The sequence below is a fragment of the Pan troglodytes genome, chromosome 1 (genome assembly GCF_028858775.2).
Source record: "Pan troglodytes isolate AG18354 chromosome 1, NHGRI_mPanTro3-v2.0_pri, whole genome shotgun sequence".
Taxonomy (NCBI): Eukaryota; Metazoa; Chordata; class Mammalia; order Primates; family Hominidae; genus Pan; species Pan troglodytes.
The window spans coordinates 207,802,857-208,091,214 of record NC_072398.2 but is presented as its reverse complement, the minus strand read 5'-3'; the positions used below and the strand labels follow the sequence as shown (position 1 = coordinate 208,091,214).

Below are 288,358 nucleotides of genomic sequence, written 5' to 3'. Positions count from 1 at the left end.
CTCACACCTGTAATCTCAGCACTTTGGGAGACCGAGGGGGGCAGATCATTTGAGCCCAGGAGTTCAAGACCAGCCTGGGCAACATGGCAAAACCTCATCTCTACCAAAAAAAAAAAAAAAAAAAAAAAAACAAGACAAAAAATTAGCCAGGTGTGGTGGTGTGCACCTGTAGTCCCAGCTACTCGGGAGGCTCAGGTAGGAGGAGGAGGCAGGAAGGGCAGGGGGGTGGGAAGTCTCCCTGATGGCCTGAGAGTCAAGCTGGGAGTGCTAACCCTCCACCTTGCAAGGCCTTCATGAGGGCTAAATAGGCCCACACTATGTAGGGAGGGCTAAATAGGGCTAATGGGTGGCCACAGTGCCCAGCAGACAGCCTGGCACATAGTAAGGGCTCTGTAAGCGCTACTCCCTGTGACCCCCTAGAAGCAGCCCTGCACTGACAGTGGGGGATGGGACGCGGGGCAGGGATGGAGGCTGAGTTTGGCCTTTTTTCCATGGAGCCGTTCTGCCCCCTGGGGGATGGGGCAGGCAATGGCCGGAGCTGAGCCCCAGAGAGAAGTATTTTATAATATCCTGGGGTAGGTGGGGAGCGGTGGGTATTTGACTCCCTGCCCCCGCCCCTACCCTGACTGGGAGCCAGGCCAATGTGTGGGGAGCTAGAGATACAGTGATGGGGCAGGAAGCAGAGAAGATCGAATCAAAGATTATTCCCCTATCAGCTGCCCTGGGTACCCCTTTCAAAGGCCCCACTTCTGACTTATTAATTAATAATACTGGCTGGGCCTGGTGGCTTACACCTGTAATCCCAGCACTTCGGGAGGCCAAGGCAGGAGCATCACTTGAGGCCAGGAGTTCAAGACCGGCCTGGGCAATGTGGTGAAACCCTGTCTCTACAGAAATTTTTAAAAATGAGAAATAATAGTAATAATAATGTATGCCAGCTCCAGGCTACTGGCCTCAGAATTTCTCTACATGAAGAACTCGGGAGCAGCCAGTCACTGGGGTGAAGAGCTAGGAGACTGGTCTTGCAGTTGGAGTTACCTAGCCAGGGTGCTGTTTGTCTTCAGATGGCGAGTTTGTTGGAGGCAGTCTGGGGAGGGTCAGCCAATGGACCCCGCCAACCATGACACCTCCATCATATTTCATCACTGAATGTTATGACCACCTAGATGGTTACTACCAGGGTGGACTATTTCAGGTTTAATAACCAACTTCCAACTGTAGTTACTGGATGCTGGTTGACATTCCTGTTTAAGTTAAGAAGGTAAGATAAAAAGTGAGGCTGGGTGTAGTGGCTCACGCCTGTAATCCCAGCACTTTGGGAGGCCAAGGCAGGCAGATCACGAGATCAAGAGATCGAGACCATCCTGGCCAACATGGTGAAACCCTGTCTCTACTGAAAATACAAAAATTAGCCGGGCATGATGGCGCGCGCCTGTAGTCCCAGCTACTCGAGAGGCTGAGGCAGGAGAATTGCTTGAACACAGGAAGCAGAGGTTGCAGTGAGCTGAGATCGTGTCACTGCACTATAGCCTGGCAACAGAGCAAGACTCTGTCTCAAAAAAAAAAAAAAGATAAAAAGTGAAATAGGCCAGGTGCAATGGCTCATGCCTGTAGTCTCAATATTTCGGGAGGCCAAAGCAGGAGGATAGCTTGAGCCCAGGAGTTTGAGACCAGCCTGGGAAACATAGTGGGACCCTATCTCTACCAAAAAAAAACAAAAAAAAAAACCATTTTTTTTTTAATTAACTGGGCATGGTGATATGTGCCTGTAATCCCAGCTACTCAGGAGACTGAGGTGGGAGGATCATGTGAGCCCAGGTCAAGGCTGCAAGGAGCCATGATCGTGCCACTGCACTCCAGCCTGGGCGACAGGCTAAGACCCTGTCTCAAAAAAAAAGTGAAACAATAAAGATTATGTTGGAACTTCATTCATTCCTCAGTGACATAAGTGATTTCTATTACAGAATTTAATTTTTATTTACTTATTTATTTATTTTGAGACAGAGTCTCACCTGTAGCCCAGGCTGGAGTACAGTGGTGCAATCTCGCTCACTGCTACCTCCGCCTCCCGGGGCCCCGTTCAAGCAATTCTCCTGCCTCAGCCTCCCTAGTAGCTGGGATTACAGGCACGTGTCACCTTCCCAGCTAATTTTTGTATTTTTAGTAGAGACGGGGTTTCACCATGTTGGCCAGGCTGGTCTTGAACTCCTGACCTCGTGATCCACCCGCCTCAGCCTCCCAAAGTGCTGGGATTACAGGCATAAGCCACCGCGCCCGGCCTAGAATTTAATTTTTAAAGATGACATTAACAACTGGCTCCCAAAATTCCTGGAAATGTACCAGTTGGCTCTCAATATCCAGTGTGAACTATCTCTCATGCAACACCGGGCTGTTCTCCCATTTTACAATGGTGGAAACTGAGGCTCACAGAGATGGGGTATCTCAAGCGCTGAAGGTCAAGCTGAATGTGGCCTGGTTGGGGCAACACCCAGGTACATTTTGCTCTTACGCTGAGTTCTTTCAACTGTTTCCTAGATTTTCAAACTCCCTTCTCAGAAAATTCCAGCATCTTCTCTCCCCATGTCTTCTCTGCATCCCTAGAGCTCTTCAGTGCGATACACAGAATTTCTTCTTCCTCCTCCTCCCTCTTAGAAACCAAATTTCTGGCAAAAGCAGCCTGAGGCTGAATCCTTCTTCGCAGCTTTACAGGGTCACTAACTCTGGAGTGAGCCTCAGGGGCCATGAAGGAGCCCCTGGGCCCAAGGGAGAATGACAGGTGCCCAGCCCAGCCAGCACACACTCAGGTGACCCAATAAACCCATCTTCAGTTCACACTCCTAAATCCCACAAGGATTGGTACAGAGAGTTATAGAGACCTAGAGACCTGTGTTGGGATCCCACTGATAAACTCGTGACCTTGGCAAGTCAGCTCACTTCTCTGAGCAAAATGGGGTTTCTAATCCCCACCCTCGGGATTGCTATGACAATTATCTAACAGCTGCCCTCCTTCTTTCCCCAGTGTCCTTAAATGGTGTGATTCACTGGGTGCCAGGGGCCCCTCACTTATCCCCAATGTCTGGAATTGCACCATTAAAGGGTCATATCTTGGGTTTTTGGCACTGCCTTCTTCCAGCTGTTCTTTTTCAATCCTACCACTCCTGGAGAAATAGCTGATAAATCCTGCGCACCCTTAGGAGTGAGTTGATCCAGGCTTCCTCCCTGCCCGAGGCCCTGGGATCTTCCCCTTCACCATCTCTCTTCCTCCCCCAGGTGGGAAGGAGCTGAAGCCTGACCTCCCAGCTGGAGGCCACAGCCAGAGTCCTTGGCTTGGGTCTTCCCTCCACGGAGTCTTAATCTCCCCAGGTGGGGAAAGGAATCCTAACCCCTTGCTTTTCCTCTTCCCCTGCAGGGCCCCCAGGTTTTCTGAAGGGCTCCTTTTCTTTTCTGTCTTTTTTTTTCTTCTTTTTTTTTTTTGTTTTTTTTTTTGAGACGGAGTCTCACTCTGTCACCCAGGTTGAAGCAGTGGCGCGATCTTGACTTACTACAACTGCCACCTCCCAGGTTCAAGCAATTCTCCTGCCTCAGCCTCTCAAGTAGCTGGGATACGCCCAGTGGGAGGATCGCTTAAGCTCAGGAGTCTGAGACCAGCTGGGCAACATAGTGAGACTGTCTCTACAAAAAAAAAAGAAAAGAAAAGAAAAAATAGCAGGGTGTGGTGGCACATGTCTGTGGTCCCAGCTACTTGGGAGGCTGAGGCGGGAGGACTGCTTGAGCCCAGGAGGTCATGAGGCTGCAGTGAGCTGTGCACCAGTGCACTCCAACCTCAGCAACAGAGTAAGGCCTTGTCTCAAAAAAAAGCAGAAACAAAAAATCAGATTTACATGTTGTTTGAAACAAAAATTACATAGCTTAACAATATTCAAAAACCTACCACATCTATGTCTTGGCAGGAAAAAGAAAAAAATATTCAAAAACCACTAGAATCCATTTCACTAGTGATGAGATGTTTGCTAAGGACACTTCCAGCTCTAAGTCTTAGAATTTCTGCATTCAGACTGGGAGTGGTGGCTCATGCCTGTAATCTCAGCACTTTGGGAGGCCGAGGCAGGTGGATCACCTGAGGTCAGGAGTTCAAGTCAAGCCTGGCCAACATGGTGAAACCCTGTCTCTACTAAAAATACAAAAAATTAGCTGTGCGTGGTGGCATGTACCTGTAATCCCAGCTACTCGAGAGGCTGCGGCAGGAGGTTGAACTTAAACCTGGGAGGCAGAGGTTGCAGTGAGCCGAGATCATGCTATTGCATTCCAGCCTGGGCAACAAGAGTAAAACTCCATCTCAAAAAAAAAAAAAAAAAAAAAAATCTGCATTCATAAAAGAAAGACTGTCGGGTCACAGGAAAGGGAGGGAGAATATTGCAGATGCTCTTGGAAGGATGGGGCAGGGCAGGTGAACCTCTTGTCCATGGCTACTTGAGTAGTAGATTCTGGAAGAATCAAAGAGCTTCCAGCTGTGTGACCTCGAACAAATTGCTGAACCTTCCTGGATCTCAGTTTCCTCTCCCTTGACACATGGGTGTATATATTCCCTACTGCTGCTATCACAAATCACCACAAATACGGTGGCTCGAACTACACAAATGTATTATCTTATAGTTGTATGGGTTAGAAGTCCAGTGCAAGACCCGACAGGCTAACCTCAAGGTGTCAGCGGAGCTTGAGGTTCTAGGGGCTATTCCCTTGCCTTTTCCAGCATCTAGAGGCTTCCTGCATTCCTTGGCTCATGGCCCCTTCTTCCTTCAAAACCAGCAATGTTGCATTTCTCTCTAACTGTTCTGTATCTCGTATTTCCTTCTGCCTGCATCTTCCACTTTTAAGGACCTTTATGATTACATTGAGCCCATCCAGATAATCCAGGATAATCTCCCTATTTTAAAAGTCAGTTAAGGGATGGGCACAGTGGCACTCCTGTACTCCCAGCACTTTGAGAGGCTGAGGTAGGAGGATCACTTGAGGCCAGGAGCTCAAGACCAGCCTGGACAACAAAGTGAGATCCCCCATCTCTGCAAAAATAAAAAATTAGCTGAGTGTAGTGGTGCACGCCTGTGGTCCCAGCTACTCAGGAGGCTGAGGCAGGAGGATCACTTGAGCCAAAGAGGTCAAGGTTGCAGTGAGCCATGGATCTTACCACTGCACCCTAACCCGAACAACAAAGCAAGACCCTGTCTGAAAGATAAATACATAAATAAAAATAAAAGTCAGCTGGTTAGCAACTGAATTCTACCTATAACTTTATTTCCCTTTGCATGAACCCTAACATATTCAGAATCTGGAGATAAGGACATGGACATCTTTGAGGCACCATTATTCTGCCCACCACACGGGGTTACATTCCCATGATATCAGAGCACTCTCCAACCTGCTCAATAACAGAGCCTCCTTTTGAGGCAGGGAAATAGGGTAACCAGGGGTTAAGGCATAAGCAAAAGAAGAGCAGGTGCAGCCAGTTCTAGGCAAGATTAGCCAACAGACAGGCCACATCCTCACTCAGGTGGTAACAAGACAGAAGTTTCCATGTCAGCCTCTGATTGACTGAGGGCCAAGCCTCCACTTCAATCTCTGATTGGTCTCTGGCCAATCCTTCATAGGCTGTAACCAATTGGAGGCCTCTAAATGGCACCTAGGGGTGTTACCAAATTCTTTTAGCTTAATAAAAACCCTAATGGTGGGGGAGTGCCTCTTGAGCCACTTGCTCCCGCCTGCACTTACTCTGTGGAATGTACTTTTGCTTCAAGAAATCTGTGCTTCCGTTACTCTGTTCTTTTGTTGCTTTGTGTATCCTGTTCAATTCTTCGTTCAACATGCCAAGAACCTGGACAACTCACAGTCAAGACCTTCCATCTGGTAACACTTTGATCCCCCTGGGGAGGCCCCTGCAAACACCAGTATCTCTAGGGAAGGGCCCGGGATAGTGTCATTCCGCACATGCCCCCATCTTTCTGTCCCCGCTCCCCTCTCCAACCACAACCTGTAATTATTCCTACAAAGTCCAGGTCTCCTTCAGCTGCCTCAGGTAGCCACAGTAGCTATTTAACTCTGACTTGTGCTAGACATTGTGCTATGGGTTTTAAATACATGATCTCATTTAATCCTCACGGCCAACGAAGGGAGCAGTATTAGTGCTATTCTCATTTTATAGGTGAGGAAACTGAAGCTCAGAGAGGTTAAGTAGTCTACCAGAGAACCACTAAGTGGTGGAGCCAGGACTGACAATACACTGTCCTGCCCAACACAGGCCCGAGGAACCTTTGTCCCTCTGTAAACAGATTCTTAATTCCCCACAACCCAGATCACCAACCAGACTGGCATTTTTGACAAGGCTTTACTGAAGGTCCAAGAATAATGGAGCAATGTTCAGCAGGGAGAATACAACCCCAGGACCACCAGAGAGTGGGTCTCAGGCCCCCAGGCCCAGCCCCAGCCTTGGACCCCTCCCTCCCACACACACACTCCACGCATGAGGCAGTGGACGGCCCACCCCACCAACAAGGGGTACCTGGAGCTGCCCCACTTTCTGAGCCACACCTAACCTTTGCAAGGTCCAAGAAGAAGAAGACATCTGCCCTCCACATGCAGCTGAGATGACCAGTCTCAGTGCACAAGTGCAGGTATGAAACAAAAGACACATTTGTATGTCCTTTGATGCAATTAAATCCAGCGAGCCCCCATCCTACTGGGCTGGTAGAAAACTTGACCTTTGTAATTACTGGACTCCTCCTCAGACTTGTGCAAATGTCCAGGGGCCTTTTGCAGAGCCACCATTGGCCCATATGGATGCCTGCTCTGGGAGGACCTGGATTTGCACCAGGACACATGCCAAGTGGCATATGGGCTGGAATTCAGCCCCTACATTCCCACTGGGCACCCTGGGTGCTGCTCTGGAAGCTGCCTGCCTCCACCTCACTCCAGTCTGAGGATATCTCCTTCTCTCCCTCAGTGCCTTCCAAAGGTGCTCCCCTCCCTGCCTACCTTGCAGAGCTCTTTTTGCAAGTTTAGGCTTTGACCAAAAGAGTAGAGCAACTGCCTGTAAGTAGCTTCTCTTCCACCCAGCAAGATTCCCAGAGTGAGAAGAAAAAATACTAAAGCCCTGGCAGTTTCCTTTAAAAAAGAGAAAGATGGCCTGGCGCAGTGGCTCACACCTGTGATCCCAGCACTCTGGGAGGCCAAGGCAGGAGGATTGCTTAAGCCCAGGAGTTCGAGACCAGCTTAGGCAACAAAGTGACACTTTGTCTCAACAAAAAAAAATTTTCTAAATTAGCCAAGCATGGCATGAGCCTGTGATGCCAGCTACATGGGAGACTAGGGTAGGATTGCTTGAGCCCAGCAGCTTGAGGCTGCAGTGAGCCATAATCGTGCCTGTCTCAAAAAAATAAAAACAAAACAAAGCGATATTCTGTCTCAAAAACATAAAAACAAAATAAAATAATTTTCAAAAAGAAAAAAATATAGTGAGAACAAACACAAATTAACTTTTTTCTTTTTGAGACAGGGTCTCCTTCTGTTGCCCAGGCTGGAGTGTCGTGGTGAGATCAATGCTCACTGCCGCCTTAATCTTCCAGGCTCAAGTAATCCCCCTACCTTAGCCTCCCTAATAGCTGGGACCACAGGTGTGCATCACCACACCCAGCTAATTTTTTAAAAAAATTTTCTAGACACAAGGTCTCACTATATGGCCTAGGCTAGTCTCAAACTCCTGGACCTTGGCCTCTCAAAGTGCTGGGATTACAGACATGTGCCATTATGCCTGGCCTAATTCTTGATATATTATCCTGCTCCACACTCATAAACGCAAAGGCTCAGTGCAGTTTACATCAGTGCTGTTCATGACTCAATTTTGGTTGGGTACCTCATAACTGTTCCAGTTTTCTCTTGTCGTGTAATAAAGAACTTCAATACTTAGTGACTGAAAACAAACAGTAATTGCATTATTAATTATCAACTAGTTGAATGTTGTTATTGTAATTCATTCATTGTATTATTATTCATATTAATTATTTTATTTTTTCTTATTATACTTTAAGTTTTAGGGTACATGTGCACAACGTGCAGGTTTGTTACATATGTATACATGTGTGCCATGTTGGTGTGCTGCACCCATTAACTCATCATTTAGCATTAGGTATATCTCCTAATGCTATCCCTCCCCCTTCCCCCACCCCACAACAGTCCCCAGTGTGTGATGTTCCCCTTCCTGTGTCCATGTGTTCTCATTGTTCAATTCCCACCTATGAGTGAGACGAGGCGGTGTTTGGTTTTTTGTCCTTGTGATAGTTTGCTGAGAATGATAGTTTCCAGCTTCATCCATGTCCCTACAAAGGACATGAACTCATCATTTTTTATGGCTGCATAGTATTCCATGGTGTATATATGCCACATTTTCTTAATCCAGTCTATCATTGTTGGACATCTGGGTTGGTTCCAAGTCTTTGCTATTGTGAATGGTGCTGCAATAAACATACGTGTGCATGTGTCTTTATAGCAGCATGATTTATAATCCTTTGGGTATATACCCAGTAATGGGATTGCTGGGTCAAATGGCATTTCTAGTTCTAGATCCCTGAGGAATCACCACACCGACTTCCACAATGGTTGAACTAGTTTACAGTCCCACCAACAGTGTAAAAGTGTTCCTATTTCTCCACATCCTCTCCAGCACCTGTTGTTTCCTGACTTTTTAATGATCGCCATTCTAACTGGTGTGAGATGGTATCTCACTGTGGTTTTGATTTGCATTCTCTGATGGCCAGTGATGATGAGCATTTTTTCATGTGTTTTTTGGCTGCATAAATGGCTTCTTTTGAGAAGTGTCTGTTCATATCCTTCGCCCACTTTTTGATGGGGTTGTTTGTTTTTTTCTTGTAAATTTGTTTGAGTTCATTGTAGATTCTGGATATTAGTCCTTTGTCAGATGAGTAGGTTGCAAAAATTTTCTCCCATTCTGTAGGTCGCCTGTTCACTCTGATGGTGGTTTCTTTTGCTGTGCAGAAGCTCTTTAGTTTAATTAGATCCCATTTGTCAATTTTGGCTTTTGTTGCCATTGCTTTTGGTGTTTTAGACATGAAGTCCTTGCCCATGCCTATGTCCTGAATGGTATTGCCTAGGTTTTCTTCTAGGGATTTTATGGTTTTAGGTCTAACATGTAACTCTTTAATCCATCTTGAATTAATTTTTGTATAAGGTGTAAGGAAGGGATCCCGTTTCAGCTTTCTACATATGGCTAGCCAGTTTTCCCAGCGCCATTTATTAAATAGAGAATCCTTTCCCCATTGCTTGTTTTTGTCAGGTTTGTCAAAGATCAGATAGTTGTAGATATGCGGCATTAATTCTGAGGGCTCTGTTCTGTTCCATTGGTGTATATCTCTGTTTTGGTACCAGTACCATGCTGTTTTGGTTACTGTAGCCTTGTAGTATAGTTTGAAGTCAGGTAGCGTGATGCCTCCAGCTTTGTTCTTTTGGCTTAGGATTGACTTGGCAATGCGGGCTCTTTTTTGGTTCCATATGAACTTTAAAGTAGTTTTTTCCAAGTCTGTGAAGAAAGTCATTGGTAGCTTGATGGGGATGGCATTGAATCTATAAATTACCTTGGGTAGTATCACCATTTTCACGATATCGTTTCCCTCTTAACAATTCATAGAACAACAGATGGAAAATCATGAAGGATACAGAATTCAATACCTACAACCAACAGGATCTAATCGGCATCCGACAATCCACCCAACAATAGCAGAACACACATTGTTTTCAAGCACCAGTGAAATATATACCAAGATAGACCACACCCTGAGCCACAAAACAAACCTCAACAAACTAAAAAAACAACTGAAATCATACAAAATGTGTTCTCTGACCACAGTGGAATCAAACTAGAAATCAACAGTATAGAGATAACATGAAAATCTCTGAACCCTTTGAAACAAAGCTATATACTTATAAATAATTCATGTGGTCAAAGAATAGATCTCAAAAGAAATTTAACAATATATTTACTTTAATGAGAATAAGAATACTCCATATTAACACATGTGGGGCATAGCTAAAGCAGTGGTAAGAGGGAAATTGATAGCAATAAATGCTTACATCAGAAAAGAGGAAGCAGTCCTCCCACCTTAGACTTCCTAATAGCTGGGACCACAGGTGTGCATCACCACACCCAGCTAATTTTTTTTTTAATTTTCTAGACACAGGGTCTCACTATGTGGCCTAGGCTGGTCTCAAACTCCTGGGCCTTGGCCTGTCAAAGTGCTGGGATTACAGACATATGCCATTGTGTCTGGCCTAATTCTTGATATATCATCCTGCTCCACACTCATAAATGCAAAGGCTCAGTGCAGTTTACATCAGTGCTGTTCATGACTCAATTTTGGTTGGGTACCTCATAACTGTTCCAGTTTTCTCTTGCCGTGTAATAAATAACTTCAATATTTACTGGCCTAAAACAAACAGTAATTGCATTATCAAATCAATAATCTAAGTTCCCATGTCAGGAATCCAGAAAAAAAAATCTAGGAAAAAAGGAACACAATAAACCCAAAGCAAGCAGAAGATTGAAATAATAAAATAACAGCATAACATTAAAAACAGAAAAGCAAGAAAGAAAACCAATGAAACAAAAAACTGGTTTGCTTCACTGTTTCAAAATTGACAAACTTCTAGAAAGACTAACAGGAAAAAAGACAGAAGACATAAATTATCAATATGAAGAATGAAACGGGATGTCACTTTAGGCCCTGCAGATATCAAAAAAATAATAAGAGAACACTATGTATAACTCTACAGGCATAAATTTAACAACTTTGATGAAATAGACCAATTCTGGGAAAAGCAAAAACTACCACAACTTGCTCATATTGAATAGCCCCATAACCATTTAGGAAATTGAATTAACAATGTTTTTTAATTACCAAAAAAGAAAATCTCCAGAGCCAGGTAGTTTCACTGGAGAATACTACCAAGTGTTTAGAGAAGAATTAATACCATCTACACAATCTCTTCCAGAAAATAGAAGAGGCAGAAACACTTCCGAATTCATTTTATGAAGCTAATATTATCCTGATACCAAAACCAAACAAAGATAATATACAAAAAAAGAAAGAAAACTACAGACCAATATTCCTCATGAGTATAGATGCAAAAATTCTTAACAAAATATTAGCAAATAGAAGTCAGCAACATATCAAAACAATTATATACCATTGAACAGACCCGATTTTCTCAGAACTGATGTTTACAAGTGTTTTTAATAAGATAGAAATTGACCCTTCCAGTCTTGAAGCTTGAGAAACTTACATTTTTCTTATCTGAGTTCCTTTCGCAGGAAATTGGCTATCAGGGAGCTGAAACTTTCCACATCACTGCGTCTGGACGGTGAGGTGCCAGACTCCTTATCTGACTCCCTGATGCCTGTTGACCAACTCCTATATAAACCCCTAACTTTAGTTGGTTGGGGAGAGAGATTTGAGACTTGTCTCTCATCTCCTGGCTGACATCACCCACAATAAAGCCTTTCTTCCTTGGCAATACTCGTTGTCTCAGTGATTGGCTTTCGGTGGGTGAGAGGAACTGGACCTAGGTCAAACCCCTGGCATTCAGCAACAAAATTCTGGTGTCCTGACTTGGATTGCATTGCTTGTGACTTGGCAGCCACAGGCTGGGAGAGTTTTGAAAACCCTTCTAGCAGATGCCCAGCCATATTTGGCCAGAGGTTTCAGTCTCTCTCTCTTTGGCCCCAACTGCAGTCCTGATTGCCTAGGAAGAATATTCTTTGAAATTTGACATCTGCATCTGGACAGGTGAGTGTCCTTTGTGGGTACTAGACAGTAGGAGCTGCTCCTGTCAAATTGGGAAATTCTGAAGAATTTCCATTTGCTGCAGGTTAAACAAGCCCAACCCACTAATGTGAGAGTGGAAAGCACTCTATTTCAGTTCAGACACTTTGGGGGCTTGTTAATCACTACTGCAGTTAGATTGATTTTTGTTCTGTTTTGGTTTGAGACTGAGTTTCAGTCTGTCACCCAGGCTGGAGTGCAGTGGCGTGATCTTGGCTCATTGCAACCTCCACCTCCTGGGTTCAAGTGATTCTCCTGCCTCAGCCTCTCAAGTAGCTTGGACCATAGGCATGCACCACCATACCCAGCTAATTTTTGTATTTTTAATAGAGACAGGGTTTTGCCATGTTGGCCATACTGGTCTCGAACTCCTGACCTCAAATAATCCACCTGCCTTGGCCTCCCAAAGTGCTGGGATTACAGGCATGAGCCACCACACCCGGCCTAGATTGTATTTTGATAAGTGTTTGTGTGTGTGCGTGTGTGTGTACGTGTGTGTCGATATAGTCATGGGAAATCAAAATTTGACCTCCCCCCCAAAAAAATAATAAAACAAAATTCAACCCCAGAATGCAGCCTGCTTGAGTAAATTCTTCAAAATTGATAAATTATATCTTACAACTAGTTTCATTTTGCTATCAAATGGGAAAGTAGGATGAAATCCCTGATGTCTAAGCTTTTATACTCCTTCATCAGAACAAACCGATCAAGTTAAATGTAAAATTTTGATGCAATGGATGGAGGCTTTTAAGAAGGGTGGCGAGTCTGCACTTTTCCCTATGATCCGCATGTCACCAGCAAAGAAGAATCCTCCTTAGAGCCTACTACAACTTCTATAACCCCAGCCCAGCCATCTCAGCACTCTCCACCAGCTGCCTTGGGGTCAGCTTCAGCCTCTTTGATGGCCCCAACCCCTGAGACTTCCAAACCCTGCAAAACCCTTTCCTGACTCCTGCTAGCCCTCTCACTTATGGACCCAGGACCCGTACCCGAGTTCTGCCAGGTCTTCCCCCATATTTTCCTTTGCTCTCTCCTTTCACCAAGGAGACATCTGGGAACTCCAGAGAAATGGTCTCGTCCTCTTGGACCCATCAGGGGACACAATTTGGCTGGGCTCTGCTACCCTTCTCTACAGGGCAGTTCCGTCTGAGACAGGTCCCTGTTGGGGGTTTAGCTGAAGAAGGACAGCCCGCTGGAATGATGCAAACTTACATAATTGTAAGCAGACCAAACCTGCTTATAGGGATGACCTGAAATGTGTAACTAACCTCTTTGAGTCTATTTTCATGACTCATGGCCCTACATGGGCTGATGTTCAGAGCCTCCTTAAAGTCTTGCTGACATCTGAAGAGTGTCATACAGTGCTAGAAAAGGCTCAGGAAAAGGCTGATCGGTTGGTTACACACAGAAGACCCTAATAATGGGGTGAGGACTGGTTACAGTCTGGCAGTGCCCCTCCATGACCCCAGCTGGAAGCTGATCAACAGGGGTTCTGGACTGTTTTCTGGTGGGGCTCAGGAAGGGAGTCCCTCAAACCAAAAGTTTAAAGAAGGTGCAGGAAATTAGACAAGAAGTGGATGAGAACCCATTAGCATTTTGGAAAGAATTTTGGAGGCTTATCAGAAATATACAGATGTAGGCCGGGCACAGAGGCTCACACCTGTAATCCCAGCACTTAGGGAGGCCAAGGCAGGTGGATTGCTTGAGGTCAGGAGTTCAAGACAAACCTGGCCAGCATGGTGAAACCCCGTCTCTACTAAAAATACAAAAAATTAGCTGGGCATAGTGGTGCACACCTGTAGTCCTAGCTACTCAGGAGGCTGTGGCAGGAGAATCTCTTGAACCCAGAAGGCAGAGGTTGCAGTGAGCCGAGATCGCACCACTGCACTCCAGCCTGGGTTACAGAGCGAGACTCTGTCTCAAAAAAAAAAGAAAAGAAAAGAAAGAAAGAAAAGAAAACAAATATACAGATGTAGATCTGACAGTCCTAAGAATTCCATGTTAATTAATGTGAACTATTTTGTAATACACAGATGGTATCTTGATAGCCAGTGAAATGGAGGGTAACTCCATCCTCCATGCCATCAAAGTCTTAAATTTCCTGGCAGATAAAGGGTACAAGGTTTCTAAGAAAGAGGCATAGATCTCTCATCCCACCATTCAGTACCTGGGATTCAAGGGACTCACAATCTTCTCCCAGATCACAGAGGCAATAAATCAGGTGGCAGTCTCCAGTATCCTTAAACAACTACGTGGTCCTTTAGGGATGCCTGGATTTTGTCAAATTTAGATCCCTAACTTCAGGTTAATAGCCAAACCTCTCTAGGAGACTTTAAAAGAAGAAGAAAGGGAACCCCTTTCTTGGAGTAGAGAATGCCAAAATGCCTTTCTAACCATTAAAGAGAAATGGATGACAGCCCCTGCCCTGAGTCTCCCTGACCTACACCAACCTTTTGATTTATTTGTTCAAGAAAAACAGGGAATTGGACTTGGAGAATTAACTCAAGACCTTGGGACCTTAAAATGTCCCATGGCCTACTTTACAAAACAGCTTGACAAGGTAACTAAGGGCTGGCCTACCTGCCTAAGGGCAGTGGCTGCCACCTGTGATATATTGCAGGAAGCTGAGAAGTTCACCTTTCAGCAGCCCATGAAGGTACATACTATGCATTATGTGTTTCCCCTGCCCAAGCAGAAGGGGGCTATTGTGGACTGCCAGGGCTGGAAAAGCACCAAACCATGCTTCTAGATAAACCAAATATAACTCTTAAAGTTATTTCTACTCTTAATCCTGCCACCCGGCTACCAAGGAACCTCCAGCCTCCTGTTGATGATTGCATTCAAATAATTGATCAAGTTTACTCCAGCAGACTGGGCCCCACAGATTTGCCATTAACAGAACCCAACCAAGAATTCTTCACTGAGGGAAGCAATTTCATGGAACAAGGAGTCGGGAGGGCCAGCTGGGTTGAGGCTTAACTCAGCAGAACTGAGAAACCTGCCGAAGTTGTAAAGGCTCTAATGAAGGAAATAATTCCTCCATATGGATTCCCACAAACTCTCCAAAGTGACAATGAAGCCACTTTTTTTTTTAACAGGGTTTCACTCTGTCATCCAGGCTGCAGTGCAGTGCTGCAATCACAGCTCACTACAACCTCAACCTCCCCGGCTCAGGGGACCCTTCCACCTCAACCTCCCTAGTCGCTGGAACTACAGTCATGCACCACCACACCTGGATAATTTTTGTATTTTTTGTAGAGACAGGGTCTTGCCATGTTGCCCAGACTGGTCTCAAACTCCTGAGCTCAAACAATCCACCCGCCTTGGCCACCCAAAGTGCTGGGATTACAGGTGTGAGCCACCACACCCAGCCTGAAGCCACTTTTCTTGTTGTTGTTGTTTTGAGACAGAGTCTCACTCTGTCACCCAGGCTGGAGTGCAATGGCGCAGTCTTGGCTCACTGCAACCTCCACCTCCTGGGTTCAAGCAATTCTCCCACCTCAGCCTCCCAAGTAGCTGGGACTACAGGTGCGTGACACCACACCCGGCTAATTTTTGTATTTTTAGTAGAGACAGGGTTTCACTAGGTTGGCCAGGCTTGTCTCAAACTCCTGACCTCGTGATCACCTGCCTCGGCCTCCCAAAGTGCTGGGATTACAGGCGTGAGCCACTGCGCCCAGCCATGAAGCCACTTTTATAGCCCAAATAACCCAGGAAGTATGGCAGCTTCTGAGTGTCAATTAGAAACTGCATTTGTCTTGGAGACCCCAATCTTCTGGAAAGACTGAAAGAATACATAAGACATCGAGGAGTTGCTTTCTAAAGTTCGCCACGAGACAAATCTTACCTGGGAAAAGGTCTTGCCCCTTGCCCTGCCATGACCAGTGGGATTTTTTTCTAGGGATTCAAGCCTGGTTCAATATTTTTAAATCAACCAATGTAATCTACCAGATTAATAGGCTAAAGAAGAAAAATTACATGATTATGTCAATTTATACAGAAAAAAATTTACAAAATTCAAAATCCAGTTATGATTTTTAAAAAATACTCTCAGAAAACTAGGAATAAGAGAATAATTTCCTCAATTTGATTTTTTAAAACCTGCAAAAAGCCTACAGCTAAAGGCCGGGCACAGTGGCTCACGCCTGTAATCCCAGCACTTTGGGAGGCCGAGGCGAGCAGATCACGAGGTCAGGAGTTTGAGACCAGCCTGACCAACATGGTGAAACCCCGTCTCTACTAAAAATACAAAAATTAGCCGGGCGTGGTGGCACACACCTGTAATCCCAGCTACTCAGGAGCCCGCGGCTGGAGAATCGCTTGAACCCGGGAGGCAGAGGTTGCAGTGAGCTGAGATCGTGCCACTGCACTATAGCCTGGGTGACAGAGCAAGACTCCATCTCAAAAAACAAACACAAAAAACAAACCTACAGCTAACATTACACTTAGTGGAAAAAGACCGAATGTTTTCCTCTAACATCAGGAACAAGGCAAAGATGTCCACTCTCAGGGTCGGGTGTGGTGGCTCACGCCTATAATCCCAGCACTCTGGGAGGCCGAGGCGGGCGGATCATGAGGTCAGGAGATCGAGACCATCCTGGCTAACAGGGTGAAACTCCGTCTCTACTAAAAATACAAAAAATTAGCCGGGCATGGCGGCAGGCGCCTGTAGTCCCAGCTACTCGGGAGGCTGAGGCAGGAGAATGGCATGAACCCAGGAGGCAGAGCTTGCAGTAAGCCGAGATCACACCACTGCACTCCAGCCTGGGTGACAGAGCAAGACACCATCTCAAAAAAAAAAAAAGATGTCCACTCTCACCATTCTTATTCAACATAATATTGGGAATTCCAGCCAATGAAATAAGGGAAGAAAAGTAAGTAAAAAGTATACAGACTAGCAAGAAAGAAATAAAACTATTCATATTTACAGATAACATGATTATCTACATAGAAAATACCAAGGAATCTACCAAAAAACAAAAACAAAACCAAAAGACTCCTAGAATGAATAAGTGGGTACAGTAAGGTCACAGAATACAGGATTAACATACAAAAAACAATTATATTTCTGTATACTAGCAATAAACAAGTGACCAGTAAAATTAAAAATATAAGACCATTTATAAACACTCCAAAATAATGAAAAGCTTAGGTTTAAATCTAACAAAACACATACTGAAATAATATGCTGAAAGTTATAAACTACTTACAAAAGAAACCAAAGAAGATGTCAAAAGAGAGACATATTGTGTTCATGAATTAGAAGACTCAAAAGATGCAAGTCTTCTCAAATTGATATTCAGATTTAATAAAATTTCTATCAAAATCCCAGCATGCTATTTTGTAGCAGATGTAGACAAGATTTCTATAACATTTGTATGGAAAGCAAAGGACCTATAATAGCTAAAACAATTTTGAAAAAGAAGAATAAAGTGGGAGAAATCAGTCTACCCAGTTTATAACTTCAAGATTTATATACAGCTATAGTGATCAAGACTATGCTGTATTGGAAGGAACGCATTCAAACCACAGCACCTGGTTGAGGGATAGACACATAGTTCAGTGAAATAGGATAGAGAACCCAGGAATAGTCCCACACAAATATGCCCAACTGATTTTCTTTTTTATTTTTGAGACAGGGTCTTGCTCTGTTGCCCAGACTGGAGTTGCAGTGGTGTAATCATGGCTCACTGCAGTCTCCTCTTCCTGGGCTCAAGTGTTCCTCCCATCTCTCAGTCTCCCAAGTAGCTGGGATTACAGGCACGTGCCACTGTGCCCAGCTAATTTTTATGGTTTTTTTGTTTTTGTTTTTTGTTTTGGTTTTGGTTTTGGTTTTTGTAGAGACGGGGTTTTGCCATGTTGCTCAGGCTGGTCTTGAACTCCTGGGCTCAAGAGACCTGCTTGCCTTGACCTCCCAAAGTGCTGGGATTACAGGCGTGAGCCACCATGCCTGGCCCAACTGATTTTTGTCAAAGGTGCAAAAGCAATTCAACAGAGGTGCTGTGGTTTGAATGTGTTCCTTCCAAAATCCAGGTATTAACATTTTATGGCCAAAGTGGTTGTATTAATAGGTGGGGCCTTTAAGAGGTGATTAGTTCATGAGGGCTCCTCTGGTGAATGGGATTAAGGCCTGTATAAAAGAATCTTCTCTTCATGCAGCATTCAGCTTGCTTGCCCTTCTGCCTTCCACCATGTGAGGACACAGTGTTCCTCCCCTCCGGAGGATGCAGCAACATAGCACCATCTTGGAAGCAGAGGGCAGCCCTCACCAGACAACTAAACCTGCCAACACCTTGATCTTGGACTTCTCAGCCTCCAGAACTAAATAAAATTTAGTTTATGAGAAATAAAGTTCCATTCTTTATAAATTACCTAGTCTCCAGTATTTTTGTTATAGCATCACAAATTGACTAAAACAGGAGGAAAGATAGCCATTTCAATAAATGATGCTGGAATAACAGGACACCCATGGGCAAAAACGTGAACCCCAACCTAAACCTCACACCTTATACAAAATTAATTCAAAATAGATTACAAACTTAAATCTAAAACACATAATGATAGACTTTTACAAAACACCATAGGAGAAAATCTTTGGGATCTAGGGCTAGGCAAAGAGTTTGCAGACTTAAGACCAAAAGCATGATCCATAAGAGAAAAAGTTGACAAAGTGATATATTAATTTCCTGTGGGAACTATAATAATTACTACAAAATTAGTGGTTTAAAACAACAGAAATATATTCTCTCACAGTTCCAGAAGCCAGAAGTCTGAAATCAATATTACTGGGCCCAAATCAAAATGTCAGTAGGTCTATACTGCCCTTGTCGGTTATAAGAAAGGATGCATTCCTTGCTTCTTCCAGTTTCTGGTGGCTACCAGAGTTCCATAGCTTGTGGTTATATCATTCCCATCTCTGCCTCCACAGTCACATTGCCTTTCCCTCTTCCATCGGGACTGAATCATCCTCTACCTCTCTCTTATAAGGATACTTGTGATTGCACTTAGGGCCCATCCCAATAATCCAAGATAACCTTTTCAGTTCAAGATCTTTAACCTGCTGGGCATGGTGGTTCATGCCTGTAATTGCAGTACTTTGGGAGGCTGAGGCAGGAGGATCACTTGAGCCCAAGAGTTCGAGACCAGCCTGGGCAACATAGCAAGACCCAGTCTCTACAAAAACATTTTAAAATTTTAGCCAGGCATGGTGGTGCCCACCTGTAGTACCAACTACTCAGGAGGCTGGCGTGAGAGGAATGCATAAGCCTGAGGTTGAGGCTGCAGTGAGCTGCAGCTGCACCATTGCACTCCAGCCCGAGTGACAGAGTAAAACCCTATCAAAAAAAAAAAAAAAAAAAACTTTAACGTAATCACATCTGCGATCACATCTGCAAAGTTCCTTTATCTGCCATAAAATGTAACCTTTACATGTTCCAGGGATTAGGATGTATACATCTTTTGAGGGGCCACTATTCAGCCTACCACAATTGGACTTGATCAAAATTTTAAATTTTTGCTCTGCAGAAGACTCAAGAGGATGAAAAGACAAGCTACAGAATAGAAAATATTTGCAAACTTAGGTACCTGACAAAGGACTGGTTTCTGGAATGTATAAAGAACCCTCAAAGCTCAACAAGTTTTTTAAAAACCCAATTAGAAAATGGGCAAAAGGCATAAAGAGATATTTCACTGAAGAGGATATACAGATGGCAAAAAAGCATATAAAAATGTTCAACATCATTAGCTATGAGGAAAGTGCAAATTAAAACCATAATGATACATCAGTACACACCTATTAGAATTACTAAAATAAAAAAAAATAGTGACAATACCAAATGTTAGCCAGAAAATACAGGGAAACTCAATCATGCATACACTGCTGGCTAGAATGTAAAAGGGCATAGCCACTGGGGAACAGTTTGGCAGTTTCTGTAAAAACTAAACACGCAACTACCATTGGAACCATCAGTTGCGCTTCTGGGCATTTATCCCAGAGAAATAAAAACTTATGTTCATACAAACACCTATAAACAAATGTTCATAGCAGCTTTATTCATAATAGCCCCAAATCGTAAACAACCCAGATGTCCTTCAACAAGTGGATGGTTAAACAAATTGTGCTATATCCATACACAGAACCACTATTCTGTAACAAAAAGAAACAAACTATTGATATTTGGATGACTCTGCAGAGAATTACACCAAGTGGTAAAAACAATCCTTAAAGCTTACATATTATATGACTCCATTTACATAACGTTCTTGAATGACAAAATTACAGAAATGGAGAACAGATTGGTGGTTGCCAGAGGTTAAGGGGAGGGCGTGGTTGGGGAGCAAATGGGTGTGGTTAGGAAAGGAGAAAGAGGGATTCCTGTGCTGGTGAAAATGTTCTGGACCTTGGCTGTATTTTATTTTTATTATTATTATTATTATTATTATTTTGAGACAGGGTCTCACTCTGCCATCCAGAGTAGAGTAGAGTGCAGTGGTGCAATCACAGCTCACTGCAGCCTCGACCTCCAGAGTTCAAGCAATCCTCCCACCTCAGCCTCCCCAGTAGCTGGGATTATAGGCACACACCACAAAACCTGGCTAATTTTTATATTAGAGATGTATTAAAGATGAGGGCTCACTCTACAGAAGATACAAAAGTTAGCCAGGTTTGGTGGTGTGTGACTATAATCCCAGCTACTGGGGAGGCTGAGGTGGGAGGATTGCTTGAACTCCAGAGATCGAGGCTGCAGTGAGCTGTGATTGCACCACTGCGCTTGAACTCCTGGGCTCAGATGACCCACCTGCCTTGGCCTCTCAAAGTGCTGGGATCACAGGCATGAGCCACCTTGCCCAGCCTTGACTGTATTAATATCAATATTTTGCTGGTGCTATTGTATTAGAGTTTTGCAAGATGTTTCCACTGGAGGAAACTATCTACAATTATGTCAAATTTACAATTATCTCAAAGTCAAAAGTTTAATTGTTTAAAAAGATATACAAAATGCATGCCCAAATTTTATACTAGATTTCACAGGCATGAAATTCATCAAAACTTTAAAAGTCTGTTCTTCAAAAGACACTGTTAAGAAAATGAAAAATTAAGCCAGACACTGGGGGAAAATACTTGCAATGCATATATCTAACAAAGGACTAGTATCCATAGTATATAAAGAGCTTTCACAATTCAATAAATGCAACTAAAACCACAGTGAGATATGACTTCACAACCACGAACATGGCTAAAATGCAAAAGTCTGACAATAACAAGTGTTAGCAAAAATGTAGGGCAAGCGAACTGTCACATATGACTGTTAAGAATATAAAATGGTGGCTGGGTGCAGTGGCGCATGCCTGTAATCCCAGCACTTTGGGAGGCCGAGGCAGGTGGATCACAAGGTCAGGAGATCGAAACCATCCTGGCTAACATGTTGAAACCCCGTCTCTACTAAAAAAAAATCCAAAAAAAATTAGCCAGGCATGGTGGTGGGCACCTGTAGTCCCAGCTACTTGGGAGGCTGAGGCAGGACAATGGCATGAACCTGGGAGGCGGAGCTTGCAGTGAGCCGAGATCGCACCACTGCAATCCAGCCTGGGTAACAGAGTGAGACTCCGTCTTAAAAAAAAAAAAAAGAATATAAAATGATACACATATTTTGGAAAACTGCATAGCAGTCACACCTAGATAGCTACCCGAGACAAATGAAAGCATGTATTGACACACAGACTTGTATAGGAATGCTTTTTCATAATGGCCCTAATCTGGAGACAACCCAAATGTTCACCAACAGAGAAATGGATAAACAAATTGTGGCATATATGAGCAATAGAATAAAAACAATAAACTATTGGCTGGGCGCGGTGGCTCACACCTGTAATCCCAGCAGTGTGGGAGGCCAAGGCAGGCAGATCACAAGTCCAAGAGATCGAGACCAGCCTGGCTAACATGGTGAAACCCCGTCTCTACTAAAAATACAAAAACTAGCTGGGCGTGGTGGCGCGTGCCTGTAGTCCCAGCTACTCGGGGGGCTGAGGCAGGGGAATTGCTTGAACCAGGGAGGCGGAGGTTGCAGTGAGCTGAGATCGCGCCACTGCACTCCAGCCTGGGCGACAGAGTGAGACTCCCTCAAAAAAAAACAAAAACAAAAACAAAAGCAATCAACTATTGATACACACACAGACATGAATGAACCTCAAAACCAGCGTGGTGAGCAAAAGAAGACAGACACAAAAGACTCCACCATATGGTTCCATTTGTATGAAATTCTAGAACAGGCAAAGCTAATCTATAGTGACAGGAAGCAGATCGGTAGTTGCCTGAGGCTAGGTGAGAAAGAGAACTGACTCCAAAGGAGTAGGGGGAAATCTTGGGGGTGATGAAATTTTCTATATCTTGATTGTGGTGGTGGGTATAAATATTTGTCAAAATCACCCAATGGTACTCCAAACATGTGTATTTCATTTTATGTAAGTTATAATTCAATAAGGTTGATTTTTATTTTTATTTTTTTGACAGGGTATTGCTCTGTCACTCATGCTGGAGTGCAGTGGCACGAACACGAGTCACTGCAGCTTCCAACTCCTAGACTCAAGTGATCCTCCTGCCTCAGCCTCCTGAGTAGCTGGGACTACAGGACACCATGCCCAGCTAATTTTTATTTTATTTCTGTAGAGATGGGGTCTCACCATGTTGCCCAGGCTTAGGTTGATTTTTTTTTTTTTTTGAGATGGAGTCCCACTCTGTTGCCCAGGCTGGAGGCAATGGCGCAATCTTGGCTCACTGCAACCTCCGCCTTCCAGGTTCAAGCGTTTCTCCTGTCTCAGCCTCCCCATTAGCTGGGATTACAGGCACCCTCCACCATGCCTGGCTAATTTTTGTATTTTTTAGTAGAGCCGGGGTTTCACCATGTTGGCCTGGCTGGTCTCGAACTCCTGACCGCAAGTGATCCGCCCGCCAAGGCCTCCCAACGTGCTGGGATTACAGGCGTGAGCCACCGCGCCCAGCTGCTTAGGTTTATTTTTAAAAGACAAAATACAAGTCCATATTTTGTTTTAGATTCAGCAGGCACAAAAGTACTGTTTCGATGCTTAAATTTTTGGTTGCCTGTTAAAGTTTCTAAATGCTTACTCTTAATGCCTGTACTTAATCCTTCCTCCCCTATAGATGTGGAGAAATTTGAATTTCTGGCTGTGGTCCACGACCACACTTTGAGTAGCATCACCCTACCCCACTTTGCCAACTACCCGGGTTCTCCAACAGGCATTCCCGCAGCCTCCCCTTCCAAACCTTACTCTAGAAAGCTGGGAGGCAGGGACAGGGGGGTCCAGGCAAAGCCCGGGGTCACTGGGTCTTGAACACCGGCTTGCCCTGCAGCCGCAGCACTCTGTACGTGTTGAGGCCGGGCACGTCGAAGCCGGGTGACAGCCCGTGGTGATCCAAGGGGTAGAAGTTGACCAGCTGCCCGTGCTGGGCCTCGAGCGAGAGCCACGCGTCGCCGAGTGGCAGTGCGCAGGGGAACTCGCGGGCCACGTGCAGCTGGAAGACGCGGCCGTGCAGATGGCGCAGCGCCAGGGTGCGGAACGCTGGAGGCACCAGCGCCTCCACGCGCGGCCCGAACTGGCGCAGGCGCAGCTCTCCCGCGGGCCCGGCGCACACCTCGTAGAAGGTCAGGTTGGCGAAGGTGAAGTGGCCGGCGAAGGGGCGCGCGCTGGGCGGCGGAGCCGGGCCGGGCTCGGCCTCCCGGAGGGCGCGCTCCAGGGCGGGCAGGAGCTCATCGTAGGCCCGCGCCACCAGGTCGGGCCCGGGCGGCCGTGGCCCTGCCAGAAGCAGCACTAGGCCCAGACGCAGCGGGGGCACCAGCGAGAAGGTGGCGGCGTAGCCGTCCAGGTCGCCGTCCTTGCGCACCACGCGGTAGCCCCGCTGCGCGTGGAACTCCCACGGCGTGCCCGTCTCGTTGGCGAAGTAGGCGCCCGGGCAGGCCAGCAGCGGCGCCAGCAGCGTCTTGGCCGCGTCGGGCCGCAGGAGCCGCCGGGGTCCGCCGCCCAGGAGCGCCACGGCCAGCTTGGCCAGGTCGGCGGCGGTAGAGTACATCTGGCCCGACGGCCGGTACCAGCCCAGGTCATAGAGGGGCGCCGGCCGCCCGCTGCCGTAGAAGCCCGCTGCCAGGCACGCGCGCACGTCGGGCGTGAGGTCAAAGCCCGTGTCTGCCATCCCCAGCGGCTCCAGCACGTTCTCCGAGACCCAGCGCTGGTAGTCGCCCTGGGCGGTGTGAGCTGCCAGGACGTGGGCCAGGAGCGAGAAGGCCAGCGTGCTGTAATGGCATCTGGAAGGAGAGCAGTGGCAAGTGGGACGGGGCCCTTCCTCACCCGCCCGCGCTGTCTGAAATGCCACCAGTTTCATGGGACTGGGCGGGGCTGGGAAGGAACCTGCTCCCCTGCATCACAGGTGGTCAGACCTGGAAGAGACTTTGGAGCACTGACTCTAACTCTCTTCTACATCTGGGAAGACCAAGGCCCAGAGAGGGGCAGGGAATTGCCCAGGGTCATACAGCAGGATGGAGGAGAGCTGAGCTCAGCGGTGCACCTGGGAAAGCTGTCACACAAATCCTATTGGTCCTTCACACTTTAGTATGATTTATCTTATCTAATGGAAAATTAAAGGCTTACACTGCTCTGGGGAAACAAAAATGATAGTGACCATGTATGAGGCAAGGTCTCACCCCTCCCTTCTTCCAGGCTGTAGCAGACACCAGTAACCAGCAAGAGGCCTCTTTTCTTTCCCAGAGCAAATACAGTTTCAGAATCTCTAAAATAGTGCCTCAGAAAGGTGCAAGGATGGGTGAAAATTCACAGATTCTACTAGGCATTCCTGAACTCTGGGCCAACTTCCTTATTTTTGCAGATAAGGAAGATTAGTTAGATGAGTTTCACAGAGATAAAGTGCACCACCCAAGGTCACATTGCAATAAGTTATTTGCAGAGCTGAGAGGAGGACTCCAGCCTGAAGATGTCCAAGCATCTCCTCTCTCTGCATCACCTGGATCATTTCTTCCTTAAGGGAAGTGGAGCCTGAGGTTCAGCATTTGGAGAAGCAGAGGGACAAATTTGGAAAAGGGTCACTGACCAGCGGCTCAGAAGAGGGCCCCTGAAGCCGGGGAGTGCCAGCTGTCCTCTGTCCAGCCCCACAGCCCCACTGCTCCCAGAGTGGGGCTTCTCTGTTCAGTGGCCACCCAGCTATCCACTCCCCACCTGGTCAGCAACCAGTTTATTTCCAACCTGGCAAAATCTGTATTCACCTTGCTTATTTGCTCACAGTGTCTCCCTCACAAGAGTACAAACTCCACGAGGAGCAAACCGGGTGTTTATCACCTTCTGGGCAAAGTAGGTGCTCAATAAATGTTAAGTGGGTGAATGGAAAAAACATTCCATTCAAACAGAACAGGATTCTGGGCCCAGCTCTCCCCTGTCTTGCTGGCCTCCCCTCTCTAGGCCTTGCCCTTTGCAGCTGGGGAGCAGGTCTCTCCCGGCTCTGCCAACCTAGGATGAGGTGATGTGGGCTCTTTGCCAGGCAGGTGTGTCTCCCCAGGAGGCTCCGAACATGAGGCTGGGCATCAGGGTATGCTCCTCACCTGGTTCCCGGGTCCACCACCAGCACATCATCCTTGAGCAGGTTCAGGGCCTCCTGGGTGCTGCCCTTCCACAGCAGTGAAGTGGAGCGCAGCCTTCTGGGCAGCCCTAGGGAGGAGCAGTGGTCAGACTTACTGGGCCGGGATGAGGGTGGGATGGTGGGCCCCTGGGTGCACTCCCTCCCCACCTTCCGTGAGTTGAGAGATAGCAACAACAAATCGGTTTTTTAAAAAAGAAAATCAGCCTAGCGTGGACTCCAGTCCTGCCTTCTCTTCCTGCCTGTGTGTCACTGGGCAGGTCACTGGGCCTCTCTGAGCCCCAGTCCTTCATCTGTAATATAAGGGAAATAATCCTTGTACCCAAGGGCTGATTAGATTACATTAGATAAAATGTTTAGTATGGTGCCTGGCACATACTAACTGCTCAAAAAATAATTGCTATCATCAACTATAGAAAGTTTGGGGCCGGGCGCGGTGGCTCACGCCTGTAATCCCAACACTTTGGGAGGCCAAGGTGGGCGGATTGCCTGAGGTCAGGAGTTCAAGACCACACTGGCCAACATGGTGAAACCCCATCTCTTCTAAAAATACAAAAAAATTAGCTGGACATCTTGGCATGCACTTGTAATCCCAGCTACTCAGGAGGTTGAGGCAGGGGAATTGCTTGAACCAGAGAGGTGGAGGTTGCAGTGAGCCGAGATCGCACCACTGCACTCCAGCCTGGGTGACAGAGTGAAACTCCATCTCAAAAAAAAAAAAAAAAAGAGTTTGGTCCAGGTGTGGTGGCTCACACCTGTAATCCCAACACTTTGGGAGGCTGAGGCGGGAGGATCACTTGAGGCCTGGAGTTTGAGACCAGCCTTGGCACCATAGCAAGACCCTATCTCTACAAAAAATAAATAATTAGCTGGACTCAGTGGCACGTGCCTATAGTCCTAGCTTCTTGGGAGGCTGAGGCAGGAGGATTGCTTGAGCCCAGGAGGCCAGGTTGCAGTGGGCCATATTCATGCCACTGCACTCCAGCATGGGAAACAGAGTGAGACCCTGCCAAAAGAAGGAGAAGGAGAAGGAGAAAGAGGAGGAGGAGGAAGGAGCCCCAGTTCTGTGTGTGGGAGTGACACCAACCACATCCATTGACTGAGACTCAGGCCTGAATACACTTTGTAAAATGATGACACGGTGGGCACTTGAGGGATTCCTACCTTTTGGAGTTGATGGGTTTATGACTGCAGATATGACCAAAGGCGTTTGGGGCGGGGCAGACAGTACCTGTCTTCTCCCCCTTACCTGTGTCAATCACAGCAAAACCCAGCACCCCTCCCTCTAAAGGCCAACAGAGGGTCCTTCAGAAGCTTTCAGAGCAATCCCTCCGCATCCGCCTTGCTCTGTTCCTGATCCCGCCCTGCCCAATTCCCGTGCCCCAGCTTCATCTTCCAGTGCCAGCCTGCTCCTGCCCCCAACCTTGTCGACTTCATCTTGACTTGTTATCATAGCTTTATGATTATAAAATAATTTATTTTAATAAGTAATTAATTTACATGATTTAAGATTCAAAGGAAATCAAAGAGTATACAGTGGAAAATTTTCGTCTTACCCTTCTCCCTAGCTACCCATTTCCCCTCCCTAGAGGCAACCTAATGTTTCAATCTCTTTAGCTCCCTTCCAAAGATATTTGATGCATATATAAGCTAATATATACTACATACTTGTATTATATAATATGTACATTACACATATTCATATACACATATCCATTATATATGTATATATTATTTTAATTATTTATATGGTAGCATACAAAATATGCTGTTACATGCTTTTTTCCTACTTAGTATTCTATCTTATTCCATCTCAGTACACGCAGAACATGATTATCCTTTTTTTAGGTCTATACATTGTTTGATTGTACAGCTGTGTTCATTTAGCCACTCCCCTATTGATGGACATTTAGGTTGTTTCAGTCTTTTGCTATTACAAACAGTGCTGTAGTGATCAACTGTGTATTATACATCCCCCATGCCAGACATAGGTGAGTACATCTGTAAGAGAATTTCCTAGAAATGAAATTGCTGAGTCAAGGGGGACATACATTTTAAATTGTGATATTACCAATTGCCCTCCATACGGCTGCACCAATTTAAATTCCCAGCATTGATGGGTAAGAAGGTCTGTTTTACCACAACCTCAGCAACTCAGGGCGTCATCATGTTCATCTTTGCCAATCTGATGGAGGAAAACATGTCTCAGTGTAGGTTTAATTTACATTTATGTTGTTATGAATGAAGTTGAGCACCTTTTAATATTTCTTAATATTCTTTTTTTTTTTTTTTTTTGAGACAGAGTTTCTCTCTAGTCACCCAGGCTGGAGTGCAATGACGCGATCTCAGCTCACTGCAACCTCTGCCTTCCAGGTTCAAGCGATTCTCCTGCCTCAGCCTCTGGAGTAGCTGGGATTACAGGTGCAAGCCACCACACCCAGATAATTTTTTGTATTTTTAGTAGAGACAGCGTTTCACCATGTTGGCCAGGCTGGTCTGGAATTCCTGAGCTCAGGTGGTCCGCCTGCCTCAACCTTCCAAAGTGCTGGGATTAAAGGCGTGAGCCACCACGCCCAGCCCTTAATATTCTTAAGAGTATTTTCTGTGAGCTCTCAATTCTGTTCCTCTCCTTTACCCATTTTTCTGCTGGGCTGTTGGTCTTTGTAATAATTTGTAGGTGACTTTTATATATTAAGGGAAATTAGGTCTTCTGTGTAGAATTGTTTACAAATATAAACTTTTTTTCTTTTTAGAGACTGGATCTTACTATGTCATTAATCATAGCTCGGTGCAGCCTTCAACTCCTGGGCTCAAGTGATCCTCCCACCTCAGCCTCCTGAGTAGCTAAGACTACAAGTGTGTACCACCATGCCTGGGCTGTTTTTAAAAATTTTTAGAGATAGGGTCTTACTATGTTGCCCAGACTGGCTTAGAATTACTGGGCTCGAGTGATCCTCCCACCTCGGCCTCCCAAAGCACTGGGGTGACAGGCATGAGCCACTGAGCCTGGCCACATATTGACTCGTTGACTTGCTCTTGCCTTATCAACTTCATTTTGACCTGCACTGATGGGTAAGACCTGCCAACTCATCTTGATGTTTCTACTTGGTCTAAATTTCCAGGCTTCAGTTCAGCTTTTACCTCGAGAGATGTTTCTTTCCCTGGCCCACCACCCACATCCCATGAGAGGGACGTAGGGCCAGTTCAGGAAGCAGAGCCAAGAGTGAGCCCAGCCTGGCTGGATGAGAACCTGTTCCTCAGCTTCCCCACCTGAAATGGTTTGGGTCAGCCTGAGTCAGTTCTGAGACTCACCTGAGAGTTGGCTGGCCATCCTTCGAAGGGTGACAGGTGAAGGCCTTGGGGCGGGGCCCACCTGCTCCAGCCCGTCCATCAGGCCCTGCTGTTCGGCTGATGCCAGGCCCAGCGGGTTGTTAATGGTGAAGGTGCTGGCATACCGCTCCAGAGGGTCATCTAGGGAGGCCACGATGCCCTCCTCCCACAGACGGTACAGCATGAGGACAGGAAAGATCTTGGAGATGCTGGAGATCCTAGATAATGTTGGGAATACAAGCAGTCAAAGGGCATCCTGTTGGCCCCACAACCCACCTCCTGCCCCCATCCTGCAACTTTTTAGTGTTCTAGAAAAGCACTGCATCCCTGCTTAAGTCAACATCTCCAACAGAAATTAACCAGCCTCTGTGGAGCTGCCTTTGGGATGCTTGAGAACGTAACCAGAAGCTGAGGGGCTGAGGTGGGATGGATATCCTGGGCCAGGCTCTTTTCCAGCCATTTCCCATTCAGGGACAGACCTGGGTTTGGATGGTGTCTCTGCCTCTCACTGGCCATGTGGCCTTAGGCAAGTTTCTAGACCCATCTAAGATTCAGTTTCATTGCCTGCTTCACCGGTTGTATTAATAAAAGGATGGAACGAGGTTGTGCATGCAAAGTGCCTGTCTACATTCCTAGGAGGTGGTAAGTGCTCAGTACATGCTAGCACATATAACTGTTGGCCCCATGCCTGGCACAAAGCAGGTGCAATTTAAATGTAATTCCCTCAGGACTCCTGTAAAACCCACAGTGTCCCCAGGAACAAATGTGTTCACTCTGCATCATGAACTTTGAGGATCTGCAGGCAGCATGCAGAAGGGGAGACTCCAGATATGCAACAGAATGTCCCCATCTGTTTTCATCTGGGCCACTGCTGCCACTTGACAGGGACCTGGGGCAAGGACCTAGGAACTGGTTATGGTTCCTTTGTGGCACACGGTCAGGGTTGGGGGGATGGGCACAAGGTAACCTTTTCTAGTTTGGTAGGTTTAGGGCTAAGGTTCTTTCCAGAAGGGATTCCTTCCTGACCTTTTACCCCTGTGATGTAACATTGGGCACTCACTGGACTTCAGTCCTCTCTGGACTTCGGTCTCCTCTTCTATAAAACTGTCAAGACTTCATAATAGGCCCTGGCAGATTAGACCCCAGCCATGATTCTCTTCAGTATCCTTACCTCCTAGGTCTCCCTTGCCCTCCCATCCCTTACCCCTCCACAGGACCCTAGAGATCACCCAGCTGACCTGTACATGGTGTACTCATTGGGGGCCCCAGAAGCCGGGTCTGAGCCATTCTTCTTCCCAAAGTTCCCTGTCCAGAGCACAGTGTCATTGTAGATGACAACTGCAGACATGGCAGCCACGCCTGGGGTAGACATTGCCTGGCGCAGGATCTGGTCCACCTTGAGGGAGAAGAACGGGTGCAGTGACAGGCCCCCCTGCCCTCACCCTCAGTAATCATCTGCAAAGCCATCCTCTTCCATAGTCACACCCTGCATGCAGCACCCCAGTGAGCCTCCAAACTATGCCCCATTGGCTGGGGCCCCCACTGTTGGGCTTCTTCATAAGATGTTTTCTCAAAGAAACAGTTTCTTAGCAAAATAAAAAAGGAGAGGGGGTTAAAACGACTGCTTTAAGGCCGGGCATGGTGGCTCATGCCTGTAATCTTAGCACTTTGGGAAGCCAAGGCGGGTGGATCACCTGAGGTCAGGAGTTCGAGACCAGCCTGGCCAACATGGTGAAACCCTGTCTCTACTAAAAATACAAAAAATTAGCTGGGCATGGTGGCGGGCACCTGTAATCCCAGCTACTTGGGAGGCTGAGGCAGGAGAATCACTTGAACCCAGGAGGCGGAGGTTGCAGTGAGCCAAGATCTCGCCACTGTACTCCAGCCCAGGCAACAAGAGCGAAACTCCGTCTCAAAAAAACAAAAAAACAACAAAAAAAAAACCAGCTACTGCTTTAGTCAAACCCATGTCTGACGCCCTAAAAAACCTCCAATAGGCCTAGCCTGAACCCCTAGTGTTGGGGAATTCACTATTAATGCAGTGCCTGTAGGCCCTCTTTGCACATTTGTTTGGTTATTTATTTATTTATTTTATTTGTTTTTAGATGAAGTCTCACCCTGTCACCCAGGCTAGAGTGCAGTGGCTCAAGCACAGCTCACTGCAGCCTCAACCTTCCAGGCTCCAGTGATCCTCCCGCCTCAACCTGTGGAGTAGCTAGGAGTACAGGCACATGCTACCACACCCAGTTAATTTTTTAATTTTTTGTAGAGACGGCGTCTCACCGTGTAGACCAGGGTGGTCTCCAACTCCTGACCTCAAGCAGTCTTCCCACCTCAGCCTCCCAACATGCTGTGATTACAGGTGTGAGCCGCCTCACCTAGCCTGAACATTTATTGAAAATACCTCATCATTTTCAATGATGAAGTGCAATGATGATGATAACAGCTGACATTTATTGGACATTTAGAATGTGCCAGGCATGGCATAAAGTGATTTTCATACATTGTCTCCTTTCATCCTCGTGAGTCAGTGCTAATTTCTGCCCATTTTACAGATGAGAAATGAGAGCCTATGAGATATGAGGTGACTTGCCCAAGTGGCTACTGGCTGATGGAATCAAGATTGGAACCCTGTGCTAAGTCCAGCCCCACTTCTTTTTTTGTTGTTTTGGTTTTTTGTTTTTTGAGACCAGAGTCTCGCTCTGTCACCCAGGCTGGAGTTTAGTGACATCACTTCTGCTCACCGTAAACTCCACCTCCTGGGTTCAAGCGATTCTCCTGCCTCAGCCCCCCGAGTAGCTGGGATTACAGTCATATGCCACCATGTGTGGCTAATTTTTATATTTTTAGTAGAGACAGGGTTTCACCATGTTGGCCAGGCTGGTCTCGAACTCCTGACCTCAGGTGATCCGGCCGCCTCAGCCTCCCAAAGTGCTGGGATTATAAGCACGAGCCACCACACCTGGTCCCTACGTCTTAATTAACTGCTGGACCACCTTGCCAAGTGATTTTACATATCCTTGGCTGAGCTCGGTCCACCTCCACTTCCCATCCCTGCACTAACTTTGCCTTTCTTTTCCTCGCTCTGTCGCCCTGGCTGGAGTGCAGTGGCACGATCTCGGCTCACTGCAACCTCCACCTCCTGGGTTCAAGCGATTCTTCTGCCTCAGCCTCCTGAGGAGCTGGGATTACAGGCATATGCCACCAAGCCTGGCTGATTTTTTATATTGTTAGTAGAGACAGGCTTTCACCATGTTGGTCAGGCTGCTCTTGAACTCCTTACCTCGTGATCCACCCATCTCGGCCTCCCAAAGTGCTGGGGTTACAGGTGTGAGCCACCGCGCCCGGCTCTAACTTTGCCTTTCTGAGCCTCTGTCTCCTTCTCTATAGATAGGGACTCATGAGGAATGCATGTAAGTGGTTACATGGCAATGGTGCATTCCAGGTGCTCAACAGAAGGCAGCATGGTTATTATTGTTGCTTTTATGAAAATTTGCTATAACTCCTGAAAGCCACATAGCACCCTTCTGCTCTCTCCCCTTCACAAAAAACTTTCAGGTATTTGCAAGCAGTGATTTTTGTCTCTGCATTGGCCCACACGTTCCCTTCTCAGGAGTCAACAGCCCTTTCCCTGTAACTGTTCCTCGGATGATAGTTTTGAGTCTCCCCAACAATGCTGCGGCTCATATTCTTCTGATCATGTTTCACTCGTCTCCATGTCTCCCATGGTGGGTGACCCAAGTGGCTGGGCTCTGACTGGCACAGACTAGAGCTGACTGACACCTGCCTCTAGGGTTTGGCCATCCTGCAATGGTAAATGTTGTGTTGGGGAGCATGGAGTGTTTAATCATATCACGGTGGCCTCTGCAATGTGGGCTCTGTCATCCTCTCCTGTCTCAGCTTCCCTACTTCCCACCTATGGCCTCTCAGTTCTCTTTATGTGTCATATACTTTCTGCAGCCTCCAGGCCCTTCCACATGCTGTTCCATCTGTCTGGAGCACACCTCTCCGTCCCCAGGGTCCCTCACCACACACATGTCATCTGGGTATCTGCTACTTATTCACATCTCAGCCTAGACACCACTTCCTCCAGAAGGAGGAACTGACCCTAAGGCCTGTTCCTTTGTGCCCCAAAGTCCCCTAAACTTTTCTTACCCTCACTCTTGCCCAGGATTATAAATGTTTGGTATCTTCACTGTTCCTCTCGCTTCCAGATTAGTAATTTCTTGACAGCAGGTCAGTGTCTTCTTCCTGCCATATCCATAGTGCCTAGCACAGAGTTGATGCTCAAGAAATACATGTTGGACAGATGAATGAATGAATGCCACTGCCAGCACAGAGGGACTGCCCTCCCCTTCATCACCCAGGCCCAGCCCACATGCCCAGTTTCCTCCTGGGTCATCACTGACCTTTTCCAGGGCCTCCTTCAACACGGGGAGTGGGTGAGCCAGGGGCACGGGCTCAGGGTGCCGGGGACACATCCTCACAGGGGCAGAGGTCTCCTCTGGTCCCAGGGAACCTGGAGGGAACATCACATGGTGAGGAGGGGACAGAGATCAGGATAGGAATCTAGGGGGAAAGTGGCAGTAAAGGCCAGAACAGTGCCTCAAGGACAGCCCTCCCCAGCCGAGCCGAGCCAGGGGATATCCGGGTGCAGAGCCCAGCCCTAGCCCCTGACGGGCCTAGGGAGCAGAGTGTGCCCTTGGGGAGGAGGCACAGCCCTGCAGGCCACAGCTCCTGGTTAGTGGTCACTGTACTCCCCTCTCTCTTGCTTAACCAGCTTCCCATCTCCTGTGGTCAGTGGACTTAGACCATTCTGGCTGCGTGGGGCAGGCTCAGCCACATCTGTCTGTCTGACCTGCTCTCATCCTGATTATGTGTTTGGGTGGACTTCGAGCCCCACTTAGGACCCAGGCCTAAACCACAGCAACAACTCATTCTCTCACCAGAGCTGAGCATCAGGGCTTTGGGGGCCTGAGTCTGTTCTGCCTTTGTCCGGGTGTGTGGCTTCCTCGGCACCTCAGGGGAGAAGGTGAAGTGCTGGCAGGACAGGATTCAGGCTGTGATATCATCACAGCAGCACCCAAGCCTCTTCCTCTAAGGCTGGAGTGGGGTGTGAAGGGGGATGAGCATCCTCCAGGACTATTAATACATCCTCCTCGTCTTCCATTGCGCCCTGAGACTCCACCCAAAACTGAGACAAGTTCCCTGCGGTAGGTTTCATATGACCATAAATTCTTGAGACAGAGTCTCACCCTGTTGCCCAGGCTGGAGTACAATGGTGCGATCTCAGCTCACTGCAACCTCTGCCTCCCGGGTTCAAGCGATTCTCCTGCCTCAACCTCCCGAGTAGCTGGGACTACAGGCGTCCACCACCACGCCCAGCTCATTTTTGTATTTTTAGTAAAGCCAAGGTTTCACTATGTTGGTCAGGCTGGTCTTGAACTCCTGACCTCCGGTGATCCGCCTGCCTCGGCCTCCCAAAGTGCTGAGATTACAGGCATGAGCCACCGTGCTCAGCCATAAGACCATAAATTCTGTCAGCTCCTTCCACCTCCGAAGCTGGCTGGCTTTGTGACTTGCTTTGGCCAAAAGAATGAGGCGGAACAAATTGCGACCTTCCTAGGCTAAACCTTAAGGGGCTTACTCCCTGCGAACACTGCCACCTTGTGGACAGGTCTGGGATAGCGGTCTGGGATAGGAGTCCACGCTGAGGGAGACACCGCCCCCCCTCAACCCGACCCCCAAGCCGACTTGCCCAGTGCACCAGAGAGAGCCCAAGCTAGACCAGCAGCAGAGCTGCCAGCCAGCCCACAGAATCATGGGAAATAATCACTTGCTTTGTCTGAAGCCAGTAGGCTTTGGGGTGGTTTGTTACTTAGCAATAGATAACTGACGCAGACCCAAACAGGAAAATTACAAACCTTAGGGAGGATTTCTCAACAACCCCATGACATGGATTTCACAGAATAGGGTGGTCCCAGCTAGAGCCTAGGCTTTGCTCAGCCTGGGACCCAGGTAGGGGCTAGTGTCCACAGTGGTGCTCCTCCTGCTTTAATTGGCAAACAAAGGGCCTGGTAGGTATCACTAGCAGTGGTGGCTCCTTTATTGGGCCTTGACCCGTTCAGGAAGGAGAGGCTCCAAGGCTTGGCAGCTGCTGCCCCTGAACACCTGTGAGTTGTTCCTGTTGAGGTCTTAGATACAGCTGCAGGAAGGTCTTGAAAGGGGGCTGGAGCCTGGAGATTCCATCATGGTGGCCAAAGGCAGAGGAAGGGAAACACCGTTTGCTCTTCCTTTGGTGTCCTTGAATTTTACCCCCAAACTGGGTGTCTTGAAGAAACCCCAGTGGCATCAGGATCCTCATTTTATACACGAGGACATCGAGGCACAGAGAGGCAACAAGACTGTCCCAAAGATGCACAGCTAGTGAGAGCTGGACTCAGAATGGAGTCCAGAGCTTCTGAGTCTAAATCTTATGGTCCTCCCCTACACACTAGAATCAGGGGTGGCAGCTCAAAGCCCAGGAGGACCCAGGGGGCTATGGGGAGGAACTCAAGGCTGTCTCTGCACTCACCGGTCTTCAGCTTGGGGAGGTGATACTGCCACAGGAAGCAGCCAGTCATGACCACTGAGAGCAGGCAGAAGAAGCTGCAGATGGCGGGGAGGAGCCACTTCTTCTTCACTTTCAGCAAGTTGGGCCACCAGCCATCCTGGGAGAGCAAGGACATAAGGTACAGTCCCCTTGGGGGTCAGTCAGAGGGAAGAGAGGGACCCTAACCCTGGCCCCTCCTAGGCCTCAAGTTAGCCAGACATCACAAGATCCCATAGCTTTGGATAAATTTCACAGTTGTGAAACCAATGCCCTTCCCAGTGTGACTCTTTCAATAGTTCTGCCCTGCAAGAGCACCCACCCCTTTGCTTGCTGTACCTTGTTCCCCTATGGACTTAGTGAAATATCGTAAGACCAGCTGAAATGCCACCTCCTCCAGGAAGCTTTCCTCAACTCTCCTGTATTAGTCTGTTCTCACGCTGCTAATAAAGGCATACCCAAAACTGAGTAATTTATAAAGGAAAGAGGTTTAGTTGACTCACAGTTCAACATGGTTGGGGAGGCCTCAGAAAACTTGCAAGTATGACACATATTTCATTCTTCTACTTATATAAAATGTCTAGATAGACAACCCATAGAGACAGAAAGTACATTACGGGTTGCCAGGGGATGGGGGTAGCAAGGAATGAAGAGTCACTGCTAATGGCTATGAGTTTTTGTGGGGGTGATGAAAATGTTCTAAAATTGATTATGGTGCTAATGGCACAATCTTGTAAATATGCTATAACCACTGAATTGTACACTTAACAATGGTGAATTTTATGTCATATGAATTATATCTCAATACAATTCCTTGAAAATAATAGTACCTACTTGTATTCAGTTGCAAGGATTAAATGAGTTAATAAATTAGAACAGTAGCTGGCACACGGTAACACTACATATGTGTTAGCTATTATTGATTGCCTCCTATGTGCTAGGCACTGAGCCAGATATTGAGGGTATACTGATGAACAGAAAGGGACTCTTTCCTGCCTTTTGGAGGTTTACAGTTTTACGAGGAGATGGGTGTTAACCAAATACATTGCATTAACTCCTCCTTGCCTACCTCCCTTTCTCAAAGGCACATCTTCCACTTCTGTCCTACAAACGTGGTATTTCTCCCCCTTCCCTCCTCTATCCTCAGTACACACGCAATCCCTCGGTGGTGAATTACCAAATGAGAAATGAAAGGAGACATCACTACAGATCTTACAGAGAAGTATTATGAACAACTTTATACCAATCCATTTGACAGTTTAAATGTGGACAAATTCCCTGAAAGACGCAATCCCCAGGTGACCTCATGCACAAGGACACCAGCCACATGCTAATGGTTTCCGATTCTCTTCTGCCCAGCTCTCTCCCCTCTACTTCAGACTCCCATTTCAACTGCCTTCTGAGCATTTCCACCTGGAAGTCCTCAAGCACCTGGAACTCAACATCCAAAGCAGAAAACTCACTTGTTTCAACCCCTCCTCCTTCTCTCTTATTTTCAACATCACCTTATGGCACCTGCCTCCACTTAGTCATGCTTCAGGGTCTGCCTGGGCCCCTCTATCTCCTTCAATCCCTACCTCCAGCCAGTCATCAAGCCCTCCTGGCCTGTTACAATTAGAAAATATTTCAAGCTTACTGAAAAAAATACACTGGGCCCAGTGGCTCACTCCTATTATCCTAGCACTTTGGGGGGCCAAGATGGGAGGATCACTTGAGCCCAGGAGTTTGAGGCCAGCCTGGGCAACATAGTAAGACCCTTTCTCTACAAAAAAATTAAACATTGGCTGGGTGAAGTGGCTCACACCTGTAATCCTAGCACTTTGAGAGGCCAAGGCAGGTGGATCACTTGAGCCCAGGAGTTCAAAACCAGCTTGGGCAACATGGCAAATCTTCGCCTCTACGAAAAATACAAAAATTAGCCAGGTGTAGTGGTGTGTGCCTGTAATCCCAGCTACTCAAGAGGCTGAGGTGGGAAAATCACTTGAGCCTGGGAGGTGGAGGTTGCTGTGAGCCAAGATCACACCATTGCACTCCAGCCTAGATGGCAGAGTGAGACCCTGTCTCAAAATAAATAAATATAAAAATAAAAATTAGCCAGGTGTGGTGGTATATACCTGTGGTCCCAGCTACTCGGGAGTCTGAGGTGGGAGGATTGCTTGAACCTGGGAGGTCGTCGAGGCTGCAGTGAGCCATGATTGCACCACTACATGCCAGCCTGGATGACAGAGCAAGACCCTGTTTCTCTCTCTCTCTCTCTCTCTCTCTCTATATATATATATATACACACACACACACACGCACACACATACATATATATACACACACATATATACATATATATAATGGTGCCATACATATATATATAGAGAGAGAGAGAGAGACAGACAGACTTATAATGTAATGAATCCTTGGGCACTCAACACTAGACTTTGTTGAATCTTAACATTTTATCATATTTTCTCATATATTTACATTTTTCAAATATGCTATGTCCTTGCTTATTTACTTTGTCTGTTCAGTTTCCCCATCCCATAAGCATTGTTGTTTGTTTTGTTTACTGAGTTATTCCCAGTACCCAAAGCAGTTCCTGGAACATAGCAGACCCTAATAAATATTTGTTAAATGACTGACTGGATGAAAATAAAACATCCTAGGTGGAGTTGAAGTCCTCTGTGTACCTTTCATGGATCTCAGTCCCTTCCTGCTCTCCCCAAATGTAACACCCATGCTTGATCGTGGTGTTTATCATAATTTTGCACATGTTTATTCTTTTACTGTCTGTTTGTTTCCATAAACAGCATGTAGTATTGTTTTTTTTGAACGTAAATAAATGATTTCATACTGTATAATCCTCCTGCAACTTGCTTTTTATTCAGTTAGCTAACTACAGTTCTGGGTTATTCATTTTGACTTCTGTAGAGTGTGTTGTTGTATAAACATACTGGGTAGTGTAGTAGTTAGAGCCCGGGGCCAGACTACCTTAAAAACGTGACTATTTTACAGTCCAGTTGGGAATCCTGTGCTAGAAGTGAAATTTCTGGGTGGCAAGGTACAGCCGTCTTCAACTTAGCCACATACTATTCTGTTCCTCTCTAAAGTTGTCATTCCAATTTATGCTCGTCACACCTTTGATTCTCATTGCTATTAATATTTCTAATCTGCATCTTCTTGGTGACTAATAATGTTGAATACCTTTTCATGTATTTATTGTATGTATTTGGGTTTGATTTTCTGCAGTTGGACTGTTCTCCTTTGCCTGGTCTTTTTCTATTCTCTTTTCTTTACTTATTAGAGTTCTTCATATACTCTTGTTTGTGGCTTGATTTTCACTCTGTGTTGATAACTTTTGTGGAGAGACAGAATAGTGTAGTGGTGAATCCATGGCCAGATTGCCTGATTTGCAATCTTAGCTCAGCCACTTACCACTGTGTGACCTTAAGAAAATCACTTAACCTCCCTGTGCTTCTGTTTCCTCACCTGTAAAATGGGGATGATAATAGTGCCTAACTCATAAATTTGTAAGGATTAGATGAGTTGATGTATAAAAATAACATTGTCTGACACATTGTAAGCCCTGTTAGCTATTACGGTATTTGGGGATTGTTTTGAGACAGTCTCACTCTGTCACCCAGGCTGGAGCGCAGTGATGTGATCAGTTTTTGCATTGTTTGTAGAGACAGGGTCTCACTATGTTGCTCAGGCTGGTCTCAAACTCCTGGGCTCAAGCAATCCTCCCACCTTGACTTCTGAAAGTGCTGGGATTACAGGCATGAATCACTGTGCCTGGCCAACTATTACAGTATTTTTGAATAGGAGGGCTTTTGGTTTTGATTTTGGTTGTTGCCAAATTTATCAGTATTGTCTTTTTGTTTTGCATTGTGTATATGGTGCGTGTGTGTGCTTAAGAAATCTCTCTTTTCACAGAGGTCAGAAATAGAGGTTTTTGTACTTTTACACACAAAAGAATTTTTGGTTATAGAATAAAGCAGGGATCCAATTTTATTTTTCCATTTGGATAATCAATAGTCCAGCACTATTTATTAAATACACCAACCTGTCCCCCACTGACTCATATGCCAACTCTGAAATATATCAACAGTCTGTACATACTGACATCTGCCTTCTGGGCTCTGTTCCAGGAGAGTCTCGCTGAGTTTATGTTCCATCCCTCCCTGTCCAACCCTGCACTCTCTTCCACAACAAAGATCTCTCACATGTTGAGCACAGTGTGCCAGACGCTGTTCTACAGGAAACAATCTGGCAAGAGAGACTTTCTATGATCCGACTCCAGCGATCTCCGCCAGCCCATTCCCTGCCCCTCCCCTGCCCCCTGTGTCTTTATGCCCCCACCTCCCGCATCATTGCCCCTCTCTGTACTTTTGCACCTGCCATTCCCTGGGGCTGTGGTTTCCTTTTATCCTTTTCCATCAGACAAACTGTGTTCTTCCCTTAACACCCATAGGCATCTGTGAAGCCTTCTCATTCTCCCCCAGGCAGAGCCGCTCATGGTAACTGGCTACTACTGCCTTCTTTGTCTGGGTCCCTACAAGGTAAGGATTCTCTCCAGCACCAGCAGAGAATTCCCTCCTGGCTCTTATGCCTTGGACACCTAGTACCCCACCTGGCACTAGCAGGTTCTCAGGAAATTCTTTTGAACTTTACATGGTTCTGCAAGTTGAAAGACTTGGGTTCAAATCTTAGCTCCACTCCTGAGTCAGTTGTAACTCTGGACAAGTCTCTTCCCCTCTCTGAGCCTCTACTTCTCTAGCTGTTGAAGAGGGTTGGCTACTTGTAAAGAGTTTACTTTTACATCTGGAAATCTTGTGTGATTTCAAAAGTGTCTTTCAGCTGTAGAATCTAGGGTTCTCACTGAAATCATCTTTGGTCATAATATTCAAAGACTGGAAACAACCCAAATGCTCCTCAATTGGTGAGTAAATAGACAAACTATAGTACATCTATACAAGGGAATACTACTCAGCAATGTAAAGGAACGAGCTACTGATACATGCAATAATGTGGATGAACCTCAAAGGCATGATGCTAAGTGAAATAAGCCAGACTAAATGGCTACAGACTATAGAATACAACTCATAGAACATTCTGGAAAAAGCAAAATGATAGGAACAGAAAACAACTCAATGGTTGTCTGGAGGTAGGGATGGGGTAGACTACAAAAGAGCAGAAGGGACTTTGGGGAGGTCATGGAACTGTGCTATATGTTTATCGTGATGGTGGTTATGGGATTTTATACATTTGTTGAAAGTCATAGAACTCTGGGAGGCCAAGGCAGGAGGATCACTTGAGGCCAGGAGTTCAAGACCAGGCTGGGCAACATAGCAAGACTCTGCCTGTACAAAAAAATAGAAAAAAATTGCCAGGCCTGCTGGCATGCACCTGTAGTCCCAGCTACTTGGAAGGCTGAGGTGTGAGGATTGCTTGAGCCCAGGAATTAGAGGCCGTAGTGAGCTATGATCATGCCACTGCACTCCAGCCTGGGCAACAGAGCAAGACCCTGTCTCAAAAAAAAAAAAAAAAACAACTCATAGAACTGCACAGATTTTATTTCATGTAAATGATACCTCAGTTTTTATAAAATAAAGCAATTAAAGATCCCAGAAGCATTGGGATTCTCTACCTGTTGGAGGATTAACCCCAGAAACACAGGAGTGAATGGAAGGCTCTCAGATATTGCCACTGGATCATATGGAAGATACTCCCCTCCTGACATGAACACAGAGCTGCAGGGGCAGTGAGGACCCCTTGGTGGGAAGGCAGCCTGCTATCCCCTAACTGGCACCTAAGGTGTAACCAGCAGATCCTTAGCTTATTTTTAAGTGAAGAATAAAATTCAGAGGCATTAATTGACTTGCTGAGTCCATGGGCAGTGAATGGCAGAGCTGAGATTCAAGCTCTGTAATATGCACCACCCCCCTCCTCCTCAAAATGCAGCTGGGATCTCTGCACCCCCAATTTGTAGCCCTCTTCTGGGGCCTAGCCTCATCTCAAGTCTGTCTCCAATCTCAGGATTTATTCCAGCAGACCCGAAGGTGGGTCAGTATTTAATCTCTAAGCTGCTTGCCAGCTGCTCACAGTTTGACTTGCAGTAGCCACTAGAAATCTCTTTCCTTTCCCTTCCCAGCTGGAAATTGCTGGCAGTAGGGGAGGGCCCAGGAAGAACCAGGCTCTCCCAAACCCCACCTATAACACGGCTCCACCACCCCCTAACCCCTGCTCCTTCTCAGGTGTTCTGTGCCCCAATCACCCTCACCTCCTTCCTCATGCTCACGGCCCACTCTGGGACAACTACTCTTTGTCCAGTTATTCATTCAGAAAACAATCCCCGAGGGCTTGCTGTGCGCTGGGCCACATCTGCCCCCAAGGAGCCAGAAGGACAGTGGCATAATCAGACACAAGGGCCTGGGGCCAGGGAAGTAGGACTTGACTCTGGCTCTGCCGTTACTAGTTCTGGACAAATGACCTCACCCTTTTGAGTCTCAGATTTCTCATCTGCATAATGCAGATAACAATTGTTCCTACATCTTATAGGGTTTAGTTGAGAATAAATAAGATAGTGCATGCAAAGCCCATAGAGAGCTGTTCACCAGTTGGTAGCTAGAGGTGTAATAAAGGGCTTCAGGGCTCACAGATACAGATGAGCTCAGCCTAGGGGGAGGGAGGAGGAGGAGAGAGTCATTGAACAGGTAGTTAGGAATGAGCTTGGGTCACTCCAGGCAGAGGCCTCTGGGGATGTAAAAAGGAAGAGGAGTTAGTTTCTGGTTTGTTTTGATAATTCAGTGAGTTTATGTAAAACATTTGAAACTGTTCCTGGCCTGCAGGTGCAAGCTCTAGAGATGATGATGATGATGATGATGATGATGATGATGATGATGATGGTAACGTGGGGGGGATTTAGCCCAATATTTGAAGCCAGAAGGACGGTGGCATGGTCAGACATGTGTCAGAAGCTGACACATGGTGACAGCTTCTTGAGGCTGTGCCTCACCTGGGTCTTCATTCTCTCCAAGGCATGGAAGATTCTGGCTCTTTGAGGATTCAGGTCTACACCACAGGAGATCCCGTAAGCAGGAAACTGAGTCAGAGGAGTGAAGGCAAAAAGAGGTCCTGAGGGGCTGGAAAAAGAGGAGGGGGACAGAGAAAAGCTAGAAAACAAGGAGGGTAGACGAGGATGCGGGGGATCAAAGCAGCCCTCCTCTTCCCATGGCTCCCCCTCCCAGGTGAGAGAAACAGCAAGCTCAGAAACCCCTGCCAGGTGACCCAGCATCCCAGTTTGTCCAGGACTGTCTTGATTTTAGCACCGAAAGTCCTGCATTCCCAGAAACCCCTCAGTCCCAGGCAAACGGGACCATTGGTTACCCTGTGTGCCCCGCATTGAATTCCAGCTCCTCTTCCCCACCCCCAGCCTGCGGAGAACAATCTGGTCAGGCCCTCAGGCTCTTGGCCACAACTTACCCTCTTCAGAAGGTTCCAGCAAGAACAGGGCAGTTAGGGCCCCAGTTTGGCTGACAGTGCCTCTGGGAGTCCCCTGTGTTCCAGAGGACAGGAATGGCTTCCTGGGCTCTGAGGCACAGGCTTTACCAAGCTCTCCAGGGGCCGGCAGATGTGGCGCCTAATTTCCCCAGTGCTAATCCCTCAGAGTGCCTGCTGCCATGGGGATTAGCTTCTGGGGTCCCCAAGCAGCGGGGAAGCGGGGGAGATCTGTCAGGGAGCATTGGGTAACATCATGTGACCCGAGTGCTCCAGGCTGGTGAAGAAAGGAACACTCTCTCCAAAAGGAGTGTCTGCCAAACCCAGTGTGGAAAAGGGATGTCAGGAGGCCACCAGGGTCATTTCCAGCTGGGAAGGGAAAGGAGAGAGATTTCCAGGCTTGGTCTGACCCCACACAAGCTCCTCAGGCACCTCTGAGGAAACTGGAGCACGAAGGAACCTAGTCTAAGGACCACTGGGGTCAGCCTAGTTGTGAAATATTCAGGTAACCTGGGTCCAAATCTTAGTCTGTCACTGCCAGTGTGAGCCTGTGTGACCAGGGATCATAACCTCTTTGCCTCACATCTATAAAATGGGGACAATAATACTAGCTTGGTTAGCGTGCAGGTTAAATGGAATGCGCCCTTGAAGCAGGCAGCCCAGAACCCGGCACCTAGTAAGTGCTCCATAAATTTTGGCTTCTTGTCATGGACTTGGCTTTTTTTTTTTTAAAGACAAGAACAGCTGAGCATGGTGGCTTATGCCTGTAATCCCAGCACTTTGGGAGGCCAAGGCAGGAGGATGGCTTGAACCTAGGTGTTCGACATCAGCCTGGGCTGAGACCTCGTCTCTACAAAAAATTTAAAAATGGCCAAGTGTGGTGGTGTTGCCCTGTAGTCCCAGCTACTCTGGAGGTTGAAGCTGAAGCATTGTTTGAGCCTGGGAGGTGAAGGCTGCAGTGAGCCGAGATAAGATTATGCCAGTGCGCTCCATCCTGGATGACAGAGTGAGACTCTGTCTAAAAAAAAAAAAAAAAAAAAAGACAAAGTTGTGCTCTGTCACCTAGGCTGGAGTGCAGTGGTGCAATCAAAACTCACTGCAGCCTCCAACTCCTGGGCTCAAGTGACCCTCCTGCCTCAGCCTCCTGAGTATCTGAGACTACAAGCATGCACTACTATGCCCAGCTAATTATTATTTTTTAATTGCTTTTGGTACAGATGGGGGTCTCCCTTTTTTGCCCAGGCTAGTCTTAAACTCTTGGCCTCAAGTGATCCTCCCATATCTGCCTCCCAAAGTGCTGGGATTATAAGTGTAAACCAAAAATAAAATTCTAAGGCCCCCAACCATCTGAATGCACTTCCTCCTCAGCCAGCACATTCTTAAAATTTAACCTGAAAGACCGAAAGACTGGTTTAGGCCTTGACGGGGAGTAGGGGTCAAACGTGCCTCATCATACTTCTCCAGCATAACATCACATAACAAATAAGGAAAGAAATCAAAATAGTTTAACCCCAAATATATTTCCTTGTTATATCTTGAAATTGCCCTGCAAAGTTTGACTCTTGTGGGAAAAATCTACATTCTGTAGAGAATCCTCCTTTTCCTCTTCCATTTGCAGACCCAGGAGATAATCAACAGTCAGGAACCCTTTTAAGTCCCATAAGAAAACATTTTATAACCTATTCTCTCTGAAGCCTGCTAGCTATAAACTTCTTCTGCACAATAAAACTTTGGTCTCCCCAGTCTTTTATCTTAACCCAAACATTTCCTTTCTATTGATCTCAGGTCCTCAAACTCAACCAATTGTCAACTAGAACATTTTAAAATTTACCTATAGCCTGGAAGCCCCCACATCGAGTTGTCCCACCTTTCTAAACCAAACCAGTGTACATCTTAAATGTATTTGACTGATGTCTCATGCCTCCCTAAAATGTATAAAATCAGCCAGGTGCGGTGGCTCACGTCTGTAATCCTAGCACTTTGGGAGGCCGAGGCGGGCAGATTGCCTGAGCTCAGGAGTTCAAGATCAGCCAGAGCAACATAACAAAACCCTGTCTCTACTGAAAATACAAAACATTACCCGGGCGTGGTAGTGTGCACCTGTAATCCCAGCTACTTGGGAGGCTAAGGCAGGAGAATCACTTGAACCTGGGAAGCGGAGGTTGCAGCGAGCTGAGATCATGCCAGTGCTGTCCAGCCTGGGCAACAGAGCAAGACTGTCTCAAAAACAAAACAAAACAAAAAAAAAGCTGCACCCCAACCACCTTGGGCACATAATCTCAGGACCTCCTGAGGGCTGTGTCATGGGCCATGGTCACTCATATTTAGCTAATATTTCTCTTCAAGTATTTTATAGAGTTTGACTCTTTTTGTCGACATAGGTGTGAGCCACCACTCCCAGCCATGACCTGGCTTTTATGTCAAACTTCTACCTGGCCCCTATGGCAGATATCAGATCTCTCTCTGTGAACATTCTAGAAGATTTGCTATTGATTTTAGTTGATACAAAAGATAAAACATATATTCCTTCTCAACATTAGATGAGGTTGCACATTGGGGTTACTTGGAGAGCTCTTAAAAACCACTGGTGTCTGGGTCCCACTGCAGAGATCCCCAGAGGCGCAGCTTGGATGCCGCAGCCTTTGAAGACTCCTTGGTGATTCCACTGTGTGGCCAAGGTTGAGAATCAGTGCCCCAGATCAGTGTGTGTCCCACTTACTTGTGGGTAGGAGCATCCTAGCGATTGTGTTACATGGTAGGTTCTGAGCCAGTGAGTCGGGGTGGTATCTGAGAGCCTACATTTCTAACAAGCTCCTAGGTGATGCTGAGGCTGGTGTAAGGACCACACTTTGAGGAGCGAGGCTCCTCTGCAACTCACGGATCACACCAGCCTCCACCTCATTATTTCAACAGAGCCTTGAATTACTATCTCCTTCTACTAATGCTCAGGATCGGGGATGGATGGAGGCAAGCCTTCTAGATCTTCTTCTGTAGCCCCCATAGCCAAAAATCTGAGTGATTTTGTCCAAACTCCACATTGTATGGCTGGCAAAAGAGGCTCACAGAGGGGAAATGACTCACCAAGGTCACATAGCAAGTTTACTGACAACAATTGATCTGGGACCCAGGTCTTTTTCATTGCACTTGGCTGTTTGGTTAATCTTCTCTGTGGCTCAGAGCTGGCAGCCCGCTTCTTGGACACAGACTGCGTGTTGACAATGTACCACATACGGTCTTTAGAGCCCCCTGTGCTATGTCCTCTGGTCTCCACAATCCCAGGAGGCAGCTTCTATTCTGTCTCCATTTTACATCCGAGGAAACTGATGCTCCGGAAAGGGAGGTCCCCAAGAAATGGCAGAACTGGGTTTGGACCCAGGAGTCCTGTCGTTCCCCAGACACTGACAAGACTCCTCGGTTGCTGTGAGGATTAAATGGAATGTGCTCGTGAAGCAAGCAGCCCAGAGAGAGCCTGGCACCTATTAAGGGCTCCATAAAGTTCGGCTTCCTACAATGACTCGGGTTTTTTTGTTTGTTTGTTTGTTTGTTTTTGAGACAAGGTCTCACTAACACTACCTAACACTAATCAGTCTATGGGCAAGGACTGTGTCTTATTCAGGTCTATGTCCCCAGACCTAGCACTCCTGGGTTCTGCAGTCCTTGCCCCCAGGACACCACCCCCTCCCTGAGAACCACTCCCTTGCTCCTAGCCCAGTTCTGAAGGCAGCCATTTTTCATTGCAGAGACCAGCCCTGCCCCTCCCGAATTTAACTAGACGGGAACCCACAGCGTGTCATACAGCACAGTGGCCCCAGGATGGCAGTAGATGCCCATGTGTAAGATCTCTGGCCCAGCCTGAGCCTCCTTTAAAGGGTAATTTACTTGCGTGTGTCTCTTCCTCTAGGCCCTTGTCCAGGGGCTTTCCATCCATGAACCAAGATATTCCCCACAATATCCCCATAGGGAGGAATTATTCACCATCATTTACACACGAAAGATCATGTTCATCCTTTGCCCTTCATGGCCGCTTCCTACTCTTTGGGGAAAAACCAAAAACCTTACATGCGTAGTTTAAACCTATCCAGTAGATGTCCCTATGGGTCAGGCTGCAAGAGTTCAAATTCCAGCTTCCCCACTTATTACCGGTGTGACTTTGGTTGGATTTCTTGGCTTCTCTTGGACCTCAATGTGCTCATCCATAAAATGGGGTAATGAAGTAGAACCCACCTCCTTGCAGGGAGGAGTGAGGATTGCATGAAATAATACACCTAAAATGTACAATCCAGTAGCTGGCACGCAGCAAGTGCTCAGCAAATGTTAGTCACTCTTATTACCATGAGTCTCATTGGCCTCTCCTCCTGGGAGAAACTAATTGTCCTCACCCTCTGCATCAGGACCTTTAAGAAAGAAGAATGTGGGCCGGGCATGATGGCTCATGCCTATAATCCCAGCACTTTGGGAGGCCAAGGCAGGCGGATCACTGGAGGTCAGGAGTTTGAGACCAGCCTGGCCAATATGGCAAAACCCCATCTCTACTAAAAATACAAAAATTAGCCAGGCGTGGTGGTGGGCACCTGTAGTCCCAGCTACTTGGGAGGCTAAGGCTGGAAAATCATGAACCCAGAAGGCAGAGGTTGCAGTGAACCGAGATCACGTCATTGCCCTCCAGGCTGGGTGACAGCAAGACTCTGTTGAAAGAAAGAAAGAGAGAAAGAGAGAGAGAAAAAAAAAGGAAGGAAGGAAGGAAAGAAGGAAGGAAGCAAGGAAGGCAGGAAGGAAGAAGAATGTGGGCCAGGCACAGTGGCTCAAGCCTGTAATCCCAGCACTTTGGGAGCCAGAGGTGGGCAGATCTCTTGAGGTCAGGAGTTCGAGACCAGCCTGGCCAACATGGCAAAACCCCATCTCTACTAAAAATACAAAAATTAGCCGGGCATGGTGGCGGGTGCCTGTAGTCCCAGCTACTTGGGAGGCTGAGGCACAAGAATCCCTTGAACTCGAGAGGCAGAAGTTGCAGCAAGCCGAGATCACACCACTTCACTCCATCCTGGGTGACAGAGCAAGAGAAATAAAGAGAGAAAGAGGGAAGGAGAGAAAGAAAAGAAAGAAAGAAGGAAAGAAGGAAGGAAGGAAAGAAAAAGAGAAAGAAAGATAGAAAGATAGAAAGAAAGAAAAAGAAAGAGAAAGGAAGGAAGAAAGAGGTTGAAAAGATATCAAATCAAAGGGCAAATTAAACTTTAAAAAGGGCCAGATGTGGTAGCTCACGCCTGTAATCCCAGCACTTTGGGAGGCCGAGATGGGTGGGATCACGAGGTCAGGAGATGGAGACCATCCTGGCTAACACAGTGAAACCTCATCTCTACTAAAAATATAAAAAATTAGCCAGGTGCAGTGGCACGCGCCTGTAGTCCCAGCTACTCAGGAGGCTGAGGCAGGAGAATCTCTTGAACCCAGGAGGCGGAGGTTGCAGTGAGCCAAGATTGCGCCACTGCACTCCAGCCTGGGCAACAGAGACATACTCCATCTCAAAAAAAAAAAAAAAAAAAAAAAAACTTTACAAAGGAAAATGTTCCTCCTAAAGGTTATATGAAGATACTTAGCATTTTCAGCAGTCAGGCTTTGATTGATTCATTGACTCATCCATTCACTCACTTACCCACTGAGTCATGCAACAGACATTTACTGAACATCTGCCATTCCCTGGGTCTTACACTTGGGTGTGGGGCAAAGCAGATATAGTAACAGATATTCATTGTCAGTGCATTTTTATTGAGCACCTACTCAGCACTAGGCACTGTTCTCGGTGCTTCAGATATATCAGTGAACAACACAAAGGTCCCTGACCTGGTAGAGCCCATCTTCTAGCAGGGGCAACAGGATAAATAAGTTAAATGCTGCATTACAAAGTGATACATGGCCAGGCACAGTGGCTCACACCTGTAATCTCAATACTTTGAGAGGCTGAAGCAGGTGGATCACTTGAGGCCAGGAGCTCCAGACCAGCCTAGGCAACACAGGGGAGACTCTGTCTCTATACAACATTTTTTTAAAAAAACAAAATTGGCCGGGTGCAGTGGCTTATGCCTGTAATCCCAGCACTTTGGGAGGCCAAGGCAGGCAGATCACGAGGTCAGGAGATCAAGACCATCCTGGCTAACACGGTGAAACCCCATCTCTACTTAAAAAAAAATACAAAAAAATTAGCTGGGCATGGTGGCGGGCGCCTGTAGTCCCAGCTACTCGGGAGGCTGAGGCAGGAGAATGGCGTGAACCCGGGAGGCAGAGCTTGCAGTGAGCCGAGATCACGCCACTGCACTCCAGCCTGGGTGACAGAGCAAGACTCTGTCTCAAAAAACAAAAACAAAAAAAACAAAACAAACAAAAAAAAGAAACAACAAAATTAGCCAGGCGTGGTGGTACATGCCTGTAGTCCCAGCTACTCAAGGAAGCTAATGAGTGAGGATCACTTGAGCCTAGGAGGTCAAGGCTTCAGTGAACCATGAGCACGCCACTGCACTCCAGCCAGGGTGGCAGAAGAAAACCTGTTTCCAAAAATAAAAATAAATAAAAAATAAAATAATATATGTCATGGTAAAATAAATAGAGCTGGGTAAGAGGGGTAGATTAGAGTATTAAATTGGGAGGTCAGAATGGGCCTCATCGAGAAAGAAGCATTTAGCAAATCACCTAAGGGAAATAAGAGAGTTAGCTATATGGACAACAGAGGAATAGTGTTCACAGTAGAGGGAACAGCCAGTGCTCAGGCCTTAGGGTGGAATGTGCCTGGTGTGTTAAAAGAATAGCAAGGAAGCCAGTGGCTGGAGCAGACTAAGCAAAGGGCAAAGTAGTAGGTGAGGTAGGGAAGTAAGAGGTCAGGATGGTCACATAGAACCTTCTAGGCCACAGGAAGGACTTTGGCTCCCCTCTGAGTGAAGTGGGAGCCTTTGCAGAGTTTGAAAGCAGAGGAGTAGCACAATCTGACTCACATTTTTTTTAAGGCAGGGTCTTACTTGTTGCCCAGGCTGGAGTGTAGTGGTATGATCATAGCTCACTGCAGCCTCAAACACCTGGGTTCAAGGGATCCTCCCACCTCGGCCTCCCAAAACGCTGGGATTACAGGCACCCGGCCATGACTCATATTTTTATTTATTTTGTTTCCTTTTTTTTTTTTTTTTTTTTTGAGACAGGGTCTTGCTTTGTCACCGAGGCAATGGCGCAATCACAGCTCACTGCAACTTCAACCTCCTGGGCTCAAGTGATCCTCCCACCTCAGTCTTCTGGGCAACTGAGACTACTGGTGTGCACCACTTTGCCTGGCTAATTGTTTGATTATTTGTAGAGATGGAGTCTTGCTATGTTGACCAGTCTGGTCTCAAACTCCTGGGCTCAAGCCATTGTCCCACCTTGGCCTTCCAAAGTGCTGGGATTACAGGCATGAGCCACCACGCCCAGCTGACACTTTTTGTTTGTTTATTTATTTATTTATTTATTTATTTTGAGATGGAGTCTTGCTCTGTTGCCCAGGCTGGAGTGCAGTGGCGCAATCTCGGCTCACTGCAACCTCCGCCTCCAGGTTCAAGCGGTTCTCCTGCCTCAGCCTTCCAAGTGGACGGGATTACAGGCACACACCACCACAGCTTGCTAATTTTTGTATTTTTAGTAGAGGTGGGGTTTCACCAAGTTGGCCAGGCTGGTCTCAAGCTCCTGACCTCGGGTGATCCACCTGCTTCAGCCTCCCAAAGTGCTGGGATTATAGGCATGAGTCACCATGCCCAGCTGACTTATTTTTAAAGGAGCACTCTGGTTCAAGGCCACCCTGGGCAGCATAGTGAGACCTCGTTCTCTGCAAAAACTACAAAAATTATCCAGGTGTGGTGGCACGTGCCTGTCTCAAAAAGATTTTTAAATTATTAAAATAAAATAAAGGTGCACTCTGGCTTCAGTGCTGATAACTGGCTAGAGGGCAGAAGTGGGAGTGGGGAGGCCAGTTGAGATTGCCACTCTTGTTCAGGCGAGGTATGGTGGTGGCTTGGACCTCAGCAGGGACAGTGGGAAAGTGTCAGATTCTGGATATACAGTTGTCCCTCTGTCTCCATGGGGATTGGTTTCAGGACCCCTCCACAGATGCTTAAGCCCTAATGTAAAATGACATAATGTTTGCATATCACTGACACACATCCTCCTGCATACTTTAAATCATCTCCAGATTACTTATAACACTTAACACAATGTAAATGCTATATACTTAGTTGTTATACTGTATTGTTTAGGGAATAACGACGAGAAAAAAGAAGTCTGGGCCAGGCACGCGGTGGCTCATGCCTGTAATCCCAGGACTTTGGGAGGCTGAGGCAGGTGGAGGTCAGGAGTTTGAGTCCAGCCAGGCCAACATGGCGAAACCCCATCTCTACCAAAAATACAAAAATTAGCCAGGTGTGGTGGCGGGTGCTTGTAAGCCCAGCTACTCAGGAGACTGAGGCAGGAGAATCGCTTGAACCTGGGAGGCAGAGGTTGCAGTGAGCTAAGATCAGGCCATGGCACTCCAGCCTGGGTGACACAGCAAGACTCCATCTCAAAAAGAAAATCACTGGCATTTAGATGATATGTACAGCCATCACCAAGGTAGTGAGATGGAGAAAAGAAGGGATCTGAGGACAGAGCTCTAAAGTGCGAGAGATGTGGGCATTAAGTGAAGGCAAATACCACAAAGTCATTAAGTGTGGGCTCAGAAAAGCCTTTACTGGAGAAACGCACAAACAGAGGGTGGAAGCCAAATGAGGCATTGAGTTGTTCAACCGCTCATCATTGTTTGGAGAGAGGTGGAGGGAACCAGGGCACAGCAGGAGACACCGTGGAGTGTGCTCCAGAAGGGGAACCCCACCTTGCTAGCTACTCTACTTTTTGTATAGGCAATTGTGAGATTAGTCTTGTAAGTAAAGAAAAACAGGTCCAAGCTTAGACTCTAGGGGAATTGCTTACAGTGCTGAGGACACCTGGAGCCCCTGTGGGATGTAGAGGCCAGGTAGAGTCATTTCTGCTTTTGGGAAAGGCACCCTCTCTGGAATCCATCTGCTATCTGTTTGCTAGGAGCCTGGAGTGAGCCCCCAGGGGCTTCCTATACAGTGCAACTTGGTTTTCCAAGGTTCATCCCCTTATCTACGGGCTCATCAAACATGGGGCTCATCAAACATAAGCATGCCCAACAGGAGTAGAAATCAATTGGGCTTATAATGGGATTTCCAGTGATTGTTGGCAATGCTGGAGGAGACACTGCAGAAGGAGGGAGGCCTGGAGTCATAGTACAAACCCACCATGGAGGCCTGAGGCACCTGGACATGGAGACCATGTGAAGTCTGAGGAAAGAGCCCAAGACTCAGACAGAGGAGTAGCCTGGAGCCATGAGGCATGTTCCCGTGGTAGCTTTGGGCTTCTGGAGTTAGCCAAAGGTATTCATCCAGAAACAGCAGAGGATATTGTCCAGTGAAGCTAGCTACTCTCCTGGCTGGCCAAAAAGAGTGCAAAGCTGTGTGGCTATCCCGCATGACCTGAGTTCATGATAACCTCGCCAGTGAGAACCTTGGCTTTCCCTGTGGCAATTCCCTTCAGGATATCTGAGCCCCTGTGGATTGTAGATTCTACCTATAATAGGAGGAAAATCTGCATAAAATGGTGAAATCTATATAGTGAATACCCAGGAATGTCTTGTCAAAAGCACTAGAGGCTGGGACTGGGAACACCGCTGTGCCCACAGGTCTTGGGTTATCATGAGGGCTCATATGCAGGTGGTATTCTTTCCAAACAGAAAGCAAGGAAGGACCTATATCCAGAGTACAAATCAAGTCCTGGGGGATACACAGGACTGCTCAATATTCTGCCAGTTCACCTCCACACCATCCATGCAGGGGATGGGAACATGGTTGTGCCATTTGTAGCTGTGGCCTGATTTCTCCCAACTAAATTCCCCCTGTGAACCAAAAATATCTGAGACAGGTCTCAATCAATTTAGAAAGTTTATTTTGCCAAGGTTAAGGACGCACCCATGACACAGCGTCAGGAGGTCCTGACAACATGTGCCCAACGTGGTCGGGGCACAGCTTAGTTTTATACATTTTAGGGAGACATGAGATATTAATCGATTATGTAAGATGTACGTTGGTTCAGTCCAGAAAGGCAGGACAACTCGAAGCGGGGAGGGGGCTTCCAGGTCATAGGTAGGTAAGAGACAAACAATTGCATTCTTTTGAGTTTCTGATTAGCCTTTCACTGAATATACAATTAACTCATGAGAGGAGCATAGAGGTATAGTCACTTATGCCTTAGTCTGGCTTAGTGAAACAATAGGGCAAGGAAGCAATCAGATATGCATTTGTCTCATGTGAGCAGAGGGATGACTTTGAGTTCTGTTTGTCCTTTATTCACAAGGAATTTCCTTGTGGGCAAATTGTGAGAGAGGTAGGCAGTTTTTTTTTTTTTTTTTTTTTTTTTTTTTTTTTTGTTTGAGACAGAGTCTCCCTCTCTTGCCCAGGCTGGAGTGCCCTGGCATGATCTTGGCTCACTTCACCTACCAGGTTCAAACAATTCTCCCTGCCTCAGCCTCCCAAGTAGCTGGGATTACAGGTGCCCGCCGCCACGTCCGGCTAATTTTTGTATTTTTAGTAGAGATGGGGTTTCACCATGTTGGCCAGGCTGGTCTCGAACTCCTGACCTCAGGTGATCCACCTGCCTCAGCCTTGCAAAGGGCTGGGATTATAGGTGTGAGCCACTGTGCCTGGCCATATGTAGCTTTTTAATCTTTGTAGGAATAGAATGAGAGGTGGGTTTGCCTAACAGTTCCCAGCTTGACTTTTTCCTTTGGCTTAGTAGTTTTGGGATCCCAAGATTTATTTTCCTTTCACACCCTAAAGCACAGCAGTTTTTGGCAATGGCCAGCTAGGAGCAATTCCCTTGCCATGGTCAGAGAGTGAGACATCAACAAGGTCTCCCATAGCTGGGTATGGAGGACAGGGGTAGTGGTGGTGATACGTTCAATACTGTAGGTTTGTGGAATGGAGCCTGGCTTAGGCAGCTGCTAGAGGCTGTTGAAGCTTTTTCTGTCTGAACCTGGAAGAGCAGGTGAGAGGTTATTTACTCTTCGACCCTGATCTGTTTCCTGATATCGCTTGCGTATGTTCTTGCTACATCAGCTGAGGCTTGTCATGTCCCCAGAATCAGCCAAACGATCTGTACTTTTTCTTAGAGCATTGACCTCACGGGAACCCAGCAGTCACTATTCTGCCCTCAAAGGCAATCCCTTGAGACTGAGGATGGTGGTTGCAGAGCAGAAGGAACCTGTTGCACAGGCATAGTGACCACAGCAATGTTCTCCATTTGCAGAGGAGATGGATGGTAGGAACACTGCCTTCCTCTAGGTAAAGGCAGTGTCAGAGTTGCCTGCCCAGGGTGTGTGTCCATCAAGTGCCCTTCAAAAAAGGAAAAAAAGGCCAGTCGTGGTGGCTCACGCTTGTAATCCCAGCACTTTGGGAGGCTGAGGTGGGCGGATCACCTGAGGTCAGGAGGCCGAGACCAGCCTGGCCAAAATGATGAAACCCTGTCTCTACTTAAAAAAAATACAAAAATTAGCCAGGCGTGGTAGCAGGCGCCTGTAATCCCAGCAGGCACCTGTAATCGGGAGGCTGAGGCAGGAGAATTGCTTGAACCCGGGAGGCGGAGGTTGCAGTGAGCCGAGATCGCGCCATTGCACTCCAGCTTGGGGGACAAGAGCGAGACTTCATCTGAAAACAAACAAAAAAAAAGGAAAAAAAAGACCCAAAGTCATGTCCACCCAGTTAGCCTCAACTAGAGCAATGTGAACTTACCAGCCAATGGTCAAAGTTCTTGCTCAAAAAAGAAGGGGCAGTTAGGGACAGAGATTCTGGGGTCCTGGCACATTGAGTAGACTCTTCCCCATCCCATGTGCCTGCAAAGAATGATGAAGTAGTGGCTGATATAGTTGCTCCCGTAACCAGCCATACTAAAGCTTGATTTTACCCGCCACCTGCAAGTGGAAAGGAGAATTCCATGTTGAAATGGAATTCAGGGCCCAAAGCTGTAAACAGCATTCTATTGTCAGATTGTGTCATACCAGGAAACTCTAACACATGACAAAGATAATCATCACAGTCTTAAGAGTTTGGATGCTATCGGCCAGGCGTGGTGGCTCATGCCTGTAATCCCAGCACTTTGGGAGGCCGAGGCGGCTGGATCACGAGGTCAGGAGTTTGAGACCAGCCTGGCCAACATGGTGAAACCTCGTCTCTACTAAAAATACAAAAATTAGCTGGGCGTGGTGGCGCATGCCCGTAATCCCAGCTACTCAGGAGGCTGAGGCAGGAGAATCGCTTGAAACCAGAAGGCGGAGGTTGCAGTGAGCTAAGATCACGCCACTGCACTCCAGCCTGGGCGTAAGAGTGAAACTCCATCTCAAAAAAAAAAAAAAAAAAAAAAAAAGAGTTTGGATGCTATCTGCTTGTTGGAAAAGAACAACAGCCACTTATATATCTATAGCATGCCCATGGTAATCAGAATACATTGTAACCAACTATCAATTGTGAATTGGTCAGACAACAAGTTATTATGCCTAGTTCACTTTGAGCCATAGGCCAATGTTGCTGGCAAGTAATACACTCTCCATGAGCACAGGCATCTTCTTCATAGGTCAAATGAATCCTTATTGGGTCACCTCAGACCTCCATGGAGATTTGGCTATTACAGTAGATCCAAGCACGGATCTAGTGCACCAAAGGGGATGTGACGCCCCATCATCTTGATCAGCTTTTTCATTCCAGATGCTCTCTTCAAGATGCAGTGCCTTATTGTGGCTTGTGTATATGTCACATGCAGATTGAGTTTGTGGTTGAATTGCTGCATTTGTTTCCGTGGCAGGGATTACCATATAAATAACTGGGGTCTGTCATGTCCCCGGGGATCAGTCAATGATCTGTAAAGGAAACCTGAAAGAAGAGAGTCATGTAGAGGGAGGCTCCCTGGGACCCAACCAGCCCAAAACTTGCCTAAGGTGAGCCCACAGGAGGAAGCTGGGGGAGTAACCACTTCAACCTCCTCCTTCCCTCCAATCTTTTTCCAGAGATCCCCTGTTGGCCAAACCCAACTGGAAGCCACAGTGCAAGGGAACACGATGATGTAATTCATACAGATTGGCCCACTGGCAGAAGAAGCAGGGGAGGGATGGAGAGTGGACCTGGAACAGCAAGAAGAAGAAAACTGACACACGAGAGAGGGGTGTGACTCAAAATAGGAAGGTGAAGGGAGTCCTCACTAAGAAGAAGTTATTCGAGCAAAGATCTGAAGGAGTGCAGTAACCCATCTGCTATGGCCTGAATGTGTCACCCAAAATTAGTGTGATGGAAACTTAATCCCCGGTGCAATAGTTATACAACACAGAAATATATAGCCTTCTGGGAGGTGGTTAGGTCATGAGGGCTCTGCCCTCAAGAATGGATTAATACCATCATGAAAGGGCTTGACAGAGGGAGTTTGTTCCCTTTTGCCCTTCCACCTTCTGCAGTGTGAAGACACAGCATTCCTTCCTTCCAGAGGACACAGAGTTCAAGGCGCCATCTTGAAAGCAGACACCGGGCCCTTACTAGACATTGAATCTATGGTGCCTTGTTCTTGGACTTCCCAGCCTTCAGCACTGTGAGAAATACATTTCTGTTCTTATGAATTACCCAGTCTGTCAAGGATTGCTTAAGTCCAGGAGTTTGAGGCCAGCCTGGGCAACATAGCAAGACCCCATATCAAGAAAAAATATTACCCAATCTGTGGTATTTTGCTATAGCAGCACAAAATGGACTACATCAGAAACTGGTAGCAGAGGAGTGGGGTGTTGCTATAATAAACACCTAAAAACATAGAAGTGGCTTTGGAACTGGGTCATGGGTAGAGGCTGAAAACAGTTTTTTTATTGTTGGTTTTTGTTTGTTTGTTTGTTTTTTGTTTGAGATGGAGTCTCACTTTGTCACTGAGGCTGGAGTGCAATGGCACAATCTCAGCTCACTGCAACCTCAGCCTCCCGGGTTCAAGGGATTTTCTCACCTCAGCCTCCCAAGTAGCTGGGATTACAGGCGCACGCCTGGCTTTTTTTTTTTTTTTTTTTTTTTTTGTAGAGACAGGATTTTGCCATGTTGCCCAAGCTGGTCTTGGAACTCCTGGACTCAAGTGATACCCCCGCCTCAGCCTCACAAAGTGCTGGGATTACAGGCGTGAGCCACCACACTCGGCCTTTATTTACCATTGCCTCCAGATCTTTTCTTTTTTTCTTTTTTTTTTTAGATGGAGTCTTGCTCTGTTGCCCAGGCTGGAGTGCAGTGGCACGATCTTGGCTCACTGCAACCTTCACCTCCCAGGTTCAAGCTATTCTCCTGCCTCAGCCTCCCAAGTAGCTGGGATTACAGGCGCCCAACACCACTCCTGGCTAATTTTTCTATTTTTGATAGAGACCGAGTTTTGCCATGTTGGCCAGGCTGGTCTCAAACTCCTGACCTCAAGTGATCCTCCCGCCTCAGCCTCCCAAAGTGCTGGGATTACAGGCGTGAGCCACCGCGCCCAGCCTGAAACAGTTTTGAAGTGAATGCTGGGAAAAGCTGTATTGTCATGGATGAAATATTGAGGGGATTCTGATGAGGAATCAGAAGAGAAGAGCCCCAGGGAAAGCCTCAGTCTTCTTAGAGATTGCCTAACTGGTGCTGATCAGAATGCTGGTAGACAGATGGACAGCAAAGGCCATTCTGATAAGATACCAGATGAAAATGAGGAGCAAGGTATTTGAAACTGAAGGAAAGTCCATTTGGCTGAATTGTATTCATGTCCTAGAACTTTATGGAAGGCAGAACTTAAGAGTGTGAAAGGAAAATAAATCTCAGAACTCCAAAATCACTAAGTCAAAGGGAAAAGTCAAGCTGAGGACTGCGATGGCAAACCTGCCTCCCATTCTTTTCCTAAATAAGATAGCTACAAAGATTAAAAAGCTACATACCTCCCTCACAATTTGCCCACAAGGAAATTCCTTGTGAATAAAGAACAGACAGAACTCAAAGTCATCCCTCTGCTCACATGAGACAAACGCATATCTGATTGCTTCCTTTGCCCTATTGTTTCACTAAGCCAGACTAAGGCATAAGTGACTATTCCTTTACCCTCCTCTCATGAGTAAATTGTGTATTCAGTGAAAGTCTAATCAGAAACTCAAAAGAATACAATCATTTGTCTCTTACCTACCTATAACCTGGAAGCCCCCTACCCACTTTGAGTTGCCCTGCCTTTCCAGACTGAACCAACATACATGTTACATATATTGATTGATGTCTCATGTCTCCCTAAAATGTATAAACCCAAGCTGTGCCCTGACCACCTTGGGCACATGTCATCAGGACATCCTGAGGCTCTGTTACAGGCATGTCCTTAACCTTGGCAAAGTAAACTTTCTAAATTGATTGAGACTTGTCTCAGATACTTTTTGGTTTACAAATTGGCAATCACGAAGGGATTCTGAATGGAGATGGCCCTGACTTTTGACAAATCTCCTATGGGTGCTTTGCACCAGCTTAAGCTGTCTTTATGGCTCAACCCAATAGGACAATTTGCTGAGGCCTGGGAGCTCCCCTCCTTCCAGGGAATTCCTGATCTCCCAAAATTTGGTTGAGATCTAAAGTTTATTTTGCTGTACAACTCCTTTTCTGAAGTTCTACTTGCTTGCAACAAGGAAGGCAAGTTTTCTTGCTTCCATGGCAATAGAAGGCAGGTAACTCTGGACGTTAAGCTCACTTCCAATAGGGAAGCTGAGTTGGAGTTTCTTCCCGCTTCTAGGATGGTAGAGAGCAGTCTTCAGCCTGAGATTCATTTCTAGGAAACTAGCTGAATTGGTTTTTTGGTTTTTTTTTTTTTTTTTTTTTTTTTTGGTCTTGGAAATTCTCCTTAATGACTAAGGGTTAAAATTGACAGCTAGGCATGGTGGCTCACGCCTGCAATCCCAGCACTGTGGGAGGCCAAGACAGGTAGACAGCTTGAGCCCGGGAGTTCAAGACCAGCCTGGACAACATGGCAAAATCCTGTCTCTACAAAAAGAAAATACAAAAAATTAGTCAGGCATGGTGGCACACACCTGTATGTAGTTCCAGCTACTTGGGAGGCTGAGGTGGGAGGATCACCTGAGCCTGGGAAGTCAAGGCTGCAATGAGCCATGATCACACCACTGTACTCCAGCCTGGGTGATGGGAGTGACACCCTGTCTCAAAAAAAAAATAAAATTGACCACCAGCTGGTCTTAATTTCTCCTTACCACTAGAACACTCAGTGATCATGTTGGATTTTTTGTTGTTGTTCCAGTCTTTATCCCATCAGATTTTACCAACTCTCCTTAACTTTATCAAATCCAAATGAGAATTACAAATTATGGGGAACAAGGCCTCTGAGTTGGGTAAAATTTCCCCACAGCCACAGAAAGAAAAAAAACACCATATGTTTGGTTTCTGTGTTTGCTTCTCGTCTTACTTTTCTTCTACCCTATTCCCCCTTCCCTTCACCATCGTTGGTACCAAGAAAAAATCTAGGGAAGGCTTCTAAAGACTCAAACCCCTCAAAGAACTCAAAACAAAAGCACCACTAACCCCTTTTTGGAGTGTTCTGTTTTCTTCGTGGAGTTTCAAGAGTCACGGGCAGATTCTTCTTAAGTCTAAAGCTCTACTTTCCTGCATTGCATTACCTGACCTCTTTGGCTTTTGGGGGAGTACAAGAGATTACCTTGTACTGTAAGAGGATTTGATCTTGGCGTGTGTAATGGTGGACCAGAGCTACCAAGTTAGGGGTGACTGAGGACAGTTTACAGGAAGTGGTCTTAGCTGGTTTTTCTTTTTCTTTTTTTTTTTTCCTGCTAGGAAGTTGTTGTTTAGGATTCGGATTCTAATTCTAGTTCACAGGTGCATTCTAAAGAGTCTTCTCCATTGTCTTTCCTCTGGAAATTAATCTCAATTGGCTCGTGTGAGCATGTGCATGAAGAACTGAACTGTGGTGTTTATAGAAAAATGAGAGACAGTTTCTTCAGCTCCAAAGAGAAAGGGCATTTTGCTCCTCCCAGCCAAAAGGCACCCCTGGGTCACTGGTGGCTGAGTGGGAGTGTCTGGGAGATTGACTCCCAGCAATGTGCCATGGCCCTGTAGGAAACGCCTAACAAAATTAGTTTTAAAAGGCTAATCCAGGCTGGCCTCAGTGGCTCATGCCTGTAATCCCAGCACTTTGGAAGGCCGAGACAGGCAGATCACTTGAAGTCAGGAGTTCGAGACCAGCCTGGCCAATATGGTGAAACCCCATCTCTACTAAAAATACAAAAATTAGCTGGACATGTTGGCACATGCCTGTAGTCCCAGGTACTCGGGAGGCTGAGGTAAGAGAATCGTTTGAACCCAGGAGGTGGAGGTTGCAGTGAGCCAAGATCACGCCACTGTACTCCAGCCTGGGTGACAGAGCAAGACTCCATCTCAAAAAAACAGAAAAACAAACAAAAAGGCTCATCCAGGAAGCTATGAGGAGCTGGTCACTCCACGCTTTGAGCCCTCCTGGAGGTGCTAGACCTCTGGAGAGAGAAACAGACACATAAAAGGGCAGAAATGTCTCAGTGGTGACACACTGTGGAATCCTGCCCACAACCAGCACACTTTGACCCACTCCACTAAACCCTAGGTCACTGCTCAGTTCCTCCTTTTAAGAAAAAAATTTGCAGCCAGGCACAGTGGTTCACGCCTGTAATCCCAGCACTTCGGAAGGCTGAGGCGGGTGGATTACCTGAGCTCAGGAGTTTGAGACCAGCCTGGGCAACACGGTGAAACCCCGTCTCTACTAAAATACAAAAAAATTAGCCATGTGTAGTGGCTATAGTCCCAGCTACTCAGGAGGCTGAGGCAGGAGAATTGCTTGAACCTGGGAGGCGGAGGTTGCAGTGAGCCGAGATTGCGTCACTGCACTCCAGCCTGGTCGACTGAGCAAGACTCCATCTCAAAAAAAGAAAAGAAAAGAAAAAATGTGGGAGACAAATCATTTAAGAATGAGGATAGACAAGGACGGGCACCCCATTTCGTTTTGTGGTGCCTCTACTTGCAAGTGGTTGTGTAAATGGAAGGGCATGCCCCATTTTCTCAAACTCCAGCTGGTTACACATTAGGTCTATTCCCGTGCACATTTCAAACTGAGAGGCAAATTACATCAAGGAAAATTTGGAGCCTGAAGGTCAGCCTACAACTATAAAGTTCCCAAGTTTGCTATCTCTCTTCTTTCTTTTCTGCTTGCCTTAAGTGTGCTGTAACTTTTCTACTGAGATAAAATCCACTGTTTGCATCCAACCACTTCTTTTTGGTTTTGTTATTGTTTGCAAACTGGTGAGTTTGTGTTAATATCTCACGGCTAGAGTTCTGAAGTAAAAGCTATAGGATCTTTGTATGTGTGTGTATGTGTGTCTTTACATATATGTATCCATATTTTCTTATATGGTTTTGGCCACAAGGGACCAAACTGCCTTAAAGTTAAAGAGTACTCAAAAAGTAAATAATAAGCCCAATTCCTTGAACTTGAAAAGTATTTGGGCTTATTATTTACTTATTTTACTTAAGTCATAAGACTTAAGTAAAATCTTTAATAAGCTAGCTTTAAAATTATTGGTAAAGCAGGCTGGGCACGGTGGCTCATGCCTGTAATCCCAGCACTTTGGGAGGCCAACTCTGGCAGATCATTTGAGGTCAGGAGTTCAAGACCAGCCTGGCCAACATGGTGAAACTCCGTCTCTACTAAAAATACAAAAATTAGCCGGGCATGGTGGCACATGCCTGTAATCCCAGCTACTTGGGGAGGCTGAGGCAGGAGAATAGCTTAAACCCAGGAAGCGGAGCTTGCAGTGAGCTGAGATCATGCCACTGCACTCCAGCCTGGGTGACAGAGCAAGACTCCATCTCAAATAAAATAAAATAAAATAAAATAAAATAAAATAAAATAAAATAAATCAAACTATTGTTGGTAAAGTAATATTAGAAATGTCTTAAGAATGTCAGGGCCGGGCGTGGTGGCTCACGCCTATAATCCCAGCACTTCGGGAGGCCGAGCCGGGCAGATCACGAGGTCAGGAGATCGAGACCATCCTGGCTAACACGGTGAAACCCCGTCTCTACTAAAAATACAAAAAATTAGCCAGGCACGGTGGTGGGCACCTGTAGTCCCAGCTGCTTGGGAGGCTGAGGCAGGAGAATGGCGTGAACCCAGGAGGCAGAGCTTGCAGTGAGCCGAGATAGCGCCACTGCAGTCCAGCCTGGGTGAACGAGCAAGACTCCGTCTCAAAAAAAAAAAAAAAAAAGAATGTCAGCATACATTTTTGTTTTCATTAATTGATGAAGAGATTTCATATTTATCCCTGTCAAATACTATGTGGTGTCAAAATTTGGCCTAAGGGTTATTAAATTAAACCCAGCCCAAAAGAGAATGATCGTTGCTTGAGTAATTTTTGATAAATAAGACATTAATATTGATTTAATGAAAACAGCTAAAACTTGAATTGTTTAGTGAAATGACCGTATATTTAATTTTATGGTTCTTACTTAGATAAACACGTGAAATTCACAAGATATAAAATGGTTGACAGGGAAATAACTTTAAATGATGACCATTGCAGTTTTCATAAATAATCTAGGTAAACTATTAAAATAAAATAATTAGGTAAGGCCAGGCATGGTGGCTCACACCTGTAATCCCAGCAATTTGGAAGGCGAGGCAGGCAGATCACCTGAGGTCAGGAGTTCAAGACCAGCCTGGCCAACATAGTGAAACTCCATCTCTTCTAAAAATACAAAAATTAGCTGGACATGGTGGTGAGCACCTGTAATCCTAGCTACTCAGGAGGCTGAGGCAGAAGAATCACTTGAATCTGGGAGGTCGAGGTTGCAGTGAGTTGAGATTGCACCACTGCATTCTAGGCTGGATGACAAGAGCGAAACTCTGTCTCAAAATATAAAATGAAATAAAATAATGTGGTAAATGTAATGGGATAAATATTTCTAGACAAACATAATTTACAATCTAAAGTTATTTTAAATTAAATAATAGATATTTCATTAAATGGGTATTTTCCAATTAAAATATGTATATATAGTACGATAACATTCTTTCTAAAAATGTGTGTACTTGTTAAAAGGTGAATAATTTTTGTCTAATTCAAAGCTTATTTAAAGATTATGCATAAAACAAGGTAAAAGGAACTAGAAAATAAGAGAGATGTAAAGAAAATTATAGAAATAAAGAGGTATTTTTTGGTAAGAAGGCTTAAAGAAAAATAATTTTATATGAGAAAAAATCTTGTATAATAAATTTCTGTCCTAGAATAAAATGACTGGTTGTTTAAGAAAGAGGGATGTTCAGGTCAAACCAGAAAGTCTAAGCATATCATGAATGGTCTGTGTAAGTCATAATAAGATTTATGGAAAAAACTTTTATATGATCAAGTTGTCTATAATTGAAGGGAAATTATTTATAATGGTCTTTCTACAGATTGGGCTTTGATTTTTTTTTTTGAGATCGTGTCTCACTCTGTTGCCCAGGCTGGAGTGCAATGGTGCAATCTCGGCTCACTGCAACCTCCAGCTCCCAGGTTCAAGCGACTCTCCTGCCTCAGCCTCCCGAGCAGCTAGGATTACAAGTACCCACCACCACGTCTGGCTAATTTTTGTATGTTTAGTAGAGACAAGTTTTTGCCATGTTGGCCAGGCTGGTCTCAAACTCCTGACCTCAAGTGATCTGCCTGCCTTGCCCTCCCAAAGCGCAGGTTTTGATATTTTTAAAAAACCACTTATACAGTAAATAATTAGAACAATAAAATTTTCTTAAGGTATTGCTTTACTGTTAAGAAAATTACAAGACATTATACTTTTATTATGCAAAGTTCAACTTTTATTTCTGTTTTCAGCTTTCTCCTCCTCTTTTAAATGGCCTAAAATAATAGCTCTATCCTTCAACTCACTTTCAGCTCCTGTTTTTTTTTCCTTGGGTTCTAATGATTGTGGCCTGATGCTAAAAATGTTTTATCTTAGAGGTCTAAAGGAAATGTTTCCTTCCAACATAATATTCTGTGCTCTCAGCTTTAAGTTGTTCTATGGATCCAAAAATTTTCACTTATGATGCAGGAAACACTCTTCCTATGTCTAACTAATTCAAGTACCCTTTACATTAGTTTTGAATTGCAGTTACCTAAATGGACTCCTTATAGGGAACAGCAGTCACACCACTGAAGGTCTGTTCCCTATGGGGAGTCCATTTAGATAACTACAAGTTTTGACTCCTTAATGGTGCTTGCAAAAACTTACAGTTATCTAAATGGACTCCCCAGAGGGAACAGCAGTCACACTGCAGTTGCTTTTGGGTAACTGACCTAACAAACAGATTTTACGCTTTATTGAAATAATTCCTGTGTAATTATTATGAAGTTTTTGTTTGCTTAGAATAAATTGAGATTTTAAAAAATTAATTAAGGTTATTACATCCATGTAACTTTCCGTATGTACTTTTTTTTTTTTTTTTTTGAGATGGAGTCTCCTTTTGTCACCAGGCTGGAATGCAGCGGTATGATCTCGGCTCACTGCAACCTCCGCCTCCCGGGTTCAAGCGATTCCCCTGCCTCAGCCTCCTGAGTAGCTGGGACTACAGGCATGCACCACCACCCCCAGCTAATTTTTTGTATTTTAGTAGAGACAGGGTTTCACCATGTTGGTCAGGATGGTCTTGAACTCCTGACCTCATGATCCACCTGCCTCAGCCTCCCAAAGTGCTGAGATTACAGGTGTGAGCCACCACTCCTGACCTGTACTTCCAAAGTCCCTGTGTCATTAAGTTACAGGGCTTTGACTCCTGCATCTAAAAAGAACACCAAGTCCTGCTAAATCTTAACTACTGGCAGCAATTAAAGCCTCATCTTCAGACCCTGTAGAAGATGCCAATCAAAATAAACCACTTTCATGAGACACAGGGCCAGCAATAAAAACTATTCAACTCCTCAAGGCCCAGGGACTATTGTGGAAGAGGTGGGCATGTGAGATTGTAAGGGTCGATTTTGAGAGATAAAATAAGTTCAGTTTCTCTATAAATTAACCATCCTTATCAAAGGCACACTGATGCAAGACCAGCATATGGGCCCCTGTGTCCAATTAACAAGGTTTTCTTGGAGCATTAACTTACTCCTTCATAAAAGATTGTAAAGGTTATAAAAAGGCTCATGGAAATTATATCTTATGATCAAGATGATTAAAATTGTATAGATTGTTTATAAAATTTTGAGAAACAAATTTAATTGGCCTCATTCTGTCATTATTAGGGTTTATTGTTTGGGAAATTAAGTCTCTCTCAAAGAATGAAGGTTCTTGCCTTTTTTTGAAAGCTTTATTACTTTCTCAAAATGAATGACTTATTTTACAAAGACTTGTGATCCTATTTTGTGATGTGAAGTGTTTTAAACTTTTTTATATTTGACAAACTTTCCAAAATCAAATTCTAACTATGGTCTTCATTAATTTTTTTATATTAGTGTTCTGAAGTCCAAAAGAGACATATTGAGCTTATTCAATATAATAATATTGTACAGAAAGTATTGTCAAATATGAAACAGTGTTTAACTTTCTTTGGATTACATTTATATAAATATGCTGTTAGTATGTGTTCTAGAATTGTCTGAAATTCCTGTGATTCTGTTATGTCTTAGCATATCTTGCCAGTAATAATTAAGATTATTGTGTAAAATTGTTGTATGCCACAGAAGTAGCCAAATTTCCTTGTCAATTGTGTCTTTTTGACTGTTCTAAGACTTGTGTTTTACTTTTATCCTTTTCAAAAGGTGGTTTTATAATCAGCAGAGGACTCTCACTGATGCTTCTGAATGCAGATTTCTGATAACTTTGGAGATTGTGACTCTAGAATAGAGGAAACACTTCCAAGACTCCCATGGAGAGCTAAATTGTTCATGAATATCAAGCAGAACAGGAGTTAATTGCATAGACTGAACTAATAGATAACTGAAGTAACCCTTTTATGACTTATTGCTTAAAATGTTTGATCCTTTGTTTTTCAGAGCCAAGAAAACTTCTCTTTTGAGCTATTTACAGCTGTTAATAATTCAGTAAAGTCTATTTCTATAAACAACATTTGGAGCATATTTCTCTCTACCTGATTTCTCCAAAATGTGGAAACTAGATATGAGTATTCTTAACTTATGACAATATAGTTATTTGCATAAGTGCAATAAGAATCTGTTTTCTTTTGTAACAGGACCCAATTGGAGACACTGGTTATTTTACCAAGGTTTTGACTGGAATGGCATGTTTTCAGATATAGGCTCCTTTAAACAATCAAATTTGGCCAGGCATGGTGGCTCATGCCTGTAATCCCAGTACTTTGGGAGGCCGAGGTGGGCAGATCACAAGGTCAGGAGTTTGAGACCAGCCTGATCAACATGGTGAAACCCTGTCTCTACTACAAATACAAAAATTAGCCAGGTGTGGTGGCATGCACCTGTAATCCCAGCTACTCAGGAGGCTGAGGCAGGAGAATTGCTTGAACTCAGGAGGCAGAGGTAGCAGTGAGCCAAGATCACGCCACTGCACTCCAGCCTGGGTGACAGAACAAGACTCCATCTCAAAAAAAAAAAAAAAAGAAAAGAAAAGAAAAGAAAAAGAAATCAAAGTTGACTTACAGAGTCAATAAAAGCCCCTTGGGAAAGCTGGCCTCATACCTTGTCTACACAGTCCCTGTACAGGTTCCTGACCTGTGGTAACTAAAGAATGTCACTTTCTGACAGGCCCAGGAGTCCCAAGTTTTCTTGGGACCTTGAGGTGAGGAAATCACCCAATTAATACAGGTATTTACAGGCACAGGCTTGGCTTAAGGCATTAAAGTTGAACCTGAGATTCCTTATGGGATAAAGTTCCAGCAAAGCCAATTAAAAAAAGGTGGGGAGCCTATATGGCAAATAATTATTCTTGCTGATTTATGCAAATACTCTGGCCAAGTATAATAAGACTAAAACTTATTTTGAAGATGAATTTGACCTATGAATTGTCTTTAGTGAGAATGGAACTGGAGATAGAAAAATTATGTTTCAAAATAAACTATAGTACACCTGTTGTTAGAGTCTAGTCTTGCCTAATGTTTTTCAATTTTTATTATTTTCTACAGTTCGGACTGAATTCTTAAATTTTCCAGGCTAAAAGTCTCCAAAGTAATGTTTTCCTTTTTTTCCTTCTTTCCTTTCCTTTTCCCTCCTATTTTTCCTTATTTGAAATCACTAAAAATTAAGCTGTGCTTTCTTAAAGCCCTGTAAACTAAAGCCAGACAACTTAAACTTCAGAAGAGAATAACGGCAACCTATTTGCATACATAAACCACTTTTATACCTGCCTGCTGATGTATGGACTTAAGAGTAGTATGGCCTATATTGATTTTCCAGAATTGTTGTTTCTTTTTGTTTGTTTGTTGTTGTTTTTCTCCCTTCTTCCTCCTATTTTCTCTTTGTAGGATGTGCGACTCCACAATCTGCTAAAAATGAGCTTTCCTAGTTGTCATGTGCATCCATGTGAAGAGACCACCAAACAGGCTTTGTATGAGCAATAATGCTGTTTATTTCACCTGGCTGAGGCAGGCTGAGGCCGAAAAAGGAGTCAGCAAAGGGAGATGGGGTGGGGCAGTTTTATAGGATTGGGGTAGGTAGTGGAAAATTACAGTTAAAGGTGGTTATCTCTTGCGGGCAGGGGTGGGGGTCACAAGGCGCAAGGTGGGGAGATCATGAGACTCATTGTCCAGTGGGGGAATGTCACAAGGTTGATTGATTAGTTGGGCTGGGGTAGGAAGAAATCACAATGGTGGAATGTGATCTTTTGTGGTTCTTCAGTTGCTCCAGGCCATCTGGATGTATACGTGCAGGTCACAGGGGTTATGATGGCTTAGCGTGGGCTCAGAGGCCTGACATTCCTGTCTTTTTATATTAATAAGAAAAACAAAATGAAATAGTGGTGAAGTGTTGGGGCGGCGAAAATTTTTGAGGGTGGTATGGAGAGATAATGGGCGATGTTTCTCAGGGCTGCTTCGAGCGGGATTGGGGCAATGTGGGAAACTTGAGTGGGAGAGATTAAACTGAAGAAATATTTTGGGGTAAGGGGTAATATTGTGGAGTTATTAGAAAGAGCATTTGTATAGAATGATTGGTGGTGGCCTGGATGCGGTTTTGTATGAATTGAGAGATTAATCAGAAGACACAAGGCCCGAATAAGAGAAAGAGGAAGATAGGTATCAGACTAACAATCGGAAGAAGCCAGGATACCCAGTTAGAGAGTGGCCAGGTGGATCCAGTGTAATCAGTTGTCTGAGTAGCGAGTTTTTGAGCTCTATCCTTGAGTGTTTTTTTTTTCTTTTGTCATATACCAGGCCAGATTGATTTAGGTAAAAACAACACTCTTCATTTAAAAATATACAGAGTCCCCTTTTTTTAGCAGTGAGTACGTCAAGGCCTCAGCGGTTTTGGAGGAAAGAGAAATGCAAAGCCAGCAATTGTTTGTTAAAGAAGGATTAGAAATGGCTAGGAGAGAGTGAGTAAGTTTGATAGTGTGGTGGAGATAGCTGGGGAGAGGTAGAGGGTGGCATAAGAACGGGAACAAGAATAAGAGGGAGTATAAAAGTAAATAATAGGACTTTATCAGGGTGAAAGTGTCAGAGGGTGCCCTGTCAGCAAAAATCATCTATCCACTCCAAGAAGGAGCCAAGAGTGGCAGATTGGGGATAGTACCAGGAGATATCCACTATGATGGTTTGGAGGAAAAGTGTAGACCAGCAGTGTAAACAGGGGCAGGGCATTTATGAGTAGTTGAAAATGGTGAATAGGAGTATGACTGGACAGAAGAGAGTAGGGATGACTAGTTTTTGGGGTGCAGTCCAAGTTGGGGGGTGACTGCATAAAGCCCTGTTGCAAAGAGTAGGGTAAGGAAGAAGAGACCTAATAAGAATGAAAGGATGTGTTAGGATTATAAGGGTTACTATTATCCTTTAGGAATGTGAGTGAGTTTAAGGGAAGTAGGGGTGAGTACTTGCAACTTCCAGGAGGAAGAGGAGTGATCAGGCTGGCTGGCTGACGGACACAGCTTTATTCTGGATCAGTGAACCTAATGGGGAGGGTCCTGCAGGCAGATGGTACGTAGGGTACTATAGATGACTAAGTAGGGTCTGGTCCATCGAGGTTGTAGAGTTTGAGGGGTCAGATTCTTAACAAGAACTGATCATCCAGCTAGGGTGTCTTCATGTGGCTGGGAATCTGGAGTAGGTAAAAGATTAGCAGCCTGGCGAATTTTCTGTCTAGCCTGCTGGAGGACTGGAAGATAGTCACCTAGAGGGCTGGTGTCTGGGATGAAGTTGGGGCCGAGCAAGAAAGTGCGTCCATATAAAAGTTCAAATGGACTGTACATCTTGAGGACAGGCTCTAATTCTGAGAAGGGCAAGAGGTAAAAGTACTGTCAAGTCCTTTTTAAGTTGGAGGCTGAGCTTGGTGAGGTGTGTCTTTAAAAGACCATTAGTCCATTCTACCTTTCCTGAAGATTGAGGACAGTAAGGGGTATGAAGTTTCCACTGAATACCAAGAGCTTGAGAAACTGCTTGGGTGATTTGACTAATAAAGGCCGGTCCATTATCGGACTGTATAGAGGTGGGAAGGCCAAACCAAGGAATTATGTCTGACTGAAGGGAAGAAATGACTGTGGTGGCCTTCAAAGACCCTGTGGGAAAGGCCTCTACCCATCCAGTGAAAGTGTCTACCCAGACCAAGAGGTATTTTAGTTTCCTGACTTGGGGCATGTGAGTAAAGTCAATTTGCCAGTCCTGGGCAGGGGCAAATCTCTGAGCTTGATGTGTAGGGAAGGGAGGGGGACTGAGAAATCCCTGAGGAGTAGTAGAATAGCAGATGGAACACTGAGAAGTGATTTCCTTGAGGACAGATTTCCACGATGGAAAGGAAATGAGAGGTTCTAAGAGACAGGCTAGTGGCTTGTAACTTACATGGAAGAGGTTATGAAATGACAACAGAATGGAATGGGCCTGTGAGGCTGGAAGGAGATATTTTCCTTGGTCCAAGAACCATTTCCCTTGAGTGGGGAGTGATTGATAGGTAGAAACTTCAGTGGGAGAATAAGTAGGAGTGACTCATGAGAAGGAGAAAAACTGGTCATGAGGGACAGAAATAGGAATACTGGCTGCATCTTTAGCTGTCTTATCAGCAATGGGGTCTGAGGCCCTTTGATGGCCTTTGCAGTGAAGGACTCCAGCTTCCTTTGGAAGTAAAGTGGCCTTGAGAAGAGTTTTTATTAAAGAGGCATTAATGATGGAGGACCCTTGAATAGTGAGGAAACCTCTTTCAGCCCATATAACAGCATGGTGGTGCAGGATATGGAAGGCATATAAAGTCAGTATAAATATTGATGCGTAGTCTTTTTGCAAGAGTGAGGGCTCAAGTTAAGGCAATGAGTTCAGCTTGCTGAGAGGTAGTGGAATAGGGCAGAGTGGTGGCCTCAATGATAGATGTGGAAGATACTATAGCATAGCCTGCCTTTGCTGGTGAGTGGCAATTATGCATGGTGGAACTGCCATCAATAAACCAAGTGTGATCAGGGTGAGGGACAGGAAAGAAGGAAATATGGGGAAATGGAGTGAATGCCAGGTGGATCAGAGAGATACAGTCATGGGGGTCAGGTGTGGTATCAGGAATAATGTGGGGTCCAGCCTAAAACAGTAAGGTCAAGTTGTTTGGACAGAAAGGCTACAGGACATGGTCCCAGCTCTTGTGTAAGAATTCCAACCGCACAGCCCTATGCTTTGGCTGTATGTAATGAAAAAGAGTTGGGATGAGTTAGGGACAGCTAGTGTGGGAGCAGTTTCTCAAGCTGCTTTCAACGAATGGAAAGAGGAGTGGGGAAAGGATTTAGGATCTATGGGGTCAGCTAGTTTTCTATTTGTGAGTTTATATAATGGTTTTGTTAGGATGGCAAAACCAGGTATCCAAACGCAAATGTATCCAACCATGCCCAGGAAGGAAAGGAGTTGTTGCTTTGTAGAAGGGGTTGGGGTTTGAGAGATCAGCCAGACACAATTGGCAGGGAGAGCATGCATGTTTTCATGAAGAATTATGCCGAGGTAGGTAATGGATGGAGAAGAAATTTGAGCTTTGGAGGGGAATACCCGATATCCCTTGGAGAATAAATGTTGAAGGAGCAGGAGGGTGTCTTGTTGAGAAGATTCAAAGGAAGGTCTACAAAGTAGAAGGTCATCAATATATTGAATAAGGTGAGAAGCAGAGTGGTGGAAAGAAAGTAAACCATGAGAAAGAGCTTGGCTGAAGTAATGAGGGCTGTCCCTGAAGCCTTGTGGAAATACAGCACAGGTAAGTTGCTGAGAATGATTGGTGTCAGGGTCAGTCCAAGTGAAAGCAAAGAGAGGCTTGGATGAAGGGTGCAAAGGAATAGTAAAGAAAGCATCTTTGAGATCCAGAACCGAATAATGGGTTGTGAAGGGAGGTATTGAAAATAGGAGAGCATATGGGTTTGGCACCATGGGGTGGATAGGCAAGACAATTTGGGTGATAAGGCACAGATCCTGAACTAACCTATAAGACTTGTCTGGTTTTTGGACAGGTATAATGGGGGAATTGGAAGGAGAGTTTATAGGCTTTAGAAGCCCATGCTGTAGCAGGTGAGTGATAACAGGCTTTAGTCCCCTTAAAGCCTGTTGTGGGATGGGATGCTGGCATTGAGTGGAGTAAGGTTGATTAGGTTTTATTGGGATAGTAATGGGCATGTGATCGGTTGCCAGGGAGGGAGTAGAGGTGTCCCATACTTGTGGGTTAAGTTGGGGGGGGGGATACAAGAGGAAGACACAAAGGAGGCTTTTGGTTGGGGAGAAGGGCAGCAATGAGATGTGGCTATAAGTCCAGGAATAGTCAGGGTAGCAGATAATTTTGTTAAAATGTCTTGACCTAATAAGGGAACTGGGAAGGTGGGGATAACTAAAGAGGAGTGCATAAAAGAATGTTGTCCAAGTTGGCACCAGAGTTGGGGAGTTTTAAGGGGTCTAGCAGCCTGGCCATCAATACCCACAACAGTTATGGAGGCAAGGGAAACAGGCCCTTGAAAAGAAGGTAATGTGGAGTGTGTAGCCTCCATATTGATTAAGAAGGGGACGGACTTACCCTCCACTGTAAGGGTTACCCAAAGCATCTGTGATGGTCTAGGAGGCTTCTGAGGCAATCGGGCAGTGTCACTCTTCAGCCACTGAGCTGAGGAGATCTGGGAAGGAGTCAGTCCGAGAGCCTTGGGCCAGAGTTCCAGGGGCTACGGGAGTGGCTGCTGGGCGAGTTGGACAGTCTGATTTCTAGTGGGGTCCTGCATAGATGGGACACGGCTTAGGAGGAATCCTGGGCTGCGGGCATTCCTTGGCCTGGTGGCCAGATTTCTGGCACTTGAAGCAAGATCCTGGGGGAGGAGGTCCTGGAGGAACGCCTGGCCACTGCGGTTTAGGTGTTTTGAAGTTCTTGTGTGCTGGAGATGTGGCTGGGGTTTCTCTCACAGCGGAGGCAAGTAATTGCAACTCAGAAATACGTTGCCACTTGGCTGCCTCTTCTCTATTACTGCAGACCTTGAAGGTGAGGTTAATTAAGTCCTGTTGTGGGGTTTGAGGGCCAGAATTTAATTTTTGGAGCTTTTTCTAATGTCAGGAGTGGACTGAGTGATAAAATGCATATTGAGAATGTCAGCCTTCTAGCCCCTCTGTGTCTAGGGCAGTAAGGCATCTAAGGGTTGTTGCCAAATGGGCCATGAACTGGGCTGGGTTTTCATATTTGATTAAAAAAAGCCTAAGCACTAACTGATTTGGGAGAGGTCGGATGAAGAAAAAGGAGCATTAACCTTGACTGTGCCTTCAGCTCTAGCCACCTCTCTAAGAGGAAATTGTTGGGCAGGCTAGGGAGGGCTAGTCACAGAACAAAACTGTAAGCTGGACCGGGTGTGAGGAGAGGAGGTGATAGAAGGATTATAGGGTGGGGGAGCGGAGGCTGAGGAAGAATTGGGACCTTGAAAGGAGCAGCCTGGGAAAGAGGGGAGAGGTCAGATGGGTTCATAGAAAAGGAGGATTCAAAGGACCCACAGCTTGGGGTGGAGACTGAAGGAACAGACAGGAGAAAAAGAAGAAAGATTTGGGATGAGTTGCATTAGGAGCAGAGGCTAGGGAGGGACCGAGGTGTAAAAGAATGCCTGGACGTCAGGCACCTCAGACCATTTGCCCATTTTTTGACAAAAATTATCTAGGTCTTGTAGGATGGAGAAACTGAAAGTGCCATTTTCTGGCCATTTAGAGCCATTATCAAGTTTGTATTGGGGCCTAGCAGTATTGCAGAAGAAAATAAGGCATTTAGGTTTTAGGTCAGTTGTGACTTGAAGGGGTTTTAAGTTTTTTAGAACACAGGCTAAGGGAGAAGGAGGAATGGAGGGAGGAAGGTTGCCCACAGTAAAACGGTAAGTTTAGAGAAAAGAGAGGGTAGAGACACGGAGAGAGGGGGGTGGTACTTCCCGCCCAGAGGAGGTGGTACTTGCCACCCACGGTAGGTGGTACTTGCCACCAAGGAGAGGTGGTACTTGCCACCAAGGTGAAGGATCAAGGCAGGTGTCCCTGCAGTGATCAGACACCTCTGAAATGTGGGTGAATAATCAGGCAGGCGTCCCCACAGTGATTAAACACCAAGGGAACACTGTCTTCCCGAGTCTGTGACCAGCACCGGAGTTTTGGGTCCATGGATAAAATGTGTCTCTTTTGTCTCTACTAGAGAGGAAAAAGAACTGGAATTGGAAGGACAGGGAGATTGAAGGGTAGTGAGAGAGGCTAGAGAAGAGAGTGAAAAGACAGCTTACCCGATTTGAAATTCATGAGATGTTCCTTGGGTTGGTTGGTCTGAGGACCTGAGGTCGTAGGTGGATCTCCTCACGGAGTGAGGGCGAGGACAGGGGACCAGTCTCCCGAAGCAGTCCTCCTGTCCTGGGTCTTCGGCACCAAGTTTTCATGCACGTCCATGTGAAGAGATCACCAAACAGGCTTTATGTAAGCAATAAAGCTGTTTATTTCACCTGGGTGCAGGCAGGCTGAGGCCAAAAAAGGAGTCAGCAAAGGGAGATGGGGTGGGGCAGTTTTATAGGATTTGGGTAGGTAGTGGACAATTACAGTTAAAAGTGGTTATCTCTTGCGGGCAGGGGCGGGGGTCACCAGGTGCAGGGTGGGGAAATCATAAGACTCATTGTCCAGCGGGGGAATGTCACAAGGTTGATTTATTAGTTTGGCTGGGGTAGGAAGAAATCACAATGGTGGAATGTCATCTTTTGCGGTTCTTCAGTTGCTCCAGGCCATCTGGATGTATACGTGCACGTCACAGGGGTTATGATGGCTTAGCTTGGGCTCACAGACCTGACACTAATAACATGGGACCTTCCCATCTAGGAATAAACCATCCTAGCCATGAAAGATCAGACAAAACCTGAGACCAGGGCAGGTGCGGTGGTTCACTCCTATAATCCCAGCACTTTGGGAGGCTGAGGTGGGTGGATCACTTGAGTCCAGGAGTTTATGACCAGCCTGAGAAACATAGTAAGACCTTGCCTCTAAAAAATAAAAATAAAAATGAACCTGAGACCAGAGACTCATTTTCTTCTGAAATGCTTTCTCCAGAATCTTTCAAAAAGAAAAGGGGGAAAGTGTGAAAGGAAAAATAAATCTCCAAATCCCCAAACCACTAAGCCAAAAGGAAAAGTCAAGCTGGGAACTGTGTTAGGCAAACATGCCTTCCATTCTATTCCTAAATGAGATAGCTACAAAGATTAAAAAGCTACATACCTCCCTCACAATTTACCCACAAGGAAATTCACTGTGGACAAAGAACAGACAGAACTCAAAGTCATCCCTCTGCTCACATGAGACAAATGCATATCTGATTGCTTCCTTTGCCCTATTGTTTCACTAAGCCAGACTAAGGCATAAGTAATTATTCCCGGAAAGTGCATATTCAGTGAAAGGGTAATCAGAAACTCAAAAGAATGCAATCTTTTGTTTCTAATCTACCTATGACCTGGAAGCTCCCTCCCTGCTTTGAGTTGTTCCGCTGTTCCACCTTTCTGGACTGAACCAATGTATTTTTTTTTTTTTTTTTTTTTTTTTTTTTTTTTTTGAGAGAACGGAGTCTTGCTCTGTCACCCAGGCTGGAGTGCAGTGGCACAATCTCAGCTCACTGCAACCTCCACCTCCCAGGTTCAAGCGATTGTCCTGCCTCAGCCTTCTGAGTAGCTGGGATTACAGGTGCCCACCACTACACCCAGCTAATTTTTTTGTATTTTTAGTAGAGACAGGGTTTCACCACAGTGGCCAGGCTGGTTTCGAACTCCTGACCTCAAGTGATCTCCCCACCTTGGCCTCCCAAAGCCAATGTACAACTTATGCATATTGATTGATGTATCATGTCTTCCTAACATGTATAAAACCAGGCTGTACCCCGACCACCTTGGGCATACATGTTGTCAGAACTTCCTGAGGCTGTGTCATGAATGCATCCTTAAACTTGGCAAAATAAACTTTCTAAATTGATTGAGACTTGTCTCAGATACTTTTTGGTTTACAAGAGTTGATTAACTAGGATATTTCGTAGAAGAAATCCTTAAGCGGCAAAGTGTTCAGGATGCTGCATGGCTTCTATTAACTGCTTTCAGTAAAGCCCAAGAAGAGAGAAATGATTTAAAGGCGGAACTTATAATTAAAAGGGAAGCAGGCCAGGCACCATGGCTCACACCTGTAATCTCAGCATTTTGGGAGGCCCAGGCAGGCAGCCACCATGAGACCAGGAGTTCGAGACCAGCCCGGCCAACATGGTGAAACCTCATCTCTACTAAAAATACAAAAATTAGCCAGGTGTGGTGGCGGGCACCTGTAATGCCAGCTATTCAGGAGGCTGAGGCGGGAGAATCGCTTCAAACCGGAAGGCAGAGGTTGCAGGGAGCCAAGATTGCGCCACGCACTCCAGCCTGGATGACAAAGCAAGACTCCAACTCTGTCTCAAAAAAAGGGAGTTGGTAAGGGGGAAGCAGAATATAAATATTTGGAAATTTCTCAGGCCTGGTCATGTAAAGAATTAAAAAGTGTTTTTAGGAGAGAACACTAAACCAAGCAAAGGACCATTTGGTAAGATCACTATGGATAGAAGGAAGCCAGATGCTACTCATCAAGACAATGGGAGAATGACCCCAAAGGCATCTCGAAGATCTTCGGGCACTGCCAAACCCATCACAGGCTCAGAGTGCTAGGACTTTGGAGGCAGAACAGTTTTGGAGGAGTTGCCCTGGGGACCCTGTGGGACCTCAGGGCTTGCTGTCCAGGACCACCTCCCTGTGTTCTGGTGCAGCACACCAGCCTCTGCTGGTGTGGCTAAAGCAAGTCTAAGTGCAGTTGGGGCCACTGCTCCAGAGGGCATAATCAGTGAGTCTTGGCAGCATCCGTGTGGTGCTGATTCTGCAGGTGTGCAGAGTGCAGGATCTGTGAAGCCATAGCTTCCTCCATCCAGATTTTAAGGGATGCCTCAGAGAGCCTGGGGACTTAGGCAGAGACCTAGAGCCACTACACTACAGAGAGCCACCCCCCAAACCCAGAGCAATGCCCAGCAGAACTGTGGGGTTGGGACCTCTGCAGAGAGTCCCGATTAGGGCAGTGCCTAGTGGAGCCATAGGAGTGGGAAGACCTCAGAATTGTAGAGCATTAGTGTGCTACTCCAAGCACCCACCTTCGATGTGTGTGACAACTGCAGCTAGCAAAGCCACGGGGGTAGAGTGGCCCAAAGTCTTGGAGGCCCAACCCTCATACCAGTGTGTCTGGGAGGCAGAACATGGACTCAAAGATTATGCAAGCCTTAAGATTTAATGTTGTTTGCACAGTTAAGTTTTGTACTTAGAGGCCAGGTACAGTAGCTCACGCCTATAATCTCAGCACTTTGGGAGGCCAAGGCAGGCAGATCGTGAGCTCATGAGTTTGAGACCACCCTGGGCAACGTGGTGAAACCCTGTCTCTACGAAAGATACAAAAAATTAGCCAGGTGTGGTGGTGCGCACCTGTAGTCCCAGCTACTTGGGAGGCTGACGTGGGAGGATGGCTTGAGACAGGGAGGACGAGGTTGCAGTGAGCTGAGATCATACCACTGCACTCCAGCCTGGACGATAGAGCCAGATCTTGTCTCAAAAAAAAAAAAAAAAAAAAGTTTTGGACTTACTTGGGGCCTGTTATTCCTGTCTTCTTTTCTATTTCTCCCTTTTGGAATGGAAATATCTATCCTACGCCTGCCCCACCACTGTATTTTGGAAGCACATAATTTGTTCAATTTCACAGGTTTACAGCTGGAGGGAAATTTGCCTCAGGGTAATTGTACCTTGAGTCTCACCCATATCTGATTTAGATGAGATTCCAGACTTTTGAGTTGATGTTAGAATGAGTGAAGACTTTGGGGGCTATCTGGATGGACTAAATATATTTTGCATATGAGAAGGACATAAATTTGGGGGACCAGGGAAAGAATGTTGTGGTCTGAACGTGTCTCCCAAAATACATGTGTTGAAAAAAATCTCCAATGGAATGGTATTGAGAAGTGTGGCCTTTGGGGAGGTATTTAGGTCATGAGGGCTCCGCCCTTATGAATGGGTCATTGCCACTATAAAATGCTTGATAGGGCTGGGCGCAGTGGCTCACGCCTGTAATCCCAGCACTTTCGGAGGCCGAGGCAGGCGGATCACGAGGTCAGGAGATCGAGACCATCCTGGCTAACGCGGTGAAACCCCATCTCTACTAAAAATACAAAAAAAAAAAAAAATTAGCGGCCGGGCACGGTGGCTCACGCCTGTAATCCCAGCACTTCGGGAGGCCGAGGCGGGCGGATCACGAGGTCAGGAGATTGAGACCACCCTGGCTAACACGGTGAAACCCCGTCTCTACTAAAAATACAAAAAAAAATTAGCCAGGCGTAGTGGCGGGCGCCTGTAGTCCGAGCTACTTGGGAGGCTGAGGCAGGAGAATGGCGTGAACCCGGGAGGCGGAGCTTGCAGTAAGCAGAGATCAGGCCACTGCACTCCAGCCTGGGTGACAGAGCGAGACTCCGTCTCAAAAAAAAAAAACAAAAAACAAAAAGCAAACAACAACAAAAAAATTAGCTGGGCATGGTGGCAAGCGCCTGTAGTCCCAGCTACTTGGGAGGCTGAGACAAGAGAATGGCATGAACCCAGGAGGCAGAGCTTGCAGTGAGCCCAGATTGCACCAGTGCACTCCAGCCTGGGCGACAGAGCGAGACTCTGCCTCAAAAAAAAAATGCTTGATAGAAGGAGTTTGTTCCTTTTTGCCCTTCCACTTATGCCTTATGAGGGCACAACATTCCTCCTCTCCAGAGATCTAGCTTTCAAGGTGCCATCTTGGAAGCAGAGAGCCAACCTCACCAGATGCCAGAGCCTTGATCTTGGACCTCCCAGCCTCCAGAACTGGGAGAAATAAGTATCTGTGTGTTTTTTAAAATAAATTATCCTGTCTCAGGTATTTGTGTGTATGTGTGGAGACAGGGTGTCACTCTGTCACCTAGGCTGGTGTGCAGTGGTGCGATCTTGGCTCATTGTGAATTCGGCCTTCCAGGCTCAAGTGATCCTTCCACCTCAGCCTCCCGAGTAGCTGCGACTACAAGTGCACACCACCAGACCAGGCTAATTTTTTTGTTTTTGTTTCTTGAAATGGGATATCACTCTGTCACCCAGGCTGGAGTGCAGTGGTACGATCGTGGCTCATTGCATCCTTGACCTCCCAGGCTCAGGTGATTCTCCCACCTCAGCCTCTCGAGTAGCTGGGACCACAGGCGTGCACCACCATGTCCAGCTAGTTCTTTTGTATTTTTTATAGAGACAGGGTTTCACCACGTTGTCCATGCTGGTCTCAAACTCCTGGGCTCAGGTGATCCTCCTGCCTCTGCCTCCCAAAGTGCTGAGATCATAGGCGTGAGCCACCAGGCCCAGCCAGAAATTTTGTTATAGAAGCACAAACAGACTAAGACACCATCTATAAATTTTATAAGATTCATAGTCTTAATCTGCCCATTTTACAGTTAAGGACACTGAGGTACAGGAAGAATAAACAATCAAGAGTTGTCCAAGATCACACAACAGAGAGTTGGTGAGTTAGGATTTAAGCCCAGGCAGTTTAGCCCCAGAGATTCTGCTTTTAAAACAAAGTAGGATATAGGAGAATCATCATAAAATGAAAGGGGTGAGAAAATGTCTGGACACGTAAGACACTGATAAGCAATCATAGATATTCTTTTTTTTTTTTTTTTTTTGAGATGAAGTCTCACTCTGTTGCCCAGGCTGGCTGGCGTGCAGTGGCATGATCTTGGCTCACTGCAACCTTCACCTCCCAGGTTCAAGCAACTCTCCTGCTTCAGCCTCCTGAGTAGCTGGGACTACAGGCATGTGCCATCACACCTGACTAGTTTTTGTATTTTTAGTAGAGACGGAGTTCCACCATGTTGGCCAGGCTGGTCTCGAACTCCTGACCTCAGGTGATCTGCCCACCCCTGCTAGGATTATAGGTGTGAGCCACCACGCCTGGCCTAGGTATTCTTTATTGAGCACTGCTTGTATACTAGCCACTGTGTTAGGTGCTACGGGTGGGGGAGGGATACACAGATGAACAATATTCTGTGCTTGTCTTCAAAGAGCTTATAGTCTAGTTGAAGCATGGGGAGGGACTGTAGTAATGTGTACAAATCAAATCCCAGCAGACTGTGAAACATTCTATTGTAGAACTACACATAAAATGTGGAAACAATGCTAAGGAAAAAGATTCATTATAGCTGGCTTGAGGGGAGCTTCCTAGAGGTGATGGCTTTGGAAGAAGTGAAGAATTGTAACAGCAGAAAGGAGAAAATTAGGGATCACGGGAAGAAACAATGTAAGTTTATGTGGATGCATTTGGGGGATGGCAAGTTCTCTGGTTTGGTTAGAATGCATGAGACTTGCATGAGAGAGACGATTTTAGGTAGAACACCAACCTAACACTAAGTGACACTGAATCAAACAGTGAGATAATGATTTCCTTTCCAGTTTTCATTATGAAGAAAAGTCTCGGCTAGGTGCTTGCTTGTCTTTCAAACGCTAACACTTGCTGATCTCACTTTTTAACACAGAACACCGGCTCAGATCTGTCAGTGGGCAACCGAGCTCTGGTTGAAATGCAGTAACACGAGCCGGGCGTGGTGGCTTATGCCTGTAATCCCAGCACTTTGGGAGGCCAAAGCAGATGGATCACCTGAGGTCAGGAGTTTGAGACCAGCCTGGCCAACATGGTGAAACCCTGTCTCTACTAAAAATACAAAAATGAGCCACACATGGTGGCGGGTGCCTGTAATCCCAGCTACTTGGAAGGATGAGACTGGAGAATCACTTGAACCCGGGAGGTGGAAGTTGCAGTGACCCAAGATCGTGCCACTGCACTCCAGTCTGGGTGACAAGAGCGAAACTCTGTCTCAAAAAAAAAAAAAAAAAAAGAATGAGCAATGGACATGGTCAGAGCCAGGCTTGGCAGGGCTGGCTTCGGCCTCTGGGTACAGGATGAGAGGGGAGACTAGGGGCTAGGGCAGGAGTGGGGAGACTCAGAGTGAACAGCACAGGGCCAGGGAGGAACCAGGGTAGAACCAACTGAAATAGAAGACTCTAGAAAGGGATGGTTCTAGAGCCCCATCAGGCCGTGTCACTACGTGCTACCTGGTAGACCTGGTGTGTACAGATTTCTTTTCCAGAGGCAATCTTTCAGCCTCTGATCCTCTTCCTGGCTCCTAGGCACCTTTCTGTTATGACTTACTATGAACATTCAATAGGCTGTGACTGGGTTTTACTGAGGTAAAAGGTAACATCGGCAGAGGCCAGCCCGCCTCGGCCTCATTAGCTGGGGGAACTCGAAGTACAGTCAGACAGGGTGGGGCAAATCGATTCATGCCTCCTCATTCTGTGTTTCTTCACGGGAAAATTCCGATGTCTGCTTGACCGCCCGTGGTGATTCATTTTATTCCATATGATGAACATCTGATTTTCTAGGACCTTCATCTTCATTTCACTGAACAACAGCCGTTGGAGGATCTCGTCCTGGAGGGCAAAGCAGGCATGCGTTCTATTGACTTCTTTTGTGTTCACGGCCTTGTTGTTCTTGGAGTCGTTTTCAGAAGTCTTTGGTTTCTCTTCCTCCTTTTAAGCTCCCCAGCACCAGGAAAAGGGGAAAGTTGGTTAATAATGATAATCCCTTCCTTGCTTGAACACCTGCTCTGTGCCAGGTGGTTTACAAACATTATCTTAATAGATTCTCACAACTGCCTGCAAGGGGAGCATCATTGCCTCATTTTGTGGAGACTTGGGACCCAGTAACGGGAAGTCACTTTCTTTTTTTTTTTTTTTTTTTTTGAGACAGAGTTTCACTCTTGTTGCCCAGGCTGGAGTGCAATGGTGTGATCTCGGCTCACTGCAACCTCCACCTCCCGGGTTCAAACGATTCTCCTGCCTCAGCCTCCAGAGTAGCTGGGATTACAGGCACGTGCCACCACACCCAGCTAACTTTTTGTATTAGTAGAAATTTTTTGTATTTGTATTTGTAATTATTAATAGAGACAGGGTTTCACCATGTTGACCAGGCTGGTCTCGAACTCCCGACCTCAGGTGATCTGCCTGCCTTGGCCTCCCAAGGTGCTGGGATTACAGGTGTGAGCCACCAGGCCCAGCTGGGAGGTCACTTTCTCAGCATCATACAGCCTCAAATTCCCGAGTCCTCCACTTGCCTTTGGTTCATAGGAATGCATGAGATGGCCTGCTAATCTGCCAGTCACAGTGGACATAAAGCCCTTAGCCTAAATATATCTATCTCCAGAGCCCGTTTTTCCAACATGCCTCTCTGAGCATTTTGTCAGGCTCAGTACGATCTCAAACTGCGAAGTCTCAGTGGTCTCATGACATGCTTTTATCTCTATGATCCTCATCTCTCCTTCCCCTGGTTAATAACACTTATTTTTTTTTCTTTTTGGATTCAGCTACAAACTAATGGTCTTTAAAAATATTTAAAAATTAAGCCAGGTGTGGTGGCTCATGGCTGTAATCCCAGCACCTTCGAAGGCCGAGGCAGGAGGATCGCTTGAGCCCAGGAGTTTGAAACCAGCCTGGGAAACATGGTAAAATCCCGTCTCCACAAAAACTAGAAAAAATTAGCCCTGTGCACACCTGTAGTCCCAGCTACTTGGGAGGCTGAGGTGGAAGGATCACCTGATCCCAGGGAGGTCGAGGCTGCAGTGAGCCACGGTTGTGCCACTGCATCCAGCCTGGGCCACAGAGCGAGACCCTGTCTCAAAAAACTAAATACATAAAAAAAAAAAATGGTTAACTGAAAAAATTCAACATATCAGGCATGCAAAAAGGTAAATAATACAACAAATACTCATATTCCCATTTCAACTTAAGAAATAAAATATCACAAATATAACTAAAGTTCCCTGTGGACTCTCACACCCACAGCATCCTCCTCCCTCCCTGAATATCATCACCTTAACTGTAATCCTGCATTTAAAATTTATTTTTCCATGCATTTCTTTATAAAGTAGTTCTCAATGGGAGGCATTCTGCCTTCCCCAGGGGACATTTGGCAATATCTGGAAATACTTTGGATTGTCATGAAATGGCAGGTGTGCTACTTGGCATCTCATGGGTAGGGGCCGGGGTGGCCGCTAAGCTAACAATGCACAGGTGACAGGCGAGCCTCCCACAATGGAGAATTATCTGGCCCAAAATGTCAATAGTGCCAAGGTTGAGGCATCCTGCCTTAAAATACTTTCACTGCACATACACATCCATAAATAAGATAGGCTATTGTTTTGCCTTTTTTTTTTTTTTTTTTTGAGACAGAGTCTCACTATGTCATCCAGGCTGTAGTACAGTGGCATGCTCACTGCAGCCTCAACTTCTCGGGCTCAGGTGATTCTCCCACCTCAGTCTCCTGAGTAGCTGAGACTACAGGCACGCACCACCATGCCTGGCTCATTTTTGTATTTTTTTTAGAGATGGGGTTTCCTCATGTTGCCCGGGCTATTCTCAAACTCCTGGCCTCAAGTGGTCGTTGACCTGCCTCAGCATCCTAAAGTGCAGGGATTATAGCTGTGAGCCACTGCGCCAGGCTGTTTTGCATGTTTTGCTTTTTATTTTTGTTTTTAGATGGAAGCTTGCTCTGTTGCCCAGGCTGGAGTGCAGTGGCATGATCTCAGCTCACTGCAACCTCAGTCCCCTGGGTTCAAGTGATTCTCCTGCCTCAGCCTCCTGAGTAGCTGGTATTACAGGTGTGTGTCACCACACCCAGCTAATTTTTGTATTTTTAGTAGAGACGGGGTGTTACCATGTTGGCCAGGCTGATCTTGAACTCCTGACTTCAAGTGATCCACCTGCCTCGGCCTCCCAAAGTGCTGGGATTGCAGGCGTGAGCCACTGCGCCCAGCCTAGCATGTTTTTTAACATTAAATGAAAGATGTCATAATCTATGTACATTTCTGCTGTCTTCATTATTCTATTTTAGATACGTATCTATGTTCGTCCATGTTAATTTTTTAAATTTTTTTCACATTAAAGTAGTTGTTACTCTTGCCAAAGCATGTTGACATCAAACATGAAATAGGAGAGTCTGGGGTGGTCCTGATTTAACAGCTGAGGTGAGGCAACTGAGGCCTCGTGGAGGGAAGTGATTTACCCAGCACCACCTAAGAGGAAGCTGTAGAGTGGTGGTTTAGACCAGTCTTGGATTCCCCAGTCTTGCCCCATTATTTCGACACCTACCCTGTTCCCTACCCACCTAATCTAGCTGCAAATATCCCCTATCCCTGAGCTGAAGCCAAGCCCCCTCTTGTGCTCACCTGCTGGGGCTCTGGGAGGGTGAGCTTGTGTTCATACTTGACCAACCAGTTGCTAAGCAACAGCAGAAGGAATAGGAACCCAAACAAGGCTGGCTTATAGCTCATCAGCCAAGCTGCCACTGCTCCTATGGTGCCTGCGGAGGCAAGTATCCCATGGAGACTCCTAAAGAGAAATATCAGTTCTGCCAGCATTATGGCGTGGAGGCACACAGGCCCCAGGACCCTGCCTCAGGCCCCTCCATGACAAGAGTCATGGCCACCCACTCCTCTGAGTCATAGCCAGCTCCCTCCCCCCACCCAGCTGCCGCATAACAATAATAATAACTCCTCCTTTGTCTGAAGCACCCACTATGTGCCAGACTCTTTGACAGGCAGTTTGAAAGCATTATCTCATGATGTCCTCACAATAGCCAGGTGATGTAGGCCTCCTCATTCATTCACCAGTACTTCTGGGCCTCGCTACTAGCAAAAAAAATGGCCAATACAGAGCCCCTACCATCATAGGGGCAAAGAAAAGCTATCCAAACTTAGACATAACTGCTTTCACAGTTATACTAGCCCATCTATTGGTCACCTGATACTTTAGGGGAAGGTAACTTTGTTTAATATAATATGTAATATTGATTAGGTTTTGGACTCTGTACAGTTAGACATTAATTTTTTATTATTATTTTATTTTATTTTTGAGACAAGGTCTCACTGTGTTGCCCAGGTTGGAGTGCAGTGGTGTGATTGTGGCTCACTGAAGCCTCCAACTCCTGGGCTCAAGTGATCCTCCTGCCTCAGCCTCCCGAGTAGCTAAGACTACAGGCATGTGCCACTATGCCCAGCTAATTAAAAAAAAAAATTATTTTTTTAGAGACAAGGTCTTGCTATATTGCCCAGGCTGGTCTCAAACTTCTAGCCTCAAGCAATTCTCCCTCCTGGAGACATTAACTTTTATTATTTTATTTTATTTATTTATTTTCTTTTTTGAGACAGACTCTCACTCTGCTGCCCAGGCTGGAGTGCACTGGCACCATCTTGGCTCCCTGCAACCTCTGCCTCCCAGGTTCAAGCGATTTTCCTGCCTTAGCCTCCCAAGTAGTTGGGATTACAGGCACGCACCACCACACCCACCTAATTTTTGTATTTTTAGTAGAGACAGGGTTTCACCATGTTGGTCAGGCTGGTCTCGAACTCCTGACCTCAAATGATCTGCCCACCTCGGCCTCCCAAAGTGCTGGGATTACAGGTGTGAGTCCCCGTGCCCGGTGAAGACATCAGCTTTTAAAAAATGCTAGCCAGGCACGGTGGCTCACGCCTGTAATCCCAGCACTTTGGGAGGCTGAGGCGGGTGGACCACCCCAGACCAGCCTGGCCAACATGGTGAAACCCCGTCTCTACCAAAAATACAAAAATTAGCCAGGCGTGGTTGCGGGCGCCTGTCATCTCAGCTACTTGGGAGGCTGAGGCAGGAGAATTGCTGGAACCCAGGAGGCAGAGGTTGTAGTGAGCCGAGATCGCGCCACTGCACTCCAGCCTGGGCGACAACAGTAAGACTCCTTCTCAAAAAAAAAAAAAAAAAAAAAAAGCATACATTGCTATAGTAATTCCACTTTTGGATATTCCCAAAGAATTGAAAGCAGAGTCTTGAAGAGATATTTGTAGACCAATGTTCACAGCAGCATTATTCACAATAGCCAAAATGTGGAAGTAACCGAAGAGTCCATCCACAGATGAATGGATAATAAAATGTTATATACACGCAATATTACCAGCCTTAAAAAGGAAGGAAATTCTAACATGTTACAACATAGATGAACCTTGAGGACATTAAGCTAAGTGAAATAAGTCAGTCACAAAAAAAAACAAATACCGTATGATTCCACTTACATGAGCTATCTACAATAGTCAAATTCATAGAGGCAAAGAGTAGAATGGTGGCTGCCAGGGTCTGGAAGGAGGGGCAAATGTAGTCATTGTTTAATGTGTACAGAATTTTGCAAGATGAAAATAATTCTGGAGATTGTTTATGTAACAATGTGAATGCATCTAACACTACTAAACAGTATACTCAAAATGGTTAGGATCGTAAATTTTATGTTATGTGTATTTTATCACAATAAAAACATCTGATATGAATTAGTTATTTCTGGGGAAAAAAACAGGTAAGTGCCACCACATCTGGCTAATTTTTGTATTTTTAGTAGAGACGGGGTTTCACCATTGTTGGCCAGGCTGGTCTCGTATTCCTGAACTCAGGTGACCCACCCGCCTCGGCCACCCAAAGTGCTGGGATTACAGGCATGAGCCACCACACCCGGCCAGGAATTCTTTATGTAAAAATATCAGTTTTAGTGGCTGTGATATTCCAATATAGAATCATGCCTTGCTAGGACCATGCCTCGCTGAACGATGGGATACATTCTGAGAAAAGCGCCATTAGGCAATTTCATTGTTGTGTGAACATCGTAGAGCATACTTAACACAAACCTAAATGGTATAGCCTACTACACACCTAGGCTATATGGTATAGTGTATTGTTAATAGGCTACAAACCTGTATGGCATGTTACTGTACTGAATACTGTAGCAATTCTGTCTAAACATAGAAAAGGTAGAAAAGGTATGGTAAAAATGTGTTATATAATTTTATGGGACCACTATCGTATATGCAGTCTGTTGTTGATGGAAACATTGTTATGCGGTGTATGATTGTATCAAATTGGTTACCACTTGTTGGGGCTTTTTAAAATTTTTATTGTTTTAGAGACAGGGTCTTGTTGCCCAGGCTGGAGTGCAGTGGCGTGACCATAGCTCACTGTAGCCTTAAACTCCTGGGCTCAAGCAATCCTTCCACCTCGGCTTCCCAAAATGCTGGGATTACAGATGCAAGTCACTGTGCCTGGCCTTTGTTGGGTTTTTAGGTTAGTTCTCCTTTATCGTTATTACGTATAACCTGAGATACACAGTGTTGAAGTTAAATCTGTACACATACTGAATCTTTCCCTAGAATGCTTTCCTGAAAGTAGAATTACTTGGTCAAAGGGTATGTATGTTTTTAACATCTAATTTCAAGTTTTATCAAACTATTAAATGTGCAAACAAGTCAGATAGAACTACAGGATTTAAAACAAGCTCCAATCCACTGCCTCACCCCTTTCCACCGTCAAGTTCCAAGCCTTAGAGACAACCAATTCCAACTTTTTTAGCTGTTTCTTCTGTATTTACCTTGATATTTCTAAATAGTATGCTTATATTATTTTTTGATTTCTCAATTTTGACATTATGTATTTTATATATATATATATACTTTTTTTGAGACGGAGTCTCGCTCTGTCGCCCAGGCTGGAGTGCAGCGGCGCGATCTCGGCTCACTGCTACCTCCGCCTCCTGGGTTCACGCCATTCTCCTGCCTCGGCCTCCAAGTAGCTGGGACTACAGGCGCCCGCCACCACGCCCGGCCAGTTTTTTTGTATTTTTAGTAGAGACGGGGTTTCACCGTGTTAGCCACGACGGTCTTGATCTCCTGACCTCGTGATCTGCCCGCCTCGGCCTCCCAAAGTGCTGGGATTACAGGCATGAGCCACCGCGCCTGGCCAACATTATGTATTATATTTTTATGGTGAAAGATAATTTAGCTCCCAAGCAGCACCTCCCCCAACAACCTCCCTACTTCCCTAAATCCTTAAAACCTTCTCATCTTTCTCCCCACAAACTTTCTTTTTTCTCCATTCTCTTAATGTAATTCTATCACTTTGGTTAAAACAATATTCACTGCTCGGCGGGGCGCGGTGGCTCACACCTGTAATCCCTGCACTTTGGGAGGCCGAGGTGGGAGGATCACTTGAGGTCAGGAGTTGGAGACAAGCCTAGCCAACATGGCGAAACCCTGTTTCTACTAAAAATACAAAAATTAGCCAGGCATGGTGGCACACGCCTGTAATCCCAGCTACTGGGGAGGCTGAGGCAGGAGAATTGCTTGAACTTGGGAGGCAGAGGTTGCATTGAGTCAAGATTGCACCCCTGCACTCCAGCCTGGGCAACAGAGCAAGACTCTGTCTCAAAAAAAAAAGAAGAAACAAACTAACAAACAAAAGAAAAAATAAATAAAACAATATTCACTGCTTATGTTTTTATGGTCATGTTAATACAGTTCACAGCTGAGTCATGTGTTGTACTATGATTATATTTTCTTTCTTTTTCTTTCCTCTTTTTTTTAGAAACGCAGTTTCACTATTTGCTCAGGCTGGACTTGAACTCCTAGGCTCAGGTGATTCTCCCACCTCAGTCTCCCGAGCAGCTGGTACTACAAGGGCATGCCACGCCACTCGGATACATTTTCTTTCTTGCATAGCTTTTACTTTTTTTCCTTTCTACATTTGATTGCCTTTTTGTCTGTTTGCTTAGTTTTTTACAAAAAACAACTTTACTGAAGTACTACAGTTACATAAAATATACCTGTTTTACATGGATAGTTCATAGAGTTTTGACAAATATATACACCTATGTAACCATCACCCCAATCAAGATATAAAACATTTCCATCACCCCCAGCAAGTTCTTTCTTGTTCTTTTTCAGTCAACCCCCGACCCCCATCTCAGGCAAGGGCTGATTGGAGTCTATTACTGGAGATTAGTTTTACCAGTTCTTGAACTTCATGTAAATGGAATAATTTTTTGACAATTTCACTTCGAAGAGACAGACTATTAAAAAGACAATTGTTTGTGTAATAAGTACACGCATGCTAAAAGTACACGACCTGTTCCAGTTTTGGGTTAGCAAGGGATTCCTCGAAAAATTAAAAGAATAAACCGCTACTATCATTATTAGAAAGAATTAACCTGGAGTAGAAAGAGTTGTTAGGTGGATGGGGATGGGGGACATGAAGGATGGGGGACATGGGGGATGGGGGACATGGGGGATGGGGGACATGGGGGATGGGGGACATGGGGGATGGGAGAAGCGCAAGACATGGAGTGCGAATGGGGTTGGGGTCCAGCCAGAAGGAAAAGCATGAACAAAGGCTTGGAGACAAGAGCAATTCCGTCTGGACTCAAACCTGGATTTCCTAACTTTGTCTCCATTTTACTACCATCGAAACTGCTGTGCTCTCCAAGTTTTTTGCCCAGTCCAAGCAGGGCAATTATGAATAAGTAAGACGCTCTACCAACATATTTCAGTGTTTTCCCCCATTAGACTGTAAGTTCTTTGAAAGCTAAAACTTCATAATGTAACCCTTGTTACGTAGTAGGCAAGCATTAATAAATACTGGTTGAATTAACGAATAATTGGGTGAGTGAATGAACGAACGCACGCATGCAAAACCGCAAGTCCCTGGAGGAAATGGTCACCTTCGGAGGTTTAGTATGGCCCAGAAGCTCTAAGACCACGGACTGTGCCAGGTCCCACTCCAAACGCCGGGGAGACGCTCTAGGCAAGCTACACGTTCTTTGCTGCGGTGCCACTCTAGCCGCGAGAACGCCGCTCTATGGCTGCGGGGGAGGGGCGGGGCTCGTGGGCGTCTCCGACCCTTTTTGTCCCGGCGCGGCGGGAGCGCGCTTGGCGCGTGCGTACGCGACGGCGGTTGGCGGCGCGCGGGCAGCGTGAAGCGAGGCGAGGCAAGGCTTTTCGGACCCACGGAGCGACAGACCGAGCGGCCCCTACGGCCGTCGGCGGCCCGGCGGCCCGAGATGTTATCTGGGAAGAAGGCGGCAGCCGCGGCGGCGGCGGCTGCAGCGGCAGCAGCCGGGACGGAGGCTGGCCCTGGGACAGCAGGCGGCTCCGAGAACGGGTCTGAGGTGGCCGCGCAGCCCGCGGGCCTGTCGGGCCCAGCCGAGGTCGGGCCGGGGGCGGTGGGGGAGCGCACACCCCGCAAGAAAGAACCTCCGCGGGCCTCGCCCCCCGGGGGCCTGGCGGAACCGCCGGGGTCCGCAGGGCCTCAGGCCGGCCCTACTGTCGTGCCTGGGTCTGCGACCCCCATGGAAACTGGAATAGCAGAGACTCCGGAGGGGCGTCGGACCAGCCGGCGCAAGCGGGCGAAGGTAAGGCTCGACCCTTCCCTCAAACGACACCGCCTGGTGCCGAGCTTCCCCGAGGCTGCTCCGCCGTCCCCCGCCGCCGCCCGGTCTTGGGCCCTGCGACCACTCAGACCTCCCCTTGTGTCGCTGCGCACGCCACGTCCCCTCTAGCTGGACGGGTGGGGTAAGAAAGGAAAAGTCTTTGCCGGTGTTGACTGCGGTCTTTGTGCTGGGTCCCGAGCGACGTGGGAAGGTGCATCGATGATTGCTGGGAGGGGTATTTTATTCCTTAGGTCTTTCTTGCACACCTTTTCATTTTCTTGACTGGAAAATGGCTCCCTGACGTGGGGTTACGGTTGGCGTTCTTGGAGACCTCACTTGTTTGTTCACAGATAGGTCTGGAAGCTGTTCGGCGATATTGATGGCGTTTCAGCTGGGTGCACGAGGGGGCTGTAGGTTGATGCTAAAGAAATCGCCTTAGCCGGGGAGATGGAAAGAAAGGGTCGTTTTTGCTTTTGTTTTTGTTTGAGCAAAACCCTGCTGTGTGGTAGGAGTTCTAGTCTTTTTTTTTTTTTCTTTTTTAAAATCCTCTGAGCGATCTTTTGGCGCAGAATTTTGCAGATGAGGAAGCTGCTGATTGAGAGAGCAAATAATAGTCAAAATGCAAATATATGGGAAGGAAAAGATTTGACTCCAAACAGTATATACAGACAGTGACTGCCTCAAATGTCTGTGTCCTAGATGCTATATTCAGCGTGTCACCAACATTACTTTTTTTTTTTTTTTTTTTTTTTTTTGCTAAATACCAACGGGCAGGTATTGCTAGCCCTATTTTAGGAATGAGTAAACTGAGGCACACAATTTAAGCAACTTGCCTAAAGTCACAAAGCTAAATAAGTGATGGAAGTGGAATGTAATTCCCACATTCATGTTGTTACAGGGTATCATCAGCCCTTGAAACAAAGGACCACATGGGACACTGTGTGCAGGGCACTGGGGCAGTATTAGGGCGCAGACTTTAGACTTGGGCCTTTTCTGGAGATTTAATGGTCTAGTTGGAAAAAACAACCTGGATATATATGTGCGTGTAGTCAACATTTAAATAAAAATTTGCAGATTATATAATTTATGCCTGAAAAAATTGTCTACATAATTTTTAAGTGGGAATACCAAGTCAGTGTGTATGGGGAGCTTCTTGAGATGAGTATTACCCAGTCTGAGAGCCCTCATATTTATCTGCCTACTTGAGCCAACTCTCTAAAGTATAACCAGTGCTGGATGAAAGACAGTTTTGGAGGCAAGACTTTCTGGAGCTTTTACCAAAGCATGGGTTAGAAAAGCACAGAGGTTGGTGACACCAGCCCTCAGAAATGAAATAAAGGGCAGAAGTCAAGAGTGTTATTTTACGATTTCAATAGACAGGTGGCCAGAAGCCACGTATAAGATGTTTTTAAAAACAGATTTATTGGCTGGGCACAGTGGCTCACTCCTGTAATCGCTGCACTTTGGGAGGCCAAGGCGGGTGGATCACCTGAGGTCAGGAGTTCGAGACCAGCCTGGCCAACATGATGAAACCCCCGTTTCTACTAAAAATACAAAAAATTAGCCGGGCGTGGTGGCGGGCGCCTGTAATCCCAGCTACTCAGGAGGCTGAGTTAGGGAGAATTGCTTGAACCCGGGAGGCAGAGGTTGCAGTGAGCCGAGATCGTGCCACTGCACTTCAGCCTGGGCAACAAGAGCGAAACTGTCTAAAAGCAAACAAAAAAACAGGCTTATTGGGATAATGCATGTATAATAATATTCACCATTTTAAAATGTATGATTCAGTGGTTTTTAGCATATTTACAAGATTGTACAGCCAACACCACAATTGATTTTAGAACCTTTTCATCATCCCCAAAGACATCTGTATCATTAGCAGTCACTCCCCGGTCCTCCCTACCCCCAGTCCCTGGCAACCACTAATCTACTCTTTGTCTATGGATTTGTCTATTCTGAACATTTTATATAAAATCTTATGTAGCCTTTTGTATTTGGCTTTAGCATGTTTTCAGGGTTCATTCACGTTGTAGTGCTTTCATTCAGTACTTGATAACTCTTTATGGCTGAATAATATTCCATTGTATGGATATACCAAATTTGGTTTATCCATTCATCATTTGATGCACATTGGGGTTTGTTTCCAAGTCTTGGCTATTTTACATAATGCTGACATTAATGTACAGTTTATTTTGTGAATATGTTTTCAGTTCTCTTGGGTGTGGGCCTAGGAATTCCTGGGTTTTATGTTAATTCTAGGTTTTACTTTTGAGGTATAGCCAAACAGTTTCCCATAGCAGCTGCACCATTTTACATTCCCATTAGTAAATATATGAGGGTTCCAGTTTCTCCAATGTTCTTCTTCCTTTTTTTTTTTTTTTGAGATGGGGTTTCGCTCTTGTTGCCCAGGCTGGAGTGCAGTGGCATGACCTCGGCTCACTGCAACATCTGCCTCCGAAGTTCAAGTGATTCTCCTGCCTCAGCCTCCCAAGTAGCTGGGATTATAGGCATGCACCACCATGCCCGGCTAACTTTGTATTGTGTTTTTAGTAGAGATGGGGTTTCTCCATGTTGGTCAGGCTGTTTCAAACTCCTGACCTCAGGTGATCTGCCCACCTCAGCCTCCCAAAGTGCTGGGATTACAGGCATGAGCCACTGCGCCCGGCCTTCTTTTTTTTTTTTTTTTTTTGCTGAGACAGTCTCTCTCTGTCACCACCCAGGCTGGAGTGCAGTGATGTGATCTCGGCTTACTGCAGCCTCCTCCTCCTGGGTTCAAGCGATTCTCCTGCCTTAGCCAGCCGAGTAGCTGGGATTACAGGCACCTGCCACCACCTCTGGCCAGTTTTTGTATTTTTAGTAGAGACAGGGTTTCACCATGTTGGCCAGGATGGTCTTAAACTCCTGGCCTCAAGCCATCCACCCACATCGGCCTCCCAAAGTGCTGGGATTACAGGTGGAGCCACCTTGTCGAGCCTCCATATCCTTCTTGACATTTAATATTGTTTGTCTTTTACTGTAGCCATCCTATTGGGAGTGAAGTGGTATCTCATTGTGGTTTTGATATGCAGTTCCCTAATGACTAATGATGTTGGGCATCTTTTCATGTGTTTATTAGCCATTTTTATATTTTTGTTGAAATGACTATTCAAATCCTTGGCTCATTTTTAAAAATTGAGTTGTCTTCATCATTTTCTAGTAAGAGTTCTTTACATATTCTGGTTACGGAAATTTGTGATTTTGATGAGATCCAATTTATTCTTTTGTTCCCTTTACTTCTGGTGTTATATCTAATAAACCATTGCCTTATCCAATGTCACGAGGATTTACTCCTATGTTTTCTTCTAAGAGTTTTTTAGTTTTAGCTCTTGCATTTATGTCGATGATCTTTTCTCAGTTAATTTTTGTATATGGTGTGAGGTAGGGGTTCAGTTTCATTATTTTGCATGTTGTCCCAGCACAGTTTATTGAAGACTATTCTTTCTCTCAACGAATAGTTGGCACCCTCATTGATTAACTATAAATCTAAGAGTTTATTTCTGGACTCTCAACTCTATTCCATTGATCTATTATATATTTCTGTCCATTCCAGTACCACACTATCCTGATTACTTTAGTTTCATAATAAATTTTGAAATTAGGAAGTGTTCCTCAACTTTGTTCTTCTTTTGCAAGATTATTTTGGCTGTTCTGAATGCTTTGCATTTCCATATGAATTTTAGGACCAGCTTGTCAGTTTCTGCAAAAAGGGCTGCTGGGATTCTGATTGTGATTGTGTTGAATCTGCAGATTGTAAGTTTGGGGCACACTATTAGATTTTACTGTTATTTTTTAAGCTATCTCCTACAAGAAATATTTCTTTTTTTAGCTAACTGATTAATTTTTTGGAGGCAGGTTCTCACTCTGTCACCCATGCTGGAGTGCAGTGGCTCAATCAAAGCTCACTGCAGCCTCAACCTCCCAGGCACAAGTGATGCTCTTATCTCAGCCTCCTGAGTAGCTGGGATTACAGCTGTACACAACCATGCCTGGCTGATTTTTTATTTTTTGTAGAAATGGCTTCTCCCTGTGTTGCCCCAGCTGGCCTCGAACTTCTGGTCTCAATCATTCCTCCTGCCTCAGCCTCCCAAAGGGCTGAGATTACAGACATGAGCCACCTCACCCAACCAAGATTTTTTTCTTTGTAATTCTCCTGTGTTTATTTTAACTCATCTTACTTACCCTGTTTTTTAATCCCCCATTGTAATTAGCTCTTAAACTTTCAGGAAAAAAATTAGTTATGTGTTTGTTTGGGGCAGCAACTACTAGGAAGCTAGCAACTATCCAGTCTTGGGATCCAGAGGAAACAGACTTTAGAGGATAGAGTATCCATTTAAGGAATAAAAAGCAAGCTGAGGCCAGTATAGACAGGCCGTGCTTCAGTAGTTCTTCAGTGTATGCAAGGAAAAAAGTGCATGTATTTTATGACTTGGGAGCTTATCCAGTTTTGAGGACTGTACTTTAACAAAATTATATCATTACATAATTAAAATTATGTTTAGGGTATTGGAAGGAGTTCATGTAATTGAGTGTCCCTGAAGCTTCAGTTTCATTAGTTTCAGAATAAATTCACTTTTGGGCATGTGTATGCTAAAATTATGGCAAAATATTTAAGGTTTTAAATTGGTAAATTGGGTTGGAACTTCACGAACACCATACTCCTTTAGGAATGGTGGCCTTGAGCTAGGCCATGAAATGGCAGAATTTAGAAAAGTGTTCTGGAAAAGGGTGGACTTTTTGGAGTTTAAGTATTTCATCTTCCTCTGATTCATTTTCCTCAGGTAAATAAGCCCTACCTTGTAAAGTTTAGATATAATATAAACAAAATGCTTATTGCAGTGTTTGGCATATAATTAGTAGGTGACCAGTAATTAAGGTACTACCAGTGGAGAAAAGGAAGTGGTTTGAGAAGCATCAGGGAATCCAGAGTGGACAACTGAATGTTGAGAACAATGGACAAATGAATTTAATTAGAAACAGGAATCATCTAGGAACAAGATAGATTGAAGGGACCAGTAGTGTTGGGGTTGTAGAGTTGTGTCCAGGTTGTAGTGAGCATTAGATTCTTGCTGTCTAATATGGTAGCCTGTAGCCACATGTGGCTATTAAGTTTAAATTGAAATTAAAAACAGTTTCTTCAGTCACATTAGCTACATTATAAGTGCTCAGTATAGCACATGTTGAAGCCACAGAATTGGAAGCACAGATAGAGAAGTTTTCCATTATGACAAAAAGTTCTATCAGACAGCCTTGAACTAGATTATGAAGTGCAGACCATAAGTGCTGTGAGACTTAGAGAAGATGAAAGATTTTTTTTTTTTTTTTTTTTTTTTTGAGATGAAGTCTCACTCTTTTCCCTCAGGCTGGAGTGCAATGGTGTGATCTCGGCTCATTGCAACCTCCGCCTCCCAGGTTCAAGCGATTCTTCTGCCTCAGCCCTCAGAGTAGCTGGGATTACAGGCACCTGCCACCACGCCCAGCTAATTTTTGTATTTTCAGCAGAGACGGGTTTCACCATGTTGGTAAGGCTGGTCTAGAACACCTGACCTCAGGTGATCCACCCACCTCGGCCTCCCAAAGTGCTGGGATTACAGGCATGAGCCACCGTGCCTGGCAAATGTATTTTTTAAATTTAGAATAATTAAATAATCTTCAGAGGAGGTGGACCTTGAATATATGGCATTGGATTAACAGAAAAAGATGGAAGTAGCTTTAGGGAACTTAGAGGTTGGTAGAGCAGCATTGAGGACTTTTTTACTCGTGTGTTAGTGATTAGAATTAAGTTTGAATTCAGGCCAGGCATGGTGGTTCATGCCCATAATCCCAGCACTTTGGGAGGCCAAGGTGGACAGATCGGTTGAGCCCAGGAGTTTGATATCAGCCTTGGCAACATGGCAAAACCCTGTTTATACAAAATTATAAAAATTAGCCATGTGTGGTGGCATGCGCCTGTAGTCCTAGCTACTCAAGAGGCTGAGGCAGGGGAATCTCTTGAGCCTGGGAGGCAGAGGTTGCAGTGAGCTGAGATCACGCCACTGCTTTCCAGCCTTGGCGACAGTGAGACCCTGTCTTAAAAAAATAAAAATAAAAATAAAAAAGGCAGTTTGAATAGTCAAGGCTAGAGAGTGTATATGCTGGTTTGAAAAATTTGACGTTCATATCTGTTAAGCTATTAGAAAATATCACATAATGGGAAAATTAATCTGGCAGCTTTGCCCTAGATAAAAGGGAGAAAGTTTTTTTTTAATTTTTATTTTTTGTGGTACATAGTAGGTATATATTTATGGGGTACATGAGATGTTATGATATAGGAATGCAACGTGAAAGGAAAAAGTTTTGGTTTTTTGTGTGTTTTTGTTTTGTTTTTTGTTTGTCTGTTTTTTTTGAGGCAGTGTCTCACTTTGTCACCCAGGCTGGAGTGCAGTGGCCCGATCATGGCTCACCGCAGCCTTGACCTCCCCTGTTCAAGTGGTCCTCCTGCCGTAGCCCCCCCAAGTAGCTGGAACTACAGATGTGCACCACCACCCACAGCTAATTTTTGTAGAGATGGAGTCTCACTATGTTGCCCAGGCTGGTCTCAAACTCCTTAGATCAAGTGATCTGCTCACCTCAACCTCCCAAAGTGCTAGGATTACAGGTGTGAGCCACCATGCCCCGCCCAAGAAATATTTCTTTATAAAGACTGATGCTTTAAGGAGATTGAGGAGTGAATGAATCATTGTAATAAGGGTGGGGAGGAGAAGGAAGAGACTAAAGATTTAAATTTGAGAGTCATCAATGTGAAAGTAAGAATAATTACCCTACTCACTCATAGTCTGCCTGTTGGGACATCTTTATGTCCTTGGTTGTAAGTAGTTGTAGAATCTCTGAAGTCTTTGGGGTTTTTACTTAGGGATGAGAGCGTCCCAATCCTTTAGGTTCAAAGTACGCATTCCTTTTCTCAGGGGAATGGTTTTTATTAAAGTTTGTATGATTCTTTCAGATGGTTTTAAAACTTTATTAAATGGTCACTTCTTGGCTCTGGGCAAGTTTAAAATTATCTAAAAAAAAAAATTTATTAAATGAGGAAAGCCTTTTTTATAAAATAAAATTTTAAGCAAAAATCCCAAAATAAAACACACTACTATTAAGTAGTATTAAGAAGTTAAAATTTATAACATTTATTTTAGTTGTCAGTCTATGAGAAAATGAGGTGAAGCCAAATTTGAGATTGGAAATTAAGCATGATAGTCTTCTTTTAGCCTTAGAATCCATTTTTTTCCCCCAGCGACTAGACCACCAGGGAAGAATCCAATTTTGTTTCTGTATTTTGCTTTGTTTATGAAGTATTGTGGCAGTCTGGTACTGATTTGACAAATTGTGCAAAAGGTAGAAGGTTGGTTTTGTTTGCTTTTTTTTTTTTTTTTTTGAGACAGTGTCTCGACTCTGTCACACAGGCTGGAGTGCAGTGTTTAGATCACAGCTCACTGTAGCCTTGACCCCCCCCCCCCCCCCCCCGCCCCCAGGTTCAAGTGATCCACCTCAGCCTCCTTAGTAGCTGGAACTGCAGGTGCATGCCACCACACCAAGCTAAGTTGTTTTATTTTTTTTGTAAACACAGGGTTTCCCTGTGTTGCCTAGGCTGGTCTAGAAGTGGGCTCAAATGATCCTACACTTTCTTCCTTCCAAAGTACTGAGATTACAGGCTTGAGCCACCGCTCCCAGCCTTTTTTTTTTTTTTTTTTAAGCTTGCTTTGTCATCTCAGGATGCTCTCAGTTGAACAGACATGGCAGAAGAAACTTCATTCTGAAGTCTACCCCAAATTGAGTTACCCAAGCAGCACAAGTTAATTGTGTTGGTGGTCTCTAAAGGATTAAGATTTGTTTTAACACATGAATGTGTAATACATTTAAAAAATTAAAATTCTAAATCTTGAAGAATCCTAGGGTTCTGTGAAGCAGTTTTGTTTTTAATAATACCATCAGATATTATTGCTTCTACCTGTAGGTATTTTTCTAATCTCTTTTGTTCCTAAAGACTAAGAACCCTTTCTAGACCACCCTTTTCCAAGTGTATTCCTTGTTAATTATTTCTTTGTCAAGGCATTGGATTAAACAATGTTGAAAAGATTGTTTTTGATGCAAAACTTAGCAGTACCATTATTTTCTATTTTTTTGAGACAGGGTCTGTCTCTGTCGCTCAGGCTGGAGCACAGTGGTGCAATCACAGATTGCACCCTTGGCCTCCTGGGCGTAAGCGGTCCTCCTGCCTTGGCATCTGCCTGCCTCGGCCTCCCAAAGTGCTGGGATTACAGGCATGAGCCACCACGCCCAGCCTTCTCAGTACCTTTAATGTGAATTATGACTTTCCTAGAGGGGGCCTGTAAAGATTGCAGTTTCCCAGACTTGATATTGGATCCTTTACTCCTTCAAAGGGTATAGTATCCAATGGAACATCCTTTGGGAAAAACTGAACTACAATAGAAAAGATTTTGTATTAGTCTTTGTTTTTGTCTCAAAATTTGCACATTGTCCAGTTCCATATTAGGTACTTAAGTCATTATTGAATGAATAGGATTGATGGGGCAGAGGATCAAAGGACTGAATCTTCGGGGAAGGGAAGAGTCAAGCACTATTGAGGGGTAAAAGGAGAAAGAAAACTGCATACTATAAAAGTTTATGGTCTATTCTGACTTCTCTCCCCCTTTGAAACTTTTTTTTTTCTCCTTGCTGCATTTTCATCCATTATCCTGAGACCTATTTCCACAGTTTATCTCAGTCAGTTAGGATAAAGTTTAATATAATATCATCTACATTTCTGGAGTCTTATTGCAAAGACCCTGTATGAGATGGTCACCTGATCAGGATCATTTAATTGCAACTAGATTTTCAGCTTTTCAGGGGCAGGGACACAGTCATAATTGTTTTCTCCATTGTACCACGTACTCAGTGTTCAGTATTTGAGTAGGTGAATACAATTATTCATGTATTAAATAAGATTCTTAGAGCATGGGTCAAAACTAGTCAGTTCATTCTTCTTAATTTGTGTTTCCATTTTCTAACCCAATCCCTGTTTTCAGTAAAACTCTTTTACTTCCAGCAACCAGTCCCCCGCCCCCAAATCCTGTGGTCCTATCATTTTAAAAAAAGAGCAAAAAGACAGTATAAAAACAGCTGGCCATCTAAAGCTATATCAAAGACATTTAGCAAGTTAAAATGTATTACATTCACTATAATCCACAGGACTATTCATCTTGGAAATGTAAAACATTAGATATTTGTGGAAACCATGTTGTCTTTGCTTTTTTTCCACATCTAATAAATTATCTTTTCATGGAATTAATAATAATTAGAATTTTTTAATTGATTCCATAATAATTAGCCGTATTTTCTTTTATTAGGAAGTCACAATGATGATTTGAGAATGTTCCAATTTTGAAGACTATCTGTAATACCATATTACACATTTTGGCTAACCAATCCATAATAATCTTCCCTGTCTTACACTCCTTTACCCTCAATGACACATTCACTAAGACTGCTTCCTCTTTTTGCTAATGACATACCTCCCTCTCCTTTATAGCCAGTGTGAATTAGTAGTAAGACCTGTATCCTCCATTTCCACGTCACTTACTCCTTAATTTATCTTATTTTTATTTTTATTTTTTTTGAGATGGAGTCTCACTCTGTTGCCCAGGCTGCAGTGCAGTGGTGCGATCTTGGCTCACTGCAACCTCCGCCTCCCAGGTTCAAGCGATTCTCCTGCCTCAGCCTCCCGAGTAGCTGGGATTACAGGTGCCTGCCAGCACACCCAGCTAATTTTTGTATTTTTAGTAGAGAAGGGTTTTCACCATGTTAGCTAAGTTGGTCTCGAACTCCTGACCTTAGGTGATCCTCCTGCCTCAGCCCCCCAGAGTGCTGGGATTATAGGCGTGAGCCACTGCACCTGGCCTCTCCTAAGTGAATTTTTAAAGCAAATGCACCTTTTCATAGTTTCAGTTTAACTGTTGTTATTTTCCACTCCATGCCCTCCATTTGGTTTTTGGAATTCTTTTGCTATTTTCCCCTGGAGTAGTAGTTAGAAGCACAGACTTGGCTTTAGACAGACTTGGTATTCTAGTTAACTATATTTTTGTCTGAGGGTCATTTTATTCTTTTTTTGGAAATTCCAGTATGTGAGCATGATACACACAATTAAAAAGGTTTTTGAGGAGTTGTAGAGAGCCTTAGAGTCAATGATTTGAATGTCAGTGCTATGATGTAAAACTTACAGATTAGTTTGAACCTGAACTGACACGAGATTGTTTCATGAGGGCTTTGTTTTTAATAACTACCTATTATGAGCTGCCTTGTTCCTTGTTGTATGCTTACTTCCCTTAAAATGTGAAGTTAACAATTTACATTGACTGATGGTTCCAAAAAGAGTCCCTAATTTTAAATGTTCACTGCATTTAGCTTTCCCTGGTATGATCTCCATATAGGTAGAGTACAGAGAGATGGATGAAAGCTTGGCCAACCTCTCAGAAGATGAGTATTATTCAGAAGAAGAGAGAAATGCCAAAGCAGAGAAGGAAAAGAAGCTTCCCCCACCACCCCCTCAAGCCCCACCTGAGGAAGAAAATGAAAGTGAGCCTGAAGAACCATCGGGTGAGTTGTAGTATCCAACCACAGTTCTGTTTTATCTTAGAAATAAGAATGAATGGATTTACTTCCATTCTGCAATATTATTTATGTCTTTATCTTTGGTTTATAATAAAGTCTGATATTGAGGCTCCTGCCATGTGTGTCTTTGTGTGTGTGTATACATATACATGTATATGTGTGTATGTATACACATAGATACGTACATACTGGTACTGATACTCTTTTTGTGTGTCTGTACATATACAGGAGGAAAGTAAAGGGTGGGAATGGAAGGACAGTGGCAATATAAGGTGGTTGGAAAGTAGGAGAAAATAAATGATTAGAGAAAACATACAGAAAGCCATATCCAAAGCACCAGACCTCTCAATGACAGTTCTGATTCAGAAATTGTTCTGGCTAAATAATGTGTTTACCACGTAGTTAGATACTTTCTGATAAAACTTTCATGGTGTGGATCGGTTTTGAGAAGTGCCTTTTCCTGGTGAACAAATGTAAAAATATATATAGGCCAGAAAATCTAGAAAGATTATGGGAGTCTATAGTTTTGGTTTCAGAGCTTCAAACAGCTTTAAAGAATTCTCACTAACATCCCCTCAATGCTGAGTACTAGCTTTCTGAGGATGGCTGGACCAGTCAGGGATACCTGCCTTTCTGTTTTGGAGAGACCAAGCAAAAGCAGTATTTTAATGAATTTTTGTATCTTGTGCCCTTAATGACATTTTATTTACTCTTTTTGACTTTGAATTTTTACTAAGTTCCTCTTCTTGAAATAATTTTTATGTTTCGAATAGCTTCAGACCCACACACCTCTCTGGTTCTTTTAGTCCTTTACCTTTTAAAAACAAAATGGTGGTTTCAGACCCCATCTGCTATATCTTGCATGACTTTCGTAGGTACCCAGATTAAGACATACTTCATTTGAGATGTTTTATCTTTTGTTTTAGCCTTTCTTTTTTAAGGGTTTTCTCCCCTATGGTGTTACTGTGAATTACCAGAAGCAGTACTGATGCTTCACTTTAGGGCATTACCAGTCAAGTGTTAACTTAGGTTTGGAGCTTATCAAAGTCTGGCTAAAACTTAAAAATCAAATTTATAATTTATAGGATTGTAATAAAGTGTACTAAAGGAATACAGTTTGAGAACATTCAGAAAAAGATTCTGGTTTCAGTTCATTCAAAAGTCAGGGGTTTTCTAAGAAGAGTGGTTTTCCTAAAACTTTCTTAAAATGATTTCTTGGGCAACTCCTTGTTTGAAGGTTTCTAGTTTCAGTAGTATATTACCTTTGGGGCTAATGTCCCGGGCAAATGTAGCTGCCTTTTTACTTTACACCTCTCGTTATTCATTTTTCTTCTTCCTCTTTCTAGTCTTATACATTTAGCTCTCTTCCTTCTGTTCTTACCTCCAACCTTTCCCTTCACCCTGTGCCCTTTTCTTCTGTGTTCTTTTTGGTTCTTACCTTTCTTCTACCTTTGCTGTAGACCTGCTAATGAGATACTTGGGGATAACCCTTTTAATGTCTGCGGTGGCTCAAGAGTGGGCTGACTTCTTAGTTCAAGGGCTCTAAGTATTACGCATTGATGATCTGATATCTCAGATGCTGCCTCACCTTTTTTGTGTGGTTGTGTCTCCAGTAAATAATTGATTTACCATAGGTTCCGAGTTGATAAACGTTTCTTTGAAAATTTTAAACCATGTGTTGGTGTTGCTGTTTGCTTTTTTCTGAAAGCTTTTTTTTTTTTTTTTTTTTTTAATTTCATAAACGTCAGGTATTGTTCCCACAAAAAGTAAACGTCTTAGCAAAAGGATTTAGGATTTGGGAGCTGTCTTTATTGTGTTGTAGTTAATTATAATGCAGTGGTTTAGTTTAAGTTATCTTTGTTTTTGGGGGGACGTTAAAATTTTAAGTTGAGGATATCTTCAATGCTTAGAAATGTGCTGGTAACAGCCAGAACTTAGTAATATATTATTTGTGGTTATGAAAATAGTGATTCTTCCTTTAAAACAACTTAATGTTTTTTTTGAAAATTTCTGGGGTGAATTAGGGATGTACTTTCCCTAGAAAAAAGTGTCAACTTACTAGCCTAAACTACTTATGTAGTTTAGCAATAGATTGGACCCTGATGGTGAATCATAAAATATTATCAGGTGAGTTAAATATTTGGACACTGTGCAGGGTTTCTAAGTCTTTTGTCTTATCTTGCACAAGAGTTTTTAGTCAAAAATTGAATGGAAGCATTGCTATATGACTATATTAAAAGCTTGAGAGAAGATATAGGTTTGTTTCGTTTTGATATTTTTGGAGACGGAGTCTTGCTCTGTCGCCCAGGCTGGAGTGCAGTGGCATGATCTCGGCTCACTGCAACCCCTGCTTCCCGGGTTAAGCAGTTCTCCTGCCTCAGCCCCCTGAGTAGCTGATTACAGATGTGTGTCACCACGCTCAGCTAATTTTTGCATTTTTAGTAGAGACAGGGTTTCACCATGTTGGCCCGCCTTGGCCTCCCAAAGTGCTGGGATTACAGGCATGAGCCACCATGCCTGGCCTGTGGGTTTGTTTCTCTACCAAACCTTTTCTTGTTCTCAGTCTTTTTAAAAGGCAATCACTAGAAATTATTCTGTCAAAAAATATAGGTTAGGGCCAGGCACGGTGGCTCCCAGCACTTTGAGAGTCTGAGGCAAGCGGATCACCTGAGGTCAGGAGTTCGAGACCAGCATGGCCAACATAGTGAAACTCTGTCTCTACTAAAAATAGAAAAATTAGCCAGGTGTAGTGGCACGTGCCTGTAATCCCAGCTACTTGGGAGGCTGAGGCAGGAGAATTGCTTGAACCCGGGAGGCAGAGGTTGCAGTGATCTGAGATTGTGCCACTGCACTCCAGTCTTTGTGAGAGCAAGACTCCGCCTTAAAAAAAAAATCCAAAAAACAAAACAAAACAAAAAAGTAAGGTTTGCATACATTTCATTCTTACCAACTTTTAAATTTGTTTAGAAATTTTTGCTTTGCTTTCTGCAGTGTGTTAATCTTAACAGGAAGTAAATATTTTGTTAATTATGAAAGCACAAGGTATTCTGAAGTCAGTGGGTCAAATTGACTGAATAAGGTTCCTCTGGGAGAGTACTGAGAGGAAGCCAGAATGGTGGGAGCCATATTGTGAATAGCCTTGGTTGACTAAGCCAGGCTAAGGAATTTGAGCATTAGGAGTGTCAGCGGTAGCCCTGAGGTTTTTTGAGCAAGGGGGGTTACACTGAAATATGTTTTTGGAAAGACCAATCTCATGCTAAGGGTGAACTAAAGGAGTAAAGAAGCTGAGATTGGAGAGAGAATTTAGGCTATTGGTCAATGGAAAAATGTTCTTAATATCAAAGTTGAATTTTTATGGAAAGAAAAAGTTTGGGTGTTTTTGTTTGTCTGATTGCACTTATATAATTGGAAGGAAGTTCTCTCTGTTGACCTAAATATTGTTTTTAGATTTGTCAATTTTTGACCATAAGTTAATGTGATATTGTAGTCCTATGGTAGTCAAAATGGGTAAATAATGGATTTTTCATACCAAATATTACTGTTTATATTTAAAAACTACATTTTGTTTTCCAAATATTTCCATGCATTTTTATACTTACTATACTTTTGAATATATTTGTTTTAACACATGATGGTTTTATTTGGTTTCCTAGTACCTTTTCTGTGAAGATGAAAGTTTTTTTAGGTCATGCCAACTAAACTTGACAGGTTGTCTTTGGAATTGAGTGTGTTTGGTTACTAGCAGCGTCACATAATAGTGGAGCGTTTATGAAATAGAGTCAAATCTCCATCAGTTGGACTTCATCGATTTAGAATAATTGTCCCCCGGTAAAGTACCCTTCTGTTTATTGGAGAAATGCCTTTCCTGTCTTTGCTCAGATTGTTACCCTGTGTACCTTACATTATTTTCCTCAATGAGTTTTGCATTCCTGTATTAACTGATTCTCCAACACTTACTTGGCTTTTTTATTTTCACATGGAAACATGACTCCATTTTTTTTTCCCTCCACTGCCTTTCAGCAGTTAAATTTTACCAGAAAAATCTTACTAGTTAGTTCCTGGATTTAAATTGTGTATTGGGTAACTTTTCACTAGAGAACTCAAGATACATTCTGAGTTAGAAGTAGCTTAGTTGTACATAGCCTGAGACTTTCATGGAAACTTATTCTAAAATAAGTAAAAGGACATTTGAAATGGGTTATTAAGATGCCTTTCTGAAGCCTTTTTCAAGTTAATGGATTTTTCAGTAGAGACATCAGAAGTGTGTGTGTATATGCATGTGAGTGTGTGTATCATTTTTCTAGGCTCCGTGATGTCCTAATCCTTAAAACTAATGAAGCCCAGAGGCTTCCATTAAGTCTTTGGTTAACTCTTCAAATAGGTTTTTTAAGATGTGATTGGTAACAAGTCTGTATTATAATTTATTTTATGGAATGACCATGGGAAGAATCACTTTATCTCCTTGCTTATATTCTTATTTGTACCAGAGGAAGCCCTCTTCTCTATTATATGTGGTAATTTTAAAAGTTTGTAGGTGTGTGTTTTAAAGAGATGTAGGCTGTTTTTGTTTGTTTGTTTGTTTTGAGACGGAGTTTTGCTCTTGGTGCCTAGTCTGGAGTGCAATGGCATGATCTCGGCTCACCACAACCTCTGCCTCCCGGGTTCAAGCAATTCTTCTGCCTTAGTCTCTCAAGTAGCTGGGATTACAGGCATGCACCACTACTCCTAGCTAATTTTGTATTTTTAGTAGAGATGAGGTTTCTCCGCATTGGCCAGGCTGATCTCGAACTCCTGACCTCAGGTGATCCACCTGCCTCAGCCTCCCAAAGTGCTGGGATTACAGGTGTGAGCCACCATGCCCGGTCAGGCTGTTAGATAAATTAACAAAAATCATTGATGTGAGAGAATGGTAAGATAAGAAATTTTGTGTGGTTTTAATAAATTTGGGGGCTTGTTCACATAATAATCATACTGTAGGTTGAAAATATTTTTAAAATTTACCTAAAAGGTGATGTTAACCTGAATTAGTAAAAATACTAAATTACAGAAAATACACAATGTATGGGTAGAAGAATTTAAAGATTCAGTGAAATTTGATCACAAATGCTGTTATAACGAAAATTTCATATAACAAAAGATTGAGGACCAAAAATTTGATGAATTATTTAGTAGAGAAAGTATTAAAAGGCAGAATCTTCTAGAGTATTCTATAGAACTTGGTATAATAGAATTTGATCAGAGAAGAGTTGAAGATTGTCTTACTTTAAAAGAAAAAAAATAAGTGGTACTAATATTTTCACCTTATATTAGTATAGTTCTTTGTTTATAAGATACCCTGATCTCTTCCCGGTGAGGCAGTCATACTGAGTGCAGTCTGGTGGTTGCCAAGCACTGAGTTTGGCAGCATGGATAGTAATGGCCAGAGTTCAGGTGAACCACTTTGTTTTTTTTTAATCATGCTGTAACTATTCTCAAGTGGCTAATCCCAGGCTTTCTCTCTGATTTCTCTCTCCATGCCTGCAAATGGAACCAGAGAGAAGGACTAGCTTTCAGGTTTAGTGAGAATTGACTCAGATTACCACCACAGGGAAGATGATAGGATTCTATTACATCCCCAGGCCCAGCAGGAGACCCTGTTTTGTAGGTTTACCAGAAGTGACTAGGGAGTTCATTCCTGACAGGGTTGTCTGTGTTGTCATTTTGACATGCTAGTGTAAAATAAATGCCTGAAATCATTTGAATTCTCATTTTATGAAGTATGATGCATACATTCAGAAAATAGGCATAGGGTTAGTTTTCTTGCCACGCCCCTCCCCGCCCCCTCACCACTCCAGCCTTTTTGGAACACATTTCAGTGTTCTGATTTGGATCTATGCTCCAAAATACCTTACTGGAGGGCTGAGGGAAAAAAGTGACAAGCTGAAAAGGTAATTCAACAGAATTCTTACATTCTTATATTTTGAGGCATTATGAATGGATCAAGATAAATACGCTATACAACACACAGTCCCCACTCTCAGATAATTTATAGCCTAGTATGAGACACAAGTGTAGACATAAATGCATAATGGAAAGCAAAAAACTCTTAAGTGTGATATCAATATAAAAATTCTAGAGGCACATAGAGGTAGGAAGGGTGAAGAGTAGAGAAATGGTAGTATGGAGGGCAAATTTTTTAAAAAATAGGCATTTTCTACAAAAAAATAAGATTCCCCCAAATGTGGTAGTTCCTCATTAACTTTATTCTACCAGTATTATTGTACGATGATAATTATTTTGTCACAGTCACAGTGCTGGATTCTAAGGGTTCAAAGAGAAAGAGTACATCCACCTGCAAAGAATTTGTAGTCCAGTGGCCTGGTGTGGTGCATGCCTGTAATCCCAGCACTTAGGGAGGCCGAGGCAAGGGGATCACTTGAGGCCAGGAGTTTGAGACCAGCCCAGCCAACATGGTGAAACCCCATCTCCACTAAAAAAATATATATATATACACACACACACACACAAATTAGCCGGGAGTGGTGGCTCATGTCTGTAATCTCAGCTACTCAGGAGGCTGAGGTACCAGAATCACTTGAACCGGAGAGGCAGAGGTTGCAGTGAGCTGGGATCGTACCACTGCACTCCAGCCTGGGTGATAGAGTGAGACCCTGTCTCAAAAAAAAAAAAAAAAAAAGTGCAATTCAGTTTAGGGTTACAGATGTTAGTAAGTAGCTACAATGAAGAAACTACAATAGAAATGTATAGAAAGTATGGTGAGAACTCAGAAGTTTTTATTTTTTTAATTGATAAATAAGATTGTATTTATCATGTACAGCGTGATGTTTTGAAGTATAAATACATTGCAGAATGACCAAATTTAGCGATAAACATGCATTACCTCACATGGTTATCATTTTTGTGGTGAGAACACTTACCCGCTTTCTTGGTATTTTTCAAGAATACAATGTATTGTGATTAACAGTAGTCACCATGTTGTACAATAGCTCTCTCAGAAGCTGTTTTTAAATAATGTTTCTCCCTAAAATTGGGTTTTGGAAATTTTGTGTTAAACATGAAAGGATGAAGCAGTTTTAGATCCTTGATTTTTAACTATTTACTGCTTTTGGTCGATAAGAACCCTTGAATCAGATGCTACAAGTTTATGTTTGGTCTTTGAGAGATTGACCTGCTTTTCTTAATGATGTCATTTCATTGATTTGTTGTACTTTTTATTAAGGCAAAATAGTAATTTGTTTAGCTGATCACCTTTATTTTTATAATTTATTTGAATTCTTTTTGTTGCCATTATTTATTGGGTCTGATCATGTTGTAATAGAAGAACAAGATACTTTGTAAGGATTTTCTCGTCTACAAAATGAGACTTGTTATGAGAATCAAATGAGAAAATGTGAAACCCACCTTTATGTGTAAACATCTTGTATTTATTAAGCAGAGTTGATTGAACGAAGAATAGGGTGGATTGGTGTTTTATTTAGAAAAAAAATCAGGGCAGCTTTAGACCAGACAGACACACATACTATGTTACTTTGGGAAAGTGTTTGTGGTGGGCCATTTTCAGTAATGAGTCGATTATGAAATAGATAACTTTTTAAGCATCTGGAACTGTTAGTGGGGGTGGGGGTGTGTGTGTGTGTAAAACTTAAATCTTGATAATAATCTTTTACGTTAAATCATGAGAATGACAGACTTTGGGACTTTCTAACATAGTTTTTTTTCTTTCCTTAAGAGAATAATATAATTGAAATTCTTGCATTGGCTGTTGAGTTATAAGAAATGTTTTGTAAGCTTTGTTATTAACCAGACACACCTTAAGCTTGGTAGTTGGACAACATAACATCTGAATTGTAAGCTTTCTCTGGAACATTTTGAAAAGTGAACACAAACCAAGACTACAGCAAAATAAGTAAGGATCAGGAAAATTTCTACTATGGAATGTGGAGGGAAATAATATGTGAAAAAGTAAATTCTTTCCATTGGCTTCTAAAGCTTTGCATTTCTCCCTAGCTTGTAGGGCCTTTTACTTTCTTTTGATAGGATCCTTGCTACTACCCAGTGGAAGTCTTCAAGCACATATCTGTGGTGTTATTGTTCTTTCAGCAGTTCAGTGGAAGTTCCAGGCAAGCTCCTACTTCAAGCAAAACAATTTTTCTTTTTTTCTAAACCTTAAGAAGGCTGTTTTAGTTCAGTATTTTACATGATACTGTAACCCAGGGATTGCTATTCTAGTTGGAACTCATAATTTCATTTTGACTGTTGCTCAGGCTGGTCTTGAACTCCTTGTTGTAAGTGATCCTCCTGATTTGGTCTCTCCCAAAGTGCTGGGATTACAGGTGTGAGCCACTGTCAATTCCTTTTTGAAACTGTGACTTTCCTTATGTTCATGAGATTAATCATGCATTTATGACTGCTTCAAATTATCTGAGCCTATTATTACTTCCATGCTATTTTGAAGTCTTTTAGCCCCATTCTTACTTCTGAGTTCTATTGTTTAATTTCCAACCATCTTTAGAACATTTCCATTTAATTGTATTAGCCAGTCTCCCAAATTTCCCATTTTGTTTGTAGCATTACTAGTCTTCTGAACTTAAAACCCTAGAGTCATCCTGAAAGTTCTTTATCCCTTTTACCAAGTCTGTTGTAAAGTCATGCATCTTACTGTGCAGTCTTTTTCATTTGTTAGGCCTTACCCATTTTTACTGTCACCTTTTTCTAGTGAATTTCAACTTGTATGTAAATTATTTCAATAGCCTTTGAATTGGATCTCCTTTATCTAGGTTTTCCCTCTAATTCATCTCGTACAAAGTGGCCAGATTAGTTTAACTAAAATAGCATTTGTTTTGTTGTCTTTGTGCCAAAGATCACACACTTTTCCTTCATTACTACTAAAATCACGTTCAGGTTTGGGTACTGGAAAGGGATCATTTTACCAATCCACTTGATCTCCCACTGCTTTTTCAGACCATCTCCTTCTGAAAGTAGGTACCGTGCAGTCCTCTGCACATACCATGTCTGTGCTTTTCTCTTTATCTTTGTAAATGATCTGGACCATAGTGGTGGTTTCACTGCCTCGCAGTCTATCCAGATCTCTCGGGAATTGTTCTGAAAGCTTCCCTGATTCTCCAAGACTGTGTCAGCTTCTCGTTTCTTAACAACAAAAGTTTCCTTGTAGGTATTTTTCATCTTTTCTCAACTAGATTATAAGCTTTTTGAAAACAGAGAGTCTACCTGTTCTACTTTTGTATTTGTGCTTTGCAGTTTTGGGGCAGATATAGTAAACATTGATTATTAAATAAGAAACTCAATTAGTGCGTTAATACGGTAGAGACATATATTCCAAGTTGGCTTTAACTTTTGAAATGTTTCTTTCACCTGCTAATTTATTAAATTCAATTGAAATCAGTAGGTTGGCCTTCACTTTTATTCCATAAATTTGGCCATTTTGGTAAATTTATCTTCTATTGGAAAATCGTTGCTTCCTAGATTTAGAAGTTTCTTAAAATGTTTGTAATTTGAATGTGATTCCAAGAAACTAGTCAAAATGTGAATCTGTGTTTCTGGAAACAGCCAACCAGTGATTTTCACCTCCTTGTTTGTTTGCCAGATAAAAGCATTTGAAAGTCAACATAGACTTCCTTTTAAGATGTTGGAAGAGTGATCTCTTGAGTATTTGAATTCAGATGAGAAAACATTCAGTAATGTGATTATAACTACAACACTTCACGCTTCAAGAAGGACTCTTAGATCTGAAGGTCTAGAAGACAACTGAAAGGCTGTTATGTAAGATAAATCAAAAAGATCTTCATTTTCAATTTGGAGTAGCTGTGTACAAATAAGCTGTATGAAGAGTCTCTACTTTAGGCCGATTGTGGTGGCTCACGCTCATAATCCTGTTGCTTTGAGAGGCTGAAGTGGGAGGCTAGGAGTTCAAAAACAGCCTGGGCAACATATCGAGAACCTGTCTCTACAAAAAAAAAAAAAAAATTAGCCAGGTATGGTGGTACATGCCTGTAGTCCTAGCTACTCAGGAGGCTGAGGCAAGAGGATCCCTTGAGCTCAGGAGTTCAAGGTTACAGTGAACTGTGATTGCACCACTGTACTCCACCCTGGGCGACAGAGCAAGACCTTGTCTCTAAAAATAATTAAAAAATTAAAAAGAGTCTCTGCTTCAAGCTTGAGGACTATTTTGTAGGTTTGGTGGTTTGGAATAAAAACAAAAGGGAGTTTCTTGTGTAGTGGTGCCAAAATCAAGGTGATATTACAAAGTTGCTTTTGAATATTTTCATTTTCTGTTTTGAATTTGCAGTCATGGAAAGCTAACAGCGCTACTTGCCTGCTGTTAATGTGTCCTGAGCCACTATCAGAAACAGAGTCCTAGGCTGGAAAGACCCAAAGAGCAGATGAATAAGGGATTTTATATATATCATAATCAGAGACTACTTGGATGAAAAGTTAGCTGCAAGCAGTGTTGTGTATGTGCTGTTTTTAAGAAAATGTTCAAGAATTGGTCTATAATATACTGCTAGTAAAGATGATCTTTCAGTTGTCTTTGGAGAAGTAGGCATCTTCAAAATACTCTCAAGTATGATTGGAGTGAAAATAATAACTTCATTCTTTATTTCCAAGCAAGTTAAACCATTATCAAGAGATAAATAACTTGTTTCTTAATTTAATTTTAAGCACTTTTAAATTTTGTTTTCCATCGTTTCTTATGTTATGTGGTACCTTCTGCTTGGTTTCTTTCTACTCCTCTGCTTAAATAATACTTTGGAGTTTCTTTTCTTGCTTTTTTTTTTTTTTTTTTTTTGGAGACCGAGTCTTGCTGTGTTGCCCAGGCTGGAGTGCAGTGGTGCAATCTCGGCTCACTGCAACCTCCACCTCCCGAGTTCAAGCGATTCTCCTGCCTCAGCCTCCTGAGTAGCTGGGATTACAGGTGCATGCCATAGCGCCTGGCTAATTTTTGTATTTTTAGTAGAGACAGCGTTTCACCATGTTGGTCAGGCTGGTCTTGAACTCCTGACCTCGTGATCCGCCCGCCTCAGCCTCCCAAAGTGCTGGGATTACAGGCGTGAGCCACCATGCCCAGCCTGGAGTTTCATTTCTTTTTTGACATTTTGTTGTTATGGGATCCCTTTTAAAAATCTTTGCAGGGTATTGAATATTTTCTGTATTTTCCCGCATTTTTTTAAATTAAAAAAAAAATCTTTTTAAGAGGTTTTTTAATTCCTTTCTTCAAAACCAGAAGACAAAAAAGACTGCCTCGTTGCCCTTTTGTCCTTGTTAACCTATTGAGTACGCAAGTCAGGGGTAAGAAATCCATCTTTTTTTGTGAATCAAAGCACCATTGATTCGCACACAAAAATCAGTCAAGAGCTACCTGTAGCTTAAATTAGTGAGTTTATTGTATGACATGTATTATAGTTGGAAAAGAAGGGAAATGAGAGGAATAGGAAAGATAAAGTAATTCAGGCTTAGGCTAGCTTCAAAGTGTGTGTTTTTTGTTTTGTCGGTTTTTTGCTGTTTTTATCTAAGTTTTTAGTGGTGAGATATCTTCATGACAAGAGACTGTTACTTTTATTTTTGCCAAGTCAGAAACATAATTTGAAAGATAACAGCTGTATTATTCCTAATCTTAAGTGTGATTCTTGGAAACTGTTTGTTTCATTGTTCTGAGTCCCTCCCTGCTCCCTTTCTTCCCCAAATAAAATTCAGTTTTCTGATCCAGCTTGGTTTTATTTGGAACCAAACGAAACAATGGCAACATTTTTTAAAAATCTATGAAATATATTATTATTATTATTATTATTATTATTATTATTATTTTGAGATGGAGTCTCGCTCTGTTGCCCAGGCTGGAGTGCGATGGTGTGATCTTGACTCACTGCAGCCTCTGCCCCCCAGGTTCAAGTGATTCTCCTGCCTCAGCCTCCCAAGTATCTGGGATTACAGGCGAGCACCACCACACCTGGCTAACTTTTGTGTTTTTAGTAGAAATAAGGTTTCACCATGTTGGCTAGGCTGGTCTTCAACTTCTGACCTCAAGTGATCTGCCTGCCTCAGCCTCCCAAAGTGCTGGGATTACAGGCCTGAGCCACTGCACCCGGCTCTACAAAATATTTTTTATGAATAAAGCCAGAATTTACTAAGAATGAATATATCTGATTTTAAGTTTATAGTAGAGTTTAAAATGTAGGACCTATATTTTCGAGATAAGTTTGCAGATTGGATTTAGTAACCCGATCGTCTCTTCGTGATTGTATGCCTTTTTCCAAGGGCTGTAAATAGGTATACCTTGGGCCTTGTCTGAGAAGCATAACCTTCTTGAACCTAAAGGACCCTTCAGACGAGAGCTTAGTAAAATAAGTTTAGAATGAGATTCTATTCTACCTTCATAACAGAGCATGTATCTTCTAGCAACACATTCTAATATCATTGTCAGAAATAATTTCTTATATCTAAGTATCTTTTTATTCTCTTTGTTGTTCCCTTCTAACTCAAATGGTGGAATAATCAATCTGCTTTCTTATTGGGGTATGTATTTTAAAATAAACTTTAATGAAGCTTGTCTGAGTTTATTTAGATCATTGGGAGGTGGTATTTTATATCTTCCAAAGATCACACTCATTTTCCTATAGTGTACCAGGTGACTAGAAGCTTAAGAGCATCATAGCATCTGTCTTGATGATAGATTTTGGAAGAGTTCAGAAGACAATCTATTCTTTATCAGATTGAATTTTCAAGCTTTGATTCTTTTCTTGAAGTTACTTCTACATATTAATCAGTGAGGAAAATTTCTTAACAAAGCTTATTATGTAGCATGAAGTAGAAGATTCAAGATCTTGCCTGCCTTTCTCTGTGTTACCACAAGTGTGTGTTTATCTACAGTACTTGGCACACACACACACAGTGTCTTATTGTGTGTTCTTTAGTTTTATTTAGGAAGCACTGGCATATTTAACTGTACTAGTGTCTACTGTGTATAGTAAATGAAACTTCTTTGGAGACTGAGTCTTTTAATTATACTCCTTGCTTTGAAGAGAAGGAGATAATTTTTCATTAAAATTAGAAAGTTAAACGGATATTAAGTTGATGCTGAATTGCAATGCCAGATTCTAGAGTCTATGTCACCTCCATTTTCAGTCTAGCAGCCGTTAGTAAAAGACACTCGGAATCCATTTTCCCCCATCCATACTATTAATATTAAATAAGACTGACAGCAAGGATTTAGTGATTAGAAATACTATGTACTTTGTTCCACTGCCTTTCAACAAGAATCAGCATGTAAAGTTGAAACTTCCTGACCAGAATTTGGAAGACTATGATGTAATTCCCTGGGCCTTGATTCCAGAAGAAGGAGCTCTCTGAATATGGGTTTACTAGTTGGTGGTGAATTCATGAGTCGCCAACTATTAGGCCTTTATGTCCAGATATTATCCTAATTTATGGAGTAAGGTCCCTGAGTTCTCCTCTTTCCTTCCACAGGGCAAGCAGGAGGACTTCAAGACGACAGTTCTGGAGGGTATGGAGACGGCCAAGCATCAGGTGAGGGTGGCATTAGATGCTTGCCACTTAGTAGCAAGAGCCGCCAAGTAGGAATTGATGCTTGCAAGTGTTTTTGGCTGTGGTATCCACATTTTAGCCAGAAGCGCAGGTGAAATTTAACCCACAGGGCATAACAGTATAGTAGGAGAGAGTGTAGCGAGAACAAAGGCAAGCAAAACCTTTTGAAGTCCTCAGGCCGATCTCAGCCCTCCACTCTTTGTGTTTTCGAGGAGATGGCGGGTACTTTTCTCCCCAGCAGCCTTTCTATTAATAGTAAACATGATATAGAACATAGACTTAGGAATCATGGGACCCTTAAAGAGAAATACAGCAGTATACACAGAGAGGAAAAGTCACAGGCTCAAAAGTCTAAAAACAAAAACAAACAGGACTGAGAGGCATTCTAGGACTAGTCAGAGGAACTATGTGGGCAAGTGACATCTTTTTAAAAATGGTTGTTACAGGGTATTGGGTACCTTTTTTCAGTTAACATTACGTAGTTAATCATTCTTCAGTTTAAACATTTTGTTTCTCATGTGAAAAATGTCTTTTGAAAAGTCTGAAATACTTTTTTCTGTTCAGACCAAACAGTATGAGATTTTTACTTCTAGGAAAAAGTAAAGAATTTATAGGGGCCACCATCTGGAACAGTTAAAATTTATCCCAGCAATCCAAAATAACGTATCTGGATTTCATCCTTTGTCTCTTGAAGGATGTTTTTGTTCCATTTACTCAAAGCTGGTTCATAGATACGTTTTGATAGAATTGGAATAGGCACTACTTCACTTTTGGAGGTTGTCACTTTTCAACTGTCTTAAGTCTACTTTAAAATTATTTGTCTTGCAGTTTGCATATAACAGGTCCTGGGACTGTTTCTATTTCACTCTCTTGAATTAAAGGTAGTTCATTGTTGATACAGCAATTAGTAATAAGGGGATCCAGAATGTTAGGAGCAGACTTTTAAAAATGCTGTCCCAAGGATTGCAGGTTGATAATCAGTACATGGTTATCTTAGCAGAATTAAACCCTGTTCAGAGTCTAGATCTGTGGCATATAAACCTTGAAGAATGCTTTTCATCAAATGACGCACAATTAGATTTTCCATGGAACTGTTGAAGATCAGGGATGGCCTTTAGAGTTTTAATCTTGAAGAAAGAAGTTGAGTTTTCTTGTTTTTTGTTTCTGTTTTTTTGTGTGTGACTATTTGCTCTTTTGCATAAGTAAACAATATCATATATTGCTGAAAGTGAAAGCAGACTTTCATATAAAACAGTGTGCTGCTGATTACTGTTAGTAGAACATGAATTTTAAGTGTTTCCAGGAATGATGGTGACTGTTGTAAACCCTTCAAGATCTCTCTTCCGATCTTTGTCACGTTCAGAAGCATGCATTTGTGAAATGATCAATCAGGGTTAGAAATGTGCTTGTAAGAGATCAACATTCTTCTCTTAATGAAGCCAGATGACCCTCATGGGTATCTTGGTGCCAGGATCATATCTTGACTTCTTAAAACCCACCTCAAGTTGGTGTACACATCCTAAATCTTAGAGCTAGAAGAGAACTTGAGGTCATCTTGTCTAACTTCCTGCCTTCAAACAGTATTTTATCTCCCTTATTTTATGGATTAGGATCTGAAACCCAAAGAAGTTAAATAGATTGACCAGCAATACACCAGCAGTTCTGGAGAAGGAGAACCCAGGGATCTTGCTTCTTAGTGCAAAGACTATTCCTTACACCCTTAGAATCCTTTAAAATAGTGTTTACCCTAGAAATTAAAAAATCTGAAGTATAGGAGGTTGTACAATTCTCTTTTTGTTTTCTCTCTCCTCCCCCTATTCCTTATTCCTTTTATTTTAAAACATTCTAGGACTTGATATGATACATCTCTAGTTTTCTCATTTTAAGTAAAGTCTTTAATATGTAGATCACCTCAGGCTTTTGTTTTCACGCTAGAAATCTAGTTATAGTTATCTACTTGATATAAAAAATTAAAGGCAAGCAACTCTCATGGAGGCCTTCTTTTCTTTGTTAATTTTTATATCTCTATTACCTTACTGCAGTCAAGATGCTACCTGTATCTTACACGAATCAAGAGGAAGTGATTTAATGGAATAGAGGACCTGTCATCTCACCTGCCTCTCCCGCTTTTTCTACTTCTAATTAACCTACTTCAAAAGGTCTAAATTATTCCTTCAAATATTTAACTACATTTACTATGTATTCAGAAAAAGTATAAGCCAGTCAGACCATTAGCAAGGGCAGTTCTGCTTTATAGTGACTGCATTCTGAAAGGTGATGCTGGAATTTCCTGTATAAAGGTGGTGAGCAGGAAGGAACTGAACAGAAAGTAAGACTGGTATTTAGGCAACTTGGAGCTTTTTAATAATTTTTGAATGTTTCAAAGACAACGTTTTGGAAACATTCTAAATTTTCAGAATACCAGATTCCATTACTTAATGGAAAACGCAAACACCAGAGTACAAAACTATCAGAGCCAAGTGTAAATTACTTCTGAATTAATGTGTACTGTTGGTACTTTTAGGATGTTATTAAAATCATTTGTATTCTAAAAGATTTTTCCTCTGAAAGAGATAGGTACTCATGAGTTAGATTATCCAAAATGGTGTCTATTACTTCATTTTGTTACTATCCTATAAGAAGGATGTTTTGATTTAGCTTCTCAACAGTTTAGGTTACAAATTAACATACATTTTTTTTTTTCTTTAAGAAAAGGTTAGCTTTTTATCTTGCAGGCTTTTCACCCTGGTTTTGATAATGGTCTTCATTCCTTAAAATAAGTATCCCTAAACACCAAAGGGAAGGAAATAATTATTGAGAGTTTTTAGAGACCATTTTTCATTTTTAAAAATGATATCAGAGTATTGAGAATAGCTAGTTTTCTTAGATGCTGTTTAGAAGATAGAGATGGAGAAGAATATTATTCCAAGCATACATTAATGTCACCACATTTAGTTTCTTTAAATGCCTTTGTTTAAACTTCTGATGTTTGATTTAAAAATACTTTGAAACTGCTGGATGACATATAAGTAACATTTCTTAATCATTACATATTCTCAAAAATTCCCCAAATTAGCCAACTACATTAGAGTGATTTTTGATAAGAACATCTGAGGCCAGGTGCATTGGCTCATTCCTGTAATCCTAGCACTTTGGGAGGCCGAGATGGTGTATTGCTTGAGCTCAAGAGTTTGAGACCAGCCTGGGCAACATGGTGAAACCCCATCTCTACAAAATATAAAAAAATTAGACATAGTGGCTTGTACCTGTAGTCCCAGCTACTTGGGAGGCTGAGGCAGCCCAGCTACTTGGGAGGCTGAGGCAGCCCAGCTACTTGAGCTCAGGAGGTGAAGGTTGCAGTGTGAGATTGTGCCCCTGCACTTCAGGAGCCTGGACAACAGAGGGAGACCCTGTCCTTCCCCCTGCCAAAAAAAAAAGAACATCTGTAGTGAGAAGCCAAATGTACTATAAAATTTGGTATTTTATCCTACATGATTTTTCTGTCATTGAAAAATAGTATTTTGCAGTAGGATGTTCAGTGACTACTTATTAAATGTATAGAAGATAATATAGCTAAGGAAGAAAACTACCATTTTTGGCAGGGAGAAGTGGAATTTAATAGAGATCATTGATTTTCATGTTAATAGTATATACTTATGAATTATACCAAGAATTGACCTATTTAGAGATACTTGGTTCAAATACTCAGGATTAATGTGTAGATAAGTTCTTTATAATGTGAGTTATTTTTAGTCTTGGTGGTTTTGTTTTGTTTTCAGTTTTTATTTATTTTGATTTGGGAATGGGAGCTGGGGACATCAAAGCCATATAGTTTAGAAAATTTCACATTACTGAAATAAACTGTATCCACAATAGTAAGCATTTCTTCTTTTCTTGCTGTAATTTCATGCTCCACCTACAATATGGCTTTTACTATTTTTTTATTTTTATTTTTTTTGCCCAAGGAATAAATTGTCCTGACAGTCTTTAATTTTAGGTATGGATTAGTTAAATGTAAGGATTGTTGATTTGATTTAGTAACGTGAGACACAATGTTTATGCCCTCATTATCTACAGTAGATGGATAGCTTTTTCTCCTTGTCTCTAAGAATAGTATTTCTTAATGTGTGGCCCATGATTAGCATTAGGCGTTTTTGCTTGACCACTTGTTAAACATGATTTTTTTCTAGGTAGTGTTTGCCATTTGAATGTCTTTGTGGAAACAGACTCCTTAATAGCTTAGCTATAATTTTCTAAGTTAACATCTTTACCTGCCTTGTTTTTTTAATTCTCCTAATCTTACTAATACCTTAGCATTAGTTTTGCTTCCATTATCAGTGCTTCCAACTTCTTGTTTTATGTGCTTTAAAATGATTATATATGGGCTGAGCATGGTGGCTCACTCCTGTAATCCCAGCACTTTGGGAGGCTGAGGTGGGTGGATCACTTGAGGCCAGGAGTTCCAGACTAGCCTAGCCAACATGGGGAAACCTTGTCTCTACAAAGAATACAAAAAACATTAGCCAGGCATGGTGGTGCATGCCTGTAGTCCCAGCTACTTGGGAGGCTGAGGCAGGAGAATCGCCTGAACCCAGAAGGCAGAGGTTGCAGTGAGCCGAGATCGCGCTACTGTGCTCCAGCCTGGGCGACAGAGTGAGACTCCCTCTCAAAAAAAAAAAAAAAATTATATATGGATATCTGGTGCCTATTTTGTTACTTATATGTAATTACTTAAATGGTATGGAATTTTGAAACTCTTTAAATCGAATCTTGATAGTTTTTATAAGCTGGTGGATAAGTACATCTATAAGATGATATTAGAAATACATTTGCATTTATTGTGCTTGTGTTTTTAAGATCACCTTATAAAGGTGTACTTATCCACCAATTTATAAAACTATCAAGACAATACCCAATTAATTGAAGAGTTTGAAAATAACATATTTTTTGGGAGGTTGAGGCAGGTGGATCACCTGAGGTCAGGAGTTCGAGACAAGCCTGGCCAACATGGTGAAACCCCGTCTCTACTAAAAATACAAAAAATTAGCCAGGCATGGGAGCGGGTGCCTGTAATCCCAGCTACTCGGGAGGCTGAGGCAGGAGAATCGCTTGAACCCAGGAGGCAGAGGTTGCAGTGAGCCGAGATTGCACCACTACACTCCAGCCTGGGCAATAAGAGCGAAGCTTCGTCTCAAAAAAAAAAAAAAAGAAAAGAACATATTTTACTTGCAGTGTATAGTGTATGTATACACTATATGTATATGTGTTATAGATTATACATAGTAATATTTGTAGTATATAGTAAAGCATTTCTAATGTTTCTGCCAGAAAATGTAAATTCCTTGCATTCTTCTGTCTTATTGTTGTCTGCTTAATTTCTCTCACTGCTTGCCAGCGTTGAATTATGATTACTAATGGATGATACTGTTGATGGGATTGTGATTTTCTGCTGTTGATTATTAAAGTCATCTTTCTGTTTCATGCTGTAATCCTAAAAGAAGGCATGTGATTGTGTTTTTCGCTCCACAGCTTCTTTTGCTTTCCTGTTAGTGCACTTTCCTTTATTCTGGTTCTTTAGTTTTAAATTTTATTGTACACCTGTCAGTAGTGCTAATTTTAATTAGATCATCTAATATGATAAAGTTATTTTATGGACAAAGAAACTATTTTAAATGCTTTGTCTTATAAGGTAGTTGTTTCACTCAGTAAAGTATAAACTTTGGAATGTTAAGCTCAAACAAGTGGCTAATATCTAAGGAAGTTTCAGCTTTTGAGACAATTGAAAATTTTTTAAAAAGATCAGTCTGTGAGTGAGGCAAAGGAATTTAAGCGTCATCACTACCCGTTTTGTATTCACTTGCACTTTTCCTAGATGTCCTTTGCTTTCTTCGTTAGGTGTGGAGGGCGCAGCTTTCCAGAGCCGACTTCCTCATGACCGGATGACTTCTCAAGAAGCAGCCTGTTTTCCAGATATTATCAGTGGACCACAACAGACCCAGAAGGTTTTTCTTTTCATTAGAAACCGCACAGTAAGTTTCCATTTCAGCTTTTTCACCTGGATTATAAAAAGTATATATGGCTTTGATAGAGAATATGGGAAAAATAAAAAGAGAAGAAAGAATTCTAAAATTATCTATAATACTATTATTACCCAGAGATAAACTTTGTTAATAGTTATTTTTCATTTGGGTATTTAAAAAATGTATATATAATTTTTGTTTTCATAAAATTGAGATCCTTCTTGGATACATTCTTTTGGATCCCTTTTATACTTCACAACCTCATAAATACACATTAAGAATATTTATTTAGGCTGGGCGTGGTGGCTCACACCTGTAATCCCAGCACTTAGGGAGGCCAAGGCAGGCGGATCACCTGAGGTTAAGGGTTCGAGACCACCCTGGCCAACATGGCAAAACCCTTTCTCTACTAAAAATACAAAAATTATCTGGGCATGGTGGCAGGCACATGTAGTCCCAGCTACTCAAGAGGCTGAAGCAGGAGAATCGCTTGAACCTAGGAGGTGGAGATTGCAGTGAGCCGAGATCGTGCCACCACACTCCATCCAGCCTGGGCAACAGAGTAGAGTCCATTTCAAAAAAAAAAAAAAAAAAACCTTTATTTAAGCATTAAAAAATAATAATAATAATCACTTTGTCCTTCCCTTTCAAGAGAAATCTTTACCCTGTTCTGCTCATCTTGTTCAGCCTCTTCCTCTGGCTGAATGATTTAACTTCAGTGTCTGCATAATATTTTGTCTGACAGTTGGGTTATAATTTGACTGCTGGACATTTGTTGCCGATTTTGCTTTATTATAATTAACTCTGGACAGTCTTATGCATTCTTCACTCTACCTGTTATTTCCTTATGATAGAATTCTAGAAGGAAAACTACGTTGTCAAAGGGTTATGAACACTTTTAAACGTTTTGGACATATTAAAACAATGATAATCTATGCTCCTATAATTGGCCAAAACCATCTCAGTTCTTTTTCATTTCTTGGATTACTGACTGCTTTTCACATTAGTCATTTGTATTTCTTCTGTAAATTTTTCTTTCATATCTTTTATTCATCAGGAATTCTTATTTAGCCATAGAGTAAGTAGATGAGGGAAAGGTGCTATTCAGAACATACTCATGTTACTCTAGGGTGGTACAACGCAGAAGAAATTAACCTTGTGATTCAGCTAACTTGAATATGAATATAGCTCAGAGATGTCATTGATATGTCTGCTTTTTAGCCACCACCAGCTTCTTTGTTTTGGCTATTAGATTGCAAAACCACTGCTTAATTTCAATTGTTAAAGCAATTGATAGGTTATCCTGGGTTTTTGTAAAACAGAAAAGAACAGTGAAGAAAAGATGGTGAGTTTTTTAAAAAGTGAACAGAAAATTCTTAGTGTGTAGTCTAAGGCTGATTTGTCTTATAATTGAATCAGTTTCTGTGTATAGCATATCAACATTTGCTCTAAGTGGATTTTTTTTAAGACAAAATTGTCATTTTTTTGTTTGTTTGTTTGTTAGTTTTATCTGAAGAGAGTTTCCACTTTTTACTTAGATTTGAGCGATGGATTTACAGGGATCTCTGTCTTCTCTGATTCACCAAAAATCCAGATTTGGGGAAGGGTTTCCCGATGTTAGATTTGTGGTCTCTGGCTGTGAAACAGAATGTAAATCAACCTCTACTGCAAGAATTTTATCAGTTCTCTAGTCTTAAACTATAATACTTTAAAACTGCAACTTTAGGATTATTGAACTAGACTGTGACCTAAGTGTTATTTTGTAGGAGGAGGAGGAGGAAGACTTGTGTTGGGAGTGAGGAACTTGGGCCCAGTGTGTACTTGAGGAAATCCATTTACCTTACAGTGGCCACAGAGTAGAGTATCTGTGTGGATTTGGTCATAATCCCTTAGTAATTTGGTTTATTTACATATAGCCAAATTAATTTCTTCTTGGTTGAAAGTTGTCTTATAGAGCAGTCTTTATTAATTTTTAGCTAAGACTTAAATATAGTAGTGTTTAGTTTGTCATGCATTTTGCAAGTATATACTCACTTTGAAGAGAATTCATTTTAGAGCCCATTGATTGTGCCATAATGTTTTTTTATGTCTCATCTGTTTTTTCAGCAGTATTTGAAATAATTGACTGCTCCTTTCTTCTGAAACACAGTACTTCCTTGGATTTGATAACTCAGTATCTGGTTTTTCTCCTGCCTCCCTGGGTGTCTTCTCTGATTGCTTTGTAAGATGATCCTTAACAATTGGCCATTATGTGGACTATTTGGAGTTCCTTCTCCTCTCGCCCTATTTTTTCCTCTAGGAACCCTTTTCAATGCATTTGACTTCAGTTATTACCCATAAGCAGATGACTTCAGACCTTCTCTCTCTTCTGAGCTCCAGACCCTATATCCATCTATTTTATATTTCTTCTTGTTATCTTGGAGCTAAACTCATTATCTTATTTCTTCTTTCAGTGATTCCATTCAGTGTCTGGCGTACCAACTCGCTTAGTTGTACCAAAATGGAGACGTTGTCCTTGACACCTTTCTCCCCAGCCTTGACATATCTAGTTGATCATTAGATTTTTGTGGATTTTATCCACTTAGTATCTCTGGAGTCATATAACCCAGGTTTGAATGCTAGTTGCTCCCTGCTAGCTCTATGGATTTGGCAAGTTACTAGGTGGTTTTCTCTTTTAGGCTAAATAACCCCAGCTTCTTCAGTAATTTACTTATTTGATATGGTTTTGTGTTCATCAGTTTCTTTTTCAGGAGTATAACGTCACAGTTTTAATTAAAGGAAAGCCCATGTTTGGGGCCTTAAAGTTAAAAGGATGATTTTATTTATTTTTATTTTTATTTTTTGAGATAAGCTCTTGCTCTGTTGCCCAGGCTGTAGTACAGTGGTACGATCATGGCTCACTGCAGCCTCGACGTCCCAGGCTCAAGCAGTCCTTCTGCCTTAGCCTCCTAAGTAGCTGGGACTACAGGCATGTGCCACCATACCCAGCCAGTTTTTATATTTTTAGTTGAGACGGGGTCTCACTATATTGCCTAAGCTGGTCTCAAACTCCTGGGCTCAAGTGATCCTTCCACCTCAGCCTCCCAAACTGCTGGGATTATAGGTGTGAGCCACTGCAGCCAGCTGAAAGATGATTTTAAAGATGGTCAAATAACATATGTCTATTTGTATGTAATACAATTTATGTCATTTAAATGCAGCTGCAGTTGTGGTTGGATAATCCAAAGATTCAGCTGACATTTGAGGCTACTCTCCAACAATTAGAAGCACCTTATAACAGTAAGTAGTGTGTTCAATAGGACTAATTTTGTACTGGATTGTGAAAATTGATACGTTCTTCTAGGAGCCTCATGGTTCCTTGATAATTAATTTTTTCATTCATATTTCCATGTTATTTCACCTTGTGCTGTGCAAAAATAAGTCTTATAGAAAACCTGTTTTCTATGTTTTTATTCGTCTTCTGGTCTTTAAATTGTGTTAACAGATGAGTTCAAGAGATTGCTAAGTACTCTTCCTAGACCTGTTGTCCAGCTTTGATCCATGGAATACTTTGGCGCTTCATGGCTCACTATCTGGTTTTCTTATTTCAGACTTAGCACCAACAATGTCTTGTGATGTTTTTGCCAAAGTAAATGAGTGTTATAACTACTTTGTGAAGGTTTGGTTTTATTCTCATTCCATTTGTGGTGGAATGAAATTCTTAAAAATTTTAAATTAGACAGACACAGTGATGTGCACCTATAGTCCCAGCTACTCAGGAGGCTAAGGTGGGAGGATTTCTTGAGCCTAGGAGTTTGAGTTCAGCCTGGGCAACATAGTGAGACCCCTATCTCTCAAAAAAATTAAAAATTAAATCAATACAATTCCAAATTATGTGTTACACATTTTGGCCTACTTCACAGACTAATAGTTCTAAGAATCACATTGATTGAGTGAGTGATTGACAGTGTCTCCCTCTGTTGCCCAGGCTGGAGTGCAGTGGCGCATTCGCAGCTTACCTCAGCCTTGATCTGCCAGGCACCATCATGCATGGCTAATTCTTTGTTTTTTTGTAGAGTCGGGGTCTTTACAGTGATTTATTTATTTTTTGAGATCTGATCTAGCCTGGGCTAGAGTGTACAGGTACAGTCATAGCTCCCTGTAGCTAGGAACTCCTGGGCTCAGGTGATCCTCCTTCCTCAGCCCCCCAAGTAACTAGGACTATGGGCATGCACCATCATACATGGCTAATTTTTTTGTTTTTTATGGAGACAGGGTCTTGCTGTGTTGCCCAGGCTGGTCTTGAACTCCTGGCCTCAAGTGATCCTATCACTTCAGTCTCCCAAAGCCACTAAGATTGTGTGCATCAGCCACCATGCCCAGCCTTAGAATTACTTTTTTAAAGGAGTCACATGACTTGAAGCTTAATGGAAAAGATGTTTTTAAGGACTTCATGATGGAGAAATGGAAGAGTTAGAAGAATACTGTTTAAACTGCTGAAAATAAAACCGTGTTTTTAATCCACTTATTCTGTAGGTGATACTGTGCTTGTCCACCGAGTTCACAGTTATTTAGAGCGTCATGGTCTTATCAACTTCGGCATCTATAAGAGGATAAAACCCCTACCAAGTAAGGACCTCCTACCTGGCTGATAAATTTTACATTTTTAAGTTATGGTTTCAGGACTGTATTTTATATCTATGATGACGTTAGGATTTTATTTTGATTCATAAGACTATATTTAAAAATATTTCCAAGTTTATCTTCTTATAAGTCAAGTTAAATATAATAAATAAATAATAAAAAATATAGTCTCTTAATAAATGTGCATTTCCCTTAATTTCTAGTTTGATAGCTACTTAGTAAAAGATACTGGATTTCCAATTTAAAAAAAAGAATAAAACAGTACAATTTGTTAAAAATGAGAGGAGTTCATTCTGAGGTTTTTCTCTCATTAACCCATTCTTTATGTTGTCAGTAGTTGCTTTTTTAATGCTTTAATCATTTTTTCAAAAGGAGGTACTAACTTAAGACTACAAGGTTAGAGGTTAAGGGAAATAGCTTATATGCAGAATGTGTCCTAATGTAATTATGAAGTAAATGAAGCAGATTATTAACAAATTCACTAAGAATCACAGATACTGAAACACATGCCTGAGGTAATGAGAAAATAAATCTTAAGATAGTGGATTTGATTTATAAATGTTCGACACTGAATTTGAATTCATAAGTTTCAGATATTTGTTACTTTATTTTCAGGCAGTTTCCATATTTTGAAAATAACTCTCTGTATTTTTTACTTTGTAAGATATTATGTTAAGAACCTAGAGGTTTTCATGAAATAAGACTGTAAGTACAAACTTTTATACCTACAACAAAATCTTTTTTTTCATTTTTTGCTTTTAGCTAAAAAGACAGGAAAGGTAATTATTATAGGCTCTGGGGTCTCAGGCTTGGCAGCAGCTCGACAGTTACAAAGTTTTGGAATGGATGTCACACTTTTGGAAGCCAGGGTAAGAATTTCATTTTGAGTTTAGAGGCTTGACCTATTGGAAATATGGTAAGCAAATTATTTGTTGCAAATTAAAGAATTATACAACTTGAACTAAGCTAAATTGATTTGTATAATACTCAGAGTATTTTGGATAGTGTTATTTATATTTTAAAAAAGCTTTTTTTTAATGAATGCTTTGAAAAGTACTCTGTGAGGAGGGTTTTAGAGTATTTCTTTTCCTGACTGATATTTTCAGATCATTATTTCTTGTAGTTAGCTCTCAAATTTGGGGCCTTCATGGACATATCCTTTGTTAGGAGGCAGTTATTTTTGGTGGTGGAACAGAGTGAATTCCCTATTTTTGATAAAGAAAAAAAGCTGCTTCTCAGGCAGGAACCATCTTTTAGAAGCCAAGATACTGGTTTTTTTCCTGTTAGTCCTAGAGAGAGAAATGGAAACAGGAGGAGCAATAAGGGATAATGGCACACAGTAGGAAAAAGAGCATCATATTAGGATGCTACTATTCAAGCTATTTTCATGAATAATTTTTGAAATCTAATGATCTTCTAATGGCTTTGAACTGCTAATTTTTTAAAAGCGTATGGGGAAATTGAAATTAAATATTTTCCTGATATACTATTATTAAAAATTTTATATATTTAGAAAACATCTTTGTGCACTTTGTACATTTTGTATTAAAAAATACAATAAGGAATAATAGGACCATTTTGATTCCTACCCATGAGGAGTTTGTAATCTAGTATGTAGGTTTTTGTTTTGTTTGCATTTTTGTTTGTTTGTTTGTTTGGAGTTCCAGAGTACTCTTACATTATTTATAATCATTAAATTATCGCTACAACTCAGCCATACTTGAAAATCCCTCGTCAGCAGTGATAAACCTGGGCCTATTTAGGGATAAAAGGTATTGTGAACAGGCTATGTTCAGTATGGACTCTGCCCCTGGGCATGGGGCTGCACTGGAGAACCATTTGTCAGAAAAATTATCCATCAGATTTTTCCCAGCTAACTTTGGGGATCAGGGTGTAAGAGTCAGATTACAGTGGTAGAAAGTTGGTGTTTAAATAGTGTTGGGATTTGTGAACAAATATTTTCTATGTGGGTGGCCCTCATTCATCCTGTACATTAAAAGGTATTATAGACAACTGGATAGAGTGGTACCTGTGACTAAATTTATCTTCCAACTGTCAAGACTGTTTTATATCACATCATTTAATTCTGTGTCGTTTAGTTATATGACATTTAATTATATGTCATTTGTTGCCTGCTTCTCCTTCAAATAGTCTTCAAGTTAAACTTCATTTGTTCTTTGTGCCCATAGCACTGTTGATTGCATTCCATGTAAACTCTACATCTTTATTTTTAAATTATAGAAGACAGAACCATGGTATGGTACTATGCCAGGTTTGTGGTTAAAACAGAATTGATGATTTTGGCTACTTAATTTCTGAAACAGGATCGTGTGGGTGGACGAGTTGCCACATTTCGCAAAGGAAACTATGTAGCTGATCTTGGAGCCATGGTGGTAACAGGTCTTGGTAAGTAGCTATTGGTTTGTGCTATATAGTACATGGTCTGAGACTCATAAAAGAAATTTAAAGCCAGAGATGCTATTTTAAAATGTATTGGTTTAGAATAGTCATCTTCCGTTTAGTGAGAGGTATAGCAGTATGTGGAAAATGTAAATTGTACATATCTTTTGACCTAGAGTACCTTTGTCCAGTTCTAGGAAATTATTATATGAAGATAAGTAGATAATGTTGTGTTTGAAGCTTTTTTTTTTTTTTTTTTTTGTGAGACAGAGTCTCGCTCTGTCGCCCAGGCTGGAGTGCAGTGGCGTGATCTCCACTCACTGCAGTCTCCTCCCTCAGCCTCCCGAGTAGCTAAGACTACAGGCACACACCACCATACCCAGCTAATTTTTTGTATTTTAGTAGAGGCGAGGTTTCACTATGTTGGCCAGGATGGTCTCGATCTCCTGATCTCTTGATTAACATGGCATTGTTTTTGTTTGTTTTGAGACATGGTCTCGCTCTTTTGCCGAGGCTGGATTGCAGTGGCATGATCTCAGCTCACTGCAACCTTTGCCTTCCATGCTCAAAGGATCCTCTCACCTCAGCCTCCCTAATAGCTTGGAGTACAGGCATGGGCCACCATGCTTGGTTAATTTTTAATTCTTTGTAGAGATGAGGTCTCACTATATTGCCAGGCTGATCTGAATTCCTGGGCTCAAGCAATGCTCCCAAAGTGCTGGGATTACAGCACTGGTCTCAAACTCCTGACCTCAGGTGATCCACCCACCTCGGCCTCCCAAAGTGCTAGGATTACCAGCATGAGCCACCATGTATGGCTTAAACTAGCTTTTGAACAAGCTTATAGGACAAGTACAAAGAACCCCACTAATTTATGCTTATAATTACAAATACGTTTCATGGCTTTAGAAATCTAAAGAGATAGGTTAGTAGCTTTATGAGCCACAACGCCCGGCCTTGTTTGTTTTTAATAGAAACAGGGTCTTGCTCTGTTGCCCAGGCTGATGTCGAACTCCTGGCCTCAAGAGATTCTTAGCCTTCCAGAAGGTTGAGGTTGTGGGCATTAGCCAGTTTGCCCATCCCTGGTATTGTTTTTCATAGCAGAACATTAGAAACCACAGATTAGAATATTATACGATGAGAAATATACAGCCACTAAAAATCATGTAGCTCTGTATTAGCATAAAACGATGTCCACAATATATTGCTAAGTTGAAAAGATATTATAAAACAATACGTATTATGATCCTTTTTTGTGTGTGTCTGTAATTTTATACACTTAAAATCTAGAAGAATCTAACGTTAATTAGTGGGATTATAGGTAATTTTTTTGCCTTCATGTTTGTCTTCCATATTTTTACTTGGAGTGCTTTTTTTTTGAGAAATAATTACATACTGTAAGCTTTTGAGCTTTTTATATTTTGAGTAAAAATATTTTTTACTTTAAGGTTTTTGTTCTCTCTTCATAGGTCTATTGAATTTAATTGCTTGAGTTTTTTTCTAGGAGGGAATCCTATGGCTGTGGTCAGCAAACAAGTAAATATGGAACTGGCCAAGATCAAGCAAAAATGCCCACTTTATGAAGCCAACGGACAAGCTGTAAGTCGAGGACAAACAGAACTTTCAACATTTCTTTGGTTCAGTTGAAAACAATTTTAGGAGAATGGTATGGATGAGCATATACATATATACACATATAGAGGTGTATATATATAAACTGAGGGTAGAGATGATGTGATGTTATTCTGGTTGTTTCTTAACTCTTGAGCTATGTAGGAAAGGATTATTGTATATATACACATTTATCTGTCTGTTTAACATTTATCTTTAGATATTTAATGAAGGCTAGCTAGACAGTTAATCTTTTTATTTGGCTGTGGCCACTTACTCCAAGGGACTTATGGAATTGAAACCTGATTCTTCGTTTTTTTTTTTTGTATTGTGCCTTCCATCACGTGCTTTAGCTCCATGTGTTCTTTATGACTTCAGTTCTGTGTTCATAGGCTAACATTTTTGATGGGCTAATAGCCAAATGGTGGTACTTACCCACATGCTTAGATAGGCTAAAGTATTTGTTGACCAGAGGCATAGGAGCTTCCTATACTTAGTATTGACAATAGCATGAAAGTGATGAATGGTATGGGGAGTTGCACAGTTTAATGACTGTAAGATAAGCTTAGATTACATAAGTCAGTCCTAATTTTTTACAAGTGAGTGAAATTCAGAAGTCTGTATTTAGCAAAATTTTACTGACTGCCTTCATCAAGATGAGAGCCCACACTTCTCAGGATATAAGTACATATTGTCTTTATATTTGGGGGAAAGGGCGATTTCCTATGTATACGGTGGGTTTAGCTATTCTTACTAAAAGTAGTAGGATCCCAACTCGTGAATTTTGTGTGATATGTCTCAAGGAACATCCTCACTTATTCCTGTCTACCTTAAGGCTTTATGGGGTTCATATCAGAGAAGGACAGACTCTCAGGGAATGCTTTGCTTTCCATCCCCACCATCATGGTCCAAATTTCCCACCAGGGCTTGGGTGCGGTAGGTAACAGGAGGCTTCTTGCAGAATAAACTGAGCAGAATGAGAGAGAAAGGATGAAATAGAGATGAACTCAACAATTGAGTAAACTTCTCTTACTCTACCAAGATCTGTAAAGGATATAAAGATGAATAAGGTAGTCCCTGCTATAGTGGTGCTTGTACAGAAATAATTCTTTTTTCCCAACTTTTTATTATGGAAATTTAAAAACACGGACTGAAGTAGAAAGAGTACTATAGTGAACCTCTGTTTTCCCAATCTTGTTTTATCTGTCCCATTCCTGCACTTTTGAGTCCAGGGGAAGTCTGGAGTATTTTAAAGCAGATCACAAACATATCATCCATAAATATATTAATACCAGTAACATAAAGTGAAAGCCAAGGATTAGATAGAAGAACAAATTGCTATGGAAGAACCAAGGTGGCAAGAGGGTGTATGAAGGTGTAAGGGAAAGGACACTAAGAGATCTGGAGGGAAGGAGAGCATTTGTAAATGGCAAATCAGGATTTCAGCATGTGTTTATGGAAGGGAAAAGCATTGCTGGCAGAGGAGGTTTAAGTCTTAAGTAGAGAAGTCTGTAAAGGAGGGTAGGATTATACCAGCGAGGGTAGGAAGATAGAAAGTTTAGGGTGGGGCCATGTGGTGGTGGATGTTACTTGCTAGGCTTGATTGTAGGTTGGAACTTGAGAGGTTTGAGAACAGGGGAAATGACACGATTAAGTCAGTGTTAAAAGTATAATATTAATAGTAGGCAATAAGTACAGAATTGAGGTGAGGGGAGGGAAGCAAGTCTCCAGAGTGGCTATTACAGTCCTCAAGAAGTGATAAGAGTCCACAGTAAAGATTAATCACTGATCATTGAGACGCCGTCTTTTTCTTTAGACTTTTCTGAATGTAGAGCAGGTTGATTAAGTCTTTCTAACGTAAAGAGAGAACTTTTTTCTAGTAGAGATATCCAGAGAAATGGACTGCTTTCTTGGTATTAGATGAGCTTTAGTGCATTTTTTAAAACATTTGTTTCTGTACCACTGTTGTCCTCAGGTGGGGCCCACACTGGCTGCCAGTCTGTGAACTGTCAATTACCAGTGTGGAATGAGATAAAGAAACTACACCACTAACCACACTGTTAATTCAGATGGTGACTTTTTTTTTCCTGGTAGCAAAACTCTCAGTGAAGAAAGTGGTGCATTGATTTATCCACATCTTACTAGGACCAGCCCTTTGAGTAGCACTGTAAACAGTTGTTAACCTCGTGTGTGGTTTTTAGCATTTTGAATGCAGGGATATTTTTCCCAACGAAATTGGTAGTTGTCATTCAACTCTGATCTGTATAGGATTTTTCTAAGTTGATACATTTGTATTTGGTGCAGTAGCCAAGTGATAAGGAAGATTTTAAACCATTCTCAAATTTGGGAAGGGATTCTTTGCAGCTTTGAGTTATGCTTGCGTTAGTTAATCAAACATAAGGCATGCTAATATTTCTGTACTGCTGTCTCCAGTAGTCTGTCTCAGAGCAAGAATGGAAAACTGTTGACTAGTAAAGTAGCCTTTTTTTTTTTTTTTTTTTTTTTTTTTTGAGACAGAGTCTTGCTCTGTCACTATGCTGGAGTGCAGTGGCACAATCTTGACTCACTGCAACCTCTGCCTCCCAGGCTCAAGTAATTCTCGTGCCTCAGCCTCCTGAGTAGCTGGGATTACAGGCATGCGCCACCACGCCCCACTAATTTTTTTGTATTTTTAGTACAGACGGGGTTTTTCCGTATTGGCCAGGCTGGTCTTGAACTCCCAACCTCAGATAATCCACCCACCTTAGCCTCCCAAAGTGCTAGGATTACCAGCATGAGCCACCATTCCTGGCCTAAACTAGCTTTTGAACAAGCTTAAAGGACAAGTACAAAGAGCCCCACTAATTTATGCTTATAATTACAAATACATTTGATGGCTTTAGAAATCTAAAGAGATAGGTCAGTAGCTTTATTCTCTTATTGCAGGAGAAGAAACTAAAGCTCACACATGTGTTTGCCTAAGGTTATCATAATCAGTAAGTTGAAGAGCCAGAATCCATTGCCTGGTGTTCTTGTTCAGATTCCCATACTTGTTTGACTACACCTGGCTGACATTTCAGGGAAGATGGGGTGAGGTGAGTGTATGCACCTCTTTCTAACTGCCTGTGTGACGACATCAGCTGAGTCTCCTTCTCTGAGAGCTTTGTTGTAGTTATTCTAGGAGCCAGCAAGGCCTACCTAAAGTAAAAATTCATTCAGTCATTGATTTTTCTTTAGTAAACTTGGATGAAATGGGGTTCTGTTTCTCCATGCTTTGTGGACAGCTTCAGTCAAAAAACGTAACTTGTTGGTTCTGTTGTTAGTATGTAGAAATTAATGATGGTCATCCTGTAGAAGGCCAGAAAGTTACTCAGAGTTATATCACTAGTAATAGTGTCTTAAGGACATATCTCCATACCCAGACATTTTGCTGCTGTAGGAAAAGAAATCATGTAGCAAGTGATTTTTATTTTATGTCATTGTTTTAATCACAATCACAAGAATCCCTCAAAAAGTTTACCTCTCTGTTCTCTCTCCTACATTTGTAGCTAGTATATTGAGTTTCTGTGCTTGTTTTTGACAAGGGACGTTTATTTTATGGCTTTGGATGACCACAACAAAGTCTTCCTTAGTAAAGATATTAATATGAGGGATATAATATAAAGATATAATATAGGGATACTAAGCATATCCCTCTAAATAGAGGGGATCTCCACTACCTTAAGCCTATAAAACAGTCAGAGCTAGTATAGCAGCTGCCTTCAGTTGATTGGTGATGGAGTTATACTCTGACCTATGCTGTCATCAGTAACAGCTTTAATTGGACATGCAGAAGGTTGGGAAATAGGGTAATTCATATTTCAGGGAACATTTTGCTGGTCTCTGCTGAGGGGACTGAAAACACAATTGGTGGGGGAGACAGAGGAAATGGCTCTGAATATTTTCTGCATCTCCTGTACATCAGGTAGTAACTCATGGGCTTTAATTTTTTTTTTTTTTCTTTTTTTGGAGTAATGAAAGGGTATCTTAATCAAATTCCCACAGTGCTGTAGCATTGGGTGTGTGTGTGTGTGTGTGTGTGTGTGTGTGTATACCAGCTGAGATCCACAGGTGCCAGTAACTGCTTTGAGAAACTGAGCCTTGATTGCTTCTTGAGAATGGTTCAGCTGTTAAGAGAAAGAATGACAGACAGCATGTGAAAAGTAATGGGTGTCAGGTCTCTTACAAACACCATTAACTATAGGTGTATTAGGTATCTATCATAACTTTGCCAGTTTTCATTTGTGTTCTTATACAGTGGTGCTTAGGTTAGTATGCTTTTGACACAGGTCTGTTGGCCTTCTTGGTTTTCTTCCTTTGAACAAACATCTTCAATATCTTTATGACAGTCTTTCTCTGCCCTTTGAAATCATTACTGCCAATCCATGCTTATTTATAAATGTAAAAATCTCATGCCTTCCTTTAATGGTCCTGAAGTTGCAAATAGTTTTTGCCCCCCTAATTATAGTTATAATACTGACTTTGCTTTTCCAAACTATATTAATTTATTCATTTAACAAGAATTTACTGGGCACCTCTACTATATGCTAAAAACTGCTAGAGAGAACTACTTAGACATGTTGTGTGTGCCTTTTCCATACACTCTAATCACTGCTTTAAGGAAGTCAAAAAGATTCCTTATGGGGTGGGAGTGGGGGGAAGACAACAGTCTCTATAGAATCACATTGATTATTTTTGTTTTTGGAGACAGGAAGATCTTGCAGTGTTGCCCAGGCTGAAGTGCAGTGGCACAAACATGGCTCACTGTTGCCTTGCCCTCCTGGGCTAAAGTGATTCTCCCACCTCAGCCTCCTGAGTAGCTGGGACCACAGGCACACACCCCTACACCTGGCTAATTTAAAAGAATTTTTTGTAGAAATGGAGTCTCACTATATTGCCCAGGCTGGTCTCAAACTCCTGGGCTCAAGTGATCCTCCTGCTTCAGCCTCCCAAGGTGCTGGGATTTATAGATGTGAGCCACTGCTCCCAGCCTAGAATCACATTGAATTTTATTTGGATTAAGGATATATTCGCCCTATGGGGATAATAGCTATATCTCATTTCCCTTGGCTGTTGAGGAGAATCTGAATTAGAGACTCTTCAGAAGTAAATTTCTTCTTCCAGGTTTTACCAAATGAGCTAATCTTAATCTTCTGCTTTACCATAATTCTAGAAGTGCTCGATGGCATGGGATGGGGAGGTGGAGATTGACTGTGGCCTCCACTGGCCAGATTTGGCCATTACTGCCTTTTTCTGATTCTTTCTGGGGATTTCTCTGGCTAAATCTCAGAACTTTCATTACCTAGTGTACATTGCTGCATTTAACTCCATTCTGCTCTGCTGCTGTAGAGTTTGTGAAGACTGGAAGTAAGATAGGTGTACAATGTTTCTGAAGACCTAAAGAGCTTGTTAGAATGAAACCAGAGGTAGAAAGAACTAAAGAGAGCTGTCCTCCTTCCTTTGAGATTACTTCTTGCAGGATCGGGGACCTTGTCCAGAAAGTTGTTTGGCTTTCCCACATTCTGCATGGGCGAGACACACAGGCTTCCCTTCCCTTGGACACATTTAGAGACAGTCCATAAAATCTACAGGACCAAGACAATCAGGATTGAACCTATTTGGAACAGTGAGACTCTTCAAATTCTGTTAGTCTTGAAGGAACTATTTACCTGGAGCCTTTCATAGAGAAATAAATGGCTTAAAAAAGTCAATCAAAATCTGTTTAAAGTGATGTCCATTTTGTTTGCTTCTTAGAAGGCTCTTAACATTATTGGTCCTTTCCCCAAAAATGTTTCTTAGTTTGCTGTTACAAGTTCTCACTGTGTTGCAGGGTAGAAATCCACCTGCCTTCTAATGTGGTACTTAAAACCCATTGTAATCATTCGTTGAGTTTCTTTCTCAGGATACAAGTTAAGGATCTAGATTAGAATAGTCAGGTAAGATTTAAATTATTGTGACCTATGTTTAGCGATTGCCAATATTTCAATTCCATTTTGTTGTTATTGTTCCATAATAATTTGTAGAACTAATAGAATCCAAGGATTCTCATCAAGGGGAAATAAATGACTTAAAGTATGGGTAGTTTGGGGTTGTTGGGATAGTCATTTGTTAGTTTTATTGTCTGTATATGTCAAATAGAATATTTCTAACTAGCTTGTTTTTAGAAATGATTCTGTTTTAAAGGTATTAAAAGACACATTTTGGTTTTCTCCCAGTCAGTATTGATTTCCTAAGGGACAAGTATTTTATGTATTATTTTCCAAATATTCCTTTAATTTCAAAGTGAAATCTTAAGTTAGTGGGGGAAAAAAGCCAGGTTTCAAAGCTATCCCTGGCTGCACTTGCAACATTCCTGTAATTGCTTAACTAGGTGGAAATGGATGGGGCCTGGTGGCTGACAATCTCACATAATCTCATACAACTGAGCCTCGGGTTAGAATGGTGTACCGGAGATGCAGTCCTGTCATCTGGTGTCAGTCAAATGTGGCAGCAATCTTTTGGTTTGGTTTTTGTTTGTTTGATTTTGTTGTTGTTGTTGTTGTTACTGTTCTGTGTTTTTCCTTTCCTCTTTTGAGTTTTGCTTTATTCCTCACTGCTTTCTGACACCTCCCCCTCACTCCCCCGTCTTTTTTTAACTGCCTTTCTTTTGGCCATTTCTGTGCCTTGACTTTCCCATTTGGTCTCTGTACAATCTGTTCCTTATTTCTCTGGTGGTTGCAGCTTCTGAGCTAACAGAATGCTTCTGTCATGCTATGTGTTTAAAGCCTTGATTTTATTGCTGTCATACAAAACTAAACTTGATGTGGCTGTTGGGCTGTTATTTACAGTTTATTTCTCTCTCTGCTGCACTGGTTAAAAGGACACTGTCAAGGTATTTTTTTCATAATTTTTCAAATCATTTTCCTCACTGTTTACAATAACCCATTAAAAGCTTGAAACCTAAATCTTTTCCTTTCAAAGATCCTCTCCATCATACATTCACACTGGTTTGTTGTTGTAGAGTTGCGCCTATATGTTGGGCTGGTGCCATTTGAGTTTTTGTCATTGAAAGCGCGTGTAAAACATTGGGTTTTTTGTGGGTGGTGTGGGTGGACTAAGGGGGAAAGTGTAATGAATCCAGTGGGCTGCTCAGCAAACAGAGGGAAGAAACAGGTCAAATTTGGTCCCTCTAACCTTGACAGTGTCCCTTTAAATATTTCTCTACCACACACCCTGGACCCCAGTTACTGAGCCTGAGTGCTGTGTACTTTTTCAGTATGAACTTCCCTTTGTGATTGTCATCCTAGTTGCAAAGATTAAAGCTTGTCTGAAGCAAGCCATCCAGTTGACACTGGAAGAGCTTTAATCTGTACCATTTGCACACTTGTGTATGACACATTCTGCCCTATTGTAGAGGCATATGTGATCTAGTAGTCCCTCTTGGCTGCTATAGCATCCTCTTGCTAGGCATTTTAGAAGCAACACATAGAAATATCACTTTTATACTCCAGGAAAAGCAGTCAGGCGCATTGCATCTGTGATCAGTTAAGGTCTCATAACTACCTAGATTTCACATTGAAATGTAATTGTTTCTCCTTTTTGAAAGAAGAACCAAATTTAGATTTCCAGAACCATCTTTTGTAGCATCATTGCAGGATTTGCACTAGAAGTAGCATGTTTCTGAGCAAAATTTCAGCATTGTTTGAGTTGCTCTGCATATGACCATCACATATCACATCAGTGAGGAAAAGTAGCTGAGAAAGTAAATGAAATTCCTGACCAAAGGGTCTCTTCCATCAGCTCTCATAGCTGTGTAATAAGAACAAGCTCTTTTTTTGGCCATTGAGTTGAATGAGTAGTAGATCACAGGTTTTTGATCTACCAGTCCTAGGTACCTTCCTGATATAAATGGCACCAAGTATCCAAAGCCTGATTCTCTGCCTCATTTAACACAAACCAGAATATTTTTAGAGATTTAGATTTTCTTTAGGCTAAGGGTAATTCTTTAATTATAAAGATACCCTGATCTCTCCCATGTATAGTCTTTGGGAACTTACTGTTTGAATATGATTTTTAAATCAGTTATGGCATCTGTCATATTTACAGTTCAAAGGAGAGTTGCAGTCCTCTTTCTTTTTGGGGGCAGATTGCCCTTCTTGCCAGATTCTTTCTGCCACACACTGGCTCATCTCGTAGTGTTACTTGTGTTATCAGTGAAGGAGCAGAGGCCAGGGTTCAAAATCGTCTGTTGGGTTGGGAAGTGGAAAAACTGTGGAGTTTCAAATGAGAGGTAGAATCTTACTGGAATGGTCTTGTCAACAGTCAGTTACCTCTGATTGTAAAAGGTCGCTCCTCCTGAGTCTTAGTGTTTACTAGAATTTACTTCAATGTTTTATTTTTGTGTTACCAGTTTTAGGTTGACTGTATAATGAAATTCTGTATTTTGAATCACATTTCCCTGCCGATACCAGCCCAGCTTATAACAAGCAATGCTTGCCTTAAACATATTTTTTCTTTCTCTCACTTCTGCCATGAATTCAACAATAGGATTGCAGATACAGTTTACTTTGGGGCTGAATTAAGCAGTAGCAGAGGGGTGTGTGTAAACTAACTGATGTTATCAATAGGCAGGGACACAGCATGGCTTAGGATCATGGTCTTCCAGCTTGATGACCTGCTTTGCAATCTGTTTGCTTCATCCACATCAATGAGGAGCCAGACCTTCTGGTCCTTCATTTACTCATAGACTCTCTTAAGAGCTTTGTACATTCAATTCTGAACTTATTGGTGCCATAACATATTATTACTGTGCAAAAGAATAAAAGTGCTAGTGAGTTCTTATTAGTAGCCATGAATTTCATTTCTCTTTTCCCTCTTCCCACCTGAGATTCATCTTTGAGGGGAAGCAGATACCTTGGGCTTCTTATTTTCCCATCCTGCCCTTATTCTTGGAAGGTCCTCAGGTTTGTTGACATAGTTTTTGTTCTCTGGGACTTTTCTAGTGTGTTGTTTGCATGTCAGCCAGCTCAACTTAATGCATGTCAGCTCAGTGCCACTTGTGCTCCATGTGACTTCAGTTAGCACCAGTGTAAATCTTGTGGCTGTTAATAGAGGTGGAGTCCCAGCTCTGAGGGCAGTAGTGGGAGAAGAAGAGGAAATTGTCAGGGCCCAAACATTTCATATCTCATTTAAATGGATCTGACCACTTCATAGAAAAGAAAATTTGAATCATTGTGCTCAAAGGTTTCCCCTTTGAGATACATATTTTGACCTTTATAAACTATAGAGCATTTGTGTTATCATGGATGGTTACGTTTAGTTTTATAAGGACCAACTCTGCTATACTTCGGATTTTCAGGTTCCTAAAGAGAAAGATGAAATGGTAGAGCAAGAGTTTAACCGGTTGCTAGAAGCTACATCTTACCTTAGTCATCAACTAGACTTCAATGTCCTCAATAATAAGCCTGTGTCCCTTGGCCAGGCATTGGAAGTTGTCATTCAGTAAGTACTTTGATACTGCTTATTGTATAGTGAGTTCCATGTGTAAAGATTTGCTATTTATGTTTTAAGTTTTTCTGCAAGTCTTATTTGAGGTAGTTTTTACTTAATTTTGTATGAAACCATTGAATCCAAAATTAAAAATTATTTAAAATAATTATATGATCCCTTAAGGCCCCTTTCACTTCTAAAATTCAGTGCTTTTATGGTATTATACTATATTTAACATAGCCTAGGAAATAATTTCCCACTAGCCAACTTTCTTGTTCCTAAGTATCAGAAGTTTCAGTGGGCCTTGATGCCCTTAAATGGTTTTGATGGGCACCTGTCTTATTCTGCAAAGTTGGCTTTGAGAGCAGATTATACATATTGTCTCTCTTAGGTTACAAGAGAAGCATGTCAAAGATGAGCAGATTGAACATTGGAAGAAGATAGTGAAAACTCAGGAAGAATTGAAAGAACTTCTTAATAAGGTGAAATTCTGTATTTTCTTCATAGCTGAAGAAGCTTTAATAGGAGAAAAAGTCTTTAGAAATTTTAAAAGCATTTCTGAGATTTTTTCCTCCATGGAAGAGAAAGTCTGCACAGCTGGGACTCATTCTTAAGAAAATAATGACTAACGAAAGAGACTGTTTTATCTGTTATCTGTCAGTCTTTCAGTGTGGCATTATTGATAAATGGTTGCCAGAGGAAATAGATCTTTCCTCTTTGTCTGGTTCCCTTTGGCTCAGGGGTGTCCAGTCTTTTGGCCTCCCTCAGTCACATTGGAAGAAGAAGAATTGTCTTGGGCCACACATAAAATACACTAACACTAATGATAGCTGATGAGCTTTAAAAAAAATGGAAAAGAAAATTCAGTGTTTTGAGAAAATTTATGAATTTGTGTTGGGCCGCATTCAAAACTGTCCTGGGCCACGAGTTGGACAAGCTTGGTTTAGCTATTCTAAAGCTATCCCAGTGCCCTCGGCTGAATTCTAGGACTAGCAGGAGAATTAGCTGTACTGGAGCCAAGTTTTCATTGGTGAAGACCAACAAATCAGCAGCCAGTTCATTGGCATAATTATTTCTCTTGAGTTGCTGCCACCCCCACCTCTGTTCCCCAGGGCTGAACTGTTAGGGCTCTTCTCTGCCACCGCCTTCCAGAGCCCCAGGCTCCGGCGCATTAAAGTCCAACCATTTGCTTCTCCTCACCCTGCCAGCTGCAAAGGTCACATCAGCTTAGGGAGAAAATAGCCCCTGGAGGGGGCCTTTATAGTGCATACTCTGGGTGTGCCTGTGACTGGACTCTTGCCTCACTCTCACTGTGCCTCATTCTTCATCCTATCTAATGAAGAGCTCTCCAGCTCACAGTCTTCATGGATTGTGGTAAGGATGAAATGAGAAGAGTGGTTGAAGAACTGCCAAGTGGCCAGGATACCTGTAGGGTGCCCAGTCTCAGGCTTTGTCACTCTTGTCCTGTGTGGTATCATCAGAAACCTGAAAAAAGCTAACATTAACAATGGTTCCTTAAGATTCTTTGGCCAGGCACAGTGGCTTATGCCTATAATCCCAACACTTTGAGAGGCTGAGGCAGGTGGATCATTTGAGGTCAAGAGCTCGAGACCAGCCTGGCCAAATGGTGAAACCCCTTCTCTACTAAAATACAAAAAATTTGCTGGGCATGGTAGCACACACCTGTAATCCCAGTTACTCAGGAGGCTGAGGCATGAGAATCATTTGAACCTGGGAGGCAGAGGTTGCAGTGAGCTGAGATTGTGCCATTGCACTCTAGCCTGGGTGACAGAACAAGACTCTGTCTCTTAGGAAAAAAAAAAATTCTTTGACCTTTTACATATTTAAAAAACACATTATAGGACCGGGCATGGTGGCTCACGCCTGTAATCCCAGCACTTTGGGAGGCCGAGGCGGGCAGATCACGAGGTCAAGAGATCGAGACCATTCTGGCTAACATGGTGAAACCCCGTCTCTACTAAAAATACAAAAAATTAGTTGGGCATGGTGGCGGGTGCCTGTAGTCCCAGCTACTCAGGAAGCTGAGGCAGGAGAATGGCGTGAACCCAGGAGGCAGAGCTTGCAGTGAGCCAAGATGGTGCCACTGCACTCCAGCCTGGGCGACAGAGTGAGACTCCATCTCAAAAAAAAAAACACACACATTATGACAGTTTGTTTCCGAAAATCAGTTTAAGTTACATTAGCAACAGTTTCCTTTTTGTGGAGATTAAATTTATTTCAATACTGGGTTTTTTCTTTGTTTGTTTAAATTAATGGGACACTCCTCATCCTTCTCATTCGTTTTAGAAGGCAGCACTGATCTTACTTATCAGATAGAGTTGTGGTACCTTTATGTCAAGCCCTATAAGATTTCTTTCCTATTTCCCAAATGGAATGATGTAGGTTAGAACAAGTATTTAAGAATTCTAAGGACCTTGCATTGTAGCCCTGTTTTGTTGTGATAGCAGTTTTGAGGAGCCAAAAAAGGGTACATGTGATGTAGACATAAACTACATTGCTATCTGGAATGATAAATTTGTATTTTTCCTTCTTAGATGGTAAATTTGAAAGAGAAAATTAAAGAACTCCATCAGCAATACAAAGAAGCATCTGAAGTAAAGCCACCCAGAGATATTACTGCCGAGTTCTTAGTGAAAAGCAAACACAGGGATCTGACCGCCCTATGCAAGGTGTGGTATACATACATGCCTAACTGGTTTTACTTGGAATCCTAAGAAATAGCACAGATCTGGGGAATTTTGGAAAAGAGAGCCACTAGCCAATCACAAGTGCCTTCAGTGCAATGAAGACGATTTGGTACATAAGGAGCCATGGGGATTTAATGGGTTAGTTCGGTTTAAGACCGGCTTGTCCTGCAGAATTCTTATCCTGTCTTAATAATCTCATCATTTTATCTTAAATCTCAATTTAGCCCTAACAGTTTAGAGTAAGAGTATTAAACATGGACTTCAGAGTCATTTGGGGTCAAACTGTCTGATTCAAATCCCTAACTTGGAATCTCGAGCCATGTGACCTTGGACTCCTTAATTGCCTCATCTGTAACATGGTCTTAACACCTACCTTGTAGGGTAATTGTGAAGCTTAAATAAAATTATGTATAAAGTGCTTACCCAGTGCCAGGGACATGGCATGCTTATGAAATGGTGCTTGCTATGATTTTTCATCCCCACTTTGCAGCACACTAGTATGTTTCTTCCATTATTTTCTCCTGTGTGCTCCTTGCCTCCCCCTAATATTCCAGGCCCCCAACTGTAACTTGTCTCCAAAAACAAAAATCTCTCAGCTCTATCTAACCCCAGCCTAAAATTGAGCCACACTTCCTATACATGATCTGAAGAGGAAATATGATCCAGACCTTATACTTTGTGGTACAAAGAAACTAGGTGGATATCTGACCCTTCAGGGTAACTCAGGTTCACTTAATTTTTATCAGGAATATGATGAATTAGCTGAAACACAAGGAAAGCTAGAAGAAAAACTTCAGGAGTTGGAAGCGAATCCCCCAAGGTAAGGAAAACAAACACAAAAGTTCAGAGGGAGAGCTTTTACTGTTCTTTCAGTTTGATTTGGAAGGAAAATTCTAAATCATAATGAGCTTTTATTTATGTTCAGTGAGTGGTTTAAATTGTTAAATAAATGATTGTGTGACTACTTTTGAGGTTTCTAAATCCCCTGCTCCTGTATTTTAATGTGTCCTAGATACCTAAACAGATTGTTTCTAAAGAGAGAGCCTTTCTCCATAAGATCTGATATTTGGATAAAGATGTAATAGATGGAAATTATCTTTCTTGAGGGGGTAGAAGTTGCTGTTGCTTTACACTTCCATAATTTTGGGAACTAGGGGGTATTATACTTTATTTCCACTGGGTTTTTGACAGTGAATGCTGGTGAAATGTTTTCACTTGCACCCAGCCTCCACATAAATCTGTTTTGTTCTGTATTCAAGGATGCTGCCCACCCTTTCTCTTTTTGAGATGGGGTCTCGCTCTTGTTGCCCAGGCTGGAGTGCAATGATGTGATCTCGGCTCACTGCAACATCCACCTCCTGGGATCAAGCGATTCTCTTGCCTCAGCCTCCTGAGTAGCTGGGATTACAGGTGCCCACCACCATGCCCAGCTAATTTTTGTATTTTTAGATGGGGTTTCACCTGTTGGCCAGGCTGATCTCGAACTCCTGACCTCAGGTGATCCACCTGCCTCGACCTCCCAAAGTGCTGGGATTACAGGCATGAGCCACAGCATCCAGCCTGCCCATCCTTTCTGTAGAGTCTATGCTGTGTGTAAAATATAAGACATTTTTTACAACTAGTAAGCTTTTATGATATAAGGTGATTTCATAGGAAGCATTCTTTTTTTTTTTTCCTTCAGACAAATGAGGCCTACATGTAATTTGCTTTACGTAGTGAGCTTGGCACTGCTCTAGACATCAGAGATAAAGAGGTTAATAAGACAGATAAGATGCTACTTTTTGATTTGTAATTTCTTCATATAAGGCACAGCCCTGGCTTAGGTTCTGACACAGTTACTGAGATCACCTACATCACACTGAGAGAACTAGTGATATCTTTTAATAATCCTGTACTCCTTTGTTCTTTTGCAGTGATGTATATCTCTCATCAAGAGACAGACAAATACTTGATTGGCATTTTGCAAATCTCGAATTTGCTAATGCCACACCTCTCTCAACTCTCTCCCTTAAGCACTGGGATCAGGTAAGTTTCCCTTATTGTTTATTTTATTGCACATGTCTTTGAGAGGGATTGTAAGAGAAATAGTTAATTTTGTATGTGTGTTTTTAAACAGCTTTAGTAAGAGACATCATTTACATACAGTGAAATTCACCTATTTTAAGTGAACAGTTTATTGATTTGCCAGACTTCAGTCATAAGCCCCCACACAATCAGAATATAGAACATTCCCATCATCCTGAAATGTTTTCTCCTGCCCCTTTGTAGTTAATCCCCCATGCTCTGGCTCCTGGCCCTGGACAACCACTGATTTGCGTTATCACTGTAATTTTGTTTATTCTACAGTTTCATATAAAGTGAATCATACAGTACATAGCTTTTTGTGTGTGATGTATTTCACTTAGTATAGTTTTTGAGATGTGCATGACGTTTTTGAGATTCATCTTTTTTGCCTGTATCAGTAGTTTGTTCCTTTTTATTATTTAGTAGAATTCCATTGTGTGGATATACCACAGATCGTTTATCCATTCACTGGTGCCTTAATGGGCATTTGGGTTGTTTCCCTTTTTTGACTGCTAATGAACGAAGCTGCTTAAGAATGTTCATGTCTTTCTCTTGAGTAAATATTTATGGATGGAATTGCTGGGTACTATGGAAAGTGGATTTTTAACTTTATAAATCAACTTCCAAACCATTTTCCAAATTGCCTTCCCATCAGCAATGTATGAAAATTCCATTTTCTCCAAATCCTCACCAATCTTGGTAATGCCAGTTTTTAAAATGTCAGCCATTCTAATAGGTTTAGTAGTATTTGCATTTCCCTGATGACTAGTGATGTAGAGCAACTCTTCCTGAGCTTATGAGCCATTCATATGTCATCTTTGAGTAAATGTCTGCTCAGATCTTTTGCCTATTAAAAAAGTCTGATTGTCTGCTTGTTGATGAGTTTGAAGTTTATTATGTTCTTTAAATTCTAGGCAGAAGTCCTTTGTCAGATTTATGTTTTACAAATATTTATTTCCTTGTCATCTGTGGCTTGTCTTTAATTTTCTAAATCTGTCTCAAAGAGTAAAAGTTTTTACTTTAATTTTTTTCTTTTGAGACAAGGTCTTGCTTTGTTGCCCAGGCTGGAGTGGTGTGATCATGGCTCCCTTGCAGCCTTTACCTCCTGGGCTCAAGTGATCTTCCTGCCTTGGACTCCCATTCCTATTTATAAAATTTTTCTTTTAAACCATGTTCTTTTTCTATCTTGAAAAGAATCTTTGTCTTACCTGCGATCACAAAGATGTTATCCTATGTTCTCCTGCAGAAATTGTATGGGTTTAGCTCTTATGTTTAGGTCTATACTCCATTTTGTGTTAATTTTTATGTTTAAGGAAAGGTAAGTGAAGGGTTCATGTTTTTCCATATAGTTATGTAATTATTATTCCAGCACTATCCTTTTCTTCATTTGTCTTGGCACCTTTGTTGAAAATTAATTGGCATGTAAGCGTGAGTATTTAGGGTTGTCTTTTCTGTTAATTTATCTATCTATCCATATGCCACTATAATACTGTCTTGTAAGTTCTCCAACTTTGTTCATTTTTGAAATTGTTTTGGCTATTTTAAGGTACGTATTTCCATAACAGTTTTAGAATCAACTTGTCAATTTCTACAAAAATCACCTTCTGGGATTTTGATTAGGAGTGCATTAAATTTCTAGGTCAATTTAGGGTGAATTGCCATCTTAACAATATTGAATATTCTTATCCTTAAATACAGTATACTTCTCCAAAAATAGTTTTCTTTCATTTATGTCAGTGATGTTTTATAGTTCTCAGTGAGCAGGGCTATACCATCTTTTCTTAAATTTCAGTGTGATTTACTCTTCAAGTGAGAAATCACAAGGCTTCTTGGACCAATCTCTAAATCTGAGACTTTGGCCAGAATTAAGACTGTATAGGCTGGGTACGGTGGCTCACACCTTTTTAAACCCAGCACTTTGGGAGGCCAGAGCAGGCGGATCAATTGAATCAGGAGTTCAAGACCAGCCTGGCCCTTTCTCTACTAAAAATACAAAAATTAGCCGGGCATGGTGGCGGGCACCTGTAATCCCAGCTACTTGGGAGGCTGAGGCACGAGAATTGCTTGAACCCAGGAGGCAGAGGCTGCAGTGAGCAGAGATCGCGCCATTGCACTCCAGCCTGGGCAACAGAGCAAGACTCCATCTCAAAAAAAAAAAATGTATAGAAGTAAATTATTAAATTTTTATTTATATATTTTAGTTTACATTATACATTTTCCTAATAAAAATTATTTTGACAGGCTGGGCATGGTGGCTCATGCCTGTAATCCCAGCACTTTGGGAGGCCAAGGCAGGCGGATCACCTCAGGTCAGGAGTTCGAGACCAGCCTGGCCAACATGGTGAAACCCCATCTCTACTAAAAATACAAAATTAGCCTGGCGTGGTGGCGCATGCCTGTAGTCTCAGCTGCTTGGGAGACTGAGGCAAGAGAATCGCTTGAACCCAGGAGGCGGAGGTTGCAGTGAGCCGAGATCACGCCACTGCACTGCAGCCTGGGCAACAAGAGCAAAACTCCATCTCAAAAAAAAAATTATTTTGACTTCTTAATCTTTAGATTATAATCTGATATTTTTAGTATTTGAAGAGTTGGACTTGTTAGAGATAAAGTCTTGCAGAACTACCAGTTCCTTTATGATTTTTCATGTAAATACTAACTTAGGCCCTTCTAGTCATTGATTTATCATTTGATGTTTCAATATGTGTCTATTTGTAATAGTATTAAATTTTAAATGAGTGATTTCAACTGAAGTAGAGTGTTGCTGCCAGCCCAGTATTTTGATCTAATTTCCCCAATAATTTCATGAAATTAGAACTCCTTACCAGCTTACAAAAAAAATGTTACATAGAAAAATTTTCAGTAAATTCAAAGAAGTAAGATCATTTTGGGGATCTTTAAATTCCTGGTCAATTCCTGACTTTTTTTTTACTGTATGGACTGTCTTGGGCCACTCTTTATGGTCCTAGATTACCTTCATCTAGTTTGACTGACTTAGTTTTGGAAATCTTCCTCAACTTAAAACATGTTAATTTAAAGAATAAAAACTGATTTTGCTCTCAGGTAAAAGAAAATGTAATCAGGACTGTGACCCTGATATCCTTCAAGTCTGTAATGTATTCAAAAGCCAGATAAATAAACTTGAATGATGTTTAATCATCTGAATTTCCTGAATCATCATTCCCCCTACCACCTCCCTACCCTAACCACCATAGAAGATCCGGACTTAGTGGTATTGGACTGGAATGATAAAAACTATCCAGGGAAGGCCGAGCGTGGTGGCTCATGCCTGTAATACCAGCACTTTAGGAGGCTGAGGTGGGTGGGTCAGGAGTTTGAGACCAGCCTAGCCAACGTGGTGAAACCCCGTCTCTACTAAAAATACAAAAACTAGCGGGGTGTGGTGGTACATGCCTGTAATCCCAGCAGTTACTTGGGAGGCTGAGGCAAGAGAATCACTTGAACCCAGGAGTCCGAGGTTGCAATGAGCCGAGAGTACGCCACTGCACTCCAGCCTGGATGACAAAGCAAGACTCTGTATCAAAAAAAAAAAAAAAAAAATCCAGGGAAGAAAGAAACTTCCCTAATCTCACTACCCGAAGATTTAGGGACATTTTGGTGTTTTCTCTTTTTCCTTCAGGTTCCTTTGGTAACTGTAGCTAAATACTGAGTGATTTGTTCTTTAGTTTGCCTTAAAATATTGACTGTTTCCACAAGCTTGTGTTTTCATTGTTGTTGTACAGAACTAGGTGCAAATGACACAGATTAAGAAAAGGTTGGAAATATGTTCTTTTCTCTCCTCTTTAGGATGATGACTTTGAGTTCACTGGCAGCCACCTGACAGTAAGGAATGGCTACTCGTGTGTGCCTGTGGCTTTAGCAGAAGGCCTAGACATTAAACTGAATACAGCAGTGCGACAGGTTCGCTACACGGCTTCAGGTATGTCACTGCTTTACAAAAGGTAAGAGAGAACTCTCCTGAAACAGGACTGATCTTTTGTTAGGTGCGACCTATCAGGTACATTTCCTGATAGAGTGTTTATGACACCATAGGTAAAAATTGGCATTTATAGACAGTCGAGCCTATAGAGTCTTTGGTGGTTCTAACCCTATCATTTTATAAACTGGGAAATTGAAGCAAGTTTTAGAGTTTCCAATTTGTGCATGAGCTAGTTGGATATTACTGGTCGAGCATCCCTAATCTGAAAATCTGAAATCTCTAATTCCCCAGTGAGCATTTCCTTTGAGCACCATGTCAGTGCTCAAAAAGTTTTCCATTTTGGTGACCCAGTGAGTTTGGATCTAGTTTTGTTAAGTATATTCATAAATACCAGGATTTTGGCCCCTGGGCTCCACTAGGACCCACCCCTTATATTTCACCATCCGCATTTTGGTCTTTGGATTCATTTTGGCTTTTTCTATGCATTTGGGCTAATTCGCTTACGTTTGGTTCCTAGTTCTGGAGCAGTCCTGCTAATAAGTTGACTTTTTCAGAGATAGAGTTTCCCTGTGCTTGCTGTGGGGATAGGCTCAATGCTCATTATTATTGCTGGTTTCAGGCTACATTTGATGTAAAGTGCAGACAACTGTTGGATTTTGAACTCCTCAAGATAACTAGTCATCTCCCTCTCTGAGAACCCATGTATGACTATGTAGGCATGAGAAATGGAGACATAGCCATCAATCTTACCCTGCGCTGCCCCTTTCCTTGGAGTTACTGAGATCACCACAGATGTTTTGGTTTTTTACTAACAATCAGTGAAACAGTTTTCCATTTAATTTTCCCATCAGAGGCAGCTTATAGTTGACAGTGCTGAGAAGATCTGCAGCCTTGAGCCTTTTGCAGGCAGACGGAGAACAGTGAGAATAGATGTTGTGCCATTTTCTCGAGTTCTGCAGCCATAGAAAATGAGCATGTACTGAGCTTTCATATTTATTTTGAGATATATAATTTCAAAATATATATAGTATATAAACAGACGTTCATTAAAAAACAAACGAGGAAAACGATGTTAACATAATTTCAGTACCCTCTCTGAGGTCAGCTTTGAACTCATTCATACTCTGACAAGCTGAGAATCACTGTGCATTCTCAAGCATAGCACGCTCCACAGTTTTAGGCTGCATCCCCCAGATCTGCATCACAGCCTTCTTGTAGCATTCTTCTGTTGGTCGATAGTGAGCAGCTAACCACAGTCAGAAGACATTGGTTCTATTGGGATGAGCACTTTACTCTTTATTTTTGGTCTAAATGTACTTAACTTGAGTAAGTGGTTTAGGTCCTTTCATTAGTCTAGATCACCAGTGTATCAGGAGGGTAGTGTGGGGATGACAATCGAGGATTCTGAAGTTGACTACAAGGGTTTGAATCCTGGCACTTATTACCTGTGTAGCCTTAGATGAGTTATTTCACCTCTACCTCAGTTTTCTTATGTGAAACATGAAGGTAATGAAAATAGAAAAATGAGAATTGAGAAATGGATGTCCATCTGTTGTACACTAAATGTTCACTGTCCTTATCAGTGCCATATTCATCACCACTAGTCTTTTCCCACCCAACCTCTGCAGGATGTGAAGTGATAGCTGTGAATACCCGCTCCACGAGTCAAACCTTTATTTATAAATGCGATGCAGTTCTCTGTACCCTTCCCCTGGGTGTGCTGAAGCAGCAGCCACCAGCTGTTCAGTTTGTGCCACCTCTCCCTGAGTGGAAAACATCTGCAGTCCAAAGGATGGGATTTGGCAACCTTAACAAGGTAGCTTGCCCTAGACACTACTGTCTACAGATCTGATGTACAAATAGCAGTCTTAGTTGTTTACTTGGTGAGGAGGTGGCCTTGCATTTTTGGGCATTTGGCTATGCTCCCAATTGTGACATCAGGGCTGAGGCGTGTCCGTTGATTCTCTTCAGTGCCTAAGTCTATCATCAAGTGTCTGTTCAAATGGACTTAGTCTTATGGGTTCATTTCACAAACTCAAGCCTATAAAAAGGGGATCGTAAATGTCATCCTAAATAATAAGGATTGCTGGGCTTATTTTGAAAGCAGATTAGAAGAGACTTTAAGGAAGTCTGTTGAAGCCAGTATTATCTGGCCCCTGTCACTGGCTCATGTGCTTCTTTCTTATGGTAGGTGGTGTTGTGTTTTGATCGGGTGTTCTGGGATCCAAGTGTCAATTTGTTCGGGCATGTTGGCAGTACGACTGCCAGCAGGGGTGAGCTCTTCCTCTTCTGGAACCTCTATAAAGGTAAATGCCTTCTAATTTTAATCATTTCCATATGCTTACAGGAATGTAGAATTTGAAATATTTTGGGTTTTCTCAATATATATGCCTTAATTTCTCTCTTTATTAACTCAACAAACAATTCCTGAAATACCTTTTAGGTACTGGCGTATAAAAATACCTGCCTTCAAGGAGCTCCCAACTTAGTGGGGATACAGTAAGCGGGGAAGCAGGCTTAGAACAGGGCAGTAGGTGGCCTGATGGGCTGAACGCCCAGGTTACTGGAGGTCCACTCAGCCTGGAGGGATAGGCCCAGGGAGGCTTCCTACCAGGGGAAGCTTGCGCTCCTCATTCTCAGACTGACTTGCCCCTGATTCTTTGATTACTTCCCTTACTATGTGTTTATGAAATTCCTACCTCCTGTTCAGTTATTTTCTTTTGTAATTGGACTTAACTCTATGTAGACTTATAATATTTGTACCCCACCTCATTCCAAGAAAAGGCTGTAAAAATAAGACATTGGCCTTGTCAGTGCAGACACATCAGCTAACCGTTGGCTTGCTCCCCATCCCCCGTTCTTTCCATTACTCCTCACTGCCCAGTGGTGAATGGTCTTTCACACCCCAGGGCCTCTAACTTCACAGAGGGGGAACTTGGCTCCCTGAGCACATTGCTTTCTGAGAGCAGCAGCGTGTCTTTTCCCTTCCCCATCCAGGCTGTCAAGTCCTGTCAGTGCTAGCCTTACAATCTCTTGCAAACCTGTTTACTTTTTTCTATTGCCTACCTCCCAGTCCAAGCCATTCTTACCTGTTGCCTGGACGGTTACCAATAGCTACTACTGCTATTCCTGCTTCTTTTAGCGACTTTCTACTGCTGAAAGAAAATGTTCAAGCTCCTTATCTTGGCCCATGCTAAGGTTCTTCATTATCTAGCTCATTTCTACTTCCTTGTCCATCCCCAGGTTCCAGGCACATTCGGCTGTTCTCACATCCTGGAAGGCACCATGCTGCTTTCTGCCTCGGAGCCTCTGCGTGCACTGTGGTCTAGGCCTGGGGAGGCTGCTTCTCCCACCCCCTCGACCCCCCTTCCTTCCCAGCCTGTCTTACTCAGCATTCAGGTCTTGACATAAATGCAGTATTTCAAAGACGACTTCCAGGACACATCTCCACTGCCCCAAATGTAAATTAAATACCCCGTATTCTTTTCCGTATAGCCTACATTTTTCTTCATAGCTTTTAAGTTAATAATTGTCTGTGTAATTTTGCATCTGTTGCTCTATTGGAGTAATAGTTTATATCATATTTTTTATCCCCCTTTTCTAGTACTGTGCCTACCACCTAAGTCTGTTGCATAATTACTCACCAGATGGGTGACTGAAGACAGTCCTGGGCTTGGAGGGGCCTGGGATGGCTAAAAGGGATGTGGTCATTGTCATGGAGCTATCCAAGGTAGTCAAGGTTAAGAATTCTGTGCCAAAGTAAAGCGATGCTTAATAATTCCCTTTTATTAGCAAGATCTGAAATTATATCTTCAGAACTGCAGTATTTTGCCAGGTTAGAAGCAGTGAGGTACCTGAGAATCTTACTTCACTTTAGTCTGCCAGCTCCTACTACTGGCTGGTGTCTGGCGACAGAGAGTTCTGTATGCTGTTTCAGAAACATAATCTGTCTCTTCGCATTTGAATGGTACTGCGTGTGTCTTGTCATCAGATTTCAGAGCACCAGGAATAAGGTGGGGCCTGATAAGGAGGTTTTTGAGGAAAGTCTGTAGGAAAACCCTAGAATTATCCTTTCTGTTTCCCCAGCTCCAATACTGTTGGCACTAGTGGCAGGAGAAGCTGCTGGTATCATGGAAAACATAAGTGACGATGTGATTGTTGGCCGATGCCTGGCCATTCTCAAAGGGATTTTTGGTAGCAGTGCAGTACCTCAGGTAAGTAGGTAGGTGGGGCAAGGAGGGATCTAGGGTTCAAACTCAACCAGGGTTTAATGTATTTGCAGTATGTTCTTGGTCAGGACAGTTTAAGCTAGAATTGAGGTCTGTGCTTTTACATGAATAATTAATGTTTGGAGTTCATGGCCTAAGCGTGGGGTTCAGAAAAGCCCCCCAGAACAAGAGCTGGGGAGTCTGAAGGCTGTTAGCTGCATTTCTCCTCTGGCTTTAGAGTCACACCATATCCCTGACATTTTAGACAAAATGGCCAAACTCCAGTGAGTATCTCCGGGAAGTTTTCAGAGAACCTCTTGGTACTTTTTCGTGTTCTTTGAAATACTTTAACCCTTTAGGATTCCTTTGAAGGGAGGCATATTGTGAATTTATAAAAGAGAATAAAGGCCAAGCCCTGTGTAGATCTCTGGATTCATAGACAGGAAGGCAACATGGAGGGGCATCCTTCCTGTCTGAAGTCCTTTTGTCCATGTGTGTTTTAAAGCAGGCATTCATCACTTGATCACTGGCTCTCACATGTTGCCCCTCTTTCTCTTCACTTGCATCTCCACCCACCATTGCTTTTCCACCTTTCAAGGATTGATTTGTGCTTGGTGTCTCGTAATGACTTTTGCTCCTGGTTTTTCTTTTAGCCCAAAGAAACTGTGGTGTCTCGTTGGCGTGCTGATCCCTGGGCCCGGGGCTCTTATTCCTATGTTGCTGCAGGATCATCTGGAAATGACTATGATTTAATGGCTCAGCCAATCACTCCTGGCCCCTCGATTCCAGGTGCCCCACAGGTGAGAAGCTGGCAAACTATCTGGGCTTATTTGGGAAGAGGCCAGGATCTCATGATGTCCCTGATTTTTTTTTTTTCAGATTTTAGTCATTCCATCTTCGGACCCTTTCAGATAACCAAGAGCAGAGTTAAAAGGATGGGCAGCATTTCTGATTTCTCATAATTTGGTTTTGTAAATCTAGGCAGTCTACATTCAGAATGGAGGAGTCCAGAGTATAAGTCAAATAACATTTTTCCTTATTCAGGTTTTCTCCCTAAAAAACAAAACCATTTTTAATTGCACTTCCATTTTGTAATGGCTCATAGGATTGCTGTAAGGTCTCAATTACTAGGGGCTTCCAGGGCATTTCTGAGAAATAACTCTGGGTCCTTGTCTAGACCCTTATGCCAGACCCCACTCCAAAGAGTGGTAAGAATTCCTTAGTGTCATAGCCCAGACCTGCTCTGAGCTGCGAGGCTTAAGTGTCCCTGATCACCAAATGTCCTGTGCTTCAGGGTAGCGAGGCTCCCTCCCAGAAGTAGTTATACATGAGGGAAGGACGCTTCACAACTGGGTATCTAAACTGATGAGAACACATGTTAAGCATCACTTTAGGACTGGGGCTAGGTAGAGTTTTATTGTCTCATTTCTACTTGTCAATTCTGGGAAAGTGCCTACTGATAAGGGAGACTCTTCGACAGAATGATGAATAGTAACTGGGGGGGTCAGCCTTTAAAAAGGTCAACAGCAATTTAAGTACTTAGCAATTTAAGTACAAGAATAAAGGTGTATGTGCAGCCTGCCAATTTTCTCTTTTTCCCCTAAAATAGCCGATTCCACGACTCTTCTTTGCGGGAGAACATACGATCCGTAACTACCCAGCCACAGTGCATGGTGCTCTGCTGAGTGGGCTGCGAGAAGCAGGAAGAATTGCAGACCAGTTTTTGGGGGCCATGTATACGCTGCCTCGCCAGGCCACACCAGGTGTTCCTGCACAGCAGTCCCCAAGCATGTGAGACAGATACATTCTAAGGGAAGAGGCCCATATGCCTGTTTCTGCCATGTAAGGAAGGCTCTTCTAGCAATACTAGATCCCACTGAGAAAATCCACCCTGGCATCTGGGCTCCTGATCAGCTGATGGAGCTCCTGATTGACAAAGGAGCTTGCCTCCTTTGAATGACCTAGAGCACAGGGAGGAACTTGTCCATTAGTTTGGAATTGTGTTCTTCATAAAGACTGAGGCAAGCAAGTGCTGTGAAATAACATCTTAGTCCCTTGGTGTGTGGGTTTTTTTTTTTTTTTATATTTTGAGAATAAAACTTCATATAAAATTGGCCCTCTCTTTTGTTCCTTTGAGTTGGAGTTACATACAAGATGGGGGCATTACTCCTTTGGAAATGCCAAGTTTATCCTATGGCAATAGTAATACATGTTTTCTCCATGTTTAAATAAGGAAGATGATGTTTATATAAAAGAGAAAAATGGTTTGATCAGGTCAGAAGATAGATAAGGTAGGGGGGGGCCGGTCCTGTAGAAGCAGTGGACTTCCTGGAAGGTCAGACTAGGCTTCCTCACTTGGGTGGGGGTGGGGTGTGGTGGTGTGCCAAGAACATGGTTATTAGGAAACTTTGGATGCACTTTCAAGATGATTGATAGAACACAAAAGAGCTGAAACAAAGTCTGAGCCTTTGGGAGACCAGTCTGCCTTTATTCCTGATTCCCTCCATGGGTATGTGCTAAAACTTCCCAATTCTACTAAAGGTGGTGGTGTACATTTTGGGAAGCGCACTACATAGGATCAAGGGCTTAGGTAACAGCTGGTTTAACAGATTGCCACAAACTTAGTGGCTCTTAAAAAAAAACAAATCTATTCGAAAGTTCTGGATGCTTAAAGTCTAAAATGGGTCTACAGGGCTGCATTCATTACAGAGGCTCTCAGAGGAGGGAGGATCAGTTCATTTCCTTGCTCTTTTCAGCTTCTAGGGGTGGGAAGGCTCGTGGCTCCTTCCTCCATCCTCAGAGCATGTAACTCCAGTTTCTGCTTCCATCATCACATTGCCTTCTCCTGTAGTCAAATCTTTTGTCTCTCTCTCTCTCTCTCTTAAAAGGATACTACCTGTGATTACATTTAAGGCCCACCTGGATCATCTAGGATGCTCTGCCTCATCCCAGCATCCTTACCTGCAAAGTCCCTTTTGCCATATAAGATAGATAAAAACATGTTACATGCTGGTTCCTTCCCAGGGGCTCCTGACAGATAGATGATAGATAGATTAGATAGATGATAGATAGATAGCTAGATAGATGATAGATAATAGCTAGATAGCTAGATAGATGATTGATAGATAATAGCTAGATAGATAAACACTGTTACTACAAATCCAAGTAATGTCCCTTAAATGTGGTTTTATTCTTACTGTGAGTTAAGGGACATTATATATATTGGTAATCTGACTGGAATATGAAAACGGAGAAGGCTTCCCCCCCCCCAGTCTTAGAATTCGTGGCAGTAATGGAAAGAATCTGCACACCAGGATCAGGGCAGTTAATGTTTCCAGTCCTTGCAGTATCAGTAATTGGTTAGGTAAAATACCCAATTTTAAGTACTACACAATGAAATATACTAGAGCTGCGCCAACGCATAGAAGACAGATAGATACACAGGGATGACATTGACAAAACTGGTATCACAGACTCGCACAGAGTATACGGAAACGAGGGAGCTTTATTGGTTACATATTGTACTGCAGAGCCAACAGAGAGCATTCACGCCAGAGGATACATGCAGACAGGCAGCTCCAACGATACACATGCACCCAAGGAGCCCTGAGCCACTGCTTTGCCCTGGTTTCCAGCGACAGGTTCCGGCCTCCTTGGTCCCATGCTTGGAGCAGGAATGTAGAAGCTGCTGCACCTAGACTCCAAGGGGCAGGGGTGAGACCAGAGCACCTGCCTGAGCAAGTAGGTGTGGACCAACAGGCTGCCCCCAACAAAGGGGCCTATAATGCAATAACAGTTTATTTGAGGGCTACTTTCTTAGCCCTCTCAATCTTTAAAATACAAAAAAATAGACTTTATTCTCTTAAAAATAAATTCCATTCATTATATGTTCTGAGCTGGGAAGCAGCAGGAAAATAGGGCCCCTTTCCTATGATCTTGGTTGTGAGGCTTTGAGGAGAACCCTGTTCCCCACTCGGGGTATTCAAAAAATAATCCCTAAAAGCAGCTCTTCCCAAAGCAATCTTGTCAGAGAAATAACGAAACCTCATAACAAGGTAGCCAGGGACCCAGCCTCTGGGTCCCCATTCCTTTATTGGGAAGTGGTAGCACTTGGCACTGACCCACTAAATATAAAGAACTAAAACTGCCCCAGGACGACAAGTCCAAGAACACTATAGTGCCCCCTGCATCCCGAACACTCCACTGACGGGGGTTATTTATGTGCAAGCTTGCCTGCAGCTGAGGGTGGGGTGGCATCCTTGGCCCCACTGCAGATCCCTTTAACCCACACTATGACTCTTTCTCATTGCCACCCAAAAGCAAAAAACAGCCACAGCTTCTTTATCCACCTGCAGCTTTCTCTGGTTTAGTATCAGAGTGGCAAAAAAAAAAAAAAAAAAGCAGCAGCACGTGGAAGAGATCAGCTGCTGGTACTAAGCCAGCTTCACTTCCTCCAACCAAGCAGCTCTATTGCCAGGTCCCCCAACTCACTAGGAACCCTCCAACAACCATACACCTGCCAGTAAAATTTAAGAGCCAAGCTGCGGAAGAAACTTGTCATAAAAGTGGGTTTGTTGACCGGGGGCAGTGGGACTATTTGGCTTGATTAAACAACTATTCAACTACCAGGTCTCCCCTCTACTTGGAGGCTTCCTCCAGGACCCCTGATGATGAGGCCTGGGTCCAAACAGTCACACCTCAGTTGCTTTTCAGAAACATGCCTCCCAACTTTGGGATTTGAGAGCCAGCCTTGCCAGCCATTTGAAGCCCAGAGAAACAGCCTCCAGCCTTTACTTGCTATTACAATGTTATTTTCTGCAATGCTGAGGACATTTAAAAATAAAATCTATCTAGAAAGTGTGCAGATTAAAGAAACAAAATATCCTGAAATAACTGTTACAATCAAATCCTATTGCACTCAGATTTCAAGATGGCAGCCCCAGCAAAAGGGCATCACAGCTGTCCCTCTTCCACAGGACATTTTGAGTAGCAGCAGATGTTGGTGCTGCTGAAATGTGGAAAGATCCAGACTTTGGCACCAGGAGCTATAGCACCAGAATCCAGGGCTCCAACACCCAAAGACAAGAATTATTGGCGAGATCTTTTTAGGCATGGCTTGGCGCCCTTCTGTTTCCATCAGCAGAGAAGAGCCACAGACTTAGTTTCCTAATACCTTTAGTTGACCACCACAGAGGTTGATTTTCTTTGAACTCTCAAGGTTGCCAACCAGTGAAGGAGAATTGCAGGGAGGCTGCAAGTGAAGGATGGCAGCCTTGAGTGAGCTAGTTTCTGGCCAGTGAGCCAGGAGAAGCAGCAGTAAGAGATCTTGGAAATAGCATCTTGAGCATCAGAGGTGGGGATGTGGACAGGAAAGGCAGGCCACATGACAATGCCTTTAGATTGGCAAAACTCTAGGAAGCAGAAGTATGAGCAATAGATTCCTGTCCCTGAAAGTAAGGTAGGTGCTCCCCAAGCCTCCTCACTGCCAAATCTGATGCAGACCAGGGCAGGATGAACACTGGTTCCCATGCTGAGTGAAGGCAGAGAAGACAAATTCCTCTGGAGGAAGTCTTGAGTCTTCCTCTTGCCAGGAAATTCATAGGAGATGCACAGGAACAGGAGATACACAGACTTGGGTACTTTCCATAATACCTAGACTCCTAGAATGCCAGGAGATACTGTGTGGCACTGGGCAAGGCTGATGCCACAAAGAGCCTCAGAGACCATCCGATCTAATCCCTTCACACTTTGCAGATTGGGAAACAGGCCCACGGAGCTTCTCTGAGCTCATCCCCATGAGATTAAAACATAGAGAAACTAAAAAACAAGGCCCAGAAAAACAATTGAGGGCAGGAGGGAAGAACCCACACGGATGATACCTTCCACAAGCAAAAATCATCCCATACTATTATAGATGGTGAAAACAGGAGAACCTTAGAATACCAGATTTGGTGCCCTTAGAGATCATCCATTTCAAAGAACTCATTTTACAGACAGGGAAACTGAGGCTCCAAGAAGACAATGACTCACCCAAGGTCACACAGCAAGGAAGTAAAGCCATGGGGAAAAAAATCCAGCTTACCAGACTGGTAGTTTAATGTTCTCTCATTCTGAGGGCAATAGTGTCTACTTCATAAAGGTAGCCTTTGAAAGAGGATCCCTTCTTTGAATTGACAGAATGCTAAAGAAAAAGCACTGCCAAGAATATACAATTCTTTTCAACTTCCCCATGTGACTGGTATAAGGAACCTAACCAATTTATTTACGTGGCTTTCTGAAAAGTTTGCTGCATTTTGAACTATATAAAGCTAAGGCCCTCAACGCGTATGTACGTATCACCTTTCCTCCAGCGAAGTCATCATGATAGTCGACTTGCAGAAATCCGGGGCCCACTTCTGTAGGAATGCATCAGCTTGGTAAAGTGCGATGCCTCCTCCATGGGGGATGGAGAAGGAGGAACAGGAGGGAGTAGTCTCACAGTCCATGCCTCTCATGGAGCTATTGCTTGTGGAGTGACTAAAGGGGAGTCACTTCGGGTCTGCTTTCCCTCTTGCTGGGCACTTCCTAGAAGGCAGAGGATGCTGGGTCAGGCCCAGCTTAGCCTAGGGATTTTCCCAAGGTGGAAAGAATGAAGTCAGCTTGAAGTCTCCAGCCACCGGAGAGAAAGCAGGCGATGCCAGCAGCATTACTGGTGCTCAGGAAAGGAGATGCATGAGGCTTGCACCTCCAGGTGCCTTTGGAAGGTGAGCAGAGAGAGCTGGGGTTGGGGAGGGATGATATCATTCCAATGGGTATCCGCATGGGTATCTGCATGCTCTGCTTCCAGGAGACTGGTAAGCCAGGAGCCAGGTCAAACTTCAACCTAAAGGGTAGTCTCATAATCCTTTAGAGGCAGCACAGACCCCTTTCTGCTTTAAGTCTGAAGAAAAGAACTCCAAGGGGAAAGAAATGAAAGCCCCCTAGATAGAGCTGATGGCTGGTAAATCTTACGGGGTACTTGAGCCCATTGGGTAAATGAGGAGTGAAGTGGATATAGTGAGGAGACTGAGAAACCAGAACATTAACCACACAGACAGAGGCTGCCCTAGGATCCAGAAACAACCCACCAAGGAGCCGAGAAGAATTTTTGACTCCTGCTGTGTGGTGGGGACTTTATCTTCCCCTGTTTGGGGGCCAGAATGGTCCAACTACTTGGTGGACAGGGACAAGGAGAGAGAGAGGACTCGTGCATTGGGGAAGGTTGGGCCTGGGTGACTGTCCAGCTTGTAGTCTCTGATTCCCTCTGGCCAAATGGCAAAAATTACCTGAGCCACAGCCCGGCTCTACCACAGTTTTCCAGCCAAGGCTTGTGTCTTGCCTGGTTAACTGGCCTTGGATCCTTCGTGGGGCAGGACAGTGGAAGAGCTGAGAAGCAGGAGCAGAGGGCAGACAACAGACACCCAGCGGACTCAGTTCTCCTCAGCACAGGGCCTGGTTGGCCGTAATCGTTCCTCGGCCCGTACTCGCCCAGACTCTGGCAGCCCCTGCTTCCCAGGCAGTTCAGACGGATCCAGGGAGTTGTGCAGTTGCCTGTAGACACTGAGTGTACAGTCTTCCCCTTCTTCCTCCTGTGCCAATAAATAACAAAAGTGAGCTGTGGAGGTCAGTAAAGTGAGGACCAAGACACCCTCACCTGCTACCATAGTGGGTCCTTTCCAACCCAGCAGAGGCAGATATAGCCCAGACAGGCCATAAGTTAACTGCAAAGATATGCTTTTGCCTGAGTATGGGCCAATATGTAAATTCCTTGGAAATCGGTAGACTGGGAACTCCAAGCTGCTGGGAACAATCAGGGTAGGCTAGGAGGAGGCTCACAACTCAACAGGAGCCGTACAGAGGATAGAGCCTGGAATGGGGGCATGGGACTATACCCCTGAGGAGGGGCCAGCAGTCTCCGAGTTCTGCACATGCATGCAGGCTGCATGATTCTGGGGATGAGGTCCACACATCCTTGATGGGGAGCTGAAGAGAGGTCTGGACAGCTCTCTTCCTCCTTCCCACATACAAACTACCAAAAAGCTCACATTCCCGTCTCTCATCCTTTATCTCTCCTCTTAAATGTCCAAAGCTTCAGGGGCCCAAATAGCTGTCTTTCTCCCTACGCCTAGAATTCTACCTTTTTTTTTGAGACGAAGTCTCGCACTGTCTCCCAGGCTGGAGTGCAGTGGCGCAGTCTCAGCTCACTGCAACCTCCGTCTCCCGGGTTCAAGCGATTCTCCTGCCTCAGCCTCCCAAGTAGCTGGGATTACAAGCACGCACCACCACACCTGGCTTTTTTTTTTTTTTTTCTTTTTTTGAGACGTCATTTCACTCTTGTTGCCCAGGCTGGAGTACAATGGTGCGATCTTGGCTCACTGCAACCTCCGCCTCCTGGGTTCAAGTGATTCTCCTGCCTCAGCCTCCTGAGTAGCTGCGATTACAAGCATGTGCCACCACACCCAGCTAATTTTGTACTTTTAGTAGAGACAGGGTTTCACTATATTGTCCAGGCTGGTCTTGAACTCCTGACCTTGTGATCTGCCTGCCTCGGCCTCCCAAAGTGCTGGGATTACAGGTGTGAGCCACCACGCCTGGCCAGAATTCTACCTTTTTAATATTCTCCTTGGTTCTCCCAAGCAAATGCAGATCAAAGAATAACATAGGCATGAGTAAGAAAGGTTAGCAGAGTAGAAAGAGCATTGGATTTAGAGACAGGAATCTTGGATTCAAGTCTTCGCTCTTCCAGTAATTCTGCTGGGTGACCTTAGGTAAGATATTTTGTGTTTCTGACCCTTAGCTTCTACATCTGAAAAATGGGGATAATATCTGCCCCCAGGCAGATATTCAAGGGACTGAATGAGATAGTGGGTAGTGAAGTACTTTTGTCCAGTGTTAAGTACCCTGTAAAGAGTCACAGGGCTTTTCAAGTTAACAGAGTCATCTGCTTTTTTAAAGAAGGGAGCACTGTGTCCAAGTCCAAGAAGTTTTTCATCATCACAGGTTTCTCATCAAAAAGACACTCCCAGGGGCTTCTCCAGATGCTGTTCTGACACTCTGAGCCTCACACTCACATAAGGCAGGTGGTTCTGGATTTGTCAAAGCTGTAATGAGCTATACTGAACCAGCCCTGCCCTCAGACTGATAATATGAGACAGACAGCTGTCTGGGAGGCAAAAGAAAGTGTCACTTGGAATTGGGTATACGCTTATCTAAAATAGGCCCAGTGTAAGCCCCGGCTCTCCTCATCCCTGAGAGGCCAGCAGCCTGTGAAGATCTGCTAACTGAGGCGGCCGAGAACTTGCTGACCTGGCTCCCCCTCACTGTGCCCTACAGAAAGGGCACCGGGCCTCCTCCTGTTGCCCAGAGCTCCCCATCAGCTGCAGCTGCTGCTTGTGCTTTTCATGCTATTCTGAGGGCCTACGGGGAGCTCCTTTAGCTGCTCTGGCAAACCAAGAGAAGAGAAGACAGATTTCCTTTTTATATCACTTTCATATACGAGAGCAAAATGAAGACAACAAATTGGAAAAGGGATTTTGGAAAGTGATGCTGCCAAAAACCTTCTTTAGGAGAAAGGTCAAACCCCCCCGATTTTTCAACAGTTCTCTAAGGAACCCAGTTCTACTCAGTTCTCAAGATCCTGGGTCACACAGGCCAGAGCAGAGGGGAAAAAGGAAAAGGCAAAGAAGGAAAAGGGAGAGAGAAAAGAGAGGAGAGAGGCTGGAACTCACCATGCTTGCTGAGTGGTTCCAGGCTGCAACAGTGATGGTGTCTCCTACCCGATTCCGACGGGTAAGCACCTCTGACACAGTGAGGCTACTTTGGGTCCTTCTGGAGGAGGGCTCAGGGGCATCCCCTGAACTTGGTCCTACCCTTCGAGTGCCCTGCTCAAAAAGGTAGGACCTGGGCTGTTCGAGTTCTGAGAAGTCTGTGGAAGACCTCTGGGTGTAGGCATTGCTATTGGTAGATTCCATGTTTTTACCTATTCGAGTTGGGGGGTCTTCTAAAGATTTCAAGTCTCGCCTGCTCTTCCAGGCATTCCGCACAGTAACATGTCTGGCATCTGAGAAGCCCACTTCTGAAGGGGCACTATGGCTTTTCCACCTGATTGTCTCCGCTGGAGGTGCATGGCTATTCCTCTCCACAGGATCCGATGGCTTGATTATAATGCTGCTCCGAGAGACCACTGTTTCTGGCCTGTTCTTCAGGGGCCCATCTGCCATTCTCTCCGCTTCTGCAAGCTGCAGGGTGATGTCATGTTTGTGAATGGAGAGCTCAAAAGGGGAGTTGACATGGTTGCTAACTGATGTGAGCTCTGCCAGCCCCACCTGGATATTGCTAGTGGATGTGTGCCTCTCCCTCAGGGCCTCACCCGGAGCAGCTCTGGGGCTGCTGCTGTCAGATGGATAGATAGTAATGCTACTTGTCACTTTGTTTGGCCCTGGTTTGGAGACGGGTTTCTGTTTCTCCAACGTAGTCTCTGTTCCAGATCCTCCCATGATTTTTTTCACATCCTTATCAACAATAACAGGTTTGATGACGGCTCTAGACCGCAACGCCTCTCTGGGGCTAAAGGGCCTTTGGCTTTTTACCCCAGCACCATTGGTATCTGGGAGCTCCATGGCATTGGTGGAGGCTCTGACAGATTTCACAGATTCATTCTCCATTCCAGCATATTTATCATTCTCAAATAGGGAGGTTCTAGGTGCCCCTCGGGTTTTAGCCTTTTCTCTAGAGTTAGGCTGTGGTTTGGGCTCTGGCTCTGGAGTGATGGTTGTATTTACCAACTTGGCAGTAACAAGAGATGCTATGTCCAAGTCATCATCTGAGTCTGGCTTCTCTCTGCCACTGGATTTGATGACTCGACACCTCAAGGCTTCATGCGGACTGCTGTCTTCCATCACAACTGCTGCAGGTTGATTAACCCCTTCTTTATGTGAGGTTGAAAATCCCTGAAGGATGTTCTCTTGGCTTCTACAGCTATAAGGATACTTCGATAGAACAGGAGCCTTGGAATTCGGGGAACTGTTATCAGCCTCAAGGCCATTGGCAGCCTTTTTGCCTTTAGAGAGCCCTTCTGAGGAGGATCTTCGAGATGAGGCCGGGGCTCCAATGGCCTTAGAACAGCCAGAGTTTGCAGCCTGAGTTACTTGACTTCCGTTGCCAGGCACGTGTCCCCTCTTGCCAAAGACAGTCTCAGAGGAGGTGTCAGAAGCCTTGTCAGCTCTACCCAATGGGTCACTGGGAACAGATCCATGGGTGGTGTCACTAAACGTTCGTGTTGTCTTCTCCACTTTTCCCTTCAGTCCGCTCTCGGTCCCTGGCTTGGAAGTCCCCTTCCACGCTTTACTGTGCTCCTGAGCAGCCGGGGGGTAGCGACTCAGCACTGAGGGCTGCTCCCTAGACTTCTTCCCTTCGCTCTGGGAGGATCCGGGTACAAACCGGTCTTCAGTTTTCTTTGTCTCCTGAGTCCCACTGTCTGTACTCACCCCCATGTGAGAAGCTTTTGCTGCCCTCCTGTTGGTGAAACTGGGAGAAGAAACCTGCCTGTTGCTCAGAGAATAGTTTTCATTGTTGAGAGCAAACTCCCTGTTCCGGAGTCGTTCCCGCTTATGCTGAGGAGACAGTTCCCGCGCTGTGTGCTTGGACACAGAAGCCTCACTTCCGTGGCCTCTAAACTTAGTCCTCTCATGTCTGCCTTTGCTGGACAGGAAAGCATCTTCCCCTTCTACCTCTCCATTTTCTAACTCTTTCTGTTTCTTGATTTGTAGCTTTATCTCCTCCAGTTGGCTGGCTAATAATTTGTTTTTATTTTGTTCACTTAGGTAATTATCCTGAAGGTCGTTATTTTTGGCCTTCATTTTCTTAAGCTCTTCTTCCAACGATTCAAAGCGTTTGATTTGCGTCTTAAGTTTCTCAATCTCTTGGTTAAGGTCTTTGACTTTGTTGTCTTCCTGATTGCGGTTCTTTTCATTTTCTGATTTGTTTCTTGTTTCATTCTCCACCTGCTTTAGGTAGTCCAGACCACCCTTCCTTCTTGATTCTTTGGACGGCAGTGTGGAAGAGATGCCATCCTCAATCCGTAGGTCATTTCTTTCCAGATTAGAAGCATTCCTTGTATAATCTCGGTTCATTTTTTTGTTCTGCTCTAGTTTTTGAGTGAGTTCTTTTATCAATTTCTCATTTTCTTTCTCCTTTTCATTCAAGTATTTTCTCTCACTTACAAAGCTCAGAGTTAATGATTTCAGCTTTTCTAACTCTGACGCTAAACTCTGCTCAGTTTTATCCAGGCGGTCCTCAGAAGATTCTAGTTCTTTCACTTTGACTCTGAGCATTTCCAGCTCAGAGGAGATTTTCTTGGTCAGATTTCTCTCCTCATTCAGGCTCAGACACAGCTGGGTACAGTCATTCTTACTCCTGCTGAAGGCCTCTTCTAGCTTCTCTAATTCAGCCATTCGTTTCTGAAGCCGCTCAATCTCAGATTTCAGCTCCCGGGTGAGGTTTTCTTCCTCTTCAAGTTTCTCCTTCATCAGGCGACACAGATCCTCTGCTCTCTTAATTTCCTCGTCTTTGCCTTCAATTCTCAGCACCCGCTGGCGCAGCACTTCAATCTCCGCCAACATGCTGGAGTTGCTACCTTCCGCCTGAATCACCTTGTCCTGGAGATCCAGGAGTTCATCCTCTGCTTTCTGGAGGTTTTTCGTGGCTTCCTCCAACTCATCAAGGCGGCGGCTTAGACTCTGTAGCTTAAACCGCAAGTGGCGGCTGGAGGCCGTCTCCTTGTAGCTTGTAAATTCGGCCATGTCTACTGCCAGCCAATGTGGGCTCCTAGAGGCATCCAATTCCACTCAAGGGGATGAGAAATGGTTACCTTTCTCTTGGCAACCACAATCTTCTTTGACAGCTGGAGACCATCATCAATCTACAGAAGGAAAGTAGAAAGCATGTCAGTCAGCAAATGTAAAACCTGCACGTTAGCTCCCAGTTATAGAAAAGAGCTCCTATCTGTTCCTGGTGCCTGGATCATAGCAGGGGCTCAAACCTGTTGAATGAATGACTTGAATAAACCTGCAAGAAAACACTGGTTCTTTATGGCCGATATTGAGTTGATACCTCATTTTGCCCTAATAAAGAATGTCACCAGTGGCAGCATGGCAAAAAGACATATAAGAAGCCTCAATTTTCATGGCAGGGTATAATAACATCATTACCATCTGCAACCTGCATAATCTCAGGAGAGTCATTAACAATGGAAACTAAGTCTCAGTTTTACTTAGTGGTAAAATGGGCATAATGATGTCTACCGTATTTCTCCCCAGTGTTGTTCTGAGATAATATGTGGAAGATCTTGGTAACAAAGCAATAAACAATCCTAAGATTTTTTTTTTAAAGATTATCTCTTATGAGCTATTGTGACTTAAAAGTGATACAAATTAACCCTCTGCCTTGCTATAAACGGTGAGCTTCACAATATACTAAAACAATCTCTCTACACCCATTTTCAACATCTCTTCTCCCAAAAGTATATTTGTAAGTGGAATTCAGGTGTGAGTTGGCCCGACCCAGCCAACAGGCAGCTTCTACAAAACGTATCCTTTTGCACTGTAAAAGAAATGCCCCAGATGTTAAGGTTGGTATGAAGACTGGTTTCTTTGAAAGCCATTTCACTGGGGATATATACCAAACATATAATAATACCCCAAGGAAATAGAGAAAGGGGAAGGTTTAGTTTTTTTATGTAATTTTCTCATTTTTAAAACAGGAGAATGGATTGATAAATGTATTTTAAACAGCTTTCATGAACAATAAGTCCTACGAAATTAAAAGGCAAACAACAGACTTCCATTTCCACCACTACGGCAAACCAGATAACCTGGAAAACCTCTAATACTATAAAACAGTTAAAAATACTGAATAAAATGTAACAATCACTTAAAATGTATAGTTGATCACATAGAAAGTAAGTGACATTCCAGCTAAAACCAGAGGAAAAGAAGACTAAATGAAAAATAATAGTAAGTTTAAACTACCACTGAGCTGTCCTTCTTAGGGTCTTGCCGATCTCCAGAACCAAGGAGTTTGGGTTCTAACAATCATGCAGGTATAAGAGGCAAGAGTTTGGGCCCAATAGAGGTGGTAAGTTGAAAATGAGACTCCAGTCCCCAGTCTAAAGCAAGGACTATTGAAGAACTACAGCTCCAGGATAACTAGTGAAAAAAGTCACCTCCCTGATATAGGGAGATAAGAGCACCTGGGCTCCATTAGGGGTTAAAGGAGGATTATCCCTAGAGAATTTATAATCTTAGACCTGCTCTCACTTGAATTCAGAGTTCAAATTTATACCACCTGAGTGGTCTAGAACCTATCTGTCCTGAGAAACTAACATAAAATGGCCATCAGCCTAGTAATATCCCTGGGAAACCTAGCTGAGCAAACAAAAGTACTCTGGAGGGAGCCACTCTCTACAGAGGTCACACAGGATTCCCACAGATTAAAGTCCAGCTGAACCTGAGCTTATAACTAAAAATTACAAAACACATAAAGATCCATCTTTTACTTGACTGGGCAGAGCAAGTCAAGTAAAAAAGAACCAAAGTTACTAAGATTATTGGCTAGAGACCATACAATAAGTACATTCCAATGTTTAAAGTCATAAAAGAAGGAATGAAAAAAAAACAGGAGAAAGGAACAAGGTGCTATCAACAAAGATCAGAAGATCTGAAAGTTAACCAAATACAACAGCTAGAAACAGAGATGAGAAATGGCATATTAGAGGCAAAGGAAGATATTAATAGTGGTCAAGAGAGATACGTAATTACAAAGAGCAGCACAGAGTTAAAAAGATGGAAAAGGTAAAAGAGAGGTTAACAGACGGGGAAATAATTAAAAAGGTCCAAAACAAGGAAGTTTTAACAGGCAGCCCAAAAGGATAGAATACAGAATGGGGAACAGGCAATATTTGAAGAGCTAGCAAGTAAGAATTTGCAAGAGTTGATTAAAGATATGGACCTCACATTCAGGAAGCAATGTCCCAACAGGAGAAAACTAAATCTGCACCTAGACACATCGTAAGGATACGGAAGAATGTATCACAAACAGAAAATCTTTAAAAAGAAAAAAGAAAAAAAGACCATTGTCTCAGTCCATTTGTGCTGCTGTAATAAAATACCTGAGGTAGTAATTTAAAAGGACAGAAACTGGCCAGGTGTGGTGGCTCACGCCTGTAATCCCAACATTTTAGGAGGCTGAGGCAGGAGGATCACTTGAGGTCAGGAGTTCAAGACCAGCCTGAACAACATGATGAGACCCCCATCTCTACTAAAAATACAAAAATTAGCCAGGTGTGGTGGTGCGCACCTATAATCCCAGCTACTTGGGAGGCTGGGGCAGGATAATTGCCTGAACCCACAGGACGGAGGCTGCAGTGAGCTGAGATCGCGCCACTGCACTCCAGCCTGGTCGACAGAGCAAGACACCATCTCCAAAAAGAACAGAAATTATTTCCTCACAGTTCTGGAGCCTGGGAATATAAGATCAAGGCACCAGCAGGTTTAGTGTCTGCTGAAGGCCCAGTCTCTGCTTCCAAGATGACACCTAGAATGCTGTTTCCTCACAGGGAAGAAGGAATGGAACAAAAAGGGTTGAACTTGCTCCCTCAGGCCCTTTTTTAAAGGTGCTGATCCCTAATACTATCTCCTTAAAGGTCCTACCTCTTAATGCTGTTGCACTGGGGTTAAGTTTCAACACGAATTTTGGAGGAAGCAAAAACATCCCAAACACAAAAACAATCTATAATAACAACTGAACCACTTCTCAGTAGAAACTTTTAAGTAGGTGGCAAGTAGAATGGACTACAGGGGATAAGAGTGGGAGCAGGAAGACCAAATAGGAGGCTATTGCAGTAATCCAGGCAAAACATAGTTATGGCCTAGACCAGGATGGTGGCAGTACATGCGTTCCAAGAGCACGTGACCAAGACAGTTGAGAAATGGTCAGAATTCTGGCCGTATGAAGGTACGACCAAAAGATCTGCTCTTAGACTACATGTGAAGCATGAGGCAAAGAAAGGAATTAAGAAGCCGAGTGCAATGACTCATATCTATAATCCCAACACTTTGAGAAGCTGAGGTGGAGTTCAACACCAGCCTGGGCACAACACAGTAAGATCCCGTCTCTATAAAAAAAGGTAAAATAAAATAAAATTAGAAGGTACAGTGGCATACACCTGTAGTCCCAGCTACTTGGTAGGCTGAGGCAAGAAGACTGCTTGAGCCCAGGAGTTTAAGGTTCCAGTGAGCTATGACTGTGCCACTGTACTCCAGCCAGGGTGACAGAGCAAGACCCTATCTCTAAATAAATAAGCAGATAGACAGATAGATAGATAGGAATTAAGGTAGACTCTAAGGTGGCTGGGCTGAATTTGTAGAGGGACAGCATTACCATCAATTCAAATGGAGATGACCGCAGATGGAGCAGTCTGAGAAGGAAGATGAGGAGTCTCATTTGGGACATGTGTATGAGATGTATATTAGATGTGTAAGGGCCCACTTGAAATTCCTGGTAACGATTTAAAGTGAAACCAATCCACAAAGTTCTATCTTTTTCTCCAGTCTTGTTCAGCTGGCTGAACAGACAAAAGAATAGAGAAACCAGAGTTGGACTGAACCAGATCGAAGCACTGCAGAACAAAGCAAAAGAAGGACAGGAGAGCAGAGGATGTGTGTGAGGGACTTTAAATTCACTCAGTACAGAAGGAGGTGAAGAATAGTGAAAATATAATAGAAACTAATGAAGTGAAGGTCCCAAGGGGACTTGAAGGCTTGTTGGAGTAAGGGTACCAGGTACCAGAGGAAACTAAGCCTGAAATATAGAAGACAGAAATCAGAGAGGGACTTCAAGGAATTGAAATCATGGAGGGACTGTAGTTATTGATAATGTCAAAAACGAAGGTATAATCATAGGAATCCTGTGGGGGAGTAGGGAGAAGTAGAGAACAAGATCATTAGAAGAGAGAAATAATTGAGAGGTAAAGGTGTTGCAAGGGTCACCAGCATGTAAGCGCCATAAATTAACAGGAATAATGCTGGAAAGAGTGACATTAAGACAGAATCTGAAGTTGTTGAGAAGTTAGGGGCAGTGACTCAGGGTGTCAATAGACGGCAGCAACGATAGAGTATTAGGTGATGTCGTCCAATAAGATCACATTTAAAACTCAAGGACAAGAGTGAAGAAACAGTCTTAGACATAGAGAAAAACAGCCACCACTGGAGAGGGAAGAAATGACTCCAACAATGATCCTATGAGAAAGCTCAGGGCAAAAGAAAAACAACTGAAATTGGGCCTGGAGGAGACGCCAAATGCCAATTCTCTCCAAGCCTGATTCTTCTAATGGCTGCACTATAAGCCTAGAGCCACCAGATGGAGCCCAAGCTCAGCTCCTCAAAAACACCAACGCTTGAAGGTGTTGAAAAGACCAAGCCTTCCGCTTCCATTCAGATTCTGCCCACCCCGAATACTGCTCCCTGTCCATCATTCTGCTTCTCTGGGTACATCTTTCTCTGTCCTCTCATCTTTGCCTCTTTTGGTCCCCCTTCTCCTTTCCCCAGCCTACCTGCTTCCTCATTCTCAAAAACGGAGAGGGAAAAAACCTCCTATAGTTTATGTTTTTAAAAAGAAAGCTTTTCCCTTTTAAAAACTCTTGCATTTGGCCTTCTGCCCAGTGGTACAATTAAAATCTTGTCAATTTATACACAGGGTTGGTTTGGGAGGACTTAATTAAGTTTAGACCACACACCAATTTTAAATGAGTGTATGATACAAAGGGTCTGTGTTGCCATCGTAGTCACTGGAAGACAAATGATATATGATTCATCTATAAAGTGCTTTAAAACAGCATATCCTCATAAATATGCTTAAACCATTAAATTGTGTATTTTAAAGAGATAAACTTCATGATACATAAAGCATATCTCAATAAAGCTGTTAAAGAAAACCCAGCTTATCCTCAAACTGTAGCATTCTCTCAGCACATCTTATTTGTACTAGCTTATACTATAGTTTTCACAATCTCTTTTTCAAAAGAAGGAAACGTTAAACCTTAGTATAGCCCCATCTATAAATTATCATAATTCTGAATTAGGAGAGTCTGGGAATTATACCACCGTTTTATTTATTTGGCTTTTAGTGCCAATTTTATATGTTTTATCAAGACTCTGGATGATATGAATCAACTAGTACAGGCAATGAAAAAGCTAAACCCAGTAAATATGTAGCAAATACTTACTGGAAACATACAGAGAAAGCAGGTATTACACACCACTGCTTAAAACTCTCTAAAGGTCCTGGCTACTATTAGGATAAAGTCCAAATTCCCCATGATGGCACCCAAAGCCCTTCATGATGTGGCCCCGCCAGCCTCTTCATCTACATCCTCGCCCTCCCTCTTCCCTCTGGTCCCTCACTAGTTTGATTCCTTCTCATTTCTTCAGATCCCACTTTAGACAACGCATCCTTCTGGAAAATTCTGGAGTGCCTTCTTCAAACCCCAGGCCAGATCTGGGCCTCTCTTTTTTGCTTTCACAGTCTGCTACATGGTTCCCATCACAGAACCTATCACACTCTATTGCAGCTTTATTTACTCAATTCTTCTCTCCAACTTGTGTCACCACTATATTCTCAGTACCCAGCAGGGAGCCTGGCACACAGGGAATGCTGAAAATTCGATGAATTTGACTGATGAGTGAGCCTCCTAATTATCAAATAGCTTGTCGGCCCTTTGGCAATGACCATTAACAGAAAATAATAAGAATGTCCATGACCTAATCATGGACTACAAAGGAGAAAACAGATGGCAAGAGTGAACAGACAGCACAGAATCTCAGGCCCTGTGGTAATGCTCTGAATGATCTCATCCCTAGCCCTGTGCCACTTGCACAATGTCTCAACCACAATACTCTCCCCCTGACCTGCTGGGAAGCCCTTTCTTGCAGGTCTATGCCACACAAACAGGACATAGACATCAAAAAACCACAACACTCACAGGATGTCCAGCTCTAGTTATCGGACCAAGTGTTGGAGAAGTAGTAGAAAACATTTCTGGATCTTCCTCCACTCCTCAGAATGAGATTTCAGAGCCAGAAGGTAGCTAAAGATCATTTAGTCAACTGGTTTTCAAACTAGACTCAGCAAATCCCCTTGGGGTCATTTAGGGGAAAGACAACAGGGGAGATATTTTGAGCAGGCTGAACTCCAGGCTCCTTTCACTTACTCAACCAAAGCAACTGATTTTTAGCTTCTTACAATATTGGGCTTCTCCTATATGACTTTATTAAAGAATTCTACATAGCTTTTATTTAAAATAAAATCACTTACTTCATTCAAACCCCTTATTTTAGAAACAAGGAAACGGACTCAGAAGTAAATACTGTGCTTTTTCCAGCAGTTTAGCAAAAGTCAAGGACTTCAGTCTCCTGACTCTATGTTCAGGATTCTTCCCATTATGCAAAATCACCCCTTATAAACTCTTAAGCATTTTTACAAAATGAGGAGTTCTGAGCACTACTCTATAAACAAACTAACAATGACAAAAGAGTATAAAGGAACAAATAAGTACAACCACAAATAGGGCAGTACTATACTACAGGCAATACTAAGTACCTTATATACATGATTTCTGCAGGTATCAGGAATCTCAGATCATTTACTTTACATGTTCCTACGTTACTCCACGGAGGTTTTCCCTCACTGTCCACACAAAGACAATATGGTAATCCCTGGACATGTAAAATGCTTAGCAGAATACCTTGCACATAAGTCACAACAAACAGTAACCTACTATTATTATTCTATTCAGCTTTCACAATAACCTTATGGGGCAAGGACTCTCAAATTTTCCCAAAGTACGCAGCTAGCAAGGACAGTCAGAGTGAATCTAGGTCCAGTTCCAAAGTTTATATTCTTTTAAGAATACCATACTGTTTGGCCAAGTCACTGATTTTCTCTATGCTTTAGTTCCTCTGAAAAAATAAAAGAATATCAACTACCTTACAGCAACACTATGCAATAAAGTTAGCAAAAGCACTTTGAAAAGTCCTATGCATACCTAAAGTAAGTTTCATCAGGGAAAATCCTCCTAAAAATAGTGATTCACTAAGATCATCCCTTCTCCCCAGAGTAAACAAGGAACTAGACTGAAAATGGGGTTAGGAGGTCACTTATCTCTGACCTTTTGGCCCTAAGTAGCCAGGATAAGAAATGCTTTGCTACCTCCTGGATCATCCAAAAGCAAAGTAGACACCTCTCTTCCTACTGCCTCCCTTACTCTGTGTTAAGTATGTTTATCCAGGCAAAATTCATTTATTTAGCAGACATTTATAGAACACCTATGATGCACCCAGCATTTTGCCAAGATAAGTAGAAAATCTTACCCTTGCCTTTAAGGAATCATACAGATATAACCAATTATAAAACAATGATAAAGAAGCCTTCCCTGACCATCTTACATAAGATAGCACCCACCCTTTTGCATCCTGTCTTCTATCCTGCTTTTTTTTTTCCTTAGCATATTGTATCATCATACATATAACCGGAAGCTCAGAAGAAGTGATTAAATGTGCCTAAGGGTGGGGTCTGGGAAGGCAATTGTTTATATTAAACCTTGGGAAATCTTAAGAAGGTTTTTACAAAGGGAAGGACAGTCTCACTTTTCATGCCAACTTCCCCTACGTTAGTACCTGGCTCAGTTCTAATTCACGCTAGCAACATACAGTGCCAACTGTCTCTCATTCGGGGCTCTTTCTATCAAAGTTCCTGAACCCATTTCCAAGTGGCCCCATCCAGCATTTTGGAGGGTGGCTCTTCTTCCTGTCCTGGCAGATCAGGAAGGTCTGAAATAGAACATAATCAGGCCTGCCCTGCCCCTTCTCCCAACACAGCTGCCATGATTCACTTCCTGTTCCCAATAGTCATTTAAAGAGGGGTCGGCAAACTTTTTTTAAAAAGTTTGATAGTATACACATAAGTATGCAAACTTAGTTTGAGAGTAATATTTTAGGCTTTATAGGATCTAAGGTTTCTATTCCAGCTACTGAACTCTGACAATGTAGTGATGAAGCAACCACATATATACTGTACAGAAGTGAATGAACATAACTATGTTTCAATTAAACTTGATTTAAAAAAACAGGCAGTGGGCAGGGCATGGTAGCTCATGCCTGTAATCCCAGCACTTTGGGAAGATGAGGGGGGAGGATTGCTTGAGGCCAGGAGTTCAAGGCCAGTCTTAGCAATACTGCAAGACCCTGTCTCTACTTAAATAAACTATTAAAAATATAAAAAGCAAAAGACAGTGGGCCTGTCTGCCAGAATTTGCCTATCTCTGATCTAAAGGATAATAGGAGCTTTTATTCTATTTTATATTTTATTTTATATTTCATTTCATTTTTCATTTCATTTCATTTGATTTCATTTCATTTTTTTATTGAGACAGGGTCTACCAGGCTGTCATGCAGTGGAGCAATCACAGCTCACTGCAGCTTCCACCTTCTAGCCTCAAGCAATCCTCCCACCTTAAGTCTCCCAAGCAGCTGGGACTACAGACACATGCCACCATGCCTGGCTAATTTTTCTCATTTTTTTTTTTTTTTGTAGAGAAGGGGTCTCTATGCTGACCAGGCTGGTCCCAAACTCCTGGACTCAAGCCATCCTCCCACTTCGCCCTTCGAGCCTTCTAAAGTACTGGGATTACAGACGCGAGCCACTGCCCCTGGCCAAGAGCTATTTTCAAGCAGCTTCCTCCTGACCACTTGTAGTTACCTGTTTTAAAATCCTAGGCTGTCTAAGCCTCACCATCAATTCTTGCACATTTCTATCTAATTACAGGGCTTACATTATTTTTCCCAGAATCACAAATTCGTGTATTTTGGATATGCAAACTCAAGAGTTAGGGACCCAGCTAGCATACAGAGATCCTTCATGTTGGAAAGGATTTAGAGATCATCTAGTCCAACCTCCCACTCAATGCGGACGTTATCTAGCAAGTAGTTACTCAGCTTCCGTTCAAACACTTCTAATGACAAGAATGACAGTCACTTCCTCCCAAGACAACTCACTCCATCTTTGGACAGCTCTAAGGTAAGATACCCTACTTATTTTTCTTCTTGGCACATTTAACCACCTGATTACTTGTAAATTTATTTACATTGATTCTTCTTACCAGAAAGTAGGATGCATGAGGTCAGAAGTGTAGTTTTTTGTGTTTGTAATTTTTTTACTGCTGTATTCCCCGCCCCTTGAACAGTGCCTAGTACATAAAGAGTATAAAATAGTTGTTTATTGGGAAGGAGGGAGGGAGGAAGAGAGGAAGAGAGGAAGAGAGGGAGAGAGGGAGAGAGGGAGAGAGGGAGAGAGGGAGAGAGGGAGAGAGGGAGGGAGGGAGGGAGGGAGGGAGGGAAGGAGGGAGGGAGTGAACAAGCTAACAAAACAATGCTGTATTCGGGGAACTTAATTCAGCATGGCTGACACCAGAGACACAAGGGGAAGAGCAATTAACTGGTAAGGTCTCTGTGGTAGGTTTGAGGCCCCTGAAATGTCACAGTAAGTTCAGAGGCTGAGGGTGTACTGTTTGAGGAACATTCCCTTATCTCCTTTCCTTCCAAGCCCCCACAACCCACAGCCATTCCGATGGTAAACATCTTTTTTTCTTTTTCTTTTTTTTTTTTGAGACGGAATCTCGTTCCATCGTCCAGGTTGGAGTGAAGAGGCACGATCTCAGCTCACTGCAACCTTCGTTTGCTGGGTTCAAGGGATGCTCAAGAACTGCCTCAGCCTCCTGAGTAGCTGGGATTACAGGTGTGCACCACCACGCCCAGCTAATTTTTCTATTTTAAGTAGAGACAGGTTTCACTATGTTGCCAACACTGGTCTTGAACTCCTGACCTCAAGTGATCCACAAGCCTTGGCCTCCCAAAGTGCTGGGATTACAGGTGTGAGCCACCACGCCTGGCCCAATGGTAAACATCTTTTAATGCATCTGTTCTCTGAGGCCTTTTCAAACCATCCTTCCCCACAAGAGAAATGCACCATCCTAAATTCTGTAGATGCTTCTATCACTATATCCATGATACTTAAAATATCTGTCATCCTCTGCTGGGCTCTGAGAGCAGGGACTGTGTTATCTTCATTTTTCAGTCCTGGGCACTGAATACAGTGACAGGGGCAAGGTAGGAACCTTATAAATGTTTTGTAAATAAATTAATGTAATAGTTTTATTGTATTCTGTACTGGCCAAATTTACATAAAGGGAACTATTTTCAGATCTAGGCACTACATTCTAGGAAAGATGCTTAGCCTTAATGCCAGAGGCTGAAATGCAAGTGCCAAAGAGATCAGGCCAATGATTTAAATGAGTTAAAGGGCCTAGAAGGACTATGGCTAAGAGGGGCTATGCCCTACTTTTATATATAATCTCTTAAATGTAGCCAATGAATTCAGATTTCAAAAAAGAGGAAATAAAAAGAATACCACTGTACAGTCCCTCCAAAACATACATGCCTGCAAGTGGATATGGGAAGCAAATTTGCAACCTGTATTGGACAAACGGATTAAGTAAGAGAGTAACACAATCAGAACTGCAGTTTTTGAAAGACCATTCTAGCAGGATAAACTAGGGTGCTATTGTAATAGTCAAGGCAAGAGATGGGATAAGGGCCTGAACCAGGACAGTAGCAATGGGGTAAAATGGTGGGATGGATGAAAGATGAGCTGGTCTGCCCAGTTCTAATAATGAAGTCCAAGATTGCATGAACTAATCTGATAGCCACAGTACCAATTTGTAGGTTCATACTGGCTTTGTTTCCAAATAAACTGTTAAATCTCATTTTTAATAATTGAAATATGGGGCTTAATTCTTTTGCAGGCAATGTGATACAATGATTAAAGTTTACAAACTCTGAAGCCAGGCAGCCTAAGTTCAAACCCTGACTTTACTAGCTACTAGCTGTGTGACCTTGGATAAGTCATTTGAATTCTCTATGCTTCAACACCTATAAGGTTATGGTATGTGTAAATAAGTTAATGCAAGAATTGCTTAGACTAGTACCTGGTCCAGAGTAAGTGTCATGTAAGTTTCAGCTTAAATTATTATTTATTATTTTTGGATTTCAACTTCTTAGTTTCAATCCCTTGACTAAATATTCTCTACACTGTCTAGCCTGCAAACATTTGCTATTTAAGTCTCATAGGCATGTCTTTTCTGTATCTTCATCCAAATTGATGTTCAAAAACAAAATATAACCAAAAACAGCCCTGTAGAATGTCATTAAAAACACCTCCTATAGATTAACACTGATCTATTACAATTCCTGAGTGCAATTATTCAACAAGCTCCAAAGCCAGGTCAAATTTTTTTTTTTTTGTCTTGGGATCACGTGAGAAAACATTAAATACCTAATTTTAGCACTTAAGACACATTACCTTTGTAGCACATTCCAATCCTCCAGCGACCTAGGAATCTTTCCAAAAATGAAATGCTCTGATATATATCAAACTGCTATATGGTAATTATCTCTGGATAATGTGCTTTTTTTCTGTTTTTGCTTATGTCTATTCTCTAATATTTTTATACTGAACTTGTACCGATCGTTTAAATAAAATCATGGCAAGGCTTAAAGAAAAAAAAGAATTGTTATCAGCTAGCATGATTTATTCTTAGTGAACACAAGCTGGCTTCTAGGGGTCACTGTTCTCATTCTTTGATCAATCAATTTTAGAATTTTACCAGAGATCACTGTCAAGTTTCCAATGACATCCTCAAACCCCTGTGACCCAGACGTTAACTCCAAATAAATCAAACACCTCTCAAATGGGCACAGTGGCTCATGCCTATAATCCTAGCGCACTTTGGGAGGCTGAGGCAGGCAGACAGCTTGAGCCCAGGAGTTCAAGACCAGCCTCGGCAACATGGTGAAACCCTTTCTCTACAAAAAATACAAAATTTAGCTGGGAGTGGTGGCATGCACCTGTAGTCCCAGCTTCTCAGGAGGCTAAGGTGGGAGGATCAACTGAGCCTGGGAGGTCGAAGCTACAATGAGCTGAGATCACACCACTATACTCCAGCCTGTGTGACAGAGTGAGACCCTGTCTCAAAAAACAAAACCAAAAATTTAAATTAAAAAAAAATCAAACAGGTCTATGGGGAGAATTAGAATTTGAGAGCCTTCAAAATATGTCTAGAAGCCATTGCTTTCTGGTTAGCCACCACTACCACCCAGGTCCAACCTACCATCATCCCTGCCCTGGACTACTGATTACTGCAAAAGCTTCCTAACTTGTCTCCCTGCTCCCATCATTGTCCATCCTTCCCCACCCTCCACAGTCTGTTCTCCCACAACAACCAGAGTAGGCCTTTTAAAACATCAGTCAGATCAAGTCACTCCTCTACTCTAAGCTCTTTAGTGCACCTCACTTAGAATACAATGCACTCCAAAGGTGTCACATGGCTGTAAGGCCCTACATGATCTAGGTCCCATCACTCATCTGCTGCTCCTTCCCTACTACTCCAATCCAGCCACACGGCCTCCTTATGGGTCCTTATACATGACCAGTTACACTCATCCCTCAGAGATTTTATACCTGCTGTTCCCTCTGCCTAGGATGCTTTTCCCCCAGATATCTCCCTGGCTGGACTCCTCACTTCTTTTAGATCTTAGCTTAAAATATCACCTCATCAGAGGCCTTCCTTGATTGCTGTACATAAAGGAGCAATCCCTCAGCTCCCCACCACTATCACCTTACGCTGCTTTTTTGTCTTCTTAGCATGTACTATCTAGTGGATGTTATTTGTCTACTCACCTGTTTATTTATTTATATCTAATTATTCATTTTTATCTGTTTCTACCCATTAGAATATAATCCTTGAGAGCAAGGACTTTTTCTATTTTGTTTAATGCAGTATACTTAGTTCCGATAACTAAGGCGTGTAGTAAGTGGTCAATTTTTGTCATCAGAACATTAGCCCCAGTATATAGCAAAATATTTTATGTGTAATAGGTATGTGTAGGCTGGGTGCAATGGCTCACACTTATAATCCCAGCACTCTGGGAGGCCAAGGTGGGCAAATCACCTGAGGTCAGGAGTTCAAGACCAGCCTGGCCAACATGGTGAAACCCTGTCTCTACAAAAAATACAAAAATTAGCCCAGGCGTGGTGGCACACACTTGTAATCCCAGCTACTCGGGAGGCTGAGACAGGAGAATCGCTTGAGCCCAGGAGGCGGAGGTTTGCAGAGGCAGTAAGCCAAGATCGCACCAGTGCACTCCAGCCTCGGCAACAGAGCAAGACTCCGCCTTGCAAAAAATAAAAAAATACAGGGCAAGAGTTTGCCTTGAATTTTTCCACTCCTTCGAGAAGAGTTCCGTATTATCCCTAACTACACCTATTTCCTCAGAGGGGTTGACATGAGAGCAAGAGGCTTTGTTAAGATTCCTTTCCTATGCCCAGTCACTGCTATGACGAGAACCCATTTCCCACTCATTCTGAGCTACCCTATTGCTCTACTTTCCTAGGGAAGCTTTCCCTAACTATCATCCAGCTATCAGGAGCAACCAAGACCACCGGGTCTCTTGGCCACTGACCGTTCAAGTTCTCACTTCTATCTCTTCTATTTCATTAGTGCTCTCCTCTGCCTTAGCCAACACCAACCAATAAAATATTGGCACATAAAATCCATAAATGGCTAGGAAAAGAACCTAATTGTTGATCAAAAGGTTTTGTATTTTGCTTTGCTTTTCCAAGGTTAAATCAGTCACAGCCTCAACCAAAAAGTAACTTTCTTAAAAGGGAAACATTATAGTGTAATGAAAATAACGCACTAGGGTGGTGGCTCATGCCTGTAATCCCAGCACTTTGGGACACTAAGGCAGGAGGACTGCTTTAGCCCAGCAGTTTGAGACCAGCCTGGACAATACAGAGAGACCCAGTCTCTACAAAAAAATTAGCTGGGCATGGTGGTGCATACCTGTAGTCCCAGTTACTAGGGAGGCTGAGGTGGGAGGATCACCTGAGCCCAGGAAGTCAAGGCTGCAGTGAGCCATGATCATGCCACCGCCCTCCAGCCTGGGCAATGGGAGCGAAACCCAGTCTCAGAAAAAAAGGAAAGAAAATAATGCAGGTTTGAAACCTAGTTCTACTACTTGTGTGAACTTGGAAGAGTTATTTAACCTCTTTAAGCTTGTTTCCTTGTGGTGATGACAACAGTACTTACCTCACAGGGTTGGTAGGGAGATAACATGTCCAACAGGACTGCGCCCGACATAGAGTAAATATTCAGTAAATGGTAGCTACTTCTTAAGGGTGGCCTAATTCTTACGGTTGCTGACTTCATGCAAGGATTTTTCACCCTCATCAGGTTGGTTGGTTAAGTACTCAGCATAGTATTTGGTTCATAATAGGCCATCACAAATACTGACTTTCCTCCCCACTTCCAGTAGTGGCAAAATTATAGTGGCTTCAGAAACCACCCAATTCCATTGGTACACCCAGGTTTCACTGTACAACATACTTACCATGTAGGTAATTCAAGCTTTCCGTCAATACTTCCGGCGGCTCTCCCTATGCTTGCTGTTTTGGAAATAGTCACTCACTCTCTTTCAAAGGCAGTTGTCTCTTGACCTGGATAGAATATAAACAGAATGGAAGAGATAGGTAATGCATGAATCATACCAAGACTGAGGTGACCCAGAGGGCTGTCCCAAAGACTTTCACATACAATTCACTGTCACCAAGGGGCCAAGGTAAGATCTGCATCTAGATCCTGACACTAAAGGAACCTGGCTAAGCTGGCTATGTCTCTCTCAGGAAAGTCAAGAAAGAATTTGGCTGTAGGAGACTTCCCCTTTCCTATAAGATGATATGGTCCTAGGGTAGAACCCACTGTCTTTGCTTAAATTAAAACACCCGAACATTCCTCAACAGTCTAAAAATGTACATGACATCTTACAGCTAGGAAGCATCTCAGAAATCAGCTACAGGTTGAGCATCCCTGATCTGAAAACCCCAAATTCAAAATGCTCCAAAATCTGAAATGTTTTGAGTGCCCACATGACTCCACAAGTGGAAAATTCCATACCTGATCTCATCTGATAGGTTGCAGTCAAAATACAGGCACACAATACTCAGGTTTATTCAATGTTCCCTGGGGAAAAATAAAATTACCTTCAGGCTATATGTATAAGGTGTATAGGAAACATAAACGAATTTCATGTTTAGACTTGGGTCTTATCCCAAGACATGTCACTATATACATGCAAATTTTTTTTTAAAAATCTGAAATCTAAAACACTTCTGGTCCCAGGGATTTCAGATAAGGGGATACTCAACCTTCAGTTAAATGTCCTTGTTTTACAGAAGGAAACTAAAACTTAGAAAGGGTGAGTCACACAATTATTTAGCAGAAAAGCAAGGATTCTACTAAAAATAAGATGTTCTAGAAGATAGGAAAAAAACATCTGCGGAGTATTTACCAACCCTGAGCACTATGCTTTATGTTTTATATAAGACAATAAGAAGATAATGTTACCTCTACCTTACAGATAAAGAATTTAAGTTTCAAGAAGTGACTTGTCCAAGGTCTTACAGCTTGTTATTAAATGACAGAGTTTAAACTCAAGTCTGTCTGACTTTGAAAGTCCCTTCACCATGCTGGCTCTCATTTTGTTGCCCTCTAGACTCGGTCCTCAAAAGAGCCCTCAACCACCCAATATCAATTAGAACTAAAAATAGAGCTTTTCTTTCTGCAAACTTACCCTCCAGTTTTGAAACAAGCAGCCTTCTATAGGAGAGTTGAAAAGCCTACCATCCCATTGAATCTTACCCCTAAAATTAGAGAAGAGCTACTACAGATGGAAGATCTGGGTCAAACTTCTTGTGTTATCTTACTCTTGAGGAAAATGGAAAGGTAGCTTCTAAGCTAGTGGTAAACCTAAAGCTTTTGTACATGATCTTACACTCAAACTATCCTCCCTTCTTTCATCACAACTGCCTCCCTTACACATCCCTGCAAGCCATCTTGTGACTGCCTTCCAAGACTATTGGTCCCTTTAATCCAACTTCCACACCTCCACCAAAACATGCACACATGCACACATACATGCACCTGCGCGCATGCATGAACACGCACACATACACACACACACACATCCATCCCTGCCTCTATCTTCCCAGAGAGCAAGGCGGCTAGAATTACAATGGACAAATAATAAGAGTTTTTTTAAAACAGCTTAAAAGATGAGGGGAACAGTAGTAACTCAAGCCTCAAGCGAATAAAATTTGAAAAGAATTTTTTTTTGTAGTGATAGGGTCACACTATGTCACCCACACTGGTCTGAAACTCATGACCTCAAGCAATCTTCCCACCTTGGCCTCCCAAAGAGAAGAGTTACTGATAATATCAGCCAGGCACCGTGACTCACGCCTGTAATCCCAGCACTTTGGGCGGCCAAGGCGGGCAGATCACCTGAGGTCAGGAGTTCAAGACAACCCTGGCCAATATGGTGAAACCCCATCTCTACTAAAAATACAAAAATTAGCTGGGCATGGTGACATGTGCCTATAATCCCAGCTACTCAGTAGGCTGAGGCAAGAGAACCTCTTCAAACCAAGAGGCGGAGTTTGTGGTGAGCCCAGATCGCGCCACTGCACTCCAGCCTGGGCGACACAGGGAGACGCTGTCTCAAAAAAAAAAAAAAAAAAAAAAGTTACTGATAATAAAAACAGCTAGAAAATAAGTATAAAAAAGGATCTAGGCCAGGCACAGTGGCTCATGCCTATAATCCCAGCACTTTGGGAGGCCAAGGCAGGAGGATTGCTTGAACCCAGGAGTTCAAGAACAGCCTGGACAACAAAGCAAGGCCCCCATCTCTACAAAAAAAATTTTTTTTTTAATTAGCTGGGCATGGTGATGCACACCTATAGTCCTAGCTACTTGGGAGACTGAGACGGGAGGACCACCTGGAGCCCAGAAGTTTGAGGCTGCTGTGAGCCACAGTTGTCCTACTGCACTCCAGCTTAGATGACAGAGTGACGCTCTATCTTTAAAAATAATTTTAAAAACGATCTATACCAAGGCGGCACCCAAGAGATAGCTTAGGTGGATGTGGGGGAATCTTTAGCTCTCCACCCTCTGCTTTTAAAAAATAATCAATGGAAGTTAAAGTAAGTGTGATTGGTATTCAAATAGTTTTAGGACAGTTCCACAGACTTTCCGTCCTACCCCATCACCACCTGTCTCTTTCCCCCTCCCCACCCACCTTACACACACAACACCCACACACAAACACCGCCCCCCCACACACACACTCATCTTCTTCTGCATAGCCTAAAACCTCTCCTACATAAAAACTCTGAACTCTAAGAAATGGTCACATAAATCTGGTCTATCTCCCCTAAGGTCTCTGCAGCCCTAACAGTGATAGCGCCCCTGCTAAAATCTACTGTCCCAGCACCTACCACCTACTGCCAAATTTGCTGACATGTTACTAAGGCCCAGGGGCTTTTCTCTTCAAAACAAGACAGAATGCACTGCCAAAAGGAAAGAGGAACTCCAGCTAATCCTGATTTGTTTTCAACTGTCTACGTTCTCTCATATTTCTAAGGGGTAGAAGTAAGCAGTAACTGATTTCTTTCTTCTGAATGCCTTTTACTTCTTGCTTCCTCAGCGTAGTTGCCCTCTGTCCCCAAAACAAGAGGATGACTGTAAACATTCTCAAATTCCTTAGTGATGCCGCTTCAGAGAGCTTTCCACCATGACAGATCCATCCTCATCACTTCCCTCAAGCATCTCTTCTGGCACTTATTGTTTCTGTTACTGTTGGTGGTGATAGTGGTGGTAGTATGTGTGTACGTGTCTGTCTGCCTAGAAGAAGAGACTGAAGGATCCTTACAGATCACAGAGTCCAACCACCTCATTTCCCAGAGGAGCAAGTGGGTCCCAGAGAGGAAAGGAGACTTGCCCAAGCTTACAAAACAAGCTCAAGTGAACATTTTTGTCCCCCAAACACTTTGATAATAGATAAAAATGTCAGTACGAAATTCTGCTTTCAGCATGACCCTCCCACAGACAACAACTATACTCTGGATAAAACACAAAAACTATGTGAAGTGAACAAGGGCTGGCAGATTTTGAAAGTAAGTTGAAAGTTGGAAGAAAGGGCTGACATGGAAAGAACTCCTCATTTTTGGATCTCTAGCCTGAGGCTGGTCTAGCTGAAGTTCCAATCAAAAAACAAACCCTAGGCTTTCTGTCCTGAAGAAATAGCCCAGAGCAGCCACAGATCATGGAAGTAAGAAAAAAAAGAGCTAGAAAAGGAGAGTCTCAGGTTCTGTGTGTAAATTCTACCCAGTCTCTGGCTGAACCCTGAGCCATGCAAGCATAGGGCAGAATCCAAAGACCTCAGTTAAAGAGAAAAGAACTGAACTGAAATTTGAACTGCGACCCACTGCAGGTGTGACAGAGACAGAGTTTGCAGTTTTGAGTCTGAGTTATTGTCTACTAAATTAAAAACATCAACAGAAACCAAAGTCTCCACAATACAACATTCACAGTGTGAAGAATACAATTCCAAATTACATAAAGAACTAGAAAAAGCATCTGGACACGGTGGCTCATGCCTGTAATCCTGGCACTTTGGGAGGCCAAGACAGGAGGATCATCTGAGCCCAAAGTGTTTTTGAGACCAGCCTGGGCAACACAGTGAGACACTGTCTCTACAAAAAATGAAAATAAATTTAAAAAAATTAGCCAGGTGTGGTGATACATGCCTGTGGTCCCAGCTACCTGAGAGGCTGAGGCAGGAGGATCACTTCAGCCCAGTAGTCAAGGCTGCAGTGAGCCATGTCCACACCACTGCACTCCAGCCTGGGCGACTGAGTGAGACCCTGTCTCAAAACAAAACAAAACAAAAACAAACAAACAAACAAAAAACACCTAGAAAAATTAAACCCATTTGCAATTTGCAAAGGAAAAGACAATCAGCAGAGGGCAACTCCAAGACAACCCAGATGCTGAAATTCTCAGACAAAGATATTAACAGAGCTATTATAACTAAGATCAATGAAGTAAAAGAAAATATGCTCAAGGCCGGACACGGTGGCTCATGCCTGTAATCTCAGCACTTTGGGTGGCCGAGGCAGGCGGATCACGAGATCAGGAGATCGGGACCATTCTGACCAACATGGTGAAACCCCGTCTCTACTAAAAATACAAAAATTAGCCGGGTGTTGTGGCGCGCGCCTGTAGTCCCAGCTACTTGAGAGGCTGAGGCAGGAGAATCGCTTGAATCCGGGAGGCAGAGCTTGCAGTGAGCCGAGATTCAGCTACTGCACTCCAGCCTGGCGACAGAACAAGACTCCGTCTCAAAAAAAGAAAAAAAAAAAAGAAAATATGCTCAAAATGAAGGAGAAAACAGTAAATCTCAGAAGAGAAACTGAAAAAAAAATTTAAGTGGAAATTTTTGAACAGAAATACAGTATCTGAATTTTTTTAATTCACTGAATGGGCTTAAGGACAAAATGGAGATGACAGAGGAAAGAGTCAGTGAAATGTGGAAGCAGAACAATAGAAATGATTCAAACTGAAACAACTCTGGGTCATTCTCAGTCTCTAGAAAAACCACCCTCAGACCCTTTACTAAAGTATACACAGGGATAATTTTCTGTTATCAGAAAAATTGGTATCAGAGAGAAACAGAATAACTTGGGATCACAGAGTTTTCTAGTGGTCCTAAATTATATAGGAAGCAAGGGGAAAATAATTTTATTTTTCCTCCTATAATTACTGAAGTAGCATTCAGGATTGTTCAGGAAAAAAGCCAGGAAGGATTTTAATAATTTTTCTGCCCTGTGCAGTCTCTTCACCAAAAAGCCAACACGGTAAACAGGCCGATGGCAGGATGGGGTGGGGACCAATCAGGGGGTACGGGGCTAAGGAAGTGCCAGCAGCTTGCTATGTATGAACCAACCTAGGTGGTTTTAAAAGCAGCTTCCCTGAATGCCATCACTGACTGAGTCGCTTCTCACATTCAAGTCACTTCATGTTGGAGTTCAGAACACTCTAGATAAAAGTGGAAGAAAAAAACATAAGCTGCAGAAGACATGTCAATTTCTTTAAGGCCTGCCTTTTGCTCACTTCCCTCCTCCCAACCCCACTTGCCAACAAGAAGGAAAGAGAATCTAGAGCCAGTGATCTTTTCTGACTAAAGCGGGAAACTGAGAGTAAGACAACACACCCTCTAAGTGTAGAAAAACTTGGATGGGGAGTGAGAAACCCGGGTGGCGGCCTCTAGTTCTACCACAGACATTGTTGGACCTCAGATGTGTCTTTTACACTTTCTGGGTCTCAGCTTCATCAGTCAAACAAAAAGGCCAGACTAAATGATATTTAACAATGATATACTATTGTCCTTTCCAATAACACTATGAATGACATCCTTAACCATGCTATCTCCATTTGCCCTTGTAGAAACTATAAACAGGTCCGAAAAGATCTAAGTAGAGGCATATCATTTGATTAATTGGAGTACCTCATGTTATATAAATTATTCAAACTTTTAAAATAATTTTCTATAAGTCTTGCCATTAATACTTAAATTGCATCAATAATAGATATTTCAGTACCTATCTATGATAGAGGACTGCTGTAAAATAATGTCTTTCATCTGAAAGTGCTTCTAATTCTCCCAGAATAACTTTTTAAATCTACGTAACCTTTAGGATGAGAAGGCAAATACTCTTATCTCATATGACAGATGAGTAAACAAAGGGACTTCTGAGACCTTTTTAGGAAGCTAGTAACAGACAAACAAAACTAGAATCCAGCAATCCCATCTTTATGTGTCAGGTTATTTTTCACCTTGCCAAAGAAACCTTACCAAAGAAGAGTATAAACAAGATCAGAATTAGAAAGAACTTAAGAACTTTTGTGTACTTTGGGAGTGCTTATTAATAAATAATTGATAAAAGTAGGTTGAGATTAATGTATCTATTTGAAAGCTGGCACTCAAAGAACCGGCTCTGCTACTTCCTCTTTTTTTTTGGAGACAAAGTCTCGCTCTGTTGCCCAGGCTGGAGTGCAGTGGCACTATCTCGGCTCACTGCAACCTCCGCCTCCCGGGTTCAAGCGATTCTCCTGTCTCAGCCTCCCGAGTAGCTGGGATTACCGGTGCATGCCACCACGCCCAGCTAATTTTTGTATTTTTAGTAGAGATGGGGTTTCACCATGTTGGCCAGGCTGGTTCTCAAACTCCTGACCTCAAGTAATCCACCCACCTCAGCCTCCCAAAGTGCTGGGATTACAGGCGTGAACCACCACACCCGGCCCTGCTGTTTCCTTTTCTAACCAGTGGTCTATAATTGAGACTAGGCTTCCTTGCCCATGTTTGTGAAGTTTAGCAACAGAATCACATCTAAAATTGTTATTCACCTACGGAGAGAAAGTTGGCCAAGGCCAAGCACAGTGCCTAAAGCCTGTAATTCCAACATTTTGGGAAGCTGAGGCAGGAGGATCACTTGAGCCCAGGAGTTTGAGACCAGTCTGGGCAACATAGCAAGACCCCATCTCTCCAAAAATAAAACCAGGCCAGGTGCAGTGACTCACGCCTACAATCCTAGCACTTTGGAAGGTTGAGATGGGAGGATCACTTGAGCTCAGGAGATCGAGACCAGCCTGGGCAACATAGTGAGACCTTGTCTCTTAAAAAAATTTAAAAATTAGCCAGGTGTGGTGGCGTATGCCTGTAGTCCTAGCTACTCGGGCGGCTGAAGTGGGAGGATCGCTTGATCTAGGAGACTGAGGCTGCAGTGAGTGGAGCCACTACACTCCAGCCTGGACAGAGTGAGTGGAGCCACTACACTCCAGCCTGGACAGAGTGAGACACTGTTTCATTGGCCAGGCATGGTGGTATATGCCTGTAGTCCTAGCTACTCAGTAAGCTGAGACGGGAGAATTGCTTGAGCCCAGGTGTTCAAGGTTACAGTAAACTATGGTTTCATCACTGCTGGGTGACAGAGCAAGACCCTGCCTCCAGATAAATAAATGAATGAAAGAAAGTTGGCCAAATCAGAAGGTGTAAAAAAGTAAAAGACCACTGGACTGTTAAAAAAAAAAAAAAGAGGCAGAGAGAAGAAAAAAGAGAAAAGAAAAGGAAAAGAAAAGAAAGAAAAGTTTGCCTGTGTGAAAGTGATAAGGAAAATGTAGAGTTGAGGATCAGTTTTGTTGTTATTTTTGTTTAATGAGGGTACTATCCTAGCACTGTCTGTCACATGTACGAGCTGCAAGTCTTAGGAGGTGCAAGTCACCCAAAGGTTTCAAATCTTTTTACCTTCACACTCAACTCAGAGAATGTGACTTCCCTTGTACTGACTGTTAAGTGCCCAGAGCATCAATCTAGAAGTTTTTTGTTTTACATGCATCTGATCTCCCTTAGGAGAAGTGTATCTCATCTCTTAAAACGGAAGATTAAAATGCCCTTCTATATACTTGGTGGTATCAGAAGAAGAATACTAAGCTGTACCTATTAGAGAGCCTGAGTGAAAAAGGTTTTCTGCTGCTATTTTAATTTGAAGGCATATTTTACAGGGTCACTATTATTTCTACCCCCTGTAACAAGTTTATTTCCATTTTATTGCTTCTAGGGAATTTCCCTTTGTCTCTATTCCACACTCTCTCTCCATCCTGCCTGCTGCCCTGGCAACATGCTATAAGGGAAAACCACACGTGGGATTGAAAGTCAGATTATCTGGGTTCTATTCTAATTCAGTCACATATTACTTTAAGTGATTAAACTTCACAACCTCAGTTTCCACAACTGTATATAGAGATTACATCTAAACTTCATGGGACTGTTGTAAGGATTATATAAAAATATACATTAAATGCCTAAGCACATAATGCCTGAATGAAAATATACCCTACACATATTAATTTGATTTTCTTTTCATCACTGTACACATTCTTAAGTTTTTTTTTTTCCTCTCTCTCTCTCTCTCTCTCTCTCTCTCTCTCTCTCTCTCTCTCTCGGCACATCAGGAAGCCCTGGGGGGGGCGGGGGGGGAACACCTTGAGAAAGTAACTTGCCCAGTTACAGCAGAAATAATTTTAAATAAGTACTAAGAGAGGTGGATGGGTGGGGCCAGAGGTATAATAAGGCAGCATCCAAAAGGGCAAGGAAGATGCCCAAGTCAGAATAATCAGGCTCCATGCCAGTTCTGCCTCCCACCCCTAAGCCCTAAGTTCCTTCTTGTAGCTATAACTATGTCTATCTCCTTCTTTTACTAAGTCACACTTGCCAACACGTCTCATGTCAATGTCTACATTATTAAAAACAAACAGGAGGCTGGGGACAGTGGCTCACGGCTCTAATCCCAGAGCTTTGGGAGGCCGAGGCGGGCAGATCACGAAGTCAGGAGTTCGAGACCAACCTGGCAAACATGGTGAAACCCTGTCTCTACTAAAAATACAAAAAGTAGCCAGGCGTGGTGGCGTACGCCTGTAGTCCCAGCTAATTAGGAGGCTGAGGCAGGAGACTTGCTTGAACCCGGGAGGTGAAGGCTGCAATGAGCTGAGATTGCGCCACTGCACTCCACCCTGGGCGACAGAGCGAGACTCCATCTCAAAAAATAATAATAATAAATAAAAACAAACAGTCATGGTGGCTTGCACCTGTAATCCCAGCACTGTGGGAGGCCAAAGTGGGTGGATCACTTGAGGTCAGGAGTTCGAGACCAGCCTGATCAACATGGTGCAACCCCATCTCTAAACACAAAAATTAGCTAGGCATGGTGGCGCACATCTGTAGTCCCAGCTACTCAGGAGGCTGAGGCAACCAGAATTGCTTGAACCCAGGAGGCAGAGGTTTCAGTGAACTGAGATCACGCCACTGCACTTCAGCCTGGGCAAGAGAGCAAGACTCCATCTCAAAAAAAAATTAAAATTAAAATTAAAACTCACTCACATTCACACACCAGGTAGTACAATGGGCAGTAGAATCCTGAGTTCTACTCTTGTCTCTCCAACTTACTAGAATAGTTTCCTCATTTGTAACACAGAAATGACAATGTGTCTTGACTACAAGATTATAAGGACCAAACAGAAGAATGTATGTGAAAGTACTTTGTACACAATAAAACATGGTTATTGTCATAGGTACAGTGGGTCTACCTTTGGCCAGTTTAGGTGTTAAGTTTTACTTTAAAAAGGCCTCAGTTCTACAATACTCTATTTCTGTGATCCAAGGCTGCCTATTTCAAGTCCTCTTCTTCCTGGCAGCTGAAAATTTTATATTGTCATCCTAATTTCACTTGATTCCCTGATTTTTGCAAGGTTCCTCAAATTTCTCTAACCAAATGGGCTCCATGTCTCCAAAATGGTAACTAAAGACCACTAGAACTGATCACCTCTAACTGTCCTTTTGGTTCTAATATTCTAAGATTCTTGGGCCTATGTTCCCAATGCACTTTGTCTGTATCTCTACTTGAGCAATTTTCTTAGTCTACTTTGCATTACAGGTTTATCTGACACCATCTCCTAAAGAAAAAGCCACAGGTAGGTTGTCCTATGTTGTTTTATATTCCCCGTAGCAATTAACGTGGAGCTTCACACACAAGTTACTAAAAAGTATTAGTTGAATTGACTTGATGCTAATTTCTCCTTTTTTTATACTTACTATCCCTACTACACCATAATTATAGACCACCTTATTCTTTTGTACTGCCATTGGCCTGGTACAGTGTGAAATAAACAGTCAACATTTTTTTAAGGACCTGATGTGACTAGCTCTTTTTTTTGTTTTTTTGTTTGTTTTTTTGTGGTTTTTTTTGTTTGTTTTTTTGTTTTTTTGTTTTTGTTTTTTGTTTTTTTTGTTTTTTTTGAGACAGGGTATCACTCTGTTGCCCAGGCTACAGTGAAGTGGCACAATCACAGCTCACTATAACCTCGAACTCCTGGGCTCGAGCAATCCTCCTGCCTCGGCCTCCTGATTAGCTAGGACATAACTGAAAGTGAAAGCAAGTATGACAACTCAGATCTTAGTTTTAGCTTTAAAAATAACAAGCTATGGGTGTGACCTTAGGCAAACTGCTTCATTTCTCCAGGCCTCATTAAGATATCTCTTACAACTTTTAAACAAAGTCTGGAGAGGATGTTGAGAGGAATCAAGTAAGAATAAGCCCTTCTGAAAAACCCTAGGTTTATCTCTAGTATAGCACTTATCATTCTGTATTATAATTGTCTACTTGTTACTCTCCTGTACCAAACCCTGAGCTCCTGAAAGGCCAGAATTATGTATTTCATCTCTGAATCCAAGCATGTGCATAGAACGTGGCACACAGTAACAGTTCAGTAAATGTTCAACGGCCAAACTACTGAAAATTACAAGTGCCTATACTTACGAAGACTCTTATGTATAAATGGACTTATATAAACTTATAAGAAAGAATAATTCATCTCCCACATATACAACCCTTTCAGATAACATTAAATAAAAGTATTTTTCTTATTATCACCAGCTCAAGTCCAGGTTTTGTTTTTTGTTGGTAGTTTTTTTTTTTTTTTTTAAAGACAGAGTCGTGCTCTGTCACCAAAGCTGGAGTGCGGTGGTGCAATCATGGCTCCCTGCAGTCTCAACCCCCTGGACTCAAGCAAATCCTCCCCGCTCAGCTCCCAGAGTAGCTGGGACTACAGGGATGTGTCACCACAACAAGCTAAGTTTTGTATGTTTTGTAGAGATGGGGTTTCACCATGTTGCCCAGGCTGGTCTCAAACTCCAGAGCTCGAGCAATTCACCCACCTCAGCCTCCCAAAATGCTGGAATTATAGACATGAGACACGGCACCAGCCTAGGAAGTCCAATTATTGAATGCCCAGAATCATCTGAAATTCAGGATCCCTAGAAGATATCCTGACAAGGGCCTCAGAAGTGCATGCCTCCTACGCTCTAAATAATATACCTCCTAATAAATAAACAAACATATATATATATATATATATATATATATATATGGAGACAGGTCTCACTCTGTCACCCAGGCAGGAGTGCAATGGTGCAATCATGGCTTAATGCAGCCTTAAGCTCCTGGGCTCAAGAGACCCTCCCACCTCAGCCTCCCAAGTATCTGTGCACCAAAATGCCCAGCTAATTTTTTTATTTTTATTTTTTTGTAGAGACAGGGTCTTGCTATGTTGCCCAGGCTGGTCTTGAACTCCTGGCCTCAAACGATCCTCTTCTCTCGACCTCCCAAAGTGCTAGGACTACAGGCATGAGCCACTACGCCTGACAATAATACCTAATGCTTATACATTATTTCATAGTTCAAAGCACTTTCACATCCATACTCTCAATCCTTAATAATGACCCCACAAGGAGGTATTATCAAATTCATTTTATATGTTGAAGAAATTGAGGCTCATATTTTAAATACTTTGCTAACCTAAGGCAAGCTGATATCAACTAAAGGAGGGCTTTCATATTTAGCCTCTCTTGCTTCAGTGCCCAAAAGAGGCAGAAACAAGAACACCACCATCTCCACTCCCCTGGCCTCTACAAACGAGGTGGATCAGACCACTATCTGCTATTGCTTTACTGAGCTGACTACCTCTTAAGTTTTTCTCGTCTCCATAAAAATCAGTTACCCAGAGTATTTTATTATGTCTTAAGCAAAAAATAAGACCAGCCCAGGGAGAAAAATCCCCAAGATTACAAACAACCACATTTATAAGCTGCTGGCTTATATCTTTATATACAAAGCTAAAAAAATAAGGGCAAAACCTGCTCCAACGGGAGCTGTAAACCCTACTGACCAAACAGCCCCTCGGCACTTAGGTAGGTAGTTACATACAGCTAATTTAGTCTGTAATAGTTTTTGTACTTCTTCAATAATTTGTACTGCCTATTGTTTTCTCCATACCATTCTAAATGCCTCAAGAGCAGAGGTCACATCTTCTGTTAATTTACATCTGTTCCTGTACAATGACCATATAGTACCCAAACCAAAATTGGTTTTTCTGGCCTAGAAATTTATATAAAGTCTTATCCAAATTTAAAAATTAAAATAAATAGGCTAGGCACAGTGGTTCATGCCTGTAATCCCAGCACTTGGGAGACCAAGACAGAAGGATCACTTGAGGCCAGGAGTTCAAGACTAGCCTGGGCAACATAGTAAGACCTTGTCTCTATAAAAAATAAAACAAAATTAGTCAGGCATGGTGGCACACACCTGTGGTCCCAGCTACTTGGGAGGCTGAAGTGGGAGGATAGCTTAAGCCCCAGAGGTCAAGGCTGCAGTGAGCCGAGATCAAGTCACTGCACTCCAGATGACAGAGCAAGACCCTGCTTCAAACATTAAAAAATAGTCTGGGCATGGTGGCTCACGCCTGTAATCTCAGCACTTTGGGAGGCTGAGGCAGGTGGATCACCTGAGGTCAGGAGTTCGAGACCAGCCTGGCCAACATGGCGAAACCCCCCCCTTTACTAAAAATACAAAAATTAACTGGGTGTGGTGGCGCACGCCTGTAATCTCAGTTACTCAGGAGGCTGAGGCAGGAGAATTGCTTGAACCCAGGAGGCAGAGGTTGCAGTGAGCTGAGATCATACCACTGCACTCCAGCCTGGGTGACAGAGCAAGAGTCTGTCTTAAAAATAAATTAATTAATTTTAAAAAGACTTTAAGTAATTGACATTCTTCAACTGAGTAACATTTATAAAATCGACAGTTTCTAATAAAGAAACACCAAAAGACACTTAACACCTACAATGGTGCCAGGCATACATTTGAGTGGGCACTCAATAAAGTTGTGCTGAATGAATGATAACTGAGAGCTTAAAATCCATTAAAAACCACTTAAGGCAGAATAAAATATCCAGGACAAGAGCCAAAAGAAATGACTAGAGACTGTCAAGTTAATTGGAAAAATAAGATTCTAAGGTAGTTCCACTCAAAGTCATACTTAGGGTACCACAAGTGAACACTCTGGATTCAAGCACCACATTATATGTACAGCCAGAGTGAATGCATTAGGGCAGTGACTTAGCACGAGGGTTCTCTCTGCTCAGACCAGCAGCATGCAACCAGCAGCAGCTTGCCCCTTCCCCCAGTTAGTCCCCATTACCAACGCCCTGAAGCCTAGTCACAGAACTACAGCAGTTAAGCCAGGCAGTACTAAAAGTTAGAAGGAAATGAGCATGCCACCTGACACTTTTCTGGCACAGGCTAAGCCGATTAGTTTAGGTTACAAACACAACTACAAGATTCCAGGACACTGAAGAAACTACTCTTTTTCTGCAAACTAAAAATAACCTATTAAAACGGGAGTGTTCCTCAAGTATTTCTGCCCTGCCAGCAACCCAAAGTTCCATTTCCTTAAATCCTTCTAGTCTAGTCTTATTGGATCCAAGTCTCCACACCTCCCCCATCTTCCCAACTCTTCATCCTAATGCTATGAACACAGTAAAAGACCTAAACTCCTTTCCTAACTCATGCTTTTAACATTTCTTTTCTAATAGGCAATCGTGCAGAACTTCTATGGCTCCTGCCTTGTGTAGAACCACAACTGGAAGACATGCTGAGCTGCAGCAAAGAATAATGAAAAACAAAGAAAAACTGAAGGACAAGATGCAGCATGCTCGGGAAGTCAGCTAAATGCTTTTCATTCAGGCAGGAATAGAAGGAGCCTCACCTACCTAGAAGAATACAGCATAAGGACAAATGGTGTCTAGTATAGAGCTAGACTATATTTATCACTTTAGAACAAAGCCATCAAGCGTGTTCTAGAGACAGACTCATGTCCAAATAGCTTTAGTATCCTATAAGAATCATTAGGCTGGCCGGGCGCGGTGGCTCACCCCTGTAATCCCAGCACTTTGGGAGGCCGAGGTGGGGAGATCCCGAGGTCAGGAGTTCGAGACCAGCCTGACCAACACAGTGAAACCCCGTCTCTACTAAAAATACAAAAATTAACCAGGCGTGGTGGTGCATGCCTGTAGTCCCAGCTACTCGGGAGGCTGAGGCAGGAGAATCACTTGAACCCGGGAGGCGGAGGTTGCAGTGGGCCAAGATCACACCACTGCACTCCAGCCTGGGCAACAGAGTGAGACTTTGTCTCCCAAGAAAAAAAAAGCATCATTAGGCTATCTCAAGGTTGAAGTGACATTTTTCAGGGTTAAACAAACTCCCATCATTTAAGCCAAATAAATCAAGATTGAATTGCAGATTTTCTGGTCATACAGAGCTGAGAGAAGGACTCAAATCCTACTACTAGGAAGTGGAAATTCCAAGGAAGCTAGAAAACCCTGTCCTCAGTAGCTCTCCCTGCTCCCAGGCCCTGAGGTAAGCCAGCATTTCCTTTCCAAGGTCAAAAATTAACCATAGACTTTGAACATCCCTGTGCTTTGCAACAGCACCAGGAAAATGCCACAATGCTAAGCCACCCTATATAGACCTAAGACATTTGCTATTCTTGATTATTCCCAAGAGTAGTCACTTGGGATACTCATTAACGTACTTTCTAAAGATCCAACTTTCAAAGTAGTCTTCTCATTCTTATTTTTAACCTTTCACCATCTCTCTTTAAAAAAACAAAAACATTCAGATGTCTTGGAGCACTGAAGAAAAAGAAAACAAAAATTGGCTTATCTATATAATCTACACTCTCAGAAAAATTCCTCCTGAAAAAAAAAAAATTTGCCCTAAGACCACCCAAGGTACACCATGGTAAAGTTTCAATGCACAATCATGCTGTCAGCAAGAGCAAATGGAAAGCTGCAGCCCTTCATCAAACAGCATTAGAACCTTCCAAGATTCGTGAAATCAAAGAATATCAGAGCTGGAAAGATACTTAGGGTGCAATAATCTAGTCTAGCCTTTCATTTTAAAGATGGGGAAAATAAAGCCCAAAGAGAGGAAATGGAGTCTTGAAGCAAAGCTGGACCTAGGACCTAAGTGGCCAGACTCCCAACTCTGGTATCTTCTGCCACACCATACCTCTTCACAAGACTGACTTTAAGGGAGTCAAGTGGCTAAGGAGAGGGTAGGCAAAAGAAAGTAAACATATGGTACCAAGCAAAGAAACCAACTCTCTGTGAATTCTCCTCTGCTGCTTTGTGGTGTGACTCAGGGAGAGTTATTCCTCCTCCAGATGCCTTAATTTCAAGAGTTTTTCTCTTAAATATTACATAATTTTACTAAGAAGCAAGATACAATTATCACTCATGCCTTAATGGGGCCTCCCAACCACTACACAGGTGAAGTCAAAAACAATCGACTACTAGAATGGAAAGACTACAAGAACCCTTAAACAGAAAGATTAACATCATTTTGGGGCAAGGAGGTACATTTTTTAAAAAGATTACTCAACTAGATGGCTCCACTGAAGGAATCCACATCACCTGACTTCATATTCTAGTATCTAGACTTCAAGGAAAATAAGTTCACTTTTCTGACTCTTGGTTTCTTTAACAGTAAAACGAAACGTACAGACTTTCGTTCATTCTAATGCCCTTTCAAACTCTAAATGACCTAACCTTGACAGGAGCCATGACAGTAAAAAAAGGCAAGGTACAAAAGTGTTGAGCTTGCCCAGGTTTGGAGGTTTGCCCCATCATTTAAGCCAAATAAATCAAGCTTGAATTGCAGATTTTCCCATCATACAGAGCTGAGAGAGGGACTCAAATCATACTACTAGGAAGTGGAAATTGCAAGGAAGCTAGAAAACCCTGTCCTCAATAGCCCTCCCTGGGAGCTGGCAGATATGCTTGGGTATCTGCTGGCCTAGTCCTACGCATGAGTCCTAGCAGATGTGCTTACAACCCGACAGTATCAGTGGCATCGTTAAAATTAAAATGGAGAAAACAGTGCATACTTTCTTCAAAAGTATGCCCACTAAAATGTTGGCTGTGACCCCTATAAGGATCTAGCTGGACCATCTGCAGATGGTTTAAATTTGCCATTGCTGATTTTTTTTCTATCCCCTACCTTGATATCAAGTATTTACTGTCTTACTACGAAGTAAATCATATACTTTCTCAATATCCTCATTCTCTTTGTTTTTCTCTTTCATTTTAAGTGCATGTTAGACATTTAAAGATCTATGAAAAATAAACTCTTAGTAACAGGTAAATAACTAGAATTTTCAATAAACACGGAAAAAAGTGTTGAGTGTGAGCAAGCTTTTTACTAAAGCACATCAGTCTATACAGCCAATTCAGCATTCTCCATTCAGAGGCTGCCTCTTCCCAGGGATGTGGCTAATAGTGAAAACAAAATAATGTAAGGAAAGAGGACAAAGGTTTCATTTTCTGCTGTCTCATCGACACATCTTAACATGGAGGACACAGTATATCAGAGATTAAAGTCAGAAGTTAAATCAATGCAAAAGGAAATGCAAGCTCCAATGTCAATTATGAAAAGTAACGAATCTTAAATAAGCAAGTACTTGCCTGCCTGCCTGCCTGCCTACTAAGACTGGGTTGAAGATTATTTCTATCGACAAGGTTACAAACAGTAATTTTCAACACTTCATATGGATATACAATTACCTGGGTACTTGTTAAAATTACAGATTCCTCAGTACCATTTTCAAATCTTCTGATTAAGTGGATCTGTTACAGAGCCCACAGACTGTGCATTCTGATACAGATAGTCCACAGACTATACTTTTTAAAATACTGTGAAGTGTGTATGGGAGGGGGATCATTAGGTCTCCTGGACACATAAATATACGTCTTCTGGAATGGTATAACCCACAGTAAAATATGTGTTCCAAGGATGGCATGCAGGCCAATTTTTAACTGTACCAGACCCACTCCCCTCCCTTCTACCTCCTAAAGCAACTTCTGAAGTCAGTGCTCTCTCTACTCATATAAAGGGCCCTTCTAAATAGTGACTAAAACACACTACGTTGGCTCCTATTTTAGATCCTATTTTAAAACAAGCAAGGCCGGGTGCGGAGGTCATGCTTGTAATCCCAGTACATTGGGAGGATAAGGCAGGAGGATCAGCTGAGCCCAGGAGTTTGGGGCCAGCCTGAGCAACATAGTGAGACCCAACATACTTGCTCCTCCTGTTTTACTTCTCTTCATGGTTCTCAGTATTTCCTGAGATTCATTTCATTTTATATTTACTTACACTCCCTCTCACTGAATGTAAGCTCTATTAGAAAAGGGGCTTCCCCACCACTACCACTATATTCCTAGAACCCAGAACAGTACCTGGCATATGACAGATGCTCCACAGAAGTTTAAATACGAAGAAGGCACCATTTTAGAAAACAAAATAAGTTCTTAGTCTTACACCCTGTTCAGTTTATTGACCATACTGTCAGCTGTACCTTTCATCCTGGATGGACATTCTTGCTTTTGATGTTTACAGAATTCAGGAAAGTGAATATAGGTACCAGCCCAGAGAGGCTCTCTGCTACCTGACTTTCACTATTCTATGGTAATGTGCAATTTCTCCCACAACTGAACTACAACAGAAGTTTAAATGTCTAGCCTACAGATAGATGTTTCCACATGCCTTAAACTCCACAGGAATGAGTTGTCTTTTACTATGTGAGAAGTCAAATGTAATGTTGGCAAATACCAGTGTGAGAGCTACAAGTTTCAACAAAAGCAGCACACTGTATATTGGCAGTCAAAATCACTTCACTCTATTCTGCATTAGGTCAGCCAAACGCTTCCTGTCAAGACTCAGTAACTCTCACCATACATTTTTGTCTATTCATTGGTCTGTGGGCAGTAATGTCTTATAAAGCACATATTACTAAGTGCTTTATATACATCACCCTATTCCTCAAAATAATTCTATAAGAGTTATTATTCTCATTTTAGAGATTACAAAATTGAAGCTCCAAGGCACTTAGCAATTTGCAACTAATAACTAATTAGCAGGGGTGGGATTTGAATTCAGGTCTACCTGACTTTAAATTCTTGGTTTTTTTCACTGTAATTAGTTTAATTCTTAAGGCTTCTCTCACCACCTTCCACCCTCTGCACTAAGCCTGGCACACAGAAAACATTTGATATTTACTGAATCCATGAAAGTTAAAAAGGATAATTTAATTCAAACTCAAGGATCTGTCTAGGATCAAATTCTTCAGCTCCAATTTTAGTTTTGTTTTTTGTTTTTGTTTTTTGTTTTGTTTTGAGACAGAGTCTCGCTCTGTGGCCCAGGCTGGAGTGCAGTGGCACAATCTCAGTTCACTGCAAGCTCCGACTCCCGGGTTCACGCCATTCTCCTGCCTCAGCCTCCCAAGTAGCTGGGACTACAAGCGCCTGCCTCCAAGCCCAGCTAATTTTTTGTATTTTTAGTAGAGACAGGGTTTCTCCATGTTAGCCAGGATGGTCTTGATCTCCTGACCTCGTGATCCGCCCACCTCGGCCTCCCAAATGCTGGAATCCCAAAATGCTGGAATTACAGGCATGAGCCACCGCACCAGGCCCAATTTTAGTTTTAAAAAGAAAAAAAGTGGCCAGGCGTGGTGGCTCATGCCTGTAATCCCAGTACTTTGGGAGGCCGAGGCAGGTGGACCAAGAGGTCAGGAGTTTGAGACCAGCCTGACCAACATGGTGAAACCCTGTCTCTACTAAAAATACGAAAATTAGCTGGCTGTGGTGGCACGTGCCTGTAATCCCAGCTACTCGGGAGGCTGAGGCAGGAGAATCGCTTGAACCTGGGAGGCGGAGGTTGCAGTGAGCCGAGATCGCGCCACTGCACTCCAGCCTGGTGACAGAGCGAGACTCTGTCCCAAAAAGAAAAAAAGAAAAAAGAAAAAAATTAAGTTCATTCAACTCCCTTTTAATTTTTAAAAAAGTGGAAAATACAGGTTTTTCAGTTAAAAAAAAACAAACTGGGTTTATTCCAAAATGGAATCCATCATAACATAATTCATTACTATGGGAATTTGGATATAAAGCAAGTGAAATCATAAAAAGCAGCATAGCTTAGTGTACTAAGACATGGATGTGAAGTAAAATCTGAATTTATTAATAAGTTTCAGCTAAAATAGAGATAAATGAACTTGCCTCCCCATCTAACAATCATGCTCTAAAGTTCAAATGTGCTAATGCTTATAAAAACACTTCATAAATGTAAAGTGTTATACAATATTAATTATTAGTGTTAATTGAGCCTTGAAGACAGAATAAAAGCCTCTAAGGCCAGCATTATTAAAACCCCATTATATTTGGAGCATTATAAGGTAAACATCTTAAACTCAAATTAGTTTATCCTTAAGAAAGAAAGGATGTGGCTTACCCATTACTAACCTTTTTATAATATGTCTAAGTGCTATCTCTCCAATTGGCACTATTAAGTCTCCAATAGCAGAGAACTGGGATACAGACCTCAATATCTTGTTTCACTTTTAGAAGGATTATAATCCTGGCCTCATTGTGGGGGAGGGACACTGGGTTCTATAACTAGATAATAATTCCCTCCTTTCATGCTAAGGCACTTATCTATTCAGAACATTAGATGTCAGATCTGTAATACTGATAAAAAATATTCCAGATTATTTCTTCCAGCTATAAAAGCTGTGCTTCTTAGGCGGAGCCAATAAACATTAACAGCATAAGCCTATATATTGATTAGTCTTTCCTAAGCTAAAGAGAAAATAAACAGAAAATATGCAACAATCTTAAAAGGCTATAGCATCACTCCTAACGAATGTCACAAAGTGCATTTATTGATGACATTGCTGAGACTGATATGAAATGATAAAATATTTTTAAAGCCAATGGATCTGGGTAGATGAGAGACTGTTTAGAAGCTACTGGGATTGTGTGTATGTGGTGGGGCATATTTTAAATAATGATCAAGACAGGACAATCTCATCATTAGACTCACCATTCTCTTATTTTCAGCCCTCAAAAATTAATGACCATTGCCTTATCAAAACCCAGATTATAAAGATGGCAATGAGGCCAGGCGCGGTGGCTCACACCTGTAATCCCAGCACTTTGGGAGGCCAAGGCAGGCAGATCACCTGAGGTCAGGAGTTCGAGACCAGCCTGACCAACATGGAGAAACACCGTCTCTACTAAAAATACAAAATTACCCAGGCGTGGAGGCGCATGCCTGTAATCCCAGCTACTTGGGAGGCTGAGGCAGGAGAATTGCTTGAACCGGGGAGGCGGAGGTTGCAGTGAACCAAGATCATGCCACTGCACTCCAGCTTGAGCAATAAGAACAAAAACTCCATCTCAAAATAAATAAATAAATAAGACAATGAACTTCAGAATCTTGCAACACATTTTAACATGCACATAGCCTTCTTATAATTCAACATTTCCTCCAATCCATCTCGCAACAAAATCCTCCAACTATTCCACTCCTACTAGAGAAACAAATTCCATCCCATCAAATTTTCCTAAGGAAATAAGATCACTTAAAAGATTTTCCTCCCCAGTTCATTCATTTTCTGCATCTGTATCTATATTTATATATGTACTATGTGCCAGAATCACAATGGCATTGTATATCTGCCAGGGCTGAGTTTCAAAGAATACATGTGCACTTAGCAGACAATATTATAAATATTATAAATAAATAAGCAGATTTAGAATACAGGTGACTAACACATAAGTAAGATGTATAAAGGGTTATCCACAATAACTACAGATTAGTCTAAATTCCTTAATGCATCACTCAAAGCCCTGGCAAGCTGGAAGTTATCTTTTTTCCTTCTATGGACAGACTGATCCACTCATTTCCTGAAGACAAATTACTTCATGTTATAACTTTGCCCAGACATTTTCCCTGCCTGGAATACCCTTTCCATCTCATCAAATCTATTCAAGAAATTCAATGCTAATCTCTCTTCAGTGGAACCTTTCCACATTCACTATTTTTTAACTCTACCTTTGTTGATAACCTACTGACATTCGGTATATAAGCATATATTACTATGATAGATGTACTGTTCCTTTATACAGGACATGCATAAACATTTGTGTATGTGTTTATGTCATAATACTCCAAGTAAAACACAAAACTCCTTGAAGGTGCAGAACTGTCATTTCTTTGTATTTTTACCTGTACAATATTATGAATATAATGGTTATTCAATAGAGATCTTTTAAGAAAAAAATAAAAGAGGGAAAGAGAGGCAGGGTTATCCTTGGGATCCACCAAGTTAACAGTTATCTTTTTTTTTTTTTTTTTAGAGATGGGGTCTCACTATATAGCCCAGTATGGTCTTGAATTCCTAGGCTCAAGCAATCCTCCCACCTCAGCCTGGCAAAGTGCTGGGATTTCAGGCGTGAACCACCATGCTCAGTCCCCAAATTAATAGTTTCTTGAAATTAAGCCCTTATCAATGGTCTGAATCCTTCCATTGTTTTATGGAGTACTATTTGTATTCATCAATGGTTTCCCATCACTTAAAATAAAACTCTACAGAATCTGGTTATTGCCACCCCTCCTACTTCATCTCCTATCATATTCTACCATTCTCTCTGAGACCTCTCACTCAATGTTCCATATACATACATTGGCCTCCTGGGTCCTCACTTCAGCCAGCTCATTTCCACCTTAAGGTCTTTCTACCTGGGGGTTGGGCACAGTGGCTCACACCTGTAATCCCAGCACTTTGGGAGGCAGAGGTGGGCAGATCACCTGAGGTCAGGAGTTTGAGGCCAGCCTGGGCCAACATGGTGAAACTCCGTCTCTACTAAAAATACAAAAATTAGCCAGGTGTGGTGGCGGGCACCTGTAATCCCAGCTACTTGGGAGGCTGAGACAGGAGAATCGCTTGAACCCGGGAGATGGAGGTTGTAGTGAGCTGACATCACCCCACTGCAATCCAGCCCGGGCAACAGAGTGAGACTCCATCTCAAAAAAAAAAAAAAAAAAAAAAAAAGATCTTTCTACTTGGAGCTTCCTCTGCCTTCCCTCAGATCTTCCCATGGCAGCTACTGCCTCCTAATTCAAGTCACAGTTCAAATATCATTCCTCAGAAATGCCTTAGCTGACAATCCTAGCTAAAGCTGCACTCCTCTCACATTACTTCCTAGTATATGAAACTTCTCTTTTTCTCCATCTCAATCTGAAATTATTCTGTTGATATGTTTACTACTTGTCTCTCCCAACTAGTATGTAAACTCCATGAAGAGAAGAATTTTGAGTTCTGTTCACCACTGTACCCCAGTGCCTAGCCTGGAATACTAGCTGGTATGCAGAAGGCAGTCAATAAATATTAATCCAAAAAAACCGAGTTTGTTTCCTCTCACCTAATACTGTAGTTCTCCTCAGGTGCAAGAACATTGTTTCCTGCTCCTATTTATTCATTTATTTATTTTATTTTATTTTATTTTTTGAGATGGAGTCTCACCCTCTCACCCAGGCTGGAGTACAGTAGCGTGATCTCGGCTCACCGCAACCTCCACCTCCTGGGTTCAAGTGATTGTCTTGCCTCAGCCTCCCAAGTAGCTGGGATTACAGGCGCATGCCATCACACCCAGCTAATTTTTGTATTTTTAGTAGAGACGAGGTTTCGCCATGTTGGCCAGGCTAGTCTCGAACTCCTGACCTCAGGTGATTCATCTACCTCGGCCTCCCAAAGTGCTGGGATTACAAGCATGAGCCACTGCGCCCGGCCCACACCTGGCTTATTTTTAATTTTATTTTCATGGAGACAGAGTCCCACTATGTTGCCCAAGCTGGTGTTTCCTACCTTTAATCTCCCACAGCATCTAACAGACTAAATGCACTGAAATCACCAAATAACTGCTCAACAAATGAGGACAGAAATATGGTATTTCCTTTTCTGACACCCCCTCCAGTTACATCTTTAAGTCAACAAATACTCATTAAGTACCTACCATGAGTCAGGCAGTGAGCTAGGCATCATTCTAATTTCTTACTTTTTCAATTTGTCATACTCATCAATGATATTCTGAAAGGTCAAACACCTGGTCATAAGCTAAAGAATCCTTGACACTGCCATCCCCAGTCAATCTCATTTTATTGAACAAAGAAATGCAACTAATTACAGCTACCTGCAGGGCACCATATAAACGTACTAGTTACTGTTTATGTCAGGAGACCACACAGAAAACTTTACTGTCCAATTCTTAATATGCGTCTCTTATCTACTATTGTTCTTCAAGAGAACACTTCTTGTTTAAAAAAAAAAAAAAACTATAAAAGACATTCCTGAGAAATCTGGAGACATCTGAATATGGGCTGATAAAGAAAAACAATTTTTTAGGTGTGGTAATGGTATGGTGGTTACATAGCAGATTATCCTTATTATTTAGGGTGACACATCTGCAGCTTGTCAAATTGTTCAGAAAAAACTTTGTTGTGATATATAGAGAGACACAGATACTAACAGCAACTTAAGTATAATAAGGCAAACAGTTGACAATTACTGAATTCCAATGAATAGTCTAATAAGTATTCTATCAACTTTTCTATGTTTTAAATTTTTCATAAGAAGTTGCTGAGAAGAAAATGTTTATTTTAAGAAGATTATTAGGTGCAATTTTCTAGCTATAACTACTTGATGGTCTTTAATACAAGCTTTTACATATAATTAGACCAAAACTGATCCAGAAAATACTACAGGACTCAGAAACTGAACCACTAAAACGCAAGAAATACTGACATAAGTAGTAAGGAACCCAAGGCAAAAACCTGGGCAAAAGCCTAGACTAGGTCCCTTCTTCTTAACCAGCCTTGGGCTCAGAAAAGAAAGACACTCTATTTTGGAAGCCTGCTTCTAGAAAGCACAACACATGAAGACCCAATCTTTCAGCCTTATCCTCCCAAGGAGATAAGGCTATGATGGGAAACTAAACTACAAAATCACAGTGACGATATATACGAACAGATCTTTCTAAGCTCACAAGCATTTTAAAAATATAATTTAATTATTATTGCTATTATTACTTAGGCAGATATTAAGAACTATAATCACAACCACCAGTGTAATAATTGATTCAAGCTAAGATTATCAGTGGATGCTAAAACCATTTGGTTGGAAAATAGGATATTTATACTCTCTCAAAGTCACCGTAGAGATTTCTCACAAAGGGAAGTAGGGATCCCTACAACGGAAAGATAAAACTTACCATCAACAATGAGACAGACTGGGCGCAGTGGCTCATGCCTGTAATCCCAGCACTCTGGAAGGCCGAGGCGAGTGGATGACTTGAAGTCAGGAGTTCGAGAACAGCCTGGCCAAAATGGTGAAACCCTGTTTCTACTAAAAATACAAAAATTAGCCAGGCATGGTAGCACACACTTGTCATCCCAGCTTCTTGGGAGGCTGAGGCGGGAGGATCACTTGAACCTAGGAGGGGGAGGCTGCAGTGAGCCGAGATCGTGCCACTGCACTTCAGCCTAAGCAACAGAACGAGACTCCATCTCAAAAATAAATAAATAAATAAATAAAGAGATAGACTGACATTATATGACTCCCAATACAACACAAGAGGAAGTACACAGCAGCATCTATGTAATATTTCTTCCCAAAAATGTCTACCCTGAATCTAAGTACAAGAAAACAATCAGACAAATCCGATTTATGGGACATTATAACTGGCCTGGACTCTTCCAAAGGAGAATGTTATTAAAGATATACACACAAACAAGTTAGAAAGGACTGCTCTAGATCAGGGGTCTGCAAACTAAAGTTTTATAGGAACACAGCAATGCCCATTTGTTTATGAATAATTTATGGCTGTTTTTCCCTCACAAGAGACAAGATGGCCCACAAACCTGAAAATAGTATCTAGCTCTTTACAGAAAAAGTCTGCTGACTCCTACTCTAGATTAAAACAGACACAAGGCCAGGCACCGTGGCTCACACCTGTAATCCCAACACTCTGGTAGCCCAAGTCAGGAGGACCACTTGAGCCCAGGAGTCTGAGACCAGCCTGGGCAACACAGCAAGACCCCATTTCCATAAAAAATTTTAAAAATTAGCCGGGTGTGGTGGTGCACGTCTGCGGACCCAGCTACTCAGGAGGCTAAAACAGGAGGATCACTTCAGCCCAGGAGATGGAGGCTACAGTGAAGTATGAACACACCACTGCACTCCAGCTTTGGTGAAAAAGTGAGACCCAGTCTCTTAAAAAATAAACAAGGCCAGGTGTGGTGACTTACCCCTGAAATCCCAGCACTTTGGGAGATCGAGGCAGGAGGACTGCTTGAGCCCAGGAGTTCGAGACCAGCCTGGGCAACATAGTGAGACCCTGTCTCTACAAAAAAATTTTTTTAATTAGCCTGGCATGGTGGCGCACGCCTGTGGTCCCAGCTACTTGGGAGAGGCTAAGGTAAGAGAATTGCTTGAGCCCAGGAAGTTAAGGCTGCACTGAGCCATGATCAGGCCACTATACTCCAGCCTGGGGGATGGTGTGAGACCCTGTCTGAAACAAACAAAAATAGCAGTGGAAATTAGTTGCCATGCTTTTTTTTTTCCCAACTTTTAAGTTCAGGGGTACATATGCAGAATGTGCAGGTTGGTTACACAGGTAAATTGTGTGCCACAGCGGTTTGCTGCACAGATCATCCCATCACCCAGGTACTAAGCCCAGCATGCAGTAGCTATTCTTCCTGATGCTCTCCCTCCTCCCACCCCTGCCATGCTTTATTAACCAATGAAAGCTCAATACAAAAACTCAATCCCCTGGAGTATGTTTCAAGAAGAATCTGTGTGACAAGGAACTATCACCAACAAAACAAATACCAATCCACAATTCTTTGTTTGGGGCTAAATGTGTTTTGAAATTCAAAATTTTTCAAACTTTGGAAACTTAAGGACTGGGGCAGCACCCAATAGGCAAACACATTAATATTTCTACAGTTAAATATGTGAATAATCATAATAAAAAGTGAAATAAAGATTATAAATAGCCTGCTTCAATTCAGGTCAGGTTTTGCCAGGAAGCAAATTACTTTATTCATTTTAAATGCATTTTGGCTTTTAGAATTACATACAAAGAACTATGGATTCCTTAGGAATATTCTACACTTGTATTCAAACCATTTAATCAGCCTACACTAGTACCTACTTATGGGGTGGAGTTGGGTAGACTTCAGAGATTTTCCAAGAGAATTGTATTTGTGATTCCAACATAGTTGCATATTCTATTGAAGATTCAGAAAAACCACATTAATATGAACAAGTGGTTAGGAACAGGCATGGTACTGGAATACATCATTTTAATCAGGATTCAAAGCAACCAGAGAGAACATGGGTTGGGATAGTGTAAAAGCACTCACGTTGGACCGGAGTTGCTGTACATATATCATAGGTAGCCAATTCAAGAGCTTAGAGATACATGTAACTGTTGAAGGCTGCAAATAGGTCCTTAAAGGAAGGGAATATTATTAAAATTTTAAATTATGCATCAACTTATACCTAAAATATGTAACAAATATATGTTGGTTTTACTTGATGCTATAAATTATTAGGGATCAGAATTTGGAGACAAATTACTATAACCCTTAGTTGAGAAGCTGGTAAATTCTTGATATAACTCCTTAACCAGACTAACTTAGTAACCCATGACAAAGTAGTATACTGGAAATAGTGGTGAACTGAAAGTCCAGGAGACCTCAATTCTCATCTCAATTCTGCTAGTACCTAATTATACCACCTGACCCAGAAACATAGTAGACACCCAGCAAATAGTTTGCTAAATCAATGAGCTTTTTTGTGCCTCTAATTCATCATTTGTGTCACAGAACACTAGATTAAAGAAATTTAAAGGTTTGGTTTAGCTATAAATTCTTAAATAAAAATGCAGGTTTATTCAAATGATTAGAGTTAGTCAGAATTAATAACGACTAATTTTAAAGAAACAGACAGGGCCAGGCGCAGTGGCTCACACCTGTAATCCCAGCACTTTGGGAGGCTGAGGCGGGCAGATTCCGTCTTAAACACACACACACACACACACACACACACACGCACACAGAGGGTCCTTCATTAAAGAGGAAAAAACAAAAACAACTTTCCAACAAACGTAAAACAGCATTACATAGGTTCTGTAGTAAGAACAAATGAGAGGGAGTATAATCTGATCTATAACATGTGCCCCCCCGGAACCTTATCAACTCAAACTTTAGTATTGTGTGACCTTAAAGATTAGTCCAAATCATTCACTTTACAGATGAGAAAACTGACTCTGAAAAAATTACATAATATGCCCAAGGTCATACTCTCTGGCCGCGACAATGACAGGACTAAAACCCAAAGTTCCGTCGGGCACGGTGGCTCACGCCTGTAATCCCAGCACTTTGGGAGGCCGAGGTGGGCGGATCACGAGATCAGGAGATCGAGACAATCCTGGCTAACACAGTGAAACCCTGTCTCTACTAAAAATACTAAAAATACAAAAAAGTAGCCGGGCGTGGTGGTGGGTGCCTGTAGTCCCAGCTACTCAGGGAGGCTGAGACGGGAGAATGGCATGAACCCGGGAGGCGGAGCTTGCAGTGAGCCGAGATCGTGCCACTGCACTCCAGCCTGGGCAACAGAGCAAGACTCCATCTCAAAAAAATAAAATAAAAGTTCCCCAGTTCCCAGTTAAATGCTTACTTCCTTTCTTGTAATCAAAGGCTTCTAGAACTGCATAACAACAATGGTGCTATCTGTCATATGGCAATCACTTCAGTCAACATATGCTCTGTCAGAACCTCTAGTTCCACTATATCATCTTTATACATGGCATGGGCAATGAACTCTAGGCAATTAAATAAAAAAACCCACATAGAAAGTATTTCCAAATCCTATATCCAGTAAGAGACGAGTATCCAGAATATACAGAGAGATACAGAGAGCTTACGACTCAATAATAAAAAATATCCAACTAAAAATGGGCAAAGGATTTGCACAGGCATTTCTTCAAAGAAGATATACGAATGGCCAATAAGCATATGAAAAGATGCTCAACATCATTAACTGTTAGGAAACTGCAAATCAAAACCAAAATGAGGCGAGGCATGGTGGCTCACACCTGTAATCCCGGCACTTTGGGAGGCTGAGGCGGGTGGATTACCTGAGGTCAGTTCAAAACCAGCCTGGCCAACATGTCGAAACCCCACCTCCACTAAAAATACAAAAATTAGCCGGGTGTGGTGGTGGGCACCTGTAATCTCTGCTACTCAGGAGGCTGAGGCAGGACAACTGCTTGAACCCGGAAGGCAGAGGTTGCAATGAGCCAAGATCGCGCCACTGCACTCCAGCCTGGGCGACAAGAGTGAAACTCCATCTCAAAAAAAAAAAATGAGATGACACTTCATCCCCACTGGTATGGCTATAATTTAAAAAAGACAGACAATAACAAGTGTAAGAGAATGCAGAGAAACTGGAACCCTCATAGATTGCTATTGAGAATGTAACATGATACAGACACTGTGAAAAATGTCTGACAGTTTGTCAAAAAGTTAAACATAGAGGTACTATATGACCCAGCAATTCTACTCTAGGAATTACATCCCCAAAAATGAAAACTTATGTCCATACCAAAACTTGTAGAAGTATTCATGACAGCCAAAAAGTGAAAAATGTCCATCAACTAATAAACAGATAAACAAAATGTATTACTGTTACTATTAATTTATCTTGAGATGGAGTCTTGCTCTGTTGCCCAGGTTGGAGTGCAATGGCACGATCTCAGCTCACTGCAACCTCTACCTCCCAGGTTCAAGCAATTCTCCTGTCTTAGCCTCCCGAGTAGCTGGGATTACAGGTGCATGACATCACGACTGGCTAATTTTTTTTGTATTTTAGTAGAGATGGGGTTTTACCGTGTTGCCCAGGCTGGTCTCGAACTCCTGAGCTCAGGCAATCCACCCGCCTCAGCTTCCCAAAGAGCTAGGATTATAGGCGTGAGCCACCGCACCCGACCACAAAATGTAGTATTATTATACAATGGGTTATTAGCCCTAAAAAAATAAAACAAAGTACTGATAGATACTACAAAATGTGGATGAACCTGGAAAACACTATAGCAAATGAAAGAAGTCAGATACAAAAGTCTACATATGGTATGATTCCATTTATACAAAATGTCCAGAATAGGCAAATCCATGGAGATAGAAAGTAGATTATGATTGCCAGGGGCTAGAATAGCAGAGAACGGAGAGTGACTGCTAATGAGTATGGGTTTCTTTTGGGGGTGATAAAAATGTTCTGAAATTAAATAATGATGATGGTTGCACAACCCTGTGAATGTATTTTTTTTAAAGCACTGAATTATACACATAAAATGATTTTTATGGTATATGGATTATGTGTTTGTGTGTGTGTGTGTGTATATATATATAAAAATATATATATATATAAATGAGGCCAGGCACAGTGGCTCACGCCTGTAATCCCAGCACTTTGGGAGACTGAGTTCAGACTGCCTAAGCTCAGGAGTTCGACACCACCCTGGGCAACGGTGAAACCTCGTCTCTGCTAAAAATACAAAAATTAGCCAGGGATGGTGGCACGTGCCTATAGTCCCAGCTACTCGGGAGGCTGAGGCAGGAGAATCGCTTGAACCCGGGAGGTGGAGGTTGCAGTGAGTCAAGATGGCACCACTGTACTTCAGCCTGGGTGACAGAGCAAGACTCCATCTCAAAAAAAAAAATATATATATATATATATATACATCATATGTATATTTTGTATATATAATGTGTGTGTATATATATAGATTATATATAGATATAGATTTTTTTTTCCACACACACACAGACACCAAAGCGTACTTCCCACTCATTTCCCATTCATGCCCTCTCTGGTTGGAAAAAGTAAAATGCCAACACAAGGTGAAAGCATCAAGGTCTCAATTCAGTATCTATTGAGCAAGGCATGTACTATAAAGTGGGAATACAGAGATAGTCTGATCTTATGATATTCAGTTTATTATAAATAAAGTACGCAAATAATTACAACACAATGTGTTAAGTGCAACAACAGATGTACAAAGGGCAGAAGGAGGTATAGGTGACCCTTGAACAACATGGGTTTGAACTGCACAGGTCCATTTACAGATGGATTTTCTTCTACCTTCACTACCCCAAGACAGCAAGACCAACCCTTCCTCTCCCTCCTCAGCCTACTCAATGTGAAGATGACAAGGAAGACCTTTATGATGATCCTCTTCCACTTAATGGATAGTAAATATATTTTCTCCTGCTTTTGATTTTTGTAACAATTTCTTTAGCTTAATTTATTATAAGAGTACAAGTATATAATACATACAACACAGAAAATATGTGGGTCTAATATAGTGGTTCACACCTGGAATTCCAACACTTTGAGAGGCTGAAGCAAGAGGATTGCTTGAGGCCAGGAGTTCGAGACCAGCCCTGGCAACATAGCAAGACCTCGTCTCTACAGGGAAATTTTAAAAATTAGCTGGGCTTGGTGGCACGTACCTATAGACCCAACTACTTAGGAGGCTGAGGTGGGAGGATCACTTGAGCCTGGGAGGCTGAGACTGCTGTAAGCTGTGCTCATGCCACTGTATACCAGTCTGGAGGGCAGAGCAAAATTCTGTCTCAAGAAAAAAAAAAAAAAAAAGTGTTAACTGTTTATGTTATTGGTCAACAGGAGGCCATTAAGTTTTGGAGAAGTCAAAGGTTACACTCAGGCCTTGGAGTAAGGGCTGGGTGTATTTTCAAGTTGAGGGACCACCCTACTACTACCCCCACATCATGGTGTTTCCTCCAGGAGTCCAGGAGCCTTGCCATTCCTCTTGGTGCTTCCTTCAGGAGTTGAAGGGCCTGGCTATTCTTCTCACTCCTGTAGTAGCACCTATCCAGACTCTCTGCTGTTTTCTGACTTAGGGCAACTACAACCATGGCTGACAAATGGTAGCTACTCACATGGGTGGAAGAAAGGGTACTACACATATTACACATATGTACTACACATATTACACTTACACCAAGCTCCTGGCCATCTCTTGTGGCTTCAAGCAGAACCCCAAGCAGTTCATGATCACCTGGATCTTGCAGATGCACAACCAGTGGGCCACGCCCTGTCCTTGAACTCCTGGGAGCTGGTGGTGCTAATCGGCAACTTGACTCACAATGCCGTCTTCAACTACCACTGCAATGCCTTGTGGGAAAGTGGCATGGCACTGCTTGCCTGGCTGCTCAGAGCCTGGTGCCAGCGCTAAAAGTCCTTCCTGCCCTTTGAGGCCACCGAGCTGCCTTTCTAGCCCTGGACCACCACGGAGGAGGGCATCCAGCTGGTGTGCAAGACAGGCATGCTCGACTGGATCTACTGTGAGCCCCTCTCGGCCTCCTTGGACCCCTTGTCCCCCTCACATGAGCCAGTGGCACCCAAGGACATGCCCTTCACTCAGGGCCTACAGCAGTGTCTGCTGCTGGCAACACCTGCTGCTGGCAGCACCCTCAGAGCTACATCTCTCCCTGGTCACTCTGCTAGAGGCCATGATGGAGCTCAGACCATCTCCAGCGTTGGCCTGCTCTGGCATCAGAGCCAGTCACGCCACACCAGGCTCATGCTGGAGCCCAATCCAATGCTCAAGCACCTCACAGGCTGGCTCCTTAGCCACAGTGTGCCCAGGGAGAAGGTGGATAAAGAGCTCACCAAGGTCCTCCTGGAGCTGTACGGCAAAGAGGCCAAGTACAACCACAGCTACCTGGTCTGTGGGCTGGGAGACGAGCAGTCCCTACCACCCCTCTACTCTGACCAGGCCAGCAGGTTGGAGCCACCCATGCGTGACAACTAGCCCTCAGCCTGGCTCTTGGAGAATGGGACACGGCCTGGCCCCACATTCCTGGAAGGTGGGGGAAAGGAGGAAGGCTAGATTTCAGGAAACCTGCTTTCTGCTTTGAGTTCAGGGGAGCCAGGCAAGGGAGCCTGGGACCTTGTAGGGGAGACAACAAGCCTTGGGCAGTGCCCTTCCAGTGTATCCCTTGAGCCTCCTGTGGGCAAGCCACACCCTCATGCCATGTTCAAGGGACCCAAGAAGACAAGTGTGTCCTTGCCCTCAACCACTCACATGGGTATCACTGGTCAGAGCTGATGAGGCGAGCAAGCCACATCAGTGGCCAATTGCAATGAGTCTCTGGTGTCCCTGGAGGGAGTGAGAGCACCCAAGGACATAGTATTCAGTGTGTTACATTTTGGCCTGGGCAGCAAGGTGGGTGGGCACAGCGGTGCAGCCACCCCTCTGCCACATGGGCCACCAAAGCACTACAGGCCAAGCAGGGAGATCTCATGGTCCATAACATAAAATCATCTTGAAGTTTTTACTCTAATTTTTGTGTTTTTTTGGAAACAGGGTCCCAATGTCCCCCAAGCTAGAGAGCAGGGGCGAGATCATAGTTCACTGGAGCCTTGACCTCCTGGGCTCAAGCGATCCTCTCACCTCAGCCTCCCAGGCAGCTGGGACCACAGGCACACACCACAGTGCCCAGCTAATTTTTTTTTTTTTTTTTGAGACAGTTTTGCTTTTGTTGCCCAGGCTGGAGTGCAATGGCGCCATCTCCAGCTCACTGCAACCTCCGCCTCCCGGGTTCAAGCAATTCTCCTGCCTCAGCCTCCCATGTAGCTGGGATTACAGGCATGTGCCACCACACCTGGCTAATTTTGTATTTTTTTAGTAGAGACAGGGTTTCTCCATGTTGGTCAGAGTGGTCTTGAACTCCCAACCTCAGGTGACCCACCCGCCTCAGCCTCCCAAAGTGCTGGGATTACAGGCATGAGCCACCGCATCCAGCAAAAGCCCAGCTAATTTTTAAAAATACTTTGTAGAAACAGGATCTTGCTACATTGCCCAGGCTGGTCTCGTACTCCTGGACTCAAGTAATCCTCCTGCCTTAGACTCCCAAAGTGCTGGGATTACAGGCATAAACCACCGCACCTAGCCTACTCTAAATTTTAAAAGGTCTTTTTAATGCATTATTTTTAGTTAATATTTTATTTTGTGGATACATGACACTTTAATTTTGGTGACAGTCATTTCTCTTTTTGTAATGGTTTTTCTCTTAAGGCAATTTTTTTCTTTTTGGCATTGCCTCCCACTTTGAAAGCACATTTTTGCTGTATGATCACTGAGGAAGGAGCTGCCAGTCCCTTCTGATGAGTCTGGTTTCTCCAGGTGCATATGTGGCCTCAGGATAATCTGAGTTCTGAATCGGACTTTAGGGTATGATGGGGCCAGAATTACACATTACAGCTTGCGAGAACAGAGCCCTGGTGGTCTGGCTTCACACCTGAGGTGCTGGGCACACAGGCATCCAATAAATGGTGGGTGCATAAAATATATATATATATATATATATATATATATATATATATACACACACACACACACACACACACACAGATTTTTGACAGCACCAGAGGGTTGGCACCCCTAACTCCCACATTGTTCAAGAGTCAACTGCAACTTACTATGGATCAGGGAAGGTCTCACAGAAGAGAAGATACCTAAAGGTAGATTTTAAAGAATGAATAGGCCAGGCACGGTGGCTCATACCTATAATCCTGGCACTTTGGGAGGCTGAGGCAGCAGGAGGATCACTTGAGCTCAGGAGTTTGAAACCAGCCTGGGCTACATGGTAAGACTTCGTCTCTTTTTTTTTTTTTTTTTTTTTTTTTTTTGACAGAGTCTTACTCTCTTGTCCGGGGTGGAGTGCAGTGGCATGATCTCCACTCACTGCAACCTCCGTCTCCTGGGTTCGAGCAATTCCCCTGCCTCAGCCTCCAGGGTAGCTGGGATTTCAGGTACCTGCCACCAAGCCCAGCTAATTTTTGTATTTTTAGTAGAGACGGGGTTTCACCACATTGGCCAGGCTGGTCTCGAACTCCTGACCTCGTGATCCACCTGCCTAAGCCTCCCAAAGTGCTGGGATTACAGGCATGAGCCACCGTACCTGGTCTGTGGTAAAATTTAAGCTGACTCTTTTAAAATGAGTAGAATCTATGTATAAAAAAGAAAAATGACTAGATTTTCAGATATACTAAGGAAATAATAAATAGTGGGCAAAATACAACTGGAAATGCACATACTTAGTTTGGCACAGCCAGAGTAACCCAGATTGCTGAAGTGGCACTGACTAGTTACTGGTGATGGTATGACTTTAGTAGAAACACTGTCTATAGTGTTTTAGTTGCTTCAGTTGTTTTTTGCACATATTCTTACCATAAACATCCCTCTAGGATTGTTATGCTAGATAAAACCTTTGTGCCAGGCTATCTGTTTACCATCCTTATTTCATTTTTACAACAAATCTGAGATAAGTATTAATATCCCAATTTTACCTAGAAACTCAACTTCAGAAAGGTTCATAACAGTTCACAGTAATACATCCCAGCATTCTGTTAGGTGTTACAAATTTATTATCTCATTTAACTCTTCAAACAACCCTAAGAACTAGGTATTGTTGGTACTTCTATTTTACAGATGAGAAAACTGAGGTTCAGGGAGGTTATGCAATTTGCTCAGGGTCACAGTGGTCTTAAGAGGCAGAACTGAGAATTAAAATTCAGGACTGCCTTATCCTAAAGCTCTCTTCCATTACAGTATAATGCTTTATCTATCTTCAATCATAACTCAGTCTAATCCAATATGCTTTGAATGTTATACTCTCTGCATTTCCAGTAACTAATATGGTAGTAGCCTCTTGCAAGGACAGGTACAATACACATTTGCTGAAGACAGTGCTTTTACGTATTAAATATAAGGGAAGGCTACAGCCAGAGAAATGCTAGCCAAGAGAAGCCCCAACACAAGGTGACTTCTCAAAGACTCTTCTTTTCAGGTTTTTCCAAAGGATATGGAAGAGTCTCCAATGCTATAGCATACTAGCTTGAGGGAGAAATGCAAATAAATCTTTTCATCGAAGAGATGGAAAGAGTACATCTGACCAAGATCTGGTTACAGCAATGCAGAGATCTTGCAGTACATACTGCAGCAAAATCAGGTGCTGACAGCTGAGAGATATCAAGTGGCATAAGGCTGTAAGAAGGGAAAAAAGCCCTAGAAATACTTAAGATTCCAAAAATGTCTCTAAACGACTGCAAGAAACTGACACACGACAAAAGAGTGGGATTCTATTAAATCCATTTAAGAGTTAAATTGGTGAAACAACTCACATAACACCAACAGAACATACTGGTAGCTCATGTCTCCTCTCATTTTACCTTTTTTCACATAAAAAGGTAAGCTGTCTTCCCAGTTCCCGGCAAACGTGATATCCTTCAAATATTGTTTCTCAGCTTCCCAGATGGCTAGGCTAGACTAGGACATAAGAAATATGCAGTAACATGCTCCCCACCTCCCATCTAACAGCAGGAAGAGAATAAAAAACCAAAAGAAGAAAGGAGTAGCCAGCAATGATCTCTTCTCTCATTCCAAATACCACAGGTTAGTCCTGCTTATTATATAAGAGAGGTAACTATTAGAACACATCCCAAGTCTTTTTATTTTTCTCTTTCAGGTTGGGGTTAAGGAATGTTTTAAATTGTATTTCTTTTCATTTTGGTGGGGGGTTTGGGGGGATTTTTTGGTTGTTTTTTCTTTGCTCTGTCTTGCTCTGTCACCCAGGCTGCAATGCAGTGGTGGCATGATCACAGCTCACTGCAGCCTCAACCTCCCAGACTCAAGTGATCTTCCCACCTCAGCCTCCCAAGTAACTGCGACCACAGGCACATGTCACCACGCCCAGCTAATTTTTTGTATTTTGTGTGTTTGTAAAGACAGGGTTTCACCATGTCGCCCAGGCTGGTCTCAAATTTCTGGGCTCAAGGGATCCTCCTGCCTCAGCCTCCCAAAGTGCTGGGCTTACAGGTGAGCCACTATGCCCAGCCTATTTCTTTTAATTTTGTTCTGGTGTGCTTAAATAAGTTTCTTCATGGATTTCTTTGTAAAACAAGACTTAATATAACAGACTCTAGACCCTACCTCTCTCATAGGAATGCTATTTGAAGGAAATGTTAAAGTACTTGAAAAACTTAAAAGCATAACACAATAATAATAGGTAATATTTATTGTGTTTGTTTTGTGTCATTTAAAGCCCTTTGCGTGAACTAACGTATTGTCTCACAACAACCCTATGAGGCAGATACTATTAATCTCTTTTTTTTTTTTTTTTTTTTTGAGACGGAGTCTTACTCTTGTTGCCCAGGCTGGAGTGCAATGGCGCAATCTCAGCTCACTGCAACCTCCGCCTCCTGAGTTCAAGTGTTTCTCCTGTCTCAGCCTCCTGAGTAGGTGGGATTACACGTGCATGCCACCACGCCTGGCTAATTTTTGTATTTTTAGTAGAGACAGGGTTTCATCATTATTGGTCAGGCTGGTCTCGAACTCCTGACCTCAGATGATCCACCTGCCTCAGCCTCCCAAAGTGCTGGAGGATTACAGGCGTGAGCCACTGCAGCTGGCCAACCTCATTTTTAAGATGAGTAAACTGAGGCCCAGAAAAACAGAGTTCCTTTCCCTAGTTTACACAAATATTATATGGTAGAGCTGGAATTCAAACTCAATTCATTTGAGTCAATAAATTTGAGTATACATTACTCAAATATACTTATGTAATGAAAATTATGTTAGAATATTACTACACATGGATTAAGGAAGCAAACACAATAACCTAGTAAAACATTCAACAAATAATTTGAATTCTTTGTCCTCACCATCATAACACCACCATCTTTTTTTCCAAGACAGAGTCTCCCTCTGTCACCAGGCTGGAGTGCAGTGGCGCGATCTCGGCTCACTGCAACCTCCACCTCCTGGGTTCAAGCGATTCTGCTGCCTCAGCTTCTCGAGTAGCTGGGACTACAGGCACATGCCACCACGCCCAGCTAATTTTTGTATTTTTAGTAGAGACAGGGTTTCACCATGTTGGCCAGGATGGTCTCGATCTCTTGACCTCATGATCTGCCTGCCTCAGACACCCAAAATGCTGGGATTACAGGCGTGAGCCACCACGCCCAGCCCATGCACCATTATCTTTATGCATTCTGAGATTAACATGTAACAGATAAATTTATGCGGAACATAGGCTCTGGAGTCACACAAACCTAGTCACATGACGTCACTTAATAGCCGTATGGACAAGTTACTTAACTGCGTCTCAGTGTCCTCATGTGTAAAATAGGGATAATACCTATCACACAGAATTTAAGAACTAAATGGGACCCCCATGCGGTGCCTCACACCTGCAATGCCAGCACTTTGGGAGGCCAAGGTGGGAGGATCACTTGAACCCAGGAGTTTGAGATCAGCCTGGGCAACATGGCAAAACCCCATCTCTATCAAAACAATACAAAAATTAGGTGTAGTGGTGTGTGCCTACAGTCCCAGCTACTTGGGCGGTAGAGGTGGCAGGATCACCTGAGCCCGGGAAGATCAAGGCTGCAGTGAGCAGTGATCACACCACTGTACTCCAGCCTTGGTGACAGAATGAGACTCTGTCTCCAAAAAAATAATAATAATAGGCTGGGCGCGATGGCTCACGCCTGTAATCCCAGCACTTTGGGAGGCCGAGGCAGGCGGATCACGAGGTCAGGAGCTCAAGACCATCCTGGCTAACATGGTGAAACCCCATCTCTACTAAAAATACAAAAAATTAGCCAGGTGTGGTGGCGGGCACCTGTAGTCCCAACTACTCGGGAGGCTGAGGCAGGAGAATGGCGTGAGCCCGGGAGGCGGAGGTTGCAGTGAGCCGAGATCACGCCACCGCACTCCAGCCTGGGTGACAGAGTGAGACTCCGTCTCAAAAATAATAATAATAATAATAATAATAACTACATGGGCTTTAAGAAATGCTTAATGCTGGCCTGGCACGGTGGCTCATGCCTGTAATCCCAGCACTTTGGGAGGCCGAGACGGGTGGATCACTTTAGGTCAGGGGTTCCAGAGCAGCCTAACCAACATAGTGAAACCCCATCTCTACTAAAAATACAAAAATTAGCAAGGCATGGTGGTGGGAGCCTGTAATCCCAGCTACTCGGGAGGCTGAGGTAGGAGAATCACTTGAACTCAGGAGGCAGAAGTTGCAGTGAGCCGAGATCGCACCACTGCACTTCAGCCTGGGGTGACAGAGCAAGACTCTATCTCAAAAAAAAAAAAAAAGAAAAAGAAATGCTTAATGCTTTAAGAAAGTTGGCCAAAGCCAGGTGCTCACACCTGTAAACCAAGCAAGCACTTTGGAAGACTGAGGTGGAAGGATCACTTGAGGCCAGGAGTTTGAAACCAGCCTGGGCAACATAGTAAGACCCAGTCTCTACCCAAAAAAAAAAAAAAAAAAAAAAAATTAAATGGATTATAAACTCATCTCAGAATAGTTGTTGGCACATAGTAAGTGCTAAGCAAACACTATTAGCTACTACTGTTAATATTTTTATTTCATTTTTCTTTGCCATTTTCCATGTAAACAAGTATCTAAAAAATGTTTGCCTCAAAGCTATCAAGTAATCTTGAAATGGGCATATGTTTCACATTTCACATTTCAGTGTCTCCATACTTTGGTAATATTTTCCAGTAAATTTATAATCCATGTAACTAATATTGCTGCCTATGCAAGCATCTCTTCTACCATTTTGAACTTAAGAAATACAAGAATACAATAGCTACATTGTGTTTCTTATGTGTAGTGATAATACTGCAAACCCTTATCTCTTAATATAAACTGCCACATTTCTAATTACATGAGAGTCACTCTGTATGGCTTTTCATCAAATGCCCCAAATTAAAATAGGTAGTGTCTTCTTAAAATTACTTACTTTTTCATTTGACAAATCTCAGACCCAAAAGGTAAAGGGACTTGTGACTTGCTCAAGTTCATACAGGTAGATAATGACAAAGACTGACCCGGAACCTTCAGACTGAGTTCAAAGCTCTTTTTCATCTCTCTGGGCTGAATAATTCCATTTCTTGTCAGGGGAGGTGATAAACATCTGAAAATAGTGAATGACTCAAATCTCCCAAGGTTAAAAAAAAATTTCATGAAGACAATCTTCAAAGGTCATTTAATGTAGCACAACAAAACAACGACGACCAAAGTGGCATAACTCAGTACTGTTTCCTTCTCAAAAAATCAGGTCATCTCGAAAATTTGCTTTACTAAATTTGTATTAGCCTAACACAAATCTCATGCTACTTCTTCCCAGCTATCTCTGCAACTTTCTGAAACTGGGCAACTTCAGCTCAAAATTCAATGACAAACTCCAGGGAACTGTCACAGTGCAATGTTATAGGAAATATTCCTGAAAATAAGTGGTGCTTGTGAATTCTATTCTACTGAGATTCTCAGTGTAATTATTTTTCTGTGACAGAATCTAATTTGTTTCATGAAACCATGCTAAAATAAAAGAGAACACAAAAATGTTCTCATTTAGGACACTAATTGATATTAAAATTTCCCAAAAATTTTGGAGCAGTTCAAATCTAACAAGCATTTACCAAAGGATTTAATCCATATCATTCTTTCAAAAAGTCTGGCCTATAATCCCAATGCTTTGGGAAGCCACGGTGAGAAGACCACTTGATCCCAGGAGTTCAAGACCAGTCTAGGAAACACAGACCAATCTCTACCAAAAATGTTTAAAATTAGCCAGGTGTGGTGGCACATGCGTATGGTCCTAGCTACTCAAGAGGCAGAGGTTGGAGGATCACTTGAGCCTGGGAGGTCGAGGCCGCAGTGAGCCATGATGGCAACACTGTATTCCAGCCCAGGTGACAGAGTGAGACCTTGCCTAAAAAAAAAAAAAAAAAAAAAAAAAATTAAATTAAAAAATAAAAATTAAGAAAGTCCACTCTGAAAACAACATAAGACTTTTTACTTGTTATAGATTTAACCAGAGTCAAGACCAGAAGTGACCAATCCATTTTACACACGAGCCACAGCAGGACTGAGGAGAGAGGAAGAGAAAACAGGAAGACTAGCAAGTCAAATCAATTATTTACTTAAAAGTCCACAGAGTACAGAGCACTATAAGATGTACAGTGCCAACATGCTCCACCCTTTCTCTGCTAGTCAGTACAGGCCACAAGATGAACACCAGAGTCCAACAACCAGCCAAATGCCAGGCAAAATGGCCTTACCAGGCTAGATGGGGTCAAACACATATATTTTTAACTTATAGTCAAAGAGGCTCAAGGAAGATGATCAACAACTTAAATATTGCAGCGATATTAAGGAAAACAAGGCTAGGAAAATGTCTGAATATACAGACATTGGGTCTTTTGAATGTGCATTTACAGTAGTGTTGGGGACAGAAACAAGACAGGAAAAGTCTTAAAAAGTGAGTGAGTGTAAAAGCAAAAGCTGCATACAAAATGCCATTTTAAAAATGTTTAGAAGTAAAAGGGCCGGGCGTGGTGGTTCACGCCTATAATCCCAGCACTTTGGGAGCGGATCACGAGGTCACGAGATCGAGATCAGCCTGACCAACATGGTGAAACCCCGTCTCTACTGAAAATACAAAAATTAGCTGGGTGTGGTGGCACGCGCCTGTAATCCCAGCTACTCGGGAGGCTGAGGCAGGAGAATTGCTTGAACCCGGGAAGCGGAGGTTGCAGTGAGCCAAGATTGTGCCACTGCACTCCAGCCTGGTGACGGAGCCAGACTCCGTCTCAAAAAAAAAAAAAAAGTTTAGAAGTAAAAGAAGAAAAAGATGGCAATAATTCAAAAAGCTGAAAAGGCAGAAAATTTTTATTTGTTTTAGGATAGACAAGACCTCTGTATTTGTCGTCTGAAAAGAAAGACTCAGTAGCGAAGCTGAAGATGGAAGAGAGAAAGATAACTGATGAGAGTGAGGTACTGGATACTAGAGAATGCAATGAAGAAGAAAACTGATCCATGTGGATCCTGGAAGTCATCAGACAAAAGCAAATAAAGCAATGGGACAAAAGACAAAAAGCAATAAAAATGGGGAGAGAACAGATGGTAAGGACTTTTTGAAAAATCAGAAGCTGTGCAAAAATGGCAAAACAATGGTCTAGAGGGACAGTGAATGACTAGAACTACAATGATTGCTCCCCTCGTCCAAGGAGTTGCAGAGTATTCAACCAATGAAAACAGAAATAATAGCATTCATTACAGAAAAAGCCGTGTTTTCACTTATGGGTTAGGAGATGGAAGAAATATTGGAAGAAAAAAAATTAAGAACTTAGGACTTTGCTCACATTTGTGCACAGGTTCTACCAGACCCAGCAGAAACAGGCAGTAAAGGGACATCAAGAATGAGGTAGAAAAGAATGGGACTGAGCTTTTAAAATACTGAGGCAATAAGGCAGACGGAACTTTGAGATAACTTTTTACCAACAGTGAAGATGAAGAAGAGTAATCTAAAGAACTTTATGGCTGCAGAGGATGAGGAGAATGAAGACAAACATATCAAAAAACTGCTGGATACCACAGACAACAAGTCTTCAGCACTAACTAGCCCTAATTTTCAAGTGGAATCATCTCCAAAACCCACTTTCCCAGAAGCTGGACCTGAAATATCCTTTAATTTCATTTGCCAAGACTAGCAAGTTGCTGAACTGTGTCAACAGTTTGTTTGTGTTTGTTTTTCGAATTGGACATTTGTTTTTAATAACGATTTGTTGTGTTCTACAAAGGCATAGGAGGGACATTCCCCAAAAGATAAATGAATGCCACATGACTAGAACTGGGTCTTCTATTTTTATGATTTAGAACTGGGTTTTTTGTTTGTTTATTTTTTTAGGCAGAGTCTCGCTCTGTCGCCCAGGCTGGAGTGCAATGGTGCGATCTCGGCTCACTGCAATCCCCTGCCTCCCAGGTTCAAGCGATTCTCCCACCTCAACCTCCCAAGTAGCTGGGATTAAAGGCACCCGCCATCATGCCTGGCTAATTTTTGTATTTTTGTAGAAATGTGGTTCCACCATGTTGGCCAGGCTGGTCTTGAACTCCTGATCTCAGGTGATCCGCCTGCCTCGGCCTCCCAAAGTGCTGGGATTACAGACATGAGCCACCGCACCCAGCCATAACTGGGTCTTCTAAGCCCCCTTTGCATGCTCAGACAGGATGGAAAAGGATAGATAACACCAGTTAATATTTAGTTAGCACTTCACTGATTCAAATTACTATCTAATCAATTAGCTCAACTGACCCACTCTTTATTCCTGTTCTTATGGTGCGTAATCCAAGGATAGAGGAGCAGAAAGAACATGGACTTTAAAGTCACTGATCTAGAATTCTAACTCTCCTGGTTCCCCCAGGGATATTTCTTAAACCTCTATGAGCTTCCATTTCCTCACCTGTAAAGTAGGAATAACAGTACCTATTTCATGAGGCAGTTGTAAAGATTAAAGTGTAAGTCAAGTACCTACTACACAGTAGATGCTTAAGAAATGGTAGATAATGGCCAGGTGCAGTGGCTCACGCCTGTAATCCCTGCACTTGGGAGGCCAGGGCGGGTGGATCACAAGGTCAGGAGTTCAAGACCAGCCTGGCCAATATGGTGAAACCCCATCTCTAATAAAGATATAAAAATTAGCTGGGCATGGTAGCACATACCTGTAGTCCCAGCTGCTCGGGAGGCTGAGGCAGGAGAATCGCTTGAACCCAGGAGGCGGAGGTTGCAGTGAGCCAAGATCACGCCACTGCACTCCAACCTGGGCAAAAAAGCAAGACTCAGTCTCCAAAAAAAAAAAAAGAAAAGAAATGGTAGATAATATACTCCACATGTTGCAATGAAAAGAAATGGAAGACCATTTTAACTAATGTCATTATAAACTAAACCATCCAAGCTGAACCACAATTTATTGGTTACTGTTTTTAATACACACAGGGCAAATTATGTTAAAAAAATCATAAAATAACAAATGTTTTCCAAAAAGTCCTCTCTACCTAACAGTTAACCTAACTAAGGATGACAGTATTTATTGAGGTACGATTTTCATAACTAGGAACTTATACAATGTTTCACGGTTTGAAACGTACTGTATTTTTTTCCAAATGATTACTTCCAAAATAAACTAAACTTTTAACTTCCAGCTTAATCCTGGGGCAATTTTAGAGAATCTCAACATCTCACAAATAAATGGAATTGAAAAAGCATATGGATATAATGCAGTCAGCAGAGAATTTGAGGGCAAAAGAGAGAGGCTATGTCTTGTACCCTTTCCAACTTCAGTTAACTAATACCACAAATGTTCCTCAATTCTACCAATTTCTTTCTTTATTTTTTTGAGACACAGTTTCACTCTTGTCCAGGCTGGAGTGGAGTGACACAATCTGGGCTCACTGCAACCTCTGCCCCCTGGGTTCAAGTGATTCTCCTGCTTCAGCCTACCGAGTAGCTGGGATTACAGGCGCCCACCACCATGCCCGGCTACTTTTTGTATTTTTAGTAGAGACAGGGTTTTGCCACGTTGGCCAGGCTGGTCTCGAACTCCTAGCCTCAGGTGATCCACCCGCCTCGACCTCCCAAAGTGCTAGGATTACAAGTGTGGGCCACCGTTCCTGGCCAATTCTACCTGTTTCATAAGCTTAAGAGCTATCTTCACTTTCTTTTCTTCTTTCTCTATGTTATTAAGTCCCATCTCTTCCTTCTCCAAAATCTCTCCAATATATTCCTTTTTCTTCCCATTCCACTTGCTAAATTCATGCCTGCAGCACAATTTTATTTCTTTAAAAAAATTCCTTAACTGGCTTCCTTTCAGATAATCTATACAACACTTCTTGATTAATGTCATAATTCCAAGTTCATCAAGTCACTGCTCAACTTGTAAACCTTCAATGATTCCCAAATGTTAGCAAGATCAGGTCCAAATTCCTCAGTATGACTGTTAAGACTGTTCATAATCTCAATGAGCATTACTTCACTATCTTATCTCCTTCCTAGTCCATAATCTAAACTCTATTACTAGACCAGACAAGTATTCCCAGTTCCCATCAATAATACGTCTAATCTCTATCTTTGCCCTTGATTTGCTCTTGCCTAGAAAACCATTCCCTCATCCTTAATTTTCTCAAGTACAAAAGAAAAAAATTTAAAAAGTAAAAGAAAAACAAAACCTTCTCTTTCCTTTCTGCCTCTTCAACCTCTATCCATCCACCACTGAAAAACTCTAGTCTAACTGCCTGCATGAAGCCCTCACAGACCACTTCAGCCTAAACTAATCCCAGTAAACTGTAACCTGTCATTTCAACATACACTATTAGCATAACAACAGACCTCCTAGGGCAGTCATTTTAGTCAATGGTATTTTCACCCAAGAATAGTAAATTTTTCATAAGGCTAAATTATTCAACATGAAAAACCCCTTTAATCTGAGATGATGCCCTTTCTCTTACCTGTTTTTGTTTTGTTTTGTTTCGTTTTTAAGACAGAGTCGCAGCCAGTCATGGCACTTTGGGAGTTCGAGACCAGCCTGAGTGACATAGTGAGACCTCGACTCTACTAGAAATCAAAAATATTACCCACAAACAGTGGTGCACACCTGTAGTCATCTCAGCTACTCAGGAGGCTGAGGTAGGAGAATCATTTGAGCCTGGGAGGTCGAGGCTGCAGCCCCCGCCTGGGCAACAGAGTGAGACTCTATCACACACACACACAACCCAAATGCTCCTCAACTAGTCAATAAACAAACTATAATACATCTATACAATAGAATACTACTCAGCAATGTAAAGGAATGAGCTACTGATACATGCAATAATGTGGATGAACCTCAAAAATACGATGCTAAGTGAAATAAGCCAGACTAAAAGGCTACAGACTACAGACTACCACTTACAGAACATTTTGGAAAAGGCAAAACGATAGGAATAGTGGTTCCTGAGGGTAAGAATTGGGGTAGACTACAAAAGAGCAGAAGGGACTTTGCGGAGGTGATGGAACTGTGCAAAATCTTGATTGTGGTGGTGGTTGTTGGACAGTATACATTTGTCAAAACTCACAGAACTTTGGGAGGCCACAGTGGGAGGATCATTTGAGGCCAAGAGTTCAACACCAGCCTGGGCAACATAGCCAGACCCCCATCTCTACAAAAAAAAAATTTTTTTTAAATTACCAGGCATGGTGGTTTGTGCCTGTAGTCCCAGCTACTTGGGGAGGCTGAGGTGGAAGGACTGCTTGAGCCTGGGAGATCAAGGCTGCAGTGAGTCATGATCACGTACTGCATTCCAGCCTAGGGAACAGAGTGAGACCCTGTCCTTCTTTTTCTTTTCTTTTTTTTTTTTTGAGACGGAGTCTTGCTCTGTCGCCCAGGCTGGAGTGCAGTGGCATGATCTCGGCTCACTGCAAGCTCTGCCTCCTGGGTTCACGCCATTCTCCTGCCTCAGCCTCCTGAGTAGCTGGGATTACAGGCGCCTGCCACCACACCTGGCTAATTTTTTTTTTTTTTTTTTTTTTGTATTTTTAGTAGAGACGGGGTTTCACTGTGTTAGCCAGGGTGGTCTCGATCTCCTGGCCTCGTGATCCGCCCGCCTCAGCCTCCCAAAGTGCTGGGATTCTTTTCTTTATTTTCCTTTTCTCTCTCTCTAAGTTACCTTATTATTTCCGTATTAATTCTCCCTGCTCCATTAACTGTCCTCCCATCTATTTTTCCATCACATGTCTTTAAGATTCTGGTAGTCACTTTAAAACTGCCCTAGGATCTAGTCTCAAAACAAAATTCTAACATAATGATAAGTCCTCAAGTTCCTACAGAAAATATTTTCGCATATGTTGGAAAATGTCTAATTTTATCAAATTACACTAAGAATATATCATATTATACTCCATTACAGCTGTGGCAAGAAGCATAAAAACTGGTATTCCTGATTTAAATCTACCAGGGACCATTACTTTGTTTACACACCCTAACTACATTTTGTAAATATCTCTATAAGAATCTTCTATATTTAACTAGCTTCTGTATATTTCTGTAAAGTCTTCCATTTAATGAATCTTTAAGTCCATCAAGATCTAAAAATGGCTTTCTTTCAATCCTAGGAAACATAAGACAATGTTGACCTCATTTACTTACAGGGCAGTACACAGTTCATAAAATCATTATGTGTTAAAACAATGTAATGTTCAAGAGTAAACTCAAGGTCAAATCCTAGCTTGGCACTGACTTTGGGTCAAACCGATCTCACATCTTAGGGACTTAGTTTTTTCCTCTGCAAAATGAGGATAATAATAGTTATCCTCATTAATATCTACCCTAATGGGTTGCTGAAAAGAGATTAAATAAACACATAAAAGGTACTTAAGTACTGTAGCTGTCACATAGAAGTCAGCAACTGGTTTCATCATTAGTCCTCAATGACTAAGAATTCTTCAAAATATCTGAATTATAAACTTAAATGGGCCAGGCGTGGTGGCGGGTGCCTGTAATCCCAGCTACTCGGAAGGCTGAGATGAGGGAATCACTTGAACCCGAGAGCCAAGATCGTGCCATTGCACTCACTCCAGCCTGGGCAACAAGAGTTGAAACTCCATCTAAAAAAAAATTAACACTTAAATGAGCTGCTCATTCACTGGTGAATCACTAAAATGGCCTAAATCAGATAAATACCCGCAGATAATTGGGAAAACAGCACATTTTTGATAAAGCTGTTCCAGGACTTAACCAAAAATTAACTTTATCTCAACATTTAACGTTACCAGTTAACTTGAAACTAGATAAAAACAGAGATTTATGTTTAGAAACAGAAAAATGCTGTCAGACCAAAGTAAATGATACCATTTTTCTATTTGAGTTCTTCAGCATCTGTAGAAAGCCTATGCAAATAAAGCCGGCCAGGCACGGTAGCTCACACCTGTAATCCCAGCACTTTGGGAGGCCAAGGCAGGCGAATCACTTGAGGTCGTAGTTCGAGACCAGCCTGGCCAACATGGTGAAACCCTGTCTCTACTAAAAATACAAAAATTAGCCAGGCATGGTGGCATGAGCCTGTAATCCCAGCTACTGGGGAGGCTGAGGCAGGAGAATCGCTTGCACCCAGGAGGCGGAAGTTGCAGTGAGCCGAGATCATGCCACTGCACTCCAGCCTGGGCAACAGAGCGAGACTGTCTCAAAAAATAAAAACAAAAAATAAAGCATTGGAAAGTGGGCCGGAAAAATACATTTCGCCCTTTAATTATACTTCAGTTCGAATCTGTTCCTACACAGATTTGCCTGTCAGCAGACTAAACATGTTCCTTTCTTAGACAAAATTTAACAATATTAATTTATTAACGTTATAAATAAAATCACAGTGACATTAATACAACCTAAAGTTTTCATTAAGAGAATTCCAATTTAATTGTAATATGGGTCATATTCATACCATGATTTGTTTTATAGAGGTTTCAGCACTGAAAACAAGTGCTGTTATTCAATGGCGCCATCTTGGGAGGTAAGACCTTCCAAGGATTGGGATGACTGGGCGCATCTTCCAATCATGTGGCCAAGACTCAAAACTTTTTTGACGTGCCATTTATAGAATTCTCAAAGACAAACCTCACACGCACACAAAATGCTAGTCTCCACCTTTTAGAATAACATTTCATTTGTGGCCAAAAACAATGCTGACCACTCACTTCCTTCACCAGACTTTCCTATCTCCAAAAGTTAAATATAAGCACCCGCACAATGATGACTTACCAGAATTAAGAACACGCAATATGCTCTAAAGACAAATTCAAAAGAAATATACCAAATATTTCAGAATTTGGAAATGTCACTAAAATAAATACATAACTTTCCAAGGCAGGGAGCAGTGGCTCACGCCTGTAATCCCAACATTTTGGAAGGCCAAGGTATGAGGATCACTGAGCCCAGGAGTTGCAGACCAGCCTGGCAACATGCCAAAATCCCATTTCTAACAAAGATACAAGAATTAGTAGATGTGGTAGTGCATGCCTATAGTCCTAGCTACTAGGGAGGCTAAAGTGAGAGGACTGCTAGGGCCCGGGAGTTCAAGGCTGCAGTGAGCTGTGATCATGCCACTGGAGTCCAGCCTGGGTAACAGAGTGAGACCCTGTCTCAATAAAAAAAAAATAACTTCCCATTTGGAGAGTTCTGATGTTTGTTTTTAAAAAGCCGTCCTAGGCCAGGCACAGTGGTGCCTACCTACAATCCCAGCACTTTGGAAGGCTGAGGCAGGAGGATCGTTTGAGGCCAGGAGTTCAAGATCAGCCTGGGTAACATATCAAGACCTGTCTCGCCAGGCACAGTGGCTCATGCCTATAATCCCAGCACTTTGGGAAGCCAAGGCAGGCAGATCACCTGAGGTCAGGAGTTCAAGACCAGCCTGGACAACACAGTGAAACCTCATCTCTACTAAAAATACAAAAATTAGCCCAGCGTGGTGGTGGGTGCCTGTAATCCCAGATACTCAGGAGGCTGAGGCAGAAGAATAGCTTGAACCCAGGAGGCGGAGGTTGCAGTGAGCCAAGATCGCGCCACTGCACTCCAGCATGAGCCACAGAGGGAGACTCCATCTCAAAACAAAACAAAACAAAACAAAAATAATACATAAATCTTGTCCCTACAAAAAAAAAAAAAAAATTTAATTAGCCAGGCATGGTGGCATGCACTAGTAGCCCTAGCTACTCAGGAGGCTGAGGCAGGAGGATTGCTTGAGCCCAGGAGTTCAAAGTTGTAGTGAGCTATTATTGAGCCACCGCACTCCAGCCTGGGCAACAGAATGAGAACCTGTCTCTTTAAAAAAAAAAAAGGCAGTCATAATACCTTACAGTTGCCCCAGAGATGACTATGAAACTACATAGTAACAAAACTGGAAATGTGAAATATCATACCAGACCTGCGTAAAAGCAGTCAAATGATACTGAAAAGTAATGAAAAACAACTGAAATTGTCTAATTTAAACATTTAAACTCATACTTCCATTATATTTGCTTCCAGAGTGCCCCTGAAGGCACAGTATTTAATATGGTTATTTATATCCACTCATCTTTTTATACTCGGTTCACCTTGGTTTGAATAAACTGGGATTTTCCAAAATACTTTCCATATTGTTTGCTGTTCTGTGAAATTTTTCTTGTAAAAGATGGGTTAGGCCAGGCGCAGTGGCTCACGCCTGTAATCCCAGCACTTTGGGAGGCCAAGGCAGGCAGATCACGAGGTCAGGAGTTCGAGACCAGCCTGGCCAACATGGCAAAACCCTGCCTACTAAAAATACAAAAATTAGCCAGGCATGGTGGCAGGCGCCTGTAATCCCAGCCACTTGAGAGGCTGAGGCAGGAGAATCACTTGAACCCGGGAGATGGAGGTTGCAGTGAGCCGAGATCATGCCATTGCACCCTGACCTGAGCGGCAAGAGCAAGACACTGTCTCAAAAAAAAGAAAAAAAAAAATGGGTTGGGGCCAGGCATGGTGGCTCATGCATGTAATCCCAGCACTTTGGGAGGCGGAGGTGGGCAGATTACTTGAGGCCAGGAGTCCAAGACTAGCCTGGCCAACATGGTGAAACACCGTCTCTACTAAAAATACAAAAATTCACCAGCTGTGGTGGCAGGTGCCTGTAATCCCAGCTATTCAGGGGGCTGAGGCAGGAGAAGCCCTTGAACCCGGGAGACAGAGGTTGCAGTGAGCTGAGATGACAGAGCAAGACTCCATCTCAAAAAAAAAAAAAAAAAGAGATGGGTTAGGGGTAAGAGAAGAAGTAATCTCAGTTTAGCTTATCACATTCTGTTCTAATCATTTTGACTACAGTTTACCAGAGACTTCAAAATTTGATTACTGGCCAGGCACGGTGGCTCAGGTCTGTAACCCCAGCACTTTGGGAGGCTGAGGAGGGCGGATCACGAGGTCAGGAGATTGAGACCATCCTGGCTAACATGGTGAAACCCCATCTCTACTAAAAATACAAAAAAATTAGCCAGGCGTGGTGGCGGGCACCTGTAGTCCCAGCTACTCGGGAGGCTGAGGCAGGAGAATGGCGTGAACCCGGGAGGCAGAGCTTGCAGTGAGCCGAGATCGCACCACTGCACTCCAGCCTGGGCTACAGAGCGAGACTCTGTCTCAAAAAAAAAAATTTGATTACTGCTCCCCTCCCAAAGATAAAAACCTAGCATAGAATTAATTCATGCCAAAGATGTCACTAACTGGCATTCTTTTAAAAAATCTCAGTATCTGACCCTCAACAGCTTGTGACACTGGATATCTAGCTTCTGTGTGTACCAGTTCCTCATCTGTAAAATGGGGTTAAAATAATAAACTATATACTTACTTCATGGGTGTGGTGAAGAATACTTGAGATTATGAGCTTGAAACATGATAGGTACTCAATAAATATTTGTTGAGTGAATGAGTAAATAAACTAATGTATGAAAAATGCTTAGGATAGTGCCTGTCACATAGCCAATGGCTAATAATATCAGTATCACGCCAGACGCGGTGGCTCATGCCTGTAATCCCAACACTTTGGGAAGCCAAGGCAGGCGGATTACTTGAGGTCAGGAGTTCGAGACCAGCCTGGCCAACATGGTGAAACCCCTGTCTCTACTAAAAATACAAAAATTAGCTGGGCATGGTGGCATGCGCCTGTAGTTCCAGCTACTCGGGAGGCTGAGACAGAAGAATCGCTTGAACCCAAGAGGTGGAGGTTGCAGTGAGCCAAGATCAAGCCACTGCACTCCAGCATGGGCAACAAGGGTAAAATTCCGTCTCAAAAAACAAAAACAAAAACAAACCAATTACTACATTACCCTGTAATATTCTGATATAGTTTCATCAGAAAAGCCAAAATAATCACTGATTTAAAATACACAGTAGGTACCTCCTAAAAACTAATTTAAATTTACCACTTAATTTGAAATATGTACTGAGTTAAATCAACTAAGTTGCTACTAATTTAAATTTGCATTTAAATTGGCTTATAGAACACACATTCTTCTGCCTTTAACACAAGAGGAAGAGTAACTACTGAGAGAGCTTACCCATCAGACAAAGCAGCTTTAAGCAGATTGGCTCAAGATTTGCTTTGTTGACATCAAAATAAAATGTTAGTCAACAGAAAATTCAAATAAAGTACTACCTAGTGTCTTGTTTCTGTTAGTAATTCCAATCTGAGAACATTAAACAAGCACTGATAAAGCATTTTTTCTAAGAAGGAATTCTGCATAGTTAATTCTACACCAGTGACAAGTTCCAAAGGAGAATCTGCTTTGTGGCATTAGGACTGGACTCCTGTACTTTCACACCCTAATAGTCTCTATATCGCCGGAAGCAGTTGGTGCACTCCCGGCCTTTAGATTAGAGAAAATACTAAGCAGGATTCTAATAAAAAGAATCCAAGTTAATAAGCTTAAGAAATTAAAATTGCTACCTATACATAAATATCATTGGTCATCAAAAACTCTACTAAAGACCTACTATGTGCCAGTGAAAATAACTGAGGAGGGCATTAGCTAAAACAGCTTCTGATCGAGAAGCTTCCAGTCAAATTAGCTAATTAAGATATTAATAGAAGCTAGTCAAGTTAACCAAAAATATGAGGGGTACTGGCATAACAAGCTACAAGATTTCTGAGAAAATAAGAAGCTTTTGATACAACTAGGTAAAATAAGATATGTGATAGTGTGATTTTCCATGAACATGAGGTGGTACTGGCAATAAATGCTATAAAATTTTAGAGAAGAAAGATTAACTGTTGCAAAACCATGATAGACTTCAAAGAGGGAGAACTGAGCTCAGTCTTGAGGGGTGGAAAAGATTTAAATAGTTAAACAGCATAAGAGGAAAGGACAAAAGATAATGGGACCAAAGGTGCTGAATTGGGAATATGGCCATTAAATATTTATTAAATACCTACTCTATGTCAGTCACTGTGTTAGGCACTAGATATACACTGGAGAACAAAACAGATGAGTTCTCTGCTTTCATGGAATCTAGCAGGGAAGACATAATAATCATGCACGCAGATATATAATCATAAATTGCAACAGGTGCTATGAAAGGAGGCAACAGAAGCCAGTAACAGGGAATAATGGGAAAGGACTATCAAGACACGATGATGAGAAAAAGTATCCCTGATATTTATACATAAGCTCAGGCATGAAGGCAGCCATGCAAAGAGCAGGGAAAAGAAGTGTTCGAGGAAGACAGAGCCATGCATACAAAGGCCCTGAGGTAGGAAACAGCTCACTGAGTTTAAAAATAAATAAGGCCAGTGGCTCATGCCTGTAATCTCAGCTACTCTGGAGGCCAAAGGACAGCTTGAGGCCAGGAGTTTGAGACCAGCCTGAGCAATATTGTAAGACCCCATCTCTAAAAATTAAATAAAATAAGAATAAAAATAAGAAGTTAGCGTAACAGAGGCATAATGGGCAATGAGATTGGCATAAAATGCCAATTGCCTACCCGAAAAGTAGCCAGCAGACGGGCTATACAGGGCATTATAGGTCAAAATAAAGAACTGAAATGGCCAGGCACAGTGGCTCACGCCTGTAATCCCAGCACCTTGGGAGGCTGAGGTGAGTGGATCAAGAGGTCAGGAGTTCATGGCCAGCCTGGCCAACATAACATGGTGAAACTCCGTCTCTACTAAAAACACAAAAATTAGCCAGGCATGGTGGTAGGCACCTTTAATCCCAGCTACTTGGGAGGCTGAGGCGGAGAACGGCTTGAACCCAGGAGGTGGAGGTTGCAGTGAGCTGAGATCGCGCCACTGCACTCCAGCCTGGGCGACAGAACGAGACTGTCTCAAAAAAAAAAAAAAAAAAGAGCTGAAATTTGAATTTTATTCCAAAACTAAAAACCACTAAAAATTTTTGCACGGTCACATTAGTGTTAAATAAAAGGAGCCAGACCACAAACAATATATACTATATGATTCAATTTTTACAAAAGTACAAAAAAAGAGCAAAATAATCTATGCTGTCAGAAGTCAGGATGGTGATTACCCTGGGTGGTAGAGGGGAGACAGGAACTGAAAGGGAACTGGATAGGGGCTTCTAGGTACTGGTAACGCTGTTTCTTGATCTAGATCTAGGTGCTGCTTACATGGGTATATTCAGTTTGTGGGAAAAAAACATCAAATTCCACTTTTACATGCATTTTTCTGTATATGTATTATATACTTCAATCATAAAGTTTTTAATAACGTAATATACTTTCATTTTTTTTTTTTGAGACGGAGTCTCGCTCTGTTGCCCAGGCTGGAGTGCAGTGGCGTGATCTCGGCTCACTGCAAGCTCTGCCTCCTGGGTTCTCGCCATTCTCCTGCCTCAGCCTCCCGAGTAGCTGGGACTACAGGTGCCTGCCACCATGCCTGGCTAATTTTTTGTATTTTTAGTAGCCACGGGGTTTCACCATGCTAGCCCAGCCCCTAATACATTTTTAAAATACTATTTTGTCCAGATAAAAACAGGAATAGAGTGCTCACTTCCACAACACAAATACTAAAATTGGAAGGGTACAGGGAAGATTAGTATGTGCCCTGCACAAGGATGACATGCTAATTCATAAAGCAGTCCATATTTTTAAATTTTTTTGTAAAAATAAAGAAACAAACAGTATAAAGGGGCACATGCAAATACGGCAGGTCTTGAATGAAAGATTACCCTGGTAGAAGCTTTCAGAGGAGTAATTCAAATAGCCAGTGATACAAAGTACCATGTTAATAAAGAATAAGGCTGGGTGCGGTGGCTCACACCTGTAATCCCAGCACTTTTGGAGGCCGAGGCAGGCGGATCACGAGGTCAGCAGCTCGAGACCAGCCTGGCCAACATGGTAAAACCCTGTCTCTACTAAAAATACAAAAATTACAGCACTTTGGGAGGCCGAGGCGGGCGGATCACGAGGTCAGGAGATCGAAACCATCCTGGCTAACACGGTGAAACCCCGTCTCTACTAAAAATACAAAAAAATTAGCCGGGCGTGGTAGCGGGCGCCTGTAGTCCCAGCTACTCGGGAGGCTGAGGCAGGAGAATGGCGTGAACCTGGGAGGCGGAGCTTGCAGTGAGCCGAGATCGCGCGCCACTGCACTCCAGCCTGGGCGACAGAGCGAGACTCCGTCTCAAAAAAAAAAAAAAAAAAAAAAAAAAAAAAAATTAGCTGGGTGTGGTGGCAGGCACCTGTACTCCCAGCTACTTGGGAGGCTGAGGGAGAAGAATCGTTTGAACCCGGGAGGTGGAAGTTGCAATGAGCCGAGATCACACCACTTCACTCCAGCCTGGGTGACAGGGTGAGACTCTCTCAAAAAAAAAAAAAAAAAAAGAATGTTGGGGCCAGGTGCCACTCATGCTTGTAATCCCAGCACTCTGGGAGGCCAAGGTGGGAGAATCGCTTGAGCCCAGGAGTTCAAGACCAGCCTGGGCAACAAAGCAAAACCCTGTCTCTACAAAAAAAAAAAATGTTTCTTAATTAGCTGGGCATGGTGGTGCACACTCGTAGTCCCAGCTAATCGGAGGCTGAGGAAGGAGAACTGCCTAAGCCCAGGAGTTCAAGGCTGCTGTGAGCTATGACTGCCACTATACTCCAGATCGAGAGAAAGAGTGAGATCCCGTCTCTTAAAAAAAAAAAAAAAAAATGCTGAATCTGGGAAGGAAGTTGTGCAATACTAAAGGATTAACTATAAATTCCTTAGAACATAAGGAGGAATCTCCAGAAATTAAGAAAGTCATAGATGACAACAGCAATGCCTAAAAAGGTTAGCAATGCTTGTCATGTTGTGGCTCATATTTTAATATGGTATTTTCAAGCTCTTCCCTTGACCCTCCACTCCCATACAACTGAGAGTGTAATGACATAGACCCCAAACCTGAGCATCAATCATACCTGAGCTCGAATCAATGGTCTGCCCCTCACTTTCTCTGGCAGTTAACTGCTCTGAGCTCAGTTCCCTCATTTATAAAATAAGGATAATGACTACCTCATAGAGTTATTATTTTTTCAAAGGTGAACAGAGTAGTCACTTCTGCAGCACAAATACTAAAACTGGAACAATACAGAGAAGATTAGCATGTCCCCCGCTCAAGGAGGGAACACTATTATAGTCACCCCTTTGAGTAGATCTAAAGGGTTAATTATTATTTCCTAATGGTATACGGAGGACCAATGGTGGATTTAACAAGAATTCCTTTGCTTCGGGCAGAGCAAAAAAAAAAAGTTTCCATTCTCAGACAAATCCATGGGTGAGAGAAGGGCTTATAAAACAGTCACCGGCCGGGCGCGGTGGCTCACGCCTCTAATCCCAGCACTTTGGGAGGCCGAAGCGGGCGGATCACGAGGTCAGGAGATCGAGACCATCCTGGCTAACACGGTGAAATGCCATCTCTACTAAAAATACAAAAAATTAGCCGGGCATGGTGGCGGGTGCCTGTAGTCCCAGCTACTCGGGAGGCTGAGGCAGAATGGCGTGAACCCGGGAGGCGGAGCTTGCAGTGAGCCGAGATCACACCACTGCACTTCAGCCTGGGCGACACAGTGAGACACCGTCTCAAAAAAAAAAAAACAGTCACCATACAGAAACAGAATGAATAAAGATAAAATCAAAAAATAAAGAGAAGGTAGAAATGGGGCTTCTTCTAGAAGCTCACTAGCAGAGGTTCCAGGCATTTTCTAAGACACAGACAGAGACTTGAGCTAAAGCATACTGGGAGAAGTTCAGTGACTTGAGAAATTATGAAAAGGAAGAAACAATCTTCCCCGCAAGCCACAATTGCTACCTAATGTATTCTTCCCTCTGTGGAATATTACTTAAAACAAGTTAGAGATCAACACTAAGGATATTCTGTCATAGGTGGAAGGGCAAGGCCTTCAACCACTTTACACCATCCCCACCCTTAAGTATTATTTGAACAACCATAATTTGTTAAGCGCTTCTTAAGCACAGCCAAAGATGTTAAGTTTTATATTTCAGGAGCTACCATTTCAAAAGAAAAAAATAAAAAGTTCAACACCTTAAATCTTTTGGTAACTTTTTCCCCAAAATGTATCCTCTGTCTTAAAAGTAACTAAAATCTACTTCCTCCTGAATTTATTTATCTTTCCCCTAATCCAATAAATGTCTCTCCTTATTCTTCCTATTTACCTCACCATTAAATACCTAAGGTTTTCCTATTTCCTCCCAAGTTGGCACATTAACACTCTAATATTCATTCTGATCTCACAGTATTGAATCTGAGCATAGAAACCTCATAACATTCCCAGGGATAAATCTGCTACCCAATTCCTAAAAGATAACACACAGTTTAAAAAAATAAACGCAGTGGTGGTAATTATACAACTGTATACATGTGTCAAAATTCGTCAAACTGTACACTTAAAATTGGTGAATTTTATTGTATGTAAATTATACCTCAATAAAGCTTTTTTTTTTTTTTTTTTAAAGAATGCATTCCGGGCAGGGCATGATGGCTCATGCCTGTAATCTCAACACTTTGGGAGGCTGACATGGGAGGATCCCCTGAACCCAGGAGTTCCAGGAGACCAGCCTGGGAAACACAGGGAAACCTCATCTCTATAAATAAAAAAAAAAGTTAGCCAGGCATGGTGGCACACACCTGTGGTCCCAGCTTCTCAGAAGGCTGACGTGGGAAAATCACTTGAGCCCAGGCAGTAGAGGATGCAGTGAGACATCATCACAGCACTGCACTCCAAAAAAAAAAGGGAATACATTCATTACATTCATTCATTCACTCATCAAATATTTGCTATGCATCTATTATATGCATCAAAGTTTATACCACATCTTTCAGCCTGGACTATCCGGGTCCTACCTGTAACAGCATGCTTTACTCATAAGTTGACACTGTCCCTAAAAGCTGTATTACATGAAAAATGATTCTGTTTCTGATAATGTTACCTTAATGATGGCCGCTTTACACTGGAAGGGCCATTAGCTATCCATCAACTTCCATTACATAAATGAAATATATGATCACTTAGGTACTCCCCATTTTAACAGAAATGCTTTCATCATAAGAAATAAGTAAGCACCTAGAGGCATATAGTACATACCACTACTACACTACTACAGCCTTATATGTTTGTCTTTTTACCAAAAAAAACAACAAAAAAAAAAAACAGCACACTTCAAGTGCATATTTACAACACTGCTGAAAGAAAAGGCAATACTATTGGAGAATAGACTTAAATGACTTATTCTAGGGCCCACAGTCACCCAGTGGCTGAGTCAAAGGCCAAAAAACTAGGTCTCATGATTCCCAAGGCAGTGGGCAAAGTAGAGAGACAACCACAGACCTGAGAAACAGACCTGGGTATGAATTCCAGTGCCATTTCTTACTAGTTGTGTGTGTGAACTTGGGACAGCCACTTTACTTTCTGACCTTTGGCTTGCTCATCTATAAAACAGGGATGCTGACTGGGAGCGGTGGCTCACGCCTGTAATCCCAGCACTTTGGGAGGCCGAGGCGGGCAGATCACTTGAGGTCAGGAGTTCGAAACCAACCTGGCCAACATGGTGAAACCCCATCTCCACTAAAAATACAAAAATTAACCGGGCAAGGTGGCACACACCTGTAATCCCAGCTACTCGGGAGGCTGAGGCAGGAGAATAGCTTAAACATGAGAGGCGGAGGTTGCAGTGAGCCGAGATCGCACCACTGCACTACAGCCTGGGTGACAGAGCACTCCGTCTCAAAAAAAAAAAAAAAGGGATGCTAACTACCACCTCACAAAATTCTTGGGAAGACTGCCTAAGATCTATACCACCTAGCATAATTACTGGGCACAGAACAGGCAACTCAACAACATTAGTTCCTTTTCTTGGTCTTAAATTATTTAAGATTAAGAAAACACCTCATAATCAACGAAGGCTAATTAACAATCCGCATTATTAATCACTGGTCAACAATGAACCTGTGTTTGCTGCCTTCTTCATACTCCAACCCATTCCCTTCCCAGCTCACTATTTCCAGCTTTTCAAACTTTAGTTACTATGTTTAGAAAAGTGATTTAATTTTAGAAACCTGGAAAATTCTTCTAGGAGTAAATTCTTCTAGGAGTAAATTGAGCAAAACCTTAATCTGCCCCCAGGGGAATTCTGAGCAAAACAATTATTTCTGACAAAAGAAGAATTTTCTATGGGAGTAATTCAATTTAACCACATGAATACTACCAAAGTTGCAAACAAGGTGACAGAAGGCAATCTGGAACACACCTTCCAGATTCCCCAAAAAGAAATGTCCTCCTAAAATTCAAACCCCTCCCTCCCTAATTTGAGGTAGTCAAATCTTATTAGGTGATCTGAATTCTCCCGGCTCTGACACCAGTCCAGCTCCTTAGGCCAGAACTGCAGCCGTCTGTAAAAGAAATACCCTGAGCAAACCCCACCCCTCAAAACATCCCCAAAAGGCAGGGAGGTCCAGAGAGTATTTTCTCCTCCAACGACAGATAAGGCACCAAGGGCTCAGCAGCGCAATCCTTCCCCCAAGGTCATTCAAGTCAGTGAAGGTGCGACGGTGGAGCTGCAGGCAGTCTCTGGCCTTCTAGAAATCACACTGCAGGGGTTTTGGGGGTGCCTACTCTCTTCCCCTCTCCCACCCGCAAGGGTGAGCACTGGCCTCGGCATTCCCGAAACAAGCCACAACAAGCTCTGCAGTGTTAGGAAAGGGGTTGACGCGATGAAGAAACAGATGCTCCAAAGCAAGATGGTCTTTCTCGGCTCACAGAGGCTCCTCCAAGGTTATGCACAGAAACCGCAGCCACCTCCAAGAGCTCTAAACCGGGCTCCGAAGCCCCAGCGCGGCCGCTCCGGGTCGCCAGGTTCCCTGCAGGCAGGCTCCGCAGCCAGAGGCCACCAGCCCCAGAAACCGCACTTCATTCCTGCGCTCCGGGAAGCCATGGCTCCTTCCCTGCCCGGGCGGCTGGGCGGGGGCCGGGGGTGCGCCGGGAGGCGGGCCCCGCGCTGCGGAAAGTTCACCGCGGCGGGCGGGGGGAGGCCCCGGCCCCGCTCGCCGGCGTCCCCCTGCAGATTCCACCATTAATTAGTCCTAAGGACTGTCTACTGGCAACTTAAACAAAGCGAATGCCTCGAATTCCTTCCCGGCCCAGCGGTCTGGCTGCGAGACCAGCAGAGCGCCCGGGACGCGGGCCGGCGCGGCCGACAGCTGCGGCGGCCGCGGGACCCCTCCCCGCCCGGCCCGCGGCCCGCGCCCCGCGCCCCGCGCCCGCAGCTGGCCCCGCACGCCGGCCCGACGCGCTCCCAAACCGCCCTCCTCCTCCTCCTGCTGCAGCTCCCGGGCCCTTCCTGTCTGATCACTTCCTTCCTCCGGTGCCCGCCGGGCCCCGCGCAGCCCCCTCCCCGGCCGCCTCGTCGCCCCCCGCCCCTGTCGGCCCGCGCCCCCTCCCCCAACCCCAAACTCTACCCCCGAAACTCTTCGCCGCCCCCTCGAAAATGTCTCCTCCGCCTCTCTGCCCCAAACATTTCTCAGAGTCTTGCTCCCACCAAGAAGTCTCCTCAGAACCTTCCCTCCCCCTCCCGAGGAAAAAATCTCCTCAGAGTCTCTTCCTCCAACTCCACAAACATGTGCTGGGTCTCGCCCCAAAAGGTCCCCTCCTGAGCCCTTCCTCCAAAATCCATTCCAACTCTCCCCCAACTCCACACCCCCATCTCTCCTCGGCTGCGCCCGCGGTTTCTTCTGCCCCGTGGCCGCGGGTGCCCCGACCTCACCCGGGACCGGCCTCCCAACCCCGCCGCCCTCCCCTCCCCGCGCCGCGCTCCCGCCGCCGCCGCCTCACGGACCCTCACCTCTGCGGCCCCGAACCGCGCTCCCGCCCGCGAAGGGTTCCGCCGCTCAGCTGCCAGCGACCGGGGCCTCCTCTGGCTCCGCGGGACTGACAATGAGGGGCGGGGCCAAATTGTGACGTCAGTGTTCTGGAAGGCGGGGTCTTTGCGATGGGCGGGGTTGTCTGTAGGCCCCGCCCCCTCCGTCCTTTTTTTCCCTTCCCAGGACTTAGACTCCACCAAGTTTTTATTGCCTCCGTAGCTGGGTCCTGTGCTAGGCGCCCTGGGAAATCGAAATGGAAGACAAGACTTCTCGATTTCAGGAGGGACACTTTCGGCCCGCGTGGTGGCTCAAGTCTGTAATCCCAGAACTTTGGGAGGCTGAGGCGGACGGATCGCTTAAACTCAGAAGTTCGAGACCAGCCTGGGCAACATGGCGAAACCCCATCTCTATAAAAAATACAAAAATTAGCTGGGCGTGGTGGCGCCCGCCGGTAAGCTAAAGTAGGAGGATCGCTTGAGCCCAGGGAGGTCGAGGCTGCAGTGAGCCGTGATCGTGCCACTGCATTCCAGCTTGGGTGACAGAGTGAGACCCTGTCTCAAAAGAAAAAGAAAAAAGCGGGACACTCTCAGTAGGGTTGTGAGGATTAAATGAGATAATCAATGGAAAGGTGCTTAGCCTAAAACCTGATATGGAATAATCACTCAACAAATCCTATTTCTATTACTCTGCAAATGCAGAGAAGGAACTCAGCTCAGACTCAGGAGGCATGGGTTCCAGTCCCCCACTGTGCTATTAATTCTTTGTGTGATGCTAGACAAGTACTTTCCCATCTATGTTCCCGATTTTCATCTTCTTTAAAATGGGAAGGGGGAATAACCAGATGATCTCAAAATCCCCTCCCATACTTCTATGACATACTTCCTTTAAGTCTACTATCTAAAAGGCACCTAGTGCCCTGAGAAGCCAGGAGGAAGCCTTCAAAGACAGCCCAAGACCCACACCCAGCATAGTACAGGACACAGCCAGAGACTGCTCTCGCTGCGGATGCCCTCCCACACGCTGGCACGCAGCAGCATTCACAAGCCAGGACACAGATGGGCTGAGGGCTGCTTCCTCTCTGACTACAGCAGCATGGTTGGTCTCTTGAGACATCTCTTGTGTAAGCTCTTTATTGCCTATGGAATAAAGGCCAAAGCCCTGGCCTGGTATGATCACTTCCTACCTTTACACACACACACACACACACACACACACACACACACAAAGTTTATCCAAACTTCTCTTAGCACACCCACTGCTTTCCCACATTTGACCCTTTGCTGAAGCTCTTCCCCTGCTGTCTCACCTCCCAGCTTCTCCCAGCCAGAAAGCAATCCTCCCTGTTCTGAATAACCAATAACATTGTGTTTAACCCTCACGTGGGCATGAACACTACAACTTATAAAGAACTGACCTCCCATTTGTTTCTTAGCACTTCCTGGAGGTCAGAACCCACACATGTTTGTGGAGCTCAAGCTCTGATGCCAGAAAACCCTGGGATCATATGTTCCGGGGTCATAATAGCCATCTCTGAGCCTGTCTTCTCATCTATAAAATGGGGATAATAATATAGTCTTGTAGTGTTTGTTTTAAAATTACCTAAGATACTGTATGGAAAACATCAGGCACAGTGTTCCACAAACAATATGAACAATATGATTGTCATTCTTATTTTCTTTTTCTTTCTCTTTTTTTTTTTTTTTTTTTTGAGACGAATTTTCTCTCTTGTCGCCCAGGCTGGAGTGCAGTGGCACGATCTCAGTTCACTGCAACCTCTGCCTTCCAGGTTCAAGAGATTCTCCTGCCTCAGCCTCCCAAGTAGCTGGGATTACCGGCACTTGCCACCACACCTGGCTAATTTTTGTATTTTTAGTAGAGACGGTGTTTCACCATGTTGGCCACGCTGGTCTCGAACTCCTGACCTCAGGTGATCCACTCACCTCGGCCTCCGTAAGTGCTAGGATTACAGACGTGAGCCACCACACCAGGCCCCTGTCATTCTTATTTTCAGTAGTATTATATTGACCAGGCGCGGTTGCTCATGCCTGCAATCCCAGCACTTTGGGAGGATCACTTGAGTCCAGGGGGGTGGATCACTTGAGTCCAGGAGTTTGAGACCAGCCTGGGCAACATGGCAAAACCCCGTCTTTACAAAAAATACTAAAAATTAGCCAGGCCTGGTGGTGCCCGTGCAGTCTCAGCTACTCAGGAGGCTGTGGTGGGAGGATCCCTTGAACCTGGGAGGTGGAGGCTGCAATAAGCCATGATAATGCCACCACACTACAGCCTGGTGACAGATCGAGACCCTGTCTCAAAAAAAAAAAAAATATATATATATATATATATATATATATAATTACTGTATGATTTATATATGTATTTTTTATATATAACTACTATAATCAGTATTATTTCTAGTTATTAACACCACACAGCACCTCATAACAATCCACCTAATCATTTCATATGGAAGACTTTAGGGTCTTGAGAAAGGAAGAGGCTTGCTGAAAGTGGCCCTGCAAAGCATTCCCATTGGAATGGAAACCAGCACTCCAGTCTGCAGACCCCAGATGGATTCAGCAGAGTCACATCTGATGATGCCCCAGGGCATCTCTGCCATTCAGCATGCCTCCAAGCTGGGGTCAGCTTGTAGTTCTCTCTGAGAGTTCTTTGCAGCACAGCTGACCCATTTCTGCTTCGTGCCTTTCTCCTCTCACCTTCTTTACAGAGACGTGGATCTGTGTTAAACCGCCCTTGGCATCTCTGCAATCCTCTAGGAGAACTGCAATGAGGCACTGGGCATTTCTAGAGCACTGGCCTGTGGAAGGAGGGGAGGAACTTTGGGGTTCTGATTAATTTCCTATGCTGCAGGCAGGCACATGGGTGTCCTGAAATGCCTGGCCCGGTCCTCAAAGGCCCCTAATAAATTATAGCTTATTTTTAGAAAAAATATTCAAAAACACCACTTCCTGTGAAAAGTAATCATGGCTGTAAGATTGCTGGAGGCAAAGGAAGGGCCTTTACTGAGTTGCTCCTAAGGGCTAATGCTGATTCCAAGTACCACAAACCCTTGGAAGGAAGAACCCAGGACATATAAGGTAGGTTCTGAAGAAAGAACTTTCTCCCCAGGACCCATGATCCCAGCAACCACTTATTGATTTATTCATAGCAAAAGCTTTGGCACAGGAAAGATCGGGATTCAAAACCCAGCTCTGCCACTTACTAGTTATGTAATCTTGGGCTTTTAGGTCTCTGCACCTCAGTTTCTCATCTGCAAAATGGAAATAATAATACTACCTTTCTCACACAGTGCCTGTGAGGGTTAAACATGTGAAAGAGCTGAGTTCAGAGCCTGGCACCTAGTTCATGCCAGGATATAGTGGTTGCTGTTACTATTTGAACATGTCCTCATCCTCCCAGCAAGACCTCCATTAGTAAAAGGAAAGGAATAGATTTGCATGATTGGACAATAAAAGGTCTCTATTGGGCATTGTTAAGTGAAAAGAGTAAGAGTAAGTTGCCGAATTACAAGTGTAGTAGGATCCTGTAGTTATAGTTTGTAATATATGCTTAGTATATGCATAGAAAAATATGGAGACTATAAAGAACTAAATAGGCCAGGCGCAGTGGCTCACACCTGTAATCCCAGTGCTTTGGGTGGCCAAGGTGGGAAGATTACTTGAGACCAGGAGTTTGAGACCAACCTGGGCAACATAGTGAGACCCCTGTCTTTACAAAAAAAATTTTTTATTTTTTTATTTTTATTTTTTTAGACAGAGTTCACCCTCTGTCGCTCAGGCTGGAGTGCAGTGGCACGATCTGGGCTCACTGCAATCTTTGCCTCCCAGGTTCAAGCGATTCTCCTGCTTCAGCCTCCCGAGTAGCCGGGATTACAGGAATGATCCACCACACCCAGGTAATTTTTGTATTTTTAGTAGAGACAGGGTTTCACCATGTTGCCCAGGCTGGTCTCGAATGCCTGGGCTCAAGCGATCCTTTAGCTTTGTCCTCCCAAAGTGCTGGGATTGCAGGCGTGAGCCACCATGCCCAGCCAAAATTTTATTTATTTATTTTTATTTTTATTTTTTTTTGAGACAGAGTCTTGCTCTGTCACTCAGGCTAGAGTGCAGTGGTGCGATCTCGGCTCTGCCTCCTGTATTCAAGCAATTCTCCTTCCCCAGCCTGCTGAGTAGCTGGGATTACAGGCCTGCGACACCATGCCCGGCTAATTTTTGTATTTTTAGTAGAGACGGGGTTTCACCATGTTGGTCAGGCTGGTCTCGAACTCCTGACCTCATGATCCGCCCACCTCAGCCTCCCAAAGTGCTAGGATTACAGGTGTGAGCCACCGCCAGGCATGGTGGCTCACACCTGGGGTCCTAGTTACTCAGGAGGCTGAGGAGGGAGGATTGCTTGAGCCCAGGAGTTGGAGGCTACAGTGAGCTATGATCTCTGCACTGCACTCCAGCCTGAGTGACAGAGAAAGACACTGTCTCTAAAAAAATAAATAAATAAAAAAGCTAGAGAACCTTCAGTTTTTTTCTTTTTTTTTGCTTTGCTGAGTTTCATTTTGTTTTTGTTTTTTCTTTTTTTTTTTTTTTTGAGATAGAGTCTCACTTTGTCACCCAGGCTAAAGTGCAGTGGCATGATCTCAGGTCACTACAACTCCACTTCCCAGGCTCAAGTAATCCTCCAACCTCAGCCTCCCAAGTAGCTGGGATAACAGGTGCCTGCCAACATACCCAGCTAATTTTTTTTTGTATTTTTGGTAGAGATGAGGTTTCACCATGCTGCCCAGGCTGGTCTCCATCTCCTGAGCTCAAGCCATCCACCTGCCTTGGCCTCCCAAAGTGCTGGGATTACAGGTGTGAGACACTGTGCCCAGCCTGTTTTGCTGTTCTGTGTGTGCATATAGTGAGAACTTTCAAAAAAGACTTTGCTATGGAGGGGAAAGGGGGTAAAAACACAGCTACAAGGTATACGAGCAGTGGGCATCTGAGCCACCTGTGCATACTGCAGTAGAAAGTTCCACAGATCCCATCTCCTCCTTCGTGGGGTTCCAAGAAAGCCCATGCCGAGACGATTTTCGCTTTCTCCCCTGACCCTAGCCCTTGGTTGCATTTGAACTTTCAATGCTAGAAGCCAAAAGTAAGACACCTAATAGAAGTCTCAGGAACCATGACAAGGCCAGGACAAAAAGAATTTTAAGCAGGGAGAATTTTTTTTTGTCCCTGTCTGTATTAGTCAGAGTTCTCCAGAGAAACAGAACCAATAGGAGTATATATACACATATATACGTATATATATATAAAATTTACTTATTATAAGAATTGGCTCACAAGATTATGGAAGCAGAGAAGTCCCACAATCTGCCTTTTGCAAGCTGGAGAACCAGAAAAGATGGTGGTACTAAGAATGGGGGTTTGTGGGCAGGGAAGTGCTGGTATAAGTCTCAGAGTCCAAGGATCTGAGAACCAGGAGCTCCAATGTCCAAGTGCAGGAGAAGATGGATGTTCCAGCTCAATGAGAGAGAGCAAATTTTCCTTCCTCCTCTTTTTTGTTCTGTTGGGCCCTCAGTGAATTGGACAAGGGCCCTTGTTCTTTGGGCCCTCAGTGAATTGGATCATGCCCACCCACATTGGTGAAGGCAATTTTCTCTACTCAATCTACCAATTCAAATATTAATATCTCCTGGAAATACTCAGAGATAATGTTTTACCAGCTATCTGGGCATCCCTTAGCCCAGTCAAATTGACACATAAAATTCACCATCACACTGTCCTATGCCCCCTCCACACCTTCCAAAGAATCACAATATGTCAGCACCTTGTGTCTACCATGTCTAAACTTGCACTTTCATTTTCACTCATTATATCTTTCTGCAATTTAATTTTTTACATGTAGAAGTATTACTGTGTCATCAGAAAAAAAGGCAATAAAGATATACATAAAAAGAAAGCTAAACAAGCTGGAGTTGGCTCACTTTTGCTGGTTTGCAAACAATAAATGATTACCCAGTGTGATTGAGGCCAATGCAAAGTCTGCCAAGAATCATAGAAAGTCAGAATAGGAAGGAATAAAATAGCCCTCAATTCTCCTATCATCCCCAAAATGGCATGATTTTAAGTTCCCTCTATTCCTTTGCTCCCTCATGTTTCAGGGCAACCGTTACTACGTGCATTTCATTCATTCATTCATTCATTCCACAAACATTTATAGATCCTTTATTCTGAACCAAGAATCATGCTGGGTACTTTACATATACTACCTCTTAAAGGTTATAGGGGTCATTATTGCTAGTATATTGCATATACTATCTCTTAAAGGTTATAGGGGGTCATTATTGCTATCTTGCAGACTGGGAAAACTAGGCTCAGACAGGGAAAGTCACTTACTGGTCACACATCTAGTAGGATCTAAACCAAGACATGTGCAACATCAAAGCCCAAGTCCGGGAGGAAATGGACTGTATTCCAAAGCAAATAAGCTATGCACTCAGGCAGCCATTATTGGCTGGGTGGCTTTGGGCAAGTCATTGAACTCTTCTCAGCAGCAGTTTTCCCACCTCTGCAGAGTAAGTGTATACCCACCTATTTCATGTAAGCTAAGTGCTCTGTAAATCGTAACACATAATACAAAGGAAAGGCATCTCAGCTCTTCAGGGACTAGGTCTCACTCGTCTTTGGACCTTTTGGTGCTTTCCCCCCTAGTGTTTGCCTCCATTAGTGTTCATCCCCCATTAGCGCAATTAGGACAGTCTTCCTCGCATGCATCTTATTTCTCCCTCCAGCCTGGGACTTCCTTGACGACAGGAATGATGCTTATTAATTTCTGATCCCTTTCTGTCCCTAGTACAGTGTCTGGCCTGCATCCCTCCATTCCTTTACATTTTTATGTATTTCATAAGAAATGGCTGAGTGCCTAACGTGTGCCAGGCACTACACAGACTGTAATACAGCAAAAGTCCCAAGTTTCCTGGACTGGGGGAGTGGAGAAACAGGACAACATTAAACACAATTACTTAATAACAATTCCATTAAGTGCTGCAAAGAATCAGGTGATATGCCAGGAGGGATTGGGGGAATGCAGGGTGGGGACCTAACTGAATTGAGGAGCCAGAGAAGGCTTCCTAGAGGAGGTGGCCTGGAGGCTCAGAGAGGGTAAGGAACATGCTCAAGGTCACACAGCTGGTAAGTGGCAAAATTGGGATTTTAACCCAGGAATGCCTGAGTACAAAGCCCATACTCTACTAGAAAACACTGTCTTTTATCTGTCTTTTATTTCCTCCACCTTTTACTTCCTTGACTTTTTTTTTTTTTTTTTTTTTTAGATGGAGTCTTGCTCTGTCGCCCAGGCTGGAGTGCAGTGGTATGATCTGGGCTCACTGCAACCTCCACTTCCTGGGTTCAAGTGATTTTCCTGCCTCAGCGTCCCGAGTAGCTGGGATTATAGGTGTGCGCCACCACACCCAGTTAATTTTTGTATTTTTAGTAGAGACGGGGTTTCACCATGTTGGCCAGGCTGGTCTTGAACTCCTGACCTCAAATGATCTGCCCACCTCAGCCTCCCCAAAAGTGCTGGGATTACAGGTGTGACCCACCATGGCCCAGCCCCCTACTTCGTTGACTTTTATTGATGAGAAAGGAGTAAGGCCTGTCCAAATGAATGCTCTAAAGCAATATTTTTTCCCAGCTTTTGGGGGATCACAGATTCTTTTAAGAATCTAGTGAAATCCATGAAACCTCTCTCCAGAATTCCATGTATACAGACAGACCCACAAAATCTTGCATACAATTTCAGGGAGTTCATAGGCATCCTGAGGCCCAGGTTTAGAACTCATTCCATGGAGGACCATCCGACCTTATAGTGAGATGTCAGAACCTCAGAAAGAGACACCAGGACCCCATAAACAGCTCAAATCCCCAGAGAGATCTCAAGACCCTATAGAAAGAGTCTCAAGATCCAGTAGAAAGATCTGGGATCCTGTAGAGGCCCCCAAGTTGCTACAGAGTAACAGCTGGGGCTTTGCAGAAATATTCTCAAGAGGCTATAGACATAGAGGAACCTCAACCTCTCATGAAGCTGGTCCTCAAAGCAGACTTAGAGAGCTATAATTTTGGGGGGTTTTTTGTTTTTTGTTTTTTGAGACAGGGTCTGGCCTCTGTCACCCAGGCTGCAGTGCAGTGACACAATCACCCCTCACCACAGCCTCAAACTCCTGGGCTCAAGCAATCCTCCTGTCTCAGCCTCCACAGTAGCTGGGACTAGAAGCGTGTGCCACCACGTCCAGCTAATTTTTAAATTTTCTGTAAGGATGATTGGGGGGGGGGGTTCTCACTATGTTTCCCAGGCTGGTCTCGAACTCCTGGAATCAAGCGATCCTCCCACCTCGGCCTCCCAAAGTGGTGGGATTACAGGCATGAGCCACCATGCCCTGCAGAGGGCTATAATTCTTAACCCTTGTTGGATCACTGACGCCTTTGGAACTTCGAAGAAAAATGCAACACACACAACATGTTACACAATTACAAGGGGTTCACAGACCTCTGAGAGGACATCGGTAGCCCCAGGGTACAGAACTCCGGTTCTTGAGGTGCGGCAAGAACGTAACCCCTGCCCCCCAAACACCCCAAAAATCTGGAGCAGAACCACAGACCCGAGGCACAAACTTTAGGATGAAACAGACCCCGAGTTGCATCCCGGCCCTGCCGTTTACTAGCCATGACCTTGAACACTCACCTAGAAACCCTCAGGCCTCAGCATCTCACCACCCAAAAGAGAGGGCTGGACACCCTTCCCTCCCCAGCCCGGCCCCCGCGGCGTGCGCTCCGTGACGGGTGGGGCGCTGGCGCTTGACAGGACTCAGCCTCTCTCCCCTCCTGCGCCAGTGAGCCATGAATCCGGCTGCGGCACTTCATGAAATACTCATGGGCCGACTGCACCAGGCTTGCGGGCGGCGGGGGAGGGGGCCGGCGCGTTCGCCGATTGCCGCAGTGACAGCTCCGCGCCGCCAGCCGGCCGCGGGCCTGAGAAGCCGCCGGTGCCGGGCGCGCTCTCGGCCTTTCCCACCCACCAGGCAGGGCGTTCCCGCCAGCCGGCTTCCTGCAGCCGAGGGCCGGGGAGGAGGGACGGCGCTGAGGGGCCGCAGGGCCTGGCAGGCCTGGTTCCTGGCTTTCTCTCCGCGTTTCCTGAGCAGGACCGGCCGGGGGATGGGACCCAGCGCAAACCTCCTACCCCGGGAGCGCAGCCAGCAAATCGCGTCCTTGTTAATTCAGGTTCCTCCTTTGCGCTGAACGGGGCTGGTTTCCGTCCGCGATCAAGTGGGCATGATGCGACCCACTTATCCCAGGAGGAAGCGGAGAGACGAAATGGCAGCTCCCGACCCCACGACACAGCAAGATTCCAACCCCGTGATGTCAGTGTTAACTCCATCCTATGGATGAGAAAGCTGAGGCTTTGAAAAATGAAGTGACTTATCCAAGGTCATCATAAAAATATTACTACTAATAAAATAACATGCTTACTACATACCAGGCACTGTGCTACAAATGCTCCAGGTGTATTTTGTCACTGGGTTCCTGTAATCTATGAAGATAACTGTTGTTCCTAGTTCATAAATGAGGAAACAGAACCAGAGGCCAAGTGGCATCTCCAGTGATGCACAGCTACGAAATAACAGAGCTAGGAATTAAACTCCAGCCTCCTGTTTCCAGAGCTCAGCCTTTCTCTATCCTGCTTCAGCATTTCAGTTGAGTAACCATGACCTTGTCTCATTTGTTTCTGGGTCCTCAGAGCCTTACCGAGAACTTGACACAAAGTAAGTGCTCAGAGGTGACTAAGGGAACCTTACGTGGAAGTTCACACTTAGAAGGACTGATAGGAGGCATCTGTCCATGTGACCCTTTCTAGAGCCTTCAGCCAAGTGAAAACTTAGCCTCTGCCTGAATACTCACTATCATGATAAACTCTCCCCCCTCCACACCCCCATCCCATTCCCTTGTTGGACAAATACATTTGGTTTAAATGTAAATGCTCCTTTTTTTTTTTTTGAGACGGAGTTTCGCCTTATAGCCCTGGCTGGAGTGCAATGGCATGATCTTGGCTCATTGTAAACTCCGCCTCCCGGGTTCAAGTGATTCTCCTGCCTCAGCCTCCCAAGTAACTGGGATTACAGGCGTGTGCCACTACACCCGACTAATTTTGTATTTTTAGTAGAGACAGGGTTTCATTGGTTGATCAGGCTGGTCTCAAACTCCTGACCTCAGGTGATCCACCCACCTCGGCCTCCAAAAGTGCTGGGATTACAGGCGTGAGCTACCGTGCCCAGCCTTAAATGCTCCTTTTTTTGTCCGTGGTTTCTTGTAAACAAGGCCAGGCCATTTTCCTCCCTGTGGCCACATTACATATTGCATGGTATTCTTAGCCATTCTATAAGGGTAGACGATTCAATAATTTTAAGTTCCTCGTAAACTGGGACAAGGTCAGCTGTTCATCAAAGCTGTTCCCCTTCCACATGTAGAGTTGTTTCTGAGAAAAGCAGCCAGACTACATTTTCCAGCACTCCTTGCTAATTAGGTACATAACTCGTGTTCACCAGTGGGATATGGGCAGAGAACATGAATGCTATGTCCTGGCCAAAGTGGTGAAGAAGGATGTATGCTTGCTCAAAGCTCTTTTCTCTCATCTGCCAATCAGATGTCAACACCAGGGGGCCCTTGGAAGCTACACGTTGAACGGGGCAGAGCCTTAGTCAACCTGGGTCTCACTCATCACTTGACTGAGGGGGGCACACATTGAACTAATTTCTATTGTATTTAGGCATTGCGATTTCAGGATTTATCTATCATAGCAGTTGGCATAACTAGTATGGGACTACCTTGGGCTCACTGTTGTATCCTCCGCATGACAGAGCACAGTGCTGGTTACACGAAAGATGCTCAAAAGACATCTTCAACTGTGTCCAACTGGCTCAGCTGGTCAGAAGCCATCTCTGTTCATCTGATGTCTTATGTAATGTGTTTTCCAAAAAGGGTTTCGAGGTAGTTTCATTGCAGCCTCGAGACCATTTGACTGATAATTAAAGAACAAGAATTCGGGAGCAATAAAAGCCTGGATCAAAGGCCAGTGGGGAAAAAGGAAAGAAAGATGAAATATGGACTAATTAGGGTAGAAATGGTGGGCTGAGTTTTCTAAGGATAGTAACTGTGAAGAACAAACAAATCATGGTTCTGAGTTTCCTGGCAGTCAAAGCAAAGAGGGAACCAGGATGAGTTACAAATTGTGTAGGAAGTAGTAAACATGTGATTGAATACACAGACCCTGGAGGCAAATTACATTGTTTTGAAACCCAACTCTACCACTTACTAGTCACACGACCTTAAGCAGTTATTTAATTTCTCTGTGCTTCTGTTGCTTCTTCTGAAAAACAGGATAATATAATAACAAACCCCTTTCTTAGGGTCCCTGGAAGGATTAAATGACTTCAGACATATTTAGTTCTTTTTTTCATTTTGTTTTGTTTTTTGAGGGGGAGTCTTGCTCTGTCGCCCAGGCTGGAGTGCAGTGGTGCAATCTCAGCTCACTGCAACCTCTGCCTCCCAGGTTCAAGTAATTCTCCTGCCTCAGCCTCCTGAGTAACTGGGATTACAGGCACCTGCTGCCACGCCTGGCTAATTTTTGTATTTTTAGTAGAGACAGGGTTTCACCATGTTGGCCAGGCTGGTCTCGAAATCCTGACCTCAAGTGATTCACCTGCCTCAGCCTCCCAAAGTGCTGGGATTATAGGCATGAGCCACCGCGCCCGGCTGCATATTTCATTCTCATAACAGGCCTGTTACATGGTAAATCGTATAGAAGAATTAGCTACTGCTGTGATATGGTTGGAAGAATCAGGCCAGTGATTTGGGAGAGACAAATTTTTCCCTGCATTAAACTCTCAGGGAATGTATTACACATGTGACCCTAATACAATGGATGGTTCCTCAATCAGACAATCAGAGTTTCGCCCCGTGTCACACGGTTGTTTCTTTTCTTTTCTTTTTTTTGAGACAGAGTCTTGCTCTGTAGCCCAGGCTGGAGTGCAGTGGCACAATCTCGGCTCACTGCAACCTCTGCCTCCTGGGTCCCAGTTCAAGCAATTCCCCTGCCTCAGTCTCCCGAGTAGCTGGGATTACAGGCACGTGCCACCATGCCTAGCTAATTTTTGTATTTTTGGTAGAGACAGGGTTTCACCATGTTGGCCAGGATGGTCTTGAACTCCTGACCTCGTGATCTGCCTGCCTCGGCCTCCCAAAGGTTGTTTCTCTTATTTTTGGTCCAGACAAACCTTGGTATTCTACTCACTGGGTAATTCTGGGGCAGGATACTAGGGTAACCTAAGGCCCTAGGGACCTTTCTGCTGACAGGCCAGGTAAGTGTACTAATGAAGGGTGAAGGGGTTAGTGTCAGACAGACCCAGGAACGTTTGTTAACTTCTTCAAGCCTCAGTTTCTTCATCCACACAGTGAGAACAATAACACAAAAACACCATGAAAGAGTTGCTATAAAGATTACATGAAAGAATGTACATAAGGCCAGGCACGGTGGCTGATGCCTGTAATCCCAGCACTTTGGGAGACTGAGGCAGGTGGATCACCTGAGATTGGGAGTTCAAGACCAGCCTGACCAACATGGAGAAACTCTGTCTCTATTAAAAATATAAAATTAGCCAGGCGTGGTGGCATATGCCTGTAATCCCAGCTACTGGGGAGGCTGAGGCAGGATAATCGCTTGAACCTGGGAGGTGGAGGTTGTGGTGAGCCGAGATCACACCATTGCACTTCAGCCTGGGCAACAAAAGCAAAACTCCGTCTCAAAAAAAAAAAGAAAAAGAAAAAAAAGAATGTACATGAAACGTTTATCACAATAACTAGTATTATAGGAAGACTTCAGTATACAACCACCCACAAAATAAAAAGGAAACTAGCAAAATAAAACAGAGAATATCACCTAGAACCCCTGGAAGAAGGAGAATAATTTTTAATGTTTCAAAAATTGGAACAGAGGCCAGGTGCAGTGGTTAATGCTTGTAATCCAACACTTTGGGAGGATAAGGTGGGAGGATTGCTTGAGCTCAGGAGTTTGAGACCAGCCTGGGCAACAAAGTGAGACCTTGTCTCTACAAAAAATAAAAAAATCAGCTGGGCACAGAAGGCTGAGGTGAGAGGATCGCTTCAGCCTAGAAGGGCGAGGCTGCACTGAGCTACAATTGCGCCACTGTACTCCAGCCTGGCGACAGAGCTAAATTCCGTCTCAAAAAAAAAAAAAAAAAATGCCAGGCGCAAGTGGCTCATGTCTGTAATCCCAGCACTTCGGGAGGCCAAGGCGGGTGGATCACGGGGTCAGGAGATCGAGACTATCCTGGCTAACACAGCGAAACCCCGTCTCTACTAAAAAAACACAAAAAATCAGCCAGGCGTGGTGGTGGGTGCCTGTAGTCCCAGCTACTTGGGAGGCTGAGGCAGGAGAATGGCGTGAATCCAGGAGGCGGAGCTTGCAGTGAGTCGAGATCGAGCCACTGCACTCCAGCCTGGGCGACAGAGCGAGATTCTGTCTCAAAAAAAAAAAAAAAAAAAAAAAGTGGAACAGATATGGCACATTTCCCCCAGAACGTGGTCCTGGGCTGACCAAAGCATCATTTCTTTGCTTCTGGCTGGAATTCTCTTGGCGTAACTTTGTGTGGTATCAGCTCAGACTGGCCAGTTTTTGAAGCCACCCTGGCCTGGAGACGTGCTGCAAAGCCAGAATGACCACCCTGCCCCAACAAGACTGTCTTTGATGGGGGCTGAGAACCTGAAGCTTCCCTTATTGAGTGCTTCCTAGGCACCCAGTGCTGTGCTGAGTTTTACACACATTCCCTCGTCCAGCCCCCACAGTAGTCTCAAGGCATGAGCCCTATTCATAATCACATTTTACAGATGAGGAAACTGAGGCTCAGAAAGGCAACGTGGGCTGGGCACAGTGGCTCACGCCTGTAATCCCAGCATTTTGGGAAGCCAAAGCAGGTGGATCACTTAAGGTCAGGAGTTCGAGACAAGCCTGGCCAACATAGCGAAACCTCGTATCTACTGAACAAAACGTACAAAAATTAGCTGGGAGTGGTGGCATGCACCTTTAGTCCCAGCTACTCAGGAGGCTGAGGCACAAGAATTGCTTGAACCCAGGAGGCGGGTGTTGCAGTGAGCCAAGATCTCACTACTGCACTCCAGCCTGGGCGAAAGAGTGAGACTCTGTCTGAAAAAAAAAAAAAAAAAGAAAGAAAAAAGAAAGCAAGCCAAAGTGACCTGGCCACAACCACACAGCCAAGAGGAGACAGAGCTGGGACCTGAACAAGATGTGTCTGGTGCCATTATGTGTTCCTAACCATTAGATCGCACACTGCCTCTGCCCTCCAACCTGACCCAGAATCTAGCTTCTTTCATTAGCCACCTGTCTCTTCCCAGGCCGTCTGATTATATCGAAGATCTCCCTGGACACACCTGCTGCTGGAACCAACCACTCTTCCTCTCTGGCCCCAGGGCAGCCCCTTACCCTGTGGGAGCTGTCTCCTGGGCAAGCCAGACAAATTTCACTCGAGTGCCCCTTCACCAATGAGAAGCTCTGAGTGGATGAAAAATCAGCTATCAGTGTAATCACCCCATTCCAGCCTGCAGCTCTTCTAGTTGGACTCTGCCTCCAGGCTCCCCCACCTCCATTCCTTGTTTTTGTTTTTGTTTTTTTGAGATGAAGTCTTGCTCTATCACCCAGGCTGGAGTGCAGTGGCATGATCTTGGCTCACTGCAAGTTCCGCCTCCCTGATTCAAGCGATTGTCCTGCCTCAGCCTCCTGAGTAGCTGCAATTACAGGTGCATGCCACCACACCTAGGTAATTTTTATATTTTTAGTAGACATGGGGTTTCGAAATGTTGGCCAGGCTGGTCTCAAACTCCTGACCCCAAGTGATCTGCCCGCCTCAGCCTCCCAAAGTGCTGGGATTACAGGCGTGAGCCACCACGCCCAGCCCATTTCTTCTTTTACACCCAGCTTGAGTGATTGGTTTCAACACTGGTCTAACTGTATCATTCCTTTGCTAAATAATCTTCAATAGCTCCCTGTTGCTCCCAGGATAAAGTTCAAAGTAGATAGCTTGGTCAAGTCCCCAAGGCCCAGCTTACTTCTCCAACCCTCTCTTTCTTCTCAGGCACTCTAGACTCTCAGCACCCCCGAACTCTAGACTCTCAGCACCCCTGAATCATTCACCATTTTCAGCCTCAGACCCTTTGCACATCTGTGTGTCATGAAATGAACAGAAGCACGGATGAGCTTTCACACCTATCCTGGGCTGTGAAGCTGTTGGATTCCATCAGCCTTACCTTCTCTGGGTGGCAGCAAAGACTTCCTGCCTTCTTGCAGAAACTTCTCTGCTGGACTGGAGTTGACCATCAACTGTCTGGAAAAGGGACCTGTCAGGAAGAGGGCACCAGCAGTTCCAACTCTGTGTAGAGCCCCAGGAAATGAGGACCTTATCTTGTACCCAAATCTAAGTGTCAGAGGCTACCTCGTGAGCTAGGTGTCAGGGAGTTCCCCCTGCAGCAAAAGGAAGCTAGGTTTCCCACCCGGTCTGTGTGATGCCTGCATCCAGGCTGTTAGCCACTACTCCATACTACCTCCTTGACTGAGGCAGAATTCACCTCTGTATATGTATATATGTATAATGTATACAGTACAATGCTGTCCTAGCCTTGACCTCCCAGGCTTAAGGGATTCTCCCACCTCAGCCTCCTGAGTAGCTGGGACTACAGGCATGCACCACCACACCCAGCTAGTTTTTGTGGTTTTTGTAGAGACGGAGTTTCACCGTGTTGCCCAGGCTGGTCTCAAACTCCTGAGCTCAAGAGATCCACCTGCCTCGGCCTCCAAAGGTGCTGCAATTACAGGCACAAGCCACCGCGCCAGGCTGGCTTTGCTATTCCCCGCTCACCATTCCCCCTTGCAAAGGAAAATTGATCGGAAGAGGAAGGAGCCCACCCACCTTTGATTTCTGCACTTTTTCCTGGTGCCTGTGCGCCACCTGGTGGCCATATCTAAAATAAATTAGGATTTCTGAAGAAAGCTTTAAGGAGGTCTAGGGTGGGTCCACTTAACAAAATTCTCAACAGCAAACTTTTCATCCCAGTCCACATTTCTCTATAAGGCCCCAGGTCTCACCAGTGCCTGAGGTTATGAGAAAGGCAGAAGTGAATTTTGTCCCACTGAAGAATCTTGGGTCTGTCACTGCCCCTTCTGGGATCAGTTTCCTCATCTGTTAATAAAAAAGGCAGGAGGCCGAGTGCAGTGGCTCACACCCGTAATCCCAGCACTTTGGGAGGCTGAGGGGGGTGGATCACCTGAGGTCAGGAGTTTGAGACCAGCCTGGCCAACATGGTGAAACCCCATCTCTACTAAAAATACAAAAATTAGGCGGGCATGGTGGCAGCCGCCTGTAGTCCCAGCTCCCCGGCAGGCTGAGGCAGGAGAATCACTTGAATCTGGGAGGCGGAGGTTTGGTGAGCTGAGATCACACCACTGCACTTCAGCCTGGGTGGCAGAGCGAGACTCCATCTCAAAAAAAGAAAGAGGCAGGAGGGGACTGGGCACTACCAGCTCTGACATTCTAGGATTCATGTCTAAAGTGACTCTGCCTCCTCTCTTAGCTCAGTGAGCAAAATGTAAGCTCCCGGAGGGCAGGGAAGTTGCTGGTTTGTTCACTCTCTATCCCAAGTGCATGGGTAGTGCTTTGTACATAGGAGATACTTTATTGGGTTTGGGGCTATATTAATAGAAGCACTGTGTGTACAGTGAGGGAGATGATAGTCCATCTGTCCGTGTCTAGAGAACTGTGTTCCATTTTGGGATCAGAACTTTGACTGGAACATGGAAAAAGTATAACTTATCCATAGGATGATGAACAAGATGATGGCTGGGGGGACCTCAAAATCACATTTTATGGGGAAGAGTTGAAGGAGGCACTCTCTGGCTCTGGTATAAAAAATACTGAAGGGGTGCAATGTGTCCACCTTCAAACATCTGAAGAGAGCATGTGGGCTTTGAGAACTAGGAACCCGGGGCTGCCACTTCTGGGAGACAGAGTTTTCTTTCCCCAAAACCAAGGGAAGCTTTCAGTCAGAGCTCAATAAAGAACAAATATGCATTTGATCTCAGCCTGTCCCTAGTGTGCTTTTAAGCTTGGCAAGTTCCCTCATGACTTTGAACCTCAGTTTTCTCACATATAAAATGGGCATAATATGGAACATGCAGGAACATGCAGGCCTCCCAAAGTGCTGGGATTACAGGCATGAGCCACCACGCCTGGCCAAGTTCTAAGTTTATCTTCAATTTGACTTTTTTTTTTTATGTTATGAGGGAATCATAGAAAGCATGTTTAAAGTGCCGAGTGGGCCAGGCACAGTGGCTCATGCCTGTAATCCCAGCATGTTGGGAGGCTGAGGTGGGCGGATCACGAGGTCAGGAGTTTGAGACCAGCCTGGCCAGTATGGTGAAAAGCCCATCCCTACTAAAAATACAAAAATTAGCTGGGCATGGCGGCAGGTGCCTGTAATCCCAGCTACTCAGGAGGCTGAGGCAGGAGAATCGCTTGAACCCGGGAGGTGGAGGTTGCAGTGAGTTGAGATTGTGCCATTGCCCTCCACCCTGGCAACAAGAGTGGAACTCCATCTCAAAAATAAATAATAAAAATAAATAAAGTGCCAAGTGCAAGGCCTGGCACCTGACTAGTCTTGGGTTAGTGTAGCTATGGTTAAAAAAATACAGAAAGGGTAGGGAGCAGTGGCTCATGCCTGTAATCCCAGCACTTTGGGAGGCCGAGGCGGTCGGATCACGAGGTCAAGAGATCGAGACCATCCTGGCCAACATGGTGAAACCCCGTCTCTACTAAAAATACAAAAAAAAAAAAAAAAATTATCTGGGTGTGGTGGCGCATGCCTGTGGTCCCAGCTATTCAGGAGGCTGAGGCAGGATAATCGCTTGAACCCAGGAGGCAGAGTTTGCAGTGAGCCGGGATCATGCCACGGCACTGCAGCCTCGCAATACAGCGAAACTCTGTCTTAAAAAAAAAATAGAGAAAGGTGATGAGCACCCTCTCAAACAACTGGTACAAGTGTTGCCAAGTTGGTGGTAGAGGCTGATGGCTAGCCATGCTGGCTCTCAGGTCATACTGCTAGATGTAAATGCTGACTTTGCTATTTATTTATTTTTGTTTTATTTTTTGAGATAGGGTATTGCTCTGTTACCCAGGCTACAGTGCAGTGGCATGAACATGGCTCACTACAGCTTCAACCTCTCAGGTTCAAGGGATTCTCCCACCTCAGCCTCCTGAGTAGCTGGGACTACAGGTGCATGCCACCAAACCTGTCTAGTTTTTGTGTTTTTTTGTAGAGATGGGGTTTCACCATGTTGCCCAGGCTGGTATCAAACTCCTGAGCTCAAGGAATCCACCCACCTAGGCCTCAGAAAGTACTGGGATTACAGGCTTGAACTATCATGCCCACTGTCTTTCCTATTTAGTTGCAGCAATACCTCGAGTGCATTACTTAACCATTCTGAGTCTCAGTTTACCCATCTGCAAAATGGGGATAATAGTAGTTCCCACTTCACCAATTATAATGCGTAAGCTGCTGCTCTGATGTTAGAGATCTGATTGGGGTTGTCCTGGATGACCTTGAAGGCCCTCTCCCATCTGATACCCTCTAGGTCTAGAATTCCTACTCCTTCCCTTGGGAGCAAAATACACAGGGGCCAGGGAAGCAGGTAAATGCACTATCTTAAGACCCTCAGATGCAGAGGACTACTCACATCTATCCTTGCCAGTGACCATGTAAAAAGGGCACTTCTGCCTTCCTCCCTTCAGTCCACCTCTTCCTGTGACAGGTGGCTGGAATGCACCTGAGGGAGCTGAGGGCGTGGGGTGCGGCACAGGCTTGGTGGAGGACCGGCTGTCTGGCTTTGTAATCTGTTTCATGCACTTTGGTCCCCAGATGAACTGTGAGCTCCATGAGGGACCCAGCTGCTGTATGGAGAACAGAAATTAGTCAACAGCATGGGGAGGATCAATGGGGAGGATCAGAGGTTGCCAACTGGTGGCCCAGAGGCCAAACCTTGTTCACAGGCTTGTTTGGTGATCTACATAGTTGCACCGTGTTTTCTGTGTGTGTGTGTGTGTGTGTGTGTGTGTGTTTAGTTAATTCCTTATAAGCTAACTGTGGCCTAGTCTCATTCAATAACCTCCCCCAGTTTTGAACGCTCCAGAGTTGAGCATAGGCCCCAACCACCCTGAGGTTAACATTATTATTATCCACATTGTACAGAACAAACTGAGGCAGAGAGACATGAAGCAAGACTGTGGAAAAACTGGGACAGGTTCATTGGTTCCCAGATCAGTGCTTTCTTCACTACTTTATGCTGCTCCTCAAAGCCACATGCCATTTTGACCCTGGCCATATCCCCTGGGGGTTAAGAGTGAGGATTCTGGGCTGCAGCTGTGTCTTGAATGCTGGTCCCACCACTTATCAGCAGGTGAAAATGGGCAAAGTATTTAATTTCTTGGGGCCTCCAGTTCCTCATCTGGAGGATAGTAATAGAACAACTTCATGCAGGTTAAATGAGTTAACGCTCATAAAATGCTTAGGGCAGTACCTAGGTACACAGTAAGTGCTCAATAGACACTTGCTATTATCGTTAATTGAGTACTGGCTGTGTGCCAGGTACTAAGAGTACAAAGATCAATGAAATACCCTGCGGGGCTCCTAGTCTGATGAGAGATCATAGGACAGTGACATGCACCCTAAGGATGCTGACTGAGAAAGCAGAGGTGGGCCACGGTGCCCAAATATTTACTCAAACGTCAGGATTCACCTCCTGCGGCCTGCAGCCCGTTGCCATTTAAGCTGACCTGAGGCCTGGTGTGATGGTGCGTGCCTGTAGTCCCAGCTACTTGGGAGGCAGGGGCAGGAGGATCGCCTGAGACCAGGAGTTCCAGGCTGTAGTATGCCATGATCATACCTGTGAATAGCCACTGTACTCCAGCCTAGGCAACATAGCGAGACCTCACCTCTAAACAAAACAAAAACAAAAAAATGGACTTAGGGTCCTGTGACCAGGGAACAGGATTGGCTGCAGGGTGGGCACTCTGCAGTGTCTGCCCACTTACATACACCATAAATTAGCAGAGTCCTGTGCTAGACAGGAACCTGCATTGTCACCATCACGCTGTGTGTGTGTCTGTGACTAAGCGTGAAGGAATTAGGGGCATGACAGGGATGGGTGGGGAGAAGAGGAGAAAGGCTCCAAACACAGGCTTCCCCTATGGTCATGAGAAACAAGTTTTTCTTTTTTTTTTTTTCAGATGGAGTTTCGCTCTTGTTGTCTAGGCTGGAGTGCAATGGCGCAATCTCGGCTTGCTGCAACCTCCGCCTCCCAGTTCAAGCAATTCTGCCTCAGCCTCCCAAGTAGCTGGGATTATAGGCGCGTGCCACCATGCCTGGCTAATTTTGTATTTTTAGTAGTGATGGGGTTTCTCCAGGTTGGTCAGACTGGTCTCAAACTCCCGACCTCAGGTGATCCACCCGCCCCGGCCTCCCAAAGTGCTGTGATTATAGGCATGAGCCACCGCGCCCGGCCTAAGTTCTAAGTTTACCTTCAATTTGACTTTTTTTTTTTTGAGACAGGGTCTTGCTCTGTCACCCAGGCTGAAGTGCAGTGACACGATCATAGCTCACTGCAGTCTCAACCTCCCCGGCTCAAGCAATCCTCCCACCTTAGCCTCCCCAGTAGCTGAGACTACAGGTGTGTACCAGCACACCCGCCTAATTTTTGCATTTTTAGTAGAGATGGGGTTTCACCATGTTGCCCAGGCTGGTCTCGAACTCTTGGGCTCAAGTGATCCTCCAGCTTTGCCCTCCCAAAGTGCTGGGATTACAGGAGTGTGCCACTGTGCCCAGCCCTGCCTGGGTGATTCTAATGCAGGTGGTACAGGGCTGCGCTGGATGATGTCTAGCATAAGCTTCAAATCAGCGTGAGATTCCTCTGGATAACCAACCATCCCCTAAATCTTGGCCTCCTGCCTTTCCCTTTCCTTCCTGACACCCCATATTCCTGCCCCTTTCTTCTTTCTGTGCCCAGAGACCCCAGCAAATATTACAGGTCTCTGGGGCTCTGTTACTGCTCTTTTCTCCACCTGGTGTGGCCTTCCCTACCTTCCTCTGCTCTGTCCCATCTCCCCCAAGAGGTTTTGTCATACCTCCCCTCTCTTGGGCTCCTATCTATTCCACATGGGCTCAGCTTTTGGCAGTCTGCTGAAGTGTTCTCTCTTTATGAAACCTTCTCTAATATCACCTAACCATAAGCAGGTTTCTTTTATTTTTCTTTTTTCTTTTCTATTTTTATTTTGAGACACGGCCTCATTCTGTCTCTTAGGCTGGAGTGCAGTGGCATGATCAGGGCTCACTGTAGCCACAGCCTCTCGAGTAGCTGGGACTACTGGTGCACTCCACCATGTCTGGTAATTTCTGTTGTTGTCATTAGAGACGGGGTCTCCCTATGTTGCCCAGGCTGGTCTCAAACTCCTGAGCTCAAGTAGTCCTCCTCTTCAGCTTCCCAAAGTGCTGGGATCACAGGCATGAGCCACCATGCCCAGCCCATAAGCAGGTTTCTTTACCTCATCTATAAAATCAAGATGACAAGTAAATGAGAAAGTGTACGCAAGGAGCATTACAGGCACTTAATAAATCGTAGGTGCTATTTTTATATTGCTGTTTGACCTTGAGTAGGTCAGTTTAAGAGCTCTTGTGCCAAGCACTGTAGTAACTTATACAGTAACTTATCTATTATTATCCCCATTGTATATTTGAAAATGAGACAAAGAGAGATAAAGAAACTTTTCTAGGCCATATGTGGTGGCTCATGCCTGTATTCCCAGCATTTTGGGAGGCCGAGGTGGGAGAACTGCTTGAGCCCAGAAGTTTGAAACCAGCCTGGGCAACATAGTGAGATCCCCATCTCTACCGAAAATTTTAAAAATTAGCCAGTCATAGTGGTGTGAGCCTGTGGTTCCAGCTACTCAGAAGGCTGAGCCTGGGAGGTCGAGGCTGCAGTGAGTCCTGATTGTGCCACTGTACTCCAGCCTGGGCAACAGAGTGAGACCTTGTCTTAAAAAGAAAAGAAAAGAAAAGGGCCGGGCTTGGTGGTTCACGCCTGTAATCCCAGCACTTTGGGAGGCTGAGGAGGGTGGATCACCTGAGGTTAGGAGTTCGAGACCAGCCTGGCCAACATGGTGAAACCCCATCTCTACTAAAAATACAAAAATTAGCCAGGCATGGTGGTGCATGCCTGTAATCCCAGCTACTCGGGAGGCTGAGGCAGAAGAATCACTTGAACCCAGGGGGTGGAGATTGCAGAGAGCCGAGATCAGGCCATTGCACTCCAGCCTGGGCAACAAGAGCAAAACTCTGTCTGAAAAAAAAAAAAAGAAGAAAGAAAGAAAGAAAAAGAAAGAAACCTGTCCAGGTTCATCTAGGAGAAACTCGCTGCAGTCAGATTTGAGCTGAGGCATCAGGTCCTGAGCCTTTTTTTTTTTTTTTTCTTTTTGAGATAGGATCTTGCTCTATCACCCAGGCCAGAGTGCAGTGACATGATCATGGCACACTGCAGCCTCAACCTCCCATGCTCAAGCAATCCTCCCACCTCAGCCTCCCAAGCAGCTGGTACTGCAGGTGCACACCACCATGTCTGGATAATTTTTGTATTTTTTTGTAGAGGCAGGGTTTTGACATGTTTCCCATGCTGGTCTTGAACTCCTGGGCTCAAGCAATCCTCCCACCTTAGCCTCCCAAAGTGTTGGGATTATAGGTATGAGCCACTGAGGGTGGCCACTGAGCTCTTAATCATCACGCTATCCTTACTTTCTCACATCCTGATAGGAGATAACAAGTGCCAAGGCTGGAGCGTGGGACCTGGCCTGTGGTAGGTGCTCAACAAATGCTAGAGAGTGAATTGAGTTGAATGGTTTCTACATCCAGGGAGAGGGGGAAAAATCACCCAAAGACGTTACTGGCCATGATGTCTCATGCTTTTTATTTGATAAGACTCAACATCTCTAATGAGTTTTCAGATCTCTAATGAGAAAGAGATGTTAAAAAAAAATTCAGAAAAAAAATTCAGAATGGTGTCCCACTCAAAGCTTGCGGGGGGTGGGGGGTGGGCGTCTAAAGCCGGTCAATCTACCTCAAAGGGGTGATCATGGGTTTCAACTTCAGAATGTGAAGATGGCGCAGGCATATTGGGGAAGAAGGAAGGGTACAGGGTAGTCAATCTGGTCCCAACCATCCTACCCCCGCTACCCCTAACTTCTGAATCTCTCTCCAAGTCACTCTATATCATCGGCACTGCAAATACTGACTTTCTCTTCACGGACAACTGGGAGAGATTTAATCTAAGAAAGACTCAGTGGAAGAAACGCATGGATATTATTTTCCAATCAAGGTGCCACACAGAATGGAGACCCATCCTGGCTCCAAATTCTCTTTCAATTCAGGTCATTAATCTTATCCACCCTCCTTTAAGCTCCGTATAGATCTCAGGTAGACCAGAGAGCCTTCCCTTTGAGTCTGGGGTCTTTTCTATAATCAGTTTCTCACCTGAACTGTATCAACCAGGAATCTCGTAGGTCACACACTTCTTCCAACAAAGAGGAACTGTGAAAACATTATGTTGGCCAGGCACAGTGGCTCATGCCTGTAATCCCAGCACTTTGGGATGCCAAGGCGGGCAGATCACGAGGTCAAGAGATCGAGACCACCCTGGCCAACATGATGAAACCCCGTCTTTATTAAAAATACAAAAATTAGCTGGGCCTGGTGACACACGTTTGTAGTCCCAGCTACTCTGGAGGCTGAGGCAGAATCTCTTGAACCCGGGACGCGGAGGTTGCAGTGAGCTGAGATTGTGCCACTACACTCCAGCCTGGTGAGAGGGCAAGACTCTGTCTCAAAAAAAAAAAAAGAAAGAAAATATTATGCTAAGTAGTGAAATCTTCAGTCCTGCCCCCCGCCCCCCACCACCTACAGCTCTTTCAGAAGTTAAGAAAACAACAGGAAAAAGAACAATTCTGTTGATTGAACCAAGACTCAAGATATCATGAATTAATCCAAGTCTCAGAAAATAATTTAAAAAAAAAAAGACAATCCCGATGAGGTTACAGGACACAAAAGATAACAAGAGTCATCACCGAATAAGACTAGGAGGCCTTCCGGAAAGGGACAATTTTCTGAAAAGCTTGCCGAAACTCTTCATTAAACACAGTGTAGATTATTGGATTGATGAGGGAGTTTAAATAGCCTAGCCAGGTGAAGAAGTCAAAGAGCGCCGGGTGGATCCAGCAGGAGTCCCGGCAGATGGGGAGGACCAGAGACACCACGAAGAAGGGCAGCCAGCAGATGATAAAGGCCCCCAGAATGATGCCCAGGGTTTTAGTGGCTTTCCTTTCTCGAGCAGCAGAAATCCTCTTGCGTTCCAGGGCACTGTCAGCAAGCTTGATTTTCACGTGGTTGAAAAAGAGAGGGGAGCCAGCCGAGTGCGAGTGCCCCTCATGGAGGCTGGAGTTGAGCGAGCAGAGCGAGGACCCCGCAGAGCCTGTGATGAGGTGGGCCGTGGTGAAGCGCTTCCCATAGAGTGAGGGTGGATTCAGGATGCGGTTCCGGGCAGCCCGGTAGATCCGGCCATATAGGATGATGAGCAACACCGAGGGAATGTAGAAGGCCCCACAGGTGGAGTAGATGGTGTAGGAGATCTGAGAGGTGTTCACCAGACAGTCCGACATCTCCTCCTGGGCCTTGGCCTGCCGCCAGAAGAGCGGAGGGATGGAGATGCAGATGGAGATGGCCCAGACAATGGCAATCATGGTGGCCGCGTGGCCAGCCGTCCTGCGTTTACTGTATTCCAGGGCATCTGTGATTGCCCAGTACCTGTCCAGAGCAATGACACAGAGATGCAGGATGGAGGCTGTGCAGCACGTGATGTCAGAAGACAGCCAGATGTCACACAAGATTTGGCCAAAGTTCCAGGTGTGGGTGATGGTATAGGCGATGCTGATGGGCATGACCAAGATGGAAACCAAGAGGTCGGTGGTGGCCAGGGAGCCAATCAGGTAGTTGGCAGGGGTGTGGAGCTTCCTGGTGAGTAAGATGGTGGTGAGTACAAAGGCATTGGAGAGGACTGTGGCCAGTGTGATGATGGAAAGGACCACGGCAAGGGAGATCTTGAGCGCCTGGAGGGTCCTGGGATCCCAAGCCTCTGAGGTTTCTGTGGCATTCAGGGATCTGTTGGAGGCCTCCTGGGGAAGGCCTTCTGCTGACTGGTTCAGTGGGGACATGCTAGGTGGCTCTCTCTTCCCACAGACCTCCACACATTTGGCTCCTTCCTTCAAGGTTGTCCTGACAACAGAGCAAAGTCATCCTTCTGCTTCGCACTGGTGGGAGCCGTACACCAGAACAGACCACAGTGAAAAGGTCTCAAGACCAGACTATTCTCTAAGTACAGCTGCAATAAAATAAAATTAAATAATAATAATAATAATATTAAACAAGACCGGACTATCTGAAGAATGCTGAGACAACTACCAGCTGGTAGTTAAAGGTCTTTCCTAAACCACAGGAATCCCAAGATGTCTCAGGGTCCTGGAACTTTTCCCAGCAGATGGTCATGCCCAGGGGACACATGCTGAATTTGTTAGACAATTATCAGGGGATCACACCCAGGTGGGCAATGCCCTGGGATTCTTGCCTTTGGCATCTGGCTCTTTTCAAAGCTTGAGACATTCGTGTGTTTAATGAGAACTTCAGAATTCCCCTCACAGTAATTGAAACGATTCTGGATTTAGGGTTGCTTCTGAGGAGCTTTTAAAACTAGACACAAAAAGAAGTTCCAGCTGATTCAGAGAAGCAGTCCAGTCAGCACAGCAGCTCGCGGTTTTCCCAGGTTCATCTTGACGCATCCTGAGCTACTTAACTTCGGTTCCTATCCCACTGATCGTTTTAGAGCCTGAACAGACAAAACATCCTGGTTACCAAGACTCGAAGAATGCATAAGCTGGGACCAGGCAAAACAAACAGATCACTGTGGGCTCACAGAGCAGGGACACGTTCAGAAGATCTGGGATTTAAAAAAGAAAAAAAATAGAGTTAGGTTCTAGAAGGACAATGTGGAAGCCTGAAATGAACTGTATGATTAAAAAGATACTACTTAAAGCTGGCCATGGTGCTGTGAAACTGGCATTCTAAAAAGTATCAGAATACAGGGAGGGTGATGTGCCCCACCCATGCAATTCCCAGAGGGGACGAAGTGTCGTAGCTTTTGGAATCATCACAAGCTTGTTAGAAGTACATGAAATCAGCTCTGTAAGTTGTGAATCAGAAAGCATCATTTTATTTATTTAGCAACAATGGAAACAAAATAAAACTGTACACAGGGAACGATAAAGGCCATCAGGAAAGAAACCAAATTGTTACAATGTATTTCTCTACAAAGGTATGGAGGGGAGGGTGGCCTTTTTTCTACTCATTTGAATTTTCCAAATGTCCTATAGTGAGCATGAATAATTTTTTTTTTTTTGAGACAGAGTCTCGCTCTGTTGCCAGGCTAGAGTGCAGTGATGCAATCTCGGCTCACTGCAACCTCTGCCTCCTGGGTTCAAGCGATTGTCCTGCCTCAGCCTCCCAAGTAGCTGGGACTACAGGCACATGCCATCACGCCCAACTAATTTTTGTATTTTTAGTAGAGACAGGGTTTCACCATGTTGGCCAGTCTGGTCTCAAACTCCTGACCTCATGATCCGCTGCCTCGGCCGCCCAAAGTGCTGGGATTACAGGCATGAACTACTGTGGCTGGCCCCTTGAAGCTTTTTCAGACCTTGTCCTATGTACCTTTTCTTCTCGTTGTTCATTTGAATCCTATATAATAAATCAGTAATTTTAAAAATCATTTGTTTATTTATTCATTTTGAGATAGGATCTAGCTCTGTCCCCCAGGCTGGAGTGCAGTGGCATGACCACAGCTCACTGCAGCCTCGACCTCCTGGATCAAGTGACCCTCCAACCTTAGCCTCCCAAGTAGCTGGAACTACAGGTGCACACCACCGTGCCCAGCTAATTGTTTTTTATTTGTTTGTTTGTTTTCACAGAGGCAGGGTCTTGCTATGTTGCCAGGGCTGGTCTCAAACTCCTGGACTTAAGCGATCCTCCAGCCTTGACCTCCCAAAGTGCTGGGATTACAGGTGTGAGCGGCTTTAGCTTCTTAACGTTTTAAAAATCAATCACCAGCTGGGTGCGGTGGCTCTTGACTGTAATCCCAGCACTTTGGGAGGCCGAGGTGGGTGGATCACCTGAGGTCGGGAGTTCGAGACCAGCCTGACCAACATGGAGAAACCCCGTCTCTACTAAAAAAACAAAATTAGCCGTGCGTGGTGGTGCATGCCTGTAATCCCAGCTACTCGGGAGGCTGAGGCAGGGGAATTGCTTGAACCCGGGAGGTGGAAGTTGCAGTGAGTCAAGATCGTGCCATTATACTCTAGCCTGGGCAACCAGAGTGAAACTCTCCCAAAAAAAAAAAAGAAGCAGCAGCTAAACCTGCAATGCAGTATTTTCCCTCCCACTCCCCAAATTTGTGTGTGCTTCATTAAAAAAAAATCTGCCTGGAGGAGAGGGGAAAGCCTCAATTTAAGAAAACCAATCCTAAGCCACCAACTCCAAAACATATATTACAGTTTAAAGGATATTGTAACAATATCTTTTGAAGAGCTCTTGCTATATTCCAGGCACTGAGCTAGCTTTGGGGCTAAGAGTCATCCAACCTGTAAAGTGGGCAACGTGGCTCCCAACTTATAATGACCCGACCAATGCTCAGAGAGCTGATGTCACCTGCCCAAGGCCACCTGGCTGGAAGTGGAAAAACCAGGTCCAGAGCTCTCAAGAAATTTCTACCCTTGCCTACATTGCCTCAGTTGAGGATGAAAAGCCTTAAGGCATGCGTGTATAGCTGGTGTGATGACTCCCTCCTGCCCCCACTCGCCCCAGGCTCCACCCCAAAAGCCTCCGGCTGAAGTTTTGCTCCCATTTTGGTTCACGTGGAAAATGTGAACTCTGGTTGGCTCATTTGAAACTTTCTTCCCTGCAGACAGTCTGGGTGACTGAGGTGCGTCATTTCCCAAGGAAGCCTGGTGTGCCTGCCCCACAAACTCATGCGGTCACTCCTTGAGTTCCAAGCATTCCAGTGACCTAATTTCAGTGAAAGGCCTGGGTTCAGAAAGGCTCAAGGGGCTGGTGTGTGTGTAAGCCCTCCAGCCCTCGGCAACATCTTGGGAAAAGGGACAGGGACACAGGGACAGGAGCAGACAGACTTGGTTAGGAAGGCTAGACTGTAGCTTTGCAAGAAGTAACACAATTCAGAGGCTATCTCCCCTCCTGCCTGCTATCCTTCCCCATTGTGAACAAAGGTAGGAGAATTTCTCATAATCTAGCTACCTTTGGAGACATGGACTGTAGCTCTATAAGCAACTGTCTCTTTCCCGTCACACTTCAAATAATAAAATAAAAAATACAGGCCAGGCATGGTGGCTCACACCTGTAATCTCAGCACTTTGGGAGGCTGAGGCGTGTGGATCACCTGAGGTCAGGAGGTCGAGACCAGCCTGGCCAACATGGTGAAACCCCATCTCTACTAAAATGCAAAAATTAGCTGGGCATGGTGGTGGGCACCCAGCTACTCGGGAGGCTGAGGCAGGAGAATCACTCGAATCCGTGAGGCAGAGGTTGCAGTGAGCCAAGATTGCACCATTGCACTCTAGCCTGGGCGACAGAGCAAGACTCCACCTAAAAAAAAAAAAAAAATTAAAATGACAATGAAGGCCGGGTGTGGCGGCTTATGCCAGTAATCCCAACACTTTGGGAGGCCCAGCTGGGAGGATCGCTTGGGCCCAGGAGTTCAAGACCAGCCTGGGCAACATAGCAAGACTATCTATTTTAAACAAAAGAAAAAAGAAAGAAAAATTAAAATGACAACAAGATACCATTTTCACCTAGTAGAAAAGTACAACATTTTAAATCTGATCATCTCATGTCAGTTAATAAGAGTGTGGAGCTTGGGAGACTGAGGCAGGAGGACTGCTTGAGCCCAGGAGTTCAAGATCAGCCTGGGCAACACAGTGAGATCCTGTCTCTTAAAAAAAAAAAAAAGTGTGGGCCGGGAGCAATGGCTCACGCTTGTAATCCCAGCACTTTGGGAGGCCGAGGCAGGCGGATCATGAGGTCAGGAGATCAAGACCATGGTGAAACCCCGTCTCTACTAAAAATACAAAAAAAAAAAAAAATTAGCCGGGCACAGTGGCGAGCGCCTGTAGTCCCAGCTACTCGGGAGGCTGAGGCAGGAGAATGGCGTGAACCCAGGAGGAGGAGCTTGCAGTGAGCCGAGATCGCGCCACTGCACTCCAGCCTGGGTGACGGAGCGAGACTCCGTCTCAAAAAAAAAAAAAAAAAAAAAGTGTGGAGCAATTTTCTACCACTAGTAGAGTAAAAATTGGAGAAACTTCATAAGCAAACAATGTGGTATTATTTCATAAAACTAAAGATGTGATGACTACCTCATGATTCAGCAATTCCGCTGCTGGGTATGCATGGCAGAGAAACTCTTCTGTGTTCACTAGAAGACAGCAACAAGAATGGTCCTAGTAGCATGAAATAGCAAACAACTAAAAACAACCAAACGTCCATCAACAGCAGAATGGTAGCATATGGCGTATTCCTATGATGGAGGGCTACAGAGAAGCAAAACAGAGTAAACCACAGCTACACATACCAAAATGGTGATTGTCACAAACAAGGCAGAGTGCCAAAGTCAAAAACACGCAAGAAGAAACAAACTGTTAGGGAGATAAATATATGTGGCAAAACCATAAGGAAAAGCAAAGAAATTATAAATATAAAATTCAGGATAGTGGTTACTCCTGGAGGGAAAAGGAAGAAGGAATATAATCATAAAGGGTTTTAAAAGTTTCAATTATGTTCTTTTCACGATCTCGGCTCACTGCAACCTCCACCTCCCAGGTTTAAGCAATTCTCCTGCCTCAGCCTCCCAAGTAGCTAGGATTACAGGTGTGTACCACCATACCCGGCTAATTTTTGTATTTTTTTTTTTAGTAGAGATGGGGTTTCGCCATGTTGGCCAGCCTGCCTTGGCCTCCCAAAGTGCTGGGATTATAGGCGTGAGCCACCATGCCAGGCCTTTTTGAGAAAGGGTCTCACTCTGTCACCTAGGCTGGAGTGCACGGGCATGATCACAGCTCACTGCAGTCTTGACCTCCCGGGCTCAAGTGATCCTCCCACCTCAGCCTCCTGAGTAGCTGGGACCACAGATACACACTACCACTCCCAAGTGATTTTTAAATTTTTTTGTAGAGGTGGGGTCTCCCTATGTTGTCCAGGCTTGTCTTCAAACTCCTGGACTCAAACAATTCTCCCACCTTGGCCTTCTAAAGTGCTGGGATTACAGGTGTGAGCCGCCACGCCTGGTCTTTTTTTTTTTTTTTTTTTTTTAGAGAGAGGGTCTTGCTCTGTCACCCAGATATAGTGGCACAGTCATAGCTCACTGCAGCCTTGAACTTCTGGGCTCAAGTGATCCTCCCAACTTGGCCTCCCAAAGTTGGGATTATAGGCATCAGCCACCATGCCCAGCCTGATGTTGTATTTTTTAAGTAGGTGGTGAGTACATTAATATTAATTGTTATTCGTGTGTGTGTGTGTGTGTGTGTGTGTGTACTGCTTTGTAGGGAATGATGTATTTGTGATTTTTCTTTCTTTCTTTCTTTTTCTTGAGGGGGAAGGAGTCTTCCTCTGTCACCCAGCCTGGAATGCAGTGATGCAAATCTTCGCTCACTGCAACCTCCACCTTCCGGGTTCAAGTGATCCTCCCACCTCAGCCTCCTGAGTAACTGGGACTATGAGCACGTACCACCATGCCTGGCTAATCTTTGTATTTTTAGTAAATATGGGGTTTCACCATGTTGGCCAGGCTGGTGTTGAGTTCCTGACCTCAGGTGATCTGCCCACCTCAGCCTCCCAAAGTGCTGGGATTACAGGCATGAGCCACCATGCTCGGTAGTATAAGTAATTTTTCTCAATCTATTTTGTATATTATGAAAAAGAACCCTATCACCAGCAATAATATATTGATACATTAATACCTATTGATAATTTTTAGTGCAGAAGATCTGCACTCTGGTCCCAGCTCTGCCACTGACCAGCTGGGTAACCATGGGCAAAGCACAGCCTCTTTGACCCTTAGTTACTTCCTTGGTGAAATGGGAACAAAAGCCTGGCTCTGCTGTCCGAAAGGAGTATTGAGTAGCGCCAGCAAGATCATGTATGTGTTGTGTTGTAAACAGTGGAGTCCTGAACAATTGTCATGATGCTAACAAAGAAGGAGTACAGTGGCTAAGAGCAGGCATTCTCAGCTCCCAATTCCTATTGCTTCGCTTTCTTGCTGTGGCCACTGGGCAAATCACTTCACCTCTCTGAGCCTGCACAGCCTCAGTGATGGAGATGATAATCCAAATCTCACAGGAGTTTGGGGAGAACTGTCAATATCATGGAAACCAAATGCTCAACATAGTCAATGGTTTCTTTTTGTTTGTTTATTTATTTATTTCTTTATGGATAGGGTCTCCCTGTGTCGCCCAGGCTGGTCTCAAATTCCTGGCCTCAAGTGATCCTTTCACCTTGGCCTCCCAAACTGTTGGGATTATAGACCTGAGCCACCATGCCTGGCCTTGTAGTAAAATGGTGACCACAAATGTGACCTCTCTGGTTCTCTATGGTGCATCCAACCAAATTCAGGTCTCCAGGCAACAAGATCACTTCCCTCACCAGAAACAAAGTATCACTGCCCGTTTTGGTGACAGATGTCTGCCATTGTCAGAAACCCAGACATACCAAGGAGCTTCCTCCCTGCCCACCCATTTTCCCAGGGGCCATGACAGCAGCAGCAAAAGCAAGGACCTTTCTCGGCCCCCACCTCCACCTCCAGGCCACAGCATCTCCCCTGAAGTCCAGATCACATGGACTCCAGCCACACCATGCCTCTCCCAGCTCTGGCATCTCTGAAGAGGGGTGGAAAGAGAAAAGCAGACAGACAGACTTATGTCCCAATCCCAGCCTGTTCCAGAGACCACTTTTGATCACAGCTGATTGGACCAGGGTGGACATGTGACCCAAAATGAGCCAATCAGATTCTCTCTTGGGAATTTAGAATGGAGACCATGGGGAGCTGGGCTGGATAGAAGATGGGGGAAGATAAATCTGCAGGCCAAGGGTCCTGAGGCTGGAGTCAGGCCGCAGCCTTTACCAAAGCCAAGGAAGGTTTTGGGGGAATAGAAAAGCCAAAGGTAAACAAAAAGCAGGTCTGTAGAGAGGGGCAGGAGAATGGAGCAGAGAAAGAAGCTGAGGGAGAGGAACCACCTGTCCTGGGAGAGGAGAATGAAGGAGGCTTCCAGGCCAGGGAATACTCCTTCCCATCCCTGTATGTCCATGAGCGACCTTCTATCCAGGAAACCTCATTTGTACCAACTCATGTTTTCCCAGCTGAGCCAGTTTACATGGACACAGCAGCCTCTGAGAAATGGTAGTAAGACAGGGAACTTTCTTCTTCTTCTTTTTCATTTTAAGAGGCAGGGACTTCCTCTGTTGTCCAGGTTGGAGTGCAGTGGCATGATCATGGCTCTCACTGCAGCCTCGATCTCCCAGGTTCAAGTGATCCTTCCACCTCAGCCCTCCAAGTAGCTGGGACTACAGACACAAGCCACCATGCCCAGCAAATTTTCAATATTTTTTTGTAGAGATGGGGTCTTCCTGTGTTGCCCAGGCTGGTATGGAACTCCTGGGCTCAAGTGATCCTCCTGCCTCAGCCTCCCAAAGTGCTGGGATTAGAGGCTGAGCCACTGTGCCCAGCCAACACAGGGGACTTTTGGTTCCTTCCCACCAACCAATCCCTACTGTGGGGTCCAAGTCCTTTCACCTCCTGGACCCTTCTTCCTCATCTGTAAATTGGGATAATGACATTTTTCACCCAGAATTGTGATGCGGCTTCACTGAAGTAGGGAGAACATGCCTAGCACAGTGGCTGGCACACAGCAGGTGTTTTTTTAATTTTTGTTTTATTTTTCGTGTTTTTTGTTGTTGTTGTTGTTGTTTTGTTTGTTTGTTTGTTTGTTTTTTGAGACAGAGTCTCACTCTGTTGCCCAGGCTGGAGTATAGTGACCCAATCTCAGCTCACTGCAACCTTTGCCTCCCAGGTTCAACCTATTCTCCTGCCTCAGCCTCCTGTGTAGCTGAGATTACAGGTATGCACCACCACGACCGACTAATTTTTCTATTTTTAGTAGGGGGTTTCACCATGTTGGCCAGGCTGGTTTCGTACTCCTGGCCTCAAGGGATCTGCCCGTCTGAGCCTCCCAAAGTGCTGGGGGATCTACCCGCCTCGGCCTCCCAAAGTGCTGGGGTTACATGCATGAGCCACCGCACCTGGCCAGCAAAAGCTGGCCTCTTACAAAAGCAAAAGCTGGCCTCTTACAAAAGCTTCCTATCCAGGGCTCATTCAGCCTGCAGGAAGATCTGTTGCCTCCACTTTCTGAGGGCTCTTTAACTAAGTGAGTCATAAAACCTTGCCAGGAACAAAAAGGATGTATGGGTTTAATGTGTCCTTAGAAGCCAGTCTCATCTTTTTGGAAGAAAAAAATAAGGCTCTGTGATAAAAAGATTTGTTGCAGTAGAATACATCCCCCACACAGTAATTTGTGGCTGTTCTTTCTGTAGAAGCTGTGTACACAGATGAGTGAGCTCTGGATGGAGAAATCACTCTGCACAAATCAGGACAGGGCTTTATATTTTACAAAATGCACCCACAGGTGTTATTTCATCTCATTCTCTCTCCTGCATGGGACCTCCTACAGCCTCAGTTTTCTCCTCTGCAAAAATCAGGGTATCAAGTCTACCTCCCAGAGATATAATGAGGATTGGATAGAATACATGTGGGAAGAATCTGGAAAGTTTCTTCCTTCTTTTTTTTTTTGAGACAGAGTCTCACTCTGTCACCAAGGCTGGTGTGCAGTGGGGCAATCTCGGCTCAATGCTACCTCCGCCTCCCAGGTTCAGGCGATTCTCCTGTCTCAGCCTTCGGAGTAGCCGGCCACCACGCCTGGCTAATTTTTTAATTTTTAGTAGGGATGGGGTTTCGCAATGTTGGCCAGGCTGGTCTCGAACTACTGACCTCAGGTGATCCCCCACCTCGGCTTCCCAAAGTGCTGGGATTACAGGCATCAGCCACTGCGCCCGGCCAAATCTGGAAAGTTTTAACACGGGTATGGGTGTGTGTGTACGTGTATGCATCTCCCCCATCTCATGCTCTCTCTTTCCACCTGTATCTGAGTGCCAGTTTTAAAATCTAATCACTATCTTGAGGTGTAAGCAAATCAGTCTTGCACCTCAGTTTCTCTAATCATAAAATCTGGAAAATGAGCAGGGCATGGTGGCTCACGCCTGTAATCCCAGTGCTTTGGGAGGATGAAGTGAGATCACTTGAGGCCAGGAGTTTGAGACCAGCATGAGCAACATAGCGAGACCTCATCTCTCCAAAATATTTAACAATTAGCCAGGCATGGTGGCATGCATCTGTAGTCTTAGCTACTTGGGAGGCTGAGGTGGGAGAACTGCTTGAGCCCAAGAGTTTGAGGTTACAGTGAGCTATGATGGTACCACTGCACTCTAGCCTGGGCAACAGAGTGAGCCCCTATCTTAAAACAAACAAACAAAAACCTCTGTGAAACATAGAAAATAAAAAGTCACCAAACTTCCAGCCCAGTACTTCCATTCCTAGCTGTACACCCAAGAAAAACATGTATGTACATCCACCAAAAGATACATGCAAGAATTGTTCACAGCAGCACTATTCATAACAACCCCAAATTAATTGTTCACAGCAGCACTATTCATAACAACCCCAAATTGCAAACTACCTAAACAAACATCTACAGTAGAATGGGGCCAGGCACAGTGGCTCATACCTATAATCCCAGCACTTTGGGAGGCCGAGGCAGAAGGACTGCTTGAGGTTAGGAGTTTGAGACCAGCCTGGGCAATACAGGGAGACCGTCTCTAGAAAAAAATGTTAAAAAAAATTAGCGCTTGCCTACTGCCATGTAAGACATGACTTTGCTCCTCCTTGGCTTTTCACCATGATTGTGAGGCCTCCGCAGCCATGTGGAACTGTGAGTCAATTCAGCCTCTTTCTTTATAAATTACCCAGTCTCTTTTTTTTTTTTTTGAGACGGAGTCTCACTCTGTCACCCAGGCTGGAGTGCAGTGGCACAATCTCGGCTCACTGCAAGCTCCGCCTCCCAGGTTCACGCCATTCTCCTGCCTCAGCCTCCCGAGTAGCTGGGACTACAGGCACTGGCCACCACGCCTGGATAATTTTTGTATTTTTTAGTAGAGACAGGGTTTCACCGTGTTAGCCAGGATGGTCTCGATCTCCTGACCTCGTGATCCACCCGCCTCGGCCTCCCAAAGTGCTGGGATTACAGGCATGAGCCACCATGCCCGGCCACACTCATTTTTTTCATGTGGAAAATGCGAACAATAACAGCACCAATGTCACATGACTGTCACATGAGTGACAGGTAGGTGACTTGCCCAAGATCACATGGCAGTTTAGTGTCCCTCTCAGCTCAGCTCAATGCTTCTACTGCCCTGTGCCACCTCTCCCTGCCCCCATCAAAAGGAGTATTTTTTTTTGTCCGTTGATTCTGGGTTCAGCATGGACTCGCTATGGCCAACAGAATGAGGCAGAAGTGACAGTAAGCCAGTGCCAAATGTAGTCCTCTAGAGGCTGTGCATGTTTCTGCTTGCGCTCTGTCATTGCAGTCCCTGGGCTATGCGCACTGGTCCCTGCAGGGAGAGACAAGGACATGGAGCAGAGCTGTTCCAGCCAAACCCGGCCTAGAACAGAGCCTCTCACACACCAGCAGACACATGTGCGAGCCCAGCTAAGATCAGCAGAAATACCCAGCCAAGGGTATCTATCCAGAGGAAAAGAAGTCATTATACAAAAAAGATACTTGCACATGCATGTTTATAGCAGCACAATTCGCAACTGCAAAATCATAGAACCAACCCAAATGCCCATCAATCAACAAGTAGATAAAGAAACTGTGATTTATACGATGGAATACTATCCAGTCATAAAAAGGATTGAATTAACGGCATTTGCAACTACCTGGATGAAACTGGAGACTATTATATTCTAAGTGAAGTAACTCAGGAATGGAAAACCAAACATTGTATGTTCTCACTGATATGTGGGAACTAAACTATGAGGATGCAAAGGCATAAGAATGATACAATGGACTTTGGGGACTTGGGGGGAAGGGTGGGAGGGGGTAAGGGATAAAAGACTACAAATAGGGTGCAGTGTATGCTGCTTAGGTGATGGGTGCACCAAAATCTGACGAATCACCTCTAAAGAACTTATTCATGTAACCAAATACCACCCGTACCCCAATAACCTATGGGAAAAAAAAGAAATATCCAGCCAAGTTCAGATTAAATCAGCCAACCTCCGAATACATGATTTGTAGTAATAAATGCTGTTGTTTTAATTCACTGAGTTTGAGGGTAGCTTGTTACACAGCAATGCCAATTGATAAAGTCCCTTCATTCATTAAGTGTGTGTTTTTGTTTTATTTTTGAGACAGAGTTTCACTCTTGTTGCCCAGGCTGGAGTGCAATGGCGCTATCTTAGCTCATTGCAACTTCCACCTCCCGGGTTCAAGTGATTCTCCTGCCTCAGCCTCCCGAGTAGCTGGGATTACAGGCATGCGCCACCAGGTCCAGCTAGTTTTGTATTTTTAGTAGAGATGGGGTTTCATCAGTTGGTCAGGCTGGTCTCGAACTCCTGACCTCAGGTGACCCACCCTCCTCAGCCTCCCAAAGTGTTGGGATTACAGGCGTGTGCCACTGCACCTGGCCTCTTCATTCATTGAATGACTTGATTCTGTCCATTCTACTGCCCACACCTAACTGTGCCTTGACTCTTCTCTCCCCCTCCACTCCCACTGCCATTGTTCTGTTTCAGGAGAGTGAAACCATCCTTCTTGGCTTCAATGGTCTCCCAGCCTCTACCCCTGGCTCCTCTCCATTCTCTAACCATATCCCACCCAGAATCTTCCTTCCTTTCTTTCTTTTTTTTTTTTTTTTTTTTGAGATGGAGTCTCGCTCTGTCACCCAGGCTGCAGTGTGCAATGCAGTGGTGCGATCTCGGCTCACTGCAAGCTCCACCTCCTGGGTTCACGCCATTCTCCTGCCTCAGCCTCCCGAGTAGCTGGGACTACAGGTGCCCACCACCATACCCAGCTAATTTTTTTGTATTTTTAGTAGAGACGGGGTTTCACCGTGGTTTCGATCTCCTGACCTCGTGATCCACCCACCTCGGCCTCCCAAAGTGCTGGGATTACAGGCGTGAGCCAGTGCGCCGGGCCCAGAATCTTCCTTTCAACTAACAGTCTGACCAGGTCACTCCCTTAAAATCCTCCAGTGGCTCCCACTGCACTTGGGATTAAGCCCAGTCTTCACAGCTTGGTTTAAGAGACTCTTCATGAACTGGTGTTTCCTTCCATCTCCAGCCCCATCTCCCAGCATAGCTGGCTGTGACCTGCATACTCCAGCAGCACAGACCTGCCTGTTCTTCTGCCAGTACCCTCCTGCCATACCCCAGGCTCCGGTGCTGTTTCCTGCTGATCCTTTGTCCCTGCTGTGTCCTCTGACTGGAAAATGTCCTTTCTTCAGTCCCCTGGCTGCCTAATTCCAAGTCACCCTTCAGAGCTAGGCTCTGGTGTCTCCCCAGGAAGCCTTCCCTAACCTCCCCCCAAGCCCAGCTTGGCTCAGGTACCCCTTTCCTGAGAGCCCGCCACCCTAGCTCTCACCATATTAGACTGACTCTGACACAGTAACAGGAGCTCCTTGAGTGTAGGGACCATGTCTCATTCACCCCTATAGCCCTGACGCCTGGCCCAGAGCAAGGGATCAATACCCGTCTATGAAAGGCTCCAGGAACTGGTGGGGAATGGGCCCTGAGAACAGAGCACACGCCTGAGAGGCAGAGGCCCTGGGCTTTAGCTTGGCTTTGCTGCTAACTTTCTGTGTGACCTAAGATAAGTCAGTTCCTCCTCCGAGCCTCAGTTTCTCCAACTTGAAAATGAGGTAGTTGGACCAGATCAGAGATTCTCTTGGTGAGCATCAGAACCACCTACCTTGAAGAGCTTTAAAAATACAAGTCAGGCCGGGCACAGTGGCTCACATCTGTAATCTCAGGACATTGGGAGGCCAAGGCAGGCAGATCACTTGAGGTCAGGAGTTCGAGACCAGCTGGCCAACATGGAGAAACCCCGTCTCTACTAAAAAAAAATACAAAAATTATCTGGGTGTGGTGTGTGGTGGTACGTGCCTGTAGTCCCTGCTAGTCAGGAGGCTGAGGCAGGAGAATCACTTGAACCCAGGAAGCAGAGGTTGCAGTGAGCTGAGATCGTGCTACTGCACTCCAGCCTCGGTAACAGAATGAGACTCCATCTCAAGAAAAAAAAAAATCTGTTAAAAACAACAACAGATATCTAGGCCTCACCCTCCAGGGGGCAGAGCCCAGGCACTGATTTTTGAAAACTTCTCAAGTGCTTCTAAGGTAAAACCAAGATGAAAAACCACTGGCCTGGATGATACCTAGTTATCTTCATCACTGACAATTTGGCTACCTTAAAAAAGTCAAAGACAGGTGAAACCTGTTTTCAAGGCCTTTGCAATGCTTAGGGAAATAAGAGGCCCCCAGTGCCTTCCTGCTTTCAGCCTTGCACTGGATCTCTACAAGTCTTCAACAGGCAAGAGACCACCTCAAACAACCAAACACACTGTTAAAAGCCAAGAGCCTCTTTTTTTTTTTTTTTTTTTTGAGGCGGAGTCTTGCTCTGTCACCAAGACTGGAGTACAGTGGTGCGATCTCAGCTCACTGCAACCTTTGCCCACCAGGGTCAAGCAATTCTCCTACCTTAGCCTCCTGAGTAGCTGGGATTACACCATGTACCACCACACCTTGCTAAATTGTGTATGTTTTTAGTAGAGACAGGGTTTCACCATGTTGGTCAGGCTGGTCTCGAACTCTTGACCTCAGGTGATCCGCCCACCTTGGCCTCCCAAAGTGCTGGGATTATAGGTGTGAGCCACTGCACCCGGCCTGCAAGAGCCTTTGAAGTTAACAACTCACTATATTCGCCCATGCTGTGGGAAAGTGGGTAAAGAGGTTTTAAATTCTTACCATCTGGCCAGGCACGGTGGCTCATGCCTGTAATCCCAGCACTTTCGGAGATGGAGGTGGGCAGATTGCTTGAGCCCAGGAGTTCAAGACCAGCCTGGGCAACATGGCAAAAGCCCATCTCTACAAAAAATACAAAAATTAGCCAGGTGGCTGGGCATGATGGCTCATGCCTGTAATCCCAGCACTTTGGGAGGTCGAGGCGGGTGGAACACCTGAGATCAGGAGTTTGAGACCAGCCTGACCAACATGGTGAAACTCTGTCTCTAATAAAAATACAAAAGTAGCTGGGCATGGAGGCACATGCCTGTAATCCCAGCTACTTGGGAGGCTGGGGCAGGAAAATCGCTTGAACCCAGGAGGCGGAGGTTGCAGTGAGCCGAGATCATGCCATTGCACTCTAGCCTGGGCAACAAGAGCGAAACCCCATCTCAAAAGAAAAAAGAAAGAAAGAAAGAAAAAAAAATTAGCCAGGCATGGTGTCTCAAAAGAAAAGAAAAGAAAAGAAAAATCACCAACTGCTCCTATTATTACTAATTGGGGGTGGGGGAAATGAATTAGTGCACCCATTTTACAGACAAAGAAACTGAGGTCCAGTGAGGTAAAATGACTGGCTCCCAGCCACACAGGTAATATATGGCACAGCTGGGATTGAGAGCCAAAGTTCAGAAATAAAATAGCCACTATTGGCCATGTGTGGCCATTGGGCACTTGAAATGTAGCCCCTGAGATGTACCTGGTTCAAAAAAAGAATGTAAAAAAAGAATATAAAATATCTCACTAATAAATGTATTAGTTACATGTTGAAATGGTAATATTTTGGGTGCAGTAGGTTAATAGAATATATAAAATTTTCACTTTTTTTTTTTTTTTTTTTTTTTGAGACAGTCTTGCTCTGTCACCCAGGCTGGAGTGAAGTGGCACAATCTCAGCTGACTGCAACCTCTTCCTCCCTGGTTCAAGCAATTCTCCTGCCTCAGCCTCCTGGGTAGCTGAAATTACAGGTGCGCACCACCAGCATGCCCGGCTAATTTTTGTATTTTTAGTAGAGACAGGGTTTCACCATGTTGGCTAGGCTGGTCTCCAACTCCTGACCTCAGGTGATCCGCCCGCCTCGGCCTCCCAAAGTGCCTGGGTATATAGGCGTGAGCTACCGCACCCAGCCTAGTTTCACTTTTTAAAAATGTGGCTACTTTGAAATTTCCTAAATTGAAAAATCACATTTGTCACTCATGTTATATTTCTATAGGTCAGTCCTGCTCTAGCAGTGGCTCTCAGTACAGGTGATATTGCTCCCTAGGGCTCACATCAGGAGTCTGTCCTCAGGGAACTGCATTTCCAGGGAGGGGGTTGGGACAGTAGGGAGGGAGGGGGGGGGCGCTATGTGGGCATGGGGATGAGGAGGGGTCATAATGGCCCCAGTAGTAAAGTAGTGGCCAACATTTATTGAGAGTTTACTATCTGCCAGGCACTGTTCTAAGCTTCTCATGTATTAACTCATTTAAGTCTGACCGCAACCCTCTGTAGTCAATCCTATTATTATTATCAATTATTCCCACTTCCCAGGGGAGGAAAGTGAGGCTCAGAGAAATGGCTTGCCTAAGACCCCGGAGATAGGGCACTGTGGATCTAGGATTGGAATCTGGGCTTGCCCGACTCCATGCTCCACCATCCATAAAAGGTGCCAGGTAAAGTCAATTCCACTTCCTTCTTTCCACAAATACCTACCCCACACATTCAAGAAATCTGTACTGGGTACCTGTGATGTGCCAGGCTCCATCACTATCACCTGAGCAGGCCCTCTCTCTGACAGGCCTGGTGACGGCAGCTTGGCACAACCCAAAGGAAGGGGAAGGAAGTGGTGACTGTGGCACTTCTCACACTTGAATGTGTACATGCTTACCTAGGGATCTTATTAAAAATGAGGATTCTGATTCTGTGGGTCTGCAGGGTTTTGTTTGCTTGTTTGTTTTGGGACAGGGTCTCACTCTGTCACCCAGGCTGGAGTGCAATGATGTGATCTCGGCTCACTGCAATCTCCCAGGTTCAAGTGATCCTCCTGCCTCTGTTTCTTTAGTAGCTGGGACTACAGGTATGTGCCACCATGCCCGGCTAATTTTTGTAGTTTTAATAGAGACAGGGTTTCACCATGTTGGCCAGGCTGGTCTCAAACTCTTGGCCTCAAGTGATTCACTCGCCTCGACCTCCCAAAATGCTGGGATTATAGGCGTGAGCCACCACGCCCAGCCACGTCTGCAGTTCTGACAAGCTCTCAGGTGATGCCTGCCACACGGTGGTTGTGTGAGGGGTAGCAGTAGTGTCAGCCCTGGGATTTCAGAAGGGTATCAGGATGTCAGATGGGAAGGACTCTTAGGAATCATCTAGTCCGACTCCCTCATGATGCTGACAGGAATTGGGCTCAGAGAGGGCAAGACACTTGCTCAAGGTAACACAGTGTGTTACAGGCTGAGACCAAGTCTTCAGACTCCCACCAGGGCTCCTTCTACTGGCTCCTGCTTGCAACAGGAATTTGAAATGAAAGAGAGAAAGCTCTCAGGCCCATTTCACACTATATGCTTCCGGCATTTTCAAGTCTCCCCCCAGCTCTCATCTGAGTTTCCACACCAGGTGAGTAATCCTGGGAGCCGACTGGCAGGGCTGACCATACTTTGCAAGAAGCCTTTAGAACTGCATCCCCCCTATACTGGAGCCCAACCTCTCTCTTCTCTTCTCCCCCAGATGCTGCACACCTGGGTCTGCAGAGAACACTTTGAGCTGATGGAGTGAATATTTCCAGGACAGAGGAGAAGCTATCTTCTCTAGACTGGATAAACAAGGTACTAACAACAGGAATTCATTTTCTTGAAACCAAACACCAAATTTGTTAGTGTTTACAGGATACAAACTTGCTATTCATCATGTGCTTTTTCTTCTGGGAGCCACAATACAGGTGTGATTCAGAGCACAAGCTTTGGAGCTAGATACAGCTATGGAGTCAGGTAGACTGAACTCACGTGTCAGCTCAGCCGTTTTTCTAGCTTTGTGACCTTAGGCAAGTTACTCAACCTCTCTGTTTCCTCATCTATTCAACTACAATATACTTAAAGCCTACCACATGTTGGCATGAGCAATGCAGATGTGGACTCTCCTCTTAGGAGGACTTACAATGGCCCTGGGGAAACGATCCTGCAATGAGGACCACAGATATGATGAGGATAACGGTGGGGCATGCAGGGAGCTATGGGAAGGAAAGTAGGGGGGCAGGTAGCCTGCTGCAACCCTGAGGCTTCACTGTGAAAGTGGCTTTGAAGCTGAGCGTGGGAGGACAAATAAAATTAACAAGTGAAATTGAAATTTCATACCATGTCCTGAGTTAAAAACAAGGAATTAGCAAGTGAAGAGAAGCTGGGTCCAATGATACCTATTCCACAGGATTGAACCTTGGAGAACTCTTCCCTGCAATACACTCCAAATCCTTTTTATGTATGTATGTATGTATGTATTTTTATTTATTTATTTTTAGGCAGGCTCACTCTCTCTGTTGCCTAGGCTGGAGTACAGTGGCACGATCGTGGCTCACTGCAGCCTCAACCTCCTGAGCTCAAGCCTTCCTCCTGCCTCAGCCTCCCAAGTTGCTAGAACTGCAGGTGCACCATCATGCCTGGCAAATTTTTAAAAATTTTTTTATAGAGATGGGGTCTCCCTATGTTGCCCAGGCTGATCTTGAACTCCTAGGTTCAAGTGATCTTCCTGCCTCAGCCTCCCAAAGTACCAGATTACAGTTGTGAATCATCATGCCCAGCCCCAAATCCTTTTCTACATTTCCTATTGTTTACCTATCCAGAGATCACACAGCCCGGTCATTTCCTCTCATCCTCCTATTCACCTGGACTGAACAAAAGACCCCACCTCCAGCCCACCTCTTGGCTGAGACCTTTGGCTGCAAAAACATTGCAGTTCTGTCACTTCCTTGAGTCTCTGCGCAGGCTATTCCCTCTATCTGCTCATCTCCCCCACCCTCTCAGGAAGTTTCCTGGTAACTAGGGAGGGACCTGATCACTTCCCTTCTCTCCACGCCACTGGTCTTCTAATGTATACATCACACTGGACTCCCCTGGACTGGAATCTCTTGCCTACCCCACATCTGTCTCCTTGCTGGACTTGAGTTCTGGAAGGAAGGGGCAACTCATGCCATGAAGCCCAGTGCCCTGTGTGTGGGTGCCCATCCCTCTCACCTACCATCCAGCTCCAACTTCACTCTCAAGACCAAGTTTAACTCTCCCCTCTTTACTGAAACTTGTCCTCCTCCTTCTGCCCAAGTGGAGCCAGCCTCTCTCTGTGCCAACACAGTGCCTCGTGTTTAGGATTTGTAATACACATCTCATTATCCTGCAGTCCAATCCTGCAGGGATACGGCTTTGTTCATAGCTATATATTTTAGGCTTAATACTTACAGATGCTGAGATTTACTCAAAGAATGAATAAAAAAAGAATACTGACAGTTTCACCTTTCTTTGACCCCTCTCTCTGTACCTCTGGCCCCAAATATCCTTTGGTCATCCCTCCTTTATGTCCCACAGGGGCTCCAAACTCAAGCCACCTCACTCACAGCAAGCCCTCCTGAGTGCCTCTTTTTTTTTTTTTTTCTTAAGACGGGAGTCTCACTCTGTTGTCTAGGCTGGAGCACAGCGGCTCAATCTCCACTCACTGCAACCTCTGCCTCCCGGGTTCAAGCGATTCTCCTGCCTCAGCCTCCCAAGCAGCTGGGATTACAGGTGCATGCCACCACATCCAGCTAATTTCTGTATTTTTGTAGAGACAGGGTTTCACCATGATGGCCAGGCTGGTCTCGAACTCGTGACCTCAAGTAATCCACCTGCCTCAGCTTCCCAAAGTGCTGGGATTACAGGAGTGAACCACCATATCTGGCCAGCGCCTCTTTTGTAGCAGACCTTATCCTGTTCTTCCACACCTAGCCCAAGCTTTGAATTCTTCCTTACTCTCTTCCCCAGCACTTAACCAGTTATTTCATAAAAACAATAAGGGTTGGGAGGCCGAGGCTGGCGGATCATGAGGTCAGATCAAGACCATCCTGGCCAACATGGTGAAACCCCGTCTCTACTAAAAACACAAAAATTAGCTGTGCATGGTGGCGTGCGCTTATAGTCCCAGCTACTTGGGAGGCTGAGGCAGGAGAATCGCTTGAGCATGTGAGACAGAGGTTGCAGTGAGCTGAAATCGTACCATTGCACTCCAGCCTGGGCGACAGAGCCAGACTCCGTCTAAAAACAAAACAAAACAAAAACAATAAGGAAGCAGAGGCTCACATATCAATGGCAAAGTCTAGGGTCTTTCTCTTAATAGGCCAGACCTTTCACTCCCCTACACATTCTGTATTCTCTCCCTTGTCTTCACTAAACATGTTTGGGGCATTCGTGTCTTAGTTCAGGCTGTTCCATCTGCCTAGAAGAGCAATCTTTCCCATTCCCTTTCATACATATCTGTTGTACTCCTGTCTGCTTTCTAAATTTTGTTTGTTTGTTTGTTTTTTAGAGATGGGGTCTCATCATGTTGCACAGGCTAATCTCAAACTCCTGGGCTCCAGCAGTTTGCCCACCTGGGCTTCCCAAAGTGGTGGGATACAGGTGTGAGCCACGCTACCCAGCCCCTCTCTCTGCTTTCTGAGGTCCTTTTCAAAAGCTACCTCCTCCAGGAAGTCTTCCCTGGACAACTGAGTGCAAAATCTCTCTCCTTTAAGCCCTCTCCCGACTCCAGGTTTGTTTGTGTCTCTCATTGCCTACTGCTGGAAGTTCCTTGAAGATTTACCTATTTTCTTCCCACTCCAGTGTTCAGAGCACAGTAGATTGGCAAATAATAGGAAATAACTTCTCTTGTAAGGCTCAAGTAGGCCCTGGAGAAAGATCAGTATTTCCTCTTCTCCATTTAAAGTTTTTGGCTGGGGGCAATGGCTCACGCCTGTAATTCCAACATTTCGGGAGGCTGAGGTAGGAGGATCACTTGAGCTCAGGAGTTCAAGACCAGCCAGGGCAACATGGCGAAACCCCATCTCTACAAAAAATACAAAAATTAGCTGGGCGTGATGGTGCGTGCCTGTAGTCCCAGCTACTCTGGAGGCTGAGGTGGAAGGATGTCTTGAGCCCAAAAGGTGGAAGTTGCAGTGAGCCCAGAGTGCACTGCTGCACTCTAGCCTGGGTGACAAAGCCAGACTCTGTCATCATTCATTCATTCATTCATTCATAAATAAATACATTTCTCCAACAGCTCCCACTTCACTCTGAATAAAATTCAAAACTCCCATGGCTTACAAGGCCCTACGTGATCTGCTGCCACCCCGGCCGTCTCTCTGACCTCATCTCCTACCAGCTGCCCGTCTTAAATATCACCCCTTTGGCAACACCTTGACCAGCCAACATAAAGCACCTCCCCTCCTCCACCACATCACCCTGGTTTATGCTAATTTTAGCACTTAACCTGATCTGATATTTTCTGCCTGTTTGTTTATTGCGTATCTTTCCCCACACACCCTCCACCTGCCCCATGCCCTGCTAACATACACCTCCTATCTAGCTCATCCCTATATCCCCAGAGCCTAGAACAGTGCCTGGCTGAAAATAAATAGGTGGGTCAACAGCCTGAGGAGCGATCTGGGCTAGAGGCATACATGTATGAGTCATGTGCATAGAGGTGATAACTAAAGCCAATGGGGTGGGTGAGATCACCCAGAGAGAGTGTCTACTAGGAGAGGAGCAGAGGGCCTGGGGGAGCAGAGCATCTAAGGGCTGTAGAAAGGAGAATGAAGCCGCAAAAAGATGAGGGAACAACGTAACAGTGTCAAGTCACAGGGGCCCAGAGAAGAGAGTGTTTTGGGGAGAAGAAACGGTCAGCAGTGTCAACTGCTGCTGAGAGCAGTGAAAGACTGAGCAGGCCAGGCTCCATGGCTCATACCTGTAGTCCCAGCATTTTGGGAGGCCAAGGAGGGTGGATTCTTTGAGCCCAAGAGTTCGAGGCCAGCCTGGGCAACATGGCGACACCCTGTCTCTACAAAAAATGCAAAAATTAGCCAGGCATGGAGTCGCATGCCTGTAGTCCCAGCTACTGGGGAGGCTGAGGCAGGAGGATCACTTGAACTCAGGAGGTTGAGGTTGCAGTGAGCCATGATCACACCACTACACTCCAGCCTGGGTGACAGAGCACCACCCTGTCTCAAAAACAAAAACAAATAAGCAAAAAGACTGAGTGGTGTCTGCTGAATTCAGCTTCCTGGAAGACATGGCTGACCCCTGCCCCTCTGTGGGCCTTAGACGGGAAACATCTGTGCAATGAAAGAGACCTCTCAGGTCTGGGAACTCCATACTCTGAGAATCTGTATTTCTGCTCACATTCACATCACTCTCACCAAAAAGAATAGTCATCCATCCATGGCCTAGGAGAGAAGAGATGACCCAGTGCTCCCGCCCTCATTATTGATCTGTCAGGTAACTGACAAACTCTAAGGAAGCATCTCTGTTTTTCTGGCCCTGTACTAGGTTCTGGAAGGCAGTGAGCCAGCAGGCAGGCCTGGGACTGGGAAGCCAGCACTAGGGCTCAGGGCTTCTGTGGCTGCAGAGACATGATCTCCATCCCCCACCCACGGGCTGCACTGGGACTTACTTGTTCATGAGATCAAAGCCTTGGTCTGACAGCAGGGCCCTGAAGTGCTTGTAGAGGCTGTTGTAGGGGTAGAGGGCCTAGCCCCTGCCAGTCAAGTCCAGCTGGCCTGGTCCCTCCCTCCTAGCCACCCTCTAGGTCCCAGCTTCCTGGATGTCTCAATGACAAAGGCTGCCTACTTCTCCCCACCAGTGGAGCAGGACTAAAGACTGAAAAAGGCTGGCTACCCCAATGGCCTCACTTGCTGCTGATAAAGTGTCCCCAAATGTCCTTGTGAGGAGGGCTGAGACCCCAGCCAGTGGCTGTGTGATCCAGAGGACAGCACAGACCCACACCACGGGCTCAACTGGAAAACACTGGAAGCTGGTTGCAAGGAAGAGTGGAGCGGTTGCTGCTGCTGCTACTCAGAGAAATGATGGCCACTAGTGGCTGAGCTCTGGTTTGGAGCCAGGGGCTGTGCTGAGTGACAATCCCATTAGATTTGTACAGTAAGCCTGTGGGGTGAGAATTGTTGTCCCCACTTCATATGGGAGGAAACCACACCTCAAAGAAGGTAAGGGCTTTCCTGAGATCACACAGCTAGTAGGTGGCCAAGGCCAGTTTGCTAATGCAACCACCCTGACTGAGAGCCCTGCTCTTAATCCCGAACTTTCCCAGACCTGGGGACTTTAGTCTTAGATTCTTCTACTGGTAGTGTGACCTTGGGCAAGACGGATTCCCCACTCTCCCCATTTGTAATAAAGCAGATTTCTCAGTGCCCTTCCAGTTCCGGCATTATGTGATTAGTTAGGATTTATACAGAACTTTACAGTTTCTAAAAAAAGCATCTAGCGGGGATCTCACTTATTTCCACGGACCCTACAAGGTGAGAGAATGCACCTCTATTTGACAGACGTGCAAACTGAGGCTTGGAGAGATGCAGTGACCTGCCCAAGGTCACAGAGCCGGTCAGCCCCAGCCTGGAGCCAGCCGGGGCTCCACACCGGACCCCCTTCAACTCCCTCCAGAGAGGGGAGGCCCCTCCGCGGCGCCGCGCCCGAACCTGGCCAGCAGGGGGCAGCGCCCGGCTTCCCTTGGCGCCCGGGGCCCCTCGGGGGGCGTCGCGGTCCCCGGCCCCGGGGTGCTTCCTGCCCCTCCAGTTCTCGCCTGGGCGCTGGGCACCCCCAACGCGCGCGTGGGATCCCGCAGCCTCCCCGGGCGCTGCCTCAGTCCTCCCTTTTCTCCCGGGTCTCTGGACGGCGACCCCCGGTGGCCTCCCTCCGGCCGGGCAGGTCCTCCGGGGCCCTCTCCCTGGCGCGCGCCCGTCCGAGGGCACAGAGAGGCGGGACGCCCCGGGCCCCCGAGGCCCCAGGAGGGGCGCCGCTCCCGGCCTCAGTTCCCCGCGGACGGCCGCTGGGGCCAGGCTGCAGACGCGGCCCCTAGAGCTTACCCGCTGCCCAGCGGGCAGGTGCGCACACCCGGCGTACCCGCCCGATCCACTTCCTCGCGCGGCGTCTCCCCGTCGCGGCCGCCTTGTCTCCGCCGCTACCCTCGCCGAGCTCGGGGGCCGCCCGCCCCGCCGCCCCGGGGCCCTTCCCGGCTCGCGCCCTCGCGATCCCGCACCTGCCTCCGCCCCTCCCAGCGCCCTGCGGCTCCTTCTCCGCGCTCCCCTTCCCGCGCCCGCCGCTCCTCCTTGCTCCCTCCTCCAGCTCCTCCCTCGCCGGGCTCCCTCCCTACTCGGCCCCCCGCCCGCCCGTAGGAAGGCTTGGCCCCCGGCCTCCCCGCTCGGGCTGGTCCGGAGCTCCGAGCCCCGGCCTGCGACTCGTAGCAGCCCCCGCCCAGCACCTGGGGTGGGTACGCGCAGCGGAAGGGAGGTGGAAAAGGCCCCGGGCCAGCGCTCTCCGGCCCCCACCTGTAGGAGGGCAGGTGGGCTGGCTCTGGGGTAGGGGTCTGCAGGGAGGTGTGCCATGCCCAGAGACACTTGGTGAAAGTCCAGCCTCCCCTATCCGTCCGGGTCCCCCGTGTTCATTCCTAGTTGGATTTTTGTTTTCTTCGTCTAACAAATATTGATTGATCTACTGTGTCAGGCATGTTCTAGGCACTGGGGATACAGCAGTGAACAAAACAGAGGTAGACCTAAGGGAGCTTCCGTTCTGTTGTGGGGAGACAATACATTTAATACGCAAAATGCATAAAATATTTATAG

The 288,358-nt window shown here is 43.9% G+C and overlaps 5 protein-coding genes, 1 non-coding gene and 1 pseudogene across 31 annotated transcripts; 3 read left to right on the top strand and 4 right to left on the bottom strand.

Annotated features, from left to right (window-relative positions):
- Nucleotides 1-23,217: 23,217 nt before the first annotated feature.
- Nucleotides 23,218-43,026, bottom strand: LACTBL1 (lactamase beta like 1). Its single transcript, XM_016950315.3, has 8 exons — nt 42,932-43,026; nt 42,465-42,591; nt 35,444-35,579; nt 33,279-33,388; nt 30,108-30,265; nt 28,852-29,087; nt 25,505-25,610; nt 23,218-24,199 (listed from the first exon to the last, which is right to left on the bottom strand). The coding sequence occupies exons 2-8, from the start codon at nt 42,474-42,476 to the stop codon at nt 23,218-23,220; spliced, it is 1,740 nt and encodes a 579-aa protein (XP_016805804.3). The 5' UTR covers nt 42,477-42,591; nt 42,932-43,026.
- Nucleotides 43,027-80,960: 37,934 nt separating this feature from the next.
- On the bottom strand, nt 80,961-85,983 carry TEX46 (testis expressed 46). 3 transcript variants are annotated; one of them, XM_054663697.2, is made up of 3 exons: nt 85,896-85,983; nt 84,021-84,183; nt 80,961-81,228 (listed from the first exon to the last, which is right to left on the bottom strand). In XM_054663697.2, coding segments are annotated over exons 1-3 (366 nt in total). In that variant the 5' UTR covers nt 85,898-85,983; the 3' UTR covers nt 80,961-81,027. The 3 variants fall into 3 exon arrangements, with proteins under 3 accessions (XP_054519672.1, XP_054519669.1, XP_016811641.1); XM_054663694.2 differs by lacking the exon at nt 85,896-85,983 and having other exon boundaries at nt 84,021-84,311; XM_016956152.4 differs by lacking the exon at nt 85,896-85,983 and having other exon boundaries at nt 80,961-81,327; nt 84,021-84,309.
- A 3,289-nt stretch (nt 85,984-89,272) lies between these two features.
- On the top strand, nt 89,273-153,469 carry KDM1A (lysine demethylase 1A). Of its 7 annotated transcripts, none has more exons than XM_063784872.1 (20): nt 89,273-89,439; nt 100,558-100,723; nt 114,221-114,280; nt 120,194-120,327; nt 123,519-123,597; nt 124,834-124,926; nt 125,704-125,810; nt 127,266-127,347; nt 128,846-128,940; nt 138,308-138,450; nt 138,830-138,920; nt 140,994-141,128; nt 141,893-141,966; nt 143,060-143,171; nt 147,015-147,147; nt 148,776-148,963; nt 149,339-149,453; nt 151,234-151,361; nt 152,009-152,155; nt 152,965-153,469. In XM_063784872.1, the coding sequence occupies exons 2-20, from the start codon at nt 100,573-100,575 to the stop codon at nt 153,148-153,150; spliced, it is 2,253 nt and encodes a 750-aa protein (XP_063640942.1). In that variant the 5' UTR covers nt 89,273-89,439; nt 100,558-100,572; the 3' UTR covers nt 153,151-153,469. The 7 variants fall into 7 exon arrangements, with proteins under 7 accessions (XP_063640942.1, XP_063640943.1, XP_063640945.1 ...); XM_063784873.1 differs by having other exon boundaries at nt 89,296-89,439; nt 100,532-100,723; XM_016956134.4 differs by lacking the exon at nt 89,273-89,439 and adding an exon at nt 89,548-90,046.
- A 1,373-nt stretch (nt 153,470-154,842) lies between these two features.
- LUZP1 (leucine zipper protein 1) lies at nt 154,843-248,119 on the bottom strand. 17 transcript variants are annotated; one of them, XR_010147748.1, is made up of 8 exons: nt 239,025-239,112; nt 184,382-184,473; nt 179,494-179,559; nt 178,931-179,036; nt 161,102-164,292; nt 158,660-158,962; nt 157,695-157,919; nt 154,843-155,049 (listed from the first exon to the last, which is right to left on the bottom strand). XR_010147748.1 is itself a non-coding variant. In XM_016956106.4 (6 exons), exons 5-6 carry the CDS (start codon nt 164,171-164,173, stop codon nt 158,804-158,806), a joined length of 3,231 nt encoding a protein of 1,076 aa, XP_016811595.1. In that variant the 5' UTR covers nt 164,174-164,292; nt 178,931-179,036; nt 179,494-179,559; nt 184,382-184,473; nt 239,025-239,115; the 3' UTR covers nt 154,843-158,803. The 17 variants fall into 17 exon arrangements, 8 of the variants coding, with proteins under 8 accessions (XP_016811595.1, XP_024212690.1, XP_063640882.1 ...); XR_010147744.1 differs by lacking the exons at nt 179,494-179,559; nt 184,382-184,473 and adding an exon at nt 247,783-247,818 and having other exon boundaries at nt 239,025-239,283; XR_010147747.1 differs by lacking the exon at nt 184,382-184,473 and having other exon boundaries at nt 239,025-239,122.
- Nucleotides 232,687-232,793, top strand: LOC112207010 (U6 spliceosomal RNA). The gene has a single exon (XR_002941493.1). It is a non-coding gene; the product is annotated as a U6 spliceosomal RNA (small nuclear RNA).
- Nucleotides 234,218-234,318, top strand: LOC112207070 (U6 spliceosomal RNA; annotated as a pseudogene).
- Nucleotides 248,120-262,162: 14,043 nt separating the features above from the next.
- HTR1D (5-hydroxytryptamine receptor 1D) lies at nt 262,163-287,814 on the bottom strand. 2 transcript variants are annotated; one of them, XM_063784807.1, is made up of 3 exons: nt 287,603-287,730; nt 277,457-277,600; nt 262,163-265,260 (listed from the first exon to the last, which is right to left on the bottom strand). In XM_063784807.1, the coding sequence occupies exon 3, from the start codon at nt 264,479-264,481 to the stop codon at nt 263,348-263,350; it is 1,134 nt and encodes a 377-aa protein (XP_063640877.1). In that variant the 5' UTR covers nt 264,482-265,260; nt 277,457-277,600; nt 287,603-287,730; the 3' UTR covers nt 262,163-263,347. The 2 variants fall into 2 exon arrangements, with proteins under 2 accessions (XP_063640877.1, XP_009448699.1); XM_009450424.5 differs by lacking the exon at nt 277,457-277,600 and having other exon boundaries at nt 287,603-287,814.
- Between the last annotated feature and the right edge of the window lie 544 nt (nt 287,815-288,358).

Coding starts and splice junctions, on each gene's coding strand:
- LACTBL1 (XM_016950315.3), bottom strand. Junction 33,389..35,443: donor CCTCCCCAAGCTGAAGACCG/GTGAGTGCAGAG, acceptor TGTTCCCTCCAG/GTTCCCTGGGACCAGAGGAG. Junction 24,200..25,504: donor GTGGTGGACCCGGGAACCAG/GTGAGGAGCATA, acceptor CTCTCCTTCCAG/ATGCCATTACAGCACGCTGG.
- TEX46 (XM_016956152.4), bottom strand. CDS start 84,212: ATGCTGGCAGAACTGATATTTCTCTTTAGGAGTCTCCATGGGATACTT. Junction 81,328..84,020: donor CCCTCCCAGAGCCCCAGCAG/GTGAGCACAAGA, acceptor GGAGCTTAAAAG/GAGGAAGAGAAACCAAAGAC.
- KDM1A (XM_016956134.4), top strand. CDS start 89,696: ATGTTATCTGGGAAGAAGGCGGCAGCCGCGGCGGCGGCGGCTGCAGCG. Junction 147,148..148,775: donor GGTTCGCTACACGGCTTCAG/GTATGTCACTGC, acceptor CAACCTCTGCAG/GATGTGAAGTGATAGCTGTG. Junction 151,362..152,008: donor GTAGCAGTGCAGTACCTCAG/GTAAGTAGGTAG, acceptor TTTTTCTTTTAG/CCCAAAGAAACTGTGGTGTC.
- LUZP1 (XM_063784821.1), bottom strand. CDS start 164,173: ATGGCCGAATTTACAAGCTACAAGGAGACGGCCTCCAGCCGCCACTTG. Junction 158,963..161,101: donor GGAACCACTCAGCAAGCATG/GTGAGTTCCAGC, acceptor TTATTGGCACAG/GAGGAAGAAGGGGAAGACTG.
- HTR1D (XM_009450424.5), bottom strand. CDS start 264,481: ATGTCCCCACTGAACCAGTCAGCAGAAGGCCTTCCCCAGGAGGCCTCC.